We start from the raw sequence: 288,358 nt of genomic DNA, 5'->3' as shown, positions 1-288,358 counted from the left end.
AAATCGCATAAAGAAATCCAGTAAAACACAATTAGAAGAAATGAATAAATCCTTTCTTTAAAAAAAAAGCAAGAAAAACAAAGAAACAAAGAGGTGAAAGGAAATAAGTAATCTTATTTGACACAACTGTCAAATTAATGTAAAAACACAGAAAGTTCCTAGCCCAAAATATACAGGAAATCCAGGAAACAAAGAGAAGATTAAACCTAAGGATAATAGATATAGAAGAAAGTGAAGACTTCCAACTTAAAGGGCCAGTAAACATATTTAACAAAATTGGTGAAGAAAACATCATAACCTAAAGAAAGAGATTCCTATAAACATACAAGAAGCCTACAGAACTCCAAATAGATTGAACTAGAAGAGAATTTCCTCCTGTCACATAATAGTCAAAACACCAAATGTATAAAACAAAAAAAGAATATTAGAGCAGTAAGTGAAAAATGTCAAGTGACATATAAAGGCAGACCTATAAGAATTACACCAGACTTCTAACCAGAGACTGTGAAAACCAGAAGATCCTGGACAGATGTCATACACACCCTAAGAGAATATGAATGCCAGCCCAAGTTACTTTATCCAGCAAAACTTTCAATTAACTGTGATGGAGAAACTAAGATATTCCATGACAAAACCAAATTTACACAATATCTTTCTACAAATCCAGTCCTACAAAGGACAATAAATGGAAAACTCCAACACAAGGAAAGAAACTGCAGCATACAGAGAGGAAGAATATAATTTCCTTGCAATGAAACCAAGAGAGAGACAAACAAACATAATTCCACCTCTAACAACGAAAATAACAGGAACCAACAATCACTATTCTTTAATATCTCTCAACATCAACGGACTCAATTCCCCAATAAAAAGACATAGACTCACAGAATCAATGCTTAAAGAGGACATAGCATTTTGCTGCATGCAGGAAACACACCCCAGACACAAAGACAGATACTACCTCAAATAAATGGCTGGAAAACAACTTTCCAAGCAAATGGCATGAAGAAACAAGCTGGAGTTGTCATTCTAATATCAAATAAAATTCAACCAAAAGTCATTAAGAAAATAAGGAAGGACACTTCATATTCATCAAAGGAAAAAGCCACCAAGATGAACTCTCAACCCTAAATGTCTATGCTCCAAATGGGAGCATGGAAACATCTGTGATGAAAATAAATAAAATAAAAAATAAAATAAAACTATTAAAAAGATACAAAGAAGATACATTTTGAAGATCTAAGAAAATATTTAAGGATGAATAATTGTGCTTTGAGTCAGTAATTATAAGATATAAAAATTGGAAAACATTAAACCTTGCATGGTGATAGGACAACTATAAGGTTAAAAAAATGCTTCGGATGTCTTCCTTTTGCTCTGCCATATTGCTACTGCTATATTGAGACTTTAACAGTTCAGAGTTCTAAGATTAACATTGTAGTTTTGATAAGTTAGCCTAACTGTATAAAACATGCTGCTAAATGTTTCAGTTTTCATAATCAGAAGTTCAATATTTTAAGTTTTTTTTGGCTGTCTTTCCTATTTCTTAATATGACTTATAAAACTAGATGTGAATTAGATCTTTGTGGTTCATTTTTAAGTTAAAAATTTTGGTACATTAAAGATTATAATTACAACATGCTTTTCGTATCACATTTTTAGCATTTTAAAATATTTATCTCTATACATTTCCATGATATATGAATTAGCTGTTCAGACATGTAGGTAATACCATACTTATACTTACATGCTGACATAACAAAGTAATATAGGGACATTCTAGTTCAATATCAAGAGTTTGCCAAAGAAATTTAAATAGTTACCGAAATTTAGTCCAAGGGCAGTAGAAGTTAAAATCTAATTAACTTTTGACATGCAAGGTCTAAAACTGAAATCTAATAAATGAAAATACTTGCAAGACTGATACAAATAGTTGAAATTTCTTTACATGTTAAAAAATAAATTTAATATGAAAATGATCATGTATTTTTATTTTAAGAGTTTTTGTCATCTTATTTGTAAATTGGATAGAGATATGCTAAATTATAGAGGAGAAATGTATTTAATTTTTTGAAAGCTTTATTTAGGAGTACTCCATTTGTGACTTTCCTTTTTTTTTTTCATTTGTGTCTTTCCTGCTCCTACCTTTTTGACCTCAAAAACCAACTGTGCTTCCATCCCCTCTGCGACTTGCAAATCTGTTCTTTCTGTCATTATTATATACACATAATGATGCAATAATATATTATATAATTTAATGTTATATTATACAATATAAGTACACATATATACACACACTAACATATAATGGTGAGTGCATTTACAACTAACCACACAACTTATTTTAAATAAAATCTTGATTCTCCCTCTCTCATCAGCTGTGCTTGGTATAGGCCTTTTTTTATAGGACTTTGTGAAATTTCTTCGAATAATGTTGATATACAAATAGTTGTTGCCACGATGTAGTTCTTGCTTCAGAAACTTTACTGTTAAGTTTTCAAGGAAACAGCTTCCCTGTTATCTTTAATAGACACTATCAGTTAGCATCAATCTCTCTAGTCCTCTCCCTGTAAGAATCATTCCATTCCAGACAAGGGGAATGATATGTATTTCTTTTATGGTTAACTCAGTTAGGTAAACATTGAATAGGCAATGCAAATATTAAAAAGAAAACGCAAAAGGGATCCTTTAAATCTATTAGAAATAAGTAGATTCTGAGAAAAATATACATAGCAGCCAGAATCCCTGTAACTCTGTCACTATACTTTATCAGTACAGTCAACAAAACGATTCACAGAAAAGTCTCCAAACTATGTATTATATACCTATGAGTCTCCTTGCCAAATTAACCAATTATATATAATTTATAAAATAATGAAATTAGATAAACATTCATTCTTTATCAAATTCTATTTTTATCTTCTGTCAAGTGGCTTTTCACATAAGTGTAGATACAGGTCTTACATTTAAATTCTACTTGTAATGTTAAAGATAATGTGTAAAATGCCCTCAGCTAGACCTAAAATTAACCATATGCAAGCATGGATGAATAATATCATTTTTGTTGTCATATTTGTTTTTCTGACTATAAAAGTAATACACGAAGAGTGCTGGATTTGGTGAGAATGCTTTGAGCCCTGACTCTGTCATATGCCACCTGCTGGATCTAGAACACCCAATTCTCAGAACTTCCACCTTCCCATTTAGAAAACCAGACTAGGCACCCTGTTGAGCTCTCGCCATAGATGGCAGTGCAGATCTAGGAACTGAGGACATATGGTGAACTAGAAAGTGCTGACAAATGCAAAGGGTTAGCATCCCCACCCTCAGCTGCAGCAGCACCATAGTTCGAGCTCCTGCCCTTCTCCCGACTCCTAAACACAGTTCAGGTCCCCTGACAGCCCTAGTTTGACAAAGTGGGAGAGACCACACAGATCTTTTCAAGCCTGGCCAGATGAGGCCTCCTGGACCTGGTAGCCCCAAAATATAGCATCTGCTGCAGCCAATTGGGTAAGAACTTCCTCCAACTCAGGCCCATCCTCCGAAAACTGCTCACAGAAGGATCGGATGAGACCAGCCGCTGAGGCCACATACTCTACCAGTTGCCCCTTCCAGGCGATTGTTGGGCTGGACAATAAGCTTCGGGGATTCCTTGGGCAGCAGTACTGTATCCCTTAGAGTGAGGAAGCACTCTGGGAGTTCGTCAGTGACCGCTGCTTAGCCATCATTCAGGGCCCACTCTGCAACCACATCTCCTGTGTACTTCAGCATATGGAGTCACCAGAGGAACCGCTCCAAGGCAGGTCTGCCCACTGACCAGACCTTACTGCTAACCATGCTTAATTTGCTGTCCCATGTCTCTCCACACCGGTACCAGCCCCGGTGTCTCGGGGTTGATCACTGTCTCCTGGTCAAAGTTGAAAACACCTTTCTCATCCTGGATGTACAGAGTTTGCTGCTGACGTGGCCCTACAGTTCATGTAACCCCACATGCACATCAAAGGACGGCCCCTTCCAGCAGTTGTACAGGTTCTTGTCTTCTTCCTCCAAGAAGATGAGTTTCTCCCACTTTGTGTCATAGGCTACAGCCAGCACATTCCCCAGACACATTCGTAAAGCCTTCTGTCTGTCTCAGGTCATCATAGTTGGGGATGTTGATGCCTGCAGGGATGCCAGATATCCAGGGAAGTGAAGTCAGAGGTGAGGAACTTGTCCTTCTCCAAGGCAGGAGACCAGGGCAGCTCCTTCAGCAGCTGCTCAGCACTTGCAACCAGCCGCTCAAAATTCGCAATCATGTCTTTGTTAACCATGCCCATGAAGCCTTTAAACTCTCCTGGGGAGCCGAACGGGTCGGTAACTCTCAATGAAGCCAATGTAACTCTCTATAATGGAACTTTTGTCCTGAATCCACAAACAGGAGCCCCTCTTAAGGGCTTCAGTGGAGTCCTGCATTAAGCTCTCCACATACTTGGCCAGCATTTACTCCTGATGGCTCTTGGCTTCATAAGCCTTAGCTTTCTCCAAGTGTTCTACCACCTTCTGGAGGATAGGGGCGTAGTCCCCCCAGGACTTGGAACTCAATTCAGAGTCGAGAGCAGGTTCTGTGTTGCGTACTGAAGCCAGTTGCACCTCATAGTGGTACTTCCCTTCCTGGCCCTTGAGGAGCCGTGTGTTATATGCACTGAGGTTCTGAGAGTCCAGAGAGTCCTGGGACAGCTTAGTATCTTCCATGGTACAATCCCCAGAGAAATAGGTGGTCACCCTCTCCTTCCCCAGCCCAAGATGTCGAAGCCTTGGTTCCAGAGAGAACATAAGCTCCCCACAGGTCTGCCAAATGTTCCTGACTTCTGGGTACTGTTGGGCAGTCTTACTCCCCAAGATCACAGGTTCCACCTTTTCCTTGAACAGGTTAGGAACAAACTTGGTGTCACCAAAGGACTTATAGTTGCCCATGTTGCAGTATAACCCTGCAGCATAGAATCTACTCATCAAATTTAAGTACATTCTCAATGACAATAACTACCTTTTGTCAGAAATATCACAAACTTTATGAACTTATGCTATATCCTCAGCTACCATTTATTTAATTAGATTTGTGATGTCCATACCCAGTATCACAAATATTGCATGAAAAACTCAATTACTGAAACACAAATTACCTAGAAATTAATTTGTTTTAATTTCAAAAATGATGTTTGCTTTAATCTGTATGTAATTAATAAGATCAATTTCTTGAATAAATACAGTCTTGAAAGCACAACAAATAATATTCCAAAGCATATAAGCAAGTTATATTTTCCAAGAAAGTTTGTTCTATTAAAATATCCATGGGGTATTCTGGGAAATAACTCTGTGTTCTAACAAAAACTGGATATTTCTATATGTTAATATCTAGTTTGAATTATACCACTTGCTAAAGATCTGGGTTCTGCAGAATATTTTATCTGGGTTATTTATCATATACAAAGTGACCATAGGTGTATGGACTTATGTCTGCATCTTCACTTCAGCTCCATAGACATCTTGAACAATGCTTTTATATTACTTTATTCTTAGTGGTCGAAGATGATACCTCCTCAGAACTACTTTCACTATTCTTAATCGATATAAACCATTTATAGCCAGGAGTAGTGTCATATACCTTGAATCTCAGAAATCAGGAGTCAGAAGCAAGTATATCAGTGACCACCGTGGTCAACAATGGGAATTCCAAGATGGAGTGAACTTCACAGTCAAACCCTTTCTTAACAACATCAAAACAAAGAAACAGAAACAAAAGAGAGATACCCTGGTTTTCTTCCTTTGTATTGGTTTTTCAAACGAAGCTGAAATGTGTCCTTTCAAGGTATGTCAAAAACTGTGTTAGAGTTTGACAGGGATTTCACTGAATCTGTAGATTGCTTTAGGTAAGATAGTAACATTTACTACATTAATCCTATCTATCTGTAAGGGTGGAATATCTTATGAGATATTTCCTACCTTGTGACATCTTTGATTTTTTTCTTCAGTGTCTTAACATTTTTACTATATAAGTTTTTGACTTGCTTAGAGTTACCACAAAATATTTTATACCTTTGAGTATTGCTAAAAGTGCTGTTTCCCTGATTACTTTCTTAGTCTGTCATTTTTATACACAAATCCCCTAATTTAATGTATGCATTTTATATGTTGTAATTTTGATTAATTCTTTTATCAACTGAAAAAAATTCTGTTGCATTTTTAAGAGTCATTTATGTGAACAATCATACTGCCTGCAAGTAGAGATTCTTGGACTTCTTCTTTTTCTCTTTCATTCCCTTGATCTCTTTCAGTCATTTTATTGATCAAGCCAACATTTAAGTATTATTTTGAATAGGTATATAGGAAGTGGAAAATTGTTAATTTTTTTCTGAATTTAGGGAAAATGATTTGAGATTCTTTTTATTGATGTTGACAACGGTCTTTCTGTACTGAAGCATGTTTCTAATATACAGATTCTCCAGAGGACTTTTAAAATGAAGAGGTGCTGGAATTTTTCAAAAACTTCTTCTACATGTAATGATATTTTTACATGTTTTTTGTCTTTCAACTTACAAATAACCATCACAGCATCTCTAGATTGGAGCCTACATGATCACCTTGGATGATCTTTTGATGAATTCTTGTATTTGGGTTGCAAATAGTTTATTAAGAACTTTGCATCTATCTTCATAATCGGTCTGTAATTCTCTTTCCTTATAGGAACTTTATGTGATTTGGATACATAGATAAATTTTCCTCATCTGCTACCCAAAAGGGCAATATTCCTTCTGTTTTAATATTGTAGAAATTAACTTAAGGAGGATTGGTGTTATTTCTTCTATCCATATATGGTAGATTTCTGCAATAAAACCTTATGGCCCTGAGCACTTTTAGATAGAAAACTTTTAATTACCCTTTCCATTTCAATAGGAGATATTGGTTTATTTAAATTGCTTATCTGTCATTGATTTAACTTTGGTAGATAGTATATATCATGAAAGTTATTAATCTCTGTTACCTTTTATTTTGGTTGAATTTGTTTTTGATGCATATCCTATGGTTCTCTCAGTTTTCTTGGTGCCTGTTATAAATACATTATTGTCTCTAATTTTGTTAATTTTTATTGTTTCACTCTGTCTTTTAGTTAATTTGACTTAGGGGTTGGCAATATTATTGATTCTCTCAAATAACCAACACTGTGTTTCATGAATCTTTGTGATTTTTTTCTAGTTTGTTGATTTTTTTACTCTGATTATTTCTTCCAATTTCTTTAAGACAGTATTATTTCTTATTGTTTAGAATTTTCTTGTGTGTTGTTATTAATATAAGATTTTCAATCAAAATGGGATGTCTCCATCAATTCCTTCCCTTCAAGGCTAATTGAAAGTGAAACTATATTGTCCAGGAACACAATGCAAAACCACATTCTACTGTTCTCCTCAAGGAACATAGCAACAAAATATTACAGTAGCATTCAACTGTACTCATAGAACAGTATCTTGATCAGCTAACATTAGAAAAACTCCATCTTGCTATAAATAGGAATAAATATAGACAGCCATAGTTGGAGAATGTGCAGAGTCTGAGAGACCTTGGAACACTCAGTCCTTGATATTTATATGAACTTATCTCCATCCTATCACAGAGATTTAACCTTAAAGAAAGGGAGAAATAAAGATTGTAAGAGATTTTGAGAGAACAAGGGACAGAGAACACAAAGCATGCAATGTCTTCTAAACACAACAGGACAGGTAAAGATAGAAATTCACAAAAATCTAGCAACATTCAGAGGACCTACATAGGTCCGGGCATAATGAGGACTCAATGTTGAAAGTGGAATTAGAGGCTGGGGATTTAGCTCAGTGGTAGAGCACTTACCTAGGAAGCGCAAGGCCCTGGGTTCGGTCCCCAGCTCCGAAAAAAAGAACCAAAAAAAAAAAAAAAAAAGAAAGTGGAATTAGAGACAGTCCCATATTCCTAATCTAAAATCAATCTCCAATTGATCATCACTCACAAATGACAAATTAGTTTTCTATAACAGTCTCACTAAGAATAAAAAATTTATAAGTTCAGACCACATGATCACCAGTAGATGACCAACACAAAATACATTCAAACACTAGTAATTTGGTGGATATTTTTGTCTCATCAAGCTTTGTGTGGACATTATTAATTTTTCCTTGTATTATATTTGCTAATTCATTATGATTTTGGGTTTGTGTTTTTACAAGGTTTTTGTGTGTACCAATGTCTGTTATTCTTTATCTATCTACATTTATTATACTTTTTTTGAGTTTTGTTGTTTTGTTTTTCGTTCTTTTTTTTTAATTTAACTCTATTTTACTCTTCTTTTTCCTTTAAGATGCCAGAGTTTTCTAATGAGAGCAACTAAGAGTATCTGAGTATGAGAGGTGGTAGGGAGAATCTGGGAAGAGGTGAGGAAGGGAACAAGTAATAAGAATATATAGAACAAACTCAATTTTGTATATAAAATGCCAATTAAAAAAACTATAAGAAAAAAATAGGAGTAACTAAATAGGAAGTTCTAATAAGTGATGACATTTTTGAAATAGCTGCAGATTTATTAAATAATTCTAGGAGCATGAATTAAGTTGGCACAAACAAATTTTTTTTCTGATAAAGCAAAACAAAGCTTTGGTTATGGATATAATCCTTGTATTTTGTTGGTAATATCTCCCGGAATCATTTTAGTTTTCTACTATAAAGTAAAATTAATTGGAAACACCAACAACACAATTACTCTGCAAGAGAATACCTCTCTTATTTAGCTTTGCTTACAAAAGACTTTAAGTCTACAGAAGCAGTACAAATCTATTTCTATGGTCACTTTGTTTGCGCCTCAGTTTCTGTGTTTACTGGCTCAGTTGCCTGAGAACAGGAAGTTCTAATCTGCATCCCTGCTTAGAAATGTTCTAATTTGTTCTGGTAATAGGCGCCAGACGTCAGAATATAATAGGAATGCTATGCCAGGCAAAAGGATTGCCCTTCAACCTTTGATTCAATTCCAATGATATTGCTCTTTTTTTTTTTTTGTATTCTGTGCAAGTCAGATATTCAGAAACATCCTCAGTGAAGTGGGGGCAGGGTTATTCCCCACCTAGACTTTTCTTTGAGAAATAGAAACTTTGCAACTGCTGTCTATACTACCTTGAAGGTTGGTGTGGGGAAAGAGGGACTAAGAAAGCCAGTCACCTTCCTTTTCATAATATCATCTCTTAAAACTCAAACTTTTTAAACTTACATCTGCCACACCAAACCTTTGTGCTCACCTAGGAAACATGGAAAATGAATCTCATACCCTGTCTCCACCCTTTTGTTTTTTTTTTTAATTTATTTAATACTTAATAATAATTTTTTGGTTTCCGGGCAAACATCCCCCTCCCCCCTCCCCTTCCTTATGGGTGTTCCCCTCCCAACCCGCCCCCCATTGCCGCCCTCCCCCCAACAGTCTAGTTCACTGGGGGTTCAGTCTTATGTAACTATGGGTGTATGATGTATTTACTTATTATAGCACATCATTGCATTTGTCATTCCATTTTTCTTGAAAAATATGTAAAAATATGTATAAGCATGGAGAGAAAAATCAAAGTGCACATAGCCAGATGTCTGCAGGTGTAAATAAGAGTACACACTGGTGACAAAGTCTGTATCTTGGATTTACATGAGCATTTAAACCTAATTGTCATTAACTGATTTTCTGTGGTATCAAAGGGTTACAGCAATCTCTCTCTCTCTCTCTCTCTCTCTCTCTCTCTCTCTGTGTGTGTGTGTGTGTGTGTGTGTGTTTCTGTGTGTTTGTCTATTGGTTTGTAATGAACTATCTCTTCAAAAAGTTTCAAATGATTGTGATTTCTTGATGCAAACAGTGAAATTATCTTTCCAGTGGTGTCCCAAAAAGAAACATATACATTCTTGGTAAAGCTGTATGTAATGTGAAAAAGAAGATAATAGTTGCCAAGAAAACTAAACACCTGTCCTTCCAAGAAAAGGTGGGAAATTTTGTAATAAAAAAGTGAATTAAATATATATCCTTATAGGCTAGAATAAAAAAATCTAAATATCTAACAGATGTTTATACTTTTAATCATTTTAATTTCTTAGCAATACTCATAATCGTATGTGTTAATGCCAAAAGAAAATCCGAATCTTGTACTTCTTGTTCTTCCTTCTCATCTTGCATAATCTAGACTCTTCTGAAAGTTTTAAAAAGCAATTGTCCTGATCAGGTTGAACTATGCATGCCTGTGAATAATTGTCCTAATTATTGATGTGGGAAGATTTAATTCAATGTAAGTAGCATGACACTTTGGTTTTAACACTGAACTGTATAAGAATGGAGAGATGAGCATTAATTAAGCAAGCATGCACACATTTCTTCTTTCAATTGTCTGGGTGTGTCTGTTATAAGATCGTGCCTTGACTTTACCCCTGTGATGAACTGTGTTAGTTGGAAGGTTGCTTTCCAGACAGATCACACCAGGACAGGATAAGCCCATGACAAGAGGTTGTTTTATTGAATGGGGGTGGGGGAGAGAAGCAAGGAAGAGAAGAAAGAAGAAAAAGAGGGCAAGGGCAAGGGGTCTCTGTCTTTTATTCAACCAGTGATATAGATGCCTGGTAATTATATGCACCACAGCACACAGGTCAAGGGGGGTGTGGTGGATGCCATGGCAACAAACAAAAGAGGGTCTTTGTTGTCTAGGGATGATGTCATCACTGGATTCAGAGGCTGACTGGAAACTGCTTCTAATGCTAACATACTGCAACATAGATTGTAAGCCAAGTAAGCATTTTCTCCATTAAGGTTGCTTTAGTAAGAAAAAACACAATGAAATGAAAACACAACAGTTGAAATAGCATGTACCAGTCCTGAGAAAGCTCAAAGTAAACCAAATCCTAACATAGAGAAGGAAATATGAGTATAAAATTCCAACAATAGGTATAGACCTATTGAGATTTGATAACTCCTGAGGAAGGGAAAGCCATTTTCTTTAATGGTATTACTCTTTGTATTTTAATTTTTATATCTTTTCTTTTCTTCTTTTTCTTTTATTGGATTTTTTATTTACTTTTCAAATGTTATTCCCTTTCCCAGTTTCCCAGATATAAACCCCTATCCAGTTCCCTCACCTTCTTCTATACAGCCGTTTCCTTCACCATCCAACCCACTTCCCGTACCCCACCCCCTGATATTCCCCTACACTGGGGATCCAACTTGGCAGGACCAAGCGCTTCTCCTTCCATTGGTGCTGAACAAACCCATCCTCTGCTATATATGCCATTGGAGCCAACGGTCAGGCCATATATAGTCTTTGGGTAGTGGTTTAGTCCCTGGAAGCTCTGGTTGGTTGGCATTGTTATTCTTATGGGGTTGCAAGCCCCTTCAGCTCTTTCAATCCTTTCTCTGATTCCTCCAACTGGGGTCCAGTTCTCAGTTCAATGGTTTGTTGGTAGCATTCACCTCTGTATTTGACATGGTCTGGCTGTGTCTCAAAGGAGACATCTGTATCCTGCTCCTGTCGACACGCACTTCTTACCTTCATCAATCTAATCTAGTTTTAGTGACTGTATATATATGGGGCACATGTGTGGCAGGGTATGAATGGCCGTCACTTCAGTCGCTGCTCCAAACTCTGACTCCATATCCCCTCTGATGAATATTTTTGTTTCCTCTTTTAAGAAGGACTGAAGCATCTGCACTGTGGTCCTCCCTCTTCTTGAGCTTCATGTGATCCGTGGAGTGCGTATAGGGTAATTTGAGCTTTTGGGCTAATATCCAATTATCAGTGAGTGCATACCATGTGTGTTTTTCTGGGATTGGGTTACCTAACTCAAGATGATATTTTCTAGTTCACTGATATTACTCTTGTACCTCACCCACACTACAGACCAGGCCTCACTTCCAGAAATAATTGTTAATAAGAACTCTACCCAATGAATAAAATAAAAAAATGCAAAAGATGTGTGAGCTGGGCATGGAACATAAATGTCTTTTAGGATTTCCATTGTTATGAAGAGACACTATGTCCAAGGCAACCCTTATATAGGTCAACATTTAATCAGGGATGGCTTGCATTATTGCAGGTTCACTTCATTGTCATTAGGATGAGAAACATGGCATCAGGCAGGCAGACATGGTGCTGCAGGAGGAGCAGAAAGTTCAACATCTTGATCTGATTGCAGCCAGAAGAGGACTGACTTCCAGGCAGCTAGTATAAGGGTCTCAAAGCCCTCCCTCACAGTGACACATGTCCTCCAATAAAGCCATATCTAATCCAAGAAGGTCACATTTCCTAATAGTATCACTACTTGTGGACTAAGAATATTCAAACCACCATAATTAGGAAAGAGGATATGGAAAGAATGGCAAATGGGTGAATACTATCAAAATCCATTATATTTAATTAATAGAATATTATTTACACAGATAAAGGGAAAGGGGAGAGAAAAATTAAAGTACTACTAGAATCCCTCTTCCTCTTTTTCTTGAAGATGTCATAAAGCAAACATTTTCTGCTATAACTTCACAAGCAAGAAGTCTGGTTTTAACTGTAGGCTGGAATAGTCCTTTTTATTCCTAAAGTAGAGTCCACTATTTGTTTTTAGAGGTAAAACAATAACTAATTAAATAATATATTTTGATAATAGTAGAAAAGTGTCAGAGATGCTGCCAACAAAAGACAAGAAATACATGTAAGAGCAAAAATTAAACATAGTGGGATTATATCTCTGTATCCTCCAGGAACTTTCACAATGCATCAAAGCTTCAGTTGTCCACATTAATCATGATAAAAATTTCTTTGAGAAAACTACCTAGAAAGGGTTATAATTATGAAGGCACATAAAAATGCTAGATTTTGTAAATACATAACTCAAGTTTGTATCTCAACATTGCTCCAGTATGGACTTCAACCTTATGATTGTACAAAGTTAGACTGCAAGTTAAAAGACATTTGTATGCTGAATGGAATAAGCTCCTTAAGCCGAAAGGAAACAGATGTGTCTGTGACTACCAGAAACATATTAGCACAATTCTTACTTTAATTACACTAGCTGAAGTTACTATGTAGAATTGTCATACTCTATAACAAACAAAGGAGCTTATGCTCCTTCTTTCCAGTGGAAAAATTTGAACTGTGTGGTGTTTCAAAGAAGTGTAGTTTTGGTTTTGGTAAGTACAAAATTGTGTGAACAAGTGTTGTGTCCCAGGAGTTCAGAACTTATGCTGCTCTTGCAGAGGAATAAACTTTGGCTCCCAACCTCTTCAACAAGAAGCTGACACTTGCTAATACAACCTAATTTCAGGGCACCCGATGCCTTCTGGAAACTGGAAGAACTGGCATATAAGCAATTCTGTGAAAAGTATGTGCATTTATTGTCTTGAAAATTATATACTAAATGTATAAGCAGAACCTTGTAGCTTTCACAAAATATGTCAATATTAGACACAATGTGTTTGTTGTATAAACTATTAGCACATAATTATTCATATTTTGATATTTCAGAATATGTTGTTTATGTATCCATCTATACATACATATAACATACATATCTAAAATATATATCTACACATCATATGTATGCCTACAAATGAATATGGGAATTTTTTAATTTATTTTTTCCATTTTGTTTAAATTGAGTATTTCTTATTTACATTTCAAATGTCATTCCCTTTCTCGGTTTCCTGTCCATCAGCACCCTAACTCCTCCATCTCCCTTTCTACAAGGGTGTTCCCCTCTCCATCCAACCACCCTTACTGCCCCCCCTGCCCAGTAGCCAATCCCCTACCCTATGGGTCCAATCTTGGCAGGACCAAGAGTTTTTCCTTCCATGGCTGCCCAGCAAGGCCATCTTTTGCTACATATGCAGTTGGAGCCATGGAAGCTCTGGTTGGTTGGCATCGTTGTTCTTATGGGGTTGTAAGACACTTCAGCTCTTTCAATCATTCCTCTAATTCCCCAAACGTGGTCCCATTCTCAATTCAGTGGTTTGCTGCTAGCATTCACCTTTGTACTTGACATGTTCTGACTATGTCTCTCAGGAGAGATCTACATTCGGTTCCTGTCAGCATGGACTTCTTAGCTTCATCCAACTTATCTAGTTTTGGTATATATATATATATATATATATATATATATATATATATATATACACACACAGAGATACACACACACACACACACACACACACACACACACACACACACACACACACATATATATATATGCCACATGTTGGGCAGACTCTGAATGCCTTCAGTCTCTGCTCTAAACTTGACCTCCCTATAACCTCCATATTTTCGTTCCCCCTTTTAAGAAGCAGTGAAGCATCAACACTTTGGTCATACTTCTTCTTGAACATGTGGTCTGTGGATGGCATCTTGGGTAATTCAAGCTTTTGGGCTAATATCCACTTATCAGTGAGTGCATACCATGTGTGTTTTTCTGTGATTGGGTTACCTCACTCGGGATGATATTTTCTAGTTCCATTTATTTGCCTATGTATTTCATGACCTCATTGTTTTTGATAGCTGAGTAGTTCTCCATCATGCAGATGTACCACATTTTCTATATCCATTGTTCGGTTGAAGGGTATCTGGGTTCTTTCTAGCTTCTGGCTCCTGTAAATAAGGCTGCTATGAACACAGTGAAGCATGTGTCTTTGTGGTATGTTGGAGTATCTTTTGACTATATGCCAAGGAGAGGAATAGCTGGGTCCTCAAGTAGTGCAATGTCCAATTTTCTGAGGAACCTCAAGACTGATTTCCAGAGAGGTTGCACCAGTTTGCACTCCTACCAACAATGGAGGACTGTTCCTCTTTCTCCACAGCCTTGCCAGCATTTGCTGTCACCTGAGATTTTTATCTTAGCCACTCTGACTGGTGTGAGGTGGAATCTCAGGGTTGTTTTGATTTGCATTTCCCTGATGATTAAGGATGTTGAACATTTCTTTAGGTACTTCTTAGTCATTCAATATTCCCCAGCTGTGAATTCTTTGCTTAGCTCTGTACCCCGTTTTTAATAGGGTTATTTGGCTCTCTGGATTCTAACTTCTTGAAATCTTTGTATATTTTGGATATTAACCCTCTATCAGATGTAGGATTAGTAAAGATTTTTTTCCCAATCTGTTGGTTGCCATTTTGTCCTAATGACACTGTCCTTTGCCTTACATAAGCTTTGTAGTTCTATGAGGTCCCACTTGTCAATTCTTGATCTTAGGGGATAAGCCACTGGTGTTCTTTTCAGGAAATTTTCCCCAATGCCCAAAATATCGGAATTTTTTTTAGAAAATAGTAATTAATCATTTTGTAATTATTACTACAATGAAGATCTTGGATCTGGCATTTTTAATTTGCTATTATTCAGCTTCATAATTTATAATTCAAGACTAGTAATCTACACTGTTACAATATCAATATATTATAGATCATAGTATGACATCTACAACATAGTAGGTTTCAGTCAATTACACTTAATTCAAATCAAAGCACCCTAAATTTTCTCACATACCACATTATTTCTTTTCAATTTTTCTTCATAGCTTGAAAATATATTTAAAATATGTAAGCATCAGAAATCAAGGAGTTCCCTTATTTCTTCTATGATGCTTCATGTATGTTCATTGCCCCCAGTTGTCTGTTCAGTGGTGACTGATATCAGGAGTGGGATTTATCTATCTTATTCTCTGAGTTGATCTGTCATTTCAAAATTCATAAAAATATAGCATTTTCTACTATTTATATTTTTGTACTCCATAGTTCTTTAACATTAATTCTGCCAAATTTATTGTGAGAAAATTTGCTATGAAAGTAGCTTATCCAAAACTACTAAATGGCAGCAAACATTTTTAAAATTAATTTCCTTGAAATGACTATCTCACAGTTACTAATACTCCTTCTGGTTTGAAATTAAGAAATTGAACTGTACTGCATAAACACAGTCATGATATTTTAAACTATAATTGAACAAACCTGAAAACTGGAAAGAAGAGATATTTTACTTGAATCTATAAAGTAACTTTGTATAAAATGGTATTGATATGTTTATCCCTAAAATTATTCCGATTTTTATGAGGAGAGTAAATCTACAGTGCCAGTTCTTAATTTGGTGGTCAAACAAGAAAATGTGAGAATATTATTTCCTCTTGTTTTTATTCTATTATATAAATTTTACTCAAATGAAACTACTTTCAAATCATTACATTTGTAGTACCAATGAAGTCAAAGGTGACCCAAGTGAAAACAAACCAAATTATGTAATAAAGGCTCTTAATGTAATGTAGAGCATGCCAAAATCAACACTTGCTTTTGGCATTTTTCCAAAAGTAGATAGAAAATGAAGACAGATTTATCCTGAAGAGAATTGAAATCACTGGCTTGCTGCCATTAGAATGCAGAGACAAACTGGAGGAACATCACGTGCAACTCTTTCAGGGAGTTTCCTTGGCATGTTTAGTAGATTCTGACAATAAGGCAGAGGAAAAAAAGGATGCAAGAGAGTTTGCTATGAAAATAGCATATGTATAATAATAAAATAGAAGGAAATATATTTTAAATTAATTCCTTTATAATAACTACCTTGGGATTGCTAATCCTCCATTTTTTCTTTTTTACTTTTATTTCCTTCTTTCTTTTTTTTTCCTCAGTTACTCAGTTAAGTCATTTCTATAGGAGGAATGATGTGTGCAGTCTGCTGGCCCGTAAGATATCATTGTTTTTGCTCAGTGTATCCGTTAATAATGAGGATGCCATTTAGAAACACAAGAAATTTTAGAATCAAATATAAGATAATAATTTACACCCAGTGCAAGTTGTTATTCCTTTAAAGTCAAGCAGAGTTGAATTTTATAGGAAACAAAATTATGCTTGGCCTAAAAGTTGGTCTCACCTTTCTTTGAAAGGCAGGCATAATGACTAAAGGTGAGACGTAGCTGTTGTATCACACATCAGTAATGGTGTCTCTACAATAGAAATCTGTTCTTGCTTCTTTATTCTGTGACCCTTTTAGTAATACAAAGCATTTTTCTTAAAGTCATGTGATAATAAACTGATAACCAGCACTTTTGATTTACCTGAATTCCATTCATGTACATAAATTAGCAATGATGTTATTCAGTAGGCATCCCAATACCTAGCAAATAGCAAAGGCAACACAAATTATGTGATCTTTGTAGGGATTCCTAAGAACCCAAATTCTGCTACATTCTTGAAGAATTGTTTATAATTGGCACATGTGAAATTCAAGCCATTATTGTGCCAAATCATTGTATACTTTATTTCTACCCATGAAAATAGTTTATAGAAGTACAGAGGAAGGTTCACAATGCTCATAAAAATATTACAGAGTGCTCTAAGGCCCATCTCTAGTTTATAAACTATTTTAGACAGAGAAGGAGATTTTATTAGACTTGTCTGAATCTTCTGCAGCAAGCTTGAGATGCAGATTTTGTGAATTATTACAAATTCTGGAATACACTTTCCCATAATACACTTTCTCACCTTATCCAAATTCTGCAAGTAACTCCAGGTAAGTCACTGATCCATGGGACTGGACTTGAGTAGATCATTCATTTTTGTCTTTAAGTCAACAATAAAAACACATTGGTAAAGAAATTCATAGGCCCTCACATGCAGTACCATTTTATTTTTTTTTCTTTTCTTTTTTTCCGGAGCTGGGGATTGAACCTAGGGCCTTGAGCTTGCTAGGCAAGTGCTCTACCACTGAGCTAAATCCCCAACCCCTTAGTACCATTTTAATAATGAAGTAGTCATGGCAAGGAAAAATAGAAAACTGTATAACAAGCGCTGATGAAGTGGCACACCATGTAAAAAAAAAAAAGAAAGCTGCCTCTAAAAAGTTGTTCTTAGATCTCCAGAAATACAAAACAGTATATGTATATGTAGCTGCATATATACACACACAAATTAAATAATAAGTCCACCAAAAATTACATAAAACTTTCTTTAAAAATATAAAGTTCATTATATATTTCAAGAGAAAGTAAGAAACTCAGATATTGATAGAGTGGAGTTAAGGGAGGGAGATATTTTGTGAAGTGTTACAGGTTCTCACTGAAATATAAAAAAAATAGTAGAGAAAGGAAACAAAGACATTTTCAATTCAGATTCTGAATATGCAGATGAACTGTAAAGCACTGAGAATATAAAAACAAGTCTAAATGACAGGTCTACATGATGGTCCTGATTCGATGAGTTTCTAGGGAGACCTTTAATAGTGATGGTGGTGCTAATGGTCCTTGTAATACTTCTAAGAATAATATGAATAAAAATTTTATTTCCTGTTTTTATAATATGGACATTTTTAAAGCACAGGTATGGGGTATAGTTTAAACCCTGAAATTTTTATTTGTATTCATGTACAAAAGCATACATTTTAAGACTTGAATGCTTATCACCATACCCACTCACTGTGTCTGGCCACTAAAGTAGACAAGCAGACATTTAACATTATGTATGCTGCGATATGGCAAAGGAATAGTTACTGAATATGTTTAATTTTCAAATGTACATTTATAGATGCTAATATTTTCAGTTATTTCTTATTTTTTATTTTGTGATTATAATATAATTATATAAATCTCTGTATTTCTTTCCTTTCTCTACATCCTTTCTTCATATTTCCTCCAGGCATTTTCACCCCATTTGTTAGCATTACATGCAATTATATATATTTATATACATATATATTCCTAAAATAAATTGATTAATCTCTGTAAAGTTACATATGCACACACAAACATACATAAACACAACACACACACTTATACACACACACATACACACACACACACTCACACACACATATGAAAGTCTTAACATTCAATGTTAGGTAACTGCTTGTTATCCTCTTCCCATATAAAAACTATTTATTTCTCAGTTATTTGTTTAAAAATAAAACATGTAATCACAAATTCCAGTTTCTGCATGTGCCCAGAGCTAAAACGGTCCATAGATAAATGTACACAATTCCGGTAGGGGAGAGTTCTCAATAAACAGACAATTCTCAAATAAACAGACAATCCTCATAGTTAAAGGATCAACACTTCTGCTCACATTCCTGGCCAAAGAGGAATCTGCCTCCTGCCCTTTGTGCCCTCTGGGCATAAGAAACTAGCAGCAGTCACAAGCAGGAAACTTCCAGTTTCAGCCTGTGCCCAGAGCTGAAAGTATGTCCCCAGGAGAACCTACACACCTAAGAACAGAGATAAGACCAACTCTTCTGATCCAAGTGACCTGCCTGGTGGCCTCAAGACACACAAAGGCAGGAGCAGTCTCGGACAGGCCCCTTCCAGTTTCTGCCTGAGTCTGTAGCTGATGAAGTTCCACAGCTCAGTGTACCCAGATCCAGCTAAAAGAAAACAGGTCTACAGGAGTACTATACACAGTATTTACAGGAGGGTCAAGCCATTGTGAGAGACAGCAAGACAAGCTAACACCAGAGACAATTAATGGCAAGAGGCAAGCACAGGAACCTAAGCAACAAAAACCAAGACTACTTGACATCATCAGAGACCAATTCTCCCACCAAACTAAATACTGGATATTTCAATACACTGAAAAAGCAAGATTTGAATTTAAAAATCACATCTCATGATGATAATAGAGGACATTAAGAAAGACATAAATAATTTAATTCCCTTAAAGAAATGCAGGAAAACACAGGTAAATAAAAAGCTCTTAAAGAGGAAACAAAAAAAAATCCCTTAAAAATTAAAAGAAAACACAACAAAACAGGTGAAGGAATTGAGTACAACCATCCAGGATTTAAAAATAGAAATGCAAACAATAAAGAAATCACAGAGAGAGACAACACTCGAGATAGAAAAGGCAGGAAAGAGATCAGATGTCATAGGCACAAGTATCACTAACAGAATATAAGGGATTGAAGAGAGAATCTCAGGGGCAGAAGATATAACAAACATGGACACAACCATCAAAGATAATGTAATACGCAAAAAGATTCTAATGGAAAATATCCAGGAAATCCAAGATACCATGAAAAGTTCAAACTTAAGGGTAATAGGTATAAAAAAGAGTGAAGACTCCCAATTTATAGAGCCATTAAGTATCTTCAACAAACAGAGACTATGAAAACCAGATATCCTGGGCAGATGTCATGCAGACCCTAAGAGAGCACAAATGCCAGCCCAGGCAACTTTATCCAGTAAATTTCTCAATTAACATAGATGGGGAAACCAACATATTCCATGACAAAACTAAATTTATACAAGATCTTTCTAAACATTCAAGCTCTAAAATGATAGTACATGGAAAACTCAAACATGAGGCAGGAAACAACATCCAAGTAAAAGCAAGAAAGTAATCTCCTTGCAGTGAACTCAATAGAAGAGAGCCACACAAAAACAAAATAAACAAACAAAAAAGGCAACAACAATCAGTATTCCTTAATATCTCTGAATATCAATGGCCTCAGTTCCCCAATAAAAGACAAAAACTAATAGACTGGATAGGTAAAAAGGACCCAGCATTTAGGTGCAGACAGGAAACACACCTCACTGACAAAGAAAGACACTACTTCTGAGGAAAAGGGCTGGAAAACAATTTTCCAAGCAAATGGTCCCAAGAAATAAGCTGGATTAAACATTCTAATATGAATACAATCAGCTTTCAACCAAAGTTATCAAAAAAGAAGAAGGATACTTTAGATACATCAAAGGAAAAATCCACCACGATGAGCTCTCAATCCTGAATATCTATTCTCCAAATGCAAGGACACATACATTCATACAAGTAACCTTACTAAAGCACAAAGCACAATTTGTACCTCATACTATAATAGAGGGAGATGGCAACACCCTGCTCTCATGAATAGACGGATCATGAAAAAAGAAAATAAAGAGATAGAGAGAAGCTATCAGATGTTATGAACCAAATGATTTTAGCAGATATTTATAGGACATTTCATCCTAAGACAAAAGAATATACCTTCTTAGCACCTCATGTAACCTTCTCCAAAATTGACCATACAATCAGCCACAAAACAGGCCTTAACTGATAAAAACAGATTGAAATAATTCCATGCACCCTATCAAATCACCATTGACTAAGGCTGGTCTTCAAAAACAACAGAAAACAACAGAAAGCTCATATTGCAAAACATTCTATTGAATAACTTGGTCAAAGGAGAAATAAAGAAAGTAAAGACTTTTTATAATTTAATGAAAATGAAGTCACAACATATGCAAACTTATGGGACACAGTGAAAGCAGTGTTAAGAGGAAAGCTCATACCTCTGAGTGCCTCTAAAAAGAAATTGAAGAAAGCATCCATTAGCAGCTTGGCAGCACACCTAAAAGCTCTAGAACAAAAAGAAGCAAATATACCCAAGAGGAGTACATGGCAGGAAATAATCAAACTCAGGCATGAAATCAAAAAAGTAGAAACACAAAGAACAATACAAATAATCAACAAAACCAGGAGCTGGGTTTTTTTGGGAGGAAATTGTTTTGTTTTGTTGTTTTGTTTTTGTTGGTTGGTTTGTTTATAAGAAAATCAACAAGATAGATAATCCATTTAGACAGATTAAGCAGAGGGCACAGAGAGTGTATCCCAAATAGAAAAATAGGTAGCACTTCCCAATTCCTTTCTATGAAGTCACAATTTTGCTTATACCTAAATCACACAAAGACCTAACAAAGAAGAGAACTTCAATCAAATTTTCCTTCTAAATATCAACGGAAAAATACTCAATAAAATTCTCACAAACTGAATCTAAGAACACATCAAAATTATCATCCACCATGATCAAGTAGGCTTCATCCAAGGGATGTGGGGTTGGTTCAATATACAAAAATACATCAACAAAATCGGCTATGTAAACAAACTAAAAGGAAAAACATATTGGCATCTCATTACATGCTGAGGAAAGCATTTGACAAAATTTAAGACCTCGTTCATGTTAAAAGTCTTGGAAAGATCAGGAATTCCAGGCCCATACCTAAACATAGTAAAAAAAAATATACAATAAACCAGTAGCCAACAGAAAATTAAATGGGGAGAATCTTGAAGCAATCCCACTAAAATCAGGGACTAGACAAGGCTGCCCACTCTCTCCCTTCTTATTCAATATAGTACTCAAAGTCCTAGCCAGAGCAATCAGACAACAAAAGCAGGTCAAATGGATACATATTGGAAAGGAAGAAGTCAAAATATCACTATTTGCAGAAGATATGGTAGCATACTTAAGTGACCCCAAAAGTTCTACCAGAGAACTACTAAGTATGATAAACAACTTCAGCAACATGATGTGGTATAAAATTAACTCAAACAAATCAGTAGCCTTCCTTTACTTAAAGGATAAACAGGCTGAGAAGAAAATTTAAGGAAATTATACCTTTCACAATAGTCACAAATAATATAAAACACCTTGGTGTGACTCTAACCAAGCAAGTGGAAGATCTCAATGACAAAAATTTCAAGTCTCTGAAGAAATACAAGATCTAAGCAGATGGAATGACCTCCATGCTCATGGATTAACAGGATTAATAGAGTAAAAAATTGTCATTTTGTCAAAAACAATTGACAGATTCAATGTAATCCCCATCAAAATTCCAACTCAATTCTTCATAGAGTTATAAAAAGTAATTTGCAGATACATTTGGAATAACCAAAAACCCAGGATAGCAAAAAATATCCTCAACAATAAAAGAACTTCTGGGGGAATCACCATCCCTAAACTCAACCGGTATTTCAGAGCAATATTGATAAATCTGCCTGTTTTGTACATTGGTACAGAGACAGGCAGGTAGATCAATGGAGTAGAATTGAAGACCCATCAATAAACCTACACACCTATGGATTCTTGATCTTTGATAAAGGAGCTAAAACCATTCAGTGGAAAAAAAAAGATAGCATTTTCAACAAAGGGCGCTGGTTCACCTGGAGGTCAGCATGTAGAAAAATGCATAAACAAAGTAGATAAGGAACAAAGCATAAACAATGGTCCCATGATTGCAGTATCCAGGGTCCTTGTAAGACTCATCAAGATACAGAGAATAAATTCCTCAGCTGCACTCTTCTTGAGCTTACTTCCATCTTTTAGCCAAATGTCAAATGCTTACCAATATCCTAGATGGCTGCACCAAGAGCTCTCCACAACCTACAAATGGGGCAAAGATCTTTACTGAGTCTACATCTGAGAGAGACCTCATATCCAAAATATATAGAGAACTCAGGAAGTTAGATCCCATAAAACCAAGTAACCCTATTAAAAATGAGTGCAGAGCTAAACAGATCATTCTCAACAAAGGAAACTTGAATGTCTGAGAACCTCTTAAAGAAGTGTGGGGAAGAGCCTTGAAAACATGGGCACAGGGGTAAGTTTTTTTTTACCAATCTTATATCCTATATATTCAATATATTCAAATAATAAAAGAAGTTAGACTCCAGGCAATCAAAAAACCTATTAAAATGGGGTACAAAGCTAAACGAAGTACTCAATTGAGGAAAGTTGAATGGCTGTGAAGAACCTAAAGAAATGTTCAACATCTTTAGACATCAGGGAAATGTAAATCAAAGCAACACTGATACTCCATCTCACACCAGTTAGAATGATAAGATAAAAAACTCAGGTGACCTGTTTGGTTGTTTTTTCCAGTAGTTATTTAAGGGATTTTTTTGTGTTTCCTCTTTAAGGGCTTCTACTTGTTTACTTGTGTTGTCCTGTAATTCCATAAGGGAGTTATTTATGACCTGCTTAAATTCCTCCATCATCATTATAAAATGTGATTTTAAATCTAGATCTTGCTTTTCCACTGTGTTTGGACAAAATTTGGAGCGAGACTGCAGGAAGGGCCATTCAGAGCCTGCCCCACATGTGGTCCATGTATATATACAGCCTCCAAAACTAGATAAGATGGATGAAGCTAAGAAGTACATGATGACAAAAACCACATGAGAGACACAGCCAGAACATATCAAATACAAAGGTGAACGCCAGCAGCAAACCACTGTGCTGAGAATGGAACCCACTTTGGAAGAATTATAGATAGGTCTGAAGGAGCTGAGAGGGTTTGCGACCCCATAAGAACAACAATGCCAGCCAAACAGAGCTTCCAGGGACTAAACCATTACCCAAAGACGGACTACATGGACGAACCCTGGGCTCCAACTTCATATGTAGCAGTGAGTAGTCTTGTTGGGGCACGAGTGGAAGGGGAATGCCTTGGTCCTGCCAAGGTTGGACCCCCAGTGTAGGGAATTATTGGGGGGAGCAGTAATGGGGGATGAATGGGGAGAGGAACAGCCACATAGAAGTGGAGGGGGAGTTAGGCTGCTGATACACAGGAAACTGGGAAAGGGAATAACATTTGAAATGTAAACAAGAAATATCCATTTTAATAAAAATGGAAGAAAAAGAAAAAACCGCAGGTGACAGCAGGTGTTGGTGAGGATATGGAGAAAGCATAATACCCCTCCGTTGTTGTGATTGCTACCCGGTACAACTACTCTGGATATCAGTATGGAGGTTCCTCAAAAAATTGAAAATAGTGCTACCAAAGAACTCAGGTATACTGCCCTTGGGCATATTCCCAAAAGATGCTCCAACATGTAACAACAACACATGTTCATATCAGCCTTATTTATAATATTCAGAAGCTGGACAGAACCCAGATGTTCTTCAACAGAAAAATGAGTGCAGCAAATGTGGTACATTTGCACAGTGGTGAACTACTCAGATATTAAAAACAACTTCATGAAATTCATAAAATTATATCAGCTATTATTAAGTTTTTTGTAGTGGGACTGTTATTAGTTCTTTTTCTGATAGTTAATACTGCAATGAAAACGCTGCCCATCTACCATGTGTCACCAGCTTCTAAATAGTAACTAGACTTTCTACTACTCAGAACCCATTCCAAAAGTTGTAAAAAAAAAATTAACCCAAGGTCATAAAGAGAGAACTAACAATTTTTATATGTGCTTGGACAAAAGATAAAATATTGACTGGGTACAAAACAAAACATCACTCATAACTTAGTTATGGTTTTCAACTTTCTGGGAACCTGTGGAGCTCTGACAAGTGGTTGATGTTTAGCCAGATAATTACTCCTAATGGATATGCATATAAACATTTATTGCTGTAAAACTTCTTTTGGATTTGAGATTTGAATTTGTGGAAACTGATGAACTTTTACCATGTGATCATGTTTTCTGAAAAATGTTTAAGTGCTGAGAACAAAAAGAAGAATCAGAAGAACTGAACTGAAGGAACTTTTTTGGACTAAAAACTTCTTAAGCAAAGAGTAGAAGCAAGAGAAAAATTTCCCTTATCACCCTTTTTGTCCATTCATTCTGACTTTCCTCCTCTGTCTTAGATAGTTCTCATAGGAATCTTTTTACAACCTAGTAATAAATGCTATAATCACTTTTCAGAGTGTCCCTTTTTCTTCCTGCCACTTCCACTAGCAGACTGAAAGTTAGTGCAGTGCATTCCTGGCTGAAATAGAACAAATACCACATGACTTAATCCCCGGCTGGCAGGCTACAGGTTTCAATCACCTAAGCCAGCAGCTTTTTACCCCCAGAAAGAGCAAGAATATTTTGAGAACTTTTTACACTTTATCATAAGCATTTCTTTATAGTCCAGAGAACCTCTGACTTTAAAGCCACACCATAGTCCTACTCTGTGCTCTTCCACTACCCTTTCCAGGCTGCCAGGATGGAGAGGCAGGCATTATAAAAATGTACTAAAAAGATGAAAAAATGTTTACAATAAACATTTTGTCACTGAAAATATGATTTAATTGAAATTTTTAATTTAACAATTTGCAAAATAGGAATTAATATTTGAGGTGGAAAAGATTGTGGAAAGAACAATGTAGTGAATGTGATCAAATACTCTATTTAAAATTTCATTTAGATATCCACAGGATCAATTTAAGTAGGGATTTGTGTACTTTTTTATTCTAGCACACTGTTTATATTGTAAACTACTTCTCTAGTCATCAGAACATGTGTGATATGCAAAGTCACAAACAAAAATGAAATGAAGAAAATGTCATACTTACTGACATAAAAAAATTAAATAAAACATTTGAAATGTAAATAAGAAATACCCAGTTTAATAAAGATGGGAGGGAGAAAACATCAAAAAAAAAGAAATTCTGTGATAAGAGGTCAGGAGAGAAAGGATTGGCAAAGTACGATGGAAAGAGGAAAAAACAGTAAAAGCTAGCAGGAAAGAGTACAGAGTACAATCCTGATGTTCAGAAGACAGGATGCAAACATTGGAATTATATAGATGGAAGCCCAGGCTCTGCCATTACTTGTAAGCCATCTCATTTAGATTGGAAAAGTTTTACCAGAATGTAACCAAAAGTAATATTCTTGAGGATTTGGTAAGTACAAAAAAAAGGTATTTGTGTATGTCTTTCTCTTTTTTTTTTCTTGTGTGTTTTGAAGTTTTGACTACTGTTGGACAGTTAAGAATTGATGTCTGCTATATATGGAACACTGTGTTACTGTGTTACATTACTCATATAAACTCTGTGTTTGTGGGTAAAAGTGCTTCACATCATACATGTCATGCACACTAAATTTAGAAATAAACCTCATAATTTGTAGAAAAGTTTAAGCTATAAAATGTCATATTAATATTCAACATCCAAACAGAAGTGTTTGTGGATCCCTAAAAGTTTGACAAATTCATATATTTAAAGTAGAAAAAACCCATTTGTATCATAATAAAAAAAATTCAAAGTACATATAAATATAAGAGATAAATGGTAAACATTTTAGTACTTTAAATTTAACAAACTCTGAAAATAAAATTGTCTCAAAGAAATATTCCTATTTAGATTTAAAAGTTAGAAAACATTAATTTTGAAATAGAAGATACTTGATAACTATAGCAATTTTTCCCTTTTGAAAATTATGTAATATATTAAAGATTCTATAACTTACTATGTTTATATAGAGAGAACCTCGGTGTTTCTTATACTAAGCAGATGAACACACTGCTTAATATTTAAGTATACAGTTTTTTCAAGTGATAAAAAAGTTACATGACATGTAAAAGTAACTGACAACATGAAAGGACAGAAGATAAACAAGGAAGAATAAGTGAGCCTAGATTTGGTAAATTTATCTTTAAACAAATGAATGTACACATGCCCTCGTGCATGCACACATGTGCCCACACATGTAATGGGAACAGACCCATACCTTCAGGCAAGAATAAGCTAACATGCAATGGCACATTGAGAAGAAGAATAGTGAAACTCAAAGTGAAGAAGAGTAAGAAAAAAGGAAGAAAAGGAGAAGAAGAAAGAAAAAAGAAAAATGTTAAGTGTGTATGACAGTCAGAAGAACACCATTGAACAAAATGAAAATTTTGATAAAGCATGGGATCAGTCTCCCTGTATTTCTATCCATCTCTACAAGTGCAACTAAAGCCATAACAAATGCCCCTTCCCTGATCTGTATAAACCAGACTTATGTTTCTGTATTTTCTACCTTGCTTTCTTTAAAATTTCCTCGCACAGACTGATTCTGTTTTTCAGCTAAATCAAACCTAATTAGCACTCATGTCATATACACTAAAATTTTCAATGTCAATTATTCCACTTTTATATGAACTCTTTGCCAATTATTTTCTATACATAGATTACATAGTTGTGGAGAAATTATTTATCTTTGTACATTATGGTTATGTTTTGATAAAATTCTTAGCTTACATTTTGGGATATCTTAGTAGTAAAATCTTGAAAATCATATGCTTGTATGTCACTCTTTTAAAACTTTATTTATAAGTCCACTTTGGATAAATAAAATTAATAGCAATATTTTGATTCACATGTTTATAATTTACTAAAGTTTTGATTATCTTTTAATAAAATATATTGAGTTATAGATATCATATATGAAAGATTTCCATTTGCAATGTAAGTTTTATGTTTGCAAAAATATTTGTTTACTTACATCTTTATGTATTTGTATATTCTTCTCTCATACAATGCATCCCAATAACAAGCCTTCCTCCCTCTTCTTTTCCCAGTTCCCTTCTCCTCTATATCAGATCCACCCTTCCTCTGCTTCTCTTCATAAAATAGCAAGCTTTGTGGTAATAGCAACCAAACGAAGGTACAAGAAGATACAATGAGACTAAATACATTCCCTCATATAAATGGTAGACAAAGCAACCCTGAAGGAGGAAAAATTTCCAGGAGCAGACAAAAGAGTCAAAGGCATCCCCCTTTCTTATTATTAGGATGCCAACAAAAACCCAAGTCTAAGACCACAGCATGGACAAATTCAAGTTCTTCTGTTGCTTCATCATCCCCTGTGAGCCCTACGAGTTGTGCTTAGTTGATTCTGCAGGTTGCAGCCTCCTGATGTTCTTGACCCCTCTACCTCATAAAGTCCATCCTTCTCTTTTGTGAGGTATTTACAGGACACTCTTCTGTAAACTATAGCTAGGTGAAAATTTAATTTTCCATATCTGAAATTAATAATATCTTATTTTTATTGCTTTCTTCAGTTGTACTTCTACCTAATTTTGGCCCCACCTTCTATAAAATTTAAGAATCAAATCTTTCTCAAAATTGCCAATTTTCATTATCAATTTCCTAGAACTCTGCACTTATTGTATATTAACAACATCTACAATCTTGTCCCAGAATCTATAGATTCAGATGTTTGCCCATACAACATGTAACAGCTCTGGAATCTGGCTCTGAAGTCCTGTCAATCCTGATGTATTCTTAATCCAGTCATCAGAACATGCTTTGAGGAAGCAGATGTAACCAGATTGTTGGCCTCACCCTAGAGAACTCAACTGTTCTTCAAATTATTCACTTATGCCATTTCAGATACTTCTCGTCATATAAGTTGTTATTTTTATGTATTTTATCAAGCTTCTGCTAGAGTTAAGACTTCTGCAGACTAAGGGTGTACTGCTCTCTTTCTATCACTAGGGTTAAATAAGACAAATATTATTATTTAGTTGTTGTAAATAATGCTAGCAAAATGTCTATTCTTTATTTTTATTTTGACTAAAATTGAACCAAAACACAAAGCTGATAATAGTGAATGAAAATTAAATAGTTAGATATAATTAATATTTATGTCTATTTCAATATCTGTTGACCATATTCCTAGCATTAATGGAACAATAGAACAATCATATAGTTCCATTTACTTTATGGTTTATGTTTATAAACAATGGAGATATTTGACAGACTGTCAGGACAGTTTCTTTCAATCATCTAGATTTCCTGTATGTATGAGTGAATATATTCTATGGAAAGCTGGCAGGAGGTTTTCAGTAAGTTGTCTGTAATCTTGTCTGTTTTAGGTGACCCATAATACCAAATATCTATCAATCAGAAGTTCCACTGCAGTGACTTACTAAATGAAGGAAGACAATGTGCATATGTGAAGGTCCACAATTTTAAATTTTTACCCAATGTCAATCTAGTTTCAGTATTCTTCTCACATCAAATTTATGGATTGTACAAATTGCAGCAGTGGTGTGTTAGCTATGAAAATGGTGATTGTCCGCTATTAATTCCCCAGAGCGTATCATATTTTCTGAGCACATGTTGTTCAGAAGGTCACATTGAATTTACTGATTTTTACAGTGCTGAAAATAAGCCAACATTATGAATATTCTATCATAGGGATAGTACCCAGACCAATACCAAGAGAAGAGCATGCTCTCACAGTGGATATAGGTGCACCTTTCACAATGGGACAGCCTTTGAATCTATATAATTTTAAACTTCTAAGTTTTTAAAATTAGAAAAGAATGTTGAGATAATGGACTGTGAACTTTTACAAATAACACTTTCTCGGTGTGTTAGAATGTCTTTATACATTTTGGTAAGGAAAAGAAAGTCTACATTATTAGCTAGGTTTCTAAGCTCAACAGTAGCAGCTGTTATTTGAATGAGGAATGATATTGTTCTGGGTCCTTTTCAAATACTCCATTCTAGTTCCAGTAACACAGCTTTTATGCATGCTGGGATCCACTTGGATAATTGTTTTTCAGGCATCAGTTAGTTCATTTAATATCATTACATAGGTCTTCATTGACAATTTCTTGAACATTCAGACATGCCATGTAACATCATGCCATGTAATAATCATGGCAACTGTAACTCTTATTCCTCCATCTGAAGTATCAAAGCCTGTGGAGGTAAAGGCTTAGATGTAAAAAGCTACATTAAATAGATTTTCCTTTATGCTTATTTATTTCAGATCTCATAACACATTGAAATTTTATTGTTTCATTTTGAAAAATATAATTTAGAACTCAATAATTCTGGATATAAAAATATTCAGATGTAAATATCATTTTTAAAATACTTTCCTTTTATTGGAAATTTTGTGTATTTACATTTCACTTGTAATCCTCTTTCCCCTTCTCTCCCATGCCCCCTCCTCATCCACCTGCTTCTGTGAGGATGCTCGCACCCACCCACCCACTCTGATCTCAACAGCCTATTATTTCACTGGAGAAACGAGCCTTAATAGGACCAAGGGCTTTTCTTCCTATTGATACCAGACAAGGCCATCCTCTGCTATATATGCAGCTGGAGCTATGGGACACTACATGTGAACTCTTTGGCTGGTACTACTTTAGCCTGCAGGAGCTTTGTGGGGGTGGGGGCCACTGATTGATATTGTTGTTCTTCCTATGGGGTTGAAAACGCCTACAACTCCTTCAGTCCTTTCTCTAACTTCTCCATTGGGATCCCTGTTCTTAGACCAATGGTTAGTTGCAAGGATCCTCATTTGTATCAATGAGGCGCTGACAGAGCCACTCAGGAGACTCCCAAATCTGGCTTCTGTCAGTGAGCACTTCTTGGCATCAGCAATAGTGACTGGGTTTGGTGGCTGCATATGGGATGGATCCACAGGTGGGACAGTCTCTAGATGGCCTTTCCTTCAGTCCCTGCTCCACTTTTTGTCCCAGTATATCGTCCCATGACTATTTTGCCATTCTTCTAAGAAGGACTGAAACCTCCACATTTCAGTCTTCCTTTTTCTTGAGCTTCATATAGTTTGTGAATTATATATTGAGTATTCTTACATTTTGGACTAATATCCACTTATCAGTGAGTGCATAAATCAAACGTAAATTTCTAAATCTGTAATCAGATAGCATATAAAGGTTTCCTTTTTCTAAGTCTTCATATAATTTATATGAACTTGTTAAATGGCAAATTGCATACAAACAATGGCTCCTTTAATTTTTTTTGTCAAATATATATATATATATATATATATATGTATCAGGAAAAATGTAAACTAATGGAAATATTTTTTTATCTTATTTGGAATCCACAGCCATACCTAATACCACTGTAGTACAAGACTTTCTATGTATATGTATGATACTTTGGACAACTTGTCTATTATCCACATGTCAGGACCAATTCTTTGAATAAAAAAAATTACATAATCAAAGAAAGAAGTATGAACTATTAGAATGAATTTATATCTTTCTCTGAGTAGCTTAATTTTCATTTTGAGATTGTACAAAGAAGAAAATAACAGGGACACACAATATTATAAGCATTATAATAATAAGCACAGAAATGAAATATGTTTAATTCATTCCTTTCTGGACTATGATGATAACAGGTTATCTGCAGCCATGTATTTGCTATAATGTCATCACAGGTCCAAGGCATGTCTTCTATTTCACAAAACATTTTAAGTGTTTCTTGAACTCTCTTCTAAATTAAGAAAAGTATTTTCATCAAAATAAATCTTCAGTTCACTTTCATTAATAAGAAAATATCTGCAAATGAAGGGGTTTATGAATTTGAAGCCACCCTAGAGAAGTTTATACATCAAACCAGGACCATCCTAAATTATACAACAAAATGTTTCTAAATCATTAAAACAATGGGTTTATTTTGCATATACAAAACTCTGGATTTAATCACCAAATAATTACTAGTACTAATTAATACTAGTATTAATATTAATATTAATATAAATACTAGTATTAGTATTACTAATAGTATTAGTATTAATATTGGTATTAATAGTAATACTGAAGGTGTATATACAGACAAGTTTCATTATGGTAAATGATAATAATTGACAAAGCTCCTAAAATAGTAGAATTAAGATTAGTGAAAATAAGTTTATTTTTTTTCTATACAATTACTTTTTTCACTACTGTATTATCATATAGTTATACTAATCATTAAGACAATATTAAGTAAAATAAGAAAAACAACTATTTTACCTTTTTTTCTTTTTTTCTTTCTTTTCATCAGACTTTTTTTATTTATATTTCAAAAGATATTCCCTTTCCTCATTTCCTGGACATAAGCCCCCTATATCATCCTTCTCCCTTTCTTCTATAAGTATGTACCTTTCCCCACACACACCTCCTCCCCCTACATTCCCCTACAGTGGAGGTTTAACTTTGGCAGGACCAAGAGCTTCTCCTTCCATTGGTGACTAATAAGGCCATGCTCTGCTACATATGCAGATGGAGCCGTGGGTCAGTTGTTTAGTCCCTTGGAGCTCTGGTTGGTTGGTATTGTTGTTCTTATGGTGTTGCAAGCCCCTTCAGCTCTTTCAATTCTCTTTATAATTCACCCAATATGGGTCCCATTCTCAGTAAAATGGTTTGCAGCTATCATTTGCATCTGTATTTGACATGCTCTGGCTGTGACTCTCAGGAGAGATTTATATCTGTTTCCTGTCAGCATGTACTTCTTAGCTTCCTCAATCTTATCTAGTTAGGTGGTTGTATGTATTTGGGCCACATGTGGGGCAAGCTCTGAATGACTGTTCCTACAGTCTCTGTTCAAAACTTTGACTCCATAGCCATCTTATGAATATTTTTGTGCCACCCTCTTATGAAGGAGAGACACATCTGCACTTTGATCATCCTTCTTGAGCTTCATGTGGGCTATGGATTGTATCTTGAGTAATTCAAGCTTTTCGCCTAATATCTACTCATCAATGAGTGTATACCACGTATGTTTTTCTGTGATTGGGTTATTTGACTCAGAATGATATTTTCTAGTTCAATCCATTTGCCTATTAATTTCATGAAGTCATTGTTTTTGATAGCTGAGTAGTACTCAATTGTGTAGATGTACCACGGTTTCTGTATGCATTCCTCTGTTGGAGGATATCTGGCTTCTTTCCAGCATCTGGCTAATATAAAAAAGGCTGCTATGAACATAGTGGAGCATGTGTCACTGTGATATGTTGGAGCATCTTTCGGTTCTATGCTCAGGAGAGGTATAGCTGGACCCTCAAGTGGTACCATGTCCAATTTTCTGAGGAACCCCCAGACTGATTTTGAGACTGGTAGTACCTATTGGCAATCCCACCAACAATGAAAAGATGTTCCTCTTTCTCAACATCCTTGCCAGCATCTGTTGTCATCAGAGTTTTTCATCTTAGCCATCCTGACTCCTGTGAGGAGGAATCTCAGTGTTGTTTTGATTTGCATTTCCCTGATGACTAGAAATGTTGAGCATTTTTTTCAGGTACTTCTCAGCCATTCAATATTCCTCAGCTGATAATTCTTTTGTTTAGCTCTGTAAACCATATTTAAATAGGGTTATTTGTCTCTCTGGAGTCTAACTTCATGTGTTCTTTATATATATTATATATTAGCCCTCTATCAGATATAGGATTGGCAAAGACCTTTACCCAATCTATTGACTGCTCCTTTGTCCTAGTAACTGTGCTCTTTCCCTTAACAAAGGTTCACAGTTTTAATAGGTCCCATTTGTTAATTCTTGATCTTAGAGCATAAGCCTTTAGTGTTTTGTTCAGGAAATGCTTTCCAGTGCCCATGTGATTGAGACTCTTCTACACTTTTTCTTCTATTAGTTTGAGTGTTTCTGGTTCTATGTGAAGGTCTCTGATCCACTTGGACTTAGTCCATTACAGAGTTATAAGAATGGATTGATTAGCATTCTTCTATGGGCTGATATGCAGTTGAACCAGCACCATTGGTTGAAAATGCTATCTTTCTTTCATTGCATGGTTTTAGCTCCTTTGTCAAAGATCAATGACCATAGGTGTGTGGGTTTATTTATGGATCTTCAATTCTATTCTACTGATCTATCTACCTGTCTCTGAACTAATACCATGGAATTTTTATCACTATTGCCATATAATACAGCTTGAGGTCAGGGAGGGTGACTCCCTGAGAAGGTCATTTATCTTTGGAGATAGTTTTCACTAACGTAGGTATTTTGCTATTCCAAATGAATTTGCAAATTCCTTTTTGTAACTCTATGAAGAATTGACTTAGAATTTTGATGGGGATTGCAGGGAATCTGTAGATTGCTTCTGGCAAACTGATCATTTTTACTATATTAATCCTGTTGATCTATGAGCATGGCAGGTCTTTCCAACTTCTGAGATCTTCAATTTCTTCAGAGACTTGAAAACCTTGTCCTATAGATCTTTCACATGCTTGGGTGAGTCACACCAAGGTATTTTATATTACTTGGGACTACTGTGATGAGTGTCATTTCCCTAATATGCTTCTCAGCCTGTATATCCTTTGAGGAGAGGAAGGCTACTTTTTTATTGAATTAATTCTATACCCAGCCACTTTGCTGAAGCTGTTTATCAGGCTTAATAGTTCTCTGGTGGAACTTTTGGGGTCACTTAATATACTATCATGTCATCTGCAAATAGTAATCTTTTGACTTCTTCCTTTGCAATGTATATCCATTTGAACTCTTTTGTTGTCTGATTGCTCTGGGTAAGACTTCGAGTAATATGTTGAATAAGTAGGGAGAGAGTGGGCAGCCTCGTCTAGTCCCTGATTTTAGTGGGACTGCTTCAAGTTTCTCTCCATTTAGTTTAATGTCAGCTACTTGTTTGGTGTATATTGCTTTTACTATGTTTAGGTATGGGCCTTGAATTCCTGATCTTTCCAGGACTTTTATCAAGAATGGTTGTTGAATTTTGTCAAATGTTTTCTCATCATCTAATGAAATCATCGTGTTTTCCCCCATTTAAGTTTGTTTATATACTGGGTTATATTGATTGATTTCTCTGTATTGAAACATCCTTGCATACATGAAGCCTACTTGATCATGGTGAATGATCATTTTGATGTGTTCTTGGATTCAGTTTCCGAGAATTTTGTTGAGTATTTTTGTGTCAATATTCATAAGTGAAATTGGTCTGAAGTTCTCTTTCTTTGTTGGGTTGTTTTATGGTTTATGAATAAACATAATTGTGGCTTCCTAGAAGTAATTTGATAGTGTTTCACCTGTTTCTATTTTGTGGAATAGTGTGGACATTGTTGGTATGAGATCTTCTATGAATGTCTGATAGATTTCTCCACTAACCTCATTCAATCCTGGGCTCTTTTTGGTTGTGCAACTTTTAATAACTGCTTTTATCTTTAGGAGTTATGGGGTTGTTTAGATGGTTCATCTGTTCCTGATTTAACTTTGATACCTCATATTTGTCTAGAAAATTTTCCATTTTCTCCAGATTTTCCAATTTTGTTGAATACAGGCTTTTGTAGTCAGATCTGATGATTTTTATTTTTAATTTCCTCAGATTCTGCTGTTAGGTCTCCCTTTTCATTTCTGAATTTTTTTAATCGGATACACTCTGTGTTCCCTCTGGTTAGTCTGGCTAAGGCTTTATCTATGTTCTTGATTTTCTCAAAGAGCCAGTTCCTGGTTTTTTTTTTTTTTTTTTTTTTTTTTGATTCTTTGTATAGCCCTATTTGTTTCCACTTGGTTGATTTTAGCCCTGAGTTTGATTATATCCTGCCTTCTATACCTCTTGGGTGATTTTGCTTCTTTTTGTTTTAGAGTTTTTTGGTTTTCTGGTGTGTTTGCATATCCACTATTTGCTTTAGTGGCAGAACTGGGCTCTGATGATGAAAAGTAGTCTTGGCTTCTCTTGCTTAGTTCCTTTAGCTCACCTCTTGCCATTGGATTATCTCCGGCTTTAACTTGTCTTGCAGTTTCTGACAGTGGCTTGACCCTCCCATTTGCCTGTGTGTTAGCCCTCCTGTAAACCTGTTTTCTTTCAGCTGGATCTAAGAATAGAGAGCTCTTATTTCACATGACTAGGAGCTCCTGGCAACTGGCTTTCAACTCTTGGTGCAGGCAGAGACCTAAAGGGTCCTGCCCTTGACTACCTCTATGTTCCTATGGCCAGAGGGCACAGATGGCACTAGGTGATTTCATCTTGAGTCAGGAATGTGGGCAGAAAATAGTTGTCTCCTCTGTGTTCTCAGGAATGTCTGCACTTCTGAAGGTCCAGCTCTCTCCCCCAAAGCATTTGAATGCTGGGAACAGTTCAGTTCAGTTCTGGATGCAGGAAGAAATCAGCAGGTTCCTGCCACTGACTGCTCCTATATTTCTGCATCCAGAGGCCACTATGCAGTTTCCTCTTGGGCCAGGAATGTGAGCAGAAGTGGGCATAAGTGGCAGTCTGTTCTGAGGTCTCATTATTGTCTGCACTTCTCGGGGTTTAGCTCTCTCCCCAAGTGATTTGGGGGCAGGGAACTGTGAGATCAGTTCAGTTCAGTTCTGGACACAGCCAGAAACTGAAAGTATCCTGTCTGAGAGCAGAAGTATCCTTCTGCTTTTGTGTGTCCTGAGTCTACTAGGCAGGTCTCCTGGAGCAGAAATGTTGGTCTTACCTCTGCTCTCAGGTGTGTAGGCACTCCTGAGGCCTAGCTTTTAGCTTTTGGTGCAAGGAGAAACCTGAAGAGTACTGCCCCTGACTGCTCTTAGGTCACTGTGCCCAGGGGTCACAGATGACACTAGGTGATCTTTTAGGGTCAGGAATGTGGGCAGAAATTTCTTGTCTACTCTGAGTTCTCCTGAGTGTTCATACTTCTGAGGGTCCAACTCTCTTCCACACAGATTTGGGTCCTTTTTTTACCTTTCTAGATATTTTATTCTTTGCTCATGTATTATATCCTGAACACCATTCCCTCTTCATTGTTTCTTCTCTGGATATCCTTATTTTCTCCCCCATGTACTTCTCCTCAATTCATACTCAGAATAAAGCAGGCCTCCTATGGATAGTAAACACAAGTAGTGATGAGGGTAGACAGGATGCAGGTGAAAAAGGGGTATCATACCTTGTAAAGATGAGCACTAGAAATTTGACCATGCTCCTGTGAATATATGATTAGCACAAAATAGACTTTCTTTTTCTTTTTTGGGGGGATGGTAATGCAAGGGATTTAGTGGATGAAGAAAGCTAGAAGAGGACAATTAAAGTGTGCATAATGCAAGATTCCCAAATAATTAATTAAAAATACATTTTATATATAAAAAAAAGAAAACAAAAATGGAGGGAATACTGGAGATAGAAATTTAAGTATGTGAATCAGAACTACTAAAACATGTATAACCAAGAGATTATAAAAGATGGAATGGATAATGTCTGGCATGGAAGATAACAGAGAAGAAATTGATACATCAGTCAAAAGAATGTTAAATTAAAAAAAATTTTTTTCTAACAAAAAACCTCCAGGAAACCTGGGACCCTATAAATAACCGAACCTAAGCATAATAAGAATAGAAGACGATTCCCATTTCAAAGTCTCAGAAAATATTTTTTAACAATATATAAGAAACTTAATGAATGAAATGCCTACAGTCACAAGAAACTTTTAGAAAACCAAATAAATTGGACTAAATTAAAAATATCCTCCTACATAATTCATGAAAACACTAGAAAAATAAATAAAACAAAACAACAAAGCAGACACATTGAGAGAATGGATGAGTAAACAGAAGCCATCCTTTTGATGCATAAAAGAAACACACCTCAATATCCCTTATAGCCATTGTGCCAGATAAGACACCATCTCTCATATTAAGACGGGAAGAGGCAAGCAGTAGAAGGGATAGGGTTGCAGAATCAGACGAAAGTTCAGAGACAGCCTCCTATAGGGAGTAACAAAAGAAAATCAAGCTACACAACTACAGCATAGTCGGAGCCAAGGTTTGACATATGCAGCCTCTCTGATTGTCATTTTAGTGTCTGTGAGCTCCTGTGACCCTAGGATAGTTAGTTTCACATGTTTACTTTGGTTTCCTTGACTTCTCTGTTTCAAACAATCCTTCTGGCTCCTCTTACTTAGGGTTCCGTAAGCTCCACCTAATGTTTTGCTAGTGGTCTCTCAGTTGCTAGATAAAGCCTCTGATGACCATTAGGTTGGCACCAATCTATGAGAGTAGCAGAGTATTACTAGGCATCATTTTCATTGTTTTTGTTTTTGTTTTGTTGTTGTTGTTCTTTGTTTTTTGTTTTGTTTTGTTTTTGTTTGGTTTGGTTGTGTTTGGTCTCCTAGGTCTCTGGGCTCTCCAGTCAGTTTCAAGGTGAATCTCTAACTGGACTAGTCACTAATTGGCCACGCCCATACTTTCTGCACTACTTTTACCCCTGCGCATCTTATAGGCAGTACAAATTTCAGGCCGAATATTTTCTGCCTGAGTTGGTATCCTAATCCTCCCACTGGAAGTTTTGACTGGTTATAGGAGAAGGCTGATTTAGGCTCTACATCACTTGTTACTAGGAGTCTTAGCTAGGGTAACTCTCTTAGATTTCTGGGAGTTTCCATTGCACTAGGTTTCTAGCTAGACCCTGAGATGACCTCCCCCAATTTCATTTTTTCCCGGAACACTTACTTTCCATCATCCCACTACTTGATCCCTACTAATCCTCTCTCTCTCCACCCAAAATGTCATGTATTCTGGCATCCCCATACACAAAACTCAGCACTTGTATTGTATCATGATTTCCTCCTTGTACGTAGGGTCATATGTTTTCCCCTCTTCATCCTTCCTTGTTACTTATCTTGCAAGTCTGTGGATTGTTAGCTTTCTTGATTTTTTTTAAGTTTCTTCCTTCCTTTCTTCCTTTCTTTCTTCCTTTCTTTCTTTCTTTCTTTCTCTTTCTTTCTTTCTTTCTTTCTTTCTTTCTTTCTTTCTTCCTTCCTTCCTTCCTTCCTTCCTTCCTTCCTTTCTTTCTTTCTTTCTCCTTTCTCTCTTTCTTCCTTACTTCATTTTTAATTTTTATTTCTTTTTTAAATTTTTGATACAGTGATACCTATATTTAACCAAGACTTTTAAGTCACTGTACAGCTGAAAATTATCTTGAATTTCTGAACCTTCTGCTTTTACCTTCCCTGTGCTGTGACAGCAAGTATATGTTATCATGGACTATTTATACAGTGGTAGAAATGGTATCTGAAGCTTCCTATGAACAATACAAATACTACATAAACCTGACTACATAGTCAAGCTTAGAAATTGCAACTCAACAGAATTTTTAAACCTAAGGAATCTTAATATAATTGTGTTTGCTGTAGATATTATGTGAAGGCAAATATTAATAACTTGTTCATATAAAACATTTGATACTAATCAATGTAAATATTTTTCTATGTTTTTTAAAAACTGAATCTTCTCTCATATAATACATCCCAATCACATCTTTTCTTCCCTCCACTCCTCCTAGTATCCCTTCCACCTTCCTTCTCTCCCTGATCCACTTTTCCTAAGTTTCTCTTCAGAAAAGAATAGGACTTCCTGGGATATGAATTGAACTTGGCATAACAAGATACAATAAGACTAAGTATATGCCCTCATATCAAAGCAGAATAAGGCAATGCTGTAAAAGGAAAAGGTTCCATAAATCTGGAGCACAGTCACTCTTATGAGTCACACAAAAGACCCAAACTAACCAAACACAGAATGCATGCATATGACCTAGACAGATTCATGCAGGATCCGTGAATGGCACTTCAGTCTCTGAGCCTTCATGACCTCTGCTTAGATGATTCTGTTGGCAATGGTCTGTTATCCTCTGGATCCTACAATATTTCATTCCTTTGTTTTATGATCTTATCCAACCATTATCATAAAAAATAAAGAATATCACTAATACTGCCTATTTAACAGAACTATCAAGTATAGAATGTGCTTAATCAAAAGCAAGCAAGCAAACAAACAAACAAAAAACACAGTAAATTCAAGGTACAGGTTTAAGAAAAACAGTTAATATGTTTCTTTGTTTGAATTTGGATTTGACTGCAGTTTAAGCAGAGACTTTAGAAACACTTTTATCTGGCAAAATATCCAGCTCACATTGAACTGTCAGTACTCAAATTTTAAATGGTTTCTTTAACGTACAGGTAACAAGTTTTTGAAAGTACCTATTTAACCTCTAGGCAAAGGAATAATCTCTAACACAATTTAAACATGTGAAAGAAAGTTGTATAAAAATAGGCATCCCAAATATGATGCCAATTAAGCAACAGTAACATCAAATAATATGTAAATATGTTTCATTCCATGAAATGAGAAGCCTTCATGTACCTGCACTGGGAAGTTCACACCTATTATAATTTTCAGTACATGTGGTACATACTATTGGGCCTATAAGACAAAGTTATAATCTCTATATCCTTCTGTAGTTGCACATTATTTCTCTTAGGGTGAAGTCGATATTTCTAAAATATAGATCTTCTTGCCTATATGGCAACACATAAAACACACAAACAATCACATATAGAAAAACAAATATTCCTCACAGTTTTGGCATTTAAGTTTAAAATACAATCACTTGTCATAATTTGGCCTTGTTTTACAGAGCATGGTATTATGAACTTACAGGTAAATAGCAGCATAGTGTTGTGTTTGTTGTCATTGACACAATTATATTTCTCATGTTATCGGCTCATCTAGAAAGTTCCTAATATTCTTTTGCTGTTCCAGCTTATTTAAGTTCTAATAGAATGTGATTAGAAGTGATGCTACTCAGGTCTAGGTGATAATCTAACAACCAGTGGACAAATCAACCATCTTACAACATCAGGAACCTCACCAAAAATACCACTTAATTTTGTTATACTGTCTGGTCTGTAAACACGAATTGTGAGTGAAGGCTTACAATGAAATGTCTCAGGGAACCCATTGGATGTGAAGAATTACTTGATTTCAAGGCCATAAGTATTTTCTAAACTCCCTTTTTTTATGGCAGGGTAGTAAATCAGAGTCAAATTTAGTATATACCAGGAAAAAAAATCCATTAATTGCATCCTTAAACCTGAAGAAATTTTTACCCATTATAGTATTAAATATTAATTGATTGAGAATTGATTTTTTACATTGTCATAATTTTCCCAGTAACCTTTGATCTATAATATGCTTCTTTATGATTATAAGTAGAATAAAACTGGTGACACAGTGCTTATAGGCAAATTTAAACAGAATATTTGCATAATAAGGAGGAATTTAATTAAAAAATGAAGCTAAAATTAAGGTACCATGTATTCTAATGAAAAGAAGCTTTGAGGAGGCATTTGTGCTTACAGAACTTTTAAACCGTTTCCAAATAATATATTTTGCACAGTTTTTACCTAAATGGCAATGTCAAATTTAAAAGCAGAAACTACCTCCATTGTGTGTTTTCTATTGAGAAGCAATTAAGAAAGCACTTGTTATTGTCTGCAAAATAAAAAAAAAAATATCTACCATGAGAGATTAGCAAAAAGATATATAGCTTGCTTGTAGATATCCATTTTATTGGTGAAGAAATCAATAACTATTCCCTGATTCAAGAAACCATCTCAATAACAAAGACAGTCACTATGTCAGAGTAGAAGGATGGAAAGCAAATGGTCCCAAGAAACAAGCTGAAGATGCCATCCTAATATCCCATAAAATAGACTTTCATCCAAAAGTTATCAAGCATGATGAGGAAGGACGTTTCATATTCATCAAAGAGAAAATCCACCAAGAGAAAGCCTCAATTCTGAACATCTATACCCTAAATTCAAGGGAATACACATTCATAAAAGAAACTTTAGTAAATCTCAAAACATACAGTGAAACCCATACAACAATAATGGGAGACTTCAACACCCCACTCTCATCAGTGGTCATTGAAACAGAAACTAAACAGATACATAACGAAACTAATAAAGAGTATGAACAAAATGGATTTAACAGAAATCTACAGAACATTTCACTCTAAAACAAAAGAATACACTTTCTTCTCAACACCTAATGGTACCTTTTCCAAAAAAAAATCTTGAACTAGCAACTTAACATCATACCTGAGAGTTCTAGAACAAAAAACAGCAAACTGCAAACAATGAAAAACTAAAAAGAGTAGACTGTAGGAAATAGTCAAACTCAGGGCTGAAATCAACCAAATAGAAACAAAGAGAACAATACAAAGAATCAGTAAACCAAAAGCTGGTACTTTGAGAGATTCATCAACATAGATAAACCCCTAGCCAAACTAACAAAATGACCCAGTGGCAGTATCCAAATTAACAAAATCAGAAATGAAAGGGGAAATATAAATTGAGAAAATTTCAAAAATCATCAGATCCTACTAAAAGGACCTTTACTCAAAAAAAAAAAAAAAAAACTAAGAAAAGAAAGAAAGAAAGAAAGGAAGGAAGGAAGGAAGAAAGAAAAAAGAAAGAGAAGAAATCAAGATAAAATGGATACTTTTCTAAACAGATGCTATATACTAAACTTCAATCAAGAGCAGGTAAACTTTCTTTTTTTTTTTTTTTTTTTTAAACTTGAGAATTTCTTATATACATTTCGAGTGTTATTCCCTTTCCTGGTTTCCCGGCAAACATCCCCCTCCCCTTCCCCTTCCTTTTGGGTGTTCCCCTCCCAACCATCCCGCCATTGCCGCCCTCCCCACAGCAGTCTAGTCCACTGGGGGTTCAGTCTTAGCAGGACCCAGGGCTTCCCCTTCCACTGGTGCTCTTACTAGGATATTCACTGCTACCTATGAGGTCAGAGTCCAGGGTCAGTCCATGTATAGTCTTTAGGTAGTGGCTAAGTTCCTGGAAGCTCTGGTTGCTTGGCATTGTTGTACATATGGGGTCTTGAGCCCCTTCAAGCTCTTCCAGTTCTTTCTCTGATTCCTTAACGGGGGTCCTATTCTCAGTTCAGTGGTTTGCTGCTGGCATTCGCCTCTGTATTTGCTATATTCTGGCTGTGTCTCTCAGGAGCGATCTACATCCGGCTCCTGTCGGTCTGCACTTCTTTGCTTCATCCATCTTGTCTAATTGGGTGGCTGTATATATGGGCCACATGTGGGGCAGGCTCTGAATGGGTGGTCCTTCAGTCTCTGTTTTAATCTTTGCCTCTCTCTTCCCTGCCAAGGGTATTCTTGTTCCCCTTTTGAAGAAGGAGTGAAGCGTTCACATTTTGATCATCCGTCTTAGGTTTCATTTTTTCTAGGCATCTAGGGTAATTCAAGCACTTGGGCTAATAGCCACTTATCAATGAGTGCATACCATGTATGTCTTTCGGTATTTGTGTTAGCTCACTCAGGATGATATTTTCCAGTTCCAACCATTTGCCTACGAATTTCATAAACTAGTTGTTTTTGATAGCTGAGTAATATTCCATTGTATAGATGTACCACATTATCTGTATCCATTTCTCTGTTGAAGAGCATCTGGGTTCTTTCCAGCTTCTGGCTATTATAAATAAGGCTGCGATGAACATAGTGAAGCATGTGTCTTTTTTATATGTTGGGGCATCTTTTGGGTATATGCCCAAGAGAGGTATAGCTGGATCCTCAGGCAGTTCAATGTCCAATTTTCTGAGGAAACTCCAGACTGATTTCCAGAATGGTTGTACCAGTCTGCAATCCCACCACAATGGAAGAGTATTCCGCTTTCTCCGCATCCTCGCCAGCATCTACTGTCACCTGAGTTTTTGATCTTAGCCATTCTCACTGGTGTGAGGTAAAATCTCAGGGTTGTTTTGATTTGCATCTCCCTTATGACTAAAGATGTTGAACATTTCTTTAGGTGTTTCTCAGCCATTCGGCATTCCTCAGCTGTGAATTTTTTGTTTAGCTCTGAACCCCATTTTTTAATAGGGTTATTTGTCTCCCTGCGGTCTAACTTCTTGAGTTCTTTGTATATTTTGGATATAAGGCCTCTATCTGTTGTAGGATTGGTAAAGATCTTTTCCCAATCTGTTGGTTGCCGTTTTGTCCTAACCACAGTGTCCTTTGCCTTACAGAAGCTTTGCAGTTTTATGAGATCCCATTTGTCGATTCTTGATCTTAGAGCATAAGCCATTGGTGTTTTGTTCAGGAAATTTTTTCCAGTGCCCATGTGTTCCAGATGCTTCCCTAGTTTTTCTTCTATTAGTTTGAGTGTGTCTGGTTTGATGTGGAGGTCCTTGATCCACTTGGACTTAAGCTTTGTACAGGGTGATAAGCATGGATCGATCTGCATTCTTCTACATGTTGCCCTCCAGTTGAACCAGCACCATTTGCTGAAAATGCTATCTTTTTTCCATTGGATGGTTTTGGCTCCTTTTTCAAAAATCAAGTGCCCATAGGTGTGTGGGTTCATTTCTGGGTCTCCAATTCTATTCCATTGGTCTATCTGTCTGTCTCTGTACCAATACCAAGCAGTTTTTTTCACTATTGCTCTGTAATACTGCTTGAGTTCAGGGATAGTGATTCCCCCTGAAGTCTTTTTATTGTTGAGGATAGTTTTAGCTATCCTGGGTTTTTTGTTATTCCAGATGAATTTGCAAATTGTTCTGTCTAACTCTTTGAAGAATTGGATTGGTATTTTGATGGGGATGGCATTGAATCTGTAGATCGCTTTTGGTAAAATGGCCATTTTTACTATATTAATCCTGCCAATCCATGAGCATGGGAAATCTTTCCATCTTCTGAGGTCTTCTTCAATTTCTTTCTTCAGGGTCTTGAAGTTCTTATTGTACAGATCTTTTACTTGCTTGGTTAAAGTCACACCGAGGTACTTTATATTATTTGGGTCTATTATGAAGGGTGACGTTTCCCTAATTTCTTTCTCGGGTTGTTTCTCTTTTGTGTAGAGGAAGGCTACTGATTTATTTGAGTTAATTTTATACCCAGCCACTTTGCTGAAGTTGTTTATCAGCTTTAGTAGTTCTCTGGTGGAACTTTTGGGATCACTTAAATATGCTATCATATCATCTGAAAATAGTGATATTTTGACCTCTTCTTTTCCGATCTGTATCCCCTTGACCTCCTTTTGCTGTCTGATTGCTCTGGCTAGAACTTCAAGAACTATATTGAATAAGTAGGGAGAGAGTGGGCAGCCTTGTCTAGTCCCTGATTTTAGTGGGATTGCTTCAAGTTTCTCTCCATTTAGTTTAATGTTAGCAACTGGTTTGCTGTATATGGCTTTTACTATGTTTAGGTATGGGCCTTGAATTCCTATTCTTTCCAGGACTTTTATCATGAAGGGGTGTTTAATTTTGTCAAATGCTTTCTCAGCATCTAATGAAATGATCATGTGGTTTTGTTCTTTCAGTTTGTTTATATAATGGATCACGTTGATGGTTACCATCCCTGCAAGCCTGGGATGAAGCCTACTTGATCATGGTGGATGATTGTTTTGATGTGTTCTTGGATTCGGTTTGCCAGAATTTTATTGAGTATTTTTGCGTCGATATTTATAAGGGAAATTGATCTGAAGTTCTCTTTCTTTGTTGGGTCTATGTGTGGTTTAGGTATAAGAGTAATTGTGGCTTCATAGAAGGGATTCGGTAGTGATCCATCTGTTTCAATTTTGTGGAATAGTTTGGATAATATTGGTATGAGGTCTTCTATGAAGGTTTGATAGAATTCTGCACTAAACCCGTATGGACCTGGGCCCTTTTTGGTTGGGAGACCTTTAATGACTGCTTCTCTTTCCTTAGGAGTTATGGGGTTGTTTAACTGGTTTATCTGTTCCAGATTTAACTTCGGTACCTGGTATCTGTCTAGGAAATTGTCCATTTCCTGTATATTTTCAAGTTTTGTTGAATATAGGCTTTTATAGTAAGATCTGATGATTTTTTGAATTTTCTCTGAATCTGTAGTTATGTCTCCCTTTTCATTTCTGATTTTGTTAATTTGGACACACTCTCTGTGTCCTCTCGTTAGTCTGGCTAAGGGTTTATCTATCTTGTTGATTTTCTCAAAGAATCAACTATTGGTTCTGTTGATTCTTTCTATGGTCCTTTTTGTTTCTACTTGGTTGATTTCAGCTCTGAGTTTGATTATTTCCTGCCTTCTACTCCTCCTGGGTGTATTTTCATCTTCTTGTTCTAGAGCTTTTAGGTGTGCTGTCAAGCTGCTGACATATGCTCTTTCCTGTTTCTTTCTGCAGGCACTCAGCACTATGAGTTTTCCTCTTAGCACAGCTTTCATACTTGTTTATTTATGTTTTCCTGGAATTCTCTCAGGGATTTTTGTGTCTCCTCTCTATGGGCTTCTAATTGTCTATTTATGTTTTCCTGGAATTCTTTCAGGGATTTTTGCGATTCTTTCAGGCATTTTTGCGATTCCTCTCTGTAGGCTTCTACTTGTTCTCTAAGGGAGTTCTTCACGTCTTTCCTGAAGTCCTCCAGCATCATGATCAAATATGATTTTGAAACTAGATCTTGCTTTTCTGGTGTGTTTGGATATCCCATGTTTGTTTTGATGGGATAATGGGCTCCAATGGTGCCATGTAGTCTTAATTTCTGTAGCTTGGGTTCCTGCACTTGCCTCTCGCCATCAGATTATCTCTAGTGTTACTTTGTTCTGCTATTTCTGACAGTGGCTAGACTGCCTGTAGAGGGCCGCAATACGTTCGCCACCACTAGATGGCGCTGTCTTCCACTGCGCCCCACGTGGTAGGTCTGGATAGACTTCGCCATTACAAGATGGCGCCAACCTTCGCCGCGCCAGCCGGCCCCCTTTCAGGTAGTTAACTGTGCGCATGTGCAAGAGTGCCTTCGTGCCAGGTCTTTGCCCACTCCGGGGCGTGCCTTATGAGATCATGGGTAACAACCAATCAGGTGTGGGTGCGCTGCACGAGGGTTTTATAAGCGCCCCATGTTGGCGCGGCGTGGCTTTTCCTCTTCTAAGATTAATAAAGTGGTCACAGTAAGGATTTCTAATGTCCACGTGCTCCTTGCCGGCGAAAAGTGAGCGCGGGATATTTGGTGCCGAAACCCAGGACACAGAAAGCTACATCATCGCCGGTGCCAAGAGGAAGCCTCCGTTTCACGGAAGAAATCCAGAAGCTGTGGAATACAGGTAAAAAGAACTCTGAGAGACAATGTTTAGCCCTGATGTGCTCCAGCTCAGTCCCCTGCCGGACGCGGCAGGTGCCGCTATGGTTGCTCTGGCAACCCTCGAGTTGTTTCTATTGACCTTTGAGTTTCTAGCTACAGCCAAACGGCGTCAGAGGTCGCGTGGGAACTGCCCAGCTGTAACAGCAAAGCGGAGAGTGTTGGGGGAAGGGCGAGACAAAAAAGTATCAGAAACAGAGGATAGTGAAAAGTTGCAACGAACTGATCGATCTCAAGCACCAGATACTTCCAATTTGGAAGTGAAAGATTGGGGAAAAAACGCCCCGGGTGAGAAAGGAGGAGGTAAAAGGAACACAGTATTTTGGGAGAAAAACTTTGTCTTAGTGCTTATGAAAGGTGTAATTAAGCTCCCGCACAGGCTCTGGGGACGCCGCGGCATCCGGGCGCTGACGCGACAGCTTTACAGAGTCATACTGATCAGATTTGATAGAGGCAGACCGCCTGAAAATTTATTCAGGAGAATCAAACAAAAGGACATCTCAGTGCCCGTGCACAGCCTGATAGAGTTAAAATAATTGGGTTGTGAGTAAAAATACTCAGGGCTGTGTTTCACTTCCATACCATTGGCGAATGTCGGTCGTACTGCTCAGATATCTCTCAGTGTCTTACAGAATTGGGTTTCAACACGTTGGTGGACTAGTCCAGGAATTGAGACAATCCATCGCCCATATCAGCTCCACTCGAGTGGATAGTCACCGTGAACACCATCTGGTTTTTTCCCTATTTGTCTATTGTTTGTCTCTGGTGCACCAGGATGTCCCCATGTCTGTCAGTGTATGTCTGTGGTTTTTGTTTCTCGTTGTCTAAAAGTTTTATGTTTCATGTTCAAAAGAAAAAATGGTAAAAACTTTATCTGCCGGTCGTGCACACCTTGACTTGGTTTTAACTCGTTTCAAAAAAGAACAAATTAATAAAAAAGTTTCAATCAGGTTTTTAAAGCCCTGTGCCTGGAGCCAGGTGTCTAGATTAGCTGGAGAAGCTGACCAGAAGCTAAGCGTCTGCACGAGCTGATCTTAAAAGCGCCAACAGCTTCTTCATACAAGAGTTGATAGCTGTTTCTCTTAAAAAAAATCCCTGACTTATTACTTGACTCAACAGGTGACAAGGTGCTTCTCTTAAAATCATAGACAAAAGGGTAAAAATGATGTTTGGTCTATATATTAAAGATAGGTGTAGCCACTTCAATTTTGTTTCTCATTGGTTTTAAATGTATAAATATGCTCTACTTGCCTTGGTTATGGACTATTGGCTTTCAAGTTATTGGATATGGTTAAAAAGGTATAATATTGGTAACAGAAAGTTGACATAAAGCTGATAATCTAGATGGAGTCATTCTAGATAGCGTGTGACATGGGCCAACCTAGGGAGACAGGTCTAAATTGAAGTAATATTTTTATGGAACTCTTATCCTAGAAACCAGGCTTCTAAAAGAATTTAGGACATTGTCCCTTGTTGAGGTATTGGAGACCACACCATTGTGCATCCAAATGTAAGAATTGACAGTCAAACTTTGTAACATAATAGATAGACCTGGGGTGCCTTGGAGACTAGATTGTTTGTTGGAGGTTGAGTTTTGCTTTCCAAAGTTGTGGCTTGCCCTGAAGTTATCTGTATTCTAATGCTAATTTCCACTGCCCGGAGAACAGCTGCCTAGTCAGGTACTCAGAACTCAGGTGACCACGTGGCTGTGTTCTGGTGTTACAAAGAGAACTTAAAGATTGTGACTTAGGATTGCCAGTGTTACATTGACTAACTTAAACTTATTTTTAATTAAGGAAAAATCAAACAGGTAGAGATTGTTACAGGATTTATAAGGATTGATGAGGTTTTAGAACTTGTGAGAGCATTACAGCCAGTTTCCTTACTCCAACTGCCATTTCAAGACAGATATAGAGGATTGATTTTATACAATTTGTTTTCGTCATAACAATTGTGAGTTTTCATTTCATGATCTTGCTTATAGTTTTAGAGAGCCCATAAAGTGATATCATTAAGAATGTCTAACAGCCTCATATTAGGTAATTTTGTTGCTTCTTCAGTGTAAGAAGTTAGAACTTAAATCTTTCAATGTATATGGCAATTTTTACTACAAACTTTGCTCTCAAAATGAGCTTTAATATTTGGGAAGTAGCTGTTACACTACTCCGGATAAGAATATTTAAAGCTAATTTTAAGCTTCTAAAGATATGTTAATTGGCTAAGTACCTCACCTTACCAGAGGACTTAGGTCTTTGTTATACACATTGGAGATAAAGCTTCAGCTGTGTTAGTACAGAGTTGTGGACTAGAGTCATGGAAGTATTTTAAATAGAAACCTGGTAAAACATATCTTATTCCAAACAACAGTTAATTGGTTATTACAAAATACTGATATTTGGCCTATTACATATACAAATTTTTCAGGCAAAATTGATAATTTTACTCTTTACATGCTTTTGTACTTCCTGTATATTTGTGCATACAACCCATAGGAAATGCGCTTACTGTATTTATAGGTGGTTCATCTAATGAAAAGGGTACATGTATGATTGGATCACTTGTTTATTCTCTTGAGTTTCTATTGCTTCAACACAGATTATTAAATTACGTAGTTTAGCCACTGTTTTTAAATCAAGCTTTCAATTCATATACTGATAGCCAATGTGTGGCTTGTGGTTTACAATTGATTTCAATTACTTAATGCTTTATTAGAGACAGGTTTTCTACTTAAAATCAGTGAGTGATTTCAGTGTAAAATGTCTGACAACTCACTGTCCCTTCAGTGCTCTGGCTCAGACAACTAAACAAAACCATAGACCCAGCTCTTTAAAAATGGTAATAGAGTTGATAACACACCCTCAGGAAAAGAGGAAGACTACATTTGTTTACTTTCAACTCCCAGCTTCACCCTGCCAGCTCAGAGATTTCTAGGAAGACTGAATCTGGACAATATTTACAAGATTTGACATTTCTAATTAATGCTTATGTTTAGGTAATTAAAGTTTGTGAGGTGCTAGAGAAATGGCTTAGTGGTTAAGAGCACTAAATACTGTTCCTTTATAGGACATTTAAGAACTCAAACTAGATTGCCTAGGCACTTTAGCAAGGGAGGACAAGATACCAGACAGATTATAGTCCTTACATAAGAACAATTAGTGAAAAAATCTCATTCTTTATATATCCAATACAATTATGCTAGAGACAATATTTTGGTATACAAGTCAATTTATAAATACAAGTGCTCAGTGTCCTCAACTTAATCCTCGAGGACTTACCTTAATAAATAATATCTTTACTATATCTTAATAAATAAAAAGAGGGAGTTATCCCTGTATGCTAAATAATGCTCCTTTTATTTCAATTTTAAAATTTTGGATGCCAAAGTTTATGGCACCCTACAACTAGACATACTTCTGCCTAGGTGAAATAGAGAGATCCACTTATTGACATGTTCCTGTCCAGATATTTTATATGGGGAAGAGGGAATGTTTGTGTTTTTTCTACAGGATGCTACAAGAGTGTGCCAGCTGCCTGAGTGGTTGCTGAGACTTGCTGATCCTGGTTCGGGTCCCTGGAGTCATTCCTCTGCCCTGAGAGGAAGATAGAAGATTCCCCTTCATCCTTTGTCATCACAGAGATTTTGCCGTTGCTGCAGTCAGTGTTACCGCTGCGTGTGTTCCCGTCCCACTGTGGCCTACGATCAGACTCTGTACACTGCTGCTTCCTGGAGAAGACTGGACTCCAGCTGTTACCCCTGTCCTTTCATTTCCCTGGTGACTCTTGCTGCCTTAACTGGTAACTGTTGTTGTCATTTTACAGACTGTAGCTTCACAGAAAGCCATCTGTATAAAGCTACAGTGACTGGAGAACTCTGTCCTGGTTATACAGATCTCAGAAATGGTTCCATTGTCTGCTGGTTGTTCCAGAGAAGAATGACAGATCCTGAACTGTCCTAGAAAAGACCTTGACACTTTCGCTGCTATTGTAGCAGCCATTACTGCTGCAGACATTGTGTCTGCAGTGTCTAGAGTTATCCTCCCCCAATCTATTGTTAGACAAGTACAGTGGGTGAACTTTCTGGAGTAGTTACTAACAATTGGGAATTCAAAATTTTATTATAAGAGCAGCTTGACTACGGCCCTTGGTGGTAACAGCTGAGGAGGACCATATGAGGTGCTCACTACTTATCGGGAGTGGCTCTGTTTGATGCAGCCCTAAGCTGTGGATCAGTATTCATACCATGGTTGGTTTACAAACTCAGATCTCAACAGTAACGTGACAAGGCCATTATCACTCAAGCACTTGTGGCCATTGTACAAAGGGCCTCCCCTGGAATTTGGTTATCTTGTTCAGGATTTACTCTGTATCTGAGTTCCCTGCTCCTACACCCCATGGATCTGTGGGTCCATTACACTGGGAGGAGAGGGATACTCTCTGGATCTGAGTTCTCTGCTCCTGCACCCCATGGATCTGTGGATCCATTACACTGGGATTGAGAGAGACTCAGTGTTCCTTTGATCAGCCCTTACACATCGCTGAGGTTTCCTCATTGCACACAATAGGGTGATCATTTCTGCTATAAAATTATATAAATTATAAGGGTGAGATGTAGAGGGCCGCAATACGTTCGCCACCACTAGATGGCGCTGTCTTCCACTGTGCCCCACGTGGTAGGTCAGGATAGACTCCGCCATTACAAGATGGCGCCAACCTTCCCCGCGCCAGCCGGCCCCCCTTTCAGGTAGTTAACTGTGCGCATGTGCAAGAGTGCCTTCGTGCCAGGTCTTTGCCCACTCCGGGGCGTGCCTTATGAGAACATGGGTAACAACCAATCAGGTGTGGGTGTGCTGCACGAGGGTTTTATAAGCGCCACATGTTGGCGCGGCATGGCTTTTCCTCTTCTAAGATTAATAAGGTGGTCACAGTAAGAATTTCTAATGTCCACGTGCTCCTTGCCGGCGAAAAGTCGCGCGCGGGACAACTGCCCTATAAGCCTGTGTGTCAGGAGTGCTGTAGACCTGTTCTCCTGTTTTCTTTCAGCCTGTTATGGGAACAGAGTATTCTGCTTTCGGGCGTGTAGTTTTTCCTCTCTACAGGTCTTCAGCTGTTCCTATGGATCTGTGTCTTGAGTTCACTAGGCAGGTCTCTTGCAGCAGAAAAGTTGGTCTTACCTGTGGTCCTGAGGCTCAAGTTCGCTCGCGGGGTGCTGCCCACGAGCTCTCTGCCAAGGCAGCAACCAGGAAGATCTGCGCCGCCGTTTCCGGTAGCTTCAGTGCACCAGGGTTCCAGATGGCGTTTGGTGTTTTCCTCTGGCATCCTAGATGTGTGTGCAGAGTGCAGTCTCTTCTGGTTTCCCAGGCGTTTCTGCTTCTCTGAAGTTTTAGCTCTCCCTCCCATGGGATTTGGGTGCAGAGAACTGTTTATCCGGTCTGTTTCCGCAGGTAAACTTTCTAAACAGGCCCATATCCCATAAGGAAATAGAAGAAATCATTACAAACCACCCCACTAAAAATAAGCCCAAGACCAGATTGTTTTAGTTCATAAATCTCCCAGACCTTCAAAGAAGTAGTGATACCAATATTCCTCAAATTATTCCATGAAATAGAAAGAGAAGGAACACTACCTAACTCATTCTATGAAGTCACGAGTACTCTGATACCTAAACCACACAAGGACCCAAACTAAAAAGAGAACTTCAGACCATTCTTACTTATAAATATCAGTGCAAAAATACTTAATAGAATCCTTGCAAACTGAATCCAAGAACACATCAAAACCATCAAGTAATCTTCAACCCAGGGATACAAGGTTGGTTCAATATATAAAAATCCATTAGTGTAGTCCACCATATAACCAAACTTAAACACACACACACACACACACACACACACACACACACACACAAAACAAAAAACAAAAAACAAAAAACAAAAAACCACACACACACCATGATGCTCTCCTTATATGTAGAAAAAGCATTTGGCAATATACTACCCCACTTCATGGTAAAAGTATTGGAGACATCAGCAAGTCAAGATCCATGCATAAACATAATAAAAACAATTTACTGCAAACCAACAGCCAATATCAAATTGAGTGGAGAAATATTTGAAACAAACCTACTAAAATTGAGGACAAGGCAAGGATTCCCACTTCCCCATATTTATTCAATGAAGTTCTCAAAGTGCTAGCTAGGACAATAAGACAACAAAAAGATATCAAGGGGATGAAATTTGACAAAGAAGAAATAAAGGTATCACTATTTGCAGATGATACAAAAGTCTACATCAGTGACCGCAAAAATCCTACCAGAGAAGTTTGCCAGCTGATAAACAACTTCAGCAAAGTAGGCAGATATACAATTAACTTAATAAGTCAGTAGCCTTTCTTAATAGGAATGATAAACAGGCAGAGAAAGGAATTAGGCAAACAACTTCCTTCACAATAGGCTCAGATAATATAAAATATCTTTGGGTAACTCTAATCAAACAGGTGGAAAACCTTTATGATACGAACTTCAAGTCTCTTAAGAAAAAAATTGAAGAAAATCTCAAAAAAAGGAAAAACCTCCCATATTCATAGATTAGCAAAAGTAATAGTCAAAATGGCCATCCACCAAAAGCAATCTACAGATTCAATGCAATTCCCATCAAAATCACAGCATAATTCTTCAAAGACATTGAAAGAGCAATTCTCAAATTCAACTGGAAATCCATAAAAGCCAGAATAGCAATAACTATTTTTAACAATAAAAGAATGGCTAGGAGAATTACCATCCCTGACTTCAAGCTCTACTACAGAGTAACAGTGATAAAAACTGCATGGTATTGGTACAGAGACAGACAAATGGATCAATGGAATAGAACTGAAGACTCAGAAATAAAATCACACAGTTACACATACTTAATCATAAAAAAAAAAACAAAAAAATACAATGAAATAAAGAAAGCATCTTCAATAGATGGTGCTGTTCTACCTGGCTGTATATATGTAAAAAAATTAAAATAGACCCTTATTTGTTACCATGCACAAAGATCAAGTACAAGAGAATCAAAGACCTCAACATAAAATCAGATATACTGAATCTAATGGAAGAACATATGGGAAAGAGTCTTGAACTCATTGGCACAGGGGGAAATTTCCTAAATAGTACTCAAATGTCTCACACTCTATGATCAAGAATTTATAAATCAGATCTAATGAAGCTAGAAAACCTCTGTAAGGCAAAGGACATAGTCAATAAGACAAACTGACATCCTATAGACTGGAAAAAAATCTTCACAAATGCCACATCTGATAAAGGGCTAATATCCAAAAAAATATAAAGAAAAAAAAGCAAGCCAATTAAAAAAATGGGGATTAGAACTAAACTTCAAATTCATAACAGTGGAAAGTCAAATGGCTGAGAAGCACCTTAAGAAATGTTCAAAATCCTGAGTCATCAAAGAAATGCAAATCAAAACAGACCTTACATTCCACCTTACACCAGTCAGAATGCCTAAGATCAAAACCTCAGGTGACAACACATGTTGGCAAGGATGGAGAGAAATAGAAACACTCCTCCATTGCTGCTGGGATTGATTGCAAACTGATACAACCAATCTGGAAATCCATTTAGAGGTTCCTTAGAAAATTGGAAATAGATCTACCTAAATATCAAGAAATACCATACTTTGGAACATACCCCAAGGATGCCCCACCATACCACAGGGGCGCATGTTCCATTATATTCATAATGACCTTATTTCTGATAGCAAGAAGCTGCAAACAAACCAGATGCCCCATGATAGAAGAATGGATGCAGAAAATGTAGTCCATTTACACAATGGAATACTACTTAGCTATTGAGAATGAGGACATCCTGAGTTTTGCAGGGCAAACGGATGAAAATAGAAAATATCATCCTTTGTGAGGTAACTCAAATCCAAATTATGTGTATAGTATGTTCTCTCTAACAAGTGGATATTAGCAAAAAAAAAGTACTGAATACCCAAGAGAGAGTCCACAGATTTCAGAAAATCAACAAGTTGAAGGGTCCAATTGATGATGCCTCACTTCTACTTAGGAGATAGAAGAAAACAACCATAAGGAGGGACATAGTGAGGGTCATGGGAGGATCGGGATGATCTGGTATTGGTTGGGGGAAAGGGACTACAGCCGTGAGGCCTTGCAGAAAGAATAGAAACAGGTGACCTTGGGAGGATGGAGGTTCAGAGCACCCTCCAGAACATACTAGAGACAGAGATAGTGAGAAACTCTCAGGATTCTAAGGGGTAGGGACCCTATAAGACATGCCCTACAGTGGGGAGAGGCAACTTCTTAAGCATACCTACAGCAGAAAGACAGGGCATCAAGTGAGGGATGGGGTTGCTATCCTACAATCAGAACTCTGACCCATAATTCTCCTATCTGAAAGAAATGCAGGGATGGGCATAGAGAAGAGCCTGAAGAAAAGATGGTCTAATGGCAAGCCCAAAGTGGGATCCAGCTTAAGAAGAGGTCTCAAGACCTAAGACCAGTACTGAGGTTTTAAGGTGCTCAAAAAAGGGGACCTATCATGGCTGCCCTCTAAAAGACCCAACAAGCAGTTGGAAGCATCATGTGCAGATGTGTGCATCCAACCAATGAACAGAATCTGCTTGCCCCCTCTGGTTGAAGTAGGAACAAGCTGGAGGAAGATGGAAGGAGGGCATCTATGTAAGAGGACCTGAAATCTCAATTAACCTGAACCCCAAGATCTCTCATACACTGGGTCACCATCCAGGCAGCATATACCAGCTGAGATGAGGCCCCCAATACATATATAGCAGAGGTTTACCAGGTCTGGGTTCAACCAGAGAAGATGCACCTATCCTTCAAGAGACTGGAGGCCCCAGAAAGTTTAGATGTCTGATGGTGTTGGGTATGGGTGGGGACATCCTTGAGGAGAGTTGGGCGGGGGTATCAGAGAGGAGGTGTGAATTATAGGATGGACAGGGTTGGGAATAAATTTGGAGTGTAATAATAAATGCCCTTCTTAAGATTTTCTAATAGATGTACTGAAATAGAAAATACTAAGTGCTTAGACATACATTACCCTCACAAGTAATTTACTTCCTAAAAAATAGATTATTATTTATGAAATACATTGAAAGCAATACTCATTAAGCACTTTGAGCACTGTAGCTAAGTATACTAAATAAATGACTAACCAAATTTTAATTAAATAATTTTGTGTATTTTCTTTGAATCATAAGATAATATATGAGGTTATCAAATATATAACATCAAATATAGCTCAGGTCATTTTAATTAGTATGAATAGTAATTATACACAAATGATATTATAATTCCCTAGCACAAGTGAATGATTTGACAGGAATATAAGTGTTTGGCAAGCTTTAGTTTGCAAAGAAGCTAATTGTCAATATGATCAGATCACAATTGGAAACTTTGTTATAACTTGTATATATTCGAAATACTTTGCAAATAAATTATTTCTATCATTGAATTTTACATTAGATCCATTATTGATTGAACGACTGAAAACCGAGTGACAAATGTTAGACATACTCATGGTGCAATGTGTTGCAATACCTAATGATACGAGTAGAAGAGCCCTAGTGCCCAGCTTTATTATGCTAGTGTTAGCATGTTATATGGAATTGATTTTGCTCTATTATGTCATACTTTGAATTTCCTTAATCAACAAAGACAATACCAATAAAATATTATCTTTGTCACCTAGTTTAGTTAAGAGGTTCTTGTTCAATTTGGTAGGTCAAGAGCAAACATCAACTTAGGTATTCATTCTTACATGCAGAAACATTGTCTTTGTGAACCTCATTGAAGAGTACATTTGCTCTCATTTTAATATGAAGTGTGATTTAAGGTTATAAAAGCACAATTGACTCTGGTGGAAGTACTTTTGAGAGCACCTTTTCTCAAAATCATTACAGGAAATAAACAATTTCAAAATCAGCAAAAGTTTAGAATGAATATGTTTGATAATGCAAGTGGTCAACATACAGTGAAGAAAAGAGTACAGAGTTCTAAATGGGATACCTATAATCATACTGCTCTATACAAGGCACTGGTATCCTTGTAGAAGGGCAGGTGAGAGGATTCTAAGAACCAGAAGTATTGTGTGCTACAAGGAAGCAATGTTTCTCATGTGAACATGTAGTTGCTATGACACCAAGTACAAACTTTAGCCAAACAAAATCCAACATTGCTGGGGCAAAGTGGTCACAATGCTATATCACAGCCGAGGAATCAATAGAAACTAATAACTACTAAGACAGTAAGAGTTGATTTTGTTTAGCTATATTGTGTCTATTAGGTTTCATATCTAAGGTAATTTAGGCAGCACAAATTGAACTTAACTGGTTTGAAAAAGAAAGAAATAGAAAGTTTGTTGGATATAGAGGTGGAAGGGTGATCTAGAGAAGTTAAGAGAGGGGAAAGAATCCTATTATACATTGACTTTGTAAATTAGATCCAAGTTCAGGGAGTCTAATGTCAGAAAATTTGTTGTCAGCAAATTTAGAATATAGTACAATTTTGGAAAATGCAACAAATCATTCTTTCAGTCCAATTCATTTTAAATGCCACATTTAGTAGATTTCTGAGGAATTTGAGGAATGCGTATATTTAAACTTGTTCTAAATGTATTATATTTGTACGTATCATAACTACAAAAGTTTCAGATTACATTAAAGTTCATCATTTATATGGTGATTCACCTTCAACATGTCTTGATTACCTTTCAACAATTTATAACTTGTTAGTGGCTTGGATAAGATTAGAATTTTAGTTTTGAGCATGCATCTCTAAGATATTTTTGTTAACTTTGGCATTCTTTTAAAACCTTAGTGATTTCTCACATTGTATAAAGATATCATAAACCAAAAAACTGGAAATTTGCTGATGTTCCCTCACTCTAAATAGAAGATATAATAATAAACACAGGGTTTATTGGGAATATGAAATGTCTTAGGTGCTGTGTTTTACCAATAACAGCTATAACTGAGCCCAGTTCTCTCAAAAGACAGGTTTTTCTTGCCATTATTTTCTTTATATTGGATTTCCAGCAATTTAGTACTAATGTCATGTTTCAATTAGACTTTTTTTTTGGTCAAGAAAACTAAAGTAAGATGCATTTATTTTTCTGTTTTTCAACACTACTTTCTCCTCAGCATATCCAAGCACCCTTATATTTTTGGCTGAACTAGAAGAAATGAAGCTTTAATAGATGGATGGATGCTTTAGCAGGATCTCAGTTGGCATGCGTGCAGGAGAAATAATTGTCCCTGGTGACAGTTTTCAGTGGAACTGTTCTTTTTATTGGGGTGGTGGTGAAAAAGAGTTATATAAACCTTTAAGAGTGAGTAGATGTAGTGGCTTGTGTTCTCTTGCTTATTCTGTTACCCCCAAATCTGTTTTCAGTGTCCTGCATATAGCACTAAAGGAAACATGGCCTGAGTTGACTTTTGACTGGTCAATAAAGTTACTGGTAGTCAATGACTAGATGGGGAGATAGAGTCAGGACTTTCAGTACTCCTGAGAAGAGACTGAGGAAGGTAAAAGAGGGGATTCTGCCCTGACAAAAGCATAGGAGATGGACCATGACAGAAAGTTAAAGTAGGGACAGACAGCTGAGAAGTAGGTACAGGGGTGTAGTGGCAAAGAAAGTCTGACCCATAGTGTCCAGGACACAAAGATTAAATATAGATTTAGTATTAGCTCAAGAATATCAGAGATGGGTATGTGATAGCCAAGTGGAGGTAGGAAGTAGCCTACTTATTGAGTCTCTCTCTCTCTCTCTCTCTCTCTCTCTCTCTCTCTCTCTGTGTGTGTGTGTGTGTGTGTGTGTGTGTGTGTTTGTGTGTGTGTATCCCTTACTCATGAATTCAAAACAATAGGATGTGTGTAGAAGAGGTGTGCGTACACACTGGAGAATTCAGAGTAGGTTAACGATTTAGTAGATCAGATGGCATAAAATGTATTAGGCTTTTATTCACTTTTAAAAATTCATTGGAGACCCCAAATGGAAATCATGCACCATAATATGAGATTAGGAGGTGGGGAAAAATTGTTTTTCAGCAACTAATACAAGCAGAGCCACACAGGATAGTTTCAGAACTCAAACAAAAGGCACATAGCTGTCAGCAGGCATTTACCCCAGACTCTGATCAAAGACTTCTGGCTGCCTCAGAGAGATTAAACTTGATGTTTCTGGAACACCTGCCGTGCAAACAGACAGGCTCCTTAGAAGGGAGACAGAGCCAGAAAATAAAGGCCACTACTATCCAAGAAGAAAATAATCAAAGGATAAAGATAATGGATAATTCTATTATTTTAAGGATAGAAGGGAATATAATAGTTTAATGCTTTTTTAAATATACATGGAATAAACAAATCCAGGCCTTTGATCTCAAATATAGGGGAAAAGGCATGGAGTTAGAGTAGAATGATTGAGAATAATGCTTTTAAAAAAATTTGAAGTAGTTTATGCCACCTTTTTGCTGGGATAGACTGCTAGCTAGTGTGCTCCCTGGAAGAGTCTATGCTGCCAACATACCAGAGGATCCATTGCACTCAGATTTGGTAAGAAATCCCCCAAGTCCCAAAGCAACTGCTGGGGGCCAGTGGACTCAGTAACGGACCATCTCCTGAAACTCCTCGCCTGCCAAATACAAACCCCCTTCTGACTGGTCCTTTCTACTGGGACAGACTGCTAGCTAGTTTGCTCCCTGGAAGAGGCTGTATCTTCAGACATAGCAGAGGATCCACTGCACTCAGCATTTGGTAAGAATTCCCCTTCCTCATGTTCTACCTTGGACTTGGACTTGGGAAGCCAACAACCCCAAAACCCCACCCTCTGAATACCAATCCCCTTCTGCCTGGTCCCTTCTGCTGGGACAGACTGCTTGATAGTCCGCTCCCTGGAACAGGCTATGTCTTTAGACATACCAGAAGACCTGCTGAACTCAAAAGATTTGATTTCACATCCTGAGGCATCCCAGGAGATCGGTTGCACCCAGTGCAGCTGACACTACAACTTTAGACATCCCAGGAGATCCACTGCACCCAGGACACCACAGCTTGAGGCATAACCAGTGTTCCATTGTGCACAGGGCAATTGGGCAATTGAAACCACAGTCTGAAAAACTCCCAGAGGCTCTGGTGCGTGCAGGGAAACTGAACCAAAAGACTGAATGTGTCCCTGGAGTGTGACTGCACACAAGGAAACAGAGACCACAATCCATTGACTACCCCTGCCCCAGAGAACAACTTCTCACAGGAAAACAGTGTGACTGCTCATCTGAAGACCCAAAATTCTGAAGGCCTGCAAGGAGATCTACTGCATTGAGGGCAACAAATCAGCAGCTTCTCTGACACTCTGAAGACCATCCAGTTGGAAGGCCACACAGGAGGTTTGCTATAGCCAGGGACACTGGCCTAGTCGGAGACTTGTAATCCAGGAACAAAAGAGACAAATTCTAGACAGAGTCACCCAGACCAGCAAACACCAGGAATAACCAGATGGTGAGAGGCAAGCGCAAAACCATAAGCAACAGAAGTCAATAGAGGTAGGGATCATCAGAACCCAGTTCTCACACCACAACAAATCCTGAATACATCCACACACCTGAAAGCTGACTTAAAATCCTAAAGATCATAAAGATGATAAAATGGAACAAGAAGACTACAAAAAACCAAGTAAATGGGACAAGAAAAAAATTGTCTTGTTAACATAATAGTCAAAACATAAATGCACAGAAAAAAGAAAGAATATTGAAAGCTGCAAGGGAAAAGGTCCAAGTAACATACAAAGGCAGACCTATCAGAATTACACCAGACTTCTGAACAGAGACTAGGAGGCCAGAAGAGCCTGGTTAGAGGTCATGAAGACTCTAAGAGAACACAAGTGCCAGCCCAGGCTACTATATCCAGCAAAACTCTCTATCAACATAGTTGGAAGAAACAAAATATTCCAGGACAAAACCAAGTTCAAACAACATCTATCTATTATCAAGTCCTACAGAGGATCCCAGATAGAAAGCTCCAATAAAAAGAAGATACCTGTACCAAAGAAAAGACAAGATATTAAGCATCTTACAAGAAAGCCAAAAGGAAAAAACCACAATCACATAAAGCTGCCTACAAAAGCAAAATAACAGGAACCAACAGTAATTTATCTTTAATAACTCTGAATATTAATGGACACAACTCGCTTTAAAAGAGACATAAGCTAACAGACTGGATATGCAAATAAGATCCAGCACTTTGCTGCATACATAAAGCACACCTGATTAACAAAGGCAGATACTTTCTCAGAGTAAAAGGATGGTAAAATGTCTACAAAGCAAATGGTCCCAAGGAACAAGCTCGAGTTGAAATCCTAATATTCAATAAAATAGACTTTCATCCAAAAGATATCAAGTGTGATGAGGAAGGACACTACATATTCATCAAAGGGAAAATCCACCAAAAGAAATTCTCAATTATAAACAGCTATGTCCCAAATGCAAGGAAACCCACATTTCTAAAAAAAAAAAAAAAAAAAAAAAAAAAAAAAACTATAGTAAAGCTCAAAACACACATTGAAACCCACACAATAATTAGGGGGAGACTTCAACACCACACTCTCATTAATGGACAGGTCATTAAAACAGAAACTAAACAGAGACACATTGAAACTAATAGAGAGTATGAACCCAATGAATTTGACAGATGTCTACAGAACATTTCAACCTAAAACAAATGAATACGTATTATTTTCAGCACCTCATGATACCTTTTCCAAAACTGGCCAAAAAGTTGGTCACAAAACAACCTTCAAACAATGCAAGAATACTGAAATAGTCCCATGCACCCTATCAGACCATCATGGCTTAAAAATGGTCTTCAATAACAGGAAATGCAACAGAAAGCCCACAAACATGTGGACACTGAACAACTCTCTACTCAATGATAATCTGGGCAAGGATGAAATAGAGGAAGAAATTAAAAACTTCCTGGAATTTAATGAAAATGTTGACACATCATACCCAAACTTATTCAACACAAATAAAGCAGTGATAAGAGGAAAATTCATAGCACTATGCACACCAATATAAAACTGAAGAAATCTTACACTAGCAATTTAACAGCACACCTGAAAACTCTAGAACAAAAAGACACAAACACACCCAAAAGTAGAAGGCAGGAAATAGTCAAACTCAGGACTGAAATCAACTGAAAAAAAAATAGGAACAATACACAATAAAAAGACTCAGGAAAACCAAAAGCTGGAGCTCTGAGAGAATCAATAAGAGAGATAAACCTCTCGGGAAGTTAACTTAAGAGCCCTGGAGCAGTATCCAAATTAAAAAATCAGAAATTAAAAGGGAATAACAATAGAAACAGAGGAAATTCAAAAATAATCAGATCCTACTAACAAAGCCTGTAACTCAACAAAAGTAGAAAGTCTAGATGAAATGGGTGGTTTTCTAGACAGATACCACATACCCAAGTTAAATTGAGAGCAGGAAAACTTTCTAAACAGGTCCATATCCCATAAGGAAATAGAAGTCATTAAAAACCTCCCAAACACACACACACACACACACACACACACACACACACACACACACACACACAAATCATCCAAGGACAGATGGATTTAGTTGAGAATGTTCCCAGATCTTCAAAGAAGACCAGATATCAATAATTCTCAGGCTATTTTTTGAATTGGATCCATAAGAAGCACTACTTATTTCATTCTATGAAATCACAATTACTACCAAAGACCCTACAAAAATAGAGTACTTCAGACCAGTTTCACTTAGGAATATTGATGCAAAAATACTGTATAAAAATTCCTGCAAAATGGATTCCAAGAACACATCAAAACCATCAAGTAGTCTTCACCCCAGGGGTACAAGGTTGGTTCAATATATAAAAATCCATTAACATAATCCACCATATAAACAAACTCAAAGGAAAAAAATCACAAGATCATCTCCTTAGATGGAGAAAAAGCATTTGACAAAAATACAACACCCTTTCATGTTAAAAGTATTCCAGAGATTAGAAATTCAAGGCCCATATCTAAACATTATAAAAGCAATTTACTGCAAATCAACAGCCGATATCAAATTAAGTGGAGAGATATTTGAGGCAATTTCACTAAAGTCTGGGACAAGACAAGGATGCCTACTCTCCCTTTATTTAGTCAATACAGTACAGAAAGTGCTAGCTAAAACAGTAAGTCAGGGGGCTGGAGAGATGGCTCAGTGGTTAAGAGCACTGACTGCTCTTCCAGAGGTCCTGAGTTCAATTCCCAGCAACCAAATGGTGGCTCATAACCATCTGTAATGGGACCCGATGTCCTCTTCTGGTGAGTCTGAAGACAAACAAAAAAACAAAAAACAAAACAAAACAAAACAAAACAAAACAAAAACAATAAATCAGCACAAGCATCAAGGGTATACAATACAAACTGGCAAAGAAGAATTAAAGGTATGACTATTTGCAGATGATATCATAGTATACATAAGTGACCCTAAATATTCTACCAGAGAAGTTTGCCAGCTTCAACTTCAGTAAAGTGGACAGATATAAAATTAACTTAAATAAATTAGTAGCCTTCCTTTATTCAAACTAATGAAAGGCTGAGAAAGAAATTAGGGAAACAATTCCCTTCACAATAGCTACAGATCTTATAAAATATTTTTGGGAAACTTTAACCAAACAAGTAAAAGAGCTTTCTGATAAAAAGTTAAAGTTTCTTAAGAAAGAAATCAAAGAAGAACTCAGAAAATAAAGATCTCCAATGCTCATGGATTGGAAGAATTAACATAGTAAAAACGGCAATCTACAGATTCAATGCAATCCCCATTAAAATCACCACACAATTCTTCAAAGACATGGAATAAACAATTCTCAAATTCATTGGGAAAGGCAAAAAACCCAGAATAGCTAAAACAGTTCTTAACAATAAAAGAACGGCTGGGGGACTCACCATCTCAGACCTCAAGTTCTAATTTATAGCAATAGTGATAAGAATTGCATGCTACTGGAATAGAGACAGACCAGTTGATCAATGCAAAAGAATTAAATAAAACCACACACTTGATCTTTGAAAAAAGGCCAAAAAGTACAATAGAAAAAAAGAAAGCATCTTCAATAAATGATGCTGTTCTAACTAGATGTCTATATGTTGAAAAAGGAAAATAGACCCATAGCTTTCACTATGCACAAAGCTCAAGTCCAAGTGGATCAAGTACTTCAACATAAAACCAGATACACTGAATCTAACAGAAGAGAAAGTGGGAAAAAAAGCCTTGAACTCATTAGCATAGGAGGAAATTTCATAAACAAAAGCCCAATGTCTCATGCTCTAAGATCAAGAATTGATAAATCAGACCCCATGAAACTGGAAAGCTTCTGTAAGGCAAAGGACGTAGTCAATAAGCCATATTGGCATCCCACAGACTGGGAAAAGTCTTCACTCACCCCACATCTGATAAAGGGCTAATATCCAAAAAATATAAAGAACTCAAGAAGTTTACCACCAAAAAAAACAAAAAAACAAAAAAAAAAATCAAAAAATGGAGTATAGAACTAAACCAAGAATTCAGAAAAAGATGAATTTTCCAAAGTGCTTAGTGACCAGGTAAATACAACTCAAAATGACCCTGAGATTCCAACTTAACACCAGTCAGAATGGCTAACATCAAAACCTCAAATAACCTCACACATTGGTGAGGATGTGGAGAAACAAGAACAGATCTCCACTGCTTGTTGGGTTTTCAAGCTGGTTCAACCTCTCTGGAAATCAAATTGCAGGATGCTCAGAAAATTGGAAATAGACCTATCTAAATATCTAGAAATACCATTCTTGGGAATATACCCCAAAGATGCCCCACCATACCACACACATAGCATGTGTGTGCTTCACTATGTTCATAGTGACTTTTTTTGTGATAGCCAGAATCTGGAAACAACACGGATGTCCCACAACAAACAACGGATACCGAAAATGTGGTTCATTTACACAATGGAATACTACTGAGCAACTGAGAAAGAGGATATCCTGTGTTTTGCGGGCAAATGGATGGAATGAGAAAATGTTATCCTGCATGAGGTAACTCAAGCCCAAAAGGACATGAACATTATGTTCTCTATTATAAATGGACATGAGCCACAAATAATACAGAATATCCAAGATATAGTCTACAGAGCTCAAAATGATCAACACTCTGAAGGGTCCATGTGAGGACACCTTAGTTCTATTCAGGAGGGTGAAGAAAGCAATCCCATGAGGAGAGCGAAGCAGGAAGAGGAGATGGAAAGGGGTTGGGAGTGGAGGGAAAGTGGAACATGATCTGGTGTTGGGTGGGGGAAAAAGAACTGAAGCCCTGAGGTCCAGCAGAAAGAATGGGAACAGGCAACCTCAGGAGGAAAGAGGTTGGGAAGACCCTCTAGAATGTACCAGAGATCTGGAAAGTAAGAGACTCTTGGGATTTAAAGGAGAGAACCGTAGATGAAAGACTGTACAGTGGGGAGAGGGAACTCATTGAATTCATCTCCAGCAGAAAAACAGGGCATCAAGTCAGAGATGGTGTTGCTATCCCACAGCCAAAGCTCTGACCTATAATTCTCCCTGTATGAAAGAAAATCAGGGATGGAAATAAAGAAGAGCCTGAGAAAAAGAAGGTCCAGAGACAGGTCCAAAGTGGGATCTAGCTCAAGGGGAGGCCCCAAGACCTGACACCGTTACGGAAGATATGGGGTGTTCATAAAAAGGGACCTATCATGACTGCCCTCTAAAAGGCCCAACAAGCAACTGGAAGCATCAGATGCAGATATGTGCACCTAACCAATGAAAAGATGATGCTGACCCCTCTGTGGTCAAACTAGGGAAAACTAGAGGAAAGAAAGAAGGAGGGCAACCATGTAGGAGGAACAGCAGTCCCAATTAACCCAGACCCCTGAGATCTCTTAAACAATGGATCACCAACTAGGCAGCATACACCAGTTGAGATGAGGTCTCTAGCACATATACAGCAGAGGAATACTGGGTCTAGGCTAAGTGAGAGAATATTTATCTAGTTCTCTGGAGACTGGAGGCACCAGGAAGTTTAGAAGTCTGGTGGAGTGGGTAGGGTGGGGGCATCTTGGATAAAATTGAGGGGTGCATGGTGGCAGGTAGAAGATATGGGATGTAGAACCTTCCAGGGGTGGACAGGGAGGGGAATAAATTCTGGAGTGTAAAAAGAAAGATAGGAAGGAAGGAAGGAAGGAAGGAAGGAAGGAAGGAAGGAAGAAAGGAAGGAAGGATGGAAGGAATATTTTATGAAAGGGCAGCACTCTACTTCTTTGAATGTGGTGTATACTGGAATGTTGTGAGTGCTTAGCCTGGTATGACAAATTTAGAAAGGGGAAATAGGTTTAGGTTTACACAATAAGTTGAACGGATGTTATTTGAAGTTAAGCAAATGGAATAGATGGATGTTAATTCAATTTATAAAATAAAAAAGGGGATGGATATATATATATATATATATATACATATATACATGTATATATATATATGGAGAGAGAGAGATCTCAAAGAATGGAGAAATAGAAAGAATATTAATCTCCATAAAAGGGAGAATTTAAGTAAATATAAATGAATAAATAAACTGATGCTTTTGATCATAAACTGTAGGCCAAAAGAAGAAGATAGGGAGAAAAAACTTATCTCAAATAATAGAAACTGACGCAGGAGACATTTTATATGCAGACAGTGAAGGAATAATTCTCATAATTTTTAGACAATTAATACAATAATTTCATTATTTTTATTTGCTCCTAAATGAACAGTTAAACATATTTTACATTAATAAACTTACCAGAAAAATCCTTTCATTTATATGATACAAAAAGGCCATTTTTTCTAAAACAGTTCTTCTAAGAGTAGAATGATGAATTGGCCTGAAGAAACCTGAAATTTCCAAGGAAACTTGATATGTGGCATAGGTAGAAAAATGTCTCCTTTGCTTAATAACAGAGTCAACTATACATTGATTAATTTATTGAATTTATGTGCTGCATTATTTTAATCATACTTTAATACATTATTTTAGCAGGTCCTGCTATATGTAATAATTCTAGGCTGCAAATACATCATGTTTAGGAAACTATTTGGCTCTCATAATATCATAAACTAGTGAAAATATTTTTCAGTCTTCCGTGTTAGCTTAGATGAAGATAAAAGTTGTTAATACTCATTGACACAAGCCTTTATTGTTTTCTATGGAATGTTCTGCTTTGTTATAGGTTTTAAGTTAATATTTCTGCAATGACTTCTGCTTTAGTTAATTGAATTTTAATTGAAACTTTCTATTTTTTTCTTAGAAATTTATTTGTAGAGACACCGACAGAACCTGAAAGAAACAGACTGGATAAACTGTTCTCTGCACCCAAATCCCATGGGAGGGAGAGCTAAACCTTCAGAGAGGCAGACTCGCCTGGGAAACCAGAAGAGACTGCACTCTGCACACACATCTCGGACGCCAGAGGGAAACACCAAACGTCATCTGGAACCCTGGTGCACTGAAACTAGAGGAAACAGCGGTGCAGGTCTTCCTGGTTGCTGCCTTGGCAGAGAGCTTGTGGGCAGCACCCCGCGAGCGAACTTGAGCCTCGGGACCACAGGTAAGACCAACTTTTCTGCTGCAAGAGACCTGCCAGGTGAACTCAACACACAGGCCCAAGGGAACAGCTGAAGACCTGTAGAGAGGAAAAACTACACACCCGAAAGCAGAACACTCTGTCCCCATAAAAGGCTGAAAGAAAACAGGAAAACAGGTCTACAGCACTCCTGACACACAGGCTTATAGGGCAGTCTAGCCACAGTCAAAAATAGCAGAACAAAGTAACACTAGAGATAATCTGATGGCGAGAGGCAGGCACAGGAACCCAAGCAACAGAAACCAAGACTACATGGCACCATCGGAACCCAATTCTCCCATCATAACAAACATGGGATATCCAAACACACCAGAAAAACAAGATCTAGTTTCAAAATCATATTTGATCATGATGCTGGAGGACTTCAAGAAAGACGTGAAGAACTCCCTTAGAGAAACACAGGAAAACATAAATAAACAAGTAGAAGCCCATAGAGAGGAGACACAAAAATCATTGAAAGAATTCCAGGAAAACACAATCAAACAGTTGAAGGAATTAAAAATGGAAATAGAAGCAATCAAGAAAGAACACATGGAAACAACCCTTCATATAGAAAACCAAAAGAAGAGACAAGGAGCTGTAGATACAAGCTTCACCAACAGAATACAAGAGATGGAAGAGAGAATCTCAGGAGCAGAAGATTCCATTGAAATCATTGACTCAACTGTCAAAGATAATGTAAAGCGGAAAAAGCTTCTGGTCCAAAACATACAGGAAATCCAGGACTCAATGAGAAAATCAAACCTAAGTATAATAGGTATAGAAGAGAGTGAAGACTCCCAGCTCAAAGGACCAGTAAATATCTTCAACAAAATCATAGAAGAAAACTACCCTAACCTAAAAAAAGAGATACCCATAGGCATACAAGAAGCCTACAGAACTCCAAATAGATGGGACCAGAAAAGAAACACCTCCCGTCACATAATAGTCAAAACACCAAACGCACAAAATAAAGAAAGAATATTAAAAGCAGTAAGGGAAAAAGGTCAAGTAACATATAAAGGCAGACCTATCAGAATCACACCAGACTTTTTGCCAGAAACTATGAAGGCCAGAAGATCCTGGACTGATGTCATACAGACCCTAAGAGAACACAAATGCCAGCCCAGGTTACTGTATCCTGCAAAACTCTCAATTAACATAGATGGAGAAACCAAGATATTCCATGACAAAACCAAATTTACACAATATCTTTGTATAAATCCAGCACTACAAAGGATAATAAATGATAAAGCCCAACATAAGGAGGCAAGCTATACACTAGAAGGAGCAAGAAACTAATCGTCTTGACAACAAAACAAAGAGTAGAAAAGCACACAAACATAACCTCACATCCAAATATGAATATAACAGGAAGCAATAATCACTATTCCTTAATATCTCTCAATGTCAGTGGCCTCAACTCCCCAATAAAAAGACATAGATTAACAAACTGGTTACGCAACAAGGACCCAGCATTCTGCTGCCTACAGGAAACACACCTCAGAGACAAAGACAGACACTACCTCAGAGTGGAAGGCTGGAAAACAACGTTCCAAGCAAATGGTCGGAAGAACCAACTGGAGTAACCATTCTAAGATCAGATAAAATCAATTTTCAACTAAAAGTCATCAAAAAAGATAAGGAAGGACACTTCATATTCATCAAAGGAAAAATCCACCAAGATGAACTCTCAATCCTAAATATCTATGCCCCAAATACAAGGGCAACTACATACGTAAAAGAAAGCTTACTAAAGCTCAAAACACACACTGCACCTCACACAATAATAGTAGGAGATTTCAACACCCCACTCTCATCAATGGGCAGATCATGGAATAGAAATTAAACAGTGATGTTGACAGACTAAGAGAAGTCATGAGCCAAATGGACTTAACAGATATTTATAGAACATTCTATCCTAAAGCAAAAGGATATACCTTCTTCTCAGCTCCTCATGGTACTTTCTCCAAAATTGACCATAAAATTAATTGGTCAAAAAACGGGCCTCAACACGTACAGAAAGATAAAAATAATCCCAGGCGTGCTATCGGACCACCACGGCCTAAAACTGGTCTTCAATAACAATAAGGGAAGAATACCCACATATACGTGGAAATTGAACAATGCTCTACTCAATGAAAACCTGATCAAGGAAGAAATAAAGAAAGAAATTAAAAAGTTTTTAAAATTTAATGAAAATTAAGGTACAACATACCCAAACTTATGGGACACAATGAAAGCTGTGCTAAAAGGAAAACTCATAGTGCTGAGTGCCTGCAGAAAGAAACAGGAAAGAGCATATGTCAGCAGTTTGACAGCACACCTAAAAGCTCTAGAACAAGAAGAAGCAAATACACCCAGGAGGAGTAGAATGCAGGAAATAATCAAACTCAGAGCTGAAATCAACCAAGTAGAAACAAAAAGGACCATAGAAAGAATCAACAGAACCAATAGTTGGTTCTTTGAGAAAATCAACAAGATAGATAAACCCTTAGCCAGACTAACGAGAGGACACAGAGAGTGTGTCCAAATTAACAAAATCAGAAATGAAAAGGGAGACATAACTACAGATTCAGAGAAAATTCAAAAAATCATCAGATCTTACTATAAAAGCCTATATTCAACAAAACTTGAAAATATACAGGAAATGGACAATTTCCTAGACAGATACCAGGTACCGAAGTTAAATCTGGAACAGATAAACCAGTTAAACAACCCCATAACTCCTAAGGAAAGAGAAGCAGTCATTAAAGGTCTCCCAACCAAAAAGAGCCCAGGTCCATACGGGTTTAGTGCAGAATTCTATCAAACCTTCATAGAAGACCTCATACCAATATTATCCAAACTATTCCACAAAATTGAAACAGATGGATCACTACCGAATCCCTTCTATGAAGCCACAATTACTCTTATACCTAAACCACACATAGACCCAACAAAGAAAGAGAACTTCAGATCAATTTCCCTTATGAATATTGACGCAAAAATACTCAATAAAATTCTGGCAAACCGAATCCAAGAGCACATCAAAACAATCATCCACCATGATCAAGTAGGCTTCATCCCAGGCTTGCAGGGATGGTTTAATATACGGAAAACCATCAACGTGATCCATTATATAAACAAACTGAAAGAACAAAACCACATGATCATTTCATTAGATGCTGAGAAAGCATTTGACAAAATTAAACACCCCTTCATGATAAAAGTCCTGGAAAGAATAGGAATTCAAGGCCCATACCTAAACATAGTAACAGCCATATACAGCAAACCAGTTGCTAACATTAAACTAAATGGAGAGAAACTTGAAGCAATCCCACTAAAATCAGGTACTAGACAAGGCTGCCCATTCTCTCCCTACTTATTCAATATAGTTCTTGAAGTTCTAGCCAGAGCAATCAGACAACAAAAGGAGGTCAAGGGGATACAGATCGGAAAAGAAGAAGTCAAAATATCACTATTTGCAGATGATATGATAGTATATTTAAGTGATCCCAAAAGTTCCACCAGAGAACTATTAAAGCTGATAAACAACTTCAGCAAAGTGGCTGGGTATAAAATTAACTCAAATAAATCAGTAGCCTTCCTCTACACAAAAGAGAAACAAGCCGAGAAAGAAATTAGGGAAACAACACCATTCATAATAGACCCAAATAATATAAAGTACCTCGGTGTGACTTTAACCAAGCAAGTAAAAGATCTGTACAATAAGAACTTCAAGACACTGAGGAAAGAAATTGAAGAAGACCTCAGAAGATGGAAAGATCTACCATGCTCATGGATTGGCAGGATTAATATAGTAAAAATGGCCATTTTACCAAAAGAAATCTACAGATTCAATGCAATCCCCATCAAAATACCAATCCAATTCTTCAAAGAGTTAGACAGAACAATTTGCAAATTCATCTGGAATAACAAAAAACCCAGGATAGCTAAAACTATCCTCAACAATAAAAGGACTTCAGGGGGAATCACTATCCCTGAACTCAAGCAGTATTACAGAGCAATAGTGATAAAAACTGCATGGTATTGGTACAGAGACAGACAGATAGACCAATGGAATAGAATTGAAGACCCAGAAATGAACCCACACACCTATGGTCACTTGATTTTTGACAATGGAGCCAAAACCATCCAATGGAAAAAAGATAGCATTTTCACCAATGGTGCTGGTTCAACTGGAGGTCGACATGTAGAAGAATGCAGATCGATCCATGCCTATGACCCTGTACAAAGCTTAAGTCCAAGTGGATCAAGGACCTCCACATCAAACCAGACACACTCAGACTAATAGAAGAAAAACTAGGGAAGCATCTGGAACACATGGGCAGTGGAAAAAATTTCCTGAAGAAAACACCAATGGCTTATGCTCTAAGATCAAGAATCGACAAATGGGATCTCATAAAACTGCAAAGCTTCTGTAAGGCAAAGGACACTGTGGTTAGGACAAAACGGCAACCAACAGATTGGGAAAATATCTTTTCCAATCGTACAACAGATAGAGGCCTTATATCCAAAATATACAAAGAACTCAAGAAGTTAGACTGCAGGGAGACAAATAACCCTATTAAAAAATGGGGTTCAGAGCTAAACAAAAAATTCACAGCTGAGGAATGCCGAATGGCTGAGAAACACCTAAAGAAATGTTCAACATCTTTAGTCATAAGGGAAATGCAAATCAAAACAACCCTGAGATTTTACCTCACACCAGTGAGAATGGCTAAGATCAAAAACTCAGGTGACAGCAGATGCTGGTGAGGATGCGGAGAAAGAGAAACACTCCTCCATTGTTGGTGGGATTGCAGACTGGTAAAAACATTCTGGAAATCAGTCTGGAGGTTCCTCAGAAAATTGGACATTGAACTGCCTGAGGATCCAGCTATACCTCTCTTGGGCATATACCCAAAAGATGCCCCAACATATAAAAAAGACTCGTCCTTCACTATGTTCATCACAGCCTTATTTATAATAGCCAGAAGCTGGAAAGAACCCAGATGCTCTTCAACAGAGGAATGGATAGAGATAATGTGGTACATCTATACAATGGAATATTACTCAGCTATCAAAAACAATGACTTTATGAAATTCGTAGGCAAATGGTTGGAACTGGAAATTATCATCCTGAGTGAGCTAACCTAATTACCGAAAGACATACATGGTATGCACTCATTGATAAGTGGCTATTAGCCCAAATGCTTGAATTATCCTAGATGCCTAGAACAAATGAAACTCAAGATGGATGATCAAAATGTGAATGCTTCACTCCTTCTTCAAAAGGGGAACAAGAATACCCTTGGCAGGGAAGAGAGAGGCAAAGATTAAAACAGAGACTGAAGGAACACCCATTCAGAGCCTGCCCCACATGTGGCCCATACATATAGAGCCACCCAATTAGACAAGATGGATGAAGCAAAGAAGTGCAGACCGACAGGAGCCGGATGTAGATCGCTCCTGAGAGACACAGCCAGAATACAGCAAATACAGAGGCGAATGCCAGCAGCCAACCACTGAACTGAGAATAGGTCCCCCGTTGAAGGAATCAGAGAAAGAACTGGAAGAGCTTGAAGGGGCTCAAGACCCCATATGTACAACAATGCCAAGCAACCAGAGCTTCCAGGAACTTAGCCACTACCTAAAGACTATACATGGACTGACCCTGGACTCTGACCTCATAGGTAGCAATGAATATCCTAGTAAGAGCACCAGTGGAAGGGGAAGCCCTGGGTCCTGCTAAGACTGAACCCCCAGTGATCTAGACTGTTGGGGGGAGGGCGGCAATGGGGAGAGGGTTGGAAGGGGAACACCCATAAGGAAGGGGAGGGGGAAGGGGTATGTTTGCCCGGAAACCGGGAAAGGGAATAACACTCGAAATGTATATAAGAAATACTCAAGTTAATAAAAAAAAAAAAGAAATTTATTTGTAAAACTTCAAATGAACACATATGTGATTGTTTCCTTTAAAACTTAAGAAGATAAATGTTTTGTAGTTTTTTAAAGCAACAGTCCATTAGAATCAATATAGGAATATAAAAATCGAAAATAAGTATACAAGTGGGAAAAGAATGCGGCTTGATGTCATCTGTGGAATATTATAAATGCTTATTTTAAAAATTGTATTTAAAAGGGAAACACACACACACCCACACCAATCACACGTGTGTGATTGGTGTGGGTGTGTGTGTGTGTGTGTGTGTGTGTGTGTGTGGTGTTTGTGTGTGTGTGCATGTACATATGTGAATTCTAAAGAAGTCAATCCCAGATACACTTAGCTAACATAGACCAAGTATACAGTAAAAGTTGCCTTTTCAAACCAAAATGTAAAAAGAAAATTTTAATGCTTCACTCTTAATCTTTTACAATTATGTTTTTATATTTACACTATTTTACATTATTAACTTTTCATGTGACCACCCCTCAAAACACAGGGTTTTGCCAACAAATTAGGTTGTTCTCCACAAACTGAAAACCAGGTCCTATTTTAGAAGTTAACACCCAAGCCACTCATTAAATATAGAGATTAAGCTGGTGCCTACCTAGAATCTTTCCTTTGAAATTGAAATCACTTGGTTTTTGAAGGAACTCTGCAGACTTCCAAAACGGTAAACATAAACACCAACCAGCCACAAACTTTTAGATTTGCAATGCTGTTCTGAAATGTGTCCTAGGGCAATGGTGGAGTAAATCTTAATGGAGTAACCAACAAATGTCTAATTTGACTTAAGGGCCACTCCAGAAGAATAAATCCATACTAGATACTGCTTGGTATTTGGATGACCAAGAAGCAGAGACTAGATAGTCTAGAAACTTTGAATAAAACTAAATATTACTGATTTCAATAGAGAAAAAGTAGTGAGAATAGTGATACAATGACTCGTAATAGTATTTGTTATTCTCATACATAAGTGCCTTATTCAACCATCCTAAGAGAAGCTCTCTCCTGCAGCAGATAGGAACAAATAGAGAGACGAACAGTCAGATAATAAACAGAGTGAGGAAGGGAACACAGAGAGGGAAAAGGAAAAGGGGGGAAGGGACAGAACACTTGGAATAGATATTTCTAAGTGGTATATCTTCCAACAAATTTCTCCATTCAGAATTCAAGGAATACCATGGAAGAGCAAGCATAAAGACTTAAGAGGCAGAGGGGATGGAGGATACCAGAAGAACACACCCCAGCTCAATGGAGACTCCAGCAGCATGCACAGGGCCTGCATGGATTTGTACCAGTTCCTCTCCTTACATGTTACCGCTTTCAGCTCAGGATTTTTATGGAAATTCTGTTTATTAATGAGTAGACCCTTAATTCTTATTCTTTGGCTTGATTTGCCTCATTTAATTTTGATGTATTTTTTGTTTTATCACATTATATTTTGTTATTTCTAGGAGGCTGTATTTTTTTTCCTAATGAAGACAGGACAAAAGTGGTTTAATTCTGGTTTTAAATTCATAAAATATACTTCTATTATCTTTCTGTTTTGAAAGTCATGCTGTCAATAGGAAAAAATATACATTTATAGTCCTTTCATTTATTCCTGAAATAATCTCAAATATTAACCAATAATAAGATAAGATGAATTTCATGTACAGTCAGCAGCCATGTCCTATTTTTGCCAACATTTCTAGAAATAAATCTCTTAGCTTTAATTTTGTTCTCTGAAACTCAGATATAATGCATAATCATTTATAAATATTTAACAATTTTTCAGTAATATACTTAATTTTAAACATTTTATTAAAATATAAATATTTGAAACAGTAGAAATGGGTATAGAATTATAATTATTTATATTGCATGTGATCAAACATAGGTCTTCAACCATCCATTGTAAATCTTCTGCCAGTGACAGACAAACATCACTATAGTAGTAAGTATGTAACAATATAGTGATATAATCATAGGCTCCGTTATAACAGTAGTTGAATGAACTGCCTAACCAGGAAATACCACTATGAGTGATTTATGTTTTTCCACAATTCATATGTTGAAAAGCTAGTATGCAGGGAAAGAAATTTTAAAACAAATAATTAAAATGAGACTATTGCACTGAGTCTTAAATATCTTTATATGAAGATAAATTATGATATATGCAGTTTGCCATGGATGGCTGATTGGGAAGAGTTGACTGAGTTACAACATTGAGACAATGACTACATGCATTCCAAACAAAGGGAGCCCAGCAAGAAACAAATCTCAAACTTAGAAGTATCATGTCTTGCCTCCAGATCTCTGGAAAATAAAATTTACACAGACAATATTAAGATTTCTATTATCTATACTATTTTTACAGGAAGGAAACAGACAAATATTGATAGTGAATGAACCACATTAGCTAAGTCAAAACATTTGAAAGAAGTGGCACTTTTTAACTGTTTACTGTATATACTTGTTTCACAGTGTAAATGTTGCTTTTATTTCCAGACATAACGGATTAAGATGAGAGCAATACCCAACTATTTGAATGTGAAGCATGGGCTGAATCCAGAGCATTTTCTTTTCTGTTCTAACTATCCCTAGGCCAAGGCCTGGGAATGTCTAGCTTCTATCTCCATAAAATGGAAAGGGTTGAGGTTTGGTCAGCTGCTAAGTATTGTAATGCTAAATACTGACTCTGGTTGCTTGAGGGATGAGGAAATTCTCTTAGGTACCAAATAATGCCCTGTAGTCTTGCTCTTTTTTTTTTAAGTGCTTTTTTTTTTGTTGTTGTTTTTGAATAGTTTATGTATGTACATTTCAAGTGTTATCCCCTCCCCAATTCCCACCCCCCCTCCGCTTTTATAAGAATGCTCCACCACCTATTCACCCATTCCTACCTCAACACCCTGGCATTCCCTACACCAGGGAAAAGAGCCTTCACAGGACCAATGCCTTCTCTGCCTATGCCAGACAATGCCATCCCCAGCTACATATGTGGCTGGAGCCATGGGTTCTCCCATGTCTACTCATTGGCTTGTGGTTTAGTCCCTGGGAGCTCTGGAGTGTCTAATTGGTTGATATTGTTGTTCTTCCTATGGGGTTGCAAACCCCTTTAAGTTCCTTTAGTCCTTTCTCTAACTCTTCCATTTAGGGTCCTTGTGCCTTCAAGGCATATTATAGAGCAATCATGATAAAAAAAAACTGTATGGTATTGTTGTATCCTGCTCTTTCATTTAAAACTATTGGTTGAACAAAGATGCCTATAGCCTGCAGCTAGTAAGTAGAGAAGTAGGCAGCACTATTGTTTAGGGGATTGGGGTCAAAAAAGAGACTAGGAAGAGAGGAGAAAGAGAGTAAACTGAGAGATGTGATGGGGTAAGGTAAAGTGAGAATTGGGCATGAAGACTGGTCATTAGGAATAAGTACAGCCCAAAGGGAACATGTCAAGTCATATGTCTGTGTTATTGACAGGGAAGTAATCAAATATATGGTTGATATCTTCCCAGCTTTAGAGTTAATAAAGCTTATTGTAAATATAAAGTTTTTTTGTCTTTTGGTTGGGAACTAAAAACAATCAAAAATCCAGTAGAAACCACTGATCAATTTGTACTACAACATTTTGGTGAACCAGTGTATCACAAGAACTTATTTTAAACAAATTAAGACTTCAGTTTCCCAGATAAAATATACAGTGTCCCTGTTAGATAATAACCATTAGGTGGAGAGAAATGATTCCCTAGTAATATAGAATTAACACCAAGCTTTTCAGGGGTTCTGGACAAGGAACAGAGGGCATTATGTCTTGGGACATGTGATTCCAGGGGTTCAGAGTATGGACTAGGATACATGTGAGGCCCCCAGAGCTGATGATATGCAGCTGGCAGAGCCCATGAGTTACAAAAGGCAGGCTGAAATACCAGCTCCTTCTTAGTTGTCTTCTGAAGCACAGGTCTTGCAAGTAATGACAGATTCACCCTAAGCCACAAGTGGGTAATAAATAACTCTGCTGTTCAGTGAGGCCTGTGAACTCCTGCTTTTTAGAAAGTAGGCTTCAAACATTCTTATCCAAGACTTATAGAGAAGCAGCTAAGTGTCTAATGTAGGACTCCCACAGGAAGACTAATGTCAACTCATACAAATTAACAAAATACTGTTTCACACTGCTCTGAGGTTTTATGTCAAATGATCAAAGGTGGGATAACAACCCACAATTTACCTAGGAGCTGTCAGGGACGATATCCTTCTGGTTTTTGCCTGCACCTGAAGCTGAATCAGTTCCACAATTCTTGATACCCAAATCCCCTGGGAGAGAAAGCTGGACTCGCAGAAATGCAAATAATCCTGAGAGCTCAGGATATAACACCAAATCTGCTCACATTCCCATTCCTGGACTATGAGGAAGCTGCCTAGATCCCTCTGGAAACAGGAGCATAGGAGCAGTCCAATGTAAGGCAGGAAACTACACCCTAGGAAAAGAAAGAAAGTAATCTTCTTGTAATGAACCCAGGATCCTGCTGGTCTCTGCCTACAAACAGACCTGAAATGTATACACCAGGAGCTCTGACACAACTGAAAATATAACACCCTGACTTGTGTTCCTAGGAACTCACCTAGAGTCCTCAGGACACAAGAATGCAGTAGCAATGGGACAGGATCCTTCCATTTTCTGCCTATGCCTGTAGCTAACCCTACAACACAGGCCTCTCTACCCTGAACCCACTGGGATAAAGTTGGTCTCTAGGTCTGCTGACATGCAAGCTTACAGAAGGTTCTGATTTGGATATTCATGACAAAACCAAATTTACACAAGATCTTTCTAAAATTCGAGCTCTAAAATGATAGTATATGGAAAACTTCAATGTAAGGCAGGAAACTATACCCTAGGAAAAGCAAGAAAGTAATTTTCTTGCAATGAACCCAAAAGGAGAAAGCAACACAAACAGAAATCCACAAAAATAAAAAGAAAAGAAAAGAAAACAAAAATCAGTATTCCTTAATATCTCTGAATATCAATAAACTCAGTTCCCCCATAAAAAGATATAGACTAACAGATAGATAGGTGAAAAAATGACGCAGAAATTTGCTGCATACAGGAAATAGATCTCAGGGACAAAGACCGACACTACCTCAGAGTAAAAGGCTAGAAAACAATTTTCGAAGCTAATGCTCCCCAAAACAAGTTGGATTAGCCATTCTAATATTGAAGAAAATAATTCTTCAAACAAAAGTTATCAAAAAGAAATGGAAGGATACTTCACATACATAAAAGAAAGAGTCCACCAAGATGAACTCTCAATCCTGAACATTTTTACTCCAAATGCAAGGGCACCTACATTCATAAAAGAAATCTTACTAAAGCTCAAATCACACAATCACCTCACACAACAATAGTGGGAGATTTAAACACCCCACTCTCAGCAATGGTCAGATCATGGAAGCAAAAACTAAACAGAGACACAGAGAAACTTACAGAAGTTGTGAAGCAAATGGATTTAACAGATGTCTATAGAACATTTCATCCTAAAACAAATAATGTACCTTTCTCCTCAGCACCTCATGGTACCCTCTTCAAAATTGACCATATAATTGGTAAAAAAACAAACAAACAAAAACAAACAAACAAACAAAAAAACAGGCCTCGACAGATACAAGGAGATTGAATAATTAATTTCAGGTGTCCTATCAAATCACCACAACTAAGGCTAGTCTTCAATAACAACAAAAATGACAGAAAGCTGACATAAAATTGAAAGTTGAAGAACACTTTGCTCAATAATAACTTGGTCAAGGAAGAAAGAAAGAAAGCAATTAAAGACTTCTTGAATTTGATAAAAATGAAGGCACAACATACACCAAATTATAGGACATAATGAAAGCAGTGCTAGGAGTAAAATTCATAACTCTGACTACCTCCAACGTGAAACTGCAGAGAGCAGACACTAGCAGATTGGCAGGACACCTAAAATTTCTCGAACATAAAGTAGAAAATACATGCAAGAGGAATATATGGTAGGAAATAATCAAACTCAAGATTGAAATCAAGCAAGTAGAAACAAAAAGAACTATACAAAGAATCAAGAAAATCAGGAGCAAGTTCTTCGAGAAAAATCAACAAAAGAAATAAACCCTTTGCCAGGGCACGTAGACAGTATCCAGATTAATAAAATCAGAAATGAAAAAGGAGACATAACACCAGAATATGAGCAATTTTTTTTCAAAAATCAGCAAATCCTACTCCAAAAGCCTTAATTTAACAAAACTGAAAATTCTGGATGAAATAGACAATTGTCTAGGCAGATACCAGGTACCAAGGTTAAATCAGGATCAGATAAACCATCTAAACATTTCCATAACTCCTAAAGAAATAGAAATAGTTATTAAGAGTTTCCCAAACAAAAAATGCCCAAGACCAGAAGGGTTTAGTAGAGAAGTGTACAACTTCATAGATTACCTAATATCAATACTGTCCAAACTATTCCACAAAATAGAAAGAAAAGAAGCACTACACAATTCCTTCAATGAAGCCACAATTATGCTTATACATAAACCACACGAAGATGCAAAAAATAAAGAGAACTTCAGACCAAATTCTCTTATGATGAAAAAATACAAAACACAATTCTCACAAACTAAATACAAGAATGCATGAAAATCATCATCCATCATGATTAAGGAGGCTTCATCCCAGCAATACTGGGATGGTTCAATATTTGGAAATCCATCAATGTTATCCAGTATATAAACATACTCAAAGAAAAAAAAACACATAATCATCTCATTAAATGCTGAGAAAGCATTTGACAAAATTCAGTACCTCTTCACGTTAAAAGTCTTGGAAAGATAGGCCCATAACTAAATATAGTAAAAGCAATATAAAGAAAACTAGTAGCCAATATCAAAATAAATGGAAAGAAACTTGAAGGAATCCCATTAAGATTACGGAGTAGACAAGGCTGCCCATTTTTTCTCTACTTATTCAATATAGTACTTGAAATCCTAGCCATAGCAATCTGACAATAATAGCAGGTCAAAGGGATACAAATTGGAAGGGAAGAAATCAAAATATCACTGTTTGCAGATGATATGGTAGTATACTTATGTGACCCCAAAAGTTCTACCAGAGAACTACTAAGGCCTGATAAACAACTTTAGCAAAGTGTCTTGGTATAAAATTAACTCAAATAAATAAGTACCCTTCCTATCCTGAAAGCATAAACAGAATGAGAATGAAATTAGGGAAAACATACCCTCCACAATAGTCACAAATAATATAAAATACTTAGGTGTGACTCCAACCGAGTAAGTGAAAGATCTTGCAAAAAGAACTTCAAATCTGTGAAGAAATAAATTGAAGAAGATCTCAGAAGATGGAAAGATCACCCATGCTCATGGATGGACTGGATTAATATAGTAAATATGGCCATTTTGCCAAAAGCAATCTACAGATTCAATACTATCACCATCAAAATTCCATCTGAATTCTTCATAGAGTTAGAAAGAGCAATTTGCAAATTCCTTTGAAATAATAAGATCCCAGGATAGCAAAAATTATCCTCAACAATAAAAGAACTTCTGGGGGAATGACCATCCTGGATCTCAAGGTGTTTTACAGAGCAATCCTAATAGAAGCTATCTGGTGTTGGTACAAAGACAGGTAGGCAGATCATTGGACTAGAATAGAAGATCCATAAATGAACCCACACACCTATGGTCACTTGATCTTTGACAAAGGAGATAAAACCATCCAGTGGAAAAAAAGATAGCATTTTCAACAAATGGTGCTAGTTCAATTTGGTGTCAGCATGTAGAAGAATGCAAATCAATCCATTCTAATCTCCCTGTACAAAGCTCAAGTCCAAGTGGATCAAGGACCTCCACATAAAACCAGATACACTCAAACTAATAAAAAATGTGGGGAAGACCCACAAACATATGGGCACAGGAGAAATTTTCCTGAACAGAACACCAATGGCTTATGCTCTAGGCACAAGAATCAACAAATGGGATTTCGTAAAATTGCAAAGCTTCTATAAGGCAAAGAACAATGTCATTAGGACAAAGAAACAACCAGTAGATTAGGAAACGATCTTTACCAACCCTACATCTAATAGAGGGCTAATATTCAATATATACAAACAACTCAAGAAATTAGACTACAGAGGGTCAAATAACCTATTAAAAATGAGATATAGATTTAAAAAAGAATTCTCAGCTCAGGAACATCAAATGGCTACGAAGTAACTAAAGAAATGTTCAACATCCTTAGACATCAGGGAAATGCAAATCAAAACAACCCTGAGATACAACCTCACAGGAGTCAGAATGTCAAAGATCAAAAACTCAGATTAAAACATGCTGTTGAGGATATGGAGAAAGTGGAACACTCCTCAATTGCTGGTGGACACCAGCTGGTACAACCACTCTGGAAATCAATTTGGAAATTCCTTTGAAAATTGGACATAGTACTACCTGAGAACCCAGCTATATCACTCCTGGTCGTATACCCAAAAGATGCTCCAACATACAACATGATGCATGTTCCACTATGTTCATTGCAGCTTCTTTATAATAGCCAGAATGTGGAAACAACCCAATCAAAAGAGCAATGGATACAGAAAATGTGGTACATTTACACAATGGAGTACTAATCAGCAGTTAAAAGTAATGACTTCATAAAATTCATAAGCAAATGGACAGAACTTGAAAATATCATCCTGAGTAAGGTAACCTAATCACAAAGATACACACATGGTATGTTCTCACTGATAAGTGGATATTAGTCCAAATGCTCAGAACACCCAAGATTTAATCCACAGACTACATGAAGTTCAAGAAAAATTGAGGATGCTTCAGTCCTTCTTCGAAGGGGGAGCAAAAATATTTATAGGAGGAGATATGATGACAAAGGAATTGCTCTTCAGAGCCTGTCCCACCTGGAGATCTAAGCCATATACACACAGTCTCCAAACCCAGATAGTATTGCTGATGCCAAGATGTGAATGCCCATAGGAGCCTGATATTGCTGTCTCCTGAGAGGCTCTGCCACAGAATGACAAATGCAGAGATGAATGCTAGCACTCAACAATTGAACAGAGAATGTGTCCCCAATGGAGGTGTTAGAGAAACGACTGAAGAAGCTTAAGGGGTTTGCAACCCCATAAGAACAATATCAACCAACCAGAGCTCCTAGGGACTAAACTATTATCCAAAAAGTACACGTCAACAGACCCATGACTCTAGCTGCATATGTAGCAGAGGATGGCCTTTTGGGGCACCAATGGGAGGAGAAGCCCTTGGTCCTGCTAAGGCTGGGCCCCTCAGTGTAGGGGAAATTCATGGCTGTGGGTGTTTGAGTGGGGGTATGTCTTCATATAAGAAGTGGGAGGGGGATGGGATATGGGGTTTATGGATAAGAAACCAGGAAATGGAATAGTATTTGAAATGTAAATTTTAAAATATTTTTAAAATAAAAATAAATAAGTAAATAAATAGACTCAATTAGTTTTATTACAACAATAGTTTTCCAAGATGCCTGATTATATCTGATTTCTCACAGTTTCTCACTGAATTGCTCTGTTTGGCCACAAACTAACTCTGATATTTGTTCTTTTTACTTCTTATTCTCTAGGTTCAGAAGTATCTGCTGCAAGAACAAAGTGAACTGAAATGCACTCACTAAGCTGCCCTTCATCTCTCTTACTGTTCCTAAATAGACACTCTCTACCGTCTGTTTTTCTAAGAGTTGGATATAACCTATCTCTGACTCATTCTGTCAAGCTTTCTGATTCATCACTTTGTCCCCCAATTAGATGACACTTTCACACATAGTGCTTCCTTCTATAAACTAACATTACCTTCATAGCCTGTGATTAAATTTGTGTACTCAGGGTGTGTCTGTGTTCCAGCCAGAGGGATTAAAGGTACATGATTCTAGCCTGATCACACAATCCTAGAAGTGCTTTGAATATGCCTCTTTGCCAGAGAAGCCATGTTGCTGAATTGAAAGTCCTCTCCATCATGCATTCTCTCTCACCCTGTAGTGAGGGGGGTCGGAGTTGTATTTTCTATGTGTGACACTCCAGGAAACAAAAAGTCTATCTACATCAGATAATAAAATAAACAATAGACCGAAGTAAAGATACCACTGAAGTCCAATTTAATGACTAAGTTTTTATTAGAGTGACTTAGAGCAAAAACAGGGAAGGACATACTTAAAGGAACAGAAATGACTTAGGGCAGTAGCCACACTAAAATGTTTCCTCCCCTGATAGTCTGGGTAGCAGGTCAAGAAATCTTGAAAATTGGATCTCAGTGCCCAATCTGTAGACAACTGAACAAATTGGAGAATGTCTCTTTCAGGCAACTCCTGTGGTCAGAGTCTATTCAGGAAACTTGAATTACAGTCTTTTGAGAGGACCCACCCAGTAGCTGACCAAAACAGATGCAAAGACCCATAGCAAAGTAGTATCAAAAGGAGATCAGAAAGGTTTGTAGAAGAGTTGGGTAAAGGATTGCTAAACCCAGAGGTGATAGGGATTTTTTAAGAAAATCAATATAGACAACTAAAGTGGACTCTTGTGGATTCCCAGAGACTGAACCGATAACCAAAGAATATACTATGCCTGGACCTAGGACCCCCACACATTCAGCAAAAGTACAGCTTTGTCTTCATTAGTGTCCCCAATAACTCAGAAGCTCAGGCCTACATGAATCTGTGGCCTACATGTTGATTCTGCCCCTCCCTCCTCCATCATTAGCGTCCTCAGTGGAAGAGGATGTACCTGGTCCTGCATTGACTTGAGGTGTCAAGGTGGACTGGTACTCAGGGCGGCTCACTCTTCTCAGAGATGAAGTGGAGAGAGAACCTAGAGAGGACGCATGTGAAGGGGAGAAGGAGAATGGGACTTCAATAGAGATGTAAATTGAAAAATAAATAAATAAACAAACAAATAAATAAATAGGAAAAAAAGAGAAAAAAAGAGGTGTGTCTCTCTGAGATTCTCTTAGGTAATACAGTTTATCTAAAAGTCCTCAAAGAAATCTTTCCTGTTTATGCCTGCTTGAGAAGGGAAGGACCTACAAATATCAGGTATGAGCTTCTTGAAGCTTTTGAGTTGTTTTCTTCCTGACATTAATTAGCTTCCCATTCAAGGGTTGATCTTCAATTAGAGCATCCTGTTCCTTAACAGGCTTAACCCTTAGGTGAAATATTTTGTCTAAGAGAAAATTGCTGTATAATAATGTCTCTTTCAAGTCTACTTCCCATAACAGAATTTTATATAACTCCTAAATAGATATATAACTCTAAGAGGTGGAATGTATCTGAGATTAATGTATAAACTTTAATGCTGAAAAATTGAGCATATCCATGATACCATAATTTATTTGGTAATACTAACATTTCTTGAGTAGGTTCTTCATGCTTAAATAGCTACACTAATAACTGATTAAAATATTAACAATGAAGTTTCACATGTATTTCATATAAGATAAATATATTATGCTGATGAAGACCTCTTATGCACTCATTTCCTTTAATTTCAAATACCTGTTCTTCTCCATAGTATATCAAGTTCAAGATAAATTGATAGGATATAATAGTTTATCATATTCCATAAGTTAAAAAAGTTGTATCTTAGTGCTTGAACATGTGTGTATCATCCATAATCATTTGAGTTACATAGATAATTCTATAATTTTTAAAGACCCTATATTCTAAAAGTAATATACTCATGAATGTAGCTATAAACCCCTGTTAAATTTAAATAATATTTTTTCTTTATTTTGTTTTTTTTAAATAATTTTTCAAAAAAAGTATAAATCTTATAAAGATGATTGAGGTTTTTAATGAAAAAACAATGAAACCCTTAAAGAAAGAAATAATCAAAGGTATGAAGGAAATGAATATAACTGTCCAAGACTTTGAAATGGAAATAGAAGCAATATAGAAAATATAAACTGAAAACATTCTGGAGATAGAAAAGTTAGGAAAGCTGCATCCACTCCTATAACACAAAACGGGAGCTCAAACCTAAGATTCTCTAACATACCCAGGATAACAGAGGTGAGGCCACAACATCTTCCCAACCACACAGAGTAACTGGGACCCCAGATCCAGGGACACATGAACCACCACCCAGCCAGAGACATGTGTTCCTTCTGGTTTGAACCTGTGACTAGAGCAGATCTGAGGCAATAAGTCTGCACACACTCCTCCAACAGCCAGAGGACTCACAACTCTAACATGCCCAGGATCACAGGTAAGGCCAAAACATCTGCCCCACTACCCAGGGTAACTAGGAACCCCAAGATCCAGGTATGCAGGAATCCCTGCCCAGCACTCTCAACAATGGACAGATCATGGAGACAGAAACTAAAGATACAGTATCTAAAACTAAAGATACATAGAAACTAACAGAGGCTATGAATCAAATGGATTTAGCATATTTCTACAGAAAATTTCATCTTAAAACAAAGAGTATACCTTCCCTTTAAAACCTTATGGTACCTTCTCTAAAACTGAACATAAAACAAGCCTCCACAGATATAAAAACCCTGAAATAAGTTCCTGCATCCTAACCAATAACCAAGGACTAAGGCTGGTCTTCAATAACAACAAAAGCAACTGAAAGCTCACATACACATGGAAGCTGAACAACACTCTACTCAATAACTTGGTCAGGGAAGAAAAAAATGAAGACTTTTTAGAACTTAATGAATATGAAGACAAAACATACCCAAACTAATGGGACAGAATGAAAGCAGAACTAAGAGAAAAATTCATAGCTTTTAGTGCTTCCATAAAAAAACTGGAGAGAGCATAAACAACCGCTAAAAAGCACACCTGAAAGCTAGAGAACAACAACAAAAGGAAGAAAGAAAGAAAGAAAGAAAGAAAGAAAGAAAGAAAGAAAGAAAGAAAGAAAGGAAGAAAGAAAGAAAGAGCAAATAAACCCAAAAGGAGTTGATGGCAGGGCTGAAATCAACCAAGTAGAAACCAAAAGAACTAAACAAAGAATCAACAAAACCAGGAGCTGATTCTTTGAGAAAATCAACAAGATAATAAAAAAATCAGAAATCAAAATGAAAACATAACAACAACTGAAGAATTTGACAAAAAATCATCAGATCCTACTACAAAATCCTATAATCAATAAAACTGGAAAGTCTAGATGAACTGGATGATTTTTCTGGATTGATACCATTAACCAAAGTTAAATCAGAATCAGATAAGCCAACAAAATCAGTCTGGTAGTTTCTAAAAATATTGGAAATAGTGCTACCAGAGGACCCAGGTATAATGCCCCTGGGCATACACCCAAAAGATGCTCCAACATATAACAAGAACACATTTTCCACTATGTTCATACAGTCTTATTTATAATAGCCAGAAGCTGGAAACAACCCAGAGGACCCTGAAAGAGGAATGGACACAGAAAATGTGGTACATTTACACAGTGCAGTACTACTCAGCTATTAAAATCAATGACTTCATGAAATTTGGACACTAATAGATGTGACTTGAAAATATCATCCTGAGTGAGGTAAGCCACTCACAAAAGATCAGACATGCTATGCACTCACTGATATGTGGATATTAGCCAAAAGAGCTTAGTATATCCATGATACAACACACAGCCTACATGAAACTCAAGAAGAAATAAGATCCCACCAAAGTGTTGATGCTACAGTACTACTCAGTAGCAGGAAGAGAATAATCTCTGGGAAGTAGAGGGGGGGATCAGGAAGGGAGACAAGAGGGGGAGGGTAAAGTGGGGCAGTTTAGATATAAGTGATGGGGGAGATATATAGAGGGTCAGGAATTTGAAAATACTTTTGTAGCAGTGGTTGAGGTAGGACCGGAGATAGTCACTAGAAAATCCCAGATGTCTGTGACCCAAGAGGTTCCTAGGACCCAGTAGTGTGGACTTTAGCCAAAATCCCCAAGAAAGCGGAGATAGAACCTGTAGAGACCAGATCCAGTGTATAGGCACCGACCCATGTTGAGGGATGGGGTCACTCACTCACCTCAAAAATATTAATTCAGAATTCCTCTGTCAAAGTAAATATAGGAACAAAGAGTGGAGCAGAAACTGTAGGAAAGTCCATCCAGAGACTGCCACAACTAGATCCATTCCATCTGCTGGCACCAAACTCAGATACTATTGCTGATGCCAAGAAGTGCTTAATGGCAGGAACCCGGTATAGCTGTCCCGGAGAGACTCTGACAGAACTGAACCAAAACAGATGTGGATGTACACAGTCAAATATTGGACTGAGCATGGGGAACACAGTGGGGAAGTTAGAGCAAGGACAGTAGGAGCTGAAGGGGTTTGCAACCTTATAGGAAGAACAATATCAACCAAGTAGATTACCCAATAACCTCAGGGACTAAACCACCAATCAGAGTACAAAAGGTGTACAAATGGCTACAGCTGGATATTTAGAAGATGTTTGCTTTATCTGGCATCACTTGGACGGGGAGCACCTTGGTCCTGTGGTGGCTTGATAACCCAGGGAGGGGAAAACTAGGATACTTAGGCAGGAATGGCTGGGAAGTTGGAGAGCATTCTAATAGATACAGGGCTAGGAAGGAGGGGATATGGGGTTTGTGGAGGGAAAACTGTGGAAAGGGAATGTAGAATGATGTCATACAGGTTAAGGTAGGTACAAGTAGACCAAGGCCTGTCATTGGACGAGAAGGAAGGATGGGTGGGAAAAAGTTTGAGAGAAGAGGAGACTGGAACGAGAAAAGAGAAGCAATGGAAAGAACATGGAGGCTGATGTTAAGATTCCTCTCAGCACATTTACAGGTTGTTATGAATTGGATGTGTACAGGGCTTTGTATGTTTAGGTGGGCAATTATATCTTATCAATTGGATGACAGGTTATTGTGCTGTGTGTTCTTTCATGTGGCAATTTAAGTTTAAGAGAGCATATGATAGCTGGAGACACTAGTCCGCCACAGATTTGGTATGTATATTTCTGGCATGGTTGCAACCTGCCTTGGGAACTAGATGGGTAGAGAGATTGTTGCCAGGCTCAGAGAGACGCCAGTGTGATATGGGATAGAGCAAAGCACGTGAGAGGCTTTCCTGACTGAGATGAAGATATCTACCAGATATCTTGGGGCACTACGGTGCTGGATCTAGTAAGGATAAAAGACAGCATTATTTGTAATTTTATAGCAACAAGGGATAACATTTCAAATGTAAATGATTACAATAACCAATAAAAATAAAAGTGAAATAAAATAAAAAATAAAAATAAGAAAAATATACTGAAAAAGTTTATAAATTGAATGTTATAAAAATCATTTTCAAAATTTTATTGATATATTGGAGGCTATAATATGGGTTTTCAACATATAAATAATTATATTTTGTAAATCCTTAGTGAAATAGTTTTCCCAGAAGATGCATGGAGATAATAATTCAGCAAACATTTATTTACATCTTAAAATTCAACATTTATATTATTCATAGAAATAAATATGTAGTTCCTCATAATAATATGATAAATAAATCACATAATCTCTCATTTCTCAGACTCCCAAGAGTCAATATTTCCAAAGAGCAATCTCAGAGAAGGTCAAATAACTGAATACAGAGCAAGGAATTTGAGTAAACTTGGTGTAAGTACTTTGAGGCCTGAATATTAAAATTTTACCCAATGTTTAGTATTCATTTCCGGCTTCACACTTAAGCCAAGTAAATTAATCAGGATACAGAAATATCAGGTCAAGCTGGCCAAAATGGTAGAATGGATGATAGAGAGACCAAGGAATAGTGAAAATTGATATGTTATAGGAAGAGACAATCCTTCCTCTTTCGATATGGCCACGTGGTAGGTTAACCTTGCTAAAGTGCTAATGCAACATGTATGTACATATGGGAAGTATTAACTATACTTAGTGGTTTATTAAAATCAAAGGAAGTAGCATGAATTTAATAAAAGTACTGCCTAGGAGGACTTGAGTGATGTTTGGGAAGGAATACGGTATATGGTATCTTATTTAATAATATGCAACATTGATTCTTTTATTATTATTGTTATTATTATTATTATTATTATTATTATTATTATTATTATTATTATATCCTATTTTACAGTCCAGTCCAGTATCCCTCCCTTCAGATCCACACTATGACTGTTCCTCATCCCATTCTTTCACCCCTGTCTCCAGAGGATGTCCCAACCCCTCAGCACCATCCCACTGGACCTTCTCAGTCCTTGGGGCTTCAAGTCTCTAAACGGTTAGGTATGTCTCCTGTTGTGTCATGGGGCTTATATCATTTAGTGTTTGCGGCCTGATTTGTGACTCAGTGTCTAAGAGATGAAAAGAGGGGAAGGGGCCAAGTTTAATTGAGATTGCTGGTATTACTATGGGGTCATCCTCCTCCTCAGATTCTTCCAGCTTTTCTCTAATTCAACCACAGGTGTCCCAATCTTCTGTCCATTTGGTGGGTGGAAGTATCTGCATCTGACTCTTTCAGCTGCTTGTTGAGCCACTCAGAGCTCAGTCATGCTAGGCTTCTGTCTGTAAGTACATCATAACATCAGTAATAGTTTCAGGCATTGGAACCTCCCCTTGAGCTGGATCCCAGTTTAGCTGGGTCACTGAACCTCCTTTCCCTCAGTCTTTTCTCTTTTTTTGTCCCTGCAATTCTTTTAGACAGGAAAAATTCTAGGTCAGAGTTTTTGAATGTGGGATATCAATCCCATCCCTCCACTTGATGACCTGTCTTTCTATGGGAGATGAACTCTACTACTTCCTTCTCCTTACTGCTGGGCATTTTATCTAAGGTCCTGCCTTTGAGTCTTGAGAATCTCTCACCTCCCAGGTCTCTGGTACATTCTAGAGAGTCCCCCACCTCCTACATTCTTAATAAAAACTTTAATGTAGAAAAGGAAATGCATATTACATTTAAAGATAAAGACTACAAAATAGAAGTTTATTTAAACTATATTTGATGAGCTAGTAGAGTAATCTTTGCATATATATTCCCTGGTACTGTCAATAACATGACAAATACATGACATTGATATGAATAAAATAGAATAAATATATTCCATCTATCAACTGATATATGGAATTTTAATGGATTTTTGCATATGAATAATTTCTTGACTGTCAGGTGGACTTTAGTTTGATCATCAGATGATCTGAATGTTTCAAGTGTACTCTAATAATGTAGAAACTACATCTACATATGATCTAATAATGTTCAAACACATCTACAAACTGCTCAAAATTCATCAGAAAAAAATGTTTTATGTTATTGAGTACATCTACATATGATCTAATAATGTTCAAACACATCTACAAACTGCTCAAAACTCATCAGAAAAAAATGTTTTATGTTATTGAGTTCCTAAAATAATTATGCATTTATTTGAATGAAACATAAAATGCTAATATCTACATTTACCATATTGAAAAGTTTAATGTGAACATATGGCTTCTTTATCTTTACAACTTGTATTAAAACCAGTTATGGCTCAAAAGGGAACTTAGAAAGACAACCAATGGCAAGATGCTGATTGGAAAAGTTTAAGGTACAAGTTCTTATTCCAGATAGGATCGAGTTGGGACTTATTAGTGTCATGTAACAAACCTAGACTTAGGTCAGATGAAATTCACTCATAATAAAGGGACAGCAAAAGCTGGATGTTCCCAACTCACAAATATTGTCTCAGAAAGACAGAGAAAAAGGTCTTGATATTCATAAGTAAGGAGAAGTAATGAGTAACAGGTACTTACAAATTGATTGCAAAGCAGTGCTCACCAGGGTACATGACTAGACTTGGACCTGTGATGTGCAAAAGATGCAGATTTTTAGACCTCACTTTTAGTGTTTGTACATACAAAGGGGAGAATCTACAATCACCACTTTACTAAAACAGCACGATCCTTAACTCCATTCTAAATATGTACTGTTACATCTATAAGTAAATAAGTTCTCACCCTTCCTCAAATAAACTTCTCTTTGCCACAGAGACTTTTATAGGAAAACACAGTTTATGAAAATGCAAGAATATTTTGCAAAGAACAAGAGATTGTCTGGTGCCCAGGTCCAACTGATACATCTACAATATATTCCTGGACTTAAGGCATAAGGATCAATTCAGAAATTGAGGCCGAATGATTGAGCCATAGAAACAGAAATTTTACTGTTAAACTGTGTCTCCTGAAACTGTCAAATTGATTATATGTTTGAAATATCACCAACTTGGCTTACTATATAAGATCTAATAAGTGACACCAACAATGGACAAACTAAAATGTATGGAGGAAAAATCATAGATCTCAATTTCAGAGAAAGAATTATGGGAAATTGAAAATTGTAAGACCTAGATAAATGATCTTTTTCCCAGGAAAGTAGCCTAATACCATGAATTCACCCCTGAGATTGTTTGCATTAGGTAACAGTATAAAGACTGAACGAGTTTTACTTATGTATTTAGTAACACACTTATACATATTTTATATTTTATATATCATATATCTGTTGTTTATTATATAATATATAATCATATTATAGATAATACATATCAAAACACATAAACATACAAGCAAATAAACACATAAATGTAAAATATGAAAACAAACAAACATTAAACATCAAAATATATAAACCCTGAATATCATAATATCTCCTAAAACACTAATGTTTTATTTTGTCTCATTAATTATTGAATTATTCTAATACTGGACAAGATAACAACTAATAATGTAATTTCTTCTGAATACATATTTTATAATTTATAAATATTTATACATAAACTTTGTTGATCACAAACACTCTCAAATATATATGACATTTGTCTTATGGTTTCCACTGATGTTAAGAGACATAATGACCAACCAGAGTAACTCATATAAAATTTTTAATTCAGCTTTGGCATGAGGATTTCTGCCTAGTCTTATTGTAGGGTTTTTCATTGTGTTGTGTTAATATTCATGGGAAGCTCTGTTGTTTTCTGCAGGGAATTGGAAGAGGAGTGGTGTAGGGGAGGTAGTGGGAAGGACTGAGAGGAAACTTAGGTTGGGATGTATTGTATGAGGAAAGAATAAATTAAAAACCTCTAATTATTAACCCAGGTTTTCATACATTAAGGACTATTACTGAGTATGGTAAATCAAAATGATTGCCCTTGACTTCTGAAACCTGGTTCACACAGAGTTCAAATTAATATTAGCCTGAATTTAGGCAGAAACTATTTCCAACAAATGTAATGAGAATAATTGGAACAATCGTTGACATTTTACCAACTGCTCTTGACTACCAGTAGCAATAATAGTTATTACTCAGTAGTCATGGCCATAGAATCACAGTAAAATAAGCCACTGAAATTCAGATCCACTTATACATATTATTTCTGCTTTTTGTATTCTCAATAAAATTTTAATTTTACTAAATTTTTGATGAAGCATAGTTGATATGACTCTAATTTATCATCTTATCATTGTAACCATTAAAATGATGTCCTCAATAAAGAGGGTAGATGATAGACATATAAAATGATAACTTATATGATTTCATATGTTTAAAACTGTAATCACAGAAGATATTGAAACTGAAGCCAGTATAAATCATGAATTTCATAAAAATTTAAGTTTTACCAAAAATAAAAGATTTCCCTAAGTTCATATGCTCATATTAAATATAAATAAATACATAAATAAGTAAATAAAACAATGCCTGTCTCCTCAAGCAGCCTTCATGGCACCTGCCGACACTATGAAGGAGAGCTAGCAAGTGGACCTTTTATTTTCCTGTGTAGTGCAAACAAAATATGTGTTCTTTTGGCTTTAGCATCATACCACCTTGTTATGGTGAGCCACCAAGAGCAATGTCAGTACCCTATATCATTTTTGGTTGCCTCTATGCACTTTCAGATCAATAACGTTTAGGGAAGTAAACTTTGTCTGACACTAGGCTTTTATTTAACAACCTAGCTCTCTGAAAGTATAATTGTTCATTCATCACGGGCCTCTTTTTGAATTTTTTTTCAAAATGTGTATTTTCATTTCACTTTAATATTACAGGGTTTTCACCAGTTGACTGATGATACCCAAAATGACATGCAGATACCCAAAGCCAGTATTAGACAGAGGTCAGGAACTCTAATGGAAGCATTGAGAAATGATTGAAGGTCATAAAGGAGATAGGAACCCCACAGAAAGCCCAAAACAGTCAACTAACCTGGACTCCTCTTAAAGAAGGAAGGGAGGGGAGTTTGTGGGAGGAATTCTTAGGGGGGGGCCGGAAGGGTAGCATTTGGGAATCAAAAAATAAATTAAATAAAATGATTAAAAATATTAGAGGTATTTTATGATTATGAATATTAAGAATTTTTCAAGTCCCAGATGCCAGGGAAGCAAGAAGTTCCCAGTACACGATGGGGATGGCTTTAGCCAAAATATGCAACAAAGAGAGAGAACCTGTAGAGACCACTTCGAGTAGATAGGCATGGCCCCCAGATTAGGGATGGGGCTACCCACATATCTCAAATTTTTTAACCAAGAAACGTTCCTGTCCAAAGAAAAACAAGTACAAAAAATGGAACAGAGACGGAAAGAAAGACTATCTAGAGACTGCCCCACCTAAGGTTGGATCCATCCCACCTTCAGACACCAAACCCAGACACTATTGCTGATGGCAAGAAGTCGGTATGGCTGTTCCCTGAGAGATTCTACCAGTACCTGACCAATACAAATGCAGACACTCAGAGCTAACTGCGTACTGAGCCCAGGCACCCCAATAGAAAGGCTAGGGGAAGGACTGAAGAAGCTGAAAGGGATTGTAACCCTATAGTAAGAACAATATTAATGAACCAGACTACCCAGACAACCACCAACAGGAGTATACATAGAGGGATCCATGGTTCTAGATATTTATGTAGGAGAGGATGGCCTTATCTGACATCAATGGGAGGGGAAGTCCTTGATTCTGTAGAGGTTTGTTGCCCCAGATTAGGGTGATACCTCACTGCTGATGGAGGAGTGGAGGAGTGGGAGGGGGAAGAAGGAGGAATAGGATGGGTTTTGTAGATGGTTAACCATGAAAGGGAATATCATTTGCACTGTAAACAAATAAAATGATTGAAAACAAGGAATTTTAATATTTTTAGTTTAAACTAGCCTATATTGACTCTCATCCCCCCTTCTTCTGACACCTGCAGTTGCTTGAACCTTTATATCCAATGTTCCTTTCCCTGGTCTTTTATATCACATGGAATACATTTATGGTTAGTAGAATTAAGTAACTGGTTATGGGAGTAAACAGCTTTACAGACTAAATCTAAGGCTTGCTTCATGGGATGAAAGTAATGTCTGCTACTATAAGCATGGTAAAAGAAATGGCTGAGTATATTAAGGTTCTAGATTGGATGAATTTGTGTTGTTTGTCTTACTGGTCGTATAGCCAAACTTTCTCTAGGCATTGTGTTTAAATTTGTACATTTCTGCTGCTATCGACCACGGCTAGTGAAACTTCTTATTGCTTTCAAGTTATGAATAGTTCAGAGAGTTATGATTGTTCAAAGAACTGAGAATACTTTATTATGATTAGATAGGCTTGGGTGGGCCTATCAATCCAACCTCAAGCTTCTGGAATATCATGGAACAGAGTAAAGAAAAATTGAATCAGAGACAAGGAAGTTTGCTGTGAAATGCTCTTTCTGCGCATGACATCACCTTTATACCAATTAAATCTCCACAGCTATGGTTTCCTATGTAAGACCTGCACAATATCAATCCAGGTAAAATCTTGAGCACTGAATATAAGAGGCTTTCAAGGAGGAAATCTTAACAATAATAACTTTAGGTAAAGAAAACCCATTTGTTTTTAGAGGGTTAGTGACAGGTAACTCTCCCATACCATAGTGGATGACCTTACAGCCACTTACATATGGACAGAATTAATGACATTCAATGGATTAACACAGTAATGATAATGATGATGGTGACTATGATCTCTATGATTTTAGTGCTGACGGAGACATAAAGTATAAACCTGGATATGAAGTTTGAATGTAGATGTACTCGAGGGAATCAGTGAGTAGTGAAAAGATAAGATCAACATACATTAGAGGCATGTATGTATTTTTGACAGAATTAATAAACATTTATTTCATAATAAAATATAATTAATTTTATAAATAACCTTTTTAATTATTTTAAATACAAGGTCACATGATTTTAAATATCTTTTTATATTCACTATATTACTGTTTGATTAAAAATGTTAAATGTTTTTATATGCTAAAATCATGTATCCCTTAGTTTTTTAAACTCTTCAGTATTAAATGTACAAGGATACTAAAAAGTAACAATTTTAGAAGCACTACTAGTACAGTTGGTAGAAATTCCCCAGTGCATACACAAAAGCTTTAGGTACAATTTCTAGACCCACATAAAATTAGAGTGTGGTGATGTAAACCTGTATTTTCAACAAGGTAATGGTATCCCGGATACAATGTGACATGCGTGAATTCACAGTAGTTGGAACAATGTGCACAAGACCTGTGCAAGCTAAAGGCACATCAAATCCTACCTTGGAACCAGGCTGATTATAAAGTTTGACCCATCCCTGAAAGAGCTATTGGCAAGAGATGGCTGCTAAAAAAGTGAACTTTGAGTTTTGCCCACTGGTAAATCTATCTTCTTCCAGTGTAAGGCCACATATCTAAGAGTATTTGAGCAACACAATTTGAGCTTCATTGGTTAAAAAGGAAAACGACAAGTAGGGAAGGTAGAAATGGAAGGATGTAGAAAAGAAAGTAAATATGACAAAACATACTGTGTGGCCCTCTCAAAGAATTAAGACACAATTTAAAAAATTAAAGATATTTGAGGACAGCCTTCAGTACTTAAGAACTTCTTTCAAAAGAAAAATAAAGTATGAAAATTACCCTGTGCTTCTGAAATGTGTTTATAATAAACTCTAAAAAATACCTTTTACCAAAGTGTATATCTTAAATTTAAAAAAAATTGATATAGTATTTTACTATAAATCATTTTTTTCTGAATTTGACAATAAACTACTGTATTGTATGAATTGTACATTATTTGGAGTTTTATAATCATATAGTTTATTTAAATTTTTAGCTGCTATTGCAATTTATGTTCATAGCTTAAAAATAAAAAAGACTATATAGAAAACTTTATTAGAAATATGTTTGTACATAAAAAAGATAACCCATAGAGAAAAATTATTGTTATTTTCATACTTTATAAAATGTCTTATAAGCATGTATATGTGATTTATAGTCTAATGTCTACTACTGCATTCTGCTTTTTAGAACCGTTTGTGCTTTCCCCACATTATGCTTAATGCCAGGTTCAAGTGTTGAGTATTCCACTTTTCCTGCTAGAACTTGTTACTATATAGACAAGTAATATTTTAATTCCACAAGATAAAAATCAAAAATATTTTGGGGTTGGGGATTTAGCTCAGTGGTAGAGCGCTTGCCTAGGAAGCGCAAAGCCCTGTGTTCGGTCCCCAGCTCCGAAAAAAATTTTTTTGAATTTTGAAGTAAAATGCTTGATTATAAGAGAACAAAGAATGGAATTGAGGGTGGACCATGAATGAAGCCCCTTAATTTGGTGATGCTTACCGTATTTAATTTCACATTTATATATATATATATATAATTTCAAACATTTAGAAACTTTTTATTTTGCTTGGCTTTTATTATCAGCTTGATAGTCAAAAGATTCCTGCTATAGTGACATAATGTAGTTAATACACTTAAAATGTATATTACTATAGTATAACCTATCTGATAAAATAGATCTTAGATTATATCACATTAATAACCATTGATAAGAGTGGGCACTCATATAATGGTCGCAAGAATTCATGCTGTTTTTGAAGGAATGCAAGCAGATGGTACTTTGCTGAAAGGCCTAATTTCAAGGAGCAGATTGATACGTGCCTATCCAAATAGTTCCAGAACATGGTAGACATGTTTATGTCTAATTTGTCATTAAATGTGCATCCCTTAGTTGTAATTTATATATAAAAGGATGGTACTTGTAGGATGTTGGTGAATTGTAGCATTTTACTTTTTTTTCCAATTTGAATTATCTCAATATTCTGGATTCTGATGTATCAGATTCTTCTCTAAATCCTCTAACAAATCAGTAGTATAGACTTCCTAAATAAATATGAAATCAACAAAGCAGTATTTTCCAGAATCCTCAATGCAATTATGCAACATTATCTGTGTTACAGGAATTTTCCTACCTCTTTTGTGTTTTTATCATGGTGGTGTATCTTTACATAATCCTCAGATTGATGTTTGGAATTTTTAATAATAACATGCTTGGAAACAAGCTTCTACATTCTGAGAGTCATGTTCTACCTAGCTGCATTTATTTTCTTTCCAATAGTGATAAAATGATTCATTATATTTCCTCTTGATATCAACTAAGGACATTAGCTATAATTCTTAAGTTTATTGGAATACTTTGTCCACTAGAACCATCAAGCCTCATTTCTTTATTGTTGACCACCAGAATTACCTCAGTATATGTTAGTCCAGCTGTGATTTAATCAGCTTTCTAGTTTGAGAAGACAGTAAGTTGTATGGTTAGATGTAATTCCAGGTCGTTGCTTTTCTTGGTTGTATACTAATATATCTTCCATCTAAAATCACAAAATAATTTATATTTTAGAAAAAAAAAACATGGTCATAAACCATGTCTTTTTTTTACATATAACCTGAAACTTGTTGCATTTTCTGCAGTTTTAAGGTCATTATTGAACAGTGAATTAGTAATCCATGGCATAGGATTTTCCACATTTGTTTTCACAGATCTTGAAAGAGACATTTAGTCACATGTTGAATTGTGCACTGGAAAGCTATTGTTTCAATTAAAGGAGAGCTTAATGTTATATAAATATCAAGGTAAAATAGCATTCTACATTGTAATAGATTATAAATAAATACTAGAATACAAAACTTATCAGTGTAATATTTAAAGAAAATTTTTTGCCCAATTTATAAATATTTGTTTTTAAAATCTGTAAATAATGAGGAAAATATTTAAATCTGACATAATTGCCAAAATTTTTTATTCTTTCCTATTAACAATGTTTTGAAAAATGTAGATATTAAATACTCTTTAAATTGACTTCTTTGCATGACATCATGATGATGCTCTCTAGAAATATATATTCTTAGATACACCTACTTAAGAAAGTTTCATAGAGGGCATTATATTCCAATATCACAATGTTTAGCAGTTAACAAGTACAACACTGCTCTATTTTAATGTTGGTGTGATCAAATCCATGTGACACCAACAAAGTTGGCTCAGTCTTCCTCAGTCTCCATGGTTTTGACTTTAGCCATGTCAAGAAGGGGAATGCTGCTTCATAGAATCTATGATTAAAACACACAAGAGAGAAAAACAGCTGGGCAGTATTCAGTCACAGAATAACATTTAGCAGAAGATATAATCTCAGGCAAAAAGATGCCTCAGCATGGCAAAAACATTGACATATTTAAAATTACTCAAAACAGCAGTGTGCTCACCATACTCTACAAACCTATATTCATAAAACTAGAAAAAATACTAATTTTATTAGCTTTTTATAGATTTCCTTATATTTTACAGGTTATATTTTGACACTTCAATTGTTTATTAGTATTATTTTAGTTCACAAACACATGAATACAAGTTTATGAGTTCTTTCCTTCTGGGGCTAACCAAGGAAGACAAAGATCTCTACTGGAATTTTAAGATAATGAGAAACATATCAGGAGATGGAAAGATGTCTTATTCACATAGACTACTGTAAAAATTGGTCTATCACTGAAAAAATTCTATAAACTCAATAAAATTTTCATATAAATGGCAATGAAAATTTCCACAGGACAAGGTAAAATCACCCACAGATGCCTATAGAAGTACAAAAGACACTGAATAGCCATGAAAAGGTTTCACTATGAGAAATAATGGATTGTTTCTTTTTTATATTTCAAAGATACAGTGAAAAACAAAAATAAAACAAACAAACACAGAAATTCCTGCATTTGGTTCAAAAACAAACATTAAGATAAATAGAGAGAAAGATTCCCAATAATACGTATTCATAGTTATATCTACCTAAGGAGTGTGTGTGTGTGTGTGTGTGTGTGTGTGTGTGTGTGTGTGTGTATTTGTCTTTGTGTGTAAGAAAAACAGAAACCTTGGCTTCTATCCTTAGTGATATTATGCACTTGGCTTTTGTTTATTTCATTGTTTGTTTTGCTATGCTCTTGATACATGGTCTTTCATTTGGTCTTAATCTAATAACTTGTGCTAGGCTACCTGGACAGCAAGCCTAAGAGATACACTCCCCAGCACAGGGTTCATAAATCATGCTATTATGCCTAATTTGATTTTTAACAGCTTCAAGAGTTACATACTCACATTTACTAGGCTAGCATATTTCAGAGCTTATTTGAGTCCTGAGTTTTTGACAATATGTAAATATATGGAAAATATATTTACAAAGGACGACCACTTAAACAAATTGGCTGGTTAAAAAGATTATATATATCTATAAGTGGAAAAATATTCATATTTCTGACCTCATACAAAATTGAAAATGAATCAAACACATTAATGTAGAACTTAAACCTTGAAAATTTGAAAGGTAATCTTTGTAGATATAGCCATATCGCTTCTCGGCCTTTTGGCTAAGATCAAGTGTAGATATAGCCATGGGCAAGGACTTTCAATACACTACTCCAATAGTACACAGAATAATCCCTTGAAATGACAAAAAAAAATTAAAATGCAGTTAAAAGCACCTAAACTACAGAGGAAAATATAAGTAGAGTTTTCAGACAATCTAAAACATAAAAGAATATCTTTACCAAACTATACCTTATGCAAAAGTTATTATCTAAAATATAAACTAAGTTGAAAAAAGGCAAAAATGAATGCAAACAAAACTTTTCATCAATAAATAAACTGAGCTAAAGGATAGTTCACTAAAAAAGAAATAAAAAGAGCCAAGAAATACCTGAAAAATTGGCAATATCATTTGCAATAGGAAAATACAGATTAAAACTGCTTTGAAAGTTCATCTCACCTCAATAAGAATTGATTGCTTGCTATAAGGATTTGATACAAATATGTGGGTGAAAGGAATCTCTTTCTAATATAGACACCAGTGTGGAAACTTCTCAAATGCCTAATGATATAATTCTCAAAAAACCTTGATAAAAAGATTCCTGGTTGCTACTCCGTGGATTAAAAACTTTATTGAAACTTTTATTTAAAATTTATGTTTCTTACTTTAATATAAAAGAAAACACAACCAGCTTATTTTTTCCTCCATTGTTATTAACTTGGGTACTTCTTATTTACATTTCAACTGTTATTCCCTTTCCCAGGTTCCGGATCAATATCCCTCTAACCCCTCCCCCTCCCCATCTATATGGGTGTTTTCCTCCCCATCCTCCCCCCATTATCACCCTACCCCCAACAATCACGTTCTCTGGGAATTCCGTCTTAGCAGGACCAAGGGCTTCTCCTTCCACTGGTGGTGCTTACTAGGCAATTCATTGCTACCTATACAGTTGGAACCCAAGGACAGTCCATGCATAGTCTTTGGGTAGTGACTTACTCCATGGAAGCTCTGGTTGCTTGGCATTTTTGTTCATATGGGGTCTCAAGCCCCTTCTAGCTCTTTCAATCCTTTCTAAGATTTATTCAACGAGGATACCATTCTCAGTTCAGTGGTATGCTGCTGGCATTTGCCTATGTATTTTCCATATTCTGGCTGTGTCTCTCAGGACAGATTTACATCCAGTTCCTGTCATCCTGCACTTCGTTTCACCCATCTTATCTAGTTTGGTGGCTGTATATGTATGGGCCACATGTGGACCAGGATCTGAATGGGTGTTCCTTCAACCTCTGTTCTAAACTTTGCCTCCCTATTCCCTCCCAAGGATATTCCTGTTCCCCTTTTAAAGAAGGAGTGAAGCATTCACATTTTGGTCATCCTTGAGTTTCATGTGTTCTGTGCACCTAGGGTAAATTGAGCATTTGGGCTAATATCCACTTATCAATGAATGCATACCATGTGTGTTTTTCTGTTATTGGGTTACCTCACTCAGGACGATATTTTCCAGTTCCATCCATTTGCCTAAGAATTTCATAAACTCATTGTTTTTGATAGCTAAGTAGTATTCCATTGTGTAGATGTACCACTTTTCTGTATCCATTCCACTGTTGAAGGGCATCTGGGTTCTTTCCAGACTCTGGCTATTATAAATAAAGTTGCTATGAACATAGTGGAGAATGTGTCTTTGTTATATATTGGGCAATTTTTTGGGTATGTGCCCAAGAGAGCTATAGCTGGGTCCTCAGGTAGTTCAATGTCCAATTTTCTGAGGTATCTCCAGACTGATTTCTAGAAAGGTTGTACCAGTCTGCAATCCCATCAACAATGGAAGAGTGTTCCTCTTTCTCCACATCCTTGCCAGTATCTGCTGTCACCTGAGTTTTTGATCTTAGCCAGTCTGACTGGTATAAGGTGAAATCTCAGGGTTGTTTTCATCTGCATTTCCCTTATGATTAAATATGTTGAAAATTTCTTTAGGTGTTTCTCAGCCATTCGGCATTCCTCATCTGTGAATTCTTCGTTTAGCTCTGAACCCCATTTTTTATACAGTTATTTGTCTCCCTGTGGTCTAACTTATTGAGTTCTTTGTATATTTTGGATATAAGCCCTCTATCAGTTGTAGGACTGGTAAAGATCATTTCCCAAACTGTTGGTTTCTGTTTTGTCCTAATAACAGTGTCCTTTGACTTACAGACGCTTTGCAGTTTTATGAGATCCCATTTGTCGATTCTTGATCTTAGAGCATAAGCCATTGGTGTTGTTTGTTCAGGATATATTCTCCAGTGCCCATGTGGTCGAGATACTTCCCCACTTTTTCTTCTATTATTTTGACTGTATCTGGTTTGATGTGGAGGTCCTTGACCCACTGGAATTAAGCTTTGTACAGGGTGATAAGAATGGATCGATCTGCATTCTTCTACATGCTGACCTCCAGTTGAATCAGCACCATTTGCTGAAAATGCTGTCTTTTTTTCATTGGATGGATTTGTCTCCTTTGTAAAAAATCAAGTGACCATAGGTTTTGTGGGTTAATTTCTGGGTCTTCAATTCTACTCCACTGATCTATCTGTCTGTCTCTGTACCAATACCATAAAGTTTTTATCACTATTGCTCTGTAATACTGCTTGAGTTCAGGGATAGTGATTTCCTTGAAGTCTTTTTATTGGTGAGGATAATTTTAGCTATCCTGTGTTTTCTGTTATTCCACATGAATTTGCAAATTGTTCTATCTAACTATATGAAGAATTGGGTTGGAATTTTGATGGGGATTTCATTGAATCTGCAGATCACTTTTGGTAAAATGGCCATTTAAACTATATTAATCCTGTCAATCCATGAGCATGGGAGATCTTTCCATGTTCTCAGATCTTCTTCAGTTTCTTTCTTCAGCGGGTTGAAGTTCTTATTTTACAGATCTTTCACTTGCTTGGTAAAAGTCACACTGAGGTATTTTATATTATTTGGGTATCTCATGAATGGTGTTGTTTGCCTAATTTCTTTCCGCGCTTGTTTCTCTTTTGTGTAGAGGAAGGCTACTGATTTATTTGAGTTAATTTTATACCCAGCCACTTTGCTGAAGATGTTTATCAGGTTTAGTAGTTCTCTGGTGGAACTTTTGGGATCACTTAAATATACAATCATATTATCTGCAAATATTTTGATTTCTTCCTTTCCAATTTGTATCACGTTGATCTCCTTTTGTTATCTGATTGCTCTGGCTAGGACTTCAAGAACTATATTGAATAATTAGGGAGAGAGTGGGCAGCCTTGTCTAGTCCCTGATTTTAGTGGGAATGCTTCAAGTTTCTCTCCATTTAATTTAATATTAGCTACTGGTTTGCTTTATATGGCTGTTACTATGTTTAGGTATGGGCCTTGAATTCCTGTTCTTTCCAGGACTTTTATCATGAAGGGGTGTTGAATTTTGTCAAATGATTTCTCAGCGTCTAATGAAATGATCATGTGGTTTTTACTTTTCAGTTTGTTTATATAGTGGATTATATTGATGGTTTTCCATATATTAAACCATCCCTGCATCACTGGAATGAAGCCTACTTGATCATGATGGGTGATTATTTTGATGTGCTCTTGGATTCGGTTTGTAAGAATTTTATTGAGTATTTTTGCATTGATATTCATAAGGGAAATTGCTCTGAAGTTCTCTTTCTTTGTTGAGTCTTTGTTGGTTTAAGTATAAGATTAATTGTGGCTTCATAGAAGGAATTCGGTAGTGCTCCATCTGTTTCAATTTTGTGGAATACTTTGGATAGTATTGGTATGAGGTCTTCTATGAAGGTCTGACAGAATTCTTCACTGAACTCATCTGGACCTGGGCTGTTTTTGGTTGGGAGACCTTTAATGACTGCTTCTATGTCTTTAGGAGTTATGGGGTTGTTTAACTGGTTTATCTTTTCCTGATTTAACTTCGGTACCTGGTATCTGTCTAGGAAATTGTTCATTTCCTCTGGATTTTCAAGTTTTGTTGAATATAGGCTTTTGTAGTAGGATCTGATGTTTTTTTTAAATTTCCTCCGGCTCTGTCCTTATGTCTCCCTTTTCATTTCTGATTTTGTTAATTGGGACACACTCTCTTTATCTTCTTATTAGTCTGGCTAAGGTTTTATCTATCTTGTTGATTTTCACTAAGAAATAGCCTTTGGTTCTGTTGATTCTTTGTATATTCCTTTTTGTTTCTACTTGATTGATTTCAGCTCTGAGTTTGATTATTTCCTGCCTTCTACTCCTCCTGGGTGTGTTTGATTATTTTTGCTCTAGAGCTTTTAGGTGTGCTGTCAAGCTACTGATATATGCTCTTTCCTGTTTCTGCAGGCACTCAGAGCTATGAGTTTTCCTCTTAGCACAGCTTTCATTTTGTTCCATAAGTTTGGGTATGTTTTTCCTTCATTTTCATTAAATTCTAAGAAGTCTTCAATTTCTTTTTTATTTCTTTCTTGACCAGGTTATCATTGAGTAGAGCATTATTCAACTTCCATGTATATGTGGGCATTCTTTCTTTATTGTTATGGAAGACAAGCTTTATCCCGTGGTGGTCTGATAGGATGCATGGAAATATTTCTATCTTTCTATATTTGTTGTGGCCTGTTTTATGACAGATTATATGGTCAATTTTGGAAAAAGTACCATGAGGTGGTGAGAAGAAGATATATCCTTTTGTTTTAGGACAGAATGTTCTATAAATATCTGTTAAATTCATTTGGTTCATGACTTCTCTTAGTCTGTCTATGTCTCTGTTTAATTTCTGTTTCCATGATATGTCCATTGATGAGAGTGGGGTTTTGAAATCTCCTACTATTATTGTGTGAGGTTCAATGTGTGCTTTGAGCTTTAGTAAGGTTTCTTTTATGTATGTGGGTGCCCTCGTATTTGGTGCATAGATAATTAGGATTGAGAGTTCATCTTGGTGGAATTTTCCTTTGATGAATATGAAGTGTCATTCCTTATCTTTATTTATGACCTTTTGTTGAAAATCGATTTAATTCGATATTAGAATGGCTACTCCAGCGTCTTCTTCAGACCATTTGCTTGGAAAGTTGTTTTCTAGCCCCTTACTCTGAGGTATTTTCTATCTTTGTCCCTGAGGTGTGTTTCCTGTAGGCAGCAAAATGGTGGGTCCTCATTGCGTATCCAGCTTGTTAATCTGTGTCTTTTTATTGGAGAATTGAGTTCATTGATGTTGAGAGATATTAAGGAATAGTGATTGTTGCTTCCTGTTATATTCGTGTTTGGATGTGAGATTATGTTTTTGCTTGTCTTCTCTTTATTTTGTTGAAAAACGTTTAGTTTAGTTTAGTTTAGTTTGGTCTAGTGTGTAGCTTGCCTCCTTTTGTTGGGCTTTTCCATTATTACCCTTTGTAGGGCTGGATTTGCAGAAAGATATTATGTAAATTTGGTTTTGTCATGGAATATCGTGGTTTCTCCATCTATGTTAATTGAGAGTTTTGCTGGATACAGTAACCTGGGCTAGCATTTGTGTTCTCTTACGGCCTGTATGATATCTGTCCAGGATCTTCTGGCTTTCATAGTCTCTGGTGAGAAGTCTGGTGAAATTCTTATAGATCTGTCTTTATATCATTTGACCTTTTTCCCTTACTTTGTTTTGCGCATTTAGTGTTTTGACTATTATGTGACAGGAGGAGTTTCTTTGCTGGTCCAGTCTATTTGGAATTCTGTAGGCTTCTTGTATGTTTATGGGCATCTCTTTCTTTAAGTTAGGGAAGTTTTCTTCTATGATTTTGTTGAAGATATTTACTGGTCCTTTTAGTTGGGAGTCTTCACTTTCTTCTATACCTATTATCCTTAGGTTTGATCTTCTTTCTTATTGTGTGCTGGATTTCCTGTATGTTTTGGGTCAGTTCCTTTTTCGGTTTTACATTACCTTTGACAGTTGTGTCAATGATTTTTATGGAATATTCTGCTCCCGAGATTCTCTCCTCTATCTCTTCCATTCTGTTGCTAATGCTTTTATCTACGGCTCCTTGTCTCTTCCTTTGGTTTTCTGTATCCAGGCTTGTCTCCCTTTGTGCTTTCTTTATTGCTTCTATTTCCACTTTTAATTCTTTCACCTGTTTAATTGTGTTTTCTTGCAATAGTTTCAGGGATTTTTGCACTTCCTCTCTGTATGCTTCTCCTTGTTCATTTGTGTTTTCTTGAATTTCTCCAAGGGACTTCTTTATGTCTTTCTTGAAGTTCTCCATCATCATGATGAAATGTGATTTTAAGTCTAGATATTGCTTTTCTGGTGTGTTTGGATATTCAGTATTTGCTTTGGTGGGAAAATTGGACTCAATAAATTGCTAGGTGAAACAAGTTAAATACGATTTGGAAAAGAAAAATCAACAAATTTTCTCTGTTGTTCAGACTTTGTAGTTAAATATTCAAGCAATGTGCGTGTTTGTGTTTGTGTGTGTGTGTGTGTGTGTGTGTGTGTGTGTGTGTGTGTATGACTATATGCTATGTATTTAATGAGTCTAAAAAGAGGTCATACATGGAAAAAACAATATTTACATTAAAACTTAATTGATGTGATCAATGAAATGCAAGTAATAATGAAGTAGGAGGGAGATATCTATGGGAGGAAGAAAGCTAGCAACAGGACATATTATCAGGATGGCTAAAAGCAGGAGGGACAGTTAAATAAGAACAATGATAATGGCATATGTGTGAAAAATACCCCAGTGAAATCCATTAATTTTCTGATAACTTTAATAAAGAGATTTAATCATTTCAATTACTCCAAATTACTGTAATCCTCTTAAATGCTATTTTGAACATTCTGAAGATACAAATCAAATTCTTCACTATATGAATAAATTTGGTTGGGTATTTTATATAGAACATTGAAAGCCTTGTTCTGTGAGACAGATGTATTACACTCAAAGTGTACCATAAACCCCATGTGTTTCCATTTATTGACCAGGCCTGATTTAAAAAAAAAAAGTCTATAAGGTACCAGATTTAGGAATAGACCATATGTCTCAGAAACTAGGTCATATGTTGCCAGATCTAGGGGGAAACCATAAAATCCAGATTAATATCATAAAACCCTCGTTCAAAGAACAGGCTAAGGATAATCACAAAAATGGTGAAATATCTTATCTCAGAGCAGGCCGCCTGTGTTGGTCAGCCCTACTTCATAACATGGTTGAAAGTTCATGACATATGAATGTAGATCTCTGATCACCTGTGACCCACCAATGAATTTTTGATTATCTAATACTTCTAGAAAGTTTCCCCTATCCTGAATGCCTTTGTCTGTGGTCACCATTTCAAAGAATGGCTGATCCCTGAATGGTTGTTGTTTCTGCATATTAAATGTGCCAGTTTTCATACTGTCTGAGACTGAGTTCTTTCTTCAGCAATTTTTGGACCCTTACTATAGTTATATACAATTGCAATTTTTTAGGTTTATATTAAAATTTATTATAACTAGATGATAACAGATTTGACAATTGCAATAAAATTTTACCACAAAAATATTTTAAAAATTAGAAGAATAACGAAACAAATAAATTGCTAAGAATGGGTATCTGACTGTTAGGTAAATGTTACATGCTATCTGGAATATACTTACCAATGGCTACTGCAAACACTTTAGACATCCAGAGTGTGAGAGAAAGAGAAGAGAGAGAGAGAGAGAGAGAGAGAGAGAGAGAGAGAGAGAGAGAGAGAGAGAATGGAATGAGGGGAAGAAGAATTGAAGAAACCACAAAATAGAGATTAAATTGTGATAAAAAGTGAAAATACCAGCCCTTGGTAACATCTAAACTGTTATCTGTAAGTGCAGTGGGATGGGATATATGTTGTATGTGCATGCATAAACAAACATCTAACTCATAATTTAAGCATTTGAGGAAATGGCCAAGCTAACTCTGACCACAAAATACAAGAAACAAAGTTATCAAAAAGAAAAAGACAGAGGTAGAGACTTGGAAAATAAGACTGAGTCATGGATCATTACAGCATTAAATATTGTGCTTAAGAATTCCTTGTTTGGAAGTCTGGGTGTTTTTACAGGTATTGAACCTATGTGAGTAAATTGACAGTATATCTTTCTTATAATAATTTTAAATTTTATAAAATTTTTCTGGGTGGCTGTCATCGCTAGCATCAGTGAAGTGTTATCTCTTGGTAAAGGAGACAGGTAAATACAGCCAAAAAATAAAAAAAATAAAAAAAAATTAAAAAAATAAAAAAAGAGTCAGCAATTGTGGATGATTGGATGATATTGTAAATGAATGACAAAATCAATATTTTTAATGCCAATGATTTTGATTTACAAGAGCTCAGCTCAAAAAAGAAATACAAGTCTCACTCATATAATTGATGTCAGTTTTATTTTATGTTCTGACTGTGAATAAAATGAAATGTAGTATTTATAATTGTGAGAGGATTGGAGTTTACAGTAATAAAGGAAATAGAGCATAGAACAAAATTATAACTATGATGCATGGTGAAGCCAATACTAGATCTCACATAATATTGCTGGATGGTCTGAATAGAATATGACTTTTCAATAATGTCTACAATACATCAGGTATACTAGTCCTAAAAAACGGAATGAAGAATAAATATATAAATACATTTAGTAAATATAGTTCATAAGTACACATTGCTTTACTTCTGTCTCATGTTACAAAAGCACATATTTTTGTATAATCAAAATTAATATATTTGGGTTTTGTACACTTAAATATGAAAGCATACATTCTACAGCACATATGTTGTGGCACCAGTAATCTACTAGTTATGATATATTCAATTGACTGCTGCATTTTCATGGATAGGATAAAATAGACATGCATGCAGACCATATTTTTGATGTCTCTAATATCATTCCTGAAATATAAGCCTATTTCCTCATAAGTGTACTAATACTTACTTTTTCAAGGTTTAGAATAATTTTATAGAAATCATTACTTTCTAAACAATGCCTACATTATTTTAGCATTTCTCTTCTTTGATGCAAATGTAATTTTAATGAAAACTAACTTGCAAAAGCAACATGTAATGACACAATGATTTTATAATAGTAAGTTTTATAAATAATTTTAATTACATGAATTAACTAATTAATATAGTTTTGATAAATAAGCCAAGGAAAATAAAAATTAATAAGTTAGGTGATGTCTTCTCATTAGCAATGTACTCGGTCCATAAATAAAAGTCCAGAATTAAAAAACAACTAGAAGGACAAGATATACAGTGAAGGACTTTTCTTCTTTCAGTAACTTTTGTCTCTGGTTTAAATTGATCATTTGTTTGCTAGGCTAATCCCCAAGCAGGGGGCATGTCCTCTTCACTTGCACAACTCTCTTACATAAGTAGCCTTGTTCTCACCTCAAGTGAAAAATAAGAGAGCAGAGCAGGGGAGGGAAGGAGGGAGGGGAGAGACAGAGACAGAGAGGGACAGAGAGACAGAGAGACAGAGAGACAGAGACAGAGACAGAGGGGAGAGAGGGGAGAAAGGAGAGAGAGGGAGAGAGAGGAGAGAAAGTTGGATTTTACTACTTGTTTAGCTGTCTCCATTTTAACCTCAGACTGAGAGTGGACATCAGAATATCAGAATGCCATTATGGTATTTTGAACAAAAGGCTCAGTGTTCATGATTCTACTTGGAGAACCCAAAATAGCATCGTAAGCACTGACATACTGACGTGTTGTGCTACTAAAAGCCCAGCATCCCTAAATCAGAGCACAGTAATCTGTGAAGGGTCGGCCGAGAAGCCCATAAAGGGAATCAGCTTTTCCTTCTTTTCTCTTTCAACTGCTGAGAAGCTACAGTTTCAGTTTGCGGAATAAAAGGATTTAAACCTGACAAGGTAAGGTTATGAGGATCCTGGATAGATTTAAAATATAAATCAACTGAATTTAGTAGAGAGTCAACAAGTAGTTGAAAAATTTTGGTTAGTTGATATTTTATAAAGAAAAGCAATCTAGAAATAATTGAAGCCAGGACATTTTTGGATGTTTCCTAAAAATATTATACGTGAAAAGATTATATTTTCCTGATCAAATTGATAAAAATTTGCCCACATGTTATATTATAAATGTATGTTTCTTCAACAATAGATAAGACTAGATTATATTTTAAATATCTTGAATATTTTATACTTGAATTTGCTGGATAATATTATGAACTAAAAATAATGAATTTGTGTTCCTTCAAATTATGAGAATTATATTTCTTTATAAATAATTATGAGATATAACAATTTATTTCTTGATACTTTTTAGAAACATACTACATATTAATACCATTGTTTTGTGAAACTAACAATTATGAAAGACAGATAATATTTTTGATTTCTTTCTTCTTTTCATAATTTGTGGCTATTAAACTTTTTATTTTATTTAAAATCTATTGTCAAAAATTAAAGCAATAAATATTATTAGGTTTCTAATAAAAATAAATATGAAGTAGGACAAGTATGTACATATTTGGCTGGTTATAGAGACAAAGACATTTATATATATCAAATTATGTATTAGAAAAAAGTATAAACTACATAAAAATATTAAAATCAAAATTTAAAAAATATGAGATTAGACACAAATATAATTCATCAATTTTTATTTTGAAGCCTATCAATTTTAATAAAACCTGAAGTTAGTTGCAAAAAGGATTTATAAAACCCAGAATATTAAACAAATTTAAATAAATAAATGGTTTTAAAAATAAATTTTCTGAAATTTTATTCCTGAAATAAAAAAATAGTTATATTCTGTGTATTTTTAAATCCACTTAAGTGAGTTTTTGACAAACTGAAATGTGCAGGCAGAGGTTTGCTAAATCACTTATAGTTATTCAACTGATTTAGCTACATGTATTGATAATGTTCATTTTTCATCATTACATTGTCTTTGCAGCTTGTAGAAGTCAAGTTTTCACATATGCATAGGCCTTTTTTAACATGATACGCACTGCGTGAGACTATGTTTTGCTACTATGTTAAGTGCCATGACATTGAAACTACTGTTATTTATAGCTCATATTAATGTCAAAAATTATATTCAATAATCTTATTTTTTTGACTTTCTAACAAAACTATTTTTATTTTTTTATTCTCATTGTTTTAGCCGAAAAAGAAAACATAACTACTTAAGTTTCAAATAAAAAAATAGTTCAAATATCATGTTTCCCACATGTAATTTTATGTATTAGCTTTATAAAGCATTTATTCCTAAGATAAAGTCATTATTTTATGTTTTACAATGTATTTAGACTCAGGAAAATTCTGTATAATTAATTTATATTAATAAAGTTTATATAATTTACACTGTAAGTATATGAATGTTAGTATGCAATTCCTAATTCCAAAATACAAATTATAAACAAGAATATTGGTTTTATTTGGATATTGATTTTTATATTATGAATATTTATTAGTATTGAATTTAGTGTTCAAAAAATGCTTTTTAAACACAAAAAATATTCTAATCTATATATATAGAATTATTTTTTAAATTAGGTAATCGTCTTATTCAATTTAAAAGCTACAATATTTCCTGTTCTTTAAACGTATTTATTTCATTATTAAGATGCCCTACCTTCTAAACAAAGTACATCTTACAGTGTATAAGATAGATGTACATTTACTATATTTTATTGCTAAATATTTTGGTAAGATTTTCTCTTTACTTCTGCTCTATATATTTCTCATTAAATGCACACACACACACACACACACACACACACACACACACACACACACACTTTTTCCTATTACTATTATTTTTCCAATTTGTACAAAGCTTAAAGTAGGTCATGCATTTTTAATTTTTGTGTTATTCTTTGGTTTTCCCATTGTGTTTAACAATAGGAATTTTCTAATCTGATTTAATTAAATTACTGTAAACTGAACAAAATATCTATTTTGATTTTTTTCACTATTAGAAAATATTCATGATGAATATATCATCTTACCTTCATTTAAGTATTACATTGCATGTATGTAGGCATCTATGATATGCACATTTCGTTTTTTACAAGAGAAAATAAATTTAATTTAAATTAAAGTATAAAATACATACCTGAGTGTCTCCCACACATTTTTCAGAAATTAATTTTGTTACAGTATAACCTATAAATAAATATAAAAGGAGACTGGTTTTGTCCCTCATAATTTTAGAATGCGTGTAAGATCTCATATGTTATATGTTAATGATAATACTGAAACATTAATTGAGTCAGGAAAAATAAAAATTATTTGTTCCATGCTTTAAGCGGTACATTGATCTTTTCAAACACATTTCTTGAGATTTATTGCTGTCAGTCTCATGTTGACAACCAAGATTATGAGTAAGAGAAAACATAATTTTAAATGCTATAGTGATGAATTATTTTTAAAACCATGATCTTCCAGCATGTTTATTTCAATTTTGCATAAAAGATTGAGGCTAAAAATAAACTACTATGTAACTAACTAATGCCTCTGCAAGAATCCCTTTTATGATTCCAAAGACAAAAGAATAGCGAGATGAGATTACCAAACTGACAAGGTGTTTGACCTAGTTAAAAAAAAGGAACTCAAAATAGATGTAAGAAAATATATATTTCTTCTGTTTTACTCACTATCTCCACTGACTTCATTACAGTAAAACATAAAAATATTTCTCCAATTACCTCCTGTTTCTACTGTCACCTGGACTATTGAGGTAGTTCTTCAAAAGGATGTTGGTATCCTTTTCAGGAGGGTCTAGAATATAAAGCATGAATTTTTTTTTTACAAAGTTTCTCACATGAATTATCGAGTTTACATAAAACATTTACTGACACATGACTTAAAAGAAACACTTGATTTTGCTCTTCAAATCTTCTATTTTGACATAAAAATGAAATTTTAAGTGTTAATAAACAAAAATTAATTATCACGATGAAGGACCAATACATTACTACTTGATCTGTGCTTTAATTGCAACTTACATTATGAGTGAATTGTGTGCTTTTAAAATACAGTATATTAAATTCATGCCTTATCATTACAAATGTACTTTTTTCTATGAAGAAATTAAAAATTGTATGAAGAAATTAAGAAAATATACCAGAGTAACAGGAAACTAAATGTCTCAGTTTTTCTACCTTTGCCGTACTGTAACTAAAGTTTCATAAAAATTATTCTATCATGCATTTTACTTGCAAAATATTCAGTAAAGAGACTATCACCTTCTTTCATAAAATGATAACACGATTAAATGAGCAGATAAATATGAAAAGTAACTAAATCATTAAAATATTACTGTAAAATGAGTAAAGCCATTGTTGTGGAAATTCAAACAGATCCTAGTGTGTCAGTAATTAATTACACCTTGACAATACTTGGATTATAGCTCTTCAGCCGGTAAAGCTAAATGCTGCCCTTTTGCACTGCACTATTTGCTGAAAGGGGCTAGGCTGCAATAGCATTTCAGTTGCATATAAATGCATACTTCCTAAATAATGTTCTTCATGGAACACGTTAGATGCAAACATCTCTTTATATATATTTTCATTCTCTTAATCATGGTTTCTAGACTACCGATTATAGGTCCATATTAAGTTTAAACCTGATAATAAATAATCACTCATAGATATACAACATTGGCCAAAGTATTTGTCTACAGAAAAATTATTTCTAGTTGAATACATAAAAGTTTATAATTTCACTTTTGTATTATTATTATTATAATTATTATTAAAATATTATTTAATGGAAAATATAATTTATTTTTACTTATAAACTTTGTCTAAATTATACTTAACACATAAATAAACTTCATTATTAATAAGTGTGTATGTGTGCCTATAAATGTATTTATGTATTTTTTTAAGTTAGAATCTAAAACAAATTATGTTTAACATATATATATATATATATATATATATATATATATATATATATAATGAGATCTCCTGAGCATTTTCATCAGTTTATATTAGTTGCAAAAAATACCATTGTTATACATTTGTATGCTTATAATGGTCTATTATAATATATCCACCTGCCTAATCACATATTTATTCTTCCACATCCACTTTTACTTCCATATTTTACTTATTCTGCTATTATTTCTTTGTATTCTTTTCTTTCTCTGAACTTAATGTATGAAAGAAAATGTGACAATTATCTTTCTCTCTATGGTTTCTTTCCCTCAATATCAAAACCTCCATTTCCTCCTACCTTCTTGAAAATGACAGTTTGTTTTATTGAATGTTTTCTACATATCACATTGTCATTGTTAATTCTTGTAGCAATAGGCATCTAGGCATCTATCCTGGTTCTATATTTTGGCCTTTGGGTAGATCCATGAAGGGACAGCTGGATCATGTAATTATGCTAATCTTTTTAAAGGAACAGCCACATGATTTTTACATTGGTTGAACTAAATTTCTGTTATTCCTGAAATGTGTGCATATGTCCTTTTCAAAACACTATCTTCTTTATCATTTATTTTCTTCTTGATAAACGTCGATGAAATGGAAATGCATTGATAATTTTACTTCCACTTCCTCAATGGCTAAGAGCATTGCACATTTTTGAATTTCCAGTTGCTCACTGGTCATTTGTATTTCAATGCTTGAGAAGTGTTTAATATGGTAAATTTGTTACCTCTTTAACTATTATTCCATCATTTACTTACTTTTTATATATTCTATTTATGAATTACATTTAAGATGGACACCTGGAAAACATTTTCTGGGATTCTAAGGGCTGGCCTTTTACTATGTTGTTTGTATTTCAATTGTTAGCATTTGTCATTTCTTCCTCAGCTACATGAATCTAGTAAAGAGTCTTTGACAATGTCAGTATCTTTAATTGTTTCCATTATTTTGGCGAGGAATTCCAAAGGATCAGATTTTACACTAACGGCGATGTAAGCTGTTTGTTTTTGTATAGGTTTCTATTTCCATTTTTCCACATACATTCTACAGATTTCTAAGAACCTTATGCCAAAGACGCTGCGTTTTAAAATGATTTATGTATTTGTCTCATTTTCAAGGACATTAGAAAACTATTCAAGCTCATTTCTGGGTTTACTGCTGCTTTGGCCTGTATGCCATTTGGTAATTTTTTTTTATTTTTTGCTACCACCTTCATATTATTCTGATGCCGGTGTTGCGTGCATTTAAAACCACAACAACAACAACAAACAAACAAATATGCTACCACCTTTCCCAGACCATGGCCTGGACTCCAACCTGCCCCAGTTTAGCTCCATTGACTTCACTTCCAATTTACCTGTTTCTCCGGCATAGCTTTGCCAAGCTGCCATCAACTCTGCCATTTGCTCTTTTTCTCCTGCCCACCTTAGCTCCGTAGAAGGAAAACTCTAGACAGTTTTATTAATTTAGAACTTGTCAGATAACGCAAATGCTGTGACTAGGATCTCCTGCCCTAAACTTACCAGCTAGCTTATTTCAGTTGATGGCGGAGGCCACTGGTTCCGGTGGCCATACAACTTTACATGGCTGTGTGTTCTTCTTCCAAAGCCTGGCTCGAAGAACTCCCTCCTCTCTCCTTGAGTCTGCTCTTCTTCCTCTTCCTTTCACCCATCAATTATCGTCTGCCTTTTTTATTGACACAATCAAGGGAATCAGCATCTCCTCTACTTGCCCCTATAGTATAATTTGATCTCAGGAATTATGATATTTGTAGTATTTTACTCATGAGTGCCTTGATTATTTGAGAGTATTTCATATTAATTTTGAGACCCTGAGTTCATTTCTAAGCCCCACAAAAAAACTTACATTAAAATAGGAGAAATTTCTCTTTAATTTATGCTTTATAATGCACATTTCAATTTTGAGTATAATAGAATAAATGTTTTATGAATATTCAATTTTAAAATAAGTATTACTTGTTAGTATATTATATGTGAACAAATACATGTTAGGATCTAACTTAAACATGCATGTTATATTAGATTGTTTATTTGAATCCTTGATTATCTTATTTCTTCATATCCTAAGCCTATGTGTTATACCAATTTAAAAAGAAAAGCCAGGAATCATTGTAGTTATGAAGTGTCATGGTCAAGTCCAGCACATGTATTATCTTTTTCTCTCCCTCAAAATTTATTATAAATTGTTCTTTTGAGGATATTGTTTATTTGCCAGCTCTGAGTATAAGTATTCAATTCATTTGGCTTAAATACAACTCCTTAGTTAATGGCTAAATTAAATCATTTAAATTTAGGATGCTCCTGGTTCACACATATACAATAACAATGATAACATCTGTATCACAAAATCAGTGAACAAAAGTCTGCTTCACAATGGTTGCATTCAGTGTTAACAGTGGATATTTGTCAATGTGGCTGGGGTGAATGAAGATAAAGTACCATAATCAGATTATTCGACTTAGATTAGCATTTAGTATTTGCTTAAAATCACTTAACTCAGTAGAAGAAGCTGGAGAAAAAAAAATGGCCAAGTATCCCTAAAGACTCTTATCATGAGCAGTGTATACAAACTGAGAAATTCAATAATGTTTTACCCAATTTCCTAATTTTTAAAAAACCTTAAGGATTGATACATTTACCACATTTCTTGTAGTATTTTAAACTAAAGACAATATAGTAAACTCTAACTTTTAAATCATAATAGTGTTCTGATGTTTCAACACACATAAGGATTTTGTTATTGTTACTCAAATGAGTTCCAATGATTTTTCAGAGTTATGGCAAGCATGTATTATACTGTGCCCACTGAAAATGCACCAGAAAACAAGAATTTAAAACAAAATTTTATAAACATTAATATTTTCATTGATATTGTTAAATTTTATTTTAGATTTTATTTTTACTTGGCCTGAATGATTTTTAACTCTCTAAAATAAATAAATAAACAAACAAATGAATTTTTAAAAAGTCAAATTGAACTAGCAGATAAGGAATATAAAAATAACTAAACCAAGTTTCATAAAAAAATATGGAATTAATTTTGTGTCAACCTCCTAATCGTGTGCATGAGGCCTGACTTGTAATACAGTTGGTATACCTAGGGAAATTCCATCAAGGAAAATTCTTTTTCACTTTGTATATAACAATTATATAACAATTGTATATAACAATTATATATAACAATTATAATGGCTTCTTGGTTATGAGTTAGCCTCTCTGCATGATGGGGCCCTCTACTGGATTGATCTTATGTGTTTGCTATAGCTTCTGTGATTTCAATTGTTCTAGTATTTCTGATGTGTTCCTTTGGCACCATACTGATATTTGGAATCCAACTATCCCCATCAACTATCTAGTTTTAAATTGCTTTCTACTTTTGCAGTATTAGGTATGGGTTCTATCGTACAGAGAGAGCCTTCAATCCATGAGAAAAGGTATACATGAAAAATGGATGAGGAAAAGTCCTTGAGGCCACACCCCTATGTGAAGAATTATAGGCAACAGAGGAAACCTGGGAGCTGGAGATATTACCTTCCCCAGAGAACAGCACAGCATTAGCTGTCAAGTTGTCAAGTGCCAAATGGTATGCCCTGAATACACACATATAAGCAACATTATACTTACTGAACAGGTGGAAATAATGAGAAAAAAAATCTGATAGGATTTAAGAGCCACTCCAAAGATGGAACTCATATATGATACTGCTTGAGGAACAGAGAACCAGAGACTAGATAACACAGGGATGCATGATAAAAGAAAATAATGTTTATAAAAAAACAAACACACACACTAAATAAAAACAAATAAGCCAAAAAATAGTAAGTAAATGTCTCCTAAGGGCATTCTGACATAATCATAGATCAATACTTTGTCCATCATCAGAAATGTTTCCTCCTACAGCAGATGAGAAAAATAAATAAATCAAGAGACCCACAGACATATATTATACAGAGAATCTTGGAACACGCAGAACTAAATGAGATGTCTCTGTTAATTACTTCCCCTCAGCGTTCAGTGAAATCCAGATAATGAACAGAAACAGAGTAGATGGTGATGGATAAAGGCAAGAGAAATAACCAACATAATCAAAGTTTATATGAACTCATACAGACTGCAGCAGGAAGTGTAGGGCCTGAGTGGGTCTACAACAGGTATATATAATGGCTTCCATTTTAGTGTGTTTATGAGACTCTTGAGTGTGGAAAAAAGATGATCTTTAATATCTGTACCTTACATGGAATGGGAGCTCTTTCTCTTCTGTTAGTTTGTCTTTAGCTACAGTGTATTATTTTTGGTTATACCATACATTGTATTAAGTTTTCTTTTATAACTATCCCTTAAAAGCCTGTTCTTTTCCAATGAGAGACATAAAGGAAGTGGATCTGGATAGGACAGTAGGTGAGGAACTGGACTGGTAGAGTGAGCAGATACTAATCAGAATATAATATGTGAAAAAAGTCTGTTTTCAATAAAAGGAAAAAAACCAAATAAATATTTTAAGACAGGAATGGAAGCAGAGAGCACAAAGAAATGCAGCTTACTGACTTTCACTTATTATTTGTTCAACTTGATCTGAGAATAATAAAACCTAAGGTAGTCTCGGCCTGCCACATCAATTAATAAACAAAAATAAAATAAATAAATAAAATTAATAGAGAAAAGAAAGGAAAAGAAAGAAAGAAGGAAAGAAAGAAAGAAAGAAAGAAAGAAAGAAAGAAAGAAAGAAAGAGAGACAGACAGACAGACAGACAGAAAGGGCCTCCAGACATATGATAAGAAAATTGCAGCAGATATTTTCTCAGTTGAGCTTTGGAATGTTTTATTGTTGAAGAAAACTTATGTGTTTCCATATCCTTGTTATTGTGGATGAAAGAATGAGGAGTTTTGCCTTGAGATTGTATTTGCTAAGTATGTCAGAAGCCAGACTAGATGCCTACCAGCATGACTCCCTAAACATGATCTGATGAAGAATAACAATTGATATATATATATATATATATATATATATACACACACACACAGAGAGAGAGAGAGAGAAGGAGAGAGAGAGAGAAAGAGAGAGAGAGAGAGAGAGAGAGAGAGAGAGAGAGAGAGGAGTAGAAAGTACATGAGACCTCAAAAGTACAAGCAACCAAGAAATGAGAGAAGAGAATAATTTCCCAAGGAGATGAAGACACCAATTGTTTTTCTAATATCCAATGATTAACCATTTAAACATATATGTAAGTAACATTGTACTTAGAAGATTGAACTTGTTTAGCTGAAGAGAAAATATAAACAGATATTTGTATGTAACAATAGGAAAAATATATAAACACAGAGTACATAACAAGATGTAGTGAAAAATAAATCATGAATTAAAAAAGAGCTAAAAGATGAATGTTGGGAGGACTTAGAGGAAACAGATGAGGGAATTATGCAATTGTAACCCCCAAAGACTAAACTTATCAGGAAAACACAAAATAGAAGCGCTCACTAATAAACATGAATTAAATAAATATTATGAAAAATATGACACAGGTTCATTAGAAAGATGTGAGCAGTGACACTGAAAGTTGTTGAATGTGGCCTGAGGTGTTGATTAAAGTACACTACGTAAATGCATTGAATATTCAAAGATTAAAAAATATGTCTAAGACCAATTAACAAATATCTCCATTCTTATAAAACAAAACCCTGTCATTTAATTTTTTACACTTTAAAAGTAGAAAAGTAGGTAAGTAGGTAGATGAATAGACGTGCACACACAGATATACAATAAATGAATATCATGGAAAGAAATAATATAATATTTTAACATAGTGATAGCTAAAAATTATAGTTTGTCACATAATAAGATTTTTATAGATACTAATTTTAAATATGTTTACACTCATCAACTAGGTATAGGTGGCCATATTTTAAAATGTTTGCTAGCAAATCCCCATATTTGAACAATACCATATATTTATAATGATATTTTATAATATGGATGCTAAAATATTCTAGCAGAAATATAATTTGCAGACTGAGTTAAAACTGTGCCTTATAAATATACAATGAGTTTCATAGATTGGTGTTTTGGTAAACCAAATTAGTAATACTGACTGACAGATGTTGTAATAACAACCAGAACCTGGAAAGAACTCATATGTCCTTCAGTGGAGGAATGAATACAGAAAATGTGACACATTTACACAATGGAATACTACTTAGCTATTAAAAACAATGACTTCATGAAATTCTTAGGCAAATGAGTGGAGCTAGAAATATCATCCTGAGTAAGGTAACCCAAGCACAAAAGAACATACATACATGGTATGCACTCACTGATAAGTGGATATTAACCCAAAAGCTTGGAGTACCCAAATACAATTTATAGACCACATGAAGCTCAAAAAGAAGGAAGACATAGGTGCTTCAATCCTTCTTAGATGGGGGAACAAAATATTCACAGGAGGAAATAAGGAGACCTCTCTTGATCTTGCTCTCTTGCTCCCTCTTGCTCTCTCTTGCTCTTATCCTTTTCTCCCTTCGTCCCCTCTCTCCCCACTCCCCTCTCCCTTTGTCTCCATGTGCCCATGGATGGCCTCTACTCTTTTATTTCTCTACTTCTCTCTCTCTCTTTCTCTACCATACTACCCTCTTTACTCCACCCCCCATGCCCTGAATAAACTTAAAAAAATAGAGAGAGAGAAATAAGGAGACAAAATGTGGAGCAGAGATTGAAGGAAGGCCATCCAGAGACCACACCACCTGAGAATCCATCCCATACACAGTCACCAAGGTCAGACACTGTTAAGGATGCCAGAAAGTGCATACTAACAAAAGCCTGATATAGCTGTCTCCTGAGAGGTTCTGCCAGAGCCTGACAAATACAGAGGTGGATACTCACAGCTCTCCATTGAACTAAGAACAGAATCCCCAATGGAGGAGTTAGAGAAAGGACTGAAAGAGCTGAAATTGTTTGCATTCCCATAAGAAAAACAACATTATAAAACAACCAAACACCCCAAAGCTCCCAGAGTATACATTGAGCGACCCATGGCTCCAGCTGCATATGTATCAGAGATTGTCCTTGTTGGGCATCGATGGGAGCAGAGGCTCTTGACCCTCTGAAGGCTTAATGCCTCAGTGTAGGGGAATGCCAGGGCAGGGAGGCAGAAGGAAATGTGTGGGTGGGTAGGAGAGAAAGTTCACAGAAGCAGGGGAAGTAAGGATGGGAGAGGTGTTTTCTGGGAGAAGGGAATAACATTTGAAATGTAAACAAAGAAAATATCCAATTAGAAAATAAGAAAATATATAACAGAATGAAACATTTTTTAAACAGAAATTATTTTCATAATTCAATAGATATCTTACACTTCAGTCTTTCCCCCAATTTCTCAATTGATGGCCTTATCCGGAGTGGATGTGTAGAGGAGCACCCTCTTAGAAGCAGGGGGGAAAAGGATGTAGGAATGGGGAGTTTTGGAGGGGAAACCAGGAAGAAGGGTAATATTGTGGTAATTGGTTAAATTTCTCCTCCATGCTATCAGAGGGTGCATGGGCAGCTCTTCTGCACCTGCCCAAGAGGTGTGATTTCAGGACTGAAATATATATACAACACACACACACACACACACCCCATAAACACACGTACACATGCAAGCACACACCATCAGGTTGTTCCAGGTTAATTTTAATAAGCTGTATCTAGCTCAATGTCTGGGCCACACCTAAACCTCTATGTGGAAAACACACTCCCTTCTGACATCCTTGAGTTAATTCTTACTAAATCTATATTTTATCTTTGTTACCCTGTTTTGTTTCCTGTGTAGCCCACCCATGGGGCACCTTTCCCCTTGCACCTACATTTCAGCCATCTAACCCTCCTGGTCCTTCATGGTGTGGTCTGTCAGATGCCCCTTTCATGGTGACTCTTTTCTTCTCCCGCTCCTTCCTTTTTTGTCTGGGAATCCTAAAAGTCCTGCTTCTGTGCCCCTGCCCGACAAATGGCCACTGGTAATTTTATTTCCCAATCAGAGTCAACAGGGGCCGGCTTCATTTAGCCTATGTGCAGGACATTACAATCACACACAACTTGTGGGAAGGGACTTATTTTAGTTTACAATACCCAGGGTAGCAATCACTCCCTGAGGGTCATCAGGACAGAAGCTCAAGATTGAAAGCTAGAGGCAGGAATTGAAGGAAAGAGCTGGTGCTTACTACTTGCCCTCTATGGTCTTTTCAACATGCATTTTTATATAACACAGAACAAGATACCTAAGGATGGTAGTCTAATAGATGCACTTTTTAAATTCAGTTTGGCTTCATAGATGTTTTCATCAAGGGGACAAGAAAATCAAACTAGTACAACATCCCTTAATATTTAAAGGAAATTGAGATATAAAAGGCTCTTCTTCTAGTTAGATTTATATGTAGGGCACATATGTCATTGCAATTTAAATTCCTTTAGAAAGCTGTACATATATGTGGTATGTTTGGATTTTAAATTTATGAGTTAAATTTATACCTAAAAATCTCTAACTCAAATGACTGTGCAAGTTATTATTTTTTTTGTCAACAACAAAACAGAGTCAACTGTGAAGAAGGGATATCATTGAAGAATTAAATGCACTACGTTAATCTGCACACATGGCTGTTGATCACTATGTGTGTGTGTGTGTGTGTGTGTGTGTGTGTGTGTGTGTGTGCTTGTGTTTATGTTGTGGTGTGTGGTGTGTGTGGTTTGTGGTGTGTGTGTGTGTGTGTGTGCTTGTGTTTATGTTGTGGTGTGTGGTGTGTGTGGTTTGTGGTGTGTGTGTGTGTGTGTGTGTGTGTATGGTGTGGTATGTGGTATGTGTGTGTGTATGTGTGTGTGTTTGTGTGTATGCGTGTTGTGTGTTGTGGGGGTGTGGTGTGTGTGTGTGTGTGAGTGTGTGTGTGTGTGTGTGTGTGTGTGTGTGTGTGTGATTGATGATGAAAGACCCTGCCCATTGTTGACCATCGCAACTCTATACACATAATCCTGGATTTTTATAAGAAAACTTACCTAGGAAGCCAGACATACAAGATAATAATAAGCATTCCTCTGTAGTTTCCATGCAACTTCTGCCTCCAGTTCCTTTCCTGGTTTTCTCATGAAAGAATATACTGTCTAAATTTTTGTTGAATATCTGATTCATATCACCTTTCCTCTCCCTCTGGAAAATAAATACTCAGAGTGCTGATTTTGTTTCTTTTCTTCTTTTAAAACATTATTTATTCATTTGTTTACATGCCCAATGCTGCTTTAACCCCCATCCCATCCCAGTCCCACCTTCAGTGAATCCTTCCTCCCCATCTGTACTCACTGGTTTTGTGTGTCAACTTGACACAAGCTGGAATTATCACAGAAAAAGCAGTCTCAGTTGAGGAAATGCCTCCATGAGACCCAGCTGTAAGATATTTTTTCAACAAGTGATCAAGGAGGGAGGGTCCAGCCCATCGTGGATTGTAACATTTTTGGGCTGGTAGTCTTGGGTTCTATAAGAAAGCAAGCTGAGCAAGCCATTGGGAAGCAAGCCAGTAACATCCCTCCATGGTCTCGGCATCAGCTACTGCTTCCTGACATGCTTGAATTCCAGTCTTGATTTTCTTTGGTGATGAATAGCAATGTGGAAGTGTAAGCTGAATAGACCCTTTCCTCTCCAACTTGATTCTTGGTAGTTATGTTTGTGCAAGAAGAGAAACCCTGTCTAAGACAAATTCAATTCGTGCCTCCAGTTCCTTTCCTGGTTTTCTCCATTAGAGAATATATTCTCCAAATATTTTGTTGAATATCTGATTCATATTGCCATTTTTCTATGGAAATTAAATACACAGAGTGCTGATTTCATATATTTCCCTCTTTGAAAAATTTATTTACTCATTTGTTTACATCCCATATGCTGCTCTCACCACTACCCCATCTCAGTCCCACCTTCTGCAAGTCCTTTCTCCCTATCCAACTAGCTTTCTCTTCTGAAAGGTTGGTAGTCCCCCTCCCCCATTTAGATCTTCCCCAGACCCTAGTGCATCAAGCCTGCCAGATTAGCTGAACCCTCCGACACTGAGGACAGACAGGCCAGCCATGAACACTGAGCTGCCTGTCTGCTATAAATGTGCTGGGGGCCTTGTTCCAGAACATGTACGTTCTTTGGTTGGTGGCTCAGTTTCTTTAAGTTTCCAGGGGTCCAGATTTGTTTACTCTGCTGGGCTTCCTGTGGAGTTCCCATCTACTGCAGGACCTTCGACCCTTTCTCCAACACTTCCATAACTGTCTGTTTGGGTATGGGTATCCGCTCTTGTGTCCATCTTTTGCTGGTTATAGCCTCTCAGAGGACAGTTATGTTAGGCTCCTGTCTACAAGTATAACAGACTATTTTTAATAATGTCAGGAATTGGTGTTTGCCCATGGGATGAGATTAGAAATTGGTTGATTATTGGTTCGCCTTTCATTCAGTCTGTGCTCCATCCCTGCATTCCTTTAGAGGGGACAAATTTTGGATCAAAAGTTTAGTGGGAGGGTTGATGTCCCTTTCCTTCCACTGGGGGTCCTGCCTAGCTAAAAGAGGTAACCTTTATAGGTCTTTTCCACGTCTCTACAGTTAGGAGTCTCAGCTAAGAGCACCCATATTGACTCCTGACAGACTTCCTTATCCCAGGTTTCTGGAACTTTCTAAAGATTCTCCCCTCCCTATCACCCCAGCAATTGCAGATGTCTGTTCCTTCTCCTGGCCCACTGGGTACTCTCATAATTCACGCCCCACAACTGATCCTGCCTTCCCATCCCTCTCCCCCTCCCTTTTCTCTCATAGTTCTCTCCCTTCCTCTAGTTATTTCCCTTTTCTCAAGTGGTGAAGTTGAGTCTTGAATCCACTGTGACACAGGAACCATCTTTTCATGTCCTCCAAATAAAGCTTTCCAAAGATTAATATGAATTCAAGGGGTTATTTTTTGAATACTCTAGTCCAACTAATAATACATTAATACATACTAAAATTATCATAAAACTAAATAGAAAATTAAAATGAGAAAATTAAATTAGGAATCCAAAGACATTTTAGAAAAGACAATTCAAAGGTGGCTTACACTTTCATTTACCTAAACTCTTTACTGTTAATATCCTTGTCTACAGTAGGTCCTCTGTGTATTATATTATGGTTTCTGGATTAATGATTTACAAAATTCTTAAGTATGTGAGTGAGTTAGTCTCTGATTCTTGTGTTTTCTCTTGGGCTCTTTTCCTTCTGTTTGTTGTCTTGTCCAAATTCAAAATGTCCTGGATTTTGTCTTATTATATTGCATTAATTATATTGTATTTACATTTTATCATATAACATATTATTTAACATCATTATTCCTTAAAAGCCTGTTTCTCTTTTTCTTCTTTCTTTCTTTCTTCCTTCCTTCCTTCCTTCCTTCCTTCCTTCCTTTCTTCCTTCCTTCCTTTCTTTCTTTCTTTCTTTCTCTTTTTTTTCCCTATGGCAGACTGAAAGGTAGTAGATCCAGATGGGAACTGAGGTAGGATGGAGTTGGGAAGAGTAGAGGAACAAAAAGCATAATCAGGTTATATTAAAAGAAAAAGACAAAAACAGTATCTGTTGTCAAAAAGATGAAACATAATACTCTAGTTTCTTTGTTTAAATTCACAGATTAGGCTTAAAATGTATTCACCCAAATACAGAGTAACAGTTATAATCTGACACCTGTCATCTGCCATTTATTTGGTTATCACATAACTGCCAAGGACCATCCTCAGACTGGAAAGGGGTTCTTAGAAAAACGGTGTCTGGAAGGAGTGAAAAGAAGTGCATCAAAGTCAAATTGTGGGTCCAAGCTGACAACCTGTGTTCTGCTATATGCAGCTTTTCCAGTCTGCTTTTCCTATGTTCTGCTTTCTCTAAAGAGAATTATCTCTATTCTATCTACTTGCTGTTTTAAGAGATCTCTCTGTCCATGTCTTGCTTGCTTGTGTCTACTTGCTTGTGTGTGTATGTGTCTGTGTCTGTGTGTCTTTGTGTCTCAGTTTTCTAAGCAGTTCTCTCATTTTACTGTAAAACAAATTCTCTGGATAGCTCATTTCCTGGGGAACACAGGCCTATTTTATTATTTTACATATCAGTCCAGCTTTTTACTCCAAATTTTCTTTTCATTTATCTTAAAAATCAGGATTCCATTACCAGAGCCCTTTGATTCTTCCTAGACAACAAGCATCCTTTTTTGTTTTTCTTAACCTTGCAAAGGAATTCAGAGATCTGTCTGCCTTTGTTAAGCACACCTGGTAAAGTAGTTGGGTGAGGCCCTGCTCTGAAATTAACATTTCCACCACTCCTGGACCTAGACTTCCTGTGTCCCACACTGACCTTAAATTCGGGAATCTGCCTGCATTTGTATCTGCTTGTCTCTGTATCTTTCTAACAAGCTAGCTCATAATATAGCTACCTCTGCTCCTTTATATTTGTGAAGCCGCTCATATAATTCATATTGTCTCATTATATTTTTGCATTGTTGAGAAATTATGTTTTGAATTCACAAATTTAGAACTCTTTCCCATAGTCTGGAGGACTGTACTAAAGGCCCCAGTGTTTATCATTTTGCTGAGATTAGCAAACTTTGCCTTCTGGACTCCTACTCTTTCTAATTCGTAGGGAGTCATTAACATTAACAGAGAGGACATTCCTCAGAGGAATGTGAAAATGTGCATTATTATACACACAAGACTTATACCCGTAGAAAATATCAACATTTAATTGGAGGCTCATACTGGGACCTTGTCCCATGGACAGCAACCATCTCCCTCTGTCCTCACCAAGTCAAGGCAGGGAAGCTTGACATGTACCATTTTGGAGGAGGAGCAGTGGTAAAATGGTGGTGGGTATATAAATGCATACTTATATTTCAGTTTGTTATTTGCTTGAAAATTTCATATGCTTTAATTTGAACATATTTACCCCCACATCCAAAATTCCTTACAGATAATCTCCTATATTTATATCCACACAGTTCTGTGATTTCTCTTTTAGTCTCACTGAATCAAATTTATGTTGTTCATGTAATCTTCAGTACAGGTTGTGTCATGGAGTTGGAGACCTATTAGTCCTTATGCGTTAAAGAAAACTGTTTCTCCCTCCCAGAGCAGCTACCAAATTCAATAGCCACCAATCTGCAAATTCACCTTCATGATATCACCATCATTCCTATCTATGTTGGGATTTTGTTGGACTCAAGCATGTAAAGATCTTGTGCATGCTATAACAGTCATTGTGAGATCATATGTGTAACTGTCCTGTTCTGTCTGGAAAACAGTTTCCTTATAGTCATCCATTCCTTGTAGTCATCATACTTTATCCACCTGACCCTAGCTCCTTTTTCAATGACTCCTGAGCTCCGAAGAGAAAAACTGTGATATAAAATTTATAGATTCAGTTGAGCACTCCAATGTCTCTTATCCTCTGCAAATTGACCACTTATAAGCCTTTGTGTTGATTTATATCACTACAAAATAAAGATGTAAATAAACATATAAACAAATATTGCTAATACATTCACAAATCTCTAAGTATAGCCATAAGTCATTAATAATAATTTTAATATTACATGCAAAATAGTAGTAGTTTTAGTCGTAGTCGTAGTCCTCGTAGGTTCTTTTCTAGGAACCATAACCTATCTATTCACCCCAGTAATAGCGTCTCACATAATTTTATTTTACAACATTTTATGTTATTTGTGTGCATATGCACATGTGTATGTCTGTGTGCATTGTGTGCACACAATTATGTGCAAGTGAACATGCAGAATACACTGTAGAATGCTGGACATCTGGTTCTATAACACTCTGCTATCTTTCCTTCATGGTAAGACCTTTCATGTTACCTAGATCCTGGCATCTACAAAGCTCAGGTGGTCCATCTGTATTCAGTATCCATTTTGGTAAAATCAAAGGTGTGCTTGGATTCATGTGGAGTATTTTGTGTGATTTCTTAAAATTTGAATGCATATATTCATGTTTTTACTATAAGAACTCTTACTCACAGAACTCCCTATGAAACTTTTGACACTTTACTAAGCAAAAGAAAAATGAAAGAAAAAAAAAGAACATTTTTTTACTTATAAGAAGTTAAAATACTAGTATCTACTGCAGTATAGTCAAAAAAACTTGTGGGCCCAACTGACCCTTCCATTTTTCTTTCACGCAAAGCTTATAGTATTTATTTACTTCACACACTTAGATTTTAAAAAGCTAGGCAGGTGAGGGAACATTCTCTCAGAGTCAGGAGTGGGTGGGATGGGGTGAAGAACTCCAGAAGTGTGGCTGGGAATTTGGGCAACTTTTGAAATGTAAATAAGTAAAATAATTTAATAAAAACAATCTTTAAACTATGGAGGATTTTTTCATCCTATTTTTGCTACTTATATTTTAAAAGTATGCTTGATATTTTAAAGTTTTAGAAATTTCTTGTCATCACAAATTACCTATCTGAATTGAGTCACAGGATTGGAGCCATTGTATTAATTGCCATCTGTTTTTCTCCATGAGAAGCTTAGCTCAGTGGAGTCAAAATTTCATGATCCACAAATATTTCAGTGTTATATTTTTATAAGTTTTCACAGATGGAATAATTATCTTTATGTAATAAAAAAGTCATAGAAATTAAAATTGCTAATTAGATTCAGACTGAAGTTCTATAAGTACATAGATGATATTTTCATTCCTGAAGTCATAATTTGACTTTCTTTGTACACATAATTGTTCTGAGTCACATTGGGATAACTGTCAGTATATACCAAGCATTGCTTCAAACATGATCATGTTTGTCATACTATTTAATCATGCTTAGCACAAAGTAATGACATTTAACTATTTTACACTATATTTCGAACAAGCATTTATGAAGGTTTTGTGTGTGTGTGTGTGTGTGTGTGTGTGTGTGTGTGTGTGTGTTTGTTGTGTTCAGATATCATCCATGCTGGCAAAGATGCAATGTGTTCCTGATTAAAACAACTTTTGCATAATTCTTACATGGTTCCCTGTTGCATAAATATGAGCACAGTTTTCCATTGATTCTTTTCTGAAATCACAGACAACATTATTATCAAAATAGAGAAATCATTTGTTTGTTCTTAAATTTTTATTCTTTCATATTATACAATAAGTGGACATTTAATGGATAAATAATATTAATTTTAAGTTTAAAAATTCACTTTCTGCTCAATTGTGATAGCAATTTTATTTATAAGTACAAAAGAGTAAATATAACATATTGAGGTAAAAGTATGTTTCAATAGTTTGTATAAGGGAGGGATATATGGGAGGTTAAGAAAATTAGACTTCATTTTATGTTATATCCACTGGACTTTGTTTGTTCCTCGATTTTGAGATACTGTTTTTCTTAATTATGCACACAAGCTCTTTCTGACACATTCCTTTTTCCATTATCTTCCTATGATCCCAAGAATTCCACTTTAACTGCTGTGTATGCAGTGTTATTCTGTGAGACTGCCACATTTCCCATGATTTTTAAGAGATAACAAGTACAATTGAGTTTCTATGTTTAGCCGATCAACTTTCCCTGGACTCATCTTTTATCTTCCGCAAATTACCACCAAATACATAATTCTGACTCCTTTCCTTCATGAAGACTTTATTCCCAGTAAGAGAATGGGATCCTAAAACGATAGAAAATGTTGTGCTTTGTCTCTTTTTAGAATAGTCTAGATGTAAAAACAAACAAAACAAAAAAAATTATAGAACATTATTCAGTGCAAACAACATAAAACATCAGCGACAGTTTTTTTGTATTTTGGGTTTTTTTTTCTTTTTATTTTATTTTCCACCTTTATTAAATTGGGTATTTCTTATTTACATTTCAAATGGTATTCCCTTTACTGGTTTCCAGGCCAACATTCCACTAACCCCTCCCCCTCCCTTTCTAAATGGGTGTTCCCTTCCCGATGCCCCCCCCCATTACCGCCCTCTCCCCAGCAATCCCATTCACTGGAAGTTCAGTCTTGGCAGGACCAAGGGCTTCCCCTTCTACTGGTGCCCCTACTAGGCTATTCATTGCTACCTATGAGGTCAGAGTCCAGGGTCAGTCCATGTATAGTCCTTGGGTAGTGGCTTAGTCCCTAGAAGCTCTGGTTGGTTGGCATTGTTGTTCATATGGGGTCTCAAACCTCTTCAAGCTCTTTCAGTCCTTTCTCTGATTCCTTCAACGGGGTTCCCGGTCCCGTTCTCAGTTCAGTTGTTTGCTGCTGGCATTCACCTATGTATTTGACATATTCTGGAGCAGCAGGTTTTATATTATTAAATACTGTCCTTTTATTATTTTTTATCCAATAAAACACAGGAATTTTTTTAGCCATAATGTGATTATAAATGCTAAATACTGAATCACATACTCAAAATTTCTGAACACAGTTTCTTTCTGTATTCTATAATAATAGATAAAATGTGGATTTCAATATGTGTTAACGATGCTTGTGTTGTTTTAATATTATTGTAATTATGGTCCTTTATAATTTCATGTAAGTTCAATTCATGTTCATACATACATATTATGAAGCATATATTATACTCTGGAACTTAATATATTTACATATATATTAATATACTAGTAATATATTAATAGTACTAATATACCTATACTAATAAGAAAATAAATTCAACCATACTGAAATAACAGAATTGCATGCTATTCCCATGTAAAATATTTAAGATTTTATAATACCCTTGATTGTAAAGGATAACCAGAATTGCAAATGCAAAACAGATGTATTGTTCTCACTTAATGCATTACTGCTCTAAGTAATTGCTATCAGTTTTCTTTTTTTCTTTTTTGGACTGGATTCTACCAAGTGTGCTTATGATTCTAGCACTGGTCACAGATGCCATCATCTTCCAACACATATACACCAACCATTATTTGCAAACACACATACACTAGAATCATACATTACAAGTTATTCAGGTATGTTTGTTACATTTGGAATTCTAACATGATTATTTACCTATGTACTATTACATAATTGTCAATACCTGATAATATATAATGCAATAAGAAATCACTCCTATTTCTTGGGTATTGCCCTGTTATTTATTTATTTATGTTTTTAAAAATTAATTCACATTCAGATGTGTGTGTGTATGCGCATGTGTATGAATGCACACACACGTGTGTACACAATGTGTAGCAGTGCATGAGTGGAACTGAAAAGATTGCTTAAGAGAGGTGGTTGTTTATTTCTACTCTGTGGTTTCTGTGATAGAAGTCAGGTGTTCAGATTTTGGAGTAGGTACAAGATCCACTGAACTATCTCCTGCGTTTGTTAATGATTGATTGATTAATTAATTGACGAGGTTTTATTTTCTGACTCAAGCGGCCACAAAGTTCCTGCTTTGATAGTTCTAGGATTACAGTCATGAATCACCAAAGCTAGCCTTCTTTATGGTAGAGTGTTTTATAGAAACAAATAGACAGTTATTTTAAACACCTCTCTACTCCAATGCTCCTTCTTTGTCATCATTTACTCTGAAAAATTGTGTGGGTCAATTTTCTTTTACAGCAGTTAATTGTACTGAAATGTCTCATGTCAAGAGATCCAAAGTTTGCGGTCTTTCACCTCTGAATTTGTCTATTCATATGTTGTACAGTTTATGCAATTTTATTTGATGATTAATGGGCTGGTATGAGCAGATTCTTATCAAAACTTAGGAAAATATGTCTGTACTTTATAAAAGAAGTTTAAAAATATAATGTGTGGTAAAATTATTGACCAAAATTTTTGCCTCGATTTTAAATTTAATGGCATGGGAAAGCAATTGGTTTTTATTTCAAATAACAACATATTTAAAAAATTACTGCTTTTCTTTCATGTTGACATAATAATATAATCATAATTACTTTATATTTTATTTTAAAATAAGAATATTTTAAATATAAATAAATCCTAATAATTAGCTATGAATATTTGTGAAACAATTTATTTGATTATCAATTTTCACCACTATTTTATTTTTTCTGCTATTCTAGCAACAAATATTTTTAGATATTCATAGTGTACTTTTGTGCCTACACTGATATTCTTCAGTATGTATGAAGAAAATGAGGCATGATTCCTTACAATCCAAAATGTATATTAAATTTCTGACCTAATAAGTAATTCAGATTATATTTTAAAATACTATTGCATATGCATATCATTTTCAGAGACACGTTTCTCTCGTATTTTAGGTCTTTAGAGTTACTTTAAATTTGAAATTCTCATTCCTATATCCACTTATGGGTTTTATTCCTATGACATATTAAAAGAATATTTCTGGTAGCTAAGAGGCACTCAGAATTCTGGGTAACTATAGGTGTGGGTAGTTTAAAATGCAGTCTCAAAAAACTCTTTTTCCAAAATGACTACAGTTCTGTGTTCTTAATGGGAAATTACTATCTGCCAGAATGTAGTGGTAAATATGAAAAAGATTCAAAATGTAGATTATTTGATAAATACTTAGTGTTTGCTTTGATTGGTTATAACATCGTAGAATAACTTCCTGTAACCTGGAAATTGGCATTCAACATTTTTTATTGAATATTTTATTTATTTTCATTTCAAATCTTTTCCCTTTTCCTAGTTTCTCCCCTGAAAACCCCAATCCATCCTCTCTCCCCCTGCTTTTTTGAAGCTGTTACCCAACCCACCCACCTACTCCTGCCCTGGCATTTCATACACTGGGGAATCTACCATTCCCTGGACCAAGGGCCTCTCTACCCATTGATGTCTGACAAGAAAATTTTATTCAACTAGAGTAGGTAATTTGCAGATAGATCAAAGAGGGATCTGATGATACTATGTTGCTGGCCCTGAAGAGGCTTATGAACCAAAGCAAACAATCAACTGAAAATATCTTGGGAAATGAAAGACTTTAAGAAAGGATTCCATTAAAGAGCCATGGTGTGGGTATAGTCCTGCTTTGGCTTCATTTTTTGTCCAGAGAATTCCATTTTGAAATTCTGATGTACAAATGTGGCAAATCACAAATTGTATGATTTTAATCTACTAGCTGTGAAGCAGGTTGTTGACGTTCCACTGTGTATAAGAAAGTGCCCACAAATAAAATTTCAATTTTTAACAAATTTTAATATATCAATTTTAACAGATTTATTTTAGTGTTTATAAGTATCATTTAGCTAGTCAGTAGTGGAGGGCAAAACATTGAGTTTGAGGTCTAGTGAACTGGTCTCTCTGTCTCTCTGTATACACGCACACACACACACACACACGCACACACACACACACACACATATACTGGTCTGCAGACTAAGTGTTGCCTGTACTATTATGCTACCACCTTTAGCTCCAGAAAGTGACCACACTACCGGCTCTCACCTGGCTTCTCTTAAATCCTCGGAAAAAGGCTAGACACACAATTTGTTCCTTTACAACTTGCCTTCTTGGCACAGTTGTGGGGCGCTGATATTTCCTGCCTGGAAAAGCATGCCTTTATCAATTTATTACCTCCATTTCTCTACCTGCCCTAAACTTCATTGGCTAGTCCCACCTATCTTCTGTCAAATATCACTCCCCAGTTCACCCACCACCTCTGTCCTGTAGTAGTGGCCGCAGGCTCCATTTCACCTGAAAACTGATGTGGTTGCTGTCTTCTCCTTACAAAGCACGGCAGAAACTCTCTCATCACTTGTGTCTGCGTTTTCCTCCTGGGACCTGGAAGACCCTGTGAACTTTCCACCCAGCAATTGGCCCCTACCTTCTTTACTGACAAATCAAGAACCAATTGGGGAATAAGACTTTATCATTAGAACTGCCCCCTTCAACTAAGTTCCATGATAAGGTGAGTCAAGACTGTAAAGAGAACTCCTGTCTTCAAATCAAAACAAAACAAAACAAAACAAAAAGAAAATATACACATAAAGAATCACTCAGCAAATGATTCTCATGTCAAAGATCTTTTCTTAAATTTATTATTTGACACTGTACATATCACGAATATGCTTTAGAGTTCCTTGGTTTTGTTCTGATTTCTTCTCAAGTGAACTCAGTGCTTTTAACTTGGACATCGCATTTCCTCTGCTAACTTGTTTGCTTATTGAATCAGTTGTTTGTTGCATTGTCCTATAATCTAAACAGGACAATGTGAAGTTCCAGGTCAGCCCAGATTAGACTTTGAAGCTTTGTTTTATATCTATATCTATATCTATATCTATATCTATATCTATATTTATAACTATATCTATATCTACATCTATATCTATGTATATTGCATGTAGGATATATATATACACTATATATACATGCAATATATACACTATATATATATACAATAACAACAAAACAGTAAAACTTCAATGACTTATTTATATATGTATTAGACTATATTTTCTTGTTTTTCTGTTTTTATAATTAAATTCTTTTGTAGTTATGGTGTGATCAATATCCTATGAATATAACTACAGTGTTAAAAGGCTTTAACTACAATGATAATTTACTGCATAGTTCTTTTTCCTTTACAATATTATATATGCTATTCTTACATCAAATGAATTTATAATAGTTTCATGCCTATATATATTTGAAACTTTATTAAGATATGTAAAAAATTAATGTTTCCTTGTAGAAATACATTTAGTCATTTGCCTTCTTTCCATTGTCCATTGGATGAACTAATCACTTGTCCAATCTTAGCCATCACACTGTGCTTGAATTACTCTTATGTTCCTTGATCTTATATACAAAAACTTGATAGGCAAATACTTATCATTTATGTCAGTATCTCTGTGCATAATGGTTTTTCACTTAGTATATGTCCAGAAACAAAATATTTGTTGCACAAAAAACAAATTCATCAAAAATTCTTATGAAGAAATAACTGTATTATTTAATCCAACCCCTAATATTTCTCTCTCAGTCATTATTTTGTATGAGTTTATATGTCATTCCTCTAAGCATTTCCTTTCTGTTTTCACGATGCAGTATGCTAGTGAATAACAAATCCCCAATGGGCTTATTATTGGTTTTGTTATAGGTGTTTTATTAATTCTTCATATCCAAAATTTGGTGGAATTAATTGTATGTTTTTCTGAGGAACACTTAAGTAGTTTCTCTTTAAATTATTATTTGTGCCTCATGTTTGATTACTTGCAACATGCTTGTATAATAAAATTGCTTTTTTTAAAATAAAACTCGAGCGTGTGGGCTTTATCATTGCATTTCAGTATGATTGGCCTGTTAAATGTCATCAAGTTCCACATACTTGTTTCCTGATCAACAAGCTAATAGCATGATTTTACGATTTTTACAAGTTTTGCAGTTATAAATCTTATGCAATTAATTTTGTTTTCTAAGGTTTCCTTTTTTCTATGTTTCACAATATTTTTGCTGGAATATTTAACTATGATTTAACTCGGTAAATTTGAAAGTATATTCTCTAGGGAGTTGTTTTTATTATTTTAATGATTCCTCAGAAAATGAATGAATCTATAAATTAGTAATATAATCAAAGAGAGATCACAACAATTCACAGTAAAATGGAGGTGGTAGTTGTTGATAATATCTGAGTAATTAAAATTCAAGATGTCATGCAATAAGAAATATAAAAAAGCAGCTGTGGTCTGTTTTATATGAATTTATAACAGTAGAAACAGTTCAATATAGAGAAATTTAATAAAACATTAGGTCCAAACCAAAATGAAGTTTAACCTAATCTCTATAAATAGTTTAACAGTAAATGTTTAGACAATGTGCTCTTATATTGAAAGCTTCCAGTTTTATACTCTGTGCTATGTAAACTATTTTGTACAAATGATGAATGTTGAGTGTGTTTCTCAGTACTACATTACATTACTTTACTCCCTCTCTCTCTCTGTCTCTCTGTCTCTCTGTCTCTCTGTCTCTCTGTCTCTCTCTCGCTCTCTCTCTCTATTACTTCCTCTTCTCCTAGAGAATATGCCATTAGAACAATTTTTTTATATAATATATTATTCTCACAATAGAAAACTAGTTATTTTCTTTTTGAAAATGAGTTTATTGACCCTGATAATTGAAAAAAGTTTGAGTTATATTTACTTAAGCTTCTGGGATTTATATGAAATATGCATGGTAAAGAAATATAGTAAATATAACCACAATGACAATGCTATTGAATTCATAATATGGGAAACAGCATAGCATAAAGTCATTTTTATTCATCAAACACACAGGATAAAACCTACTGTAAAAATGGCAAAAAATAGGTGTATCAAAAAGAAACATACAAATATCAACAAAATTCTCCATGTAAACATATTTAAGTCCTGATCTAAAGATGCTTGAATGTTTTAAATTCGAACACTGGACTAAACTTGGTTGTCCTAAAGCCTTATTCTATTATTCTGAAGACTTAGTACATTTTAATTTTAAAAGCCCACAGACTCTAAAAACTAAAATGTATTAAGATCCACCAAGTCTCTTTATTTATTCTTTTAAATTGTTCATAGTAGAAAAATAAGTAGATGATGGCAAACTGGCTCAGTATGCAGAACACGCCATGAAGCTTGATAACATAAATTGGTTCTTAGAATCCATTGAAAAAGATAATTACCTCCCAAAAAATTGGAACTGACTTTTCATGTGTTCTGTGATATGGATAAGCAGGCACTGACATGGACTTATGAACATATTACACACACACACACACACACACACACACACACCATAAAATACTACGAAGAGTATCCAAAATACAATTTCAATTGACACACAAAAATCCAAACATAAAATTACCAAATAATTTTTCTTTAATAATTTTCCATATCACACAAAATGTTCTAGAAAGTATATACTTGTTCCAAGTCCTATTCAACACTGACAATGTTATATCACGTTTCTATCATTTCTATAATATCTATCTATCTATCTATCTACCTATCTATCTTTTTTCTAGTTTTCATTCGTACATTGAATTGTAGCTCAGTAGAAGCAATTTAATTGTTTATCATGTGCAAGATTGTATCTCTAGCACAAACACACACACACACACACACGTACACATACACACACAGACACACCACACCTATACCAACACCCACACACCCACACCCACACACACACACACTTTAAACAATATGCAACACAAAATTTTAAACTTCAATATAATGATGAAATTCATTCTAATTCTCACATTATATTCACCATTATTAAATAATTAATAAATTAAATAAAAATTCTCAGTAGAAACACTGGTTTGTATTTAATTATTAAGTAAAATATAACTTCAGGAATTGTAAGATAAATCTTATTATAGTCAAAGGAGAGGACTATTTTACCTCTTTGCTTGACGCTTGCATGAATTCATCAGCCAAACTTTTTCTGAGTTAGAAATATATGAGAAAGTAAGCCGGTTAAGTGATAATGCATTTTGGCTCTATTTCAATGTCAGCTGTCAATCAAGGAGATTGTAAAGGATTACTACAACCTTCAGGGAGATTTATGAGTGCAGATTAAAACAAATGGTACTTGAGTTGAAATTTATAGCATTACAATCAGACAAGTGCTTAGCTACAAAATACAACTAACTGACTTAATTGGAAGATAAATTAAATGTCTATTTTATTCCTATATTTCCAACTGCAAATGTTGTAACCTATCTTTAGTAGTTATGTGAGAAAGTGCATTTTTTAATGTATCTTTTTTCTATTTCCCACATTTTAGGAACTTACAGGATACTTAAGATTGTACAAGAGTATAAAGAAACAAACACATTTGGTTTGGATCAGTCCTGTTCTGCTATAGAAAAACAATTGGAATCCAAATATACACCAGAATGAACCACTACTTCTTGAAATACTGGATATTGATGGTTCCTCTCATATGGCCTTGCCTTAAAGTTGCAGAAACCTTGAAAATTGAGAAGGCTCAGAGAGCAGTACCATCTCTTGGGAGAGCTAAGCGTGGCTGGGTGTGGAAGCAATTTGTTGTACCAGAGGAAATGGATACTATACAACATGTTGGACGGGTACTTATTTCCTGAAACAGTTACAGTAGATTTCTTTGTAAGGATGTGATGTGAATGGGCTTTTTAATGTCTGATGATTTCTACGTAGTTAAAGGTTCCCTTAGAAAGAACCAAGCAAAGGCACAATAGACTTGAATTTGCAAACACTTGTTCAAAACTTAAAGAGGGAAGTCTAGTTTTCCAATTTCTCTTTATCTTTTTCATGAATATGCTGTCTCTATTATCAGCCTCTACAAATGAAGTGATGTTGTTTGTTACAATGGCTTAAAGCAGTCACAGTCTGATGCTATTTATCTACAGTAGTTAGCATCATATTTATCTATGCTAAATTGCTATTGCTATGCTCTCATTAATTTCTAATGAAGCATATTGATTCAATCCATTTTAATGGCTCAGAAATTTCAAAAGCCTACACACATCATTTGATTAGTGAAGTTCAAATGGAAAGAATGATAATTTTAATTTTATCAGACACACTTAAAGAATAATTTTTATGAGAATCTCTCCTATTAGTACACTTGATATTTGTATTCTTTGTTTAAACACAGGTAATTTCAGTAACATGTTGATTTTTAACACCCACCCCCCGCCACTTGATAGATGTACTGAAATAAGTTCAATGCTAATTAGGTGGTGGTAAAGTTTAATTGAAAGTCTTCCAAACTCCCTAACTTACTTTGTTTCTTTCATTCAGGAGTGAAAGGTTAGTCTGGTCCACAGAATCCACTAACTTTCTCTGTATCCTAACCATAAAATGTATAAAGAGTCAACCATAGATTTTAAATCTTTCCGTGTCTGCATGTGTGAGCTAACCGCAAATGGTATTGCTCTGCTCTTTTTGTTTTTTGCAGGCAACATGCACACATGGCTATCACACAAAAAATGACTGGCTCTTCATATTGTATTCTTAGTCTATTTTAAGTGATTAGTTAGTTAGTTAGATAGATAGATAGATAGATAGATAGATAGATAGATAGATAGATACAAGACAAGGGGAGAAGGGGGAGAGAGGATAGAGAGAGAGAGAGAGAGAGAGAGAGAGAGAGAGAGAGAGAGAGAGAGAGATTTGTCTGCCTTAATGTGTAACTTATGCATGCCATACACCTATGGATGCCAAGAATCATAGGATTCCTTGATACTATAGTTAAAGTCTACTTTGAGCCACCTTGTAGGCTTTGAGAATGAAAAAGTAGTCCTCTGAATGACCAGAAAGCATTTTGGGTCATTGAACCATTCATGCAGACCTTCTTATTTTAACTTTATAAAATTAAATCTGGCAGCATTTTAATGGTTTTTATAACTAATTCCACATGGTGTATGGAATATGCAAATAAGCTTTAGTTAAAAAAAAACTTCAATCAATTCTTGGTGCTTGTAATTGAAAAACGATTGAGGATAAGAGATAGTGTGGATGTTCCACTATTGATAACTATTAAAGAAGGATAAATCATTACATTCAATTAGGTAAAATTTTGCAGTGATATTGGCTTCCCATCACAACAAAAGGTACTTATGTCAATAAATATTTTTGTACACATAAACTATATCTTATAATATACCTGCATTCCTAATGGGCAGGAATTTACTTAACTTGAGACTGGGGATATAGTGAGGAAACCTAACAGTCAAGAAAATATTTTGGGCACCCTACTGCTTTTAAATACTCAGCTCAATGGGCTTTGGAAATTATTTCACAAATATGTGTGGGATACATTTACTTGTTTCTAAGTTTCTCTCTATTACTGAACACAATTTCAACTTTTAATTACTGTGAGATTTGATATATTGACTGATGTATAAATTTATTTTTACTAATTTCTTAGCCTATGACTTAGTAAATACCACCCATTTCATAAATAATTAATTATAACAAGTTTAAGAGATGTAGTGAGGCGGTTGGGGATTTAGCTCAGTGGTAGAGAACTTGCCTGGCAAGTGCAAGGCCCTGGGTTCGGTCCCCAGCTCCGAAAAAAAGAAAAGAAAAAAAAAGAGATGTAGTGAGAAAGTTGGTTTGTATAGTTATTTTCTCATTTTATCTTTCAGAAATTTTATTTTTTATTATTAATACAATAAATTGATAGTTTATGCTATAGTTTGATTGTCTCCATGATAACATACAACATTTACTTATTACAGAACAATAGTTTACAACTCTTATCATTGGAATCACTATAAATTATACATCATGCATGAATGTCTTTCCATGAAAGTCTTATTCAGAAGAAGAACATATTCATAAATGGTGTCCGAGGGACAGATATATGCTCCATAATACTAAAATATTTGAGTTAGAATGTAGTGACATCTTCATGTAAAATAATTTACATGTAAAATATCATGTAAACCATTTTGTCATGTCAAAAGAACACGACAAATTGGCTTGGCATAAAAATTGTGTATTCTACATTGAATTTTCCATATATTTGGGAATTCACTTGTCTTTGTTTATACTTGCAGCTAAGATCTGACTTAGACAATGGAAACAACTCTTTCCAGTACAAGCTACTGGGAACTGGTGATGGAAGCTTTAGTATTGATGAAAAAACAGGTGACATATTTGCCATGCAGAAGCTTGATAGAGAGAAACAATCCCTCTACATTCTGCGGGCCCAGGTAATAGATACCACTATTGGGAAGGCTGTGGAACCTGAGTCCGAGTTTGTCATCAGAGTTTCGGATGTCAATGACAATGAACCCAGATTCCTAGATGAACCTTATGAAGCCATTGTACCAGAGATGTCTCCAGAAGGTATTAAATATTAATTTACATCAGAACATTATTTACAATGACAATAGATTTAAATTTTTGAATATATGTTTGGTAGTGCAATAATTTTCATAATTCTTCTTTTGAAATTTTAAGTGAAGTATTTGAAAAATTAGATTATATAATAATATTTTATAAGGTACAATTACACGAGAAATTATAACTGCTTCATGTTGAACTCTATTTAGTTAATGCATTATTTATTTTTTCCTCAAACTTTTTGTTCTAAGGTATAATGTGTTAATTTTATTCTTGTACTACTTGTATCACACACAAGCACCTTCACACATACTACTTGTCTTTGTTAGATGCATATATTTCTGAAACAAATTTAATTTCAAACATAAACTTTCAACTAAAATTCAGCTAAAATTTACATTTTACACATTTGTCATTCTGTATTGTAAAGTTATTTTCATAACAGTCTTAAAAGTATGCTTAAAAAGGACAGATGTACATATTGTATTGATTACTAAATTTTACAAAATATACATGACAAATTAAAGAAAATAATCTGTACAAATAATTCATTGATAATATGAAAGCATACATAAGTGGCTTAAAGAACTCTTACAGCTGATGAATAACTTTAGCAAAATGGCTGGATATAAAATTAACTCAAATAAATCAGTAGCCTTCTCTTATACAAATGATAAAAGGGCTAAAAAGAAAATAGGAAAACAACACTCTTCAGAATGTCACAAATAATATAAAATATCTTGGAGTAACTCTAACCAAACAAGAGAAAGATCTGTATAAAAAGAACTTCAAGTGTCTTAAGAAATTGGAAAAGACATCAGAAAATGAAGACATTTCCCATGCTTATGGATTGGTTGGATTAACATAGTAAACATGGCTAAGTTACCAAAAGTAATCTACAGATTCAATGAATTCCACATCAAAATTCCAAAACATTTCTTCATAGCTATGGAAAGAACAATGCTCAATGTCATATGGAAAAACAAACTAACTGAAACAAAAACAAGAACAACATAAACCTAAAACCCAGGATAGCGAAAACAATTATTAACAATAAAGAAATTCTGGGAGAAAGACTATCCCTGACCTCAAGTTTTACTATAGAACAATAATGATAAAACTATATTGTATTGGTATAGAGACAGACAGGTCAGTCAATGGAATAGAATTGAAAACCCAGTAACCAACACACACATTTATGGATATTTGATCTTTGACAAAGAAGTCAAAATATACAGTAAAAAAGAAAAAAGCATCTTCAATAAATGGTGCTAGTCTAACTGGCAGTCTGTAGAATAATGAAAATAGATTTATATTTGTCTCCTTTTAAAAAAATCAAGTTCAACTCCATCAAGAACCTCAACATAAATCTAGATACACTGAATCTAATGGAAGAGAAAACATGAAGAGCTGTGAACTCATTAACATAAGGTAACATTTCCTAATGCCAATGCCTCATACACTAAGATTAAGAATTTATAAATGGTACCTCATGAAACTGAAAAGCTTCTGTAAGGCAAAAGGCACAGTCAATAGGTCAAAATGTTACCCTCTTGGATATTGGAGATGAGGGGAAAAGACATGGAATGAGGAACTGTGGGAGGGGGTACAGGAAGGGGACAATGGCTATATTGTAAAAAAATAAAAGTAATAATAATTTTTAAAAACTATTAGAAGCATTAAAATCAAGAAATACAAAAATAAGAGGCTGTTTGAACATTTACATTCAGCATTGTTTAATTTACTTTTTGATGCTATTGCCATTAAATTCTTAAATATAATGAATGAAGAGGAGATGATTTCAACATGACGAAACTAAGTAATTATCTTCTTTGGAAGAAATATCTGTGCAGTCCAGGGGACCTATGATTATACAAAATTCTTTTATTAAATTAGTCAAAATTTTGCTAATAATATACAGAATTTAATTAAAATATCCATTTAAAATAATAAACAAATGCTTCACCCATGTTTTAAAGATATGCCAATATATTTTGAAGTTTATTCATGAAAATTTAACATTGCTATCCATTGATTGTAAAATATATATCCACTGTATTCTCTCCTGACTTTCCACCCTTTATCATAGCAGTTACAAATTAATGAACATATTCTACATTGGTTAAAATACAGGTCTTTAAAACAACATGAAAATAGTTGCACAATATATTAAATACTTTTAAAAGTTCTGTAAATTAGTTGTTTGATAGCTATGCATACTAGTTTCTAATAGATTGTTTAATAATTATATATTCTTTATTGATCCAACATTGAACATGCTTCTAAAACGTAAGTTCATGCTTTTATTTTTTCATTAGTTGGCTGTATTAAACACTCACTTCTTTGAAAGCAATGTTGGGGGGTTGGGGATTTAGTTCAGTGGTAGAGCTCTTGCCTAGCAAGCGGGAGGCCCTGGGTTCGGTGCCCAGCTCTGGAAAAAAAAAAAAAAAAGAAAGAAAGCAATGTTGGGTTTACCTGGTTTTCACACTTGACCTTACCCAAAAGGCCGAGAAGTGATTTACCTGTTTTCCTATACACTTGATATATAGTTTTTTTTCAGGCTTGAACTCTCTAAAGGAATTGAGCTTCAGTTGTGTGTGTGTGTGTGTGTGTGTGTGTGTGTGTGTGTGTGTGTGTTCAGACATGATATGTGTGTGTTTTCATTTGTTACACTAGACTACAAAGCTATTATCTTCTTTCCACACAAAAATAAACTAAGTATAACACTCAAATATTCAAAATTCTTGAGGTTAAGAAGGACTGAATACATATACAAAACAAAACAGTGCATATCTGTATGTAAATGATGCACAGGTGATAAAGTCAATTTGAGAATTTGCCAGTGATTTTGGATAAGTGAGAATCTGTGATTTTGGATGAAGGAAAATGGTGACCCAAGAGATTATAAATTTCTAGTAATTAGTAAATTTTTTGTTGATGTAGAATATTCATGTTTGTATCTTTGTGACTTACTTCAATAGTGACTTGTTTTGATAATCTTCCCTGATGCCTATCAGTTTTCATCTAACTTGGCATGTCAAAGAAAGGGAGGATGTTAAAAATAAGTTGTATATTGTTAGAGGAGTGAATCGGCAGTTAAGAGAATTGCCTGTTCTTTGACAGAAGCTAATTTGATTCTACATACTCACAAAGGAGTGCAAAGCACTCTGTCACTCTTCTTAAGAAATCTGGTTTCCTCTTCTTGACCCCAGAGATACCAGGTACCTGATTATTGCACTGACATATGTGGGGGCAAACAAAAAGTCACTTTCATACGAAATATATTATTTTTATGGTGAAAAAAGTATATTTAGAACTAGCCATCTGGACTCACTTTAGATGATCCCAATTTTGTTGACAACCTAGAGCATCATAATCAAGAGCTAAGGGAACATACACCACCTTCTCTCTGTCAGGCTTTCCTTATCAGGGTACTGACTTCGGCCACATCAGTGTTATAGAGTTTCTTCAAGGCCTGTTAGATTTGGTGCTTGTTGGACTTGACACTCCCAGTGAACACAAGTGTGTTCTAGTGTATTGTCTTCTATTTTTTTTTCATGGCTGACTCGGTGGTCAGTGGAAATTTGATGAAAGCATAGTGCTCAAGCTTGTTTCTCCTGGGTACACACTTTCGAGGATATTTTAGCTTTTGGCTCCCTCCACAGATGTAGGGTCTTGGCCCACCCGAAAGTGGATAAGGTTCAGATCTTCTCCTTCTGTGTCTGTGGACACCTTTCATCACTGCCTTCTTAGCTTTCAAGGCCTCTGCTTTGGGTCGGCTTTTTTTTTTTTTTGTGGGGGGTGGGGCTTCTTTCTTTTCTTTCGGAGGCATCTTGGTGAAAGCATAAAAATATATTATTTAAAATATATTTTGTACCTAACTTACAGGTAAAAAAAAAAAAAAACTTCTTGACAGCTTGTTTGGAGGTTCTAGCCGGGAATAACAGCTACTAGTATACCCTTGACTGAAGATTGATCCTCATTTATTCGGGAATGGTCATCCTCTTCGACAGAGAGCACGCAGCTTCGGGAGGGATGCACATGGAGCAGTGAGGGAGAAAGGGGACACCCACCTAGACAGTCAGATCATCCATATCACCCCTGGTGATCAATGGGGTGACAGATGATTCAGCCAGATCACCCTCACATCTGAAAACCTTCTTCAGTAAATTAAGTCATAGCTTTGCATAGGAGCATGTGTAAGCCTCTAATGGACTTATACCACATGGCCTATTAACACAAATTCGGGTAATTTATCTTTCATAAACTAATGTAAGGCTTTCTTTATTAAATTGGTTCATACTATATGCTGAACTAAATAATCAATAAACCCTTTTAGGTTTCATATTCTGAATGGAAATTTTTGCTGCACCCCATGACCATCATATATGTGGATACAAAAAAATTGTAAAGCTACTCACATTAAATTTTGGTTTTATATGTTCTTGCATTTAAATCTTTATTCATTTCACAGGTGTTTAGTGAAATAAATAAAATTTCCAAAACTTTCATATCACAGGGAGATATGAAATTTCAAAATTTCAAATTTTGCAAGAATTTGTTATTATATCTTCATCAAGATGATTTTATTATTAAAGTATAACATGATTTATGAAAGAGATTCTGTTGGCTTTATTTATTAAGAATGACTATAGAAGTATTTCACATTTGGAATATAAGTAAAATAGGCATTCTCATTCTGTTGTTAAAAGAATATCTGATAGGGGTTGGGGATTTAGCTCAGTGGTAGAGCGCTTGCCTAGGAAGCGCAAGGCCCTGGGTTCGGTCCCCAGCTCCGAAAAAAAAGAACCAAAAAAAAAAAAAGAATATCTGAAATTACATATTTATTGTTTTTGGAAAAGCACATAAAATTGTACTCAATAATACTTTGCATCTAAAATCAATATTATATAGAACATCGTAAAGTATAAGTGTGATAAAACCTATAACTCAAGTAAAATATGTATGTACATTAATAATTATAATTATTTCTCAGAAAATATTTTTCTTTTTAAATTAGGAACATTTAAGAATGAATTCTTAGAACCTTTTTTTTTAACCTCTGAATGCATTTATTTAGACTTTTGGACATCTGCGTGTTTCCTTCTGAAAATGTTAACAGTTGTATCCTGCACACCCCATGGCCTGCCAGTCCAGGCTACAGAGGGCCATTTGCCCCGACTGGAAATTCTGAAATAAATAGAATTGGTAGCAAGTGTGAGTGCTGAGTTTGGTCAGGGTGACCCCAACAGTCTCCAGAGGAGCACTGTGGGGATAGTCTCAAGGTGTCTTCTGATGGGCGGGTACTGGGCAGCATGTGGCAGTACCAGGATGTCTACAGTTCTTCCAGGAAGTTGTCCAGCACTGGGTTGCCCTCCTTCAGGCCTTTGTACTTGTGGATCTTGGCTAACATTTGGCTGGGGTGGTTGCTATCTTCACAGCGGTTCCCAGGCAGAATCATGCACTGGGAGAAGGCCTGACAACCAGTGTTGGATCAAAGGTCGGTGGTGAAGCCAAAGGACTCATTGACAAACAGGTAGGCCTTGACAACAAAGATGAGGGTACTGGCCACCTGAGACTCCTCAAACACACGGCCACACTTTCTGTTCAGAACACCGTAGATGTCACCCACAACTTGCTCAGGACACTGGGTCTCCACCAGATAAATAGGTTTCATAAGGCGGGCCTGTGTGGTCAGAGGCAACTGCATGCTGTGGGGATGATCTGGTCACATCCCTGGTGGATGTCATCAGCAAGCAGGGTCACATCACGGACATCAAATCACACACCACGCATGTTCTCCTCACAAAGAGTACCCACCATAGTGGCCCACTGGAAGCCAACCACCACACTGTCCTTGATCTCATTCAGATACTGAACATCGTTTGTGATGTTCATGAGAATGTTGGAACCAGTACCATCAGGTGCGAATCACCAGATTTTATGTGCTTCAGCAACATCCCACTCATACCTTTTGTCCAAGTAGTAGGCAAGCGCGTTGATCTCGTGGTGGGCACCTCGCCCTTATCGATGACCTCTACCAAGTCGTCAGGGAAGGGTCTGGCCTTCATGTATACTTGTTGGGGTACTTGGTAGTCTGGACTCCTCACTGACTGTCTCCCTGTAGGACACGACAGGATCATATTTCTTTTTTTTTTTTTTTTTGGTTCTTTTTTTCGGAGCTGGGGACCGAACCCAAGGCCTTGCGCTTCCTAGGTAAGCGCTCTACCACTGAGCTAAATCCCCAGCCCCAGGATCAGATTTCTTGATGGGGATGTAGGCAATGTCCTCCTCCAGGTCCTCAAGGTAGATCAATGATGCGCTTTCCAGACTCCTCAATGATACACTGGACCATCGGGCCAGACTTAGCCAGCCACTTCAGCCCCTCCACCAGCTTGGGCAGGTCATCTGGGTTCCTAGTTTCCACTGCCACCCTGATGATAGGACTGATATTCAACTTCATCACCTGCATATTGTGAGCATGCTCAAAAGTGATGATGGTTCCCGTCTTCACAAGGAACTGGTCCACTCTGACCAGCCCCACAATGTTTCCATAGGGCACATCCTCAATTGGCTCCACATAGTGGCCTATCATCAGAATGGTCCTCTGGATATGCTTCAGAAACCGGTCCTTCTTTCTTCCCAGGCCTATAGTTGAGTGCCATGATCTGGACCTTCAGGCCGGTGGACACCACCCCAGAGAACACTGTACAAAAAGGCATAGAAGTGGCAATTGTCAGAGGTTAGCACCATCTTGGAAATATACATTATAAGGAGGGCTTATGGGTCCCAGCTCTTATACCCATGGCGGTCTCACGATCAGGTGAACCCTTGTACAGCAGCTCACAATGGTACTTCTAGCAATGACAAGGGATGGCAAGTGGATGGTGTTCATATGCAGCAGAGCAACCCCATTGTGGGTAGCCAGCAGCCTTCAGCAGTGTGTTCCCTCCTTGTTCTCATCTTCGTTGTCCAGCTTCTCAATCAGCTTGGCTGAAGTTCATGATGGCATCAAACAACCTTGAAGATGGGGTCCATGATAAGCTGGCAGAAGGTGTTTGGAAGTTTCATCCCATCTAGACTATTGGCTGATTTCCTGAATTTACCATTGGCCGGCTCAAAGTCAAGGTCTACCCTAAGGTGCTTCATCATGTCTTCTACTTTCTTGGCCTACTCGGCTGCACGCCCCCCCCCACGCCCACATCCCCACCCTTGGCTACAAACTTGGCCACATACATCTCTGCAAACTGCTTCAGAGTGAAGGACCAGTCATGTAGGCCAGAACCAAAGCTTATGGTACCCAGGACAGTGTGGGCCTCCATGCTGGAAGTTTTCCACAAGAAAGGAAGAGAACTTGGGGAGGTGTTCCGCATTCTTTCAGGCCGGGCTTAGCCAGCAAGAAATGGAGGAGCCAGTGAAGATTGCAGGAGGGTTTTTGGTGGCAATTTGGGGAGAGCAGTTCTTTTTCTCCAAACGGCGGTGTTACAACTCTTATGACAGAAGCGCTCAGACAACGGAGTGATTATTGCCCACCTTTACTTCTGAACACGACCCTTAAATACATTTTTGGGTGGGCCACCACATCTACATATTCAGGGCAGGGCATGGTCCTGTCTCTAGTCTAGGAGTGACCTAACTTGAGCACATGTGACCTATGATCATGTCCTCACCTGTGGAGAAGGGGTTTGGGGCGTTGTCATCTGTGACAGATCTGTCTTGAGCCTATGTAACCTGTGGAGAAGGGCTTAGGGCATTGCTCTTCATGACTTGGTCTGTCTCAATCCTCTGTACAGGAGTTTGGGCGGCGGGGGGAGGGTTGCTGCTCCTAAGGAGACCCTAATCTGGGAGGCTGGGAATGTGCCTGCAGTCCCTATTAGGGTTTCCAGGGATTCGACCTGTCTCCACTAGGAATCAGGGTAACTTTCTCAACTTGCTGCTCCACAGGACATGATCGATCATGATATTGCCCATGGACCTAATCTATCTTGACCTCACTTAGGTCAGGTTCCAGCTGCAGCTACAGCAGGGCCCCATCCATCTTTTTTATCATCAGCACAGGCTTGTTTTACTCAGTGGTGACCTGCAACAGCACTGAAACTGTCTGCATACACACACCAGACAAAGTCCACCACAACCAGTACTTTCTCTGGGACATGCAAGGTAGTGGTCACCTCTGAGAAGAAGTCTACATGACCTGGAGAGTCGATGAGGTTGACGAGGAAGCTCGAGCCATACTTGCACTTCTTAATTGAAGTTGAGGTCGTTCTTAGAGAGCTCATAGAAGAGGGATATGGCTGTGAACTTGATTGTAATGCAGTACTCCTGCTCATCTTTGCCAGTGTCAGTGATACATGTCTCCCCAGCTTGAGCAGAGGTGATGATGCCGCCTTGCATACAAGAGAGTTGCTCAGTATGGACTTGCCACGGTCCATGTGAGTTATGACTGGCATGTTCTGAATGCTGGCTTTCTTGTCCATAGTGGCATGATTGGTCATCATCTTTTCCCAATCTGTTGGTTGCCGTTTTGTCTTAATGACAGTGTTCTTTGCCATACATGAGCTTTGCAGCTTTATGAGGTCCCATTTGTTGATTCTTGATGTTAGAGCACAAACCATTGGTGTTCTGTTCAGGAAAATTTGCCCTGTGCTAATAAGTTTGAGATTCTTTCCCACTTTCTCTTTTATTAGATTCATTGTATCAGGCTTAATCCACATTAAGGTCCTTGATCCACTTGGACTTGAGCTTTGTACAAGGAAATAATAATGGGTCAATTTGCATTCTTCTATATGCAAACCACCAGTTGAGTCAGCATCATTTATTGAAAATTGCTATGTTTTTCACTAAATGTTTAAATTCCTTTGTCAAAGATCAAGTGACCATAGGTGTGGAGGTTCATTTCTGGATCTTCAAGTCTATTCCATTGATCTACCAGCCTGTCTCTGTAACAATACCATACAGTTTTTTTTAATCACTATTGTTTTGTAATACAGCCTGAGATCAGGGATGGTGATTCCCCAGAAGTTCTTTTATAGTTGATGATAGTTTTTGCTGTCCTGGGTTTTTTGTTATTACAAATGAATTTGCAAGTTGCTCCTTCTAACTCTATGACGAATTGAATTGGAATTTGGATGGGGATTGTATTGTATCTGTAGATTGCTTGTGGAAAGATAGCCATTTTTATTATGTTAATCCTGCAAACCCATGAGCATAGGAGATCTTTCCATCTTCTGAGAGCTTCAATTTCTTTCCTCACAGACTTGAAATTCTTACCAGACAGATCTTTCATTTGCTTGGTTAGAGTCATACTGAGGTATTATTTGTGACTCTTATGAAGTATCATTTCCTTACTTTCTTTCTCAGCCTGTTTATCCTTCAAGAGAGAAGACTACTAATTTGTTTGAGTTAATTTTATATCCAGCCACTTTGCTGAATTTGTTTACCAGGCTGAGGAGTTCTTGGTTGAATTATTGGTGTTATTCAAATATACTATCATATCATTTGCAATATTTTGACTTTTTTCCTTTCCAATTGAATTCTTATAATCTGAAGACTTTTCACATAAGTTCAAAATGAATGAGTTAAGATGAATTCTTATTTCAGTTCATCTGACCTTTCACCTGCTCTGAAATAGACCTTAAAAGATCTGACTAAAACAATCTGTTTCAGAGTTTTAATGATAGAGGTGTCAAACATGCAACACATAAGTATAAGCATGGACTTAATTTTAGATGGTTGTGGTCAGAAAATTAAAAGTGATTAAAAATACTTTGCACAGTTAAGCGGGAAAGTGAGTAACAGACCCTCTCTCATACATATTTCCTTGAATTTCTGGACTGTTAACTACCAAATATAATAAGGATGTGCCATTTATGAATTGTCAGTAGGTAAAGATCTTCCTACTAATACATTTGGGTCTCATTGTGAATGGATAAGCAGACATCTGATAAACCAGTAACTTATCTATTAAATTTAATCATTTTAATCATTTAATTAATCCTTTCATTATTTCATTATTAGAAAAATACCTAATGTAATGTACAGATAAACATAGTTGTATATACTATATACTCTTTTGGAGTTCACAATTAGACCAGTACTTATCTTGATAAATTAAAGATGAATAAACTTATGAACTGTATGTTAAAAATAACTATTGCAGGACTAGGTATAGAGGTGATGACCATTAAACACAGGACTCAGGAGATGGAGTCACAGGGATATCTAAGGGTTCTAGTTCAGCCTAATCTACATTAAGACAGACAGGCCTGAACAAATTATCGCTTATCTCAAAACAGAAAAATCAATGTTTCCCAACACAAATTATAATGAGTCATTTTGAAATTCAGGTATTTGAATTTTAGCAGTCAATGCTTATAAACTGTGGTACATGTGTTTATTTAAGTGCTCCCCAATAAATATACACTTTAATTATATAATGACCTATTTACAAGTTTCAGAGCTGAATTCTTTATGGCCACTATGATTAGTGTGCATGTAAAAATTTATCGCTCTTTTATGTTTTCTGTTTGGATGCCTCTGATTATAATGAGAGGATAAAACACTGTGTGAGCTGAAACACCGCAAGCCAATGAAGTTTTCTTGCAGATGCTAAACTTAATAGTTGGGTGGGAATCATTAAGTCTTCAACAAAATTCTTGGGTGATCATAAATGTCAAATAAATCCACATTGACTAAGTTACAATTATTAGGGTATATTAGTGCCTATACATTAAGTTGCTGTGTGGAGAAATTGTATGATTGATTCTGTTACTAATGTATCTCCTAGTCTTCAAATTTTGTTTTAGTTCAATAGAGATCAGCACTTGTTAATATTTCTCTGAACATGATGATTTATATGAAATTATACATATACTGTACATATTTCCTTTAATTCTGTATCATCATCTTATTTTAACTCCAACTGGGTCTTAAAAATGAATTTAATACCAGTATATAATTACCAAAGAGAAGTAAACTACACCATTCTCTATAATACCTGGTAAATCTTAAATCTCATGTCATAGAATATAATAGGTTTTCCAGAAAACAATGAGGCAACATGAAACAATTCTAATATTGTATGACATTTATTTTTACAAAAATATTGCATAATCATGGTAAAGATTCAGTAGATAAACAAAAAGATGTAGTACTTAAATTCACATTAATGAGAATGTCTTTCATGATTTTAACCATTCACACAGAACCTAGTAATATGGCACGGTAAATGTTTTTTGATAGAGGAACAAACAATCTGATTAATTGATTATTATTTACCAAGTAGTCCTAGTTACAGGATAATGTTTGAAATCTGGTGTGGTAGTTAATGATATGTTGAGGTCACACATATTCTATATTACTATGACTGTGCTTTTAAAAATGAATGGATAAAATATTTTTCTTTAAATTCTTTTTTTTTTTTTTGGTTCTTTTTTTTTTCCGGAGCTGGGGACCGAACCCAGGGCCTTGCGCTTCCTAGGTTCCTAGTGCTCTACCACTGAGCTAAATCCCCAGCCCCTTAAATTCTTTAATGTAATGGAATCTTCCTTTGTCCTAAACATTTTTTCCATTAAGCAGTTTTACATATTAGACTTTTAATTATTCTCCTACAAAGATGTCAATCAATCTGTCATCATTTTGTTGTAATTCCATATTATTGCTTTTAGAGAAACAGAATAAAGTTAAACTATAAGAAACATAAAATATCATGTTTTTTACTTAGGGAAAGATAATGACACTTTACAAATAATATGATCACTGTTGAGCTACACCAAACACACAGACAGACTGGCACACAGACAGGCATACAGACAAAGAGAGAGAGAGAGAGAGAGAGAGAGAGAGAGAGAGAGAGAGAGACTCAACAATAAAAAAGTACAATAATTTGAAAGAAAAAGAGGAAATAAATAGAAAATTTTTTTAGACAGAAAAGAGAAGAGAAAATGATGCAACTATTTCATTATATCAGAAAAGAATAAAAGAGTGCTTAAAAATTTATCTTTTAGAATTAAAAAGTCAACTTCTATTTCTATTTTCATCCATATAAAAGTTGCCTTTTAGAAGTGCTTTGTCTAATAATTTTTCACATCAATTTTCTTTTCATGTTAGGAGATTTTCAAATTGTAAGCTCACCTTGACCTTTGTAGAGTGGAACAATTTGAGTCATAGTATATCAATCAAATCTTTATTTCTAACCTATATTGTAATTCAATTCAGGCAAGAAAACAGCTCAAATTTGGGGAGAAGCTAGTCAGGATTACCTTTAACAATTATCTAGATCATATATCATAAACAGTTGTAGAGAATGAATAATATATAAAAATATAAAATCATATGCTATATGCATACATGATATATATTTATAATAGAATATAGGAACAGAATATATGTGTAGGTATATATATATATATATATACATATATATGTAATGTTTTAATTAAATTACATACTATGTATTTGTGTAATTTTTACTGAAACTACAAAACTGTCTTTTTAACTTATTTATTTTGATTAATCATCTTATTCATTTACCTTCCACATGACATTCCCCTTCACAATTACCTCTCTACAACCTCCTATCCCATTTCCCCATTCCCTTCCCCTTTTCCTCCATTAGGGTGTTCCTCCATGCACTCTCACCTCTTTGCTCTAGCATCCCCCTACAATGGGGCATCAAACATCTTCAAAGGTCTTCCCCTCCCATTGATGTCAGATAATATTTTATGTTTTTAACTAAAATAGTTTCATTATGTTCTCCTTCCTGTACCTCTTACTTCTTGTATGTTTGTCTTCTCATCCAAAGTTCATTTTCCCCTTCTTTAACTGTTTATGCTACACATGCATATGAATGATCAAATCCATAAATGAGTATTCTGAGTCAACTCAGATTACCTGTATGCATGTATTCTTTGGGCTGACCCATTATTATGGGTTTGAATAACCAGGAAGCTCATTCTTTGGGAAGATTAATTCTCACTTTTCTTAGCAGTTAATTGCTTGTAGTTTTTCATCTACCAGTAGAGCACCACAAGAGTTCCCTTATCAATATGTATATGCCAACTAGATACCAATATTCTTAAGCCTTCTCAGTCTCTTTGATTTCATGACCAGATGGTACAGACTCACAGAATAATTCCTAGTTTTCAGGTTCTTACAAATAATTCTGCTCACTCTTCTGAAACATTTGTTCCTTGGTGCATTGGTTGCAGACTATGCTGAAGATAATGTTGGTTAAAGGAACCCATCCATTGAAAACATTTGTGTGTAAATGATGAATAATGTTTAGCTGACATTTCCATTTTAAGATTATGCCTTTTTGACATTATATTTAATTTTAAATAAGGGGACAAGAGAAGTGATTCAGGATGTAAGAGTGTTTGCTGAATAGAATTTAACACTTGGGTTCAGATCCCAAACTCACTTATGAACCTAAGCATCTCCATGATCACTAATAGCACCAATGATGAGGAGAGTGAAAGCAGAATTCCCAGGTTGCCTGACAAAGTGCCTCATAGTTCAGCAACTGACCCTGTTTCAAACCAAAAGGGGGATAAGGAGAGAACAGAACAATGGATTTACTCTTTTCACTGGCAAACACAAGCATATGCATGTATGAAAACATGAATATATGTATATGAACATATATAATAGGAAGATACATAAAATAATTATAAAAAAATAACAGTTTTATAACAAAAAATAGTTGGATACTTCTCCAGAAATCAAACTCCTTATTAAGATATCATGACAAAGGCATTCTGCAAATTCATATAAAACAGTTTTTATTCACTCAAAAGATTTTGATCTAATTTTCCACACAGTTAACTAGTTATGTTGTCTGATGTATAAATCAAATATATTACGTTCTCTATTTAGTAGAAAGTGAGGCAACAACATTAAGTATTCAAGTATTTAGGTTTTTTTTTTTTCTTTATTGACTTGAGTATTTCTCATTTACATTTCGATTGTTATTCCCTTTCCTGGTTTCCAGGCCAACATCTCTCTAACCCCCCCCTTCTATATGGGTGTTCCCTTCCCCATCCTCCCTCCATTACCGTCCTCCCCCCAACAATCACATTCACTGGGGGTTCAGTCTTAGCAGGAACAAGGGCTTCCCCTTGTAGTTAGGTTTTTATTACAAAAAAATATTATTCCATAAAGGAAAAAGATCTAGAGCAATGTTTGGGGTGCTGAGTGTGGTGTATTACATTTCCTTTCCTTTCTTCTTATTTGCATAATATATGCTAAAGACATTCAAGCATGTAACATATTATGAATTTCTTCAGTTAGCAAATTATGGCTTTTCTAAGAGTTTTAGAAAGCAAAGACATGTGGTTTAAGTCTTGAAACAACAACTGGGAGTCTATACGAAGAATTTTACAAAAACATAAAAGGAGATAGAAAAAAATTAAAATTTGTATGTCCAAGGAACAATTTAAGAACACTTTCTACCCAGTAACTTACCCATAAATTAAATTAATGGTCTCTGGATTATTATTTACAGTATTTAATATTTATATTAGATGCATTTTTTTTAAAAACCACATAATGCTATGTAGTCTATATGCTGAACAGCTGGGATGGTTGATAATTTGAAAACGTGGCTGAAACATTTTCATATATTTTACTATATCATGATTTTTAACTGGGTTGTGGTAGTGGCTTATAATTTTATTAATAGCTATTTGCTATTAAATATCCTGATCTTTTCAAGAATGTTAAAAAACAAAATATTAAGACAAAAAAGAGACAAAACAAACTAATCAGAATCACAGTGTTTACTTTCAGCAGTACATGGGGTATTTATGATATAGATTTTCTGGCAAATTTTTCAAGCCATTTGTGAAGAGACCTGAAAAGTTTACTTAATTTTGTACTCTTCTTGTCATTCTTATATATAAAGTATATAGTACTTTAAAAAAATGATCTTTCATAGGTATCAGGATTTGAAATTCTATATTTTTAGAAACACAAAGAAAAGGTCAGTGCCTTATCTATTTGGTACCTCTTAATGTTTATTGATGATATGCAATTAATTATATCCAAATGTTGAATTTTAATAATAATACTCACTTATGTATATGCATTTTAAAAAATTTAAATCAAATAGATATTTACAAAGTGATTTAGGAGTCTAATCAGTGTACCTCTTGTCAATTGATACTTCTTGAAACTACTGTAATGTATAAAAATGCTTTCAATATTATTTATTTTAGAAACAGACTGCTTTCATATTTTGATATTATTTGCAAATTCTTCCACTTATCACACATCTTGGAAAAATCATAACCAATATTCCATAATGAATGATTTATTAGCTCATTTCATTAATTACAAAAATACATGTTTACTGTCCCAGAACTTAAGGGAATTAAGTCTATCGATACAAGTATATTCTCTTGTTTGTATGTTACATATTAAAGTTGTCATGTGAAATGGGAAGAGCAGCATTATTTTTTTAACATGATCATTTTTGTTTGCTTTAGTGAATGGGATTCTGATTAAATGAGACCTAAATCTGAGTTACTGTTAATATGTGTTTTCTCTTTAGGAACATTTGTCATAAAAGTAACAGCCAATGACGCAGATGACCCTACAAGTGGCTATCATGCTCGCATCCTATACAACTTAGAACAAGGTCAACCATACTTTTCTGTTGAACCAACAACAGGTATATGTGAATTAAAAGAAATAGGGAAATTTTTTATGATTTGCAAGAGACAAAATGTCAGCACAATTTATTTGGTTGAAAATATATTCTGTAGTAGATGTCATGTTTCAATATAATATGATGTCATTCACTAATATGTAAATTCACTGAGGCAGTTTATGATTCAGAGATTGGATTTTCCATAAGTATCACATAAAATATTTATATGTGGGATAAAAATATATGCAATAAATCTTATAAATCTATCAGGAAAAAAAGAACACAGGACTTTAAAAATATGGGAAGTAAACATTACAGGAATCTGACTAGACAACATACACCAAAAGATAAAAGAATATTAAAACATCTCACCTTCATTAATATAAAGGGCATGAAGGTAAAAACCAAAAAGATGCATTTTCATTCTTAATTAGATATCTAATTTACTGTATAATTTTAAATATATGGTGTCAGAGGATTAGGAAGTCCATCAAAACAGATGGTTTTATACATTTTTGCCTTTATGTTTGAAACCAGATCCTTTTATACTTCTTAAACAAAGATTGTGATAGCAACTCCATTTTCTATCAATCCCTTCAATACTGTTTAAAGTAAGGGGAATCATGTGCTTCTTTTTTTTTTTTTTTTGAAGTATATCTTAAAATGATCGGTTACTCTTTTATGGTAATTGAACCCAGTGTCTTATATATACTAGAAATAAACTCTGAAATTTGTTATCAGCTATAAATATATACATTGATTACTTAATATTTATATAACTCTATTTGTTTAATGAGTATTAATTGTTATAACCCAATCCACAGGAAAACGCATCTTCCTTTTCAAAATGTATAGGCCTTAAAGTTTTGACATGCCAAGTAATTGTCTCAAACTTAACAAGTTGACAAATGGACAAAGTTCTGATTACTATTAAAATATAAAGGCTTAATTTTTAAAAAAGATAATCTACATTGTAAAATATTTAAATATTTCCCAATGATTTGTGAAATGTTGATGTCTGTCTTTTTCAAGGCTTTTTGAGGTTAAAAGGTTTTATCGAATATGTTTTGTTGTATTGTATTATATTTGTAGCAATGTTCTAAATTCTCTGAAAGGTTATTCATATAATGCATTATTTAAAATATGCAAAAATATACTTTTTTATTTTATGTGCTACCTTTCTTTTTTAGATATTTTTATTTTAATAATATTTTTGAATAATGTATTTTGACCATATTCTTCCCTTGCAATTCCTCCTAGAACCTTTCACCTCAGCCATTGCTCACCTAACCTAATGTTATTGCCTTGTGCTTTCCTCTTCTCTTTCTCTCTTTCTCTCTCCCAAAAAACCTGAAAAATAAAAATCAAAATAAATAAGTAAATGACTAATAAAAGAAAACAATGTCAAAATATCAAAAAAAACAAAAAACAAAAAACAAAAAACAAAAATCACAGAGATCCTTTCATGTTGGCTATCTTCAACTCCTCATGGGCTGCAGTGGAATAGAGCTGATACTGCCAGTGATACAGGATTGGGAAAAAGAAAAAGAAAAAAAAAAACGAAACAGATTTTTCCCATTGCTAGCAGGTATTGATTGTTTATAATTTCTTGGTTAGGGGGTAACCATGGTAAGGTTAGTGCTGTGACTCTATCTGCCTTTACTTGTGTAGACCTTGTACATACTTCCAAAGTCTCTGTGAGTTCACATGAGTGTCAGTCTTGTGGAGTCTGGAGTACACAGTCTTTTTTTTCCTCTTTTGCATATGAACTTAAACCATGATGAATGTGGTTTGATGGAGACAACCATTTTAGACTAAATATTCCAAAGTCTCTCATTCTCTGAACATTGTCAAGTTGTGGATCTCTGTGCACATTTCTGTGTACTGCAAGAAGCGACTTATTTGATGAAGTTTAAGCAAGAAAATAATCAAATAAATTTATTTCATTGCTATATTCTTTCATTCAAAAACATTAGTATCTTTTCCCATAAACGTCCTTATCTTCAGGTTTTTGACTCCTGTAGCAAAACCAGGTATAGAATCCATGAAATGGCCTTTGATACAATTTTAAAATATTGTTGGTTACTCCCATAACATGTGTAGTCTTACTGTACCACTATGTCTTGCAGTCAAGTTGCTATTAAAGGTGACAGGGATTTAGCTGAATAATATTAATTATTAACTATCTCCTATATTGTTATTACAAGTACCTGCTAGTATCATGAACACAAGTTCATGAGTAGGGGTAAAGCATCTACTTAGTCATTGACTTGACTTCTTTGTTTTAGATGACATGTAAGTTCTGCCTTTAGTGACTTATGAGGTTGTACAGAGGAACCTATATACTTGTAAAAGGCTTTGATATATGGGTGTTTCATGGGATCTGTATGCCCAGTGACATATTCACAAAATCACAAGAAATGGAGGTGAATACCTTTTTGAAACTGTTCTTTTGCACATCCGTAATAATAATTTATCAAGAAATCTTAGTTTTTTGGTCTTGCAGCAAGAGAATGTTAGATTTGCTTGGATATTGATTGTATATGTAAAATCATGTGATATTTTTGGGTAGTCATACTTTAGGAACTAAAATACATTTACAAATCTCTTTTAAAGCATGAATAATAAACATCCATTGTCATAATAAACACAGAGCAGCAACAACCAGAGGAAGCTCAATTTCCAGGTGCTTTAACATGCCCAGATTCGCAGGTGAGGTGGTCTCAACTGGCCCAACACCCAAAAAATAAAACTAGGACCTCTAGGATTCAGGGACTCAGGAAACCCTGCCTGGCCATTGGCATGGATTTATTTAAGTTTAAAACTGTACCCAGGAGAGATGTTGGGTGCTGACTCTGCACCCACTCTTACAGCAGCAAAAGGGAACCCAACTCCCAGGTGCAATAACATGCCAGGATCACAGGTGAGGAGGCCACAAAAACTACTCGAACACCCTGAGTAATTGGGACCCCCACAGGAACCTAGGAAATCCAAAGACCACCCTGCCAGAGGCACCAATTCCTTGTAGCATGCAACTGTGACCAAAGCAAACAAGAAAATTCTGTAAAACTCACAGAAAGCCTGATTCCCAGAAGCTATGAGACAACAGGATCTCAGGAGATTGGTTACACCAGGATTTCCGGATCTCAGAGGCAGCTAAGTCACAGGAGCTCTGATACACCCAGAATCTCAGAATCACAAAATCACAGAGAAAACAGAACACTGAAGAGTTCTGACACAACCAAGATCTCAGCAGGCACAGGTTACAGTCACAGACAACAAGGGAAGATATCACTAGAGATAACCATAAGGTAAGAGGCAAGCACAAGAACCTAAGCAACAGAAACGAAGCTACTTGGCATCCTCAGAAGTGAGTTCTCCCATGACAACAACTCTTGGATAACCAATCACTTCAGAAAAGCAAGATTTTGATTTAAAATCATCTCTCATGATGATGATAGAGTACTTTGGAAGGACACAACTCCATTAAAGAAATACAGGAGAACACAGACAAACAGGTAGAATCCCTTAAAGTGAAAACACAAAAAACCTGAAAGAGTTACAGGAAAACACAACAAACGGGTGAAAGAGTTGAACAAAACCATCCAAATTCTAAAAATGGAAATAGAAACAACAAAGATCACAAAGGAAGACAACACTGGAGATACAAAGTGTAGGAAAGAGATCAGGAATAACAGATGCAAACATCACTAAGATAATATAAGAGATAGAAGAGAGAATCTCAGGTGCGGAAGATTCCATAGAAAACATTGACACGACCGCCGGAACCTGAGGGAAACAGACCGGATAAACAGTTCTCTGCACCCAAATCCCGTGGGAGGGAGAGCTAAACCTTCAGAGAGGCAGACAAGCCTGGGAAACCAGAAGAGACTGCTCTCTGCACACACATCTCAGACGCCAGAGGAAAAAGCCAGAGACCATCTGGAACCCTGGTGCACTGAAGCTCCCGGAAACGGCGGCACAGGTCTTCCTGGTTGCTGCCGCTGCAGAGAGCCCGTGGGCAGCACCCCACGAGCGAACTTGAGCCCCGGGACCACAGATAAGGCCAACTTTTCTGCTGCAAGAAAGCTGCCTGGTGAGCTTGGGACACACGGAAGCAGATTTCCTCTAGGACCGGGCACGTTCTGTGTTTACCGGAAGTCCCAAACCCGCGGATCCCGGCCCGCAGCAGCTCTCTGCCCCCAGACCCTGTGAGAGAAAGACCCAACCGCCTGGTCAGGTGGGCACTCCTGAGGCTGCAGAGCGGAAGAGACCACCAACACTGCTCACCCCTGCCCACATCCCTGGACCAAGAGGAAACTGTATAAGGCCTCTGGGCTCCCGTGGGGGAGAGCCCAGGAGCGGCAGGACCCCTGCCTGAGACACCGCCGGAACCTGAGGGAAACAGACCAGATAAACAGTTCTCTGCACCCAAATCCCGTGGGAGGGAGAGCTGAACCTTCAGAGAGGCAGACAAGCCTGGGAAACCAGAAGAGACTGCTCTCTGCACACACATATCAGACGCCAGAGGAAAAAGCCAAAGACCATCTGGAACCCTGGTGCACTGAAGCTCCCGGAAACGGCGGCACAGGTCTTCCTGGTTGCTGCCACAACCACGCAGCACCCCACGAGCGAACTTGAGCCTCGGGACCACAGGTAAGACCAACTTTTCTGCTGCAAGAAAGCTGCCTGGTGAACTCAAGACACAGGCCCACAGGAACAGCTGAAGACCTGTAGAGAGGAAAAACTACACGCCCGAAAGAAGAACACTCTGTCCCCATAACTGATTGAAAGAGAGGAAAACAGGTCTACAGCACTCCTGACACACAGGCTTATAGGAGAGTCTAGCCACTGTCAGAAATAGCAGAACAAAGTAACACTAGAGATAATCTGATGGCGAGAGGCAAGCGCAGGAACCCAAGCAACAGAAACCAAGACTACATGGCACCATCGGAGCCCAATTCTCCCATCAAAACAAACATGGAATATCCAAACACACCATAAAAGCAAGATCTAGTTTCAAAATCATTTTTGATCATGATGCTCGAGGACTTCAAGAAAGACGTGAAGAACTCCCTTAGAGAACAAGTAGAAGCCTACAGAGAGGAATCGCAAAAATGCCTGAAAGAATCGCAAAAATCCCTGAAAGAATTCCAGGAAAACATAAATAAACAAGTAGAAGCCCATAGAGAGGAGACACAAAAATCCCTGAAAGAAATACAGGAAAAAATAAATAAACAAGTAGAAGCCCATAGAGAGGAGACACAAAAATCCCTGAAAGAATTCCAGGAAAACACAATCAAACAGTTGAAGGAATTAAAAATGGAAATAGAAGCAATCAAGAAGGAACACATGGAAGCAACCCTGGATATAGAAAACAAAAAGAAGAGACAAGGAGCTGTAGATACAAGCTTCACCAACAGAATACAAGTGATGGAAGAGAGAATCTAAGGAGCAGAAGATTCCACAGAAATCATTCACTCAACTGTCAAAGATAATGTAAAGCGGAAAAAGCTACTGGTCCAAAACATACAGGAAATCCAGGACTCAATGAGAAGATCAAACCTAAGGATAATAGGTATAGAAGAGAGTGAAGACTCCCAGCTCAAAGGACCAGTAAATATCTTCAACAAAATCATAGAAGAAAACTTCCCTAACCTAAAAAAAGAGATACGCATAGACATACAAGAAGCCTAAAGAACTCCAAATAGATTGGACCAGAAAAGAAACACCTCCCGTCACATAATTGTCAAAGCACAAAACGCACAAAATAAAGGAATAATATTAAAAGCAGTAAGGGGAAAAGGTCAAGTAACATATAAAGGGAGACCTATCAGAATCACACTAGACTTCTCGCCAGAAACTATGAAGGCCAGAAGATCCTGGACTGATGTGATACAGACCCTAAGAGAACACAAATGCCAGCCCAGGTTACTGTATCCAGCAAAACTCTCAATTAACATTGATGGAGAAACCAAGATATTCCATGACAAAACCAAATTTACACAATATCTTTCTACAAATCCAGCACTACAAAGGATAATAAATGGTAAAGCCGAACATAAGGAGGCAAGCTATACCCTAGAAGAAGCAAGAAACTAATCGTCTTGGCAACAAAACAAAGAGAATGAAAGCACACAAACATAACCTCACATCCAAATATGAATATAACGGGAAGCAATAAACACTATTCCTTAATATCTCTCAATATCAATGGCCTCAACTCCCCAATAAAAAGACATAGATTAACAAACTGGATACACAACGAGGACCCTGCATTCTGCTGCCTACAGGAAACGCACCTCAGAGACAAAGACAGACACTACCTCAGAGTGAAAGGCTGGAAAACAACTTTCCAAGCAAATGGTCAGAAGAAGCAAGCTGGAGTAGCCATTCTAATATCAAATAAAATCAATTTCCAACTAAAAGTCATCAAAAAAGATAAGGAAGTACACTTCATATTCATCAAAGGAAAAATCCACCAAGCTGAACTCTCAATCCTAAATATCTATGCCCCAAATACAAGGGCACCTACATACGTAAAAGAAACCTTACTAAAGCTCAAAGCACACATTGCACCTCACACAATAATAGTGGGAGATTTCAACACACCACTCTCATCAATGGACAGATCATGGAATCAGAAATTAAACAGTGATGTCGACAGACTAAGAGAAGGCATGAGCCAAATGGACTTAACGGATATTTATAGAACATTCTATCCTAAAGCAAAAGGATATACCTTCTTCTTAGCTCCTCATGGTACTTTCTCCAAAATTGACCATATAATTGGTCAAAAAACGGGCCTCAACAGGTACAGAAAAATAGAAATAATCCCATGTGTGCTATCAGACCACCACGGCCTAAAACTGGTCTTCAATAACAATAAGGGAAGAATGCCCACATATACGTGGAAATTGAACAATGCTCTACTCAATGATAACCTGGTCAAGGAAGAAATAAAGAAAGAAATTAAAAACTTTTTAGAATTTAATGAAAATGAAGATACAACATACTCAAACTTATGGGACACAATGAAAGCTGTGCTAAGAGGAAAACTCATAGCGCTGAGTGCCTGCAGAAAGAAACAGGAAAGAGCATATGTCAGCAGCTTGACAGCACACCTAAAAGCTCTAGAACAAAAAGAAGGAAATACACCCAGGAGGAGTAGAAGGCAGGAAATAATCAAACTCAGAGCTGAAATCAACCAAGTAGAAACAAAAAGGACCATAGAAAGAATCAACAGAACCAAAAGTTGGTTCTTTGAGAAAATCAACAAGATAGATAAACCCTTAGCCAGACTAACGAGAGGACACAGAGAGTGCGTCCAAATTAACAAAATCAGATACGAAAAGGGAGACATAACTACAGATTCAGAGGAAATTCAAAAAATCATCAGATCTTACTATAAAAACCTATATTCAACAAAACTTGAGAATCTTCAGGAAATGGACAATTTCCTAGACAGATACAAGGTACTGAAGTTAAATCAGGAACAGATAAACCCAATTAAACAACCCCATAACTCCTAAGGAAATAGAAGCAGTCATTAAAGTTCTCCCAACCAAAAAGAGCCCAGGTCCAGACGGGTTTAGTGCAGAATTCTATCAAACCTTCATAGAAGACCTCATACCAATATTATCCAAACTATTCCACAAAATTGAAACAGATGGATCACTACCGAATACCTTCTACGAAGCCACAATTACTCTTATACCTAAACCAAACAAAAACCCAACAAAGAAAGTGAACTTCAGACCAATTTCCCTTATGAATATCGACACAAAAATACTCAATAAAATTCTGGCAAAACGAATTCAAGAGCACATCAAAACAATCATCCACCATGATCAAGTAGCCTTCATCCCAGGCATGCAGGGATGGTTTAATATACTGAAAACCATCAATGTGATCCATTATATAAATAGAATGGAATAGAATTGAAGACCCAGAAATGAACCCACACACCTATGGTCACTTGATTTTTGACAAAGGAGCCAAAACCATCCAATGGAAAAAAGATAGCATTTTCAGCAAATGGTGCTGGTTCAACTGGAGGGCAAAATGTAGAAGAATGCAGATCGATCCATCCTTATCACCCTGTACAAAGCTTAAGTCCAAGTGGATCAAGGACCTCCACATCAAACCAGACACACTCAAACTAATAGAAGAAAAACTAGGGAAGCATCTGGAACACATGGGCACTGGAAAATTTCCTGAACAAAACACCAATGGCTTATGCTCTAAGATCAAGAATCGACAAATGGGATCTCATAAAACTGCAAAGCTTCTGTAAGGCAAAGGACACTGTGGTTAGGACAAAACAGCAACCAACAGATTGGGAAAAGATATTTGTCAATCCTACAACAGATAGAGGCCTTATATCCAAAATATACAAAGAACTCAAGAAGTTAGACAGCAGGGAAACAAATAACCCTATTAAAAAATGGGGTTCAGAGCTAAACAAAGAATTCACAGCTGAGGAATGCCGAATGGCTGAGAAACACCTAAAGAAATGTTCAACATCTTTAGTCATAAGGAAAAAGCAAATCAAAACAACCCTGAGATTTCACCTCACACCAGTGAGAATGGCTGAGATCAAAAACTCAGGTGACAGCAGATGCTGGCGAGGATGTGGAGAAAGAGGAACACTCCTCCATTGTTGGTGGGATTGCAGACTGGTAAAACCATTCTGGAAATCAGTCTGGAGGTTCCTCAGAAAATTGGACATTGAACTGCCTGAGGATCCAGCTCTACCTCTCTTGGGCATATACCCAAAAGATGCCTCAACATATAAAAGAGACACGTTCTCCACTATGTTCATCGCAGCCTTATTTATAATAGCCAGAAATTGGAAAGAACCCAGATGCCCTTCAACAGAGGAATGGATACAGAAAATGTGGTACATCTACACAATGGAATATTACTCAGCTATCAAAAACAACGAGTTTATGAAATTCATAGGCAAATGGTTGGAACTGGCAAATATCATCCTGAGTGAGCTAACCCAATCACAGAAAGACATACATGGTATGCACTCATTGATAAGTGGCTATTAGCCCAAATGCATGAATTACCCTAGATCCCTAGAACAAACGAAACTCAAGACGGATGATCAAAATGTGAATGCTTCACTCCTTCTTTAAATGAGGAAAAAGAATACCCTTGCCAGGGAAGGGAGAGGCAAAGATTAAAACAGAGACTGAAGGAACACCCATTCAGAGCCTGCCCCACAGGTGGCCCATACATATACAGCCACCCAATTGGACAAGATGGATGAAGCAAAGAAGTGCAGACCGACAGGAGCAGGATGTAGATTGCCCTGAGAGACACAGCCAGAATACAGCAAATACAGAGGCGAATGCCAGCAGCAAACCACTGAACTGAGAATAGGTCCCCCGTTGAAGGAATCAGAGAAAGAACTGGAAGAGCTTGAAGGGGCTCGAGACCCCAAAAGTACAACAATTTCAAGCAACCAGAGCTTCCAGGGACTAAGCCACTACCTAAAGACTATACATGGACTGACCCTGGACTCTGACCCCATAGGTAGCAATGAATATCCTAGTAAGAGCACCAGTGGAAGGGGAAGCCCTGGGTCCTGCTAAGACTGAACCCCCAGTGAACTAGACTATGGGGGGAGGGCGGCAATGGGGGGAGGGTTGGGAGGGGGACACCCATAAAGAAGGGGAGGGGGGAGGGGGATGCTTGCCCGGAAACCGGGAAAGGGAATAACACTTGAAATATATATAAGAAATACTCAAGTTAATAAAAAAAATTTTAATTACAATAAAATCAGCAACATCCAAAAAAAAATGCACAACTAATAAAAAACTTATTGCTTTTCAAAAAAAAAGAGAAATACTCAAGTAAATAAAAAAAAAAAAGAAAAAAGAAAACATTGACACAACAGCCAAAGAAGAGGACAAATGCAAAAAACTCCTAACCAAAAACATCCAGGATATAAAGAACACAATAAGAAGACCAAACCACAGGAAAATAGGTATAGAAAAGAGCAAAGATTCAATATCTTGAACAAAATTAAAGAAGAAAATTCTCCTAACCTAAAAAAAGAGATTCCCATGAACATACAAGAAGCCTACAGAACTCTAAGTTGACTTGATCAGAAAAGAAACATTTTTTTTTTCTCACAGAGGAGAGAAATAAGGAAAGAATATTGAAAGCAGTAAGGGAAAAAAAGATCAGGTAACATATAGAGGTAGACCTATCAGAATTACACCCGACTTCTGAACAGAAACTATGAAAGCCAGGAGAACCTGGGTAAATGTCAAACAGACCTTGAGAAAACAGAAATGCCAACCCAGGCTACTATACCCAGCAAAACTCTCAATAAACATAGATGGAGAAACAAAGATTCCATGACAACCCCAAATTAGCACAGTATATTTACACAAACACAGCCCAGCAAAGGATAATGGAAAACTCCAATATATGGAGGGAAACTACACCACAGCAATAGCAAGAAAGTAATCTTCTTTCAACAAACCCCAAAGAAGATACCCAATCAAACATAATTGCACCTCTAACAAAACTGTAACAGGAACCAACAAACATTTCCTTAATATTGCTAAGCATCAATAGACTCGATTTCCCAATAAAAACACATAGACTGACTGGCTACATAAACAGGACCCAGCATTTTACCGTATATGGGAAAACACCTCTGTGAAAAGGAAATACATTACCTCAGAGAAAAAGTCTGGGAAAATTTTTTCCAAGCAAATGGTCCCAAGAAACAAGGTGGAATAGCCATTCTAATATCAATTAAGTCTATTTTCAACTAAAATTTATCAAAAAAGATTTTAAAAAGGACAATTCATATTTGCCAAAAAAAAAGTCTACCAAGATGAACTTTCAATTCCCAACACCAGTGCTCCAAATGCAAGGGCATGCACATTCATAAAAGAAACTTTACTAAAGCTCAGAGAGAACATGGCAACTCAGACAACAGTAGTGGGAGATTTAACACTCCACACTTACCAATGGACAGATCATGGAAACAGAAGGTAAACAGTGAAATTAACAGAAGTTTTGAACCAAATGAACTTAACAAACATCAATAGAACATTTCATCTCCCATGCTTATGGATTGGCAGGATTAAGATAGTAAAATTAACCATCGTGCCAAAAGCAATCTATAGATTGAATGCAAGCCCCTTCAAAATTCCAACTCAATTTTTCATAGAGTGATAAAGGGAAACGTGCAAATCATTTTTGAATAACAGATAACCCAAGGATAGTGAAAACTATCCTCATAATAAAAGAACTTTTGGGGGAATCACCATCCCTGACATCGAGGTATATTATTGAGCAATAGTGATAAAACCTGCATGGCATTGGTACACAGAAAGGCAGGTAGATCAATGGAAAAGAATTCAAGACCCAGATGTGAAACCACATACTTATGGTCACTTGATCTTTCACAAGGAATTAAACATCCAGTGGAAATAAATACTGTATTTTCAACATATGGTCCTGTTTCAACTGGAGGCCAACATGTAGAAGAATGCAAATAAATTAAGACTTATCCCCTTGCAATAAGTTCAAGTCCAAATGGATCAAGGATCTCAGCATAAAACCAGATACACTGAAATTAATAAAAGAGATAGTAGGGAAGAGCCTCCAACACATAGATAAAGGGAAAATTTTCCTGAGTAGAACACCAACAGTTTATGCTCTAAAATCAAAAATTGACAAATGGGACCTCATAAAATTTCAAAACTTCTGTAATGCAAATTACACTATCAATAAGACGAAAAGATCAACCAAAAGCTGGGGAAAAGATATTTACCAACCCTACATCTGAGAGAGGGTTAATATCCAATATATACCAAGAACTCAAGAAGGTAGAATCTGGAGAACCAAATTACCCTATTAAAAATGGGGTACAGAACTAAACATAGAATTCTCAACTGGGGAATAATAAATGGATTCAAAGCACTTAAAAAATGTTCAACATCCATAGTCATCAGGGGAATGGAAATCAAAACGATCCTGAGATTCCACCTCACATTAGTCAAAATGGTTACAACCAAAAACTCATGTGACAACAGATGCTGAGAAAGATGTGGAGGTGTGCAATCCCACTTTTGGTGGGATTGCAAGCTGGTATGACCACTCTGGAAATCAATCTGATGGTTCCTCATAAAATTGGACATAGTGATACCTGAGGAACCACCTTTACCACTTTTGAGCATAAACCCCTAAAATGCTCAAACATATAGCAAGGATACATGCTCCACTATGTTCATAGCACTCATATTAATAATAGACAGAAGTTGGGAAGAACCCAGACCTCCTTCAACAGAGGATATAGAAAATGTGGCACATTTATACAATGGAGCATTACTCATCTATTAAAAACAATGACTTCATGATATTCTCAAGCATGGGAATAGAAGTAGAAAATATCATACTGAATCTGGTAACCCAATCACAGAAAAACACCCATGGTATGCACTGACTGATAAGTGGATATTATCACAAAACCTCAGAGTACCCTAGATACATTTAAAGACCACATGAAGCTGAAGAAGAAGGAAGACCAAATTGTGGATGCTTCAGTCCTTCTTGGAAGGTAGAACAAAATATTCATAAGAGAAAATATGGAGACAAAATGTGGAGCAGAGACCAAAGGAAAGGCTATTCAGAGAGTGCCACTCCTGCGAATTCATTACATATACAGTCACCAAAGCCAGACACAATTGTGGATGACAGGAAGTAGATGCTGACAGGAATCTGATAGAGTTGTCTTCTGAGAGGCTCTGCCAAAGCCTGAAAATCACTAGGCAGATGCTTGCAGCCAAACATTGGACTGAAAATGGAGTCCAAAATGGAGGAGTTAGAGAAAGGACTGAAGGAACTGAATGGGTTTACAACATAATATATATTATAAACCAACCAAATGGGAAGAACAACATAATATATATTATAAACCAACCAAATCCCTCAGAGCTCCCATGGACTCAACAATAAATCAGTGTACACATGGCTCCAGCTGCATATGTAGCACAGGGTGGCTTTGTTGGCATCACTGGGAGCAGAGGCCCTTGGTCCTGTGAAGTCTCAAAGCTCTAGTTTAGAAGAACATCAGGGCAGCGTGGCAGGAGAAAGTCGGTGGGTGGGTGGGGAAGCATCCTCATAAAAGCATGGGGAGAGGGGATAGGATAGGGGTTTTCTTGAGGGGAAACTGGGAAAGGAGATGACATTTAAAATATAAATAAAAAATCCAATAAAAGAAAAGTAAAAAAATAACCACAGAGGAAATATAGTATAATTTCCTTGATTACACACACACACACACACACACACACACACACACACACACACATATATATATATATATATATATATATATATATGCAGAAAATTGAAACTGTTATCCTGCTTGGCTTCTAGTTTTAACTACACATAAAGATATAATCTTCTATCACAATTGAAAGTTTTTCTTAGAGCACAGTTTCTCCTTTAACAAGGTTTTTCCATTTAGATTCTTTTCATCTACATATATGTTTTAGAAGCGCAAGATGAAGGATGCTCTAATAATAATTAACAGAAATTAGAAACATTGATTGATGGATAACAAGAATGTGGTACATTTATACAATGCAACATTATTTAAGTCTTTGGAGAAAGACAGATGGGATTGGGAAAAATGTTCTAGTTGAAGTAATCCAGACTCAAAAATACAAATATCAGATGTTTTCTATTATATATGGATGTTAGCATTTAAGATTTCAATGAGAACATTACAATAAAAATAATCCCAAAGATTTGGTAACTAATAAAGTCCTATTGTGGAAGGATATTTCAAAGAATAGGAAATCATATGCAGTATTGTAGAGAAATGAATGAAAAACTAGAACAGAAAGATTGAATGAGAAGGTAAGGTAGCAAGAGAGAATAATAAAGGGGAACATATGGGGAGTTGTAACTTTCACAAACTATCATCTGCAAATCACATCTAATATTAGCACCATAGAAGATTTCTTTTTTTCTTTTCCTTTTTTTCTTTCTTTCTTCCTTTTTTTTTCTTTTCTGCTAGGGTCTAAGGCCTCACAAGACATGGCCCTTTGAACAGCTGTGTGTTAGCAGACATGACTTCCCTTTAGTGGAGAATACCTTGAGCCCAGTCACAAAAGTGGTCAGGTTACTGTCCTCCTAACATTTGAAATGTATCATTTAACTCAAGATGCTTCACTCCTTCTTAAAATGGGGAACAAAAATTTTCAAAGGAGGGGATATGGAGGCAAAGTTTGGAGCAGAGACTGAAGAAACCAACATTCAGAGCCTGTCCCACATGGATATATATATATATATATTCCACCAAAACTATATAAGATTGAAGAAGCTAAGAAGTGCATGTTGACAGGAGCTGGATATAGCTGTCTCTGAGAGGCACAGCTAGAGCATGTCAAATACAGAGCAGCAGTGAACATGAGCAAGCAAGTATCTCTGATGTAAGGGTTTTTGGGTCATATACTCTAAAGCAGCATAGATATTGATTGATTACTGGATTCTTCAGAAAATTCTACACTGATTTCGATAGTTGCTGAACCAGTTTGCTTTCTAACATAAATTTTCTCCTTTCCCTGGTTTAATTTTTATTTATTGTTGTTCTATAAGTATTAAAATATAAATATTTAATTCCTTCATAGAATCTTGTTTGTTAAATTCTGAATTTACACTAGGCATTATACCATATGAAGGATTTTTCACAGTTTGACTATATGACCTCTTAAATAATAAGAATAATTAAAGAATTTTAAATGTGGGCTTTTGTATCATAGAACTTCAAACTATCTAATAAACATGTCATTATCAATGAATACATATGTTTACTCATTAAGAATTTCCAAATGAATATAAAGATTTAATTGAGAAAGAGAAAGTGAGGGTAAATTTACATTTCTTATAAAGGAACATTTTGCTAAACCCAGGATGAGGACCTAAGTTTGGGCCAAAGTGAAGAAAAGAGTAAATTGGCCTCTTGCGTAATGAAGAAAATATAAAAGATAGACATTCATTTTTTAAATGGTAAAAATTGAGGCTCCTGAAATACTTTGAATATACTTGCTTTACTACTGTATTTAGGTTATAGTCTAATTTAGTAATGTAATAAGAGGACTGGACAAATTAGCATTAAATTTTACTATTTTTGCAGATCTCTGTGTAAGTAGCTAGCATATATCAGGATGAGTGTTACATCATGAGATGAATAAGATATTAGCTAGAAAAATTCATGAGTAATAATAACTGGGGCTATATTATTTGTTTTTAAAAGGAGTCATAAGGATATCTTCTAAAATGGATAGAGAGTTGCAAGATACATACTGTGTAATTATTCAAGCCAAGGACATGCTTGGTCAGCCTGGAGCCCTATCTGGAACAACGACCATATCAATTAAGCTGTCAGATATTAATGACAACAAGCCAATATTCAAAGAAAGTAAGTAGGAAGTATATTAAATTTCTATTTTATTTTATATCATGTGAATATGCACATATGTTAAATTTATCACTCTACACAGAACATTTTAACAGCTAAAATTACATAAAATGTGCTCTTTTTATACAGCTGAATTGTTCTAACATGAAAACATCAGAGAAAAAGTCATGTGTCTGTGCTCTATTTCTGCAGTGATAAATTGCCACTATCGTTTTTGAAAACTTTAGTATGGAGTCAGTAGGCTACAACCAAAATACCCTGCACGTTTCCTGTACCTCTTGGGCACAATCTACTTCATTCTTTATTCGATTGTGGACATTGTCCAGTTGTCTATGTAGCTAGGATTAAAGTTTCCTTAATGGCTGTTAGCTGGGGTCAGTCAGAAATCCAAAGGTTGCCTGATTATTCTTGACTGGCCACACATCTCAGCAGCATCTAGTATACTAAATATCTCTCACACTTACACATCTCTTCAAACATCTGTGGCTCTATTACCATTTTGATGGTTTCATATGATTAGAGTAGGGAACTAAATGAGTCAGGGTATATTCTCTCTGTAAAGGCCAACTTATTAACAATTTATTGTACTTACAAGTTTGATTGCATTTGTTATTTGAGAAACACGTTCAGGAAATCAGAAGGAATTGAGATGAAATCCTTTTTGAAACTTTTCTCTCATGCATCTGTAGTAACTTAAGAAATTTTACATTTTGCTCTTGCAGCAAGAAAAAATTATATTTGCTCTAATAATTTATTATGTACATCAAATCATGAGAAATTTTCAGGTAGTCATATCTTGGAAACAAAAATAGATGTATAAGTATTTTTAAAAGTATGAAAAATTATCAATTTTCATCAAAAACACAAGATGAAAAGAATAGTAGATGTGATCATAAACCATAGCATAACTTTTAGACTTTGATTATAGGTGTGCAGAAATGAAACTGTCATTCATTTGGCTTCTAGTTTTAATAGACTTTAATGTTTTATTAAGGTCTTTCTATTTTATCATTTTTGTTTTTTTTATTATTTTGTTGTGTATGTATTTTTAATGTATGTAATGATATTAGTTTTTTATTAAAATGTTTTTACTTACATTTCAAATGTTATCCCATTTCCAGGTTTCCAGTTCATTAACCTACCCTATGCCCCCTCCACCTTCTTCTTTGAGGGTATACTCCACCTGTCCAAACATCATTTTTTGCCTTCTGCCCTGACATGTCCCTACACTCGGGGACGGAGGTGTCCAGCCTTGGCAGAACCAAGGGCTTCTCTTCCCATAGGTGTGGAACAAGATCATCCTCTGTTACATATGCAGTTGGATCATGGATCTGTCCATGTGTATGCTTTGGATGGTGGTTTAGTCCACGGAACTCAGATTGATGGGTATTGTTGTTCTTATAGGGTTGTAAATCCTATCAGCTCCTTCAATCGTTTCTCAAACTTCTCCAATGGGGACCCCATTCTTATTTCAATTGTTGACTGTGAGCATTTGCCTCTGTATTTGTCAGGTTCTGGCAGAGCCTCTCAGGAGACAGCTATATCAGGCTCCTGTCAGCATGCAATTCTTGGCATCAGTAATACTGTCTAAGTTTGGTAGCTGTGTGTTTATGGGCTGGATCTTCAGGTGGGACAGTCTCTGAATGGTCATTCCTTAAGTCTCTGCTCCAAACTTTGTCTCCATATTTCCTCCTATGAGTGCTTTTGTTCCCCTTTCTAAGAAGGACTGAAAGATCTGCATTTTGGTTGTCCTTTTTCTTGAGCTTCATGTAGTCTGTGGATATTATCATTGGATAATCTGAACATTGTAGCTAATATCCACTTTACTTTTTTTTTTTCAGAGCTGGGGACCAAACCCAGGGCCTTGCGCTTGCTAGGCAAGCACTCTACCACTGAGCTAAATCCCCAACCCCTTCCACTTTTCAATGATTGAATACCATGTGTATTTTTTTGGTGATTGGGTTACCTCACTCAGGATATTTTATAATTTCATCTTTTTCCTGTGAATTTCATGAAGTCATTGTTTTCAATACCTAACTAGTACTCCATTATATAAATTCACCACATTTTCTGTATCCATTCCTCTGCTGGAGGCATCTGGGTTCTTTTTAGCTTCTGGTTATTATAAATAGGGCTGCTATGCACATAGTGGAGCATGTGTCCTTGTTATATGTTGGAGCATCTTTTGGGTGTATACCCAGAAGTGTTATAGCTACGTCCTCAAATAGTACTATGTCTGATTTTCTGAGCAACCACCAGACTGTTTTTCAGAGTGGTTATACCAGCTTGCAATCCCATCAACGACAGAGGAGTATTTCACTTTCTCCACATTCTTGCCACCATCTGTTGTCATCAGAGTTTTTTTTTTTTTATCCTAGTCATTATGACTAATGTGAGGTGAAATCTCAGGGGTGTTTCCCTAATGACTAAGGATGTTGAACGTTTCTTTACATGCTTCTCAAACATTTGATATTCCTCAGTTGAGAGTTTTCTTTTTAGCTCTGCACCCCATTTTTTAAATAGGGATATTTGATTCTCTGGAGTCTAACTTCTTGAGTGCTTTGTATATTTTGGATATTAGTCCTCTAGAAGATAAAGGTTTGGTAAAGATCTTTTCTCAATCTGTTGTTTGCCATTTTGTCCTAGTGACAGTGTTCTTTGCTTTACAGAAACTTTGGAATTTTGTGAAGTCCCATTTGTGATCTTAAAGCATATACCATTGGTGTTCTATTCAGGAAAATTTCCCCAGTACCCATGTTTTCAAGGTTCTTCTCCACTTTTTCTTCTATTAGTTTGAGTATATCTGGTTTTATGAGGAGGTCGTTGATCCACTTGGACAGAAATTTGGACTGGGAAATAAGAATGATATATTTCTATTCATCTGCATGGTGACTTCCAGTTGAACCTGCAACATTTGTTGAAAATGTTATTTTTTTTTCCACTGGGTAGTTTTAGCTCCTTTGTCAAACATCTAGTGACCATAGGTGTATGGGTTCATTTCTGGGTCTTCAATTCTAGTCCACTCATCTACCTGCCTGTCTCTGTATCAATACTGTACAGTTTTGTCACTATTGCTCTGTAATATAGCTTGAGGTCAGGGATGGTGATTTCCCCTGAAGTTCTCTTACTGTTGAGGATAGTTTTCACTATACTGAGTTTTTTTGTTATTCCAAAAGAATTTGCAAATTGCTATTTCTAACTCTAATAAAAATTGGAAGATGATATATTCTTTTGTTTTAGGATGAAATGTTCTATAAATATCTGTTAAATCCATTTGATTCATAACTTCTGTTAGTTTTTCTATATCTCTGTTTATTTTCAGTTTCCATGATCTGTCCATTGATGAGAGAGGGTGTTGAAATCTCCTTCTACTATTGTGTGAGGTGTAATGTGTGCTTTGAGCTTTAGTAAGGTTTCATTTGTGAATGTAGGTGCCCTTGCATTTGGAACATTGCGATTTAGGATTGAGAGTTCATCTTGGTGAATTTTTCCTTTGATGAAATGAAGTGAACCTTCATTATATTTTTTGATAACATTTGGTTGAAAGTCAATTTTATTTGATATTAGAATAGTGAATCCAGAGTGTTTCTTGTGAAAATTCGCTTGGATTTTGTTTTCTAGCCTTTTACTCTGTGGTAATGTCTGCCTTTGTTTCTGATGTGTTTCCTGTATACAGCAAAATGCTTGGTCCTGTTTACATATCCAGTCTGTTAGTCTATGTCTTTTTATTGGAGGTTTGAGTCCATTGATGTAAATAGATATTAGGGAATAGTGATTGTTGCTTCCTATTATTTTTGTTGTTTGAGGTAGATTTATGTTTGTGTGGCAATCTTCTCCCAGGTTGTTGAAAGAAGATTAATTTCTTGCTTTTTGTAGATTATAGTTTTTCTCCTCTTTTTGCAGATTTCCATCTATTATCCTTTGTAGGGCTGAATTTGATGAAAGGTGTACATTTGGTTTTATCATGGAATATCTTGGTTTCTCCACCTATGTTAATTGAAAGTTTTGCTGGACTTAGTAGCCTGAGCTGTCATTTGTGTTCTCTTAGGGTCTGTATGGCATCTACCCAGGATCTTCTGACTTTCACACTCTCTGGTGAGAAGTCTGGTGTAATTCTGATAGGTCTGCCTTTATATGTTATTTAACTTTTTTCCCTTACTGCTTTTAATATTGTCTTTATTTTGTGTGTTTGGTATTTGATTATTGTATGATGGGCAGAATTTCTTTTCTGGTCCAATCTACTTGGAGTTGTGTAGTTTTCTTATATGTTTATGGCTATCTCTTTCTTTAGGTTAGGGAAGATTTTTATAACTTTGTTGAAGATATTTACTGGCCTTTTAAGTTGGGGGTCTTTGCTCTATTCTATACCTATTATTCTTAGTTTGATGTTGTCACTGTATCCTGGATATCCTTAATGTTTTGGTTAGGAGCTTTTGTGTTTTTCTATGGTATCTTCTACCCCTGAATTTCTCTCTTCTATATCTTGTATTGTGTTTGTGATATTTGTGTCTATGACTCCTGATCTCTTTCCTAGATTTTCTATATCTAGAGTTGTCACTTTTTGTGATTTCTTTATCTTTTCTATTTCCATTATTAGATCTTGGATGGTTTTGTTCAATTCCTTAACCTGTTTGGTTGTGCTTTCCTGCAATTCTTTGAGAGACTTTTGTGTTTCCTCTTTAAGGGCTTATTCTTGTTTACCTGTGTTGTACTTTATTTCTTTAAGGGAGTTATTTATGTCCTTCTTCAAGTCATCTAACATCATAAGATGTAATTTTAAATTGAAATCTTGCTTTTCCAGTGTGTTGGAATATCCAGTGTTTGCTTTCGTGGGAGAACTGGTTTCTGATGATGACACATAGGCTTTGTTTCTGTTGTTTAGGTTCTTGTGCTTGCCTCTTGCCACCTGCTTATCTCTGGTCTTAGCTTGTCTTGCTGTCTCTGACTGTGGCTTGGCTCTCTTATAAGCCTGCATGTCAACATTCCTGGAGACCAGCCTTCTCCCAGTGGGATCTGTGTCTCAGGGTCAGCTTCAGGTAGAGGTAGAAACCAGAAGGATCTTGTCCTAGACAGCTCCTGGGTTCCTGTGTCCTGATGGTTCCAGGCATATCCCTCAGATTAGAAAGGGTAGTCTTACCTCTGCTCTCAAGTGTGTCAGTTCTTCTCATGTTGATATATTTTTAAGGTCTGGTCTCATTCTGTAGGACCCAATGATTCCCAACTCATGACAATTCTTCTGCCTCAGTTCTCCAAGTGCAGAGAGGAATCATGAAATATAGCATCTGAAAAAAAAACTATCTTTTAATTGCTTCTGCCTCTGCCTCTGCCTCTGCCTGGCTACATTTCACATTCCTCAGAAGTGTTTCCTTTTGAAATTCTCCTAATATAGTAGAACCAGCAATGACAGGATGTCACTTTATCTAGTTGTTTATATGTTTTGGGTTGTCATTCAGTATATGTGGAATTAGTTGAATTTTCATCCTTGCAACAATCATGGGTTTTAATGGCTTTGTAATTATCGTAGATTTTAATGTGCAAGCAAGCACAGAACTTCCTTCTCTAAGGGTTATAGAAATAACCCTATTCAGCTAATATTTGCCAATCACAGAAGTATCAATTCTTTTATCTTAACAAAAGCACATTAAATATTTCCTAACGATACTGGTCAGCAATTTAAAAAGACAGATATAGCATATATAAAAGTGGTGGTATTAGAATATAATGGATTTCTTCGTTTATATACACTGCACAGTCTTAAGATGTGGCATATTTTATAAAGTTCTTGCCGTAGTCTCCCCCTATCCACTGACTCTCATATGTTTGTATATTTCCCATCCCAATTAATAATGAATTCAAGTCATAACTGTCATGCAGAAATCTTATTTAAAATGATTGAAATCAATCTTATTAAATAAATGAAACTCTATATTGCATTTAAAATTAATCATTTAGTTCATGCTATACTATGGCAGATATACTTCAACTGTAATTTTTTTTTTTACTTTGACTGAATTGATGATTGGTACAACTGATTTCTTGATACTTCTTGTTTTTAACAGTCTGTAAGCAAGCTAGAATACATACAGACATAACACACCAAAACAGACACATCACATGCTAGCCATATCTCACACACACACTCACACAAACACACACACACACACACACACACACACACACTTTACATACTCACCCACTTACACACATAAACATATACATATAGACACATATATGTTTTAGTCGTATATAAAATTCAGACATAATGGTACACAACTCATTATTATCTGATAATGGAAAATAATTTTTGAAGATTTTTTGCCTTTTTTATGTTTTATTTCTTACACTACAACTTGAATTGTCTGAGAATTCTCTTGCTTAGGCTTTTAAAATGCTTAACAGTTTTCAACTACTTTAGTTCTCTGTCATTGTTTCACTTCAATACCTCCATTTGTCCTCTCATCACAATGTTTTCTCATCTAATTATTTTGCTTATATCATTGACCTAGTCTCCTCAACATAGCTTTAGTAAAATTGTGAGATGCACAGCAGGCATCTTTATCACAGTGTTTCATCTCACTCATGGAAAACAGTCAAATCCGTGCTACAAACTAATTTCAAGTAATGCTTAAAAACAATCTGACTTTACTGCCCTGTCCATGAGCACATGAATGCAACTTTAGAATTTTTAGAATTTTTCCTCTGCTCTGCTCTTAGAATAAGTAAGACTGTGACTTTTTAATATTTTACTATTTTATTTCCTCAAATACCACTCATTTCAGCTTGTGTCCAAAAGTCTTTTCAACCATGAATGCATGTTACGTTAGCAAAAGTATAAAAAATCTCAGTGTTACCTTCGCACTTACAGATATCACGGTTATTTATTACCTGCTTCATTTTCAAAATCATAAACTAAAGAAAATATCTATATGCATATTATTTCTCATATTATCACAAAACATTAGAACATGACTTTGAAAGGTGTCTATGTTGAAACAACATCATAAAGGTAAACTGCATAGAAAAAAAAGTATTGAAGAAGGAAATACTTGGTTATTTCTAGTTTTGGAAAAAACTATTTTAATATAAATATAACAATATATACAGCCAACTGAGTTAGATGCTGGGAATAGAACTTGGATCCTCTGAATAGTAATCAGTGCTATTTTGCTATTAACTATTGATCCAATGCTCAATTCCTATAAACTACCTTTAAAAGTATGATAGCAAGTCATTAATTTAGTTTCTGTAATCATATCTGTTTTTTCAACTGAAATAAATTCTAGGGAACAAATTTTTACTTTTGTTCCAAAAATTAAGTGGTATACTAACAGTAGTATTTAACTAGTATTTCTTTCATGTTTAAAATAATACAGGACTTCCAAAGGAAATCTGTGAAATGATTTAAGGAAAGTCATAAAAGAATTAAAATCTCTTTAAATAATTCCATTGTATAGACTGATTGTGACCTTATAAATTACCATGGTTAGAATATTAACATGAGAGAATATTTCTATATTTCAGAAGTACTATGAATAATAGTAAATATATTTATTAGTTTTTTATGTCCAAATCTGAGATACAAATGTTAAGATATAAAATGGTAGCTCCAAGAAAGGCACAGTTTTTCCTAGAGAATCCAGGTACAAAATTGGAAATTTCATATGTTAAAAATTTATCCAAAATATCTGGCATTTTGCTTCTAAAGGTTTCTACCGCTTCACTATATCTGAATCTGCACCCAGTGGAACAACTATAGGCAAAATTATGGCATATGATGATGACATAGGAGAGAATGCAGAGATGGATTATAGCATTGAAGATGACGAGTCACAAATATTTGACATAGTTATTGACAATGAGACCCAAGAAGGGATAGTTATACTCAAAAAGGTACATATATTTAAATTATTTACCTTAATGAGTAGTGCAAAGTCTAAACAAAGGTATACAATTATTTATGTTTATCTGTTTTCTGTTATATTTTGCTTCACTAATAAGATCATGGTCATTATATGTAGCTAGAAAAGGCAATCAATTTAGAAATGAGTGATGTAGATTTATATGGTACTTTTAATTGGCACATTCAAACTTTTAAAAAGATTCAAGAGAAGAATAATTTGGAAAAAGTGCTTTCACTAACAAGTCCTTAATTTTCAGTTTTCTAAAATATTTAAACTGATAAATTTATAATTTTATTTTTGAAGAAAATTATGCTTATTTCAAATAAACTTAGAGTAGAGGTATAAGTAAATTCTAGTTTTGATTCCTGAGCAATGATTATAGGAAGTGATTTTGCATATATCAAAATCAAACCTAGATTAAAAGAATTGCAATATGAATAAGTTAATTTTTTCTGTAAAGCTTTGCTTCACTAAAATTATTTCATCTCAACATACTGCATTTATTTGTAGAAAGTTGATTTTGAGCATCAGAACCACTATGGCATTAGAGTAAAAGTTAAAAATTGCCATGTTGATGAAGAGCTTGCTCCAGCTCATGTTAACGCCTCCACAACCTACATTAAAGTTCAAGTAGAAGATGAAGATGAACCTCCCACTTTCCTCTTACCATATTACATATTTGAAATTCCTGAAGGAAAGCCCTATGGAACAATGGTAGGAACAGTTTCTGCCGTAGACCCAGATCGAAGACAATCTCCTATGCGGTAAGTTTTTAGATATGAACAATAACATTGAGTAAATGAACTAAATGAATTAGAAGTTTGAATGAAATAATATTTCTTGAAAACATAAAATGTGACATTTGTAAACTATTTCTCTTTATATAGTACTTAACAGATTTGTATCAATGGAATAAATACATTTAAATAGCCTAAATGTTTATCAACATGCATTGAAAATGTCTGGAGGTTCCTCAGAAAATTTGACTTTGAGCTACCTGAGGACCCAGCTATAACTCTCTTGGGCATATACCCAAAAGATGCGTCAACATATAACAAAGACACATGCTCCACTATGTTCATAGCAGCCTTATTTATAATAGCCAGAAGCTGGAAAGAACCCAGATGCCCTTCAACAGAGGAATGGATAGAGAAAAGGTGGTACATCTACATTATGGAATACTACTTAGCTATCAAAAACAATGACTTTAGGAAATTCATAAGCAAATGGAAGGAACTGGAAAATATCATCCTGAGTGAGGTAACCCAGTCACAGGAAAATACACATGGTATGCATTCATTGATAAGTGGATATTAGCTCAAATGCTTCAATTACCCTAGTTGTGCAGAACACATGAAACTCAAGAAGGATGACTAAAATGTGAGTGCTTCACTCCTTCTTTAAAAGGGGAACAAGAATAACCTTGGGAGGGAATAGGGAGGCCAAGTTTAGAACAGAGACAGAAGGAACACACATTCAGAACCTGCCCCACACGTGGCCTTAACATATACAGCCACCAAACCAGATAAGATGGATGAAGCAAAGAAGTGCAGGCTGACAGGAACTGAATATAGATCTCTCCTGAGAGACACAGCCAGAATACAGCAAATACATAGGCGAATGCCATCATTAAACCTCTGAACTGAGAACGTACCCTCATTGAGGAATCTTAGAAAGGACTGAAAGAGCCTGAAGGAGCTTGAGACCCCATATGAACAACAATGCCAACCAACCAGAGCTTCCAGGGACTAATCCACTACTCAAAGATTATACATGGATTGACCCTGGACTCCAACTCCATACATAACAAGGAATAGCCTAGTAAGAGCACCAGTGGAAGGGGAAGCCCTTGGTCCTGCCAAGACTGAACCCCCAGTAAATGTGATTGTTGGGGGGAGGGTGGTAATGGGGGGAAGATGCGGAGGGGAACACGGATAGAGAAGGCGGGGTTAGGGGGATGTTGGCCCAGAAACGGGGAAGAGGAATAACAATTGAAATGTAAGTAAGAAATACTCAAGTAAATAAAGATGAAAAAAAAAGAAAGAATGATAGTCTTACAGGGATCATTTAGGAAGAGGCTACTGTAAACATTCCTATTTGAGCTCTCAAGTACATATCAAGCAGAAAACTTTCTTGTGTTACAAGGTCTTACCCTTTCACTTCAAGACACACAGATGCATCACACACACACACACACACACACACACACACACACACACACACACACACAGAGGTGGGGGCGGGCTACGAGGGACCAGGAGAGGGACATTGAGAGAGAGCTCGTAGATATAATTCCCATCAGTCATTGAACACAGGAACGATAACAGTCCATAATATATAGAAGCCTCCCTGGTTTCCAGCCCCAGTTGTACAATTTTCATTAGGTGATATGTTTGCTGTTAATGAGGTCACATTCCTGACTTGACATAAAAAAATTGTGATTATGTAAGATTCATAATGGAGGTACTTTCAACTCTTAATAATTCTTTTCATTCCATCCTCCTAGTCCCATAAATATTTCATACTCAGGGATATTGATTCTTCTGAAGTAGTTATCTTAAGCAGAACTTACTTTTTTGTGGCCATAAAATCTGGGTGGAAGATTGAAGAAATAATTTTATTTGCAGGATGCAGTTGAGCTACGTAAAGACAATGCCAGACAAATACAATGAATGAGCTTGGTATTTTCCAGAGAGATCTTGTTGGTTTCTCTTGTTTTCTTCTTTCATTGCTCAAATTCTCACCAGAGAGGACAGACAAACCTCCATGACTATTCGCTACACCAGAGCCTGTTTAAAGAGAAGTGAAGAACCTTAAATAGTGTGTGCACATGGGTGAAAGTTGTAGGGAAGGGAAATGAAGTGTTCCAGTGTCTGCTTATGAATTCAGTTTTATGATTTATTATTTTTGCTTATGTGTGCATCTTTGCATGTGAGCGTAAGTACCCATAAAGGCCACAAGAAGCATTATGTCCCTTAGAGCTACATTTGCATGTTCATGTGGCCTGTTCCATGTGCTTGCTGCAGTCTATCTCTTATTGTCTGTAAGAATATCCAGTATGTTAAACCCTAAGCAATCTCTCTAGCTTGGTTTATAAATCTTTGGAGAATCAAAATATTCTTTACCACTTAAAAGATTTTTTGACTAAAAAAAAAAAAAGAAAAAGAAAAAAAAAGAAAATGTCAAGGTGAAAAATATGTAATAGGCAATCCTGACTTAGAATACAGCACAATACCCATTTTGTGTGTGTGTGTGTGTGTGTGTTTGTGTGTGTGTGTGTTTGTGTGTGTGTACATGCACATGGGTGCTGGTTTTATATATCTGTATGTCACAGGACACCAAGTATCTTTCTTGCTTTATCATTCTTTGTATTGTTTCAATGAGAAAAATTCTTCCATTGAGCATGGTACTACTGTGACAGTCAGCAAGCATAGCAGATGCTTCTGTCTCACTACTTCACAATATCAGGATTTCAGGCATAAAAAATGACAATCCTAAATCTTTACATGGTCCTTCTGATTGAATATAAGTGCCTTTACCCACTAATCCCTCTCTCAAGCACAACTTTCACTGACTTCTAAAATATTTTTTATACTTCATTTCTTAATGTATGTTAATATGTGTGTGAAAGAGTGTGTAAATGTGTGTGTATATATGTGGGCTTGCTCATGGTACATGTGTTTGGAGGACAGATAGCAACTTCGGGGGATTGGTTCTTCTTTTTCAATGTGGGTCCTAGATATTAAAATCTGATTATCACTTTGGAGACAAAAGCCTTCATCAGCTGAGCCATTTCTACTACTTTAACTAGGGAATAGATATGAGAAAATCTTGAATATACCACCTTAGATCACAAAGTATGGCAATCCATATTTCAATTTTATGAATAGTACTTAATTTAAATTACTTTTAAAAATTCATTTTTTTCTAGGAATAAAAGTAATGAAAGAACTTAAAAATGGGTGAAATAAACTCCTGTGTTATAGACAAACAAATATGTTGTATTCATTTAAAAAGCCTAGTTTTAGTTGTAATGTTGTGATTGTTTTACCAAAATAGGCAATGCAATCTAAGTGAATATAAAATTCAATATTTCACATATTTACTTTTACCAATTTCCTTTCCTACTAACTTTTCAAAGCCCACTATCCAGAGAAGTATGCAATCTTGTACGTATTGAGTTATATGCTGAGAGCACTTTTGTCCATTAGAGGTTCAGTTTAGGCACAGAAGGAGTACATGCAGATAAACTGATATATTATTTTTCTTAAAAAGCCTCATAAGACATTGTTTATAAAAATGCTTGTTCAATGAAAAAAATCTAATTATCTATTAACTGGGAAGGTCAGGATTTATTTTACAAGTCTAATTAAACCTATCATTAGAAATCCTGGCTAGGGTCTCTATATCCTAAACACATTATTGGATAATTTAGACAATAACTTGTGATTATCAAGACCTTATCACAAGGGATTAACAAAAGATCAGTGCACTTTTTCAACTAAAACTCTGGGATTTGATTGGTTGTGATTTCTTGTAAAGGTCAATATATGTTGCAAGGAGAAATTTCCTTGATGAGGGTTCATAACTATACATATCTGTGGTTACCACAACAACAAGCTTGTCAAGATACCCATAAGGATTCAGTAGTAGGGCCTATATTTTTGTAGTAAGCAACAGCTCTCTAATTATACCTAATATCTACTCTACAAGAGGGAAATTATGTCTTTCCCTAGAAAGCTACACAACTACTCAGTTTCTTCCAAGTCATGAACTTGGAGAAGAACCTACAACAACCAATTTTGTAAACCTACATAATTCCTAATTCTGTGTAATTTGGTTTGGTTTTCCTAGTCTAATTTTCATGTGCAATCTGGATCAGTTTATTTGGTCTTGACTATGCTTCCTAAATGTTAGCAAATGTTAGCTATTAAAAAAATCATTTCCCTCAAGCTTCTAATGGGATTTATTTGGAATGGTGTTTTGTAGGAATAGGATTAGATGGGAAATACAAAATAACAACCATTAAAGGACCCTTTAATTCTGTAGGAAATCTGTTGAATAAAAAATGGACGAAGTTGTAGATATTTAAGTAAAATGTGTCAAAGTACCTAACATTGAATCTAAAATTGAACTGTAGCCTAAAGTATCATCCTCTTTAGTGAATATTTTAAATTTCTTCTGAACATCAAATCTCAAATTCAGATAACATTTTCAGAAAGTTGTCAATTATAAAATATTCTCATCCTCGTCACATAATTATAGTAAATCTCTAATTTCTTTGTGGAAATTCCTCAAGAATGTGTTCATACATTGAAACCAGCTAAACTCTAGTAATTAAGCTTCTTTAATTGTTGTTATTAATCATTCTCAAACAGATAAAACATGCTGAGTGCCTCAAAGAATTATTTTGTTGTGAATTTCAGACTATTTCATGAAAGATCTTGTAACCCAGCTTTGTTCCAAAAAAAAACAAAATGAAATTCATCATCAGTATGTTTAACCCAAATAAACATAAAGTAGATCTAAATGGTTTATAATATATGAAGTTTATCTCCCAAAAGTATTAAGTGTTAGAATGCATCAACATTTGCTGAAATAGGCAGACCTGTGTCTACAAGACCAGGGATCTGAGGAACTTCAAGAATGGGGCAGATTCCATTCAATGATGTAGATACCCTTACTTCAGTTTGAGTGTACTCTATACACAAATATATAAAAAAGACATAACTAAATCAGGAAAACTTGTACATAAAAGACAGTAAGCACATACTAAATAGAAACAGAGCATTCATTTCCCAGAACTTTCTCCGGGAATACCAATTAAATAAAAATTGACTGACACACACTAGAAATTTTATCTGGGAAAGCAAAAAAACAAAGCTGAAGACCATATCAAGATTCATGGTACACTGAAGAAAGCTCTCAGCACAATTAAAAATATGTCTTATAAATTAAATTTGAATATTTCACGTTGAAGGCACAGAATCATGTTCAAGAATAATCCAGGGAAACAAATTAATCTGAGGTAAAAGGCCCCCAACTTGTTTTTCTGGAGCCTCTCTCAAGGGTCCTCAAGGTAATGTTTACAATGAATTGCTATGTTCCAACAGTGTGTAAGACTAGGAATTTTTTATAAATATTGTAAATATGTTTGATTTAGATGTTTATAAATAAGTATAATTTATATGTGATAAATAATTTTATATGTAAAATTATTCATTGAAACAATGCCCATGTTATAAAATAGAGACTAATAGGAGATGACTAAAGAAAATGCTTAAAATCAGAAACAGTTATGGGTCGATAGTCACACATTTCATTTCTGAATTAGTTATTCTTTGGTTTATATGAAACATGATTCTTGCAATTTTTTTGACCAAGTTATTCACCAATTAAAATTCTCTCATAATATAGGTAGAAGAGCCCTCTATTGTATTTAAAATGTCTCTGTAAATCCAAAATCTTTTAATTTTATGTTTTCTAAAACTACATTATTTTTGGAGATTATAATGTAACTACAATATTCGTCCCTTTCCTTATGTCTTCCTAATCCTCCTTTCATATGACCTTCCTGCTCTCCTTTAAATTCAGTCTCTTTTTTCATGAGTTGTTATTTCATGCTTGTTTTTAAACATTTATTCTGAGCATAATTAAATATGTTAATGTAATTTATTTGAATTATTCAGCATCACCTTCTCTATAGGAAGAACGTAGTTGATATTTTCTCTTTCAGCTTTGAATGTGGAAATGCCCTATAGCATTGCTATAAAATATTATAACTTGGTTATAATCTCTTTTCCTTTTGGTGCAGATATTCTCTCATTGGAAGCAAAATGTTTGATATCAATGGCAATGGAACAATAGTTACCACTAACCTACTTGACAGAGAGGTCAGTGCTTGGTACAACTTGAGTGTCACAGCTACTGAAACTTGTAAGTCCTCATTAACTAGTTGCAGAGTCAATAACTCTAAATAGAAAAAAATAATTTTGAAATTAGAGACTGACATGTTTATGTGCTGTAGAAATAAAATTAAAAATTTGTATGTAACTACTTGTATGTGGGTAATCTTATCAGTTACTATCTGCTCACTGGATTTAAAGCTTACTATATCCTTATGGTTAAAGTTTGAGTTTCTCTTACTTTAAAAGGTTAGTTTGATAAAAATAAAGGTTGAATAAAACACACAGCATAATGAAAATGATAATATTTAAATATAAAATATATTTATTATAGAACAATGTGTCACTACGCTTTGTATGGATGTTTTATGTATTTCCCATGTTTATTGTTAAGTAGCATGTGTAATAAAAATTATGTACATTTACAAACCAAATACTTTTGAAAAGAAAATTATAATGCTACTGACTAGGTATTAACAGCTAAATTTTCCGTTTAAAAAATGTTGTTTTAACTGTTTTCTTTTTGCTGCTGTTTTTTGTTGTTGGGTTTTTTGTTTTGTTTTGTTTTGTTTTGTTTTGCTTTGCTTTGTTTCATTGTTGTTTTGTTTTTCCCACACAAGGTTTCTTTGTGTATCTTTGGCTGTCCTGGACTTGCTGTGCAGATAAGGCTCTCTTTGATCATAGCGATCTGCCTGCCCCTGCGTCCTGAGTCCTGGTAGTAAAAGCATGTGCCGCTATCATCCAGATGTTATTTTTTTAAAACTGTAACAGGTTTTAATGTTTGTAGGTAATATTTAGAAGCGTAATATGAATGTCTGTGCCTTATCCTCTTTTTAGGATGAAATATTTGTAAACTAGTACCAAAGAACATTTAACACAAATCGTATTTCATTCTGATTATGAGTTGAAATATGAAGGATATCAAAAACATTAATTAGTTATCATTCATTTGTTGTAGAACACAGAAACAGTAATATATTTTGAACTTCTGCTTATAGCTCCTACTTTCAGATCGTAAAATTTTAATAATCAGCAGACACCAGTGCCTTGTTCCCTTGTTTTTCCTTTTCTTCAGACCTAGGATCATAATGTCTTATCTAATTATGAAAATAGATCCACTCATACAAGTTTGTGGTTTAGTTATCATTTTCGAAATTGTGAATTAATTATTTATTTGATCAATTATATTAATTAAAGTTAAAAGTAATGGATATATAGAAAGTAACAAAAATTCTTGTTATTTAAGTTATTGAACATAAACACAGCAAGGGATTAAATTCATATAGGAAATATCCTATGTTCCTTGTAATTGATTTTATACAGAATTGAAAAAAATTGTGAGTATATTGGCATTAGGTAAGGCTTGAAGCATATGCTTTTCTTATAATTCAATGCTTATAGTTACTATATGACATTTCCAAGATATTTTAGTCTGTTTGTTGATTTATTTAAAATATATATTGAGTTATATAGTGAAAAAAGACAGGTGATCTTGGTCCTAGTGAAAGATCCCCGAAGGGAGACCCTTACTCAAGTCTCAGGAAATCGCGAAACACAGACACAGAGAGACCATTTTGGATGTAATACGCAAAGGCGAGGTTTATTACGGAGATCTATTATGGAGATCTCCGGGCCAACACGTATCCCATGCAGGAGACAGAGGTGTCGACCCCGAGTGGCTGGGAGAAGGGCTTTTTAAAGGAAGAAGTCACAATCTCCAGGAGATGAGGGGATGTCAAAAGGAAATACCAAAAATGTCACAAGGGTAAACTCTCAAAGTCACAGGATTGTTCTTAAGACACTAGGGTTTAAATGAGGGGAAAGGTCAAGCATTCTCCTGAGAACAGATCCTGATTGTCCTTTAGGGTAAATGTTTGTCAGAGTTGATGAGGCATCTGCATCTGAAACACATCTGGTTAGGCTTGGCCATAGGTTTCTTGGAATACTCTCTGCAGGACACAATGACTAGAACAGTATACAAGAAGGACTTGGACAAACCTCACAGGGCTAGGTAGGGCTCCTTACTGATTTACTCACTTCCATAGTCATTGGAGGGCCGGTGAATGAGTCAGTACCAGATGCCCTGGAATTTTTTAATTTTATCTGCCTTAAGATGCCATCTCTCACTAGATTTTTAACTTTTTTCTATTTAAATGGTAAAGTATAGCAGAAGTACTATTTTGACCATTTGTGGTACACAGAAATGCCAAAGTTTTTCATGTGGGAAGACACAATGCTATATATACCCAGTACTAGAACTCTTATCCATTCTTGCTTTCTGAGATTGAATTATTGTGTCATTCTGTAAAGATATTACAAAAAAAAATCAGGTCAATTCAAAAGAGAAATTGAAATTAAAAGTAAAAAGAATTCTCTATAAAAAATTTTCAGGTACTAAAGTTTATAATTTGTCAAAGCTTCAGAATAAGTCAATTCAAAGTTTTGCCTTATATGAGGAAAATAAAATAAACTACCTTCTTATACTAGGTTCATTACAAAATAAGTGATTAGGGACAATATTTATAACCTATAGAGAGTGTATTTTGTTTTATATTTGCTTACATATCATATGTATATATGTACACATGTGCAGATATACATGTATATATTGGTATATATTTGAAGTCAAAGGATGTTTTGGAAGAATTGCTTCTTTCTTTTTTCTATTTGGGTTTCAGGGATAGAAGTCAGGCCATCAGACTTAGTGGCAGGATTTGTCTTCTGAGCATGTCCCTGGCCCACCTGTCAGTGTTTGTTGACTCAAAATGCTTCAATTGTTATAAATTTTAAAAGTTATAAAACTAATGAAAACCTGTTTGGTTAAAAAAGGAATGCTAGATGATTTAATTAGATAATAGTTTTAATCTAAAGAATATTGACAATCAAAGAAACTCTCTAGTAAATTATGTTTTTTGTTACCTTTCTTTTTTTAAATTTTAGGACTTAAGGAAGGCAAAAGTAAATTTTGGCATTATAAACAAGAATCAAATCATTAACACATATCTTTAATTTTAGAGAAAGTCACTACCTACTCAAAACATTATTTCTAACACTTTCTTATTTATATAGCTTTGTTACAAAGAATAATCCTATACTTTGTCATCTTATAATGACATTATTAAGTATTCTTATCATATGCAATAGTCCATTTCTTTATGTGCACAGCTTGAGCAATCAGGGAAACACTCATCCCCTAACAATCACCAACACTATCCCACTGATTAAAAACTTAAGAATATTTGAAAAGAAAATGACTTTATGAACGCTACACTAATTATATGCATGTGCCCTCATGTATATACACACACATACACTATTCAGTCAATAATGCTGTATCAATTTTTGATTTAAATATTACTCCATAAACATATAAAAGAGGATATAAAGAATGCTCTATATGTGGTAGAAGCATAGCTGAACGATGAGAGTGACATATAAATATGGAAATCATTTCAAGTTTTCAAGAAAAAGTACTTTAGCCGTGGGAATAGAGAGAAGACTTAGAAGTTGTGATCACTAGCTGATCTTCCAATGGATCGAGGTTCAAATCCCAGCAACCACATAGCAGGTTACCACCTTCTATAAATCTAGATCCCAGGGATCTGATGCCCTATTTTGACCTATGTCTATGTCTATGACACCAGGCATAGAAATAGTATGCAAATTTACATGAAGGCAAAATACACACATAAAATAAGATAAAATTATACTATTGCTACAACTCAATTGTGTTTTCCGTACATTACTTTGATCTCCTTCCAAGATGACCATTAATGTTGGTGAGGCTTAAAATATCACCTTTCATGAGTTTTCTGATGTTTTTAACTGGAGTCTTATATGGAAATAGGCAGAACTCAATGATAGTTATAACAGTTTGACACAAATATTGTTAAATCTATACATGTTACAGACGTTAAACATCTTAAATCTACGCTACATTTTTTAAATGAGAAGAGAAGGGTGAATCATAATTATATCCAATTCCAATCTAGAACCATATTGTCTTAATTCCACTTTATTTATATGGGACTGTGATGGTTTGTATATGATTGGGTAAAGGATTGACACTATTAGGAGGTATGTCCTTGTGGGTGAAGGTGTGTCACTGTGGGTGTGGGTTTAAGACCCTAGCTACCTACAAGTGAGTCTTCCATTAGCAGCCTTCAGATGAAGATGTAAGGACTCTCAGCTTCTCCTGTACCATGCCTGCCTAGATGCTGCCATGCTCTTGCCTTGATGATAATGGATGGAACCTCTGAACCTGCAAGCTAGCGCAGAATGTTGTCCTTGTAAGACTTGCTTTGGTCATGGTGTCTGTTCAGAGCAGTAAAATACTAACTAAGATAGGGATCTTATTAACAAATAATATCACAAGTTATTTTAATCTTATATTTTTAATTGACTGAGATGTATTATCTGTTATCTTAATAAGATTTTATAAATTTTTCTTCTCTTTGCTTAGTGCAAATCATGTCATTGAATAGGCCAAATATAGCATGTAAGTTGCTTTTGTTGTATACTTTTTTTAGAATAAAGTAATAATTCCTAAGCATGTAAGATTTATTCCTCATCACTCTGAAGCTGTTGTGACCTTCTAAGTCATGTGTCATTGAAAATGTGAGGATTAGAGAAATTATATTAATATAGTGTGATTTCAAGATATGATTACAATATCGAATAGTTTACAAAGAACATAGCTGTTGCAAAATTTCATGCTAAAAATATTTTGAAACTGTTATAAAAGCATTAAAGCTGAATGTATTAATGTTGAAACTATGATTTCATATCATATGTAAAGAGAAAAGGATACATAAAATTCAAAATATAGAAGTACCTGAAAACAGTTTAATTATCATAAGGGAATTAAAGAAACACTAAAGACCAAAGTCCAAAAAATATAGGGTTTCATTCCTGCAATCACAACTTTGCAAGGTTTAAGTCAAAATTGCCTATGAGTTCAACATAGATAAACTCTTGTGAGAATAAAAAACCAAAAGAGTTACAGTATTTGAATCAATCTCCGATAACCAGATCAATCAGTTCATCAAACAATCATAAGTTTAAGTGAATTAAATGTATAATTTTGAAACAATTTCCACAAAATATATTACAACAATGGTGCAGTTGATAATGAGAACCAAAATTATGGAAATTATAATTATTTTAACTTATACATTATGTATAGGATATATTTTCTTGATGCACAAATGTTAAAAACTAAAATAAAAAGAATAAAGTTAGAGTGTCGACATTTGAAAAATAAACAGTATAAACTAAATGCATTTATTTTAATTAAACCAAATCTTATAAATGCATAGACATGTCAAGATAAGTGACAAAAAATGTTTCTAGGTCAGGAAGATGAAGTCCATCGCTTCTCGGCCTTTTGGCTAAGATCAAGTGTAGGAAGATGAAGTCCATCCTAAATCTGTTTCTGATGCTATAAGGTCATATTTCTGAGAATCACAAACCATTTTAGTAAAGAGGACTCTGATATTTTCTTGTATTATTTTTAACTTTAGGCTTAAGGGGTACAGGATAAGGAATGGAATTTTAAAAAATAAAAAGGTACCATTGGATAAGTACTTTCAACATTTGCATATCACTACAACTGACATATTTTGTTTTGCTTTCCCTCTTTTTTACTGGCTATTTTCTTTACTTACATTTCAAATGTTATCCTCTTTCTTGATTTTCCCACTGGAGTCCCATTGTCCCTTCCCTCCTCCCCCGCCTCTATGAGAATGTTCCACACCTATCGATCTATTCCCTCCCATCTCCCAACACTCACTTAACTCTATGCTAGGGCATTGAGCCTTCACAGGGCCAAGGGCCTCTCCTTCCATTGATGGCCAATAAGGGCATCCTCTACTACATATGTGACTAGAGCCATGGGTTCCCCCAGGTGTACACTTTGCTTGGTGGTTTAGTATCTTTGAGCTCTGGGTGTCTGGTTGGTTGATGTTGTTTTTCCTAAGGGGTTGAAAATCCCTTTAGGTCCTTCAATCCTTTCTGTAATTCCTCTATTATGGACCCAGTTCTCAGTTCCATGATTAGCTGTGAGCACCTGTATGCATTTGTCAGGCTCTGGCAGAGCCTCTCAGGAGACAGCAATATGAGTCTCCTATAAGCATGCACTTCTTGGCATCAGCAATAGTGTCTGCGTTTGGTGGCAGTATATGGGATGTATACCCACGTGGGGCCATCTCTGGATGACCTTTCCATCGGTCTGCACCACACATTGTCTCTGTATTTCCTCCTGTGGATATTTTTGCTTCCTTCTAAGAAGAACTGAATCATCTGCTTTTTGGTCTTCCAACTTCTTGAGTTTAATGTGGTCTTTGGATTTTATCTTGGGTATTCCAAGATTTTGGGCTAATATGCACTTTTCAGTGAGTACATACCATGTGTGTTCTTTTATGATTGGGTTACTAAACATAGGATGATATTTTCTAGTTCCATCCATTTGCCTAAGAATTTCATGAAGTCATTGTTTTTGATAGCTGAGTAATATTCCATTGTGTAGATGTACCACATTTTCTGTATCCATTCCTCTGTTGATGGGCATCTGGGTTCTTTTCAGCATCTGGCTATTATAAATAAGGCTGCTGTAAAGATAATCGAGCAAGTGTACTTGTTATATTTCGGACCATCTTTTGGGTATATGCCCAGGAGTACAGCTAGGTCCTCAAGTATGTCCATTTTTCTGAGGAACCTGCAGACTGATTTCCAGAGTGGATGTACCAGCTTGCAATCCCACCAACAATGGAAGAATGTTCCTCTATCTCTATCTCCATATCCTCACCAGCATCTGATGTCACCTGAGGGTTTTTTGTTGGGTTTTTTTTGTTTTGTTTTTTGTTTGTTTATTTGTTTTTATCTTAGCCATTCTGACTCATATGAGGTAGAATTTCAGGATTGTTTTGATGACGAAGGATGCTGAACATTTCTTTAGGTGCTTCACAGTCATTCAATATTCTTCAGTTGAGAATTCTTTGTTTAGCTCTCTCCCACATTTTTAATAGGGTTATTTGTTTCTCTGGAGTCTAACTTCTTGAGTTCCTTGTATATATTGGATATCGGGCCTCTTTCCGTTGTAGGATTGGTAAAGATCTTTTCCTAATCTGTTGGTTGCCATTTTGTCCTGTTGACAATGTCCTTTGCCTTACATAAGTTTTGCAATTTATGAGGTCCAATTTGACAATTATTGATCTTAGTTCATATGCCATTGGTTTTCTGGTCAGATACTTTTCCTGTTCCTATGTGTTCTAGGCTCTTCCCCACTTTATCTTTTTTTTTCTTCATCGTTATTAACTTGGGTATTTCTTATTTACATTTAGATTGTTAGTCCCTTTCCTGGTTTCTGGGACAACATCCCCCTAACCCCCCCTCCACTTCTCTATGGGTGTTCCCATCCTACCCTCCCATTACTGCCCTTCCCTCCCATTACCTCCCCACCCCAACAATCACGTTCACTGTGGGTTCAGTCTTGGCAGGACCAAGGGCTTCCCCATTCACTGGAATGTAATCAAATTGAAAGGAGGTAAAAGATTGTAAAAGCCAAAGGTGATAGATGGTTCTAAAAATTCAGTGTTTTGCAGGCACAAGAGGACTGATGCACATATGCACTCACACTCACAGAAACTATAACAGCTGGAATAGGTCTTGCATAGGTTTAAACCAAACAAATCCCCAGCATTGAGAAGGAGAGGCATTTATAAAATCCTAGCTCTAGCACCGAAGCTATTAGAAATTGATGGCGGCAGGAAGGGGAAAAAAAGTAAAGTAAAAAATAAATATTATAATGAGGTGTCATGGGGTATATCAGCCATACTCAAGTTCATGCATGATGCCCAAGAATAGTTAACCAACACTTTTGCATGAAGCTTTTGCTACCCTGCCCAAGTTCTGGGAACAGGCTGCACTACCAGCCCCCACCTAGTGTTCCCTGAATTCATGGATAAAAACACAGACACATGTTGTTCAACTTCAACTTGCCTTTTGGCACAACTGTTAGGTGCTTATTATCTCCTACCTGGAGAATTGAATCATGCCCTTAACAACAGCTTTTAGCTCCACAGCACTCCACCTGCCCTCAAGTTTAGTTGCTCAGTTACCTTTAATCCCAGCTCAACATTCCCAGCTGCCACCTGCAAAAGTTGCCTGGAGCTGCTCCATCTGAGATCTCATGGCTGATTGGCTTTTATCTCTCTCAATCACGGTGAACTTTCCCTCTGTCTCTGACCTGTGGGAACCAGGAAGTTCTGCATATTCCATTTACCCAGTAATTGGCCCATGGTTTCTTTAATGGAAGATCAAAATTCAATAGGGAAACATAACCTTTGAATCAGAACCACCCCCATAAAACACAAAACAAACTTCATTTTGTTTGGGGGACTTATTTTAATATTTTTGACATTTCTATGCTATCTGTTTGATTTTTGTATTGATTTTATATTTTTGAACGAAATAGAAAATAAAGCCACGTTGGTAGGGAGGTAGGTAAAATCTGATAGCATTTGAGATGTGGAAATAAAATGATTAAAATGATAAAATGCTTTGTTTAACATAATAAAAATGTTAGAAGGTAAAAGAAAACCCAAAGAGACAAAACCCAAGACATGACAAAGTGAACAAGAAAAGGCACTCAGTTTCACAAACCAAGGGATGACAAAGTGAAGAAGATAAGACACTCATTTTCACACTCAAGATTCCCATATGAACTGTACTGGAAGTTACGATATGGATGTAGAGAACCTGGAACAGACCCATTCAGGCTTGTGGATGATGGTGCAGTCTGTGTGAATTTAAATGAGCCTTTTCATTTTGAATTAGAGATTTTTGGATTCCTATTGTCCTCCATTCCCCATGGATCTTATACTCATTAAAGCTCCTCTTCCAAAGGGATCCCTGAGCTCTGATGGGAGAGATTTGATGGAGACATTCCACTTAGGACTGAGGTCCATTATTACTCTGCATAATGTGGAGCATTATGCAAATTTCTATTTGCATAATTTCTATTATTTACTTTCATAGGATATAGAAAATGAATGAATCAATAAATAAATGAATGAAAGTGTAGCCACTAGAATAAAAGCTAACATCTAATTGTCATGTAAACCTGCTAGGGTAAGGAAAATCAATTTTCTCTAATATAATGACCCTGAGTATACCAACCACTCCAAGGACAAATCTCATGCTCCAGGGTAGTTTAACAATGTATTCTAACATGGACTACAGAGTTTTGATCTGTATGTGTTTGTGTTTACATTTGTTAGAGGTTGGCTCGTTTCTTTTGCTGCTATTATGTTTATTTGTTTTGTTTTATTCCTTTTTGATGTAGGTTTTTTTCCTTTTTCTTGGTTTAGTGGAGTCGCTTGTGCTATTGATTCTTTTCTTCAAAATTAATGAAAAACAGAATAAGTAAATGAATAAATTTTAAAAAAATGGAAAATGTGTCGGGTATCTTTTTTGTTAGCTTTTTTCGACATAATTCTGTGTCTCAATAATTAAGCAAAGTATTTAGAATCCAAAGTCTATAGTTCAGTTTCTGTTCTTCAGGACCGATTGATCTTTGCAGTATGGAAATGTTAAGTAGTTGTTAATCCTGTCATTTGCCAAACGAAACAAAATGAAACAAAACAAACCCCAAAAACTTAAAAAAAAACAAAAACAACAACAAACAACAACAATAGCAACAGCAACAAACCTTACCGTTTTGGGACAAATTTAAAGTAAATTTAAATGTTAAAATATTGACCAAGATATAAACTTTGTTCAGGATACTCTTCTGGAATTTCCAAACAGGATTGACTGTGCCATGTATTTTAGGGGTTTATAAGGACAAACCTATAAGCCAACATACTTTCGCAGGCAGCTTTGGTATTTCCTAGATCTACAAATCCAAGCATTCCAGGAAATTACCTAGTTCCTGGGCAGGAGGGGCTGGCAGGTCAATTTTTTGGGCATTATGCAGTTCCTTGACTGAAGCTAGCTACAATAGGACAGTCAATAAATGAATAACAACTGTCAATAAATGTCAACACTGTCAAAGGGAATTGATTTCATTCATTTCTTTGAACATTAAGTAAATACAGAAACCTGGTCATCTTGAGACAAAGCATATATGTGACATATCAGGAAAGAACAGAGATTTAAAAAAAAAGGGCATAAGTGACCTTTCCATTAAACTCTCAGTGACCTATCCTGCTATATACTCAGTCACACTTGCCAAAGTTACATAATATGTCTGGATTTAGGATTTTGCTTACCTATCCTCTGTTTCAGTGTGGCAGCTCAGGAATCTAAAAGTAAGTTGTCAGAAATGGGAAGTGAAAAAATCATGAGAGTCTTATATTCTGATGTACTTTCATATAAAAGAAAGGCAAAATCTCATAAAAGAATCCTGCTCAGAAGCCTTGTGATATCTACCTAGCAAAATGTCAAAATACTGGTAGTGTCCTTAAAGTGACATCAGTCTTAAATATAATACCAGCAATTGGTGGTAAGCATGAATGAAACTATATATGATGGCTCTAGTAATTACCAACAATCCTTTTTTTTTCATCTTTATTAACTTGAGTATTTCTTATTTACATTTCGATAGTTATTCCCCTTCTCGGTTTCCCGGCCAACATCCCCCTAACCCTTCCCCCTCCCCCTTTCTATGAGTGTTCCCCTTCCCATCCTCCGCACATTACCGCCCTCCCCCAAACAATCACATTCACTGGGGGTTCAGTCTTGGCAGGACCAAGGGCTTCCCTTTCCACTGCTGCTTTTACTAGGCTATTCACTGCTACATATGAAGTTGCAGTCCAGGGTCAGTCCATGTATAGTGTTTGGGTAGTGGCTTAGTCCCTGGAAGCTCTGGTTGGTTGGCATTGTTGTTCATATGGGGTCTCAAGCCCCTTCAAGCTCTTTCAGTCCTTTCTAAGATTCCTTCAACGGGGGTCCCATTCTCAGTTCAGTAGTTTAATGATGGCATTCACCTATGTATTTGCTGTGTTCTGGCTCTGTCTCTCAGGAGAGATCTACATCTGGTTCCTGTTGGCCTGAACTTTTTTGCTTCATCCATCTTATCTAGTTTGGTGGCTGTATATGTTAGGGCCACGTGTGGGGCAGGCTCTGAATGTGTGTTCCTTCTGCTTCTGTATTAAACTTGGCCTCCCTATTCCCTCCCAAGGTTATTCTTGTTCCCCTTTTAAAGAAGGAGTGAAGCATAAACATTTTCGTCATCCTTCTTGAGTTTCAAGTGTTCTGTTCATCTAGGGTATTTCAAGCATTTGAGCTAATATCTACTTATCAATGAGTGCCTACCATGTGTGTTTTTCTGTTAATGGGTTACCTCACTCAGGATGATATTTTCCAGTTCCATCCATTTGCCTATGAATTTCATACAGTCATTGTTTTTGATAGCTGAGTAATAATCCACTGTGTAGATGTACCATATTTTCTGTATCCATTCCTCTGTTGAAGGCATCTGGGTTCTTTCCAGCTTCTGGCTATTATAAATAAGGCTGCTATGAACATAGTGGAGCAACTGTCTTTGTTATATGTTGGGGCATCTTTTCGTTATATTCCCAAGAGAGGTATAGCTGGGTCCTCAGGTAGTTCAATGTCCAATTTCCTGAGGAACTTCCATACTGATTTCCAGAATGGTTGTACCAGTCTGCAATCCCACCAATAATGGAGGAGTGTTCCTCTTTCTCCACATCCTCGCCAGCATCTGCTGTCACCTGAGTTTTTGAACTTAGCCATTTGCTCCGGTGTGAGGTGAAATTTCAGGGTTGTTTTGATTTGCATTTCCCTTATGACTAAAGATGTTGAGCACTTCTTTACCTGTTTCCCAGCCATTAGGCATTCCTCAGCTGTGAATTCTTTGTTTAGCACTGAACTCCATTTTTAAATAGGTTTATTTGTCTCCTTGCGGTCTAACTTCTTGTGTTTTTTGTATATTTTAGATATAAGCCCTCTATCTGTTGTAGGATTGGTAAAGATCTTTTCCCAATCTGTTGGTTGCCATGTTGTCCTAACAAGAGTGTCCTTTGCCTTACAGAAGCTTTGCAGTTTTGTGAGATCCCATTTGTCCATTCTTCATCTTAGACAATAAACCATTGGTGTTTTGTTCAGGAAATTTCCTCTAGTGCCCATGTTTTCGAGAGGCTTCCCCACTTTTTCTTCTATTAGTGCGAGTGTACCTGGTTTGATGTTCAGGTCTTAGATCCACTAGGATTTAAGCTTTGTACAGGGTGAAAAGAATGGATTGATCTGCATTCTTCTACATGTTGACCTCCAGTTGAACCAGCACCATTTGTTGAAAATGCTATCTTTTCCATAAGATGGTTTTGGATCCTTTGTCACTAATCAAGTGACCATAGGTGTGTGGGTTCATTTCTGGGTCTCCAATTCTATTCCACTGGTCTATCTGTCTCTGTACCAATACCATGCAGTGTTTATCACTATTGCTCTGTAATACTGCTTGAGTTCAGGGATAGTGATTCCCCAGGAAGTCCTTTTATTGTTGAGGATAGTTTTAGCTATCCCGGGTTTTTTGTTATTCCAGATGAATTTGGAAATTGTTCTGTCTAACTCTCTGAAGAACTGGATTAGTATTTTGATGGGAATTGCATTGAATCTGAAGATTGCTTTGGTAAAATGGCCATTTTTACTATATTAATCCTGCCAATCCATGACCATTGGAGATCTTTCCATCTTCTGAGGTCTTCTTCAGATTCTTTCTTCAGAGGCTTGAAGTTCTTATCATACAGAACCTTTACTTGCTTGGTTAAAGACACACCAAGGTATTTTATATTATTTGGGACTATTATGAAGGGTGTCGTTTCCCTAATTTCTTTCTCGGCTAGTTTCTCTTCTGTGTAGAGGAAGGCTACTCATTTATTTGAGTTAATTTTATACCCAGCCACTTTGCTGAAGATGTTTATCAGGTTTAATAATTCTCTGGTGGAACTTTTGGGATCACTTAAATATAATATCATATCATCTGAAAATAGTGATATTTTGACTTATTTTCCTCTCTGTATCCGTTTGATCTCCTTTGTTGTCCAATTTCTCTAGCTAGAACTTGAAGAACTATTTTGAATAAGTAGGATAGAGAGTGGGCAGCCTTGTCTAATCCCTGATTTTAGTGGGATTGCTTCAAGTTTCTCTCCGTTTAGTTTATTGTTAGCTACTGGTTTGCTGTATATGGCTTTTACTATGTTTACGTATGGGCCTTGAATTCCTATTCTTTCCAGGACTTTTATCATGAAGGGGTGTCGAATTTTGTCAAATACTTTCTGAGCATCTAGTGAAATGATTATGTGGTGTTTATCTTTCTGTTTGTTTTTATAATGTATTTCGTTGATGGTTTTCCATATATTTAACCATCCCTGCATGCCTGGGATGAAGCCTACTTGATTATGGTTGATGATTGTTTTGATGTGCTCTTGGATTCAAATTACCAACAATCTTAAGTTCTACATGACTAATCATATTTTTCTTTATGGTAATTGTGTGTATGTGCATGTGTGTGTTTGTGTGTGCAATGTTAGGATCGAAGTCCAAAAATAAGCATGTATGTTATTTAAGAAACAATAAGTGTATTACTCTATGTTTAAAAAGAAAAATAATGCTTTCAGAATTCCTTGTATTTACCTTTACAAATCACATTCCAAATATATACTGTATTTTTACTTTACAGAGTATTTATTGAGTATATATAAAACCTCAAATGGAAATACAGAAAACTCCAATATACACTTAGTCATGTGACACTCTAGTCATATGATGGCAGTGCTATTTTAGTGCTCAGCTAGATGTAACCTCCTTTCCTCAAGGTATTGTCCAGTCATCCAATTATAGGTGGTGAATAAGCTAAGATAGCAGGAATAGATAAGATCTTTTTATCATTTACTAATCTGTGTTTTCTGAATATCTTCATGTAACTTTTAATAATAAAAGCAGCACAAAATTTTCTTTCTTAAACATGAAACAGGTGACAAAGAAGGAAGGGCTTTATCAAGATCTCATTTCTGGGATTTTGTCATAATAACATCAGGCTGGGACTCAGTTGTATGGCATTTTCATCATGGGCATAGTTGGCCTGACTTTTGCTCTCTGTTATATAAATGATATCATGTATCTCAGAGATACCCTTCCCCCTTTAGGTTTACAACAGTTTTGCTGCATAACCACAGGCTTGACCCTTCTAGATTTTCCCTTTCCTGTCCTGGAAAATGCTTTTTCCTTTCTTCTTTGCCTTTACCTGAATATCCCTTTATCTGAATATCCCTTGCATTGTTGGCTACAGAAATACACTGAAACATATATAGGCTATTTACCACCATCCCCAGAAACTCAGGTTGAGAGGGTCTCATATGTCCAAATCCAATAAGGACAAAACCATGTTTTTAATGACTGAAGCTACGGAGATGGCTTAGTCATAAATGCTCACCCCATGTGCTGGCTTGTGTTGTTTCAACTTGACACATACTAGTGTCACCAAGGAAATAGGGAACTCAATTCAGAAAATGCCCAAGCAGATTGTTCTGTGGACAAGTTTGCGGTACATTTTCTTAATTGACTACTTATGTTGGAGTGCTCAGATAAGAGCTGGTGATGACACCTCTGGGTTGGTGGTGACATAAGACAACAGGCTTCACAACCAAAGAAGAACAAGGCATTAGCCAGCACTCCTCCATTGCCTGTGTATCAGCTCCAACCCAATGTAATAGTTCTGTTTGAATTCTGACCTTAACTGCTTTTGATGATGTAATATGTTATATAAGTTCATCTACAATTCCTTTCCCTCAAATAATTTGAAAAAGTAACAGTTTATTTAGAATCTTTAAAGATATTGTTTAATGTTTATGTTATAATTTTAAGTATTTATTTTTAATTGTTTGTGTCTTTGTATGTTCATTCTGTATTGCTCATTCATTTATACTTTGTAAGTTATGATCTAATTTTAGTGTTCTATTATATGATGTGCTATGGTCTTATAAAGACTACATTTCTTATAGGAGCTCAGGCAGTTTGTAAACATAAATGTTTTCCTATTCTAAGAGTAAAAATTAGAAACACTGGCAAATTACTAATTCTTGTTCTCAGTGCAATGCACTGGACTCATACAAACCCTTCCAGTAGCTTATAAATGTTAGCAAGGTGTCCATATAAAAATCATTTACTCATTTTACCCTCATTATTGGCTAAAACACCAGCACACAGAAGGCATAAGTTAAATGGGACTTGAACTAAAAATAAATTCTGTTTCTGGCCTTTATTATTCATAAATATGTAGATCACATAGACCCCATCTTTAATTTCTTCAAGTACAACTATCAGTATACAACAAGTGTCTAACTCATTTTATTGCATAACTTTTAATAAATATGTAATTAATTGCATTTTCTATCTTTAATTTCCAGACAATGTACAACAGATCTCTTCAGCTCATGTTTATGTCCAAGTTTTAAACATTAACGACCATGCTCCTGAGTTCTCTCAATTGTATGAGACTTATGTTTGTGAAAATGCTGAATCTGGTGAGGTAAGATGAGATCACAATAGATCACCAAAATTTGAGCAACACAGCATTTCATATTTTATATTACCTAAATTTAATATATAATAAATGCCAACAAAGGATTCCATATTATATATTATATAAAATAAATCTTTGGATTAAAAACCACATATTATATATGTACATATGCTATATATAATTTATTATATATCTCTTAAATTTTGAAGTATTAAAGAACATTACATTCGTGTACACCTACCATTATATTTTACTCCATCAAAACGTAAGTCTTTGTCATGAAAAAATCAATATGTCAAGAGGCAGAAATAGCTTATTGTTAAAAAGTTATCCTTTCACAATTTTTTTATTTCCAAGTTACTAGTGTTTTATTACATTAACTTAAGTCATGATATTTAATGATCCTAATATAATGATGTAATAAATAATAAAATATGCCAGTATAGAAGAATGCCAGGTGGAACTAGTTTATAAAGATGAAGATATTCAATTATAAATATATTATATAGGTATATAATATATTACAAAGTTATGTTAGATATATAGTTAATATATATTTGATATATAACATATAATCATGTAGAATATATAAGTATATCTTATTTTATTAAATATAAGATACATACAATAAGTATGTATATTTCAATATACATAACTGTATGGGATAGTTTGACACAACAGCAATGTTTTTATTCACACTATATGAAAGACTAACAGGGACACACATTATCTAGCCTTCCATTCCAGAATTTCACCTCTCAGGAGACCACATACCTGATGATGTGTGATACATACAGAGGATTAAAGGTGGATGTGGTCGCATGGCACATTTATAAATTATAAATATTTTAGAGCAATCCTAGCAATTGAAATGAAAGTCCAAAGAATGTGTTCAACAGATCAGAGGGTAAAGAGATTGCCAGATTAAATTTAGGATTAATGTAGCATGTGATATATTATTTTAACTGAAGAACTGAAGATGAAATTCTAAATATTACTGACTCCTGAGCAACAATGTCCAGATATATTAAGAGACAATTAGTTAATTAGAAGTTCTGCCCTAGAAACTGTTAGCTAATTGATAAATACTATTTAGATAAAGAAAATCATATAGAAATAACTACAGTCAAGGAAAGGAATTTTTATGTTTGACAGGAAGGAAAAAAATACAAATCAGAGAAACATTTACTGATCTCATGTTAAAAGTTTAATATATGATTAGTAATTTTGATGATTATATCATTTAATTATAAAATATCTTTCTGGTGATGGTAAATATTTATATTTATGAATATTGAATCAAGAGTCCTTTCTAATATAATCTTAACAGCGGAACGAGAAAAAGATTAAATGCATCATAGAATATTTTCAAAAGCACCAAGTATTTGAGAATGAACAAGGAGGAAGGACAATTTGCTACTGAAAAGTAGTCAATAGAATTAATCAGGGTGTAAGTAATATATTTAGGGACAATCTCATTATGATGAGTTTATTTCAATAATGTTCTGAACTAGAAAGAGAAAGGAAAGTATTGAACTCCAGTGTTTTCCAGGGGACTGGAAGTGACTTTGGACTGACACTGACAGTGGATAGGAGTGAATGGAAACTGTATCAGACAACTACCCACATGTGTGGGTATTACCAACACCTAATAGAATCTGTATATAGCACAGCCCAAGCCATGGTTCTTTGTGAACTTAATACCAACCTTTCCCCCTTTTGAAATAAGGTCTGAAATTAATAGAGGTTTTAAATAGAATAATAGAAACATTTCCTATTGTTGTCTGGACCTGCACTTAAGTAGTGATGTGCTGAAAAAATGGGTCTATAGTATGGCATACCCTCTGCTTATCAGCATACAAGGCAAGGGCAGAAGAGATGTTAAAATAGGAAGATATTGAAATAGGTGATGGAAGCAATAGGATCCTAGAAACAATTTGAGAGCAGAGATTTTTGTAAGATATTGTACTCATGGTAAAGCAAGAAGGTCTGAATTATGAATACATTCAAAGGATTCATCAAGTGCATGTAGAGGAAAGAAATATACTTTGCCTGTTGCAAGAAATATATGAGACATGTAAGGTAAAGAAATGGAAATTTCAGTTGTGAAATTTTAAATTGATGTGTAATTTTAAATTAAAAATTTTAATCGTATTGATGTGCTGGACTTCAATATGGAGTTAAAGGGAAAAGGTAATGGTGGACATAAATAAGTTGAACGTATCAGTCATCTGTGAGATACTGAAGATTATGTAGCCTAGAACTTGAGAGGGGAAAAAAGGGTATGAAAACCTTAGGGAAATAGAGAGTGTGGTAAACTAGAAATAAAGTATGAGGTGGAAGAGAAAGGAAGATTTTTCTTTTAAATTTCCTTCTCATAGTTTAGGAGGAAAGTAGTAAAGTTTTTACTTAATTTACCAATGCATATTTTACAAATTTTAAATATTTGTAGCTACCACAATATGCTATAAATATCTGCATAAAATAAAGGATAATGTAAGAAAAAAAAGAATATGGCACTGGCTCATTGTTGCAGCAGGTAAAACTGGTCAATAAGCCTATGATTCAAGTTATACCACAAACACATAAAATATGAGTATATATACCTATAAATATACATACATAAATAATCATCTCCAGATATGTGCCATGGCACATGCATAAACCTACTACACAACAAATATATACATTTAGATTTTAAGATGATATTATTCTGAAAGATCCCCAAAGGGAAACCCTTACTCAAGTCTTGGGAAATCGGGGACCCCAGACACAGAGAGACCATTTTGGATGTAATATGCAAAGGCAAAGTTTATTACAGAGACCTATTATGGAGATCTCCAGGCTGACACATGTCCCACGCAGGAGACAGAGGTGTTGACCCGGAGTGGCTGAGAGAAGGACTTTTCAAAGGAAGAAGTCATAAGCTCCAGGAGATGGGGTGATGTCAAAAGGAAATACCAAAAATGTCACAAGGGGAAACTCTCAAAGTCACAGAATTGTTCTTAAGACTCTAGGGTTTAAATGAGGGGAAAGGTCAAGCATTCTTCTGAGAACAGATCCTGATTGTCCTTTAGGGTAAATGTTTGTCAGAGTTGATGAGGCATCTGCATCTGAAACACATCTGGTTAGGCTTGGCTGCAGGTTTCCAGGAATACTCTCTGGAGGACACAATGGCTTGAGGGCACAAAGGGGACTTGAACAAACATCACAGGGGCAGAACAAAACCCATTACTCATTTACTCAGTCTGGTGATAAGCGGGAGGGTCAGTGTCTCTGAACCAGTACGCCTGCATTTTTAACGATTTGTCTTCCTGAGTCAGATCCTGTTGCTGAGTTTTGAGCTAATTTAAAACTCCATCTTTCAATTCAAAGGAAGAACTGTAAAGGAGACTGAGATAGTGAGAAAATTTTCTGGTGGGAGACACTTAATTTTATCAAAACAAGTAAGTGTCCCCAACATAAGTGAGAAAACTTGTGCTGACAAGGACAGCAGTAGGGATGATGATAAGAACAGAGGAGAGTCTATAAGAATTTGACACTGCAAAAAGAACTACAGACTACAAAGGAATGCAGAGAATGCAGGGAAATCATTATCCTCGGCAAAGAGCAAGCATACCAGTCTGCTACCTGATGTCTTAATGGATCCTGAAATCACACAAGTAATATTATGTAGACTGAGCTTATGTAGATTGTACTTAGATATTTCTGAATATTAAACACATATACATAGATGTATATATTAAAAATTATTGAACAGAGGCCATGAATTTGATGTTATATGGGAGGGAGGAAAGTGAAGGAAGAAGTTATGTAACATATTGTAATACAAAAAGATAAATTATTTTAAAAACTTAAAAAACAAATTGATGAGGAAAAAGACTTGGGTTTTTGACTAAGATGAAAAGGAGTACTAGACTCTATTCTTCTGTAGCAGAGAAAATCTGTGCAGAAATCCTAGTGCCACTCAGTACTGACCAGGGCCTTAATGAGTTCTTAAATGTTAGGGTACCTGAGGTCCTGGGAAGAAAGTGCTATCTTCTCCATGTTCCTTTCAAAGGAATTATTGGGTTCCTGGTGCTTGAAAAAAAGAGTGCAGGTTTGTTAAATGGAAGCATATGGGAGACATAGCAACACTGAAGAAAAGCAATTAATATTTTTCAATTTAATTAAAAATAAAACCTCTAAAGGCGTCCACAGTACCACACTAAACCTGACCACATGGTCGTCCAGTCCATTCAAGTTCATTCTCCATTACAAAGGAAAGTACAAGGCTATCCTGGGATACACAACATTGTGAGATTGTGAGATTTAATGTTTAATAATATTAATGTAATAGTGATAATATAACCTAAAGAAAAAGAAAAAATAATCAAACCTTAAAAATGGAGACAAAAAAATTTTTGAAAGGAGCCAAGCAGAGGAAGTACTAGTTAAGTCACTCTTAGTCAAGTGTTTATATAACGTAAATATGGTAAATAAGTATTAGTTAGCATGCAACATTTAAAGATTTTAAAAAGGAGAATGGCTACATTTATAATTTTTTCTATTTATGTTTTTGATCCTCAATTAGAACAATAATTCCATTTATTATTTTTTGGCATACCATTTCTTCACTGTTGGTCACATTTGTATATATCCTACTTTAAAAGCAATGTAAATTTAGATGAGTACATCTTATTTATTGTGAAAAAAAAAGACATATTACTAAGTATATGTAAGGACAGAAGTAGAATGGATTATCATAGGGGATTAACTCTACCTCAATAATTTGGACCCCAACTATCTTTTTTTCTAAAACAGAGAAATACTTCTTTGAAACACAAATTATCAGACAGAAGGTTGAGGCTTTTGAGCCTTTGTTGTGTCCCAGAGCCCAGGTTGGGAATCTAAGGCACCCACCTATGAGTGAGATGAAAGAAAACAGTTACTCTCTTTGTAAAACAATGTGTATTACCTTTGTCCAAAGATATTTCCTCAGTGCAAAGAGCACAGTAGAGTCTGTTAGGCTTCTGTGATTTAGTGCTCAGAAAGGGGGCCACTGTCCTTCCTTTGTTGTTTGTTTGCATCAATCCTTTTCTCTCTGCAACTGGACAAAGCTTTAGCAGACATCCTTGGCTGAGCCTTTTTTATTCTTCTGGAGAATTTTCTCCAACCCCCACCCACTTCACCCCCTGCTGTTGCCTTACTTTCATGTGTTGAGTTCCATTATTGCACCTGGTGGCTCCTCCCCCCCCCCACAACCCCACCTCCTCACCCCCACCCCCCAGGCCCCCCTCCCCCGAGCTGGGGACCGAACCCAGGGCTGTGCACTTGCTAGGCAAGCGCTCTACCACTGAGCTAAATCCCCAACCCCACATGGTGGCTTTTTAATCACCAAAGTTTAAAAGACTTTGCTTTGATACTTTGTTTGTTTGGGTTTCTTGAGGTTATTTTGTTCTTTTTTGTCTCTATCTCCTCCAGGAGGCTTCTTGGATTTTCACCTTACAGACCCTATCATTTCTCTTTCACATTGTAATATTAGTATACTTGGTCTTCATTCTGAGTATGTTTGTAACCTATTTCAATTTGTGAGACCAAACAAGACTACCAACTCCCAAAAGGTTGTGATTTCTGATTAATATTTGTTAGTACATTTGATACTCATAATGACGATAAAAAGAAGTCTGCCATGAGATTATTTCACAATGTTTAGAATAGCCAGAAGATATATATCATTATCAGGAGAAAAATTTAAAGACTAAGATCTCTGGTAATATTCACTATGCAAGCAACTATTGACAATGAGCTCTCAGAGAGTCTTAGTTGCTGTTCTATTGCTGAGAGTAAATGAAAAGTACCACTTTAAAGAAAAAAAAATGAGCCAAGCAGGCCTGGTGTTGGAGCAGTATTCTAGCATTATAATCTGATCCACAAGCAGGCATCAGAGAGGGAGACTTGTACTGACTTGTGTTTTTGAAACCTTAAATCTTCTGGGACACCTCCTCCAACAAAGACACACCTAATGTTTTCAAGTATCAAGAATATACTTCCTCTTCTTTTCCAACAGTTCACCATCTGGGAAAGTCTTCACGTTCATGAGCAATTGTGTTCGCTCTCAGTGAATGAAAAGTATAACCACATAAGTAAGGAGGAAAGTCTGTTGGTCATCCCGTGTACCACTTACTCCAGGTGGATTTTGACAATAGATTATGAAAAACATTTCGAACTGGATATAAAGTACTATTACCTACAGTCTTGTCCCCCAAGAAGGTGCTTTTTCACAAGGCTGGGAATTTAGACAAAAGCTACCTCAGGGACTTGAAGAAAATTCCTGTCTCTTATAATATGAGAGTACTTATCCATAACCTGGCAGGAACAACATGAAGCTCTTCATTTACATATGACTGTGTTGCCCACTAACTTTCAAAGCTAATGCTAAACTCTAGGCTCCCTCATTCCCTGTTCATAAACTTAAAGGTTTTCTCCCATTCCCACTTAATTCTGTAAACATTTCCCCTGTCACTTCTTGCTTTTCCAAGAGACAGCCTTGGCAGTTTGGAATAAATGCTTCCCTTTTAGCCTATGGAGTAGCTTTTTTTTTTTTCTGTGCCCCTTGATGTGTTTATAAAAAGATAAAGAGAGAATATGTCCCGTGTTCCAGTACCCATGACCAATCTTGTGTTGGTAAAAAAGATAAAGGGGTGAGGGATATGGTCTATGGAAATCTGAGGTAAGGGGTTGGGGTGCCTTATCAGGCCCCTGCTGAGACATCCCTTCCCCCTGAGGGACCAGCCACAGACAGACAGTACAGTATAGAATAGAGTGTATTCAAGGCATGAGGAGGGGAGGTAAGAGGATAATAGGGCAGAAAAAAAGAGAGAGAGAGAGAACTAGAGAAATAGAGGTACAGGAGAAAAGGAGCAGAGGAGTAGAGTAGAGGCCCACTATGCATACGTGGAGAAATGGAGGGAGGGGAAATGGGGGAGAAGGGACAAACATGGAAGAGGGTCAGCGCATTGGAGAATAAGAGGGAAAAAGATGGCAAGAGAGTGAGAAGGGGACAAGCAGCCCCTTTTATAGTGTCAGGCATTCGTTGGCGGCTGTCAGGTAACTGTGGTGGTGGAGCTTAGACAGAATGCTAACACGCATTTTCATTCTTGTCTACCGATTGATGGAGTTTGAACTGGCACTAGAAGAGCATTTCTTCTGGGGCTAGTGAGGTTCCCCCAAACTGATGTTAGTATGTACTGATGAAGGGTTAGACTAAGAATGGATATTGAAGAGGCAGCCACCTGCTGTCTTCAAAGAATAACAAGAGACCAGAGGTGGTGAACGGAGGGGAAATAATTTCAGGGATGTAGAATACAAAATTAAAGTTACATGGGGGAGAGCAATATTTGTTACCGAGGACTGTAATAATGGAGAGCAAGGAAACCTGAACTTATATTAAGTGAACCGCTGATACTCCAGTAAATTCAGAGGACAAAAAAAGAGACTCTCTTAGAATACCCTTCCAAAGGCTGAATTAAGAGAAGTCTCATGCAACCTAAACTATAGTACGATTTTAGACTGTTGAATAAATTTTACTACATCATCTAGAAGAGTGGCAGGTGCTTCCTCTACAGATCTCGCCCTATGCTAGCCAGACTAGCCCCAGGCATATAGATATAGACTTGTACCTCAGCAGCTCACAGCCTCTTTTTATCCTTAGCAGTCCTGAGTGATGAAGGTAGCAATACCTGGTGAGGACCCTCGACAGAGTTATTTTTTTTCCTTTTTTTTTTTAATTAACTTGAGTATTTCTTATATACATTTCAAGTGTTATTCCCTTTCCCGGTTTACGGGCAAACATCCCCCTCCCCCCTCCCCTTCCTTATGGGTGTTCCCCTCCCCATCCTCCCCACATTGCCGCCCTCCCCTCAACAGTCTAGTTCACTGGGGGTTCAGTCTTAGCAGGACCCAGGGCTTCCCCTTCCACTGGTGCTCTTACTAGGATATTCATTGCTACCTATGGGGTCAGAGTCCAGGGTCAGTGCATGTATAGTCTTTAGGTAGTGGCTTAGTCCCTGGAAGCTCTGGTTGCTTGGCATTGTTGTTCATAAGGGGTCTCGAGCCCCTTCGAGCTCTTCCAGTTCTTTCTCTGATTCCTTCAACGGGGGTCCTATTCTCAGTTCAGTGGTTTGCTGCTGGCATTTGCCTCTGTATTTGCTGTTTTCTGGCTGTGTCTCTCAGGAGAGATCTACATCCAGCTCCTGTCGGCCTGCACTTCTTTGCTTCATCCATCTTGTCTAATTGAGTAGCTGTATATGTATGGGCCACATGTGGGGCAGGCTCTGAATGGGTGTTCCTTCAGTCTCTGTTTTAATCTTTGCCTCTCTATTTCCAGCCAAGGGTATTCTTGTTCCCCTTTTAAAGAAGGAATGAAGCATTCACATTTTGATCATCCATCTTGAGTTTCATGTGTTCTAGGCATCTAGGGTAATTCAAGCATTTGGGCTAATAGCCACTTATCAATGAGTGCATACCATGTGTGTTTTTCTGTGATTGGGTTACCTCACTCAGGATGATATTTTCCAGTTCCAACTATTTGCCTATGAATTTCATAAAGTAATTGTTTTTGATAGCTGAGTAATATTCCATAATGTAGATGTACCACATTTTCTGTATCCATTCATCTGTTGAAGGGCATCTGGGTTCTCAGCCTTTATCCTTGAGATTTAGGCTGGTCTTCTCAGATTTCTCCCTAATTAATTCAGGTCTCCTAGTTGGTCTTTTGTTACCAAAGTCATGAGCCAGGGTTTCCCACTGTGCTTCCCAGATATTTTCTACCTGGAGACTTGGGTATATAAGCAGTGAATAAAGCTACAGGAGACTCTTCTGCTCCTCTTCCTCTCTCTCTCTCTCTCTCTCTCTCTCTCTCTCTCTCTCTCTCTCTCTCTCTCTCTCTCTCTCTCTTTTCCTCTCCTGGCTTGACACGATACCCCGTCTGTGTGTGTGTGTGTGTGTGTGTGTGTGTGTGTGTGTGTGTGTGTGTGCGCGTGCGTGCGTGTGTGTTTCTTTAATCCCACAGGCTTTCGCCCGATTCTCCGTACAGTGTCAGTGCAGGTGCCGACAAGCAGAAATTTGTCTAAGTTCTTGACATGAACATTTGCTTTATTATGTATAATTATTTTTAATTCTATAATGAAACTTCCTTCTCTCAACTTGCAGAATTTGAAAATATGTTTTAAATGTTAACCATAATAGTAATTCATATATAAGTTAGGCAGATATAGCATATATATATATATATATATATATATATATATATATATATATAATTTTAGCTAATTTCACAGTGAGCTTTTGGAGTGAGTTCTGTCACTGATTTAGTTTTGTAAATACTTTCATTAATTTTCAGGTAATTACTAGAGTCAGTCAGAATGAGAATGTATAATACACTGTACTGTAAATAAGAAATACTCAAGTTAATAAAAAAAAAGAAAAAAAAAAAGAAAAGGCTGAGGAAGCAAAAGGCAGAAGTAAATTGACCACCACCCAGGTGTGGCCCAGCTGTGTCAGTTCCACAGGCATCAGCCGGGCTCAGCAGAGGTTATGCAGTGGAGACAATGGGTGTTTACTAGGGAGATACTTGGTCTTTTCTTCCTGTGACATAAATTCATGGGAGAGGCTTTTGTCCAACAGTCTCACGACTTTATGGAGATAATCTTAACTGTGGCAATATAGTCACAAAGAGGCCAGGCCCAAATCCAATACGGTTCCCTACATCTGCTCAAAGGGCAAAAATAATACAAAAAAATTAGAGCTATCAACATTTGCTATAATTTTTTAAGAATATTCCTACTACTTGTTTCATAAAACAATGATTAGTTTGTATTTACGTTAAACCTTATATTTCATTGCTGATAACCTCATCAATTTCAAAGGGCTCAATAGGGCTGAGTTATGTAATTATGGTTTAGATAACTGAACAAAACTAAGGATAAGCAATTTCTTCGTCTATTATTTGCACAATGAAATGAAGTATTTCTATTGTTACAGTGTAAATGCAAAAAATATGAGCATATCAATGACCATTTTTTAAGATTTGTTATTTTATAATGCATATACATATACATATACATGTATATACAGTATGATATATAATATACACTACATATTATATAAACTGAATTAAGTATTATTCATATTTATTATATGTGTGGTATATGTTTATAATATACTATATATATATACATATATATATATATATATATATATATATATATATATATGCTCAACTGGAATGCATGTTTTAATAGGACCTCATCTAGTCTAAGGATGGAGTATATCCATGGATTGTTATTTTTAAACTTTAACGGAATAAAGCATATTGGATTAGAAATCTACCTATGAAGAAAATATAAATGCATTTTTTTAAACTGAGCTCATGGTATTTGTTTCTCGTAAGAACAATGCATTTTGATTAGTTTTAGCAAAAAACATTAGAAAATATATACAATAAAACATAACCCAAAACAAACAACAACAAAAATAGCCTCTCAATTTCTGAAGCATTCCTTTAATAAGCATTTTCAACAGGTATAACACACAACCTCACATAGAAGGATTGAAGTCGTACATTCTTTCAGGATAAATGTAACTTTTACAATTTTGCTTTAATCTTGTTTCACTTTTACAAATAAATACAGAAATGTGTTTAGTTACAATCTGAACAGTAACATTTGGTAATACTACTGGAGAAAGTTTTCTTGATAACAGAATTATAGACAAAAACTCTTGAAATATTGGTCCAGATGTGCCTGCAAAGGAATTTTAAAAGTGTCTTAGTTTAGAGAACTTACAATAGCAAAATCTGGACTCAAAATACAACTGACCCCATCCTCCAAAAATAATTATAATACTAGTGTCAAATAAAAGAACTGCCTTGTTCTCATGCAATAACCACATTTACTGTCATACACAGGAGTTGAATAAATCTTTTCTTTCTATCATATATTTAAATAATTATGATTTAATTAGAAACAAATTGTGAAGAAAATATAATCCAACACAGATATAAAATATCAATTGCTTTGATTTCATTGCACTCTACTCTGCATCTATGTAGAGAGAAATTTCTGTTTTTTGAAAGATAAGTTATCAATTATATCTGTCATCTTAAAATCAAGGAAAGTTTCATACAAAACACTGTTTAATGTATTTTGATGATAGAAAGTAGAAACCAATTTACCTTAATTTTCATATTTAATCCCGTTCTTATTGTGTGATCATGACGAGTATATATTTTTTCTGAATGTAATAACATGCATATGTCCTCTTAAAAAAGAATTGAGACCCTATATGCTTGTATTTGCATTTCTATACAGTTTTATGATCTGAGATACATAATGACACTTATTTGATTGGGGAGACTTTGTCTATCATATTTGTGGGCCAAAGGCAATAAATTATACATTGCCTGTAAGCTTTAAATTCATTCTTTCTGAAAATCAATTACAAAACCTATTACTTTAGGAAATAATCTATTAACTTAAAAAATATATACATAAAAGAAGTCTGTATTATCATGACTGCATCTGCACGTCATTACTGGCAATCAGATGAAGAATAATACAGAAGAGGACAGTAAGAAAGAAATTTAGAGATCTGTAATATCTTTAATAATGTTGTTAAAAATTAAGTAAAAGTAAAAGTAACAATAGCATCGATCAATTTACAGTTCCAATTAATAGCAATCAACTTTCTTTATATTTTGTCTAGATAATTCAGACCATCAGTGCAATCGATAGAGATGAGTCCATAGAAGATCATCATTTTTACTTTAATCATTCTGTGGAAGACACAAACAACTCAAGTTTTATTCTAACAGACAATCAAGGTAACAACTCATCTATAGGGTATTTAATAAAATCAATGATCTTTTATTCCAATGGGTTTATCTAACTGATTATTTATTGTTCTTACAACATGATACCACTGATAAATAGAACAAAAGTTACATGGTCAAAATGGGAGAATGAACTCAAAATGAACTTCAAGAACAACAGTTTTATTATTCCTTATACTGCTTCAAACTAGAGAAACAGATTTGAAAATTATTACTGTGAGTGCTAGAGATTGTAAGTGCATTGCCTGTTTTATGTAAGGTTATGAATTTGTTCTATTACAACTAAATCTAAAATGGGAAACTACACTTTATTATAAGATACTGGGAAGTCTGAAAATCTCTCAAATATTACTATGGTTATGACATCAGATATCTTTTCATAATGGTCAGAGTAAATTATCAAATTATTTGATAGAGTCAATTATCAAACTAAAAATGAGTAATGGTATATACTTAAGTTGCAATGTGATTAGCATGACTTAATTATCAATATGTAATATAAGCATAATATTAAAATATCTTTCTTACATCAAAACACAAAGATTTTCATTAATTGAAAAATAGGTATTCTAATGTTAGTGTTTTGTTTGGAAAGGCAGATTTCTTGCTCCTTCTGAGTAAGACTAATAAATTATTAAAAAAAAACATGTTCTTTTGCTTTTTCATTATCTGTAGGCAGATTTTTGTCCATTATATAAATGCATATTTTATTATAATACATAAAATTTATGAATTTGAAACATCTTAGAATTAAATGCATCTTTTTCTTGTTCTTATCAATTTGTTTTGATGGATATAAACTAATTTATGGTAATCAGACAGTGCAATCAGACATTAGTAGCCTGGGCCCTCCAGCTTCTACTAGCAATGAAGATAATATTCGACAATCATGGTAGTAGATCAAGCTAATTAAAGCATTCCTTGACAGAGGTTCCCTTCATGGCAGCTTGAAAAGCAAGATTAGTTAGAATAGAATGCTATTCAATATTAAAACAACAACAATGACAACAAAAACAACAACAACACAACAAACATCAAACCAACACAAAAACCTGGAAAAGGAAAACTCAAAATTTTAGAGGAAAAAAAACATGCAAATGTCATTCTGGGTATTTAAGATTTAGAGAAAAATCTCTCACATGTGAAAGTACTCACTGTTAGTTTTACTAATAGTTTGAAGTTTTACAAACCCCTATAGTATTACTATCTTAGTGAATGAGTTGTGATGACAAGTGGAGAAGCCATGTCTTGGGATTTCATATGAAATATGGCATGTGAAATTTATAAAAAAATGAATATCTTAATAAGATTTAACCCCAACATTGCATTATTTTTTTTCTATTTAGGACATATATCATTTAAGAGCACATGTTTTTGCAATTAGGTTACTGAAAATCTTGCACATATTTTGTATTTGTGAAAGGAGTACTCAGTGCAACTCATTCTCTCTCTCTCATTCTCTCTCTCTCTCTCTCTCTCTCTCTCTCTCTCTCTATATATATATATATATATATATATATATATATATATATATATATATATTCCAGATTTTGAGCTGGATGATTTTGGATTTTGAGCTGGATATTTTAATATAAGACTTGATTTTTTACTTGCACACATACGATTATATTTAAACATCTTTGTCCCTAGTACCTATATTTTACAGATTTGTTTTATACTGTTGGAAAAAGTTGTAAATATAGGTTTCTGTTTTAGATAACACAGCTGTAATTCTGAGTAATAGAGCTGGTTTTAGCCTTAAAGAGGAGACTGTTTTCTACATGATCATCTTGATTGCTGATAATGGAATTCCACCTCTTACAAGCACCAATACTCTCACTATACAAGTCTGTGACTGTGGAGACAGTAGAAGCACTGAAACTTGTACTAGTAAGGAACTTCTCTTTATCATGGGATTCAAAGCAGAAGCAATAATTGCCATCGTGATATGTGTTATGGTAATATTTGGTAAGTTGTATTGAATGGTACAAACCTTAACTTGCAAAAATTACTGTAAAGGAGGTAATTACATAATATGCTTTTTATATGTTCATTTGCTCTAAAAATGTTTAAAGTTTAAAACAAAAATAGTGTTGGTTTTCATAAATGTTCCATTTAATATTAGAAAATTATTTTTTGGAGGTTTTTTAATGTATATGTTTATATTGTCACTCTCTTTATGAAAGCAAGAAGAGGGCATTGGATCCCATTGCAGAGGGTTGTAAGTTATCATGCGGTTCTGGGAATTGATCTCAAGACCTCTGGAAAAGCAGCCAGTGCTAACTGCTGAGTAATCTCTCTAGCCTTCTTGGAAGTCTTTTTAATTCAGGTGCTTTGTAGTATAGTATCTGAAATTATATAATGAGTACTTATGATAACTATTTCAATTTTAATACAGTGTATCTATTTAATTTATACTTTTAATTTACTTATATGAAAACTTCATATTTTGATGATACAATGTAATATTTCACTACAGAAAGACCATATCAATGAAATTAACACAATTAAAACCATCATTTATCATTTCTTTGTGGTGAAGGCACACGATTACTTTAATGATTTTAAATATCAAAATTTTTATTAATTATGGGTACCTTGCTGTGCAAGAAGACATCAAAATTTAGTCTTCCTAAGTAATTTTTATTATAATATAATTTTTGGGATCATTTATGTCATGAAGGGATTTTCTTAAATTTGGATGTTAATAATTGAGAGATTTAGGTATAGGCATGAGTGAGTACAATGAACCTTGAAGAGGTGAGAATAAAAACTCAGATGAAATTGACTTTGTCAACCTGAATCACAACTTTTAGAGAGTTAGTGACATGTGGTAGCAAATATAAACACAATATAATTTGGAAAAAAAAAGTTTCCTGGTTTCATGCAATCACTGCTGTACAAGGAAGCATAATAACATCAAAACTCAGCTGAGTTGTTGTTGTTGTTGTTGTTTTTCCCAAGAAGATTGGTTCTAAAAATAGTCTACCTAATGTAGCTTAAGGGCCTTTGGAGTCTCAGTCAATCAGATAGGCTATTAGCCACCTCTGGGTCTAGTTGTGGGAGCTTGGGAAAAGTTAAAGTATTATGTGCCATTTAGATTTCCAACAGTCTGGTACTGATGACACAAATCAGCAGGCTGTTCTAACTTCTATCCTTGTGAATGAAATAACAAATTGTATGCCCAGTCATTTAATAGGAAAGTTCTCTAAACATTCCTAGAGATCTGTATACAGAAAACTTTTGTGCTGTGCTATCCTGACAAATAACATTCCTCAGGCACTTGTACACAGATTTACAAAGAATCAGGTACAACATTCATACACATAAGTTATACATGAATACATATTTATAAAAAATTTCCAGTACTGAATAACATACTCATTTTGTTTATCAATAATCAAATTAGTATTTCTTAATAATGTTATAATATTTTGAAAATTTTTGCTGTTATATCTTTTTAAAGTGGAAGAATTCAGTTAAAAAACATGATGTCCTTGAGTTTTCTTCTTTTTCATAGTAGACATATTGATCCAATCTCCTTTTCCTGGTTATTTAGCCTGAATATTTCTTATTACTCCTAAGTATGGTTTTGATATATTATATATTCTAGGGATTCATTCACTTTTTGCCACACCATACAATTCACCAATTCATAGTGGTTCATAGTTATTTCTGTTAATTTCACATTTTCTGTTTTATCAGCTACAATGTCCTTTTTTTCCTATTGTATTTGAGTGTGGCCTGAATTTTTTTTAACAAGAAACATTACCCAGTATAAATCTCTTGGCTGTAATTTAAAATAAGATTACTTAATACTTATTTTCAAGGTTGTAATATAAAATCCAAAGCTAAGGTTGTGTATTAATACACAAACATAAACTCAAAAACAAATGAACATTTTGTTATTGTGTTTTTAAATTTAAAATGCACTGTAAAATTGTTCTATGTTACATGTTTTAATAATTATCCCCAATAGAAACTACTGAATTTCACCAATTGGTAGTATTATTAGATACTCGATAACTCTGAATTTCTGAAACTACTCCTATCACAGAATCGAAATAAGAGTGTTCTTTCATACTGTTTTGCATGTTGGTATATTCTGTTTTCCAGTAGTTAAAATATGATTCTCCTAATCTTTTTCCTCAGTTTTTATAGATCATTAATGATAATATATAATTTTCATAAAAGTAAAATATCAGTAATATTTCAGCTTTTATAACAAAGTCTGATATATAAAGAAATTTTCTATATACACACATATATAGTTTATAGTATCTATAATATATATAATCTATTAATACTAACTTCAAAAATCACCTTACCATGATTTTGCTTTAAAGAATATAAAATGTTTCCTTTCTAAACTTTCATTAGCTTGGATCATTGGTCACTAAGTACATTCTTATTGGAAAATATTAAATTATTATACTTTGTTCTGTTTACTACTAGAAAAAATTAAATGACACTAAATTTTGACTTGAGCAATATCCAAAATAGTTCACTCCATTTTCCTTCCACGTACCTCTAAACCATCAGCCATAAGATGGCTGTATAGATTAGTTTTTCAAGTATTACTTATTTGCTTAGAATCATTGACTTTAAAGTGATGTCTTGAATATATCAAGGTGAAGGATTATTACATTTGCACTATGCACTATGAGTTAGTTCTTTTTTATGTCCTTTCTTCACCAGGGTTTATCTTTTTGATACTTGCTCTGAAACAGCGAAGAAAGGAGACCCTATTTCCAGAGAAAACTGAAGATTTTAGAGAGAATATATTTTGCTATGATGATGAAGGCGGCGGAGAAGAAGACTCAGAAGCCTTTGATATCATAGAGCTGAGACAGAGTACAGTAATGAGAGAAAGAAAACCACGGAAGAGCAGGAGCGCAGAGATCAGGAGCCTGTACAGGCAGTCCCTGCAGGTGGGCCCAGACAGCGCCATATTTCGAAAATTTATCCTAGAGAAGCTTGAAGAAGCAAACACAGATTCAAGTGCTCCCCCCTTTGACTCACTACAGACTTTTGCCTATGAGGGGACTGGGTCATCAGCTGGCTCTCTGAGCTCCTTGGGTTCCAGTGTCACTGATCAGGAAGATGACTTTGACTATCTTAATGACCTGGGACCTTGTTTTAAAAGATTAGCAAACATGTTTGGTTCTGCAGTGCAACCTGACAATTAAGGTTTTACAATATCAGCATGCAATAAGTATTAAGGCATGTTTACATGAAATGAGAGTTTTTTGGGAGAATCACCTACTCTGGTTTTCTGTCTGGTAGGAGACCTGATTTGTAATATTCTGATTTTTTCAAACACACTCATGGCAATTTCCAGTTCAACAAAGAGATTGGGAGTAATGCTACCAATCAGAGTTAATATATTACTGCAAACAACCAGTTCTGCAACACTGAGATGGTCATCTATAATTTTTTTTGTGTAATTCAATGTAGATTCTCAACAACTCTGAAGGGTAAAATGAGAAATGTTGCAAAGAAAGCTATCTGTATAGTTTTCTATCTATCTTTTTTTTTTACAAATTAAGTATGAAACCTCTCTGTCTACTAAGTTCTTGATATTGTGCAGAGATCAATTATAACAACCGGAAGAATTCTGGATGGTTTCATAAAGCCATACAAATATTTTCTTTACATGAATAAGCAGTTTTCTGATTGAGATCCGATGGATTATTTTATTAGAAACTTTTGAAATGTTTGCAGAGATTAGTCTTTAATACTCCAAAATTGGCTCTATTTAATATCTGAATTAATCAGAGTTACATAGTAACTTGTGTTGTTTGATTATTCTGAGTTTGCACAAAGAAGGAAAGCAAGAGATATGCTTAGGGTTTTTTATACATTAAATTTTGTTCAGCAACACTAAATTGCTATCCTTTTCACGTAAAATTACAATAACCAAATACATGTCAACATTTACCTGTGATTAAATTATCACTAGTGAACTGATAGAAAGTACAGCGAATTTTAAGTACATTTTGCTTCCTACTAAAATCAAGATAGCTAAATAACAGCACTACTGAATTCAGATTAGAATTATTATTTATCTGAAATATTAGAATCACCTGCAGTCTACCACTATTCACACTGTGATGGTTTGCATATTCTTGGCCCAGGGATTGGCACTATTAGAAAGTGTGCCTTGGGCTGGAGAGATGGCTCAGTGGTTAAGAGCCCCGACTGCTCTTCCAGAGGTCCTGATTTCAAGTCCCAGCAACCACATGGTGGCTCACAACCATCTGTAAAGAGATCTGATGCCTTCTTCTGGTGTGTCTGAAGACAGCTACAGTGTACTTATATAAAATAAATGAATTTTAAAAAAAAAGAAAGTGTGCCTTGTAAGGGTGTGCCACTGTAGAGGTGAGCTTGCAGACTCTTCTCCTCACTGCCTGAAGATGCCCAGTCTGCTCCTGACTTCCTTTGGGTGAGGATGTAGACTTAGCTCCTCCTGCACCATGCCTGCCTGGATGCTGCCATTCTACTGCCTTGATGATAATGGACTCAACCTCTGAACCTGTAAGCCAGACCCAAATAATTGCTGTCCTTCATAAAACTTACATTGTTCATAGTGTCTGTTCATAGCAATAAGACCCTTAGACACACACAAATAAAACCATGGTGCCTGTCTCTTCATTTCTTTATTGTTAGGAGCTTAGCATGTGGCTGATCACCAAGTATCATTTTAAAATTATTGAATTAGATATAAGAAGCAGTGGAAACTTCTCATTATAGCACTATGGAGGAGCCAACCTGTCAGTCATAAAACTTCAGGGTAAATTAGAATACATGGTAATTGGTAATAAACACAGCATTTTAAGCTGACTGTCAAAGAATGTTTCTTATTATATTCAAATCAAGATGGAGTTCAAATTTGTTATTTCAATTGAAAATAATGTATTGAGTACAATGCTTATAAAATGTAAATTGTGGCCATTTTTATACTTTATGCCTTTGAACTAAACTACATATATATATGAAATATTTCAAGTAATTTTGTATGTAATAGGGCAGTTGAAAAGCTATATTTTCTTTGTAGTCTGAAATATATACACCTATGTAACATAATAAAGAGAAAGAATACCAATTTGAAATGGGAATCATTTTGTTTGGGCCGCAGATATTATTTATAAGACCATGAAATAATCACATTTGAAAGATACCCGTTAAAAGAATAGATCATTACAAATCAATAATGTGATGCTCTTGGCAGAAATAAGGTACAAAATAGAAATGATACAAGTTCACCTAGAGATGTGTGCATTAAAAATTTCTTATTCCCATCATAATATACTACAGTTCAAAAATGTTACAGAAAACATAATGAAAGAGAATTACTCCATAAAAAGCTATTTTTTTAATTTAAAAATAAGTGTTATGGAATCTTTGCTGCAAAACTGGAAAGTCTGTTGAACAAAGGTGATTAAATTCAAAGTAAATGGAGTAAAGAAGAAAATTAGGTCTTGGGATCATAGCAGAAATTTTAAGCATACTTCCACCCCCCCCCACCATCTTATGAACTGCTTATACATGATATAAAATATATAATAGGCTGATTATTGCTTGTGACCAGTTAGTGTTTGCAGATTAGTACAAAACTCACTGTGATTGATATAGTGATAAGGTACAGGATACACTTAAAAAGGGAATAATTATAGTCATAATGGTAGCAAAATATATACTTTTCATCACCCTACTGAGTAATATGTAATATTAGATAATTTGTAAGTTAATAAATAGTATTTGCAGTTGTTTCTCTTTAATCTCATGATGCAAAAATTCATGTTCCCATATGGAGCACATTCCCTCATTTTTGAATGTTTTAATAACATCTAAATTAACATAGTCGTGTATATCTTCCAATTTTATGTTAACAAGCTTTTCATTCAACTCTCAATCTTATACAGAAGCTTCTATTGGCAATTCTTTAAAGTAAACAATATTTAAAATTAATGATAGCTTCTAGTCTCCAACTGTGCTTAGAGCTGGGGCTGTTCCACAGCCCTCTGACACAAAATCTTCCTGCAGAGAGTTGGTCTAACAGAAGTTCTCACCTTCCTAAGCCCACAAGCCACAGGTGGGAACCTACTTTCTCTTCATTAACTGTCTAAAGAAGACATTTCAGGAGCACACAGGGCTTGAGAGCTGAAGGGCAGCCTACAGCAGGAATCTACTGCCCTTCATCTGTGCCCAGAGTTGGGGCTATCCCACAGATCTTGGACCCAAAACCTGCCTTAAGAGAGCTGGGCTCCCAGGAACACTAACAACTAAGATCATAGGATCACAGGCTCAAGGGCTGACAGGAGTAATAAGTTTCAGTCAGAGAAAGCAAGACCAACTAACAACAGAGATAACCTGATGACAAGAGGCAAGCACTAGAATTTAAGCAACAGAAACCAAGACTAGTTGGAATCATCAGAACCCAGTTCTCCCACCAGATTAAATACTAGATATTCCAACACACCAAAAAACAAGATCTGGATTTACAATCACAGCTCATGATGATGTTAAAGAACTTTAAGAAGGACATAAATAACTCCCTAAAAGAAATACAGAACAACACAGAACTTCTAGAGCTGATGAACAAATTCAATAAAATGGCTAGACATTAAATTAACTCAAATATGTAACCTTCCTCTACTCAAAAGATAAACAGACTGAGAAAGAAATTTAAGAAATGACAACCTTCACAATAGCCACAAATAATATAAAATACCTTGGTGTAACTCTAACCAAGTAAGTGAAAGATCCATATGGCACGAACATCCAGTCTCTGAAGAAACAAATCTCAGAAAATTTCAGAATAAAGAAGGAGTTCCTATGCTCATGGATTGGCAGGATCCATCTTGTCAAAAGCAATCAACAGATTCAATGAAATCCCTATCAAAATTCCAACTCAATTCTTTAGAAAATTAGAAAGAACAATTTGAAAATTCATTTGGAAAAGCAAAAAGCCCAGGATAGCAAAACCTATTGTAAATAATAAAAGAATTTCTGCAGGAATCATCATCCCTGACCTCAAGCTGTACAGAGCAATCATGATAAAAACTGCATGGTATACTACAGAGATAGGCAGGTATATCAATGGAATAGAATTGAAGATGCAGAAATGAACCCACACATTTATGGTCACTTGGTTTTTGTCCAAGGAGCTAAAACTATCCAATGGATAAAATACAGCATTTTCAACAAATGGTGTTTGTTCAATAGAGGCCAGCATGCAGAAGAATGTAAACTGACCCTTATACAAAACTCAAGTCCAATGGGAATCAAAGACTTTGGCATAATATCAGATACACTGAAACCAATAGAAAGGAAAGTGGGGAAGAACCTTGAATACATAGGCACATGGGAAATTTTCTTGAAGGAAACACCCATGACTTATGCTCAAAAATCAAGAATTGACAAATACTATCAATAAGAAAAAAAATGGGAACCAACAGATTGAAAAAAAGATTTTTGCCAATTCTACATACTATAGAAGGCTACTATCTACTATATACAAAGAACTCAATAAGTTAGACTCCAGAGAATCAAATAATTCTACTAAAAATCAGGTATAGAACTAAACAAAAAATTCTCAACCAAGGAACCTAGAACGACAGAAAAGCGCCTAAATAAATGTTCAACAACTTTAGTCATCAGGGAAATGTAAATCAAATCAACCCTGAGATTCTACCTCACACCAGTCAGAATGGCTAAGATCAAAAACTCAGGTGACATCAGATTTGGAGAGGATGTGGAGATAGAGGAACACTCCTCCATTGTTGGTGGGATTACAAGCTGAAACACACTGAAAATCAGTCTGCAGGTTCCTCAGAATATTGGACATGGTATTACCTGAAGATCCTGTTATACTATTCCTAGGCACACACCCAAAAGATGCTTCAAAATATAACAAGGACACATGCTCCATTATGTTCATAGCTCCCTTATTTATAATAGTCAGAAGCGGGAAAGAAACCAGATGTCCTCTAAATGAGGAATGGGTAAAAGAAAATATGGAACATTACACAATGGAGTAGTACTTAGCTGTTAAAAACAATGACTAGAGTGCCTGCAGAAAAAAAACAGGAAAGAGCATATGTCAGCAGCTTGACAGCACAACTAAAAGCTCTAGAACAAAAAGAAGCAAATACACCCAGGAGGAGTAGAAGGCAGGAAATAATCAAACTCAGAGCTGAAATCAACCAAGTAGAAACAAAAAGGACCATAGAAAGAATCAACAGAACCAAAAGTTGGTTCTTTGAGAAAATCAACAAGATAGATAAACCCTTAGCCAGACTAACGAGAGGACACAGAGAGTGCGTCCAAATTAACAAAATCAGAAATGAAAAGGGAGACATAACTACAGATTCAGAGGAAATTCAAAAAATCATCAGATCTTACTATAAAAACCTATATTCAACAAAACTTGAAAATCTTCAGGAAATGGAAAATTTCCTAGACAGATACCAGGTACTGAAGTTAAATCAGGAACAGATAAACCAGTTAAACAACCCCATATCTCCTAAGGAAATAGAAGCAGTCATTAAAGTTCTCCCAAAAAAAAAGAGCCCAGGTCCAGACGGGTTTAGTGCAGAATTCTATCAAACCTTCATAGAAGACCTCATACCAATATTATCCAAACTATTCCACAAAATTGAAACAGATGGATCACTACCGAATACCTTCTACAAAGCCACAATTACTCTTATACCTAAACCACACAAAGACACAACAAAGAAAGAGAACTTCAGACCAATTTCCCTTATGAATATCGACACAAAAATACTCAATAAAATTCTGGCAAACCAAATTCAAGAGCACATCAAAACAATCATCCACCATGATCAAGTAGCCTTCATCCCAGGCATGCAGGGATGGTTTAATATACTGAAAACCGTCAATGTGATCCATTATATAAACAAACTGAAAGAACAAAACCACATGATCATTTCATTAGATGCAGAGAAAGCATTTGACAAAATTCAACACCCCTTCATGATAAAAGTCCTGGAAAGAATAGGAATTCAAGGCCCATACCTAAACATAGTAAAAGCCATATACAGCAAACCAGTTGCTAACATTAAACTAAATGGAGAGAAACTTGAAGCAATCCCACTAAAATCAGGGACTAGACAAAGCTGCCCACTCTCTCCCTACTTATTCAATATAGTTCTTGAAGTTCTAGCCAGAGCAATCAGAGAACATAAGGAGGTCAAGGGGATACAGATCGGAAAAGAAGAGGTCAAAATTTCACTATTTGCAGATGATATGATAGTATATTTAAGTGATCCCAAAAGTTCCACCAGAGAACTTCCAAAGCTGATAAACAACTTCAGCAAAGTGGCTGGGAATAAAATTAACTCAAATAAATCAGTTGCCTTCCTCTATACAAAAGAGAAACAAGCCGAGAAAGAAATTAGGGAAACGACACCCTTCATAATAGACCCAAATAATATAAAGTACCTCGGTGTAACTTTAACCAAGCAAGTAAAAGATCTGTACAATAAGAACTTCAAGACACTGAGGAAAGAAATTGAAGAAGACCTCAGAAGATGGAAAGATCTCCCATGCTCATGGATTGGTAGGATTAATATAGTAAAAATGGCCATTTTACCAAAAGCAATCTCCAGATTCAATGCAATCCCCATCAAAATACCAATCCAATTCTTCAAAGAGTTATACAGAACAATTTGCAAATTCATCTGGAATAACAAAAAACCCAGGATAGCTAAAGCTATTCTCAACAATAAAAGGACTTCGGGGGAATCACTATCCCTGAACTCAAGCAGTATTACAGAGCAATAGTGATAAAAACTTTATGGTATTGGTACAGAGACAGACAGATAGATCATTGGAGTAGAATTGAAGACCCAGAAATGAACCCACACACCTATGGTCACTTGATTTTTGACAAAGGAGCCAAAACCATCCGATTGAAAAAAGATAGCATTTTCAGCAAATGGTGCTGGTTCAACTGGAGGTCAACATGTAGAAGAATGCAGATCGATCCATGCTTATCACCCCGTACAAAGCTTAAGTCCAACTGGATCAAGGACCTCCACATCAAACCAGACACACTCAAACTAATAGAAGAAAAACTAGGGAAGCATCTGGAACACATGGGCACTGGAGAAAATTTCCTGAACAAAACACCAATAGCTTACGCTCTAAGATCAAGAATCGACAAATGGGATCTCATAAAACTGCAAAGCTTCTGTAAGGCAAAGGACACTGTGGTTAGGACAAAACGGCAACCAACAGATTGGGAAAAGTTCTTTACCAATCCTACAACAGATAGAGGCCTTATATCCAAAATATACAAAGAACTCAAGAAGTTAGACCGCAGGGAAACAAATAACCCTATTAAAAAATGGGGTTCAGAGCTAAACAAAGAATTCACAGCTGAGGAATGCTGAATGGCTGAGAAACACCTAAAGAAATGTTCAACATCTTTAGTCATAAGGGAAATGCAAATCAAAACAACCCTGAGATTTCACCTCACACCAGTGAGAATGGCTAAGATCAAAAACTCAGGTGACAGCAGATGCTGGCGAGGATGTGGAGAAAGAGGAACACTCCTCCATTGTTGGTGGGATTGCAGACTGGTAAAACCATTCTGGAAATCAGTCTGGAGGTTCCTCAGAAAATTGGACATTGAACTGCCTGAGGATCCAGCTCTACCTCTCTTGGGCATATACCCAAAAGATGCCTCAACATATAAAAGAGACACGTGCTCCACTATGTTCATCGCAGCCTTATTTATAATAGCCAGAAATTGGAAAGAACCCAGATGCCCTTCAACAGAGGAATGGATACAGAAAAGTGGTACATCTACACAATGGAATATTACTCAGCTATCAAAAACAACGAGTTTATGAAATTCGTAGGCAAATGGTTGGAACTGGAAAATATCATCCTGAGTGAGCTAACCCAATCACAGAAAGACATACATGGTATGCACTCATTGATAAGTGGCTATTAGCCCAAATGCTTGAATTACCCTAGATCCCTAGAATAAAGGAAACTCAAGACGGATGATCAAAATGTGAATGCTTCACTCCTTCTTTAAATGAGGAAAAAGAATACCCTCGGCAGGGAAGGGAGAGGCAAAGATTAAAACAGAGACTGAAGGAACACCCATTCAGAGCCTGCCCCACATGTGGCCCATACATATAGAGCCACCCAATTAGACAAGATGGATGAAGCAAAGAAGTGCAGACTGACAGGAGCCGGATGTAGATCGCTCCTGAGAGACACAGCCAGAATACAGCAAACGCAGTGTTGAATGCCAGCAGCAAACCACTGAACTGAGAATAGGACCCCCGTTGAAGGAATCAGAGAAAGAACTGGAAGAGCTTGAAGGGTCTCGAGACCCCATATGTACAACAATGCCAAGCAACCAGAGCTTCCAGGGACTAAGCCACTACCTAAAGACTATACATGGACTGACCCTGGACTCTGACCTCATAGGTAGCAATGAATATCCTAGTAAGAGCACCAGTGGAAGGGGAAGCCCTGGGTCCTGCTAAGACTGAACCCCCAGTGAACTAGACTGTGGGGGGGAGGGCGGCAATGGGGGGAGGGTTGGGAGGGGAACACCCATAAGGAAGGGGAGGGGGGAGGGGGATGTTTGCCCGGAAACCGGGAAAGGGAATAACACACGAAATGTATATAAGAAATACTCAAGTTAATAAAAAAAAAACAAAAAAACAAAAACAAAAACAAAAAAAAAACAAAAAACAATGACTACATGAAATTCTTAGGTAAATAGATGGAACTAGAAAATATTATTGTGAGTGAGGTAACCTAGTCATAAAAGAACACAGATGATAGTCACTCACTGATAAGTGGATATTACCCAAAACCTTAGAATATCTAAGAAAATATTCACTCATTACATGAAGGCTAAGAAGGAGGAAGACCAAAATCTGAATGCTTCATTCCTTCTTACAAGGGAGGACAACATATTCAAGGCAGAAAATATAGGGACAAAGAGTGAAGCAGAGACTGAAGCAAAGGTCAAACAGAGACTGCCCCACCTGGGGATCCATCCCACATGCATCCACTAAACCCAGTCACTATTGCTAATGCCAAGAAGTACTTGCTGTCAGGAGCCAGATATATGTGTCTCCTGAAAGGCTCTGCAAGAGCCCTACTGACACAGATGAGGATGCTTGCAACATTTTGTATATTGTACTGTGACTTTCTATCTACCTATTTATAAAATCATTGCCTGGAAATAGATGAGACTATCTGATCAATAATTGGTAATACATTGGGAGTTTTTAAAACTTTGCCCTAGTTTACTTAGGGAACTCTCAAGTTGGTAGCTGATCAGTTATGTTGTCATGGAAAAAGAAGGGCAATAGCTTATTGCTAGCTACTAAAAAGACAACCTAGAGTTTAGACTATGTTGGGCATTTCACCTACAGAAATATTACAAAGTTACTAGAGGTTGAGAAAAAGCTTAAGTCAGTCATGCAAAGATTTTTCACATTGATCAAGGAACAACAGACATCATGGTCTTGAAACGGGTTTCTGAAAATACACTGCACAATGCATCCTAGAAGAGCCAAATCAAAGGGTCACTGTTTTCTCGAGAGACTAAGGTAGTGAGACCATACAGTTCCTGCATCTTTACTATGACCTTAACTGTAATCTTCCCACCTCTTCCCGGATCTCTGAGTACCACAGTCAGATACCAGATAGGTACAGGGTTCATATTTTATCTTTAAGAAAATAAGAATGCTCTTTGATACATAGAAAATGAGTTCTTGGGTGTATTTTAAAATGCCAGAAGTTATGGAACTTTCTAATAAATATTTGGTCCCTGTCTGCAACAGACAAATCAATGCAAAGATGTCTGCAACTGAAAAAGAGTTGTGGCCCAGGAGCGGCAGGACCCCTGCCACAGACACCGCCGGACCCTGAAGGAAACAGACCGGATAAACAGTTCTCTGCACCAAAATCCCGTGGGAGGGAGAGCTAAACCTTCAGAGAGGCAGACAGGCCTGGGAAACCAGAAGAGACTGCTCCCTGCACACACATCTCAGACGCCAGAGGAAAAAGCCAAAGACCATCTGGAACCCTGGTGCACTGAAGCTCCCGGAAGGGGCGGCACAGGTCTTCCTGGTTGCTGCCGCTGCAGAGAGCCCCTGGGCAGCACCCCACGAGCGAACTTGAGCCTCGGGACCACAGGTAAGACCAAATTTTCTGCTGCAAGAAAGCTGCCTGGTGAGCTTGGGACACACGGAAGCAGAATTTCTCTAGAACCGGGCACGTTCTGTGTTTACCGGAAGTCCCACACCCGCGGATCCCGGCCCGCAGCAGCTCTCTGCTCCCAGACCCGGTGAGAGAGAGACCCAACCGCCTGGTCAGGTGGGCACTCCTGAGGCTGCAGAGCGGAAGAGACTACCAACACTGCTCACCCCTGCCCACATCCCTGGCCCAAGAGGAAACTGTATAAGGCCTCTGGGCTCCCGTGGGGGAGGGCCCAGGAGCGGCAGGACCCCTGCCGGAGACACCGCCGGACCCTGAAGGAAACAGAACGGATAAACAGTTCTCTGCACCCAAATCCCGTGGGAGGGAGAGCTAAACCTTCAGAGAGGCAGACAGGCCTGGGAAACCAGAAGAGACTGCTCCCTGCACGCACATCTCGGACGCCAGAGGAAAAAGCCAAAGACCATCTGGAACCCTGGTGCACTGAAACTCCCGGAAGGGGCGGCACAGGTCTTCCTGGTTGCTGCCGCTGCAGAGAGCCCCTGGACAGCACCCCACGAGCAAACCTGAGCCTCGGGACCACAGGTAAGACCAAATTTTCTGCTGCAAGAAAGCTGCCTGGTGAACTCAAGACACAGGCCCACAGGAACAGCTGAAGACCTGTAGAGAGGAAAAACTACACGCCCGAAAGCAGAACACTCTGTCCCCATAACTGACTGAAAGAGAGGAAAACAGGTCTACAGCACTCCTGACACACAGGCTTATAGGACAGTCTAGCCACTGTCAGAAATAGCAGAACAAAGTAACACTAGAGATAATCTGATGGCGAGAGGCAAGCGCAGGAACCCAAGCAACAGAAACCAAGACTACATGCCATCATCGGAGCCCAATTCTCCCACCAAAACAAACATGGAATATCCAAACACACCAGAAAAGCAAGATCTAGTTTCAAAATCATATTTGATCATGATGCTGGAGGACTTCAGGAAAGACCTGAACACACTTAGGGAAGCACAGGAAAACATTAATAAACAAGTAAAAGCCTACAGAGAGGAATCGCAAAAATCCCTGAAAGAATTCCAGGAAAACACAATCAAACAGTTGAAGGAATTAAAAATGGAAATAGAAGCAATCAAGAAAGAACACATGGAAACAACCCTGGATATAGAAAACCAAAAGAAGAGACAAGGAGCTGTAGATACAAGCTTCACCAACAGAATACAAGAGATGGAAGAGAGAATCTCAGGAGCAGAAGATTCCATAGAAATCATTGACTCAACTGTCAAAGATAATGTAAAGCGGAAAAAGCTACTGGTCCAAAACATACAGGAAATCCAGGACTCAATGAGAAGATCAAACCTAAGGATAATAGGTATAGAAGAGAGTGAAGACTCCCAGCTCAAAGGACCAGTAAATATCTTCAACAAAATCATAGAAGAAAACTTCCCTAACCTAAAAAAAGAGATACCCATAGACATACAGGAAGCCTACAGAACTCCAAATAGATTGGACCAGAAAAGAAACACCTCCCGTCACATAATTGTCAAAACACCAAACGCACAAAATAAAGAAAGAATATTAAAAGCAGTAAGGGAAAAAGGTCAAGTAACATATAAAGGGAGACCTATCAGAATCACACCAGACTTCTCTCCAGAAACTATGAAGGCCAGAAGATCCTGAACTGATGTTATACAGACCCTAAGAGAACACAAATGCCAGCCCAGATTACTGTATCCAGCAAAACTCTCAATTAACATTGATGGAGAAACCAAGATATTCCATGACAAAACCAAATTTACACAATATCTTTCTACAAATCCAGCACTACAAAGGATAATAAATGGTAAAGCCCAACATAAGGAGGCAAGCTATACCCTAGAAGAAGCAAGAAACTAATCGTCTTGGCAACAAAACAAAGAGAATGAAAGCACACAAACATTACCTCACATCAAATATGAATATAACGGGAAGCAATAAGCACTATTCCTTAATATCTCTCAATATCAATGGCCTCAACTCCCCAATAAAAAGACATAGATTAACAAACTGGATACGCAACGAGGACCCTGCATTCTGCTGCCTACAGGAAACACACCTCAGAGACAAAGACAGACACTACCTCAGAGTGAAAGGCTGGAAAACAACTTTCCAAGCAAATGGTCAGAAGAAGCAAGCTGGAGTAGCCATTCTAATATCAAATAAAGTCAATTTCCAACTAAAAGTCATCAAAAAAGATAAGGAAGGACACTTCATATTCATCAAAGGAAAAATCAACCAAGATGAACTCTCAATCCTAAATATCTATGCCCCAAATACAAGGGCACCTACATATGTAAAAGAAACCTTACTAAAGCTCAAAACACACATTGCACCTCACACAATAATAGTGGGAGATTTCAACACCCCACTCTCATCAATGGACAGATCATGGAAACAGAAATTAAACAGTGATGTAGACAGACTAAGAGAAGTCATGAGGCAAATGGACTTAACGGATATTTATAGAACATTCTATCCTACAGCAAAAGGATATACCTTCTTCTCAGCTCCTCATGGTACTTTCTGCAAAATTGACCATATAATTGGTCAAAAAACGGGCCTCAACAGGTACAGAAAGATAGAAATAATCCCATGCGTGCTATCGGACCACCACGGTCTAAAACTGGTCTTCAATAACAATAAGGGAAGAATGCCCACATATACGTGGAAATTGAACAATGCTCTACTCAATGATAACCTGGTCAAGGAAGAAATAAAGAAAGAAATTAAAAACTTTTTAGAATTTAATGAAAATGAAGATACAACATACTCAAACTTATGGGACACAATGAAAGCTGTGCTAAGAGGAAAACTCATAGCGCTGAGTGCCTGCAGAAAGAAACAGGAAAGAGCATATGTCAGCAGCTTGACAGCACACCTAAAAGCTCTAGAACAAAAAGAAGCAAATACACCCAGGAGGAGTAGAAGGCAGGAAATAATCAAACTCAGAGCTGAAATCAACCAAGTAGAAACAAAAAGGACCATAGAAAGAATCAACAGAACCAAAAGTTGGTTCTTTGAGAAAATCAACAAGATAGATAAACCCTTAGCCAGACTAACGAGAGGACACAGAGAGTGTGTCCAAATTAACAAAATCAGAAATGAAAAGGGAGACATAACTACAGATTCGGAGGAAATTCAAAAAATCATCAGATCTTACTATAAAAACCTATATTCAACAAAATTTGAAAAACTTCAGGAAATGGACAATTTCCTAGACAGATACCAGGTATCGAAGTTAAATCAGGAACAGATAAACCAGTTAAACAACCCCATAACTCCTAAGGAAATAGAAGCAGTCATTAAAGGTCTCCCAACCAAAAAGAGCCCAGGTCCAGACGGGTTTAGTGCAGAATTCTATCAAACCTTCATAGAAGACCTCATACCAATATTATCCAAACTATTCCACAAAATTGAAACAGATGGAGCCCTACCGAATTCCTTCTATGAAGCCACAATTACTCTTATACCTAAACCACACAAAGACACAACAAAGAAAGAGAACTTCAGACCAATTTCCCTTATGAATATAGACGCAAAAATACTCAATAAAATTCTGGCAAACCGAATTCAAGAGCACATCAAAACAATCATCCAGCATGATCAAGTAGGCTTCATCCCAGGCATGCAGGGATGGTTTAATATACGGAAAACCATCAACGTGATCCATTATATAAACAAACTGAAAGAACAGAACCACATGATCATTTCATTAGATGCTGAGAAAGCATTTGACAAAATTCAACACCCCTTCATGATAAAAGTCCTGGAAAGAATAGGAATTCAAGGCCTATACCTAAACATAGTAAAAGCCATATACAGCAAACCAGTTGCTAACATTAAACAAAATGGAGAGAAACTTGAAGCAATCCCACTAAAATCAGGGACTAGACAAGGCTGCCCACTCTCTCCCTACTTATTCAATATAGTTCTTGAAGTTCTAGCCAGAGCAATCAGACAACAAAAGGAGATCAAAGGGATACAGATCGGAAAAGAAGAGGTCAAAATATCACTATTTGCAGATGACATGATAGTATATTTAAGTGATCCCAAAAGTTCCACCAGAGAACTACTAAAGCTGATAAACAACTTCAGCAAAGTGGCTGGGTATAAAATTAACTCAAATAAATCAGTTGCCTTCCTCTATACAAAAGAGAAACAAGCCGAGAAAGAAATTAGGGAAACGACACCCTTCATAATAGACCCAAATAATATAAAGTACCTCGGTGTGACTTTAACCAAGCAAGTAAAAGATCTGTACAATAAGAACTTCAAGACACTGAAGAAAGAAATTGAAGAAGACCTCAGAAGATGGAAAGATCTCCCATGCTCATGGATTGGCAGGATTAATATGGTAAAAATGGCCATTTTACCAAAAGCAATCTCCAGATTCAATGCAATCCCCATCAAAATACCAATCCAATTCTTCAAAGAGTTAGACAGAACAATTTGCAAATTCATCTGGAATAACAAAAAACCCAGGATAGCTAAAGCTATCCTCAACAATAAAAGGACTTCAGGGGGAATCACTATCCCTGAACTCAAGCAGTATTACAGAGCAATAGTGATAAAAACTGCATGGTATTGGTACAGAGACAGACAGATAGACCAATGGAATAGAATTGAAGACCCAGAAATGAACCCACACACCTATGGTCACTTGATTTTTGACAAAGGAGCCAAAACCATCCAATGGAAAAAAGATAGTATTTTCAGCAAATGGTGCTGGTTCAACTGGAGGGCAACATGTAGAAGAATGCAGATCGATCCATCCTTATCACCCTGTACAAAGCTTAAGTCCAAGTGGATCAAGGACCTCCACATCAAACCAGACACACTCAAACTAATAGAAGAAAAACTAGGGAAGCATCTGGAACACATGGGCACTGGAAAAAATTTCCTGAACAAAACACCAATGGCTTATGCTCTAAGATCAAGAATCGACAAATGGGATCTCATAAAACTGCAAAGCTTCTGTAAGGCAAAGGACACTGTGGTTAGGACAAAACGGCAACCAACAGATTGGGAAAAGATCTTTACCAATCCTACAACAGATAGAGGCCTTATTTCCAAAATATACAAAGAACTCAAGAAGTTAGACCGCAGGGAAACAAATAACCCTATTAAAAAATGGGGTTCAGAGATAAACAAAGAATTCACAGCTGAGGAATGCCGAATGGCTGAGAAACACCTAAAGAAATGTTCAACATCTTTAGTCATAAGGGAAATGCAAATCAAAACAACCCTGAGATTTCACCTCACACCAGTGCGATTGGCTAAGATCAAAAACTCAGGTGACAGCAGATGCTGGCGAGGATGTGGAGAAAGAGGAACACTCCTCCATTGTTGGTGGGATTGCAGACTGGTAAAACCATTCTGGAAATCAGTCTGGAGGTTCCTCAGAAAATTGGACATTGAACTGCCTGAGGATCCAGCTATACCTCTCTTGGGCATATACCCAAAAGATGCCTCAACATATAAAAGAGACACGTGCTCCACTATGTTCATCGCAGCCTTATTTATAATAGCCAGAAGCTGGAAAGAACCCAGATGCCCTTCAACAGAGGAATGGATACAGAAAATGTGGTACATCTACACAATGGAATATTACTCAGCTATCAAACACAACGAGTTTATGAAATTCGTAGGCAAATGGTTGGAACTGGAAAATATCATCCTGAGTGAGCTAACCCAATCACAGAAAGACATACATGGTATGCACTCATTGATAAGTGGCTATTAGCCCAAATGCTTGAATTACCCTAGATCCCTAGAACAAACGAAACTCAAGACGGATGATCAAAATGTGAATGCTTCACTCCTTCTTTAAATGAGGAAAAAGAATACCCTTGGCAGGGAAGGGAGAGGCAAAGATTAAAACAGAGACTGAAGGAACACCCATTCAGAGCCTGCCCCACATGTGGCCCATACAAATACAGCCACCCAATTAGACAAGATGGATGAAGCAAAGAAGTGCAGACCGACAGGAGCCGGATGTAGATCGCTCCTAAGAGACACAGCCAGAATACAGCAAATATAGAGGCGAATGCCAGCAGCAAACCACTGAACTGAGAATAGGTCCCCTATTGAAGGAATCAGAGAAAGAACTGGAAGAGCTTGAAGGGGCTCGAGACCCCAAAAGTACAACAATGCCAAGCAACCAGAGCTTCCAGGGACTAAGCCACTACCTAAAGACTATACATGGACTGACCCTGGACTCTGACCCCATAGGTAGCAATGAATATCCTAGTAAGAGCACCAGTGGAAGGGGAAGCCCTGGGTCCTGCTAAGACTGAACCCACAGTGAACTAGTCTATGGGGGGAGGGCGGCAATGGGGGGAGGGTTGGGAGGGGAACACCCATAAGGAAGGGGAGGGGGGAGGGGGATGTTTGCCCGGAAACCGGGAAAGGGAATAACACTCGAAATGTATATAAGAAATACTCAAGTTAATAAAAAAAAAAAAAAAGGAAAAAAAAAAAAAGAAATTGATGAAAAGTGAAAAAAAAAAAGAAAAAGAGTTGTATTGATTGTTTCATTTTAATATAAAAATTAGTAAAATGAATTTATACAACTAGTATAAATAAGCTTACATATAGTCGAGTTATAAAAATGAATAAAATTACATTTGCTAATTTAAAATGTAAGCCAAAATACAAATAAATTATAATTTTAAGGTTCATAAAATATCACAGATCATGTTAAAAGTTAATTTTATATTATTCCATTTTTCCTATATTTCTATTAGATTTTAAAATATGATCTTTTTCAGTAACTTTTACAGTATGAAATGTATATATCTGCTATAAATAAAGCTGGAAATGTTAATTCAAATGATACATGATTACAAAAATAAAAAAATAAAAAAATAGAATATTAATACTATGAAAGAAAGTGCACATGATTTCATTAGCTCTAAAAAGTAATTTCAAGCATTTCCATGATTTGCCTTATTTGCATGCTAGATAAGTAGTCTATAGTGTTTACTTTTAATTATTTTCTACCTCCTAACATTTATTTTTGCTTTTTAACCTTGGGCAGTGTATTTCAATCCCTCTCCCTTGACACCTACGTCTATGCTATGGTGATATTAAGAATGCACGCAACTTTTGTAAAATCTAACTGTATTCTAACACACAGGGAACTCATATATTATATTATACTATACCTAATGAATGTACACATAATATTCTTAATTCAAAACAGATATTGCATGTATTTCCCTATTGTTATTACTAAAATAATGACAACTATTATGATATTAATGTTACCTTCAGGAAGGTTCATAGACCTACCTCCTTATGCAACTACTAGAATTAAAATGGAAAAGAAGAAATAAAATGAATTAATTGGAGCAATAATTAGTTTACTTTTCCTTTCTGCTCCCTCCCATTTTATCCCTCAGGGTTTTTGTTATTACCAAAGGAAAAAATTAATTTCTTATGTTATACATTATGCATTGAATTTTCTTGTAGAAAATAATTTCTCTCTGGCATTTATTTGGGGGAAAAATGAAAAGTTGAATGTCAACTACTTTCTAGCAACTTATTCTGGTATATGTATTTTAAAATAAACCTTTTAAAGTAGAGTTGGCTTTGTGATAGAGTATATAAATCATCTATGCATTGTATTAGAACTACATGCAAAAAATTTAGAAATAAGGTAATGTGTTCAGTAGAAAGTCTGGTAAATATTTTTCCCATGTCTGACATTTATTATTCATAGTTTTCCATTTGCTGTTTTTTTAATGTGTTGTTTTCTATTGGATATTTTACTTATTTCCATTTCAAATGTTATCTTATTTCCAGGTTTCTCCTCTAGAAACCTCTAATCCCATTCCCCTCACCCTGCTTCTATGGGAGTGCTCACTCACCCACCACCCTGGCATTCCCACACACTGGGGCATCGAGCCTTCATAGGACCAAGGCTCTGTATTCCCATTTATGGTTCATAAGGCTACCTTCTGCTACAAATGCGGTTGGAGTCATGGGTTCCTCTATGTGTACTCTTTGGTTGGTTCTTTAGTCCGTGTGTGCTATGGGTGGGTGGGGGGTGGAGTCTGATTGGTTGATACTGAAAGAGTAAAAAATGCAGCTAAGAAGTCAGAAGTTTAAAAAAGCTCCAAATACCTCAAATTCCAGACCCTGCCGTCTACCTGTAGGTAAAAGGTCACATTTCTTGAGCCTGCTCTCCCATGAACTAGATAAAAGGACTTAAATAAGTCCCTTAGAGAACAATCTTGAGAAGCAGGAAGCTTCTCCCAGGAACTGATGGACCATAAAGTAAACAATCTTGAGAAACAGGAAGCTCCTCCTTGTGATTTTTTACTGGTATTCTCGACATTTTCCAATGATGTCCTCCCTACCCGCTGGGGTTGAGGATTCCTCCTTTAAATTCCCCTTGTCTTAGTTACTGGGGTTCAAACTCCACTGCCCCTGCGTGGGATATAAGTCTCGACCCCAGTGCACTGGATCCTATCAATAAACCTCATGTTTATTACAGCAAGGACGGTCTCATGTGAGTTCTTGTGGGGATCGCATCATCCCGAGACTTGAGTGAGGGTCTCCCCGCTCTGGGGGTCTTTCAACACTGTTGTTCTTCCAATGGGGTTACGAAAGCCTTCGGCTCCTTCTGTTATTTCCTTTTAACTTCTCCACTGGGGTCCTTGTGCTTAGTCCAATGGTTGGCTGTGAGCATCCACCTCTGTATTTGTCAGGCTCTAGCAGAGCCTTTCAGGAGACAGCTATATCAGGCTCCTGTTAGCAGCAATTCTTGGCATGAGCAACAGTGTCTGGGTTTGGTATCTGTAGATGAAATGGACCTGTAGGTGGAGCAGGGTCTGAGTGGCCTTTCCTTTAGTCTCTGCTCCACACTTTGTCCCAGTATTTTCTTTAAACAGGATCCATTCTTGATTAAAAGTTTTGAGGTTAGTGAGTGGCCCCCTCTCTCAATCAGGTACTTGCATAACTTCGATATGGTTACTACAGGTTCTCCCTCCCCGTTGTTGTGCATTTCAGCTACTGTCATCCATGTTGTGTCCTCGGAGGCTCATTCTTTCCTGGTATCTGCAACTTTCTGATGGCTACCCTTAGTGCCACATTTTCCACGGCTACTCTCCTGTTCAATTTCCTGACCCTCTGTTTATCATCTCTGTCTCCTCCAATACCCGATCCTCCCCCATCTCCCTTTCCCTGTCCCTCTTATCTTTTTTTCCAATTCCATCCTACCTTTTGCTTCCTGTGAATATTTTCTTCCCCTTTCTAAGAAGGATTGAAGCATCCACACTTTGGTCTTCCTTCTTGAGCTTCATTGGACTGTGAGTTTTATCATGGGTATTCCGAGCTTTTTGCCTAATATCCACTTATCAATGAGTACATACCATATGTGTCCTTTTATGATTGGGTTATATCACTCAGCATGATATTTTCTATTTCCATTTATTTGCCTGAAAACTTCATAGAGTCATTGATTTTAGTAGCTGAGTAGTACTTCATTAAGTAAATTTATCATGAACACCAAAGGCTTATGCTCTAAGATCAAACAATCGACAAATAGGATCTCATAAAATTGACAAGCTTCTTTTAGTCAAAGGATACTGCCAGTAGGACAAAACAGCCACCAACAGATTAGAAAAAGATCTTAAAAATCCTGTGTCTGATAATGGGCAAATAGCCAATATATTCAAAGAACTCAAGAAGTTAGACTCCTGATAGCCAAATAACACTATAAAAATGTGATACAGAGTAAAACAAAGAATTCTCAACCAAGAAATAGTGGATGGCCTAAAAGCACCTAAAGAATTATACAACATGCTTAGTCACCAGAGAAATGCAAATCAAAAAAAAAAAAAAGAACCCCGAGATTCCACCTCAAACCAGTCAGAATGGCTAAGATCAAAAACTCTTGTGACAGCAGATGCTTAAGAAGATGTGTAGAAAGAGGAACACAACCCAAATCCCACCAGGAAGAAGGCTGAACACCCTGGAGTGCAGACATCCTAAGACCGCAGGACAGACTGCCACCTCTGCACATCTCTGCCCACATCCCTGGTCCAAAATGGAAACTGCAGAGTGCCTCTGGATACAGGAATATAGGTACAGTCAGCCTCTGGTACCTGTGGTTCTGGTCTGTGACCAGGACCGAACTGAACTGGCCAAACATTTCCCTGCACCCAAATCCAGTGGGGGAGAGAGCTGAACACTCAGAAGTTTGGACACTCCTGAGAAATCAGAGGAGAATACCCTCTGCCCACAATCCAGACCCAAGAGGGTATCGCTTAGTGCCAACTCTGCTCCCTGGGTGCAAGTACCTAGGAACAATCAGGGGCAGGACCCTTTGATTCCTATCCTGTGCCTAGAGCCAGAAGACAGACTCCAGGAGCTCCAACATGCCTGAAATCAGAGCACCTGTTCTCAGAAATGGCTGAAAGAAAACAGGAAAACAGTTCTACATGAGTACTGACACAGAGGCCTACAGCAGGGTCAACTCACTCTCAGAAACAGCAAGACAAGAAAACACCAGAGACAACCAAATGGCTAGAGGCAAATGCAGGAACCTAAGCAACAGAAACCAAGACTATTTGGCATCATCAGAGCCCAGTTCTCCCAACAAAGAAAATGCTGGATATCTAAACACACCAGAAAAGCAAGATTTAGATTTAAAAATCACATTTTTTGATAATGATGGAGGACTTTAAGAAAGACATAAAGAACTCAGTTAAAGAAAAAAACACAAGTAAACGAGTAAAAGCCCTGAGAGAGGAAACAAAATTTCCTTGAAGAATAACAGGCAAAAAACCCAAACACGTGAAGGAATTGAAAATGGAAATAGAAACAATAAGGAAAGCACAAATGGAGACAACCCTGGATATAGAAAACCTAAGAAAGAGGCAAGGAGCCATAGATACAAGCATCACCAACAGAATACAAGAGATAGAAGAGAGAATCTTAGGGGCAGAAGATACCATAGAGAACATCGACACAACTGTCAAAGATAATGTAAAATGCAAAAAGCTCATAGCCCAAAACATACAGAAAATCTAGGACACAATGAGAATATCAACCCTAAGGGTAATAGGTATAGAAGAAAGTGAAGATTCCCAACTTAAAGGACCAGTAAATATATTCAACAAAATTATAGAAGAAAACTTCATAACCTAAAGAAAGAGATTCCCATAAACATACAAGAAGCGTACAAAACTCCAAATAGATTGGAGCAGAAGAGAAATTATTACTGTTACATATTTGACTCCAGAGGGCCAAATAACCCTATTAAAAATGGGGTACAGAGCTAAACAAAGCATTCTCAGCTAAGGATTATCGAACGGCCAAAAAGCACCTAAAGAAATGTTCAACATCCTTAATCATCAGGGAAATGAAAATCAAAACAACTCTGAGATTCCACCTCACACCAGTCAGAATGGCTAAGATATAAAACTGAGGTGATAGCAGATGGTGGTGAGGATGTGGAGAAAGAGGAATACCCCTCCATTGTTGGTGGGATTACAAACTGGTAAGACCGCACTGGAAATCAGTCTGGAAGTTCCTCAGTGTCGATGTGTGCACCGACACGGTACCGAGAATCGGGCAAAAGCCTATGGGATTAAAGAAACACACACACACACACACACACACACACACACACACACACACACACAAACACACACACACATACAGGTTATTCATGTCAAGCCAGAAGAGGAAGGGGCTCCTGTAGCTTCATTCACCAAATATATACCCCAAGGTCACCAGGTAGAAAATATCTGGGAAGCACAGTGAGAAACCCTGGCTGGAGACTTTGGTAACAAAAGACTGACTATGTGCCCTGAATTAACAAGGGAGAAATCCAGGAAGACCAGCCTAAATCTCAAAGATAAAAGACAAGAGGCAGGAACGAATTGACCATTACCCAGGTGTGTCCATACCAGGCCAGATTGCTCCTTTGTTAGGAACAAAAGGCTTCCACATGCATCAGCAGGGCTCAGCATGGGTCAAACCCTGCAAGAGACACAGAAGGGTCTGACAAGGGGGGAGGTGAAACATTGCAGGGGACCCAGGAGGCTCTGACACCTCAGAAAATTGGACACTCACTACCTGAGGACCCAGCTATACCTCTCCTGGGCATATACCCAAAATATACTCCAACATACAACAAAGACACATGTTCCACTATGTTCATAGCAGCCCTGTTTATAATAGCCAGAAGCTGGAAAGAACCCAGAGCCCTTCAACAGTGGAATGGATTCAAAGAATGTGGTACATCTACACAATGGAGTACTACTCAGCTATAAAAAAAAATGAATTCATGAAAATCATAAGCAAATGGAATGAACTAGAAAATATCATCCTGAGTGAGGTAACCCAATCACAGAAAAGCACAGTTAGTATGCACTCATTGATAAGTGAATATTAGCCCCAAAACTTTAATTATCCAAGATGCAGTCCACATAACACAGGAAGCTCAAGAAGGATGACCAAAATGTAGATGCTCCCACTCCTTAAAATGGGAAAGAAAATATCCATTGGACGGGACGTAGAAGCAAAGTTTTGAGCAGCAAGTGAAAGAATGCCTATTCAGAGCCTGCCCCACATGTGGCCCATATATGTATACTGAAGTCTTGAGCCAGGGTTTCCCACTGTGCTTCCCAGATTTTTTCTACCTGGTGAACGTGTGGTATATATTTGGTGAATGAAGCTACAGGAACCCCTTCCTCTTCTAGCTTGACCACTGAACTGAGAACAGGACCTCCTTGGGGGGAATTAGAGGAAGGATTAAAAGAATTGAAGGAGCTTGCAACCCTATAAGAACAACAATGCCAACCAACCAGAGCTTCCTAGGACTAAACCACCAGAGAAAGACTATACATGGACTGTCCAAGAGTTCCAACTGCCTATGTAGTAGAGAATAGCCTCGTTGGGGCACCAGTGGAAGAGGAAGCCTTTGGTCCTGCCAAGGTTGGACCCTCATTGCAGGGGAAAATGGGGGGAGCAGTAAGGGGAATGTATGGGGGGGGACACCTGTATGGGGAGGGATGGGGGAGGAGATTGGGGTTTACAGACAGGAAAAAAGGGGAATAATGTTTGAAATATAAGTAAAGAAATATATGTAACAAAAAAGAAAAAGAAATAATAATAATAAAAAACTTTGAACTCCCCCCGAAAAAAAAAAAAAAAAAGAGGAACACTCCTCCATTGTTGGTGGTACAAACTGCTACAACCACTCTGAAAAAAACCAGTTTGTTTTTTAAATAGTTCAACTGAAAGGAGATTTTTTTTCCACCTCTAACAAAACAAAACTAAACAAAACAAAATAAACCCTGCATCTCTTAAATTTGACCTCTGTTTTTCTTCAAAATACATTTGAGTGCATATCTCCATATATTCTGAAATAAGTTATTTTCCACCATCTTTTTTGCATCCGAGCCAGTGCTAGAACTCAAAGACTTGTCTAGATTGTATAATAACCTAGAATTCATAATGTTTCCTATGATCTCATATAAGTTCTACATTATTCTGAATCATTTCTAGGTAACTTAATTATCTATATTAAGTATACTAAAAATTAACACATCAGTACTATATTCAATTTGATATAGAACACTGCTACCAATTATTTGGAAATGTTTCCTTTTAATAATCATGTAAAAAGATCTGTTCATTTCATATTATATATTTATTAACAATAATTTACCTTGATTGTATATCGTAAAAATAATATTTTCCAATATGCCCATTTACATGACTAATGGTCTCTTTATATCATACCCATATTACTATATTTTTGTATAATAATTTTTAAACTGGTCCTACACTCAGAAATACAACTGTATTGGCATAAATGTGAAAAATAACCTTGTTTTCATTTATCTTAATGCTCATTATGCAAACTGTTTTTTAAAGATAATAATACACATCAAATGTGTTTTGCTTATATCTATTTTGCACTTAGATACAGTGAGCAACTTCATGTTAGACTCTAAATAGATACTAAAATTTATGGGTTTGCAGAGTTTGGAGACAAAGACTCTTGTCCAATTATTTTCCTTAATTTTATTGTCTAGTCAAAGATGACATTCAAACACTGATCCACCTAACTACATTTGCTGTGAATATAGGACAGACCTAGGTTCAAAAATACTAGTGATCTACACACACACATACACACACACACACACACACACACACACACACACACACACATGAGAGAGAGAGAGAGAGAGAGAGAGAGAGAGAGCAAGAGAGAGAGTGAGAGCAAGAGAGAGACAGAGACACAGACACACAGAGAGAGCAATGATACAATGGGTTATCATCTCTGGAGCTGAGATGAAGGGCATTTGTGGGCATCAGATATATGTGCAAAAGTGATACTGAACTTGCACATGAGCTCAGCTCACTCTGCAATGTACAGAGATGCATCCATTTCACCCTGATTTACATGGATGTGTGCTTAATGATCTAAGGAGAATCCTTTTCTTAACGGAAAGACTTATGTTCTTAAAGTTTTGTTTTTAGAATATATGAATTATTAAAGCTTTATTAAAGCTCTGTAACTATACTTGTAAACTATTGTTAGAATGGTGCAAATATATTTCTAGTTCCATCCTTTATTTAATATGTACTATCTCAACCATACAGATTCGAATTAGAAAAATTACCTTCAGAAAAACTATCAGTCCCTGGGCATATACCTAGCAAAAGGCACAGTTTAAGTTAGACTTAAACCAATGAGTTCTAAATTCCAAACTGTATTCTGCGATGCTGTACATTCCTTGTTTATATGTGCTCCATATGTTTACATGTAATGGAGACGTCAAATATTTTAGCATGCTAACTGCATTTAAAGCTTTAAATGCTATCACTGTATCAGTATTTCATTTTTCTATAGCTATCACACATGCACCTATACATACAGAGGATGAAGAAATTATTAGAATTCTATTTTTCAAAGCACATGTTAGGCTGAAGAGCTGGTACATTTGGTAATACACTTTCTGTTGAAACATGAAGATTTTATTTTGCTGCTCAGTAGTCATTGAAAAAGCTCAAGAAGGAAGAATAGATCTATAACCCCAACATAGGAAGGAAGAGAGGAAGATCAAAGGTCTTGCTGGCTTGGAGGCCTAGGGACCTGCACATTGTCTCTCAAATAAGAGGAAGAGGAATTGAGCAAACACATAAAACTAGCATCTCTCCTTCATCCCCTCCTACACACAGAGACCAGTGCCCCTGCACATACATTTTCATATATATACATCACAATGGCCTCAACCATTTTCTGTTAGTATGAGTTTTATTATGAGTACTGAATGCTGCATATTAATCCCTATTAGCATTTTGCACTTCATTATTCCTGGCAATGCTATGTCAACATAAAAGTGCCTGTTAAAAACTCTATTTTACAGAAAAACAAACAAGCATTCACTTTTTGTTCTAGTGGATTTTTTTTTACTTAGTTGAATCTAGAGATAATATCAAAAAGTAGCAATATACTATGACTTATTACTTATTCTATGTTTACTTTCAACAGGTGACCATATAAGTTCCACATTTAAATTTATTTTTACAAAATTATTGAACATACTCAGAAATTAAAAATTATATTTTTCTTTAAGTTTTCATATTTTAATTTCATTCTCTCTCCCTTGCTTTTGCTCCTGTTAATCCTTCCTTATATCTTTCTTTGCTATGTTCAATTAATTAAATAATTGCTTCACATATAAACTTGTATATGTACATTTTTCAAATATATACATGTTTATATTTATGCAATCTTTAATGTAACCTGCTTGGTCTGTGTAATGTCACTCACATGTATGTTTTCAGGGTTAATTTTTGTATTGGATAACCAATTGGCATACTCTTGAGTGTTGGCATTCCTCAGTTGCCTGTCATTTCTTATGAAGGGATGAAACTTCGTGGGCTTTCCACAGCCACTTTGGTGAACTTGTTGTTCTTCCTGTTAACATCCTAAAAATGTGACTAAGTAGAGGTGCATTGGTAATACAAAGGTAAAATATAAGAAATGAAGCACTTTGTAAAATTTACGGACATAACACATGGAGAATAACTACTTATAGCTTGAAAATAATTATGCAAGGGTACGTTTATAAAGTATATTTAAAAATCTTATGATCCTGTAAGTGTGTTATCACCTTAATTGATTAAAAAAGTAAACTTTGCTCTTGCTCTTCCCCTCTTCTCTCTTTGTCCCCATTCCCTTCCTCCCTCCGCCTCTCTCTTCATATGCTCATGGCTAGCCTCTACTCTCCTACTTTTCTTTCTCTCTCTCTGCCTTTCTCTGCCCCTAGTTTCTCTTAACTCCCTTCCCCATGTCCTGAATAAACTCTATTCTATACTATAAAAAAGAAAAAAAAGAAAAGTAAACATTTAGCATAAAAGGTGAAGGCTGAAGGGAATTTGGTACATGGCAATATATAGCTTAAGAACTGTCCTATCATAATAGAACCCTTACACATTTTGTGTAAAATTACTTAAGTCACATTTATTATATCTCAACGTTCTGTTTGGATTTCTTATACCTGTTTCATATTGTACAAATGGTGGCTATGGTTAGCATATTTAGAGGATTTTCACAGTCTAATATTTAAGTACATGTCAGATATAAAAAAAAATATCCACTGCACAAAGGTTCAAAGACAGACAGAAGGATATAATAATCATACCATCTTCCTTATAAACCCTTCATATAAAATTTCATAATACAAATGTGAAATGGATAAAATATTGAGTGGTTTTAAAACTTTGAAAAGGAGAACAACCAAGAGAAAATTGCAATAATGAAGTAACTAAATTTACTTCACCTGGAAGTGTCTACTGAAAGCATCATGTAATTGGTATACTTTAGCCTATTTATGGAGTAGATTACATTTTTGATTTATAAGTAGTAAGTCATTCCTTTATCTCTGAGATGAAGCCAGCTTGATTATACTTGGCAATCTCTTTGATGCACTCTGATATTTAGTTTTACAAAAATGTTTCACATATGTTCATCAGAAATATTAGCCCATCATTTTTTTTATTAACTTGAGTATTTCTTATATACATTTCAAGTGTTATTCCCTTTCCCGGTTTCCGGGCAAACATCCCCCTCCCCCCTCCCCTTCCTTATGGGTGTCCCCCTCCCAACCCTCCCCCCATTGCCGCCCTCCCCCCATAGTCTAGTTCACTGTGGGTTCAGTCTTAGCAGGACCCAGGGCTTCCCCTTCCACTGGTGCTCTTACTAGGATATTCATTGCTACCTATGGGGTCAGAGTCCAGGGTCAGTCCATGTATAGTATTTAGGTAGTGGCTTAGTCCCTGGAAGCTCTGGTTGCTTGACATTGTTGTACATATGGGGTCTCGAGCCCCTTCAAGCTCTTCCAGTTCTTTCTCTGATTCCTTCAACGGGGGACCTATTCTCAGTTCAGTGGTTTGCTGCTGGCATTCGCCTCTGTATTTGCTGTATTCTGGCTGTGTCTCTCAGGAGCGATCTACATCCGGCTCCTGTTGGTCTGCACTTCTTTGCTTCATCCATCTTGTCCAATTGGGTGGCTGTATATATATGGGCCACCTGTGGGGCAGGCTCTGAATGGGTGTTCCTTCAGTCTCTGTTTTAATCTTTGCCTCTCCCTTCCCAGCCAAGGGTATTCTTTTTCCTCATTTAAAGAAGGAGTGAAGCATTCACATTTTGATCATCCATCTTGAGTTTCGTTTGTTCTAGGGATCCAGGGTAATTCAAGCATTTGGGCTAATAGCCACTTATCAATGAGTTTAGCCCATCATTTTTGTTATTATTCTATTCTTTTGTCTTTTCAGGTTTTAACATAAAAGTATGGGATTTTTAAAGAATTTAACAATGTTCCCCCTTTAATGATCTTGTAAAGTACTTTAGGAGTCTTGGTGTTAAAGGTCTTGCAGAATTCTGTGATTTATCCATCTGGGCTTGGACTTTTTTTTAAGTTGGATGATATATAATTATTATAACTTATATCTCATTGGATATTATGAATCCATATACATTATTCAAGTCATTTGTTTCATAACTCAAAGGCCCTACCTATTAACATTTGAAAGTTCTTCCATGTCAGTTAGATTTGTCAGATTGTTGGGATATATATATATATATATATATATATATACATATATATACATACATATATATATTTAAAATGTTTCTTAATGACTCTGAATTTTCTCACTCTTTAAAGTCACCCTTTTGTTCTCTAATTTTGTTAACTTGAATTCTCTATTTAGATTAATTCGGATAAAATTTGCTCAAACATAGTAATCTTTTCAATGAGTAAAATTTTAGATTCACTGGTTCTTTGTTTAATATTTTCGTTCTATAACATTTTTTTATTATCAGCACTGATATTGATCCTCTCTTTTTGTCCACTGTTTTTAGATTTTGTTTAGTCTTTAGTTTTTAAGGCCTTCATGGACATCATTAAATTTCTAATATGAGAATATACTTGGAATATGGAATAGAGCTGGCATTTTTGTTTTTCGATCTTGCAAATAGTAAATATGTATTTTGTACTATTCTTTTTCTGTAATACTCTGACTGATAAAAATGGCCCTAAAAAGTAAAGTATGTATGGCTCATATACAGGCTAGACAATAAGTGCTACAGATGAACAATTTTTAAAAAATGTTGGGTATCAGTAGGATTCAAAGTAGACATAATCTGCCTTTTGATACTGGGAATTTCTTGCAGAGTAACCAAGAGTCTGAACATAGTTGTTGGCAGTAGGGAATAAAATGTGCTGCCATACTTACAAAGCAGAGGCACAGTTATAGAAATGGCTTGGTAGGATTTACGGAAATGCTGCTGAAATGCAAAAAAATGCACTGATACATTCTGAATTACCTTGTCTGAATTGTGATTCATTTTATCTTGAATCTAATGGATGCCCTGTGCAAGTTATTAATCTATTCAACTCAACTATATTACTGTGTTTAGTTTCTGTTTGAATATTAAGATTTATATTTCTTGGTGAGGTCTGACCTAATTGAGGGCAAAATGCAATGGAGGTCTCTAAAATGTCCTGCCATGAATGAATTTGATAAATAATCAGGAGCTGCACAAGTAGCCACAGTCTCAAAAGATATATGTGCTTACAGTTTTGTTTTCTAATGTATTACCATTCCAATTAATGGAAAACCATTAATCTCAAGACATAGTCTTACTATCATTTTTAGAGAAAACATTACATTATGGAGAGAATTAGCATCATTGAATATATGTTTTGATGTTGAGCAGGTAATTACAACCAATTGTTTTTTTGGATATTTTCTTTATTTGCATTTCAAACACTATTCCCTTTCCTGGTTTCCCCATCTAAAAATCCCTATCCCTTCCACTCTCCCTCCCCCTGCTTCTATGAGACTGTTCCCCACCTCATCTAATCAACCACCCACTGCCTCCTGTCTCCACTCCCTACATTTCCCTACACCAAGGCATTGAGCCTTCACAGGATCAAGGGCCTCTCCTTCCACTGATGCCCAACAAAGCCATCCTCTGCTACATATGCTGCTGGAGCCATGGGTCACTCCAAGTTTACTCAATGGTGGGTGGATTATTTCCTGGGAGCTTTGGGGGGTCTGGTTGGTTGATATTGTTGTTCTTCCTATGGGGATGAAAACTCCTTAAACTCCTCCAGCTTTTCCCTAACTCCTCTATTGGGGACCCCATTCTCAGTCTAATGGATGGCTGTGAGTATTCTTTACCTCTGTATTTGTCAGGTTCTGGTAGAGCCTCTCAGGAGACAGGTATGTCATGTTCCTGTAACAACAAAGCATATATTAGCATCCCCAATAGAATCTGGGTTTGGTGAGTGTATGTAAGATGGATCTCCAGGTGTAGCTGGTTCAGAATGGCCTTTCATTAAGTCTCTCCTCTACATTTTGTCTCTGTACTTCCTCCTGTGAATATTTTGTTATCCCTTTTAAGAAGGACTAAAGAAACAACAATTTGATATTCTTCCTTTTTGAGCTTCATGTTGTCTAAAAATTGTATGTTGGTTATTCTGAATCTTGGGACTAATATCCCACTAAAATTGAGGGCATATTGTGTGTTTTATTTTGTGATTGGGTTACCTCACTCACGATATTTTCTAGTTCTATCCACTTGCCTAAGAATTTCATGAAGTCATTGTTTTTAATACATGAGTAGTTCTCCATTGTGAAAATGTACATTTTCTGTATCCATCTCTCTCTTGAAAGACATCTGTGTCCTTTCCAGCTTCTGACTATTATAAATAAGCCTGCTATGAACATAGTGGAATATGTGTCCTTGTTATATTTTGGAGTGTCTTTTGGGGGGTATATCCAAGAGTGCTATATCTGGGTCCTCAGGTAGTACTGTGTCTAATTTTCTTTGGAACCACCAGATTGATGTCCAGAGTGGTTATACTACCTGGAAATCCCACCAATAATGGAGAAGTATTCATTCTTCTTCACATTCTCACCAGCATCTATCACCTTAGTTTTTGAACTGAGCCATTGAGCCATCTGAATGATGTGAGGCAGAATCTCAGGGTTATGTTGATTTGCATTTCCCTGAAGATTAATAGTATTGAACATAGTATGTTTAGGTGCTTCATGGCCATTCAATATTCCATAGTTGAGAATTCTTTGTTTAGCCCTGTACATCTTTATTAACTTGAGTATTTCCATCTTTATTAACTTGAGTATTTCCTATTTACATTTCGATTTTTATTCCCCTTCCCAGTTTCCGGGCCAACATCCCCCTAGCCCCTCCCCTTCCCCTTCTACATGGGTGTTCCCCTCCCCATCCTCCCCCCATTACCACCCTCCCCCCAATCATGTTCACTGGGGGTTCAGTTTTGGCAGGACCCAGGGCTTCCCGTTCCACTAGTGCTCTTATTAGGCTATTCATTGCTACCTATGAGGTTGGAGCCCAGGGTCAGTCCATGAATTGTCTTTGGGTAGTGGCTTAGTTCCTGGAAGCTCTGGTTGGTTGGCATTGTTGTTCATGTGGGGTCTCAAGCCCCTTCAAGCTCTTCCAGTCCTTTCTCTTTTTCCTTCATTGGGGGTCCCGTTCTCAGTTCAGTTGTCTGCTGCTGGCATTCGCCTATGTATTTGCTGTATTCTGGCTGAGTCTCTCAGGAGAGATCTACATTCGGTTCCTGTCGGCCTGCACTTCTTTGCTTTATCCATCTTATCTAATTGGGTGGCTGTGTATTTATGGGCCATATGTGGGGGAGGCTCTTAATGGGTGTTCCTTCTGCCCTGTTCAAAACTTTGCCTCCCTATTCCCTCCCAAGTGTATTCTTGTTCCCCTTTTAAAGAAGGAGTGAAGCATGTACCCCATTTTAAAATATGGTTATTTGGTTATCTGGAGTCAATCTTTTTGAGTTCTTTGTATACATTGGTTATTAGCCCTCTATCAGATGTAAGATTGTTAAAGATCTTTTGGTTGCTGTTTTGTCCTATTGATAGTGTCCTTTGCCTTACAAAAAATGTAGTAATTGTATGAGGTCCCATTTTTCAATTGTTGATCTTAGAGCATAAACTTTTGGCGTTTTGTTCAGGAAATATTTCCCTGTGCCCAAGTGTTAGAGGTTCTTACTGACCTTCTCTTCTATTAGTTTCAGTATATCTAGTGTTATGTGGAGGTCTTTGATCTACTTGGACTTGATCTTTGTACAAGATGATAAGAATGGATCAATTTGCATTCTTCTCCATGCTGATCACCAGTTGAATCAGCAGCATTTGTTGAAAATGTTGTATTTTTTTCCACTGGATTGTTTTATATCCTTTGTCAAAGATCAAGTGGACCTAGTTGTGTGGTTATATTTCGGGATCTTCAATTCTATTTCATTGATCTGCCTATCTATCTCTGTACCAATACAATGCAGATTTTACCAGTATTTTTCGATAATACAGCTTGAGGTTAGAGATGGTGATTTCCCCCAGAAGTTCTTTTAATGTTGAGAATAATTTTCACTGTCCTGAGTTTTTTTTTTTTTTTTTGTTATAACAAGTGAATTTGAAAATTGCTCTTTCTAACTCCATGAAGAATTATGTTGGAATTTTGATGAGGATTGCAGGGAATCTGCTGGTTGTTTTCATCAAGATGGATATTTTTCCTATAATATTCCTGACAATCCATGAACACGAGAGATCTTTCCATCTTCTGAGATCTTCTTTGATTTCTTTCTTCAGAGACTTGAAATTTTTGTCATACCCATTTTTCATTTGCTTGATTAGAGTCACACAAGGTATATTACATTATCTGTGACCATTGTGAAGGGTGTTGTTTTCCTAATTATTTTCTCAGCCTGTTTATCCTTTGAGTAGAGGAAGTCTACTGATTTGTTTGAATCAAATTAATAACCAGGCACTTTGCTGAAGTTGTTTATCAGGTTTATCAGTTCTCTGTTGGAGTTCTTGGAGTCACTTAACTATCCTGTCATTTAATCTGCAACTGCTGATATTTTGACTTCTTCCTTTCCAATTTGGATCTCTTTTACATTCTTTTGTTGTCTGGTTCCTCTGGCTAGGACTTCAAGTACTATATTGAATAGGTAGGGAGAGAATGGGTAGCCTTATCTAGTCCCTGATTTTAGTGGTATTTCTCCAATATTCTTTCTATTTAGTTGGCTACTGGTTTGCTCCATTTTGCTTTCACTATGTTTAAATATGGGTCTTGAATTCTTGAGCTTTCCAATCCTTTTACCATGAAGGGATGCCAATTTTTTTCAAATGATTTTTCAGCATCTAATGAGATGATCATGTTGTTTTTTCTTTGAATTTGTTTACATAGTGGATTATGTTGATAGATTTCCATATATTGAATTTTTCCTCCATCCCTAAGATGAAGCCTACTTGATCATGTTGGATGGTGGTTTCGATGTGATCCTGGTTTCTGTTTGCGATAATTTTATTGAATATTTTTGCATTGATATTCATGAGGGAATTTAGTCTGAAGTTCTCCTTTTTTGTCAGTTTTGTGTGTTGCTTATGTATAAGTGTAATTGTGGCTTCAAAGAAAGAATTTCGTAATGTTCCTTCTGTTTTTATTTTGTGGACTAATTTGAAGAGTATTGGTCTTCTGTGAAGGTATGATAGAATTCTGCACTAAATCCATCTGGTCCTGGGCTTTTTTTGGTTGGGTTTAATTACTGCTTCTATTTATGTATTGGTTATGTGACATTTTAGATGGTTTATCTGATCCCGGTTTAACTTGGTACCTTGTATCTGTCTAGAAAAAATGTCCATTTCATCCAGATTTTTCAATTTTGTTGAATAGTAATAGTAGGATCTGATATATTTTTTTAATTTCATAAGTTTTTGTTATGTCTCCTTTTTCATTTCTGACTTTGTTAATTTGAATACTCTCTCTATGCCTTTTGTTTTGCTGGCTAAGGGTTTATCTTGTTGATTTTCTCATAGAACCAACTCCTAGTTTTGTTGATTCTTTGTATAATTCTTTTTGTTTTACTAATTTGATTTTACCTTTGAGTTTAATTATTTCCTTTTAGTATTTAGTACTTATTTCTCTTTAGTATATTTGCTTCTTTTGATTCTAGAACTTTCAGATGTGCTGTGAAGCTGCTAATGTATGCCTTTTCTCATTTCTTTTAGGAGGCACTCAGAGCTATGTGTTTTTCTCTTATCACTGCTTTCATTGCATCCCATAAATTTGGTATGTTTCTCCTTCATTTTCATTAAATTCTAAAAAGCCTTTAATTTCTTTATTTCTTTTTTGACAAAATAATCAGTAAGTGGAGTGTTGTTTAACTTCTAAGTGTATGGGGATTCTTGTTCCTTTTGTTGTTACTGAAGACTAGCCTTAGACTTGATGATCTGATAGTATGCTTGGGATTATTTCAGTCTCCTAGTATTTGTTTAACCCTCTTTTGTGATATTGTCAGTTTTGGAGAAGGTACCATGAGGTGCTGAGAAGTAGGTATACTTTTTTTTGTTTGTTTGTTTTAGGATGATATGTTCTATAGATATCTGTTAAAACTATTTGGTTCATAACTTCTGTCAGTTTCACTGTGTTTCTGTTTAGTTTATGTTCTCATAATTTGTCCATTTCTGAGAGTGGTTATGGAATTCTCCCAGAATTATTGTGTTAGGTGTAATGTTAGCTTTGAGCATTAGTAAAGTTTCTTTTATGAGTGTTGATGCCCATGCATTTAGACTAGAGACGTTCAGAATTTAGATTTCATCTTGTTAGTTTTTTTTCCTTTGATATATATGAAGGATCCTTGCTTAACATTTTTGATATTTCTTTGTTAAAAGTCAGTTTTATTTCATATTAGAATGGTACTTGAGCTTGTTTCTTGGGATCATGTGATTGGAAATTTTTTTCCAGACTTTTACTCTAATATAATGTATATCTTTTTGACTGTGGTGTATTTCCTGTATTCAGCAAAATGCTCTGTCCTCCTTAAGTATCCAGTCCGTTATTCCATGTATTTTTTATTGGGGAATTAAGTTCATTTATGTTAAGAGATATTAAGGTATAGTGGCTTTTGCTTCTCAATATTTTTGTTATTAGAGGAGGAATTATGATTGTGTGGAAATCTTCTTTCTGTATGACATCTGCCCGGTCTCTGTTGAGAAGTCTGATGTATTTCTGATACGTCTACCTTTATATGTTAGTTGACCTTGTCCCTTATTGCTTTTAATATTGTTCTTTATTGTTTGCAGTTGGTGTTTTGAATATTATGTGACAGAAAAAGTTTCTTTTATGGTCCAGTGTATTTGGAATTCTGTAGGCTTCTTGTATGTTCATCAGCATCTCTTTCTTTAAATTAGGAAATCTTTCTGCTATAATTTTGTTGAAGACGTTTATTGGCCCTTTATATTTTGCATCTTTTCTCCCTTCTATCATTAAAATCCTTAGATTTGGTTTTTACATTATGTCCTGGATTTCGTCGATGTTTTGGGTTTGGAGCTTTTCGCATTTTGCTTTTTTTTTTTAATACTGTTGTATCAATGTTTTCTGTGGTATATTCTGTACCTGAGATTCTCTATCTCTTGTATTCTGTTGATGATGCTTGCATCTTTATTCCTGATCTCTTTCCTAGGTTTTCTATATCCAGAGTTGTTCTCCATTTTTGATTTTTTTATTGTTTCTATTTCCATTTTTATCCTGGATGATTTTCTTCAATTCTTTCTCCTGTTTCGTTGTGCTTTCCTGTGTATCTTTAAGGAATTTATGTTTTTCCTCTTTAAGGTATTCTACATGTTTATCTGGTCCTCCTGTAGTTTTTTGTTACAGTCCTCTGTCATCATCTTAAGATGTGGTTTTAAATCAGAATCTTGCCTTTTCTGTGTGTGTGTTGGATTATTCAGGGCATTCTCTGGTGGGAGAAATGGGTTCTGATGATGCCAAGTATCCTTGGTTTTGTTGCTTAGGTTCTTGTGCTTTTCTCTCATTGTCTGTTTATCTCTGGTGTTAGCTGGTTTTGATGTCTGACTGGAGCTTGCCCTTCCTGTGAGCCTGTGTTTCAGCACTCCTGGGAGACCAGCACTTTCAGGGCAGGATTTTGGTATGGGGAGGTGTCCCACAGGTTTAACTCTGGGTCATAGATGGAGAATAGAAGAATCCTGTTCCCAGTTGCTTCATGATTCCTGAGTGCATGGTCTCCTGAAGGGTTTCTCCTTGGCCAGTTTTTGGAACAAAAATGATAGTTTCACCTGTGAACTTAGCAGTGACAGCACCCCTGTGAGACCAGATCTCTCTGGGCTGGATTTTTTACAGGGAGCTGTGCCACAGGGTTAGCCTAGGGTTGCACATCGTGGTTTCTTTTTTTGGGGGGTGGAGCACAGAGGTCCTTGTGTTTACAGATACTAACTCAGGAAACCTGGAATGTTAAGCATTCAAGGTTGTCTCTTTAATGAAAGATATGTATAACATTTTCTTTTTCTACCAGAAGTCTGGGAATGGAGGTGGTTAATAGCCTAGATACTTTTTATGATATCTATATGGCCAGGCAACACCTAACTCGGGCTTCCCCTCTGTCTAAAAGGGACAGAGGCCGTTAATTTCCTTGATAACTTTGTTCTATCTGTGAGAATGAGTCTAATATACATCCTACCCAAAGATAACACATGAAGTTTATCTATGGAATAAATCATAGAAGATGTCACATGTACTTTGAAGAGAGTTTCAATGTAATTATCAATTAAGCTTTATTGTACACACAGGTTTGTGTTAAACCAGGAAGTTTTTTTTTTTAATTTTATTTAATCTTTTTATTCAGTCAAGATTTTCTAACCCTCCCTTTTTACCCTCTGCTTGTTCACATCACATATCTCCCTCCAACACATCTCCTCACAGATGGCTCCACCCCTCAGCCCCCACCCCACCAGAGCTTCTTACTTTTTGTGGCCTCCAGTATTTTGAGGATTAGGTGCATCTTCCTTTACTGAGTCCAGACCTAACAATCCTCTGCTGTATTTATGTTGGGAGCCACATTTCAGGTGTTGTATGCTGCCAGGTTGCTACCTCACTCTCTGAGAGAATTTGGTTGTCCAGTTTAGTAGAGTCTGCTGGTCTTCCTACAGGGTGGCCCTTGTCCTCAACTTCTACCTTTTCCCTAATTCCGCCACAGCATTCAGCAACTACTGCCCATTGTTTGTGTGTAAATATCTGCATTTGATTCATTTAGCAGCTTGTTAGGTTTTATGGAGCGCAGTCATGATAAGCCCCTCCCAACCTCCTACCTCTGGAGGCCACCTGTTTCCAAACTTTACATTGGGTTTCTGTTCTTTCCCCAAACTAATACCAGATCATCTTTCCCTCTCCCAGACCCCTGTTCCCTTTCCCTCCCAGTTCTCTCCATACTCCCTTGTGTCTAGTTTATTTTTCTTCCCAAGTGGGACTGAGGCATCCTCACTTGGGCCTTTCAGTTCATTGACTTCTCTGAATTCTGTGGACTCTATTTTGGTTATACTGTGTTTTTTTTTTTTTGTCTTTTTTTTTTTGGCTATTTTGGCTAATATAAACTTATTAGTGAGATAATAACAAACTTATTAACTTTGGGTCTAAGTTACCTCCCTCATGATGATATTTTCTAGTTCTGTCCACTTTCCTGCAAAACTCAGCATGTCCTCATTTTTAATAGCTGAGTAGTACTCCTTTGTGTAAATGAACCACATTTTCTGTATTCATTCTTCTGTTGAGGGACATCTGGGTTGATTCCAGATTCTGCCTATCACAAATCAGGCTGCTATATATATAGAGGAAGAGATGACCCAGTGGCATATTAAGGCTTCTTTTGGGTATATTTCCAAGAATGATATTGCTGATTCTTTAGATAAATATATTTTCAATATTTTGAGGAACATATAAATTGATTTCAAGAGTTGTACCTGTTTGCAATCCTACCAGCAATGGAAGAATGTATATATTCTCCACAACCTTGCCAACATGTGCTCTCACCTGAGATTTTCATCTTAGCCATTCTGATTGGTGTAAGGCAGAATGTCAGTATTGTTTTGATTTGCATTTCTCTGATAACTAAGGACAATGAACATTTTTTTAGGTACTTCTCAGTCATTTGGGATTCCTCTATTGTGAATTCTTGGTCTATTTCTTTACCCTATTTTTTTATTAAATTGTTTGTTTTTTTGGCGGTTAGTTTCTTGAGTTCTTTATGTATTTTGGATGTTAGTCTCTATCAGATGTGGGATTAATAAAGATTTTTTCCCCAATATATAGTTTGCTCATTTGTCTTATTGACTATATCCTTGGCCTTGCAGAAGTTTTCCAGTTTCGTGAGGTCCCATTATCAATTTTTTATCTTGAAGTCTGAGGCACTTTGATTCTGTTTAGGAAATTTCCCCCGTACCAATGAGTTCAAGGTTTTTTCCCACTTTTCTTCTATTAGATTGAGTGTATCTGGTTTTATGTTGAGGATCTTTATCCACTTGGACTTGAGTTTTGTGCAGAGTGACAGATATTGGTCCACTTTCACTTTTCAACATACAGACATTCAGTAAGACCAGCATCATTTATTGAAGATGCTTTCTTTTTTTCATTGTATATTTTTGGCTTCTGTGTCAAAGATCAAGTGTGTAACTGTGTGGTTTAATTTCTGGATCTTCAATTCTACTCCATTGATCAAACTGTCTGCCCCTGTAGCTAGTGTATGCACTTCTTTTGCATTGTTGTTCTGTAGTAGAGTTTGAGGTCAGAAATGATGATTCCCACAGCCCTTCTTACATTGTTTCTTAATAGTTTTTGCTATTCAGGGTTTTTGCCTTTCTAGCTGAATTTGCCAATTATTTTTTCCATGTCTTTGAAGAATTGTGCTGAGATTTTGAGGGGGATTGTATTGAATCTTTATATTGCCTTTGGTAGGATGGCCTTTTTACTATATTAATTCTGTCAATCCATGAGCATGGAAGATCTCTCCATTATCTGAGAAATTTAATTTCTTTCTTGAGAGACTTGAAGTTCTTGTCATACAGATATTTCATTTGTGTGGTTAGAGTTACCCCTAGATATTTTATATTATTTGTGGCTATTGTAAAGGGAGTTGTTTTGTAAATTCTGCCTCAGCCTCTTTATCATATATTTGATTTATTTGAGTTAATTTTATATCTGGTCACTTTGCTGAAGTTGTTTATCAGCTAAAAAAGTTCTCTTGTCTAAAATTTGGTGTAGCTTATGTATACTATCACATCATCTGCAAATAGTGATACCTTTATTTCTTCTTTGACAAATCATATCCCCTTGATCTCTTTGTTTTTTTTGTCTTATTGTTCTAGCTAGGACTTCGAGTACTTTATTGAATAGATATTGGGAGAGTGGGTATCCTTTTCTTGTCCCTGGTTTTAGTAGGATTGCTTCAAGTGTTTATTTAATTTTATATTGGCTGTTCTTTGAAGTAAATTGCTTTTATTCTGGTTAGGTATGGGCCTTGAATTTCTGATCTCTCCCATACATTTAACAAGAAAGGGTGTTGTATTTTGTCAAATGCTTTTTCTGCACCTAAGGACATGATCAGGTGATTTTTTTTCCTTTGAACTTGTTTTTATGGTGGATTATGTTAATTGATTTTTATATATTGAATCAATCTTACATCCCTGGGATGAAGAATAGTTTTGATGTGTTCTTGGATTTGGTTTGCAAAAAAATGTTACTGAGTATTTTTGCATCGATATCCATAACCGAAATTGTTCTGAAATTCTCTTTTTTAGTAGTGTCCTTGTGTGGTTTAGCTATCAGAGTAATTGTGATTTCATAGAATGAATTATCAGTGTTCCTTCTGTTTCTATTTTATGGAATCATTTGAGGAATATTTGTATCAAGTCTTCTTTGAAGGTTTGATAGGATTCTGCACTATATCCATCTGCCCTGGGCTTTATGGTTGAAAGGTTTTTAATGACTTCTTTTTCTTTATGTGGTGTGTACCTCCTTAGAAAGTTTACCTGCTCTTCGTTTAACTTTGGTTTGTTATTCCATCTAGGTTTTCCAGTTTTGTTGTGTATAGGCTTTTGTAATAGGATCTGATGATTTTTTTGAATTTTCTCTGTTTCTCTTGTTATGTCTCACTTTTCATTTCTTATTTTGTTAATTTGGATACTGCCTCTAGGCCCCTTATTTGGTTTGGATAGGGGTTTATCTATCTTGTTGATTCTCTCAACAAACCAGCCTTTGTTTTTGCCAATTCTTTGTAATGTTTTCCTTGTTTCTGTTTGGTTGATTTTAGCCCTGAGTGTGACTATTTCTTTCAATCTACTCCTCTTGGGTGTATTTGCTTCTAAGTTCTCAGGTGTGCTGCTAAGTTTAAGTTCTCTTCAGTTCCTTTACTAGGGTACTTAATGCTATGTATTTTCCTCTTAGCATTGTTTTCTTTGTGTCCTACAAATTTGTTCATGATGTTTCCACAATTTCATTAAAGTCTGGGAAGTCTTTAATTCTTTCACTTATTTCATACCTCACTAAATTATCATTGAGCAGAGAATTGTTCAGTTTCCATGTGTATGTGGGCTTTCTTTTTTTATTGCTGTTATTGAAGACCAGCCTTAGGCCTTGGTGATCTGATAGAGTGCATGGGATTATTTTAATTTTCTTGTATCAGTTGAGGATTGATTTGTGACTACTTATATGGTTAATTTTGGAGAAGGTACAAAAAGGTGCTGAAGTGCTGAGAAAAGGGTGTATTCTTTAGTTTTAGGATGAAATTTTCTATAGATATCTGTGATATCCTTTTAGTTCTTAACTTCTGTTAGTTTACTGAGTCTATGCTTAGTTTCTGTGTCCATGATCTGTATGTTGATGGTAGTGGGGTATAGAAGTCTTCTAATATTACTGTGTGAGGTGCAATGTGTGCTTTGTGCTTTAGTAAATTTTTTTTATGAATGTGGGTGTCCTTGAATTTGGAGAATAGATGTTCAAAATTGATAGTTTAACTTGGCAACTTTTCTTCTTTATGAGTATGAAGTATCCACACTAATCCTTTTTGATACCTTTTGGTGGAAAACTGATTTTATTTGATATTAGAACGTCTACTCCAGCTTGTTTCTTAGGACCATTTGCTTAGAAAAATTTTCCAACCTTTTGCTCTAAGTATTGTCTTTTTAACTGAGTTGCATTTCATGTATGCAGCAAAATATTGAGTCCTGTTTATGTATCCAGTCTGTTAGTATATTTATTTTTATTGGGGGAACCGAGTTCATTGATCTTAAGAGAAATTAGGGAAAATTGTTGCTTCCTATTACTTTTGTTGTTATAGATAGAATCATGTTTGTGTGGGTGTTTCTTTTGATTGCTTGAAAGAAGACTACTTTCTTGCTTTTCATAGAGTTTAGTTTCCTACTGTGAGCCTGGCGATTTCAGAGGACCTGTGATTGTAAGAGTGCATGCAAAGCCACTGCCCCTGGTCTGCTGAGGTTGCAGGTTCAAACTGTAAGTAACCCTTTGCTACTGTCTTTGTGGGGTTTCCTGTGTCTCTGGATCCTTGGAGAACCAGTTACTCTAGGTGTTGGCACAGTTGTGGTCTCCTCAACTGTGATCCTGGATTTGTTAGAGCACCTATAATTCAAGCTTCCCCTGGGCCTGGGTGCAGAGCCAGTGCACGTAGTCTTCTCAGGTCACTGGTTCAATCTGGAAGGTATCTGTGCCACTGACTGGTTGGGGGTTCCTGTGTTCATGGATCCTGGGGGATCCAATTTCTCCAGGTATTGGAGCAGATGTTGTCGCCTCTCCTGTGATGCTGGGCATTTCAGATCACCTGGGAGGATTGGGCACAAATGATTGTCCTTAATATAGAATGTTAATTTGGCTAAGACATGACAAAGCACAATGTACCATATTATCTATCCTAGCAGGGGCTAAGTCAGTCTACCTACATTTACAAAGATGGAAGAGCATGAGACTTCATATATTTGTCTTATTCTGTGACTTTGATGGCGGTATAAGAGAAAAAATCCATTTCTCTTAGGTAGGCTACTGATAGCATGATGCAAAGATTGTCCCATACAAAGTGACAATAGTTAACCAATAGATTTATTGGATGATGTCCATGAGAAGCAGAGTTATTTACGAAAGCATGAGTGACTTAATGGCTACCTTGTCAGAGCAAATCTTTTCTACCATACTTCACCATTTGAGAAAGCTTTGTCCCTTAAGCTTTGTGCACAATGTGTAGGTACCATGGATGAAACACCTTACATAGTTTTTATAACTGCTCATACAACATCACTGATACTTTGTGACTCTTATACCTTCTGGTCTCTGGATTTGTAAGTTATATTGATCTTCCTACAGCAGAAAGAACTCATGGTTTGACTATACTTGTGCCAATAACAGAATTATCACCCTGCCTCAGGAGAAGAGAAATTCAGTAGCTATAATTAGGAGATAGTACTAGAGTGCATAGAAGTTTATATCACATTAGAATCCTAAGTTTTGGCACTTTCCAGGGATTTACTTTTTTGTTTTCTGTTACTACAGCTAATAAATATTAATAAGTTCATTATATGTGCAGGCATTAGGAGTACCAAGAGGAAGAGCTTTGCATGTGTAGCTGAATCATGACATAGTATTGGCATTTCACATAACAGAAAAGCTAGCAATTGTAGCATTCTGCTATTTTATAATGTTTTGTTTTATAACAAGTGTCATGGAAATATAGAAAAACTGCAGGATTTTAAATGAAAGAAACATTTTTCAGTGTTCATTGCATAGTGGATATTGCTTTACAACATGTGTCACTTTCTGTAAAGTCAAATGATCCTTTTATGACAGGCTTATAACTCCCTGGTATGAAAATCAGCTGTATATTTCACTCTTCCTAATTACTTCCATTTATTTTTATAAAATAAATAGCAAAAAATCAATCAAGGCATTTTATTATAACTGCTAACAACTTTTCTTAATATTCGAAAACTTAGAAGAATTAAGTATATCTGATATAATTAAAGGCCCTCTGAGAGGAATAAGACTCACAATGCCATCATTACATTTATAACACACTTCAGTGAACTCCTTTACTTCAAAATTGCCCCTTAAGACAAGTAGAAATGATCCAAAACCTGGGATTTATGATGAATATTTGTCCTATTACAATGCCTGAGACCTGAGAACACCAAAATAATAATAAATTCTCAATATCATATCTCCCCTGTTTTGCATTAATAGTTGAAAATTGAATATTGGTTAGAAAACACAGGTAAGGTGAAGGAGTTCCTCAGGCATTATGATATTCAGTTTATATTCTTATTTTCAAAAGTGATATATATATATATATATGTATATATATATATATATATATATATATATATATACTGAATAAGCAAGCATGTAATACAGTATATCTCTATTCTTAGTAACCCTCAGCTACAAACCAAAATAAAATTCAAACAGTAAGAAATAATTGACAATTACAAAATTTGGCACATTTTATTGTTTAGTGAAATTGAGAGTTTGATGTCATTTATATTAAGTATTTTAACATATTTAAAAATTTTTATATATTGCTATACATATTTTAGAATGACACATGTGCCTTTGTAAGGAGAAGAATGACATTTAAGATGGTTGGAAGGCATCTTTTGATGACTCCAAAACAGATGAAATTTCATCTGTTTATCTAATGAAAATACAGTTACTAAAGAATCAGTGCCTCACTTGATAGACACCCTTAAACAAGATATGAATAAATCTCTTTAGGCAATCCAGGAAAAATAAACCAAAATTGGAGGATCTGAATAAACCATTAAAGACAAGGAGAGCACTAAACAAAAGGTAAAAGAAATCAACACAACAGTTGAAGAATGGAAGAGGGTAGACAAAATAAAAAATCCAACCAGAGAGAATTCTGGAAATAAAACTGTAAGAATTCAAAAAGTAACTAACTACAGGGGAAAGCATCAACTGAATTCCAGGGGAAGAATAAAATCTGTCATTTAACGTACAACAAAAGAAATTGATATATTGATCAAAGAAAATGTTAAATGTAAAAAAGAAACAACAAAAACTACCTAATGACTTAAAACATCCAGGATATCTAGATTTCTATGAAGAGACTAAACCTAAGAATAACAGGTGGAGAGGCAGGAGAAGAATCCCAGGTCAAATATCTAGGAATATTTCCCAAAAAATCATAAAATATTTCCTTACCTAAAGAATAAGATCCTTGCTTCAGAGGGGCAGACGTTCCTGGGAAGCCAGAGGAGACTACTCTCTGCCCACATTTCTGACTCTAGAGAAAATGTCTAGCACCATCTACCCCACCCCCCGCCCCCATGCACAGGGACCTGGGAAAGGCAGGACAGACCCTTCTTGTTGCTGCCCTCACAGAGAACTGAAACTCAGACCCGAGGAGTGATGTCAGGCCCAAGACCAGAGGTAAGACCAACTTTTCTGCTCTAAGTAACCTGTCTGGTGGACTCAGGACACACAAAGGTAAAATTCCTCTGGGACCAAACACCTCACGTTTGTAGTTGGAGTGCAAACCTCACTGATCCTGGCCCACAGGTCCCTGCTCCCAAACCCCATGGAATAGAAGGCTCATCACCCAGACAGGTTGTCACTCCTGAGACTGCAGGACAGGAGAGACCTCCAGTACTGCCCACCCTTGTCCACATCCCTGGCCCAAGAGGAAACTGTGTAGGAGGTCTGGGAACAGGAAGATAGAGGCAATAAAGCTGTGGGAGTCCTGCAGTTCAGACTTCCCATGGTTCTGAAGGGATCCAGTCAAACATCTCCCTTCACCCAAATCCTGTGGGAGGGAGAGCTAGACCTTCAGAGGGGCAGACACACCTGGGAAGCCAGAGGAGACTACTCTCTGCCCAGATTTCTGACTCTAGAAGAAAAACCTAGTGCCATCTGTGCCCCCTGTGCACAGGGACCCGAGAGATGGCAGGGCAGGCCCTTCTCCATGCTGCCCTCACAGAGAGCTGGAGAGCTGAAACCTAGCCCTGAGGAGCAACCTCAGGCCCGAGAGAAGAGGTAAGACAAATGTTTCTGCTCTAAATGAGCTGCCTGGTGGACTCAGGACTCAGGAACAGCTGAAGAACAGTAGACAGGAACAATTACAGGCTTGAAAGCAGAACACTCTATTTCCATAACTGGCTGAAAGAAAACAAGCAAACTGGTCTACAGCACTCCTAACACACAGGTCTATAGGATGGTCTAGCCACTGTCAGAAATAGAACAATGTAACACCAGAGACAACCTGATGGCGAGAACCCAAGCAACAGAAATCAAGACTACATGGCGTCACTGGAGCCCAATTCTCCCATGAAAGCAAACGCTGAATATCCAAACACACAAGAAAAGCAAGATATAGATTGAAAATCACATTTGATCATGATGATGGAGGACTTCAAGGAAGACATAAAGAACTTTCTTAGAGAAATGCAGGAAAACACAAATAAACAAGCAGAAGCCTATAGAGAGGAAAGAGAAAAATCCCTGAAAGAAGTATAGGAAAACACGGTAAAAGAAGTGAAGGAGTTGAAAATGGAAATAGAAACAATAAAGAAAGCACAAAGGGAGATAACTCTAGATATAGAAGACCAAAGTAAGAGACAAGGAGCCGTAGATCGAAGCATTACCAACAGAATACAAGAGATAGAAGAGAGAATCTCAAGAGCAGAGATTCCATAGAAATCATTGATATAACTGTCAAAGAAAATGTAAATTGAAAAAAGCTACTGGCTTCCTGGTTGCTGCCGCTGCAGAAAGCCCGTGGGCAGCACCCCACGAGCGAACTTGAGCCCCGGGACCACAGGTAAGACCAACTTTTCTGCTGCAAGAAAGATGCCTGGTGAGCTTGGGACACACGGAAGCAGAATTCCTCTAGGACCGGGCACGATCTGTGTTTACCGGAAGTCCCACACCCGAGGATCCCGGCCCGCAGCATCTCTCTGCCCCCAGACCCTGTGAGAGAGAGACCCAACCGCCTGGTCAGATGGGCACTCCTGAGGCTGCAGAGCAGAAGAGACCACCAACACTGCTCACCCCTGCCCACATCCCTGGCCCAAGAGGAAACTGTATAAGGCCTCTGGGCTCCCGTGGGGGAGGGCCCAGGAGCGGACACACCACCAGAACCTGAAGGAAACAGACCTGATAAACAGTTCTCTGCACCCAAATCCCGTGGGAGGGAGAGCTGAACCTTCAGAGAGGCAGACAAGCCTGGGAAACCAGAAGAGACTGCTCTCTGCACACACATTTAAGACGCCAGAGGAAAAAGCCAAAGACCATCTGGAACCCTGGTGCACTGAAGCTCCCGGAAACGGCGGCACAAGTCTTCCTGGTTGCTGCCGCTGCAGAGAGCCCGTGGGCAGCACCCCACGAGCGAACTTGAGCCTCGGGACCACAGGTAAGACCAACTTTTCTGCTGCAAGAAAGCTGCCTGGTGAACTCAAGACACAGGCCCACAGGAACAGCTGAAGACCTGTAGAGAGGAAAAACTACACGCCCGAAAGCAGAACACTCTGTCCCCATAACTGACTGAAAGAGAGGAAAACAGGTCTACAGCACTCCTGACACACAGGATTATAGGACAGTCTAGCCACTGTCAGAAATAGCAGAACAAAGTAACACTAGAGATAATCTGAAGGCGAGAGGCAAGCGCAGGAACCCACGCAACAGAAACCAAGACTACATGACACCATCGGAGCCCAATTCTCCCATCAAAACAAACATGGAATATCCAAACACACCAGAAAAGCAAGATCTAGTTTCAAAATCATTTTTGATCATGATGCTGGAGGACTTCAAGAAAGACGTGAAGAACTCCCTTAGAGAACAAGTAGAAGCCTACAGAGAGGAATCGCAAAAATGCCTGAAAGAATCGCAAAAATCCCTGAAAGAATTCCAGAAAAACATAAATAAACAAGTAGAAGCCCATAGAGAGGAGACACAAAAATCCCTGAAAGAATTCCAGGAAAACACAATCAAACAGTTGAAGGAATTAAAAATGGAAATAGAAGCAATCAAGAAAAAAACATGGAAACAACCCTGGATATAGAAAACCAAAAGAAGAGACAAGGAGCAGTAGATACAAACTTCACCAACAGAATACAAGAGATGGAATAGAGAATCTCAGCAGCAGAAGATTCCATAGAAATCATTGACTCAACTGTCAAAGATAATGTAAAGCGGAAAAAGCTACTGGTCCAAAACATACAGGAAATCCAGGACTCAATGAGAAGATCAAACCTAAGGATAATAGATATAGAAGAGAGTGAAGACTCCCAGCTCAAAGGACCAGTAAATATCTTCAACAAAATCATAGAAGAAAACTTCCCTAACCTAAAAAAAGAGATACCCATAGACATACAAGAAGCCTACAGAACTCAAAATAGATTGGACCAGAAAAGAAACACCTCCCGTCACATAATTGTCAAAACACCAAACGCACAAAATAAAGAATATTAAAAGCAGTAAGGGAAAAAGGTCAAGTAACATATAAAGGGAGACCTATCAGAATCACACCAGACTTCTCACCAGAAACTATGAGGGCCAGAAGATCCTGGACTGATGTCATACAGACCCTAAGAGAATACAAATGCCAGCCCAAGTTACTGTATCCAGCAAAACTCTCAATTAACATTGATGGAGAAACCAAGATATTCCATGACAAAACCAAATTTACACAATATCTTTCTACAAATCCAGCACTACAAAGGATAATAAATGGTAAAGCCCAACATAAGGAGGCAAGCTATACCCTAGAAGAAGCAAGAAACTAATCGTCTTGGCAACAAAACAAGGAGAATGAAAGCACACAAACATAACCTCACATGCAAATATGAATATAACGGGAAGCAATAATCACTATTCCTTAATATCTCTCAATATCAATGGCCTCAACTCCCCAATAAAAAGACATAGATTAACAAACTGGATACGCAACGAGGACCCTGCTTTCTGCTGCCTACAGGAAACACACCTCAGAGACAAAGACAGACACTACCTCAGAGTGAAAGGCTGGAAAACAACTTTCCAAGCAAATGGTCAGAAGAAGCAAGCTGGAGTAGCCATTCTAATATCAAATAAAATCAATTTCCAACTAAAAGTCATCAAAAAAGATAAGGAAGGACACTTCATATTCATCAAAGGAAAAATCAACCAAGATGAACTCTCAATCCTAAATATCTATGCCCCAAACACAAGGGCACCTACATACGTAAAAGAAACCTTACTAAAGCTCAAAACACACATTGTACCTCACACAATAATAGTGGTAGATTTCAACACCCCACTCTCATCAATGGACAGATCATGGAAACAGAAATAAAACAGTGATGTCGACAGACTAAGAGAAGTCATGAGCCAAATGGACTTAACGGATATTTATAGAACATTCTATCCTAAAGCAAAAGGATATACCTTCTTCTCAGCTCCTCATGGTACTTTCTCCAAAATTGACCATATAATTGGTCAAAAAACGGTCCTCAACAGGTACAGAAAGATAGAAATAATCCCATGCGTGCTATCGGACCACCACGGCCTAAAACTGGTCTTCAATAACAATAAGGGAAGAATGCCTACATATACGTGGAAATTGAACAATGCTCTACTCAATGATAACCTGGTCAAGGAAGAAATAAAGAAAGAAATTAAAAACTTTTTAGAATTTAATGAAAATGAAGATAGGACATACCCAAACTTATGGGACACAATGAAACCTATGCTAAGAGGAAAACTCATAGCGCTGAGTGCCTGCAGAAAGAAACAGGAAAAGGCATATGTCAGCAGCTTGACAGCACACCTAAAAGCTCTAGAACAAAAAGAAGCAAATACACCCAGGAGGAGTAGAAGGCAGGAAATAATCAAACTCAGAGCTGAAATCAACCAAGTAGAAACAAAAAGGACCATAGAAAGAATCAACAGAACCAAAAGTTGGTTCTTTGAGAAAATCAACAAGATAGATAAACCCTTAGCCAGACTAACGAGAGGACACAGAGAGTGCGTCCAAATTAACAAAATCAGAAATGAAAATGGAGACATAACTACAGATTCAGAGGAAATTCAAAAAATCATCAGATCTTACTATAAAAACCTATATTCAACAAAACTTGAAAATCTTCAGGAAATGGACAATTTCCTAGACAGATACCAGGTATCAAAGTTAAATCAGGAACAGATAAACCAGTTAAACAACCCCATAACTCCTAAGGGAATAGAAGCAGTCATTAAAGGTCTCCCAACCAAAAAGAGCCCACGTCCAGACGGGTTTAGTGCAGAATTCTATCAAACCTTCATAGAAGACCTCATACCAATATTATCCAAACTATTCCACAAAATTGAAACAGATGGAGCACTACCGAATTCCTTCTATGAAGCCACAATTACTCTTATACCTAAACCACACAAAGACACAACAAAGAAAGAGAACTTCAGACCAATTTCCCTTATGAATATCGATGCAAAAATACTCAATAAAATTCTGGCAAACCGAATTCAAGAGCACATCAAAACAATCATCCACCATGATCAAGTAGGCTTCATCCCAGGCATGCAGGGATGGTTTAATATACGGAAAACCATCAACGTGATCCATTATATAAACAAACTGAAAGAACAGAACCACATGATCATTTCATTAGATGCTGAGAAAGCATTTGACAAAATTCAACACCCCTTCATGATAAAAGTCCTGGAAAGAATAGGAATTCAAGGCCCATACCTAAACATAGTAAAAGCCATATACAGCAAACCAGTTGCTAACATTAAACTAAATGGAGAGAAACTTGTAGCAATCCCACTAAAATCAGGGACTAGACAAGGCTGCCCACTCTCTCCCTACTTATTCAATATAGTTCTTGAAGTTCTAGCCAGAGCAATCAGACAACAAAAAGGAGATCAAGGGGATACAGATCGGAAAAGAAGGGGTCAAAATATCACTATTTGCAGATGACATGATAGTATATTTAAGTGATCCCAAAAGTTCCACCAGAGAACTACTTAAGCTGATAAACAACTTCAGCAAAGTGGCTGGGTATAAAATTAACTCAAATAAATCAGTTGCCTTCCTCTATACAAAAGAGAAACAAGCCGAGAAAGAAATTAGGGAAACGACACCCTTCATAATAGACCCAAATAATATAAAGTACCTCGGTGTGACTTTAACCAAGCAAGTAAAAGATCTGTACAATAAGAACTTCAAGACACTGAAGAAAGAAATTGAAGAAGACCTCAGAAGATGGAAAGATCTCCCATGCTCATGGATTGGCAGGATTAATATAGTAAAAATGGCCATTTTACCAAAAGCAATCTCCAGATTCAATGCAATCCCCATCAAAATACCAATCCAATTCTTCAAAGAGTTAGACAGAACAATTTGCAAATTCATCTGGAATAACAAAAAACCCAGGATAGCTAAAGCTATCCTCAACAATAAAAGGACTTCAGGGGGAATCACTATCCCTGAACTCAGGCAGTATTACAGAGCAATAGTGATAAAAACTTTATGGTATTGGTACAGAGACAGACAGATAGACCAATGGAATAGAATTGAAGACCCAGAAATGAACCCACACACCTATGGTCACTTGATTTTTGACAAAGGAGCCAAAACCATCCAATGGAAAAAAAGATAGCATTTTCAGCAAATGGTGCTGGTTCAACTGGAGGGCAACATGTAGAAGAATGCAGATCGATCCATCCTTATCACCCTGTACAACGCTTAAGTCCAAGTGGATCAAGGACCTCCACATCAAAGCAGACACACTCAAACTAATAGAAGAAAAACTAGGGAAGCATCTGGAACACATGGGCACTGGAAAAAATTTCCTGAACAAAACACCAATCCTACAACAGATAGAGGCCTTATATCCAAAATATACAAAGAACTCAAGAAGTTAGACCACAGGGAAACAAATAACCCTATTAAAAAATGGGGTTCAGAGCTAAACAAAGAATTCACAGCTGAGGAATGCCGAATGGCTGAGAAATACCTAAAAAATGTTCAACATCTTTAGTCATAAGGGAAATGCAAATCAAAACAACCCTGAGATTTCACCACACACCAGTGAGAATGGCTAAGATCAAAAACTCAGGTGACAGTAGATGCTGGCGAGGATGTGGAGAAAGAGGAACACTCCTCCATTGTTGGTGGGATTGCAGACTGGTAAAACCATTCTGGAAATCAGTCTGGAGGTTCCTCAGAAAATTGGACATTGAAATGCCTGAGGATCCAGCTCTACCTCTCTTGGGCATATACCCAAAAGATGCCTCAACATATAAAAGAGACACGTGCTCCACTATGTTCATCGCAGCCTTATTTATAATAGCCAGAAAATGGAAAGAACCCAGATGCCCTTCAACAGAGGAATGGATACAGAAAATGTGGTACATCTACACAACGGAATATTACTCAGCTATCAAAAACAACGAGTTTATGAAATTCGTAGGCAAATGGTTGGAACTGGAAAATATCATCCTGAGTGAGCTAACCCAATCACAGAAAGACATACATGGTATGCACTCATTGATAAGTGGCTATTAGCCCAAATGCTTGAATTACCCTAGATCCCTAGAATAAACGAAACTCAAGACGGATGATCAAAATGTGAATGCTTCACTCCTTCTTTAAATGAGGAAAAAGAATACCCTTGGCAGGGAAGGGAGAGGCAAAGATTAAAACAGACTGAAGGAACACCCATTCAGAGCCTGCCCCCCATGTGGCCCATACATATACAGCCACCCAATTAGACAAGATGGATGAAGCAAAGAAGTGCAGACCTACAGGAGCCGGATGTAGATTGCTCCTGAGAGACACAGCCAGAATACAGCAAATACAGAGGCGAATGCCAGCAGCAAACCACTGAACTGAGGATAGGTCCCCTATTGAAGGAATCAGAGAAAGAACTGGAAGAGCTTGAAGGGGCTCGAGACCGCAAAAGTACAACAATGTCAAGCAACCAGAGCTTCCATGGACTAAGCCACTACCTAAATACTACACATGGACTGACCCTGGACTCTGATCCCATAGGTAGCAATGAATATCCTAGTAAGAGCACCAATGGAAGGGGAAGCCCCGGGTCCTGCTAAGACTGAACCCCCAGTGAACTAGACTATGGGGGGAGGGCGGCAATGGGGGGAGGGTTGGGAGGGGAACACCCATAAGGAAGGGGAGGGGGGAGGGGGATGTTTGCCCGGAAACCGGGAAATCGAATAACACTTGAAATGTATATAAGAAATACTCAAGTTAATAAAAAAAAAAAAAGAAAGAAAAAAGCTACTGGCCCAAAACATACAGGAAATACAAACACAATGAGAAGATCAAACCTAAGGATAATTGGTATAGAAGAAATTGAAGACTCCCAACTCAAAAGACCAGTAAATATCTTCAACAAAATCATAGGAGAAAATTTCCCTAACCTAAAAAAAGAGATGCCCACAAACATACAAGAAGCCTACAGAGCCACAAATTGATTGGACCAGAAAAGAAACTCCTCCCATCATATAATAGTCAAAACAGCAAATACACAAAACAAAGAAATAATATTAAAAGCAGTAAGGGAAGGTCAAGTAACATATAAAGGCAGATCTATCAGAATTATACCAGACTTCTCACCAGAGATTATGAAAGTAAGAAGATATTGGAGAGATCTCATACATAACTTAAGAGATCACAAATGCCAGCCCAGGTTATTGTATCCAGCAAAACTCTCAATTAACATAGATGGAGAAACCAAGATATTCCATGACAAAACCAAACTTAAACAATATCTTCCTACAGATCCAGCCGTGTAAAGGATAATAAATGGTCAAGCCCAACACAAAGATGCAAGCTACATCATAGAAAAAGCAAGAAACTAATCATTTTGCAACAAAACAAAGAGAATACTAGCACACAAACATAATCTCACATACAAAAAAATATAACAGGAAACAATATTCATTCTTCCTTAATAGCTCTCAATGTCAATTGACTCATTCCCTCAATAAAAAGAAACAGATTAAGAAACTGGATATGCAAAGAGAACCCATCATGTTGCTCCCTACAGGAAACACACCTCAGAGACAAAGACAGATCACAACCTCAGAGTAAAAGGCTGGAAAACAACTTTCCAAGCAAATGGTTGGAAGAAGAAAACTGGAGTAGCCATTCTAATATCGAATAAAAGTGATTTTCAACCAAAAGTCATCAAAAAAGATAAGGAAGGACACTTCATATTCATCAAGGAAAAATTCACCAAGATGTACTCTCAATCCTAAATATGTATGTTCCAAATACAAGGGCAACTACATACATAAAAGAAACCTTACTAAAGCTCAAAGCACACATTCCACCTCAGACAATAATAGAAGGAGATTTCAACACCACACTCTCAACAGTGGAGAGGTCTTGGAAACAGAAATTAAACAGAGACATAAAAAGACTAGGAGAAGTCATGAACCAAATGGATTTAGCAAATATTTATACAAAATTCTATCCTAAAACAGAGGGATATACATTCTTCTCACCACCTCATGGTACTTTCGCCAAAATTGACCATATAATTGGACATAAAACAGACCTCAACAGATACAGAAAGATAGAAATAATCCCATGTATCCTATCAGACTACCACGGGCCAAAGCTTGTCTTCAATAACTAAGGAAAGAATGCCCACATATACATGGAAGGTGAGCAAAGCTCTACTCAATGATAACCTGGTCAAGATAAAAATAAAAAAAAAAGAAATTAAAGACTTCTTAGAATTTAATGAAAATGAAGGTACAACATACCCAAACTTATGGGACAAAATGATACCCAAACTTATGGGACAAAATGAAAGCTGAGATTAGAGGAAAACACATTTCACAGAGTGTCTGCAGAAAGAAACAGGAGAGAGCATTTATCAGCACCTTGACAGCACATTTAAAAGCTCTAGAACAAGAAGAAGCAAATATAGCCAGGAGAAGTAGAAGGCAGGAAATAATCAAACTCAGAGCTGAAATCAACCAAGTAGAAACAAAAAGGGCTATACAGAGTCAATAGAACCAAAAGCTGGTTCTTTGAGAAAATCAACAAGCTAGATAAACCCTTAGCCAGACTAACGAGAGGACACAGAGAGTGTGTCCAAATTAACAAAATCAGAAATGAAAAGGGAGACATAACTGAAGAATCAGAGGAAATTCAAAAAATCATCAGATCCTACTACAAAACCCTATATTCAACAAAACTTGAAAATCTGCAGGTAATGGACAATTTCCTAGACAGACAACAGGTACCAAAGTTAAGTCAGGAACTGATAAACCATTTAAACAGCCCAATAACTCCTAAAGAAATAGATGCAGTCATTCTAAGTCTCCCACCCAAAAAGAGCCCAGGTCAAGATCGGTTCAGTGCAGAATTATACCAGACTTTCATAGAAGACCACATACCAATACTCACCAAACTATTCCACAAAATTGAAACAGATGGAGTACTACCGATTTCCTTCTATGAAGTCACTATTACTCTTATACCTAAACCACGCAAAGACCTAAGGAAGAAGGAGAACCTCAGACCAATTTACTTTATGAATATTGATTAAAATATACTCAATTAAATTTTTGCAAACTGAATCCAAGAACACATCAAAACAATCATTCTTCATGATCAAGTAGGCTTCATCCCAGGTGTGCAGGAATGTTTAATATATGGAAAACCATCCACATAATCCACTATATAAGTAAACTGAATGATAAAACCACATGACCATTTCATTAGATGCTGAGAAAACATTTGACAAAATTTAACACCCTATCATGACAAAAGTTCTGGAAAGAACAGGAATTCAAGGCCCATACCTTAGCATGGTAAAAGTCATATACATCAAACCAGAAGCTAATATTAAACTAAATGGAGATAAACTTGAAGCAATTCCACTAAAATCAGGGAATGGACAAGGCTGCCCACTCTCTACTTATTCAATATAGTTCTCGAATTCCTAGCCAGAGCAATCAGACAACAAAAGGAGATCAAAGGGATACGGATTGGAAAGGAAGAAGTCAAATTATCACTATTTGTAGATGATATGATAGTATGTTTAAGTGATCCTAAATTTCCACCAGAGAACTATCAAATCTGATAAATACCTTCAGCAAAGTGGCTGGATATAAAAGTATTTCACATAAATCAGTAGCCTTCCTCTACAAAAAAGATAAACAAGATGAGATAGAAATTAGAGAAACGACAACCATAATAGTCACAAATAATACAAAATACCATGGTGTGAATTTAACCAAGCAAGTGAAAGATCTGTTTGATAGGAACTTCAATCCTCTGAAGAAAGAAATTGAAGATCTCAGAAGATGGAAAGATCTCCCATGCTCATGGATTGGCAGAATAAATATAGTAAAAATAGCCATTTTACCAAAAGCGTTCTAAAGAGTCAATGCAATTTTCATCAAAATTCTTATCCAGTTCTTCATAGACTTAAAACAATTTTCAAATTCATCTGGAATAACAAAAAACCCAGGATACCCTAACTATCCTTGGCAATATAAGGACTTCCAGGGGAATCACGCTCCCTGAGCTCAAGCAATAGTGATAGACCTGTACAGTATTGTTACAGAGACAAGCAGATAGACTGGTGGAATAGAAATGAAGAATCATAAATGAACCCAAACACCTATGGTCACTTGATTTTTGACAAAGGGGCCAAAACCATCCAATGGAAAAAAAGATAGCAATTTCAGCAAATGGTGCTGGTTCAACTGGAGGTCAACATGTAGAAGAATGCCGATCAATCCATTCTTTTCACCCTGTACAAAGCTTAAGTCCACGTCAATCAAGGACCTTCACATCAAACCAGATACACTCACACTAATAGAAGAAATAGTGGGCAAGAATCTCGAAAACATGGGCACTAGAGAAAATTTCATGAGCAAAACACCAATGGTTTATGCTCTAATATCAAGAATCGACAAATGGGATCTCAGAAAACTACAAAGCTTCTGTAAGGCAAAGGACACTGTTGTTAGGACAAAACAGCAACCAACAGATTGGGAAAAGATCTTTACCAATCCTACAACTGAAAGAGGGCTTATATCGAAAACATACAAAGAACTTACAAAGTTAAATTGCAGGACGACGAATAACTCCATTAAATCATGGGGTTCAGGCTAAACAAAGAATTCAGAGCTGATGAATGCCGAATGGCTGAGAAGCACCTAAAGAAATGCTCAACATCTTTAGTCATAAGGGAAATGCAAATCAAAGCAACCCTGAGATTTCACCTCACACCAGTCAGAATGGCTAAGATCAAAACTCCTGTGACAGCAGATGCTGGCAAGGATGTGGAGAAAGAGGAACACTTCTCCATCATTGGTGGGATTGCCGGCTGGTATGACTATTTTGGAAATCAGTCTGGAAGTTCCGCAGAAAATTGGATGTTGCACTACTTGAGGACCCAGCTATACCTCTCTTTGGCATATACCCTAAAGATGCTCCAACAAATAACAAAGGTACGTGCTCCACTATGGTCATACCAGCCTTATTTATAATAGTCAGAAGCTGGAAAGAACCCAGATGTCCTTCAATAGAGGAAACGATACAGTAAATGTGGTACATCTACTAAATGCAATACTACTCAGCTATCAAAAATAACGAATGACTTTATGATATTCATAGGCAATTGGATGGAATTGGAAAATAACATTCTGAGTGAGTTAACCAATCACAGAAAAACACACATGGTATGTTCTCACTGATAAGTAGATATTAGCCCAAATGCTCAAATTACCCTAGATACACAGAACACATGAAACTCAAGAATAATGATCGAAATGCAAATGCTTTACTCCTTCTTTAAAAGGGGAACAAGAATACCCTTGGGAGGGAATAGGGAGGCAAAGTTTTGAACAGAGGCTGAATGAATGCCCATTCAGAGGCTGCCCCACATGTGGCTCATACATATACAGCCACCAAACTAGATAAGGTAGATGAAGCAAAGTAGTACAGGCTTACAGGAACCGGATTTATATCTCTCCTGTGAAACACAGCCATAATATGTCAAATACATAGGTGAATGCTGGCAGCAAACCACTGAACTGAGAACGGGACCCCTATTGAATGAATTGAAGAAAGGACTGAAAGAGCTTGAAGGGGCTTGAGACCCCAAATGAACAACAATGCCAACCAACCAGAGCTTCCAGGGACTAAGTCACTACCCATAGACTATACATGTACTGATCCTGGGCTCCAACTGCATAGGTAGCAATGAATAGCCTCGTAAGGGCATCCTGCCAAGACTGAACCCCAAGTGATCGGGACTGTTGTGGGGAATGAGGTAATAGGGGAAGTATGAGGAGGGGAACACCCATGTAGACGGGGAGGGGGAGCGGTTAGGGTGATGTTTGCCTGGAAACCGGGAAAGGGAATAAAAATTGAAATGTAAATAAGAAATACCCACTTTAATAAAGGTGGAGAAAAAAATAAAGAATTAGATCCTTATAAAATTAAAGGAACCATTCAAAAAAAAAACCTAATAGATTAGACCAGGAAAAAAAGTACACTTGCTGCACAATAAACATGCAGAAAAGAAAAGTAGAAAGAGAAAAACCTGAAAGTGAAAATTTCAAAATAACCTTTAATGATAGACAGTATTACACTGCCTTTGTCATGGAGAAATTAAACGTCTCATAGGGTTAAACAGATGTGCTGTAGACTGTAAGAAGCCAGAAGATCAAATCCAGATGAACACCCTAGAGGGAAAAAAAATAAGATATTCCATGATGAAACTAAATGTAAGCAATATCTATCTACATGTCCAGATCTAAAAAGTGCCAGAATAAAAACTTCTACTTGTTTATTTTAATTCACTTAAAAACATAGGGAATAATTAAACTGTGTAAATGTTTCTTTTATTTTTTTCTGATGTAGGCACAGGTTGGGAGCCATATGAAAGTTTTATGAATACACAGTATTTTCTTTTTTTTTTCTTTTAAAATAAATGTTTATTGTAGTAGGGCTCACTATGACATTTCAATGTACCTGATACATTTTGATCATGGTCATTCCCCATTACCCACAGTTATCTCCCTCCCATGCCCACTAATCCCGTAGCCCTTCCATATTCATCCTTCTTCTAGTTTCATGTATGTATGCACAGATGTGCGTGCACACGTGTGTTTCTTTTTTTTTCCTTTTTTTAAAATTTATTTAATACTTAATAATAATTCTTTGGTTTCCGGGCGAACATCCCCCTCCGCCTCACCTTCCTTATGGGTGTTCCCTCCCAACCCTCCCCCCATTGCCGCCCTCCCACAAAAGTCTAGTTCACTGGGGGTTCAGTCTTAGCAGGACCCAGGGCTTCCCCTTCCACTGGTGATCTTACTAGGATATTCATTGCTTCCTATGAGGTCAGAGTCCAGGGTCAGTCCATGTATAGTATTTAGGTAGTGGCTTAGTCCATGGAAGCTCTGGTTGCTTGGCATTGTTGTACTTTTGGGGTCTCGAGCCCCTTCAAGCTCTTCCAGTTCTTTCTCTGATTCCTTCAATAGGGGACCTATTCTCAGTTCAGTGGTTTGCTGCTGGCATTCGCCTCTATATTTGCTGTATTCTGGCTGTGTCTCTCAGGAGCGATCTACATCCGGCTCCTGTCGGTCTGCACTTCTTTGCTTCATCCATCTTGTCTAATTGGGTGGCTGTATATGTATGGGCCACATGTGGGGCAGGCTCTGAATGGGTGTTCCTTCAGTCTCTGTTTTAATCTTTGCCTCTCTATTCCCTGCCAAGGGTATTCTTGTTCCCCTTTTAGAGAAGGAGTGAAGCATTCACATTTTGATCATCCATCTTGAGATTCATTTGTTCTAGGCATCTAGGGTAATTCAAGCATTTGGGCTAATAGCCACTTATCAGTGAGTGCATACCATGTATGTCTTTCTGTGATTGGGTTAGCTCACTCAGGATGATATTTTCCAGTTCCAACCATTTGCCTACGAATTTCATAAAGCCATTGTTTTTGATAGCTGAGTAATATTCCATTGTGTAGATGTACCACATTTTCTGTATCCATTCCTCTGTTGAAGGGCATCAGGGTTCTTTCCAGCTTCTGGCTATTATAACTAAGGCTGCGATGAAGTGTTTTCTGGGTCTGGGTTTTTTTAATCTATTTATAGGCGCAGGCCTAGAAGCTTCTAGTATCTGTACTGCTAATCATCTGTAAGCCTAGGTATTAAAAATTTCAGCTTCTAGCCTCTGTCTGATAACCTAGGCCTATAATGTTTGAGCCTCTGAGCCTTACTATTGAATAAACTCACCCTTTCTAGTTCTTTCTGCATATTGCTTAGCCATTTCAACACAGCTGCTTTGGCTCAAGTTCCTCTCTGCACTCACTAATTCAACCATGCTTCTCTTGACTTCTGACTGAATTGCCATGGATGGAAAACAATGCCTTTGAACACCATGAATTTAATTGCATTGACTGCACAGACTGGAGTTACTTTATGGAACTATACAAACTCAACTGTACTAAACTGTACTAAACTGAACACTCTTTTCCTGTACTATTCTTTTTTTTTCTTTTTTCTTTTTTTCCCCCATCTTTATTAACTTGAGTATTTCTTATTTACATTTCAATTGTTATTCCCCTTCCTGGTTTCATGGCCAACATCGCCCTAACCCCTCCCTGTCTCCTTCTGTATGGGTGTTCCCCTCCTGACCCTTCCCCCATTACCACCCACCCCCACAACAATCATGTTCACTGGGGGTTCAGTCTTGGCAGGACGAAGGGCTTCCCCTTCCACTGGTGCTCTTACTAGGCTAGTCATTGCGTCCTATGCATTTATAAGCAGATTCTATTTCCTATCCTCTAGAGAACTAGGTGAATCCCATCTCTAACTCACTCAGCCAAATACTTCCTCAACTCATCACCTGTCTGACCCTTAGCTAGACATCAATGTTTGGGACTAGAGGTATGTCCTAAAGGCTTGTCTGTATTCCTGGCAAATCAAAAAAAACCTAGGTCTTTGTGTTTCCTTGCTAGAGGAGCCATGATTGCTAGATTAAAATTCTTCTATAAATCTTAATTCAGCAAAATCAAGATAAGAGAAACATACACACACACATACACACACACACACACATACCAACATACACCCACAAATACACCAACACACACACACACACACACACACACACACATACACAGAGAGAGAGAGAGAGAGAGAGGGAGAGAGAGAGAGAGAGAAAGAGAGAAAGAGAGAGAAAGAAAATGTACACATGTAGTAACTCAGATGCTACTACCACTACTAGGATTAATATTACCATAACACAAAATAACAGGAATTAAAATCAATGCTCATTGATGTCTCTCAGAATTATTGCTCTCAATTCTCCAATAAAAGACACAGACTAAGAGAATGAGTGAGCAATCAGAATCCATCTTTCTGTAGTATCTAAGAAATATCATCAAAGCTAGACATGACCTCAGACTAAAGGTGGAAAAAATATCTTTCAAGTAAATTCACCTAAGACTCAAGATAATATTGTGACTCTTAATATCTACCAAAAGAGACATTGAAACAAAATTAGTAAAAAAGAGTTTGGAATGACTACTTCATACTCATTAAGAAACAATAAGCCAAAATTACATTTAAACTCTTAATATCTTAACAACTATACCTCAAACATGAATACTGACATTAGTAAAAGGTACATCACTAAAACTTAAATTATACAGGAAACCTCACATATTTGTAGTAAGAGAATTCCACATCCTAATCTCATCAACCGACTTGTTCTCTGCCCATAATTAAATATAAATACTGGAGTGAACAGATGTTTCAAACCAAATGTTCCTAAGAAATATCTACAGAAAATTTAACCCAAACACTAAGGATATATCACTTCTCTAAACCGCGTGGATTTTCTACAATTTTAGCAAATACATGAGCACAAAACAAGTCTCAACAGATGAAAGAAAATTTGAATAACTTCTTCCATCTTCTTACACTACTTTAAATTAAAGCAGAATATAAAGAAACCTGAAACAGTGGAAAGCTTACAAGCTTGTGGTACCAGACCAATTTCCTAATGAATAAAAAATGAAATATGACAGAAATAAGACTATGAATTAGGGGTTGGGGATTTAGCTCAGTGGTAGAGCGCTTGCCTAGGAAGCGCAAGGCCCTGGGTTCGGTCCCCAGCTCTGAAAAAAAGAACAAAAAAAAAAAAAGACTATGAATTAAAGGCCTTCTAGAACTCAAAGAAATTTAAAAATACAGCATACCCAAACTTAGGGAGTACAAAGTAGTGCTAAGAGTCAAGCTCACTGAAGTAATTGGTTACATTAAAAAACCAAAACACAGAACAATGCAACAACAAAAACCCTGATCAACTTTCCCTCTTATTATTTTTTAGTTATTTATTTGTTATGACAAATATTACATATATATATATTACATGAGCAAATATTATATATGTGTGTGTATGTATGTATATATGTATTTATGTATAAAGTTTGTTAACATTTAACTTTGTTAAAATTTGCTCTTCTCACTATATGCTGCCTGTTATGCTTTTGGTTCTTTTCTATACTCTCAAATAGGCTCCCTGTGAAAGCTTCCCAAGCCACAGAAGTTCTGTCTTTTATTTTCTCTATCATAGAAAGTATTTCTCTGTTGTTGCTTAGTCTGTTCTGTGTTAACTCTGTTCAAAGTATTTGACTTTGAAGTAACCTCAATTTTTAGAATGTAACTCCACTTTTCATTCATAATTCCTCCCCATGCAGCCATTTCTTTGAATGGGCACTTTTGGCATAGTGATTATCATATACAGTACCTCTCACAAGATACAGATCTTCTTTAAATAGTGACCATTCCTGTCATTTCTTTAAAGCAAGACCCTGTAGATCATTTTATCCTTATGTAATTTAACAGTAAAGTGAGTTTAGTGTTTTACTAAAGAATTATGGGAACTTTCTAAAACATGAATTGGTCAGGATATAACTATAGTATCCTTATGGGGAATTTTATTTTGAAACATTATCCACTGTGAATCAGTCTAGTAGGTATATAAATTAATACCAAGAAATTACATTACAGAATAAATTTGAATCACTTTTTCTAGCCATATTCACATTTTCATAATCTTCTACATGCATCAAAAATATATTAGAAAAGATATTATATACCAGTTACTTCTATAGCCTGGTCCTGTTGTGATACTTTAAAGGACATGAAGCTACAGGGCTACTTATTCTTTTATTCTCCCTGTTAAAAATTTCTTCAACCCTTTCTGGAATGGGCTGTTTGCTCCTTTGTTACTCCCATTTATATTGATTCAGACTTATCATATTAAAGCTAACTTTTTTTAATAACTATAAAGCACAGCACATTGCTGTGTGTTTAATAGTGATCAATATGAACCGAAATTGGTTCTCTGATAAGTATAAATATGGAATTCAGTTTTTCAGGAAATATAAATCTTGGACTGAGACCAGATTGCTCTTTTTGGGCCATCAATGCTCTTATGCAACATTAGTAAGAATAAATGACTGTGTCTGCCTGGGTTTTATCTTGTACTTATGTTGCAAAAATTTGCACCACCATTATTTTATATAGTCAGTGTTAAATCTTAGAACACCTGTTTGGTAGGCAAAATCTTTATTACTGTTTAATACCTGAAGATTTAGATTTGACCAGTCTCAAAAATCAATTTGTAAAAGTCTTACATCAGGTTATTGAAGAAAATTTTACACAATTTGCAATTTATTCCTCTAAACTTATACCTCATACATTTGAAAATGTGATATCAATTCTTCCAGATTTTTGTTGTTGCTGAGATTGTTGTTTTGCTCTGTTTTTCAAGATAGGTTTTTGTACCAGAACTCTCTCTATATACCTGGTTGGCCTTGAAATTATGGAGATCTACTAACTGTTGCTTCTCAGGGACTGAGATTAAAGGTTAGCACTACCACTACGCATTTTAATGAAAGTGATAGCAATTTGAAAGTAAACCAAATCGCCTACATGGTTCATTCAAAGAACCCCCTTTGGTACTTTCACCACATGGTTATTTTATAAATCATTGGCAGAGATCCTGCATTTTCCAAGGTGCTTGCAAAATATTATGAGAATCATAAAATGAGTTAGAGTGGTCATAGGTAAATACCAGATGCTTTTCATTCTTAATCTAATCTTCCTATTGATAAACACAAACAACATAAATTTATGTCATGCAGGATGATAGCTCATTTCCATTAATAAAGATAAAAGTCAAATGATGTAACATTTAATTTACAGAAAGAAAGATTTATGTGAAAAATTTTAATCAAACGAAACTCAAGACGGATGATCAAAATGTGAATGCTTCACTCCTTCTTTAAATGAGGAAAAAGAATACCCTTGGCTGGGAAGGGAGAGGCAAAGATTAAAACAGAGACTGAAGGAACACCCATTCAGAGCCTGCCCTACAGGTGGCCCATACATATACAGCCACCCAATTGGACAAGATGGATGAAGCAAAGAAGTGCAGACCTACAGGAGCCGGATGTAGATCGCTCCTGAGAGACACAGCCAGAATACAGCATATACAGAGGCGAATGCCAGCAGCAAACCACTGAACTGAGAATAGGTCCCCCGTTGAAGGAATCAGAGAAAGAACTGGAAGAGCTTGAAGGGGCTCGAGACCCCAAAAGTACAACAATGCCAAGCAACCAGAGCTTCCAGGGACTAAGCCACTACCTAAATACTATACATGGACTGACCCTGGACTCTGACCCCATAGGTAGCAATGAATATCCTAGTAAGAGCACCAGTGGAAGGGGAAGCCCTGGGTCCTGCTAAGACTGAACCCCCAGTGAACTAGACTATGGGGGGAGGGCGGCAATCGGGGGAGGGTTGGGAGGGGGACACCCATAAGGAAGGGGAGGGGGGAGGGGGATGTTTGCCTGGAAACCGGGAAAGGGAATAACACTTGAAATGTATATAAGAAATACTCAAGTTAATAAAAAAAATAATAAAAAAAATTTTCTTGTATAAGTTTTTATCTCTATATTTTTTTAAAGGAAGCACAAAGTTATCAGATGTGCAGAAACATGGCAATAATCACATTCCCCTATGATATTTAACGGAATATTTATAGAAAAAACTAATAAAGCCTGGGTGCTGAAGAATATTGTTTTTTTTTCTGAAATCCATGGGTTTCCCTAACTTAAAAGAATGATCATTGACCTTTTTTATGTAGTTGTCCAGTTCTCACAAAGTGCTTCATATTGGTAGAGAAAAAAATTTAAAAACAAAGATAGAAGGGATGTCCAATGTATATTGAACAACAAAGATTTAATCATACAAAATCAAGCATGCAAGAAAACAGACAAACCAAACACCAATCACATTTTATTTCTGATTAACAATTCCATGCTGTGTATTATGTTTGTGTATATGTAAGTTTCTTTGATGTACAGAAGAAATAAAATTTTGGAGGAGTGAACATCATTTTTTGGTTTTCCATTTTACTCTTTGATTTTGTACAATCATTAATTTGAAAAGTATAAAATTTACTGTCTCATTACAACTGCTATCCAATCTATCTGATGCAATTTTCATGGAAATATTAAATAAGCTAGATAAACTCACCTGCGAAAACATACAATGTCTTTGAGGGAGGAGGGATAATCTATTAAATGCTTTAGCAATGAAATTTACATTTTCACCTGGCAAAGCTGTTCACTGGCAAAAGTTCAGTGACAGTTGCTGACTATGTTCTATACTCTAAAGAAATCAGGGTGTACAAGGTGATCAATGGTGATTCTCGTTAGTCTGTTGGTATTATTTTTAGATCCACCAATCATTGTTCTAAAGTTTGTCTTGTATAGGGTTACACTACAACATAAATTATTGTCCTTTTTCTCCAAATAGATCTTAACCTACAGCTAGATATTTAGAAAATTAATGTTTGGGACACACACACACACACACACACACACACACACACACACACACACACAGTGTAAGAAATAAGGGAAGACTTACTTTTTGCTATCTCATAAAAATTCCAAGGGCACAGAAAGGAAAAACCTCCTTATGCCAATTTATCAATGAGAAAGAGAAATTAAATGTGAACAGTTCATTAATGAACACACAGAAAGTCACTAAGAAAACTAGTCATAGCTATTATTATGTATTTTAAAATTTGTTCCTCTCTTACTGTTTCTTACAAAATCTAAACCTCTTGAATTCATAGCCATATGTTGACACATGGATTTCTTAGTTTATATTTTCTCGAATGGAATATTATTTTGTCAAAATCAGTCTTTTTTTCTATTTTATAGCACTTATTTTGAAAGTTATATTTGAATATTTGAACAAATACTCAAATAAAACTTTTTAACCATATACATATGTAGTTCTATGAATAGAACCAGATTTTTAATTATATATTTGTGTAGCATACAATTTCTGATAACTTACCTAATTATTCTTAATTTTTTTAAAAAAAAGGATTTATAGTCAGTATAACTTGTATCCTTATTAGTGCTGAGCCATGTGGTCTCTAGCTACATATTAGTGAATGAATTTCATAGTTAAATAATTCAAAACTTACAAAAATAAATTATGAGTTTGTTTATCAGCATTTGGATGTCCTATATATGAGATACTATATGTTCTCAAACTGGTCTTTTCTGGAAATGGTTTGTACATTCTCTATAAAGTACCCAACTACAGAAATTTGGTCTTGGAAATTTGTTCAGGTTTATCCCTTTGATGCTATGTTAAATACTGATCACAAGCAACAAAAGAAGGGAAGAGTACATATGATTTTCTGGTCACATTCTGTCACCAAGGACCAGTGATAAGAATCTGAGGAGAGAACAGGAAGTTTAGGAATTGAAACAAGGGGCTCTGAGAGCAATCTTGCTTACTGGCTCGATCCCTTTATCTTTCTCAGTGTCTTCTTGTATAAAGTCCAGATCTAGCATAGTAGACTGGGTACACCTACTTCAACTAGCAATTAAGAAACCTGTCCTAAAAGATTGTACACAGGCCAATCTGAAGAAGTCAAATTCATACTCAACAGTTAAGATTGCCTTCTCCAAATCTAAAAAAACCAAAAGACATTTAAAGGTAACTAGCATTTTCTCTGTGGCAGTTCATATTTGTGATACATTTACCTTGAAAAACAGAAAACTAAATAGTCTAAAAATAACATTTAACTTTACATCAGTTTTGTTTGTAAACATTTAATGCACATACTCATGTTTTGAATTATATGAGACAATTAGGCTACAGCAGCATTGGGGAATATTTATAGCAGAGGACACACATCCTGAAAAATATTTCTGTCTTTTTACAAAAAAAGAAAATGTTTTCTAGCCCCAAGTGAAAGGTTCTCTGGTCTTGTTATACAACAGATGCTTCTTACTCTTTTGTGTGGGTTGCCTATTAATAAAACAATGATGTTACAAGAAAAAAAAAGATTCTCCCACCTGTGTCAGGTTGACAACTGAAACTGTGCTTAACAGCAGAAAACATGCTCCAATTCAATATTATCAAGTTGTGTTAAGTCTTTTTCAGTGAATCAAACATGGTGGGCAGTACTAATCGTCCTTTCGAATTTCATGCCATTGCACCCAAATCCCACTCATCTCTTTGTCCCTCAAATCCCTACACTTCCATTGCACCTTTTCCTCCCTTCTAGAATAAAAACAATGCAAAAAGAAAACAACAACAACAACAACAACAACAACAACAACAAAAGCCCATCTCACTATGAAAACTATTGCTTGTTACTGTGTGCTATACAGGATACCCTCTTTTCTAATCATGGTCAGGTTAAAACCCTCTGAGTTCTTCAACACATTTCATACTGGGTCCTCATAGGGACTCCTCTATGTTGATATCATATGTCCTGGAGATCCTACAGCTCTAGTTCGGTTAAACTGGATCTTTCACATGCCCCATTAGTTCATAGAAGAGTAGGTGTTATGGTTGGCTAACCCAGATATCTGGATCTGGGTCTGGGTGGAAAATGAGTTGGTCTACCCAGTAGGTCTCCTGTGCCAAATCCATCAGTATCAGCTTTGCCAAAGCAAGGATCTGGACCAGTAATCTTGTTTGGTGAGCCACCTATCAGCAGAGACAGGTCTTCAGCTCTTGTGCCCTGGGACTGGATCATCAGCGTTACCTGCTCCAACAGGGCCAGCTTTCTAGAATCCTATAACAGGTGGTGTTGGTAGGTTCAGGTCTTCTTCTTTCACAACTTTTGAGGGATGGCTCACCCAATCACTGTCATCAGGATCAACTCTACTATTATGTTTAGGCATGATGCTCAGTCTACTCATCAGAGTCTTGTAGCTGTCCTGGTTACCTATTAGTAAAATGTGATTATTTACCATTTGAAACTTGAGTAATCTGGATCAAGATGTCATATATAAATATATACATAAGATTTTAGAGTTAAAGTAAAAAAAACATGTTTCATGTATTAGTTTGCTATATGTTTCATCTTGTAATAAAGATGTACTAGACATATAAGCTTAGATAGAAAAAATATAGACATTTACTTTATTTATTTAATTTTATTTTTGAAAGCAGTCAGTATATCATTAAAGTATGCCCATGAATCTTTTATGCTTGTAATAAAATTCTGCTACTCTATGTTAGAACAATTCATTTTAAAGGTTGTCAGTTCCATAAGGATCATCCTTTGATTTATTTTTCTACATTCAGACATTTTCTGAAGTCAATTATCTGAATTGAGTCATCCACAGTTGGCCGTAGTCAATCATTGCTATGACTAGGTACATTCCACATGGCCTTTTAAGAATAGTTTTAAGAATGCCATCAACTAACATAATTTATTATTTCATTTATTTATTTTTTTATATATAGTTCATGTCTTTTCAAACCAGGAGTCAGCTCTTTCCTCCTAATCACCTAAATTTTCAAAATAAGAAGTAGTAAAATTTTAAACCTAAAATACATATATGTTTACACAGCTGCCAATTGCACGCTCCATATATATTTCTGATTAATATCACACTATTTGGGGTATCTTTTATAAAAAGCAAATATACCCTTTTATGGATTCTAGGAATTAATCTTTGGTCTTCTGAAATATCAGTAAGGATTTTAACAGCTGAGACAAGTCTCTAGCCATAGAAATTATTTTAATTAAAACCCATTAAAGGTCATAATTACTTTGGGCCTCTAGAAAATATTTAGCTGTTTGGGAAGGAAACTGTATTCTCTTTTAAGTTTATTCCAATAGTAGGTTTCTTATGCTGTAGTGAATGAACAGCAATATTGGTATTAGCAAATACCAGGAAAGTGAATTTATAAGTGAATTCATGAAAGTGAAAATGTAAAATAATTTTAATCAGCAGGAAGGCATTTAATATTTATATATTCAATATATATATACATACATATATATATATACATATACATATATATATATATATATATGAACAAATTGCCATGTAAAACTCCGAAAATGTTAGACTACATTTTATATGTAAATTTATATGAATATATTATAGTTTAAAATAGAAAGTTGATGATATGTTGGAGAAGATTGGGATACTGAAGTGGAAATTAATTTGGATATGGTGATATTTTATAGTGCCATTCTACTCTCTGATGCCTCTGTGTTCCCTTACTGCTGTAATTGGTACCATTTCCATTAGTTTCCTTCTTATAACATATATTCTTTTATGTTTAAACTTTTTTCCAGAAATGCTGCAGGCTATTTGATCACACTATGAACCTGGAGATTTTACTATTTACTGTAAATACCTGTTTTTAGTTGTGGTGTTGCTCAGCTCTTATCACATTCTTTTAATCCCTCTGGCTGGAATACAGAACTGCACTTCCAACAGGCCTTAAATTTCAAATAGTGGAGGTAAAATTAGTTTGTATAAGGAAGCATCAATGTTTGAAACTGATGCCTAATTAGATGCCAGACAAAGTGATGTCAGGGAAAGATTTGATTGTCTATAAAATACCCCATAGTTAGTTAAGAAGTAGAACAGAAGAAAAACAGAGGAGGCAATTTAATTGGGAGCATTTAAGAGGGACAGGTTGCCAAGAAGGAGCAAGCTTGATATAGATGAAGACTGAATGACTCCTAGAATGAGAAGAAGGTAGAAGATTGCCAAAGTTAGTATGAAGCCAAGCAGAGGAAGTCAGTCAGAAACTGAGAGATGCTAGGTTGACTCATTCAGCTTTGTCAATACTATGGTATGAAAATCTTATGTTTAACAGAAGCTTTTTCTGAGATTTAACAGAGAACCAGAAAAAAATACTGTTTCTATAATTCTAATAATGATTCTCAAGTTTCATTGACCATTAGAGAGAAAAAAATTTCAACTGATATATT

The 288,358-nt window shown here is 36.1% G+C and overlaps 1 protein-coding gene and 3 pseudogenes across 5 annotated transcripts; 2 read left to right on the top strand and 2 right to left on the bottom strand.

Annotated features, from left to right (window-relative positions):
* Positions 1–3,440: 3,440 nt before the first annotated feature.
* On the bottom strand, positions 3,441–5,004 carry Dpp3-ps2 (dipeptidyl peptidase 3, pseudogene 1; annotated as a pseudogene).
* Positions 5,005–109,889: 104,885 nt separating this feature from the next.
* On the top strand, positions 109,890–221,461 carry Cdh19 (cadherin 19). Of its 5 annotated transcripts, none has more exons than XM_039090879.2 (13): positions 109,890–110,226; positions 133,936–134,111; positions 137,966–138,269; positions 140,727–141,018; positions 156,566–156,685; positions 171,966–172,130; positions 179,836–180,020; positions 180,542–180,795; positions 186,846–186,967; positions 202,362–202,483; positions 214,223–214,340; positions 216,066–216,239; positions 219,048–221,461. In XM_039090879.2, exons 3-13 carry the CDS (start codon positions 138,078–138,080, stop codon positions 219,536–219,538), a joined length of 2,235 nt encoding a protein of 744 aa, XP_038946807.1. In that variant the 5' UTR covers positions 109,890–110,226; positions 133,936–134,111; positions 137,966–138,077; the 3' UTR covers positions 219,539–221,461. The 5 variants fall into 5 exon arrangements, with proteins under 5 accessions (XP_038946807.1, XP_017454332.1, XP_038946805.1 ...); XM_039090877.2 differs by having other exon boundaries at positions 109,892–110,226; positions 216,066–216,317; XM_017598843.3 differs by lacking the exon at positions 133,936–134,111 and having other exon boundaries at positions 109,891–110,226; positions 216,066–216,317.
* On the bottom strand, positions 146,351–149,492 carry Eef2-ps1 (eukaryotic translation elongation factor 2, pseudogene 1; annotated as a pseudogene).
* On the top strand, positions 192,307–192,430 carry LOC120096433 (U2 spliceosomal RNA; annotated as a pseudogene).
* Positions 221,462–288,358: the final 66,897 nt, after the last annotated feature.

This window comes from Rattus norvegicus, chromosome 13 (genome assembly GCF_036323735.1).
Source record: "Rattus norvegicus strain BN/NHsdMcwi chromosome 13, GRCr8, whole genome shotgun sequence".
Classification (NCBI taxonomy): domain Eukaryota; kingdom Metazoa; phylum Chordata; class Mammalia; order Rodentia; family Muridae; genus Rattus; species Rattus norvegicus.
The sequence above is the reverse complement of the archived record's forward strand: the minus strand, read 5'-3'. Positions and strand labels throughout refer to the sequence as shown.

Coding starts and splice junctions, on each gene's coding strand:
- Cdh19 (XM_017598843.3), top strand. CDS start 138,078: ATGAACCACTACTTCTTGAAATACTGGATATTGATGGTTCCTCTCATA. Junction 180,796..186,845: donor CGAAGACAATCTCCTATGCG/GTAAGTTTTTAG, acceptor CTTTTGGTGCAG/ATATTCTCTCATTGGAAGCA. Junction 216,318..219,047: donor ATGTGTTATGGTAATATTTG/GTAAGTTGTATT, acceptor TTTCTTCACCAG/GGTTTATCTTTTTGATACTT.